Source organism: Sebastes fasciatus, chromosome 7 (genome assembly GCF_043250625.1).
Source record: "Sebastes fasciatus isolate fSebFas1 chromosome 7, fSebFas1.pri, whole genome shotgun sequence".
NCBI lineage: Eukaryota > Metazoa > Chordata > Actinopteri > Perciformes > Sebastidae > Sebastes > Sebastes fasciatus.
This window is the reverse complement of record NC_133801.1, coordinates 20512492-20784471: the sequence shown is the minus strand read 5'-3', so window position 1 is coordinate 20784471 and position 271980 is coordinate 20512492. Positions and strand designations below refer to the sequence as shown.

General features: G+C 40.8%; 11 protein-coding genes and 1 long non-coding RNA gene across 25 annotated transcripts; 8 read left to right on the top strand and 4 right to left on the bottom strand.

Moving 5' to 3' along the window:
- The first annotated feature begins 11007 nt into the window (after positions 1-11007).
- Positions 11008-30206, top strand: capn12 (calpain 12). The gene is made up of 22 exons (XM_074642152.1): positions 11008-11251; positions 14101-14170; positions 14979-15097; positions 19051-19184; positions 19306-19477; positions 19549-19632; positions 21216-21301; positions 21393-21470; positions 23550-23740; positions 23831-24078; positions 24182-24193; positions 24289-24368; positions 25723-25845; positions 27236-27272; positions 27381-27452; positions 27541-27586; positions 27873-27934; positions 28224-28292; positions 28398-28476; positions 28569-28685; positions 29507-29559; positions 29658-30206. The coding sequence occupies exons 1-22, from the start codon at positions 11051-11053 to the stop codon at positions 29682-29684; spliced, it is 2160 nt and encodes a 719-aa protein (XP_074498253.1). The 5' UTR covers positions 11008-11050; the 3' UTR covers positions 29685-30206.
- A 19288-nt stretch (positions 30207-49494) lies between these two features.
- Positions 49495-57977, top strand: fosb (FBJ murine osteosarcoma viral oncogene homolog B). Of its 5 annotated transcripts, none has more exons than XM_074642151.1 (6): positions 49495-49775; positions 50302-50489; positions 53330-53713; positions 54154-54261; positions 54642-54983; positions 56017-57977. In XM_074642151.1, the coding sequence occupies exons 1-6, from the start codon at positions 49712-49714 to the stop codon at positions 56068-56070; spliced, it is 1140 nt and encodes a 379-aa protein (XP_074498252.1). In that variant the 5' UTR covers positions 49495-49711; the 3' UTR covers positions 56071-57977. The 5 variants fall into 5 exon arrangements, with proteins under 5 accessions (XP_074498252.1, XP_074498251.1, XP_074498249.1 ...); XM_074642150.1 differs by having other exon boundaries at positions 55144-57977; XM_074642148.1 differs by having other exon boundaries at positions 53330-53683; positions 54642-57977.
- Positions 57978-61528: 3551 nt separating this feature from the next.
- c7h19orf47 (chromosome 7 C19orf47 homolog) lies at positions 61529-71135 on the top strand. Of its 2 annotated transcripts, none has more exons than XM_074642142.1 (8): positions 61529-61646; positions 64188-64275; positions 64941-65055; positions 65265-65346; positions 67491-67613; positions 67723-67872; positions 69023-69096; positions 69203-71135. In XM_074642142.1, the coding sequence occupies exons 1-8, from the start codon at positions 61550-61552 to the stop codon at positions 69785-69787; spliced, it is 1314 nt and encodes a 437-aa protein (XP_074498243.1). In that variant the 5' UTR covers positions 61529-61549; the 3' UTR covers positions 69788-71135. The 2 variants fall into 2 exon arrangements, with proteins under 2 accessions (XP_074498243.1, XP_074498244.1); XM_074642143.1 differs by having other exon boundaries at positions 61530-61646; positions 67723-67797.
- Positions 71136-73443: 2308 nt separating this feature from the next.
- On the top strand, positions 73444-102988 carry ttc9b (tetratricopeptide repeat domain 9B). Of its 2 annotated transcripts, none has more exons than XM_074642145.1 (3): positions 73444-74180; positions 96732-96920; positions 98597-102988. In XM_074642145.1, the coding sequence occupies exons 1-3, from the start codon at positions 73703-73705 to the stop codon at positions 98686-98688; spliced, it is 759 nt and encodes a 252-aa protein (XP_074498246.1). In that variant the 5' UTR covers positions 73444-73702; the 3' UTR covers positions 98689-102988. The 2 variants fall into 2 exon arrangements, with proteins under 2 accessions (XP_074498246.1, XP_074498247.1); XM_074642146.1 differs by having other exon boundaries at positions 73447-74180; positions 96732-96914.
- Positions 102989-106478: 3490 nt separating this feature from the next.
- Positions 106479-140839, bottom strand: map3k10 (mitogen-activated protein kinase kinase kinase 10). The gene is made up of 11 exons (XM_074642141.1): positions 139843-140839; positions 119488-119668; positions 117965-118113; positions 115227-115402; positions 114215-114461; positions 112551-112667; positions 112321-112459; positions 111271-111383; positions 110894-111192; positions 109540-110068; positions 106479-108612 (listed from the first exon to the last, which is right to left on the bottom strand). Exons 1-11 carry the CDS (start codon positions 140837-140839, stop codon positions 108206-108208), a joined length of 3354 nt encoding a protein of 1117 aa, XP_074498242.1. The 3' UTR covers positions 106479-108205.
- On the top strand, positions 112892-141527 carry LOC141771655 (uncharacterized). Of its 3 annotated transcripts, XR_012594745.1 has the most exons (9): positions 112892-113034; positions 115218-115428; positions 116920-117059; positions 120541-120597; positions 125579-125946; positions 128278-128435; positions 134442-136377; positions 136754-136880; positions 139737-141527. It is a non-coding gene; the product is annotated as an uncharacterized LOC141771655 (long non-coding RNA). The 3 variants fall into 3 exon arrangements; XR_012594744.1 differs by lacking the exons at positions 112892-113034; positions 115218-115428; positions 116920-117059; positions 120541-120597 and adding an exon at positions 123687-123804; XR_012594746.1 differs by lacking the exons at positions 112892-113034; positions 115218-115428; positions 116920-117059; positions 120541-120597 and adding an exon at positions 123687-123804 and having other exon boundaries at positions 125579-126175.
- Positions 141528-147002: 5475 nt separating this feature from the next.
- On the top strand, positions 147003-218796 carry sipa1l3 (signal-induced proliferation-associated 1 like 3). Of its 3 annotated transcripts, none has more exons than XM_074642139.1 (24): positions 147003-147153; positions 179295-179382; positions 188590-189295; positions 190175-191156; positions 193740-193870; positions 197267-197455; positions 197992-198166; positions 199592-199695; positions 201313-201470; positions 201558-202140; positions 203932-204030; positions 204144-204319; positions 207703-207954; positions 208574-208756; positions 209303-209427; positions 210959-211074; positions 211159-211610; positions 213261-213494; positions 214095-214257; positions 214351-214522; positions 214750-214899; positions 215757-215883; positions 216569-216650; positions 218168-218796. In XM_074642139.1, the coding sequence occupies exons 3-24, from the start codon at positions 188822-188824 to the stop codon at positions 218360-218362; spliced, it is 5322 nt and encodes a 1773-aa protein (XP_074498240.1). In that variant the 5' UTR covers positions 147003-147153; positions 179295-179382; positions 188590-188821; the 3' UTR covers positions 218363-218796. The 3 variants fall into 3 exon arrangements, with proteins under 3 accessions (XP_074498240.1, XP_074498238.1, XP_074498239.1); XM_074642137.1 differs by having other exon boundaries at positions 214750-214926; positions 218168-218795; XM_074642138.1 differs by having other exon boundaries at positions 147011-147158; positions 214750-214926; positions 218168-218795.
- A 3645-nt stretch (positions 218797-222441) lies between these two features.
- On the bottom strand, positions 222442-228092 carry LOC141771653 (ribonucleoside-diphosphate reductase large subunit-like). The gene is made up of 4 exons (XM_074642140.1): positions 227941-228092; positions 223763-225744; positions 222990-223178; positions 222442-222906 (listed from the first exon to the last, which is right to left on the bottom strand). The coding sequence occupies exons 1-4, from the start codon at positions 227957-227959 to the stop codon at positions 222715-222717; spliced, it is 2382 nt and encodes a 793-aa protein (XP_074498241.1). The 5' UTR covers positions 227960-228092; the 3' UTR covers positions 222442-222714.
- A 149-nt stretch (positions 228093-228241) lies between these two features.
- On the top strand, positions 228242-243695 carry qpctla (glutaminyl-peptide cyclotransferase-like a). 3 transcript variants are annotated; one of them, XM_074642133.1, is made up of 8 exons: positions 228242-228295; positions 236163-236529; positions 239128-239274; positions 239355-239648; positions 240754-240912; positions 241261-241360; positions 241460-241576; positions 241673-243695. In XM_074642133.1, exons 2-8 carry the CDS (start codon positions 236311-236313, stop codon positions 241816-241818), a joined length of 1182 nt encoding a protein of 393 aa, XP_074498234.1. In that variant the 5' UTR covers positions 228242-228295; positions 236163-236310; the 3' UTR covers positions 241819-243695. The 3 variants fall into 3 exon arrangements, with proteins under 3 accessions (XP_074498234.1, XP_074498233.1, XP_074498235.1); XM_074642134.1 differs by lacking the exon at positions 228242-228295 and adding an exon at positions 235857-235875; XM_074642132.1 differs by lacking the exon at positions 228242-228295 and having other exon boundaries at positions 235827-236529.
- Positions 243248-246431, bottom strand: six9 (SIX homeobox 9). The gene is made up of 3 exons (XM_074642135.1): positions 245697-246431; positions 244435-244595; positions 243248-243434 (listed from the first exon to the last, which is right to left on the bottom strand). Exons 1-3 carry the CDS (start codon positions 246102-246104, stop codon positions 243248-243250), a joined length of 756 nt encoding a protein of 251 aa, XP_074498236.1. The 5' UTR covers positions 246105-246431.
- Positions 246432-246543: 112 nt separating this feature from the next.
- On the bottom strand, positions 246544-255941 carry six5 (SIX homeobox 5). Its single transcript, XM_074642131.1, has 3 exons — positions 255169-255941; positions 250814-252312; positions 246544-249437 (listed from the first exon to the last, which is right to left on the bottom strand). The coding sequence occupies exons 1-3, from the start codon at positions 255936-255938 to the stop codon at positions 248776-248778; spliced, it is 2931 nt and encodes a 976-aa protein (XP_074498232.1). The 5' UTR covers positions 255939-255941; the 3' UTR covers positions 246544-248775.
- Positions 255942-260345: 4404 nt separating this feature from the next.
- Positions 260346-267729, top strand: tbcb (tubulin folding cofactor B). Of its 2 annotated transcripts, none has more exons than XM_074642130.1 (7): positions 260346-260499; positions 261665-261801; positions 261932-262075; positions 264002-264095; positions 264412-264603; positions 265819-265891; positions 265995-267729. In XM_074642130.1, exons 2-7 carry the CDS (start codon positions 261688-261690, stop codon positions 266107-266109), a joined length of 732 nt encoding a protein of 243 aa, XP_074498231.1. In that variant the 5' UTR covers positions 260346-260499; positions 261665-261687; the 3' UTR covers positions 266110-267729. The 2 variants fall into 2 exon arrangements, with proteins under 2 accessions (XP_074498231.1, XP_074498230.1); XM_074642129.1 differs by having other exon boundaries at positions 260349-260503.
- The last annotated feature ends 4251 nt before the right edge of the window (positions 267730-271980 follow it).

Sequence of the window (271980 nt, the reverse complement as noted above, 5' to 3'; positions counted from 1 at the left end):
GCCCCTCAGACCCAGATGAGTCAGTTTGTCCGTTTCTCTCCACAGAGACGAGGAGGCAGAACAGTACAGGTGACATCCTCCGTCTCCCTCTGGTAAACGCTGCCCTCCCTGTCTGCCGGGCGCCACAGCGAGCGCCATTTGGTGCTCGTATGGACCCAATTATGTAAGGTAAGGTGATACACGGCAGAACACAGCACAGTAGCCCCTGCAGCAAGTGGATATCTTTTCCACATCCCAGAGTGCCCTTTGTCTTCCTGGGCCGCTGTCAAACCCTGCACAGGACAATGTCAGCACCCGAACCAGCCAATCACAGCATGAAGAGTTTATAAAGTCTGCCAATAGGAGAGTGAGGCTGACGCTATGTGTGTTTTCTGACCAGCGACTGCCCCTGGGCACTGGTAACTTTGAGATTGTGTCTCAGGTCCACAGAGAAAGCTTTTGTTGGTCTGGATGGTGGGAGAGGTCGCTTCAGGACAGAGACACAACCCACACTGTTACAGGGGGATTTTAATATGCTACACACACTTTAACAATTTTTGCTAAACGCTCTCTACCTCTATAACAGTAAGATATATTGATGTGGGGAGAAGAAGCATCTGGGATTTTGGTTGTTGAAACATTGTGAGGCAGTTTAAATGTTGTGCTTTCTGCATCTAAAGGGCTGCATTACTGTTGAGTGATACGGATTTCTGAACTTATTGGGCTGTTTGTGAATTAAAAGAAAAAACACAGATTTGATTTCCCTATCCCCAGGGTCATTGCCAGGATGTTAGAAATACTAGCTTAGATTTTTGGCATTCGATTTATATTTAGTTCACATATCAAATATATTGTTAATATATTTTATTTCCCGATGCATGTGTCAATTTCTGCTCCAGTCTTTTCAAAAATAAAACTACTTAGTTAGGTTTAGGAAAAGATCGTGGTTTGGGTTAAAATAACACCGGAAGTGGCGTAACTTAAGTATGGAAGTTACATGACAAATAAATCAACGTTGACTTCTGGTTTCATGCGGGGTACGAACACCGGTCTACTGGGAGAAAGTCCGGTATTTTCTGAGCCACCAATCCACCCCGACCTCCGTTTGTCGCTCTTTATACTTCCTGGTTCACAATTACGTGGATTACATAAAAATTTGATTTTGTGGGATGTATACGGATTACAGTGCAGAACTTTTTCGTAGGTGTAGCTACGAACTGTTAATGAGTCTGAACTAAGAAACCGCCCATTGTCTCAGTCATAATATGATGTCAAAGAAAAACAATCAGCAGCATCATTTTCAGGCCTAAAAATGTGCTGACTGAGCCATATTACAGCTCGACCTTGTGGGTAGTCTTTGTAGACGTGAAGTGCAATTTTCTGGCAGTAGTGGCACCATCACAAATTCAGGTTAAATTTAAGATGATTAGCTCTGAAAATGCTCACAACAAAGGGAATGTCGGAGCTCTATGTTTGCTTTCCTACAGGGCAGGCCTGTGGCCATAAGAGGCTCTCACTTATGTATGAGAAGATTGTGCTTTATCATGGAAAAAGCCAATTAACTGGGAGTTTTTAATTACATTTCTCATGGCGTACTGTGTGGAGCCTCCAATCATCTCGGCAGTCCCTGTCCTGTTGTCCTCTTCCTCCCCAGTATAGTTAAGGAGGAGGAGGAGGAGGAGGCAGAGGATTAAATCATCGGCAGGGCAGACTGAGACAGGGATAACAAGAAAGAGAAAGATGCATTCGGGAGTGATCAGACAAACCACAGGACTCCCTCTCTGCTCTTTATCCTCGCACGGTTCCCACAATCCCCACCTTCTCTCGCCCGTCCCTCCTCCCGCAACGACCGCAGAGTGAAATCTGAACCCTGGTATTACACCCGCTTCACCTCTCCCCCCCTCACCCTCCCCTCACCCTCCTAACCTCTTAACAGTGAGAGTGTGGGAGGACGGAGATGAGAGGCGACACATACCCGGGCAGCCATCCGTCAATCCAGTGCCTCTCTTTGCCATTCAACACCTTCAGATAATGAGAGGATGGAAAGACAAGAAGGGTTCATTCTTATTGGGGGTTATATAATGTCACTGATCACTGAGGACGAGCTCTGAGGGAGGAGTGCCAGTTCAGTTCGGTTTGAGTACGAGGAAGCACTGATGAGACGGCAGACTGGTTGCTTTAAAAACAAAAGGGAGGAAGTTCAGTGATTTCTCTTTTTTTCACAGCGTGAGGCAGTGTTACATCAAACAGGCAGAAATTGTTGCCAGTTAATGATGGTGAAAATACATTTCAAAACTAACCTAAATAAGGCTCTTCTCTGAGTGAAGGCCATGGACTTGTTTTCATCCCAACTGAGGTTGTTGTTTTCGACAGATTGTAAAGACAGGGTGTGGTAGACAGACACAGAAAAACATGCACTCATATGGTGAATACAACTCTTCTTCACAACAAACTGCCCCTGTGAGAGACATATTACCGTCTGAAATCAGCTTTCAGTAGATTTTAACCAAATACATGACTTAATATGATATAGCTTCAGTGTTGTGTCTTCCTGGTCTTAAAGGCTGCATTGTTGTTATGTGATATAGCTTTTCTGATAGCTGAGTGAATCCAACCACTCATAAACCAATACTTCTACCTGCTTGGCTAAATTATCCACAATAATATATATTTTTTCCAAATCGGACGCAATTTAGCCCGCTTAGTTTGGATTTAATACACGATACGATACGATACGATACGATACGATACGATACGATACGCTATATATTACGATACAATACGATACGATACGCTAGATATTACAATAAGATACGATACGATACGTTACGATACAATACAATACGATAAGATACGATACAATATAACAAAACATCAGACAGAATATGATACAATACAATACGTTATACAATATATTAGATACAATACATTTAATACAATATGTTCGATATGACACAATTTGATATAATATGATTCAATACAATGTGATACGACACAATATGATACAATGCAATACAATATGAAATTATACTATATGATACAACATGTTATAATAATACACAAGATACAATATGTTCGATACGATTCAATGCTATACGTTACAATATGTTACATACAATACATTGTATACAGTATGATACAATACTATACATTAGATACAATACAATATCGTATTTACACACGACATCTATTGCACGTCTGTCGTGGAAGAGGGATCCCGCCTCAGCTGCTCTTCCTGAGGTTTCTTCCATTTTTCCCTGTTAAAAGTGGGATTTTTGTGGTTAAGTTTTCCTCATTCGATGCTAGGGTCGTACTGTAAAGGACAGAGGGTGTCGTATACTACAATTGCAGATTTGTGATTTGTGATATTGATTTATACAAATAAAAATGACTTGACTTGGTATACAATATATGGTACAAAACAATACAATATGATATGATGCGATACAATACGATAAATACAATATATTAGATACGATATGATGAAATACAGATCAATGTGATACAATACAATTCAATAAGATATGATACGATGCAATATGATATGTTACAATGTGATAAAACACAACATGATGCGATGCGATACAATAGGATACGACACAACATGATTATTCCGAGTGGATCTTGACTTCATTTTAGGTACTTGGAAGAACTGTCCTTCATCTCTAAACCTATTTTGCTTGCTCTTCCATTTTGGTCTCTGCACTGCAGACAGAGCTGTTTCACGGCCACCCTGTCAGTCAAGTGTTGTTCATACAGTTCATAGCAGTTAGTTAGTTCGTTACAATGCCGGGTTGTATTAGGATCTTCTAAACATCAGCCTGCACACAGGGACAGGCTGACTGACAGCAGTTGTGTCTGAACAGTTGGTGGGATAACCAAACATCCTGTTGAGCCACTTGGAGCTGTTGGTGACCTAATGACATAGTAAATGGTGTCCACTTGAAAACCTAAATAACACACTCACACCCTCACTGTAACGTTTAGATCGTGTGTGAATAAAAGTGTAGCTTAATGGGTTAATACATCATTGTTTTGGTGTCTGAACTGGATGTCTGAAATATATGTATGACCTGAATATTGGCAAAAGGTGACTTTTACATCACATCCTGTTTACTGGTAAATATCTCTGAACATCTGCACTATACTGTCCATGTGTAGAGCTTCAAGGGTGAACTAAAGTGCAACCAAATCACCAGCTAAAGATAATGGACGAGATGAGGTAATCAAACATCTGCCGGCTCAAACACTCTCTGACAAACTGTTCCTCAAAAGTCTGTTACTCTCTTTGTTTTTCATAAACACACACACGCACACGCACACGCACACACACACACACACACACACACACACACACATTACTCTGTTCTTGTTGCACCTGGTGACCCTCCTTGTGAACCTGACACAAACACACACACAGTTATTCAGTTGCTCAGGTAATTGTACACACAAACTATATATTCAGGCCAGTCAGTTTTGTACAAAAATGCAGGAAAAACTGGATTCGACCGTACACCCCTCAATGACCCCCCCTCCTTACACACTGACAGTGATGGGGTCAGAGGTGTTACCTGCTAGCATGCATAGTGAGGTTAGTAGGTAGAGTTCAGGCCTATCGACAGGTGAAAATGCGTTTGTTCCCTGCAGGCCTGAGGGCAGGTGAACTGCCAGTTCTAACCGCCTCGACCAGCGTCTCACACACAACAACAATCCACTGTTATATAACACTTTACGTTTCAGGCATTGCATCTGTATGACGAATCCTTGATTACATACTTAGCTGTAGGCAACTTGACATTAGACATTAAGGCAGCTGAGCGCTTCATCACTACTGTTGTTGTTTTCCTTTCTATAGAAACACTAACATGTATTCAACAGCTGGGTGGGTGTTACCCTTTAACAACAAAGAACTATTAAAGATTGACGAGAAAATGTTTATATTTTTTATATTATAATTGACAGATGCCACATTTAAACTGTGACTAAAAAACATATTGAAAAACTTAGTGATAAGAATAGTATGGTGATGCAATACCAGTGGTCTTTACTCAAGTAAAAGTACAGAAAAAAAGTATCACCAGCAAAAAAAGATACTCATTATGCAGCAGAAGGCCCCCGTTAGAGTTATAGTGTGATATTTTTTAATTATCAGATTATTATTTACACGTAAACAGCATTTAATTTCAGAGGAGCTCATTCTAACATTCTTTAAATAATGTTGGGCTGCTTAATCTATAACAATTTATCATATTTTATAAACTGATCATATGTTTTGTGTGAAAAATCTTAATCTGCAAAGTAACTACTGCTGTCAAATGAATGTTGTGGATTAAAAATGCACTATATTACAATAAAGTTGAGTAGAAGTAGAAGTTATTATATAATGGAAATACTCATGTAAAGGACAATAAATATAGAGGATTAATAAAACAGAGTGCCATAAAACAATCTCAGTATTGAGGAATATAGCTGTACAGCATATTAAGAGTATTATATAATATGATATTATGGATGTTAAATAAAAATGCTATCATGTTAAAGTCCCTACACATATGAAAGCCGAACAAAACAAAAATATAGTAACTCTTTACTGCCCTACACTGGAAACTAGCAGCAAGTAATGATGTGACTCAATTTCAAAATTAGTTAAAATGAATTACATAAAAACAGTCCAAAAATATATCGCCTATCAGCCTCAGTATTAGTGTTAGACTTATGTGGAAAAATAAAATGAAGATTAAGTGAAAAAAATGAGGTCTTAACAAACAACAAGCTCAAGATGTAAGAAGTTTATTTATAATAAAAAATAAGTCAACAGACATGAAATACAGACGTATGTTAAAATCAGCATAACTAAAAAGATAAACACAAGTATATATAAGGTTTATTCTAGTGATTTCTCCTCAGTGTTGCTGGGGGCTGACCCGCTCAGTCTGGTGTGATGTGTGTGAGTGATGCAGCAGAAAACGGGCCAGGACAAAGCCGGTTAACCAGCGGGGACGGTGAGAGGGGCCCAGGGGCTGCTGGTGCCGGGGTCGTGGGATCAGAGCAGGTCGTGGAGGTGTGGGAGTGTCTGCTCGGCCCTCTGACCTTTGTCACCGAGGCTTCCTATAATCCCGTCCTCAAAGACCATACGGACATAATGGAGAGCCCATGAATGGAGTTAAATGGTGACCATTAGGCGGATCTGTGTCGCTATTCTTCTTGTTTGTTTAGTCCCGGTCAATCTCACGTTTTCTGTGTAATCAGGCGTATGATGGAGGGACGGTTGGAGACGCCTGGAGAGGTCTGGAGAGGCCTGCTCTGAGCACCGCAGCACAACAGTTTACTGGAGATGGATATCCACCTAAATGTAATGAAAGACAGACACAAGAGGGCAGAGAGAGGAGAAGGAGGGAGGCGGTAATTGGATGTCCACTTCAGATTATTTGAGTCCCGACCAGAGTTCATAAGTGGTCTACACAGGAGGAGGCCAGCGCACCCCTTCCCAAAACGGTTTGGTCAATATAGGCTATAGGTAGGCCTATCACAGCAAAGCAAGGCCCTATGAATAGTCTATTATTACGCCGACATTGAGTCTCATATTGAAGCACTGACAATCAATTTTCTGGAAACTTGTTTTAAAAAATCTATCAATTAGATGAGATTATTTTATTTGAAGGTAATTGTAAGTGTTGTAAATTAGAAACAAAGAAGAAAACTATACAGGAAAGAAAGATTTGTGTTGGAAAAAGGTGAAATAATGTTTCACCATTGTTTTTTTTGTTTTTTTTATTTCATTATAATAAAGCACCCTTTATAAAGTGTTACTTTAGCATTAGTTGTAACTGATGGCTTTAATAGATCAGTTATAAACCTTTAATTAGAACAACGTTTGGGTTGCCAGGTTGTAAAGTTGATCTGGCTGTTGAGTCATTAATAGAGCCTCACTTTCTAATAAGCCGTTCAACTCTGCAGTTATAAACGTTAAGTTATTAATAAAGGGTTTTTCGCAACAATCCATAAAGTCTTTAATTGTTAATAAGTTGTTAAGACATGCATTTTGGTCATTTCCCAGTCCATCAGAGGTCTGTTGGAGGTGTCTGATAAACTAAAATGACAACGCAATGCTCAACTGGAGGAGGACAGATATTGTTCACAACCTGGCAACCACAGATTTGTTCTCATTAATGTCTTATAACTGATCTATGAAGAACTTCTATGATTTATTAACATTGATAAACACTTGTATTTATATCAGTCTAGCAAATAAACATTATCATGAAACTGGACGTCCTTCTATCCAATGCAGTACTATTAATAATAGTAACACTAACGATAATTCAAAACTAATTTTGTTCATAGAGAGCTCGTAATAAATATTGTATATGCATCTTTATAACAAAGATTCCTGTCCTTTACTTCCTCAGGTTTGAATGATGTTTAATCCTATAACATCTTTTTAGGAGAATATCCACTAAAAACAGAAATATTCATTGAATAACTGAAAGCATACTGTGAGAATCAGCTCCTCTTTTCTCTCATTCAAAAAGTGATGGCTGAACAGTAAGAAGACTGTTTAGAGAGATTTTAATGAGTAAATCAAAACTGTAAAAGTTGGATAGGTTCATCATTTATTGACCAAAAGCACAAATTATAAGCTCAGACAATTTAAGTTTTCTGTCTGTTGCAGAAAACTTATATTAAAGCACAATTTCAGATATATTCTATAGCTGACAAATAATACTGAGAAATGCAATTCAATCTGAACCTCCTACATTGATAATTAACGTCAGTATTTGTTCTGTGCTTCTTCTCTACACCTTGTAAGCAGGGAAATTGAACAATGTGTGTTTACTGTCAGTTGAACAGACGTGGAGTTTTTTTTTTTTTTTAAAGATGCCTTTCTCATCACCATCTTATTTATTATCATCACCTCAATTTACAGTAAACCCCTCCATACAGTGGATGTGGTGGCTTGTGGTCTGGTGCCTTTATGTGGAGTAGACTGACACCTAGAGTCACTTTGAGGCAACTGACAGGCTCTCATCTTATACAGTAAGCACACTCCCATTCAACAGAACAGTATCCAATAAATAATAAAATAGGTCTAGGCCTACATAAAATAAATGTATATGTCTTTATGCTCCATGAATTGATCTGTGGTTAAGTTTCCTTAAAGGGGAAGTACGCCCATTTTCTAAATTCATACATGTTATTCCTATGGTCTAAGACAGTCCAAAAAATATAAGAACAGTTTTTCAGAATTTAGTTTTTTCTTTAAAACAATGAGCTCAAACCTCTGAAAAATTAAGTACAATTGTCTACAATTAGCACAATAACCACTTGCACGTCTTGCTGATCAAAACTGATGAGTTGATTCTCAGTGAAGTTATCCTCTTCACAACTTCTAAACATTATTTCATCGTTTGAGCCATCACATGAAAAATTATTCATTCAATTATCAAAATCTGCCAGACATGCATGTATATTCCATAAATGTCTATGACATGGTGTTACGTACTGTGAGGAGGTACGATTAGTTGTTTTTTATTGAACTACCGCAGCTTTTTTCATTGTTGCAGAGTTTTAAAAAAAAAAATTATTGGCATGGACACCACTTTGTGGCAAATTTTCTGTTCACTGTACATGACTTCACATGAAAGCTCAAAGGTGAATTGTAAACATAAATGTGTATATCCTATTTCTGTGTACTACAGTATTCTACAGTATTGACTTTTCCCAGTAAACTTTTACCTGCTGTTGAAATCAGACTCTAAAAAGCTCAGTGCGATACACAACAGCATTCAGGTAGACAAAACTGACATTTTGGTAAAGTACAGTAGCAGTCAGTGTCAACAAAAAGTAGAACAAAACTGACATTAATAAATAAGAAACATTTCCAGGGTTGACTACAATAGTGAAAAATCATCTAAACATTTTGAGCAGTATGGCTCACATGATGACAAAACAACTTTTCTTTTTGGTGGCCAGTTTACTGACACAATAATTAGGATTTGAAGCATGAATGACGTGTTTTGGGTGAGTTACTACCTTTTGCAGACATGCATTAGAGTTGTGACAATTGCACTTACAGTTTAGAGACTGCTAAGACTTTTTCAAATAAATGAGCCTAAGCAGCTGAGAAAAACTGGAACAACTCTCTCCAAATCCAAAAACTAGAGAGCTAAAACTCAAACTTAGGGTATAAAGTGTGGAGCTGCTCCATAGATAATGAATGGGGAGAGATGTTATAGACACTGAGAGCACCCAGAGGAATGATCTGAGTATATGGGAACATTTTCTATTTCACAGCTGAGAGCACTACAGTAGAATAAAGCTCATTTGAGTCTAAAAAAAATACCTGCAGATCCACAAAATCAGTCTCCCATTCATTGTCTATGGAGCAGCTCCAGACTTTATACCCTATGACATCACAAGTGAGACTTACTTCTCTGGTTTCTGGCTTTGAGAGAGAGTAGCTCATGTTCACGTATATTGTTTGAACTTTATACCAGGCCATGGAAATAACATATTGTAATTCAATCAGGAGAGACTCGTATGAATTGAATGGTAATTTATTACAAAGTGCACAAATTTATGAATAGTAACAGTCTTTGGCGATGTAGACCCAATGTGATTATAGTAAGGGGGAAGTGATGCCGTAGTTGGATTTAGGATTATTCCCCCCGGGTCTAGACACTGGTGATGGTGGTAGTGAAAAGAGTGATGCAGATCCGATGAATGAAGTGGAGCAGGATTATTCTGATGTGATGAATCTGGAGGTGATGGGGTGGTGGAGGGTCGCATCAGTTTGTGCTGATACTGACACTGAAAGCAGCATAGAGGAGAACAGTTTTAAACTTTTGACAGCAACGATGTGATTTGTTTTGGGAGATATGGCAAGATCTGATTGGTCACTGAAAAGAGAGCCGCCCATAATCAGCTGACATATTAATAGCCCATGAGAGAGAGACCCAGAATAAATGAGAATGAATGAGATTGCACCCCTAGTCTTCCTGACTGAATTTACGCATAAGCTTCATTAGAATAAAGCTCATTTGAATTAAAAAAAAACTTTAAAAAAAAAAACACCAGTAGGTAAACAAAATCAGTCTCCCATTCATTGTCTATGGAGCAGCTCCAGACTTTATACCATCTATTTAGCCTGTGCATATTTTTCGTGTTTAGAACATATTGTCAGTGTTACTACATCATATTTAAAGGGGAACTATGCCCATTTTCAAAATTCAAACATGTTATTCCTATTGTCTAAGACAGACTAAAACATATAAGTAAACATGAAGAACTCTCTCCCAAATCCAAAAACTAGAGTGCTAAAACTAAAACTTGTGATGTCATAGGGTATAAAGTGTGGAGCTGTTCCATAGATAATGAATAGGGAGAGATGTTCTAGATGACGCCCAGGGGAATGATCTGAGTATACATTTTCTGCTTCACAACTGACAACACTACAATAGAATAAAGCTAATTATTTGGGTATAAAAAAGAAAACCACCACAAAATCAGTCTCCCATTCATTGTCTATGGAGCAGCTCCAGATTTTATACCCCATGACATCATAAGTTAGAGACTTACTTCTCTGGTTTCTGGCTTTGAGAGAGAGTAGCTCATGTTCACAAATATTGATCGAACTTTACCAAGCCATGGAAATAACATATTGTAATACTTAATTTAGGTGGTGCTCCCCTTTAATTAAAATGTTGGTTATTTATGATTCTCTGTCTAAAACATTTTGGAGACTTTTGTTGTACAGGTATAGTGGCAGGAACAGGTACCTTTGACTCTAAAGTCGTGATTCTTGAAGCTTGTAGCCTCTCTGTGCCCTCTCTGTGCCCTCTCATGATAAATTAAGGGGATCAAAGCAGCTTTTGGCACCGTGTCATTACTCTGACTCCAGCTCTGGACTCCCTCCAGCTGTGCTCTGCATACCTTTACGCGCTGCAGAGCCGGGGAGGCGCTCCAGAGGCTGGCTGTCTGAGGTGGGTGTGTGCGCTTTTATCAGTATTTAAACTGCTAGGCTGCTCTCACACACTTTGTGTTTGAGTCTGACTGCAGATTCACTGACAGCATGGCGACCGAGAACGAGGCTCCTCTGGGTTCCATCGAGAACCCGATCAGGTTCCAGGACCAGGACTTCAAGACTCTGCTGGAGGAGAACCTGAAGTCCGGAAAGCTGTTTGATGATCCAACCTTTCCACCTGAGCAGAAGACCATCGGGATGCCGGAAGACCCGGATCCAAAGAAGGCGATCAAGTGGCAGAGACCCAAGGTAGACAAATGTGCATGTGCTTAAAGTGCCAGTTGTTATCCAGATGTTGTAGTCACTCAAACAGTTGACGCAACATTTTAAATTGTAAAATAATCCATAATCATTTCATGTTATAGCTTCCTCTACAGCCAAAAATCAAAACATACATATTTGAGAATATGCTACCAAGATTTTTTGGCCACTTGCACAAGTTAAAACAGATGGCTACACTATATAAAATATAAAGTGCCAGTTGTTATCCAGATGTTGTAGTCGCTCAAACAGTTGACACAACATTTTTAAGTTGTAAAATAATCCATAATCATGTCATGTTGCACTATCTGTTTATATCATGTTTATTTTTGTTTATAGCTTATTTTGTATATTGATGGAAATTCAATTTTTTTAATTCTTATTTTATTCTAACGATTTTATCTATTTTTTTGTTATTATACTGTTTAACTTGCACCAACAAAACCAAAGCAAATTCCTAGTGTATACCTCTTACACCTGGCATTAAAGTTATTCTGATTCTGATTCTGATGGTATAGCTTCCTCTACAGCCAAAAAGCAAGACATACATATTTGAGAATATGCTACCAAGATTTGTTGGTCACTTGGACAAGTTTAAACAGATGGCTACACAATAAAATATAAAGTTAAATGTATTTCAGTATCTTCATGGCATTGCTTCGTCACAGGAACTCTATCAACAGTGTTTGCAGAGGTGTAGACAGATGTTCAGCTGATAGTGATTCAACCAGGTGTGGCTCAGTTCTGAAGAACTATAACAGTTTCCTTAAGAGAAGAAGAAAGTAACCAAAGAAATAGCACAAGTAATACTGAAAGTATTTGTAAAGTAATCTCCAAGCCAGCAGGTAAACAAGTTTAGGTTCTATAGGGCTGCAACTAATAATTATTTTTATTAGTGATTTAAGACTTCCTTCTTGGTAAACTGTTTGGCCAATAAAATGCCAGAAAATTTAAATCATTACATTTTCTCAAATGTCCTTAAAGGTCACCTATTATGCAAAATGCACTTTTCCATGTCTTTTAAACATCAATATCTGTCCCCAGTGTGTCTACAGGCCACCATAGTATCATAAAAGACCATCCTCTCTCTTTTTCTCCTCCTCCGTTTGTCCGGAAATGGGTGCAGAAAAAAAATTCGCTTTTTTCCTTGTATCCTGACGTCATTAGGGAATGCAAGTCACGTGAGGGTTTCCTGGTCGAACCAGAGAGAACCTTCAGTAGCTGACCCCGCCCCACAGCGCGTCACTGTCTCTCCTCCTCAACCTAACTTGAGCAAAGTAGCTCCTACAGTTAGTCTGCAAGAACCAGCAGAACAGGCTTCATGTACTCCCATCATCTAAATATAACATGTTCTTTCACAAAGGCTTTATGTAATTACACTGTTTGAACAGATGATATTTATATATTATATATATTTGATGTCATGCATGTAGCAGATTACAGGTAGTAAATAGTGACTTGTAAGCAACACAACACATTTCTGTTTCACAGTCAAACTTTATTTGAGTAGACAGATGACAATATTAATTATTCACAGCATTTGTAATCATCTCACCTGTTAGTTAGTTATGTTAACATGGTACAGGAGAAAGTCTTCAGCTCTGGTAAACTATGGTAAGCTAAGCTCCGGTGGTCTGTAGTCATGGTAACACAGAGACAGCTACTACTGTAAATAATATACCATTACTCTGATCTTCCATACATTTATCTTTTAGCAGAAATAATGAACTGACTACTGTTTCACATCTTCTATTTTCCACCCTGATGGTCGCTGTGTTTACAAACCGTGTCATAGCGGTAGCATGTAGCTAACCCGTTAGCATGTAGCTACATGCTAACGGGTTAGCTACATGCTACCGGGTTAGCTTTGTATCTCCATGTAAACAGAGCCATCTGCTCTCAGCTGTCTGCTCTCAGCTGTCTGCTCTCCTCTGGGATGATTCTGTCGGTCATTTCTCACAGATGGATCTGTAAAGACAGACGTAAAACAGAGTGTATGTTTACGGTTTACAGAGTTGATGCATGAGGTAAACACTGAGCTAACTAACAGAGATATAAATAGTATTATTTACCTGAGAGAAACCGTCAGGAAAACCTGGAATCTGGACCGCAGATGTTCATCATGTGTCGCCGATTTCTGATCAGATTCCTCCGGTAACGTGCGCTCGGTGAAGTTTCTGGTTTATAAACTTTAAAGTGGTTTATAAACTTTATTCTAGCTGCTATCTCTCCACTCGTCTCTCTCTCTCTCTCTCTCTAGAGAGAGAGAGAGAGAGAGAGCTTCTCCGGGAGGGAGGGGGAGGGTGACGCTGTTGTTGAGGACGTTTGATTGACAGAAAACGCTGACCAATCAGAGCAGAGTGGGAGGAGACAGAGGCTACAGACACAGAAATCAGCACTTTTGGAAATGGGCTGAAACAGAGGTTATAGAGACATGCTGGAATGCATGATCTGATTGTTTTTTTGAAAAAAAAACTTCAGAGACATGGTTTGGAGGTGTCTGAGACCTATAATAACTAGTTTAAATGGAGTATAATATGTGACCTTTAAATGTTTTGTTTTGTCTGGAAAAACAGTCCAAAACCCAAAGATATTCAGTTAAATATCATAGTTTACTAAAGAAAACCAGCAAATATTCACACAGAGGCTGGAACTGGTGATATTTAATTTCAACAATAGATAAAAATTATCAAAATTGTTGCCAATTAAATTCCGTATCATTGACTAATGGTCTAACTTTTTCTTTAATTGTCTTCTCTTATCGCATATACTAATGATGTTTGTGTTGTTTTATCATCTTGTGCTCATCTTCTCCTCCTCTTGCCCCATCTCGGAAGGAAATAAGTGAGAACGCTGTGTTCGTGGAGGGCACAACTGGGACCACTGATATCTGTCAAGGTCAACTCGGTGAGAAATCTGTCTCTCCTGCCCACTGCTCATCCCTAAACAACGATAAGGAATGATGAACTGATATATGTCATGCTGACTTGTCTCAAACTGGCATTGCACAACATGCTGGAAAAGTTAAATCCACATAAACCAAAATCTGAAACATTCCTTCACTTAGTTCAGTTTTTTCCTATTTACTTTATTACATTAAAATGCAGTGACTTCATAACATGATGTCTGCACCACACGGCCCCAGGGACCAAACCTCAAACACACAGTGAGGGGGAAAAAGGAGTGACATTCTGTGTTCCCTATAAACCCCAAATCTGCAGGGGGCCAGACGCCATCACAGCCCTGTCTTCAACAGCCCGCAGATTTAGCTCAGTGTGTTTCTTATTTGTGGTGAACAAGGAGATTGTTTTTTTGCACAACAGCAAACCTTCCTTCCTCCTCTGGGATTAATAAATTGATGGTTTATGTCACTAGTTTCGTGCAGACATGACGATGGGATCAATACCAACCTCCCTTCTTCTTCTTCTTCTTCTTCCATGTCTGAGTTATATGGTCTCAGTCAAACTCTGTCCCAGGATGTGCTTAACTGCAAAAAACAGATAAACTACATTGAACAGATGTTTACTGTCACAGAGGAATTTGACTATGTGTGAGAGAGAGAGCTTAACATGACTGAAAAGCATTGACGAAAACATGAGTCACGCATCACGGGAGACCAAAGCCTTCTGGGCTCTTAGATGATGAAATATTTAAAAACAAAGCATTCATTACAAAACGCTATGAATCTTCTAAGATGTTTCTTTTTGTTGATCAGGTAACTGTTGGCTGCTGGCGGCCCTGTCCTGTCTCACCATGCACCCCAAACTCTTCGTGAAGGTGGTGCCACCCAATCAGACCCTGTCCAAGCCCTACGCAGGGATTTTCCATTTCAGGGTGAGTATATCATGTACAGGACAACACAGAACCTCTGACTCCCTTTATGGCTAATGAGAAGAGTTGCTAATTAGACCCCCAATCGAGCCAGCTGAGACTCACTCCTTGTTTTCTGCTGACCAACAAAAATAATTACACATACACACACACACACACACACACACACCCACGCACACTCGCACGCACGCACGCACGCACAATCACACACACATGCACGCAGGCATGCACGCACGCACACACACGTACACACACACGCACACACATTTCATGACTTCTGAGGACATTACATTGACTTACGTTCATTTCCTGCAGCTTTACCCTAACACTAACTGTAACTGCTACTTAACTAATCCTAACCCTTAACCTAACCTCAACCTAAACCTAAACATAACCACCCTAAACCAAGTCCTCACCCTGAAATATAATTATTTACTTTATGGGGACATGCATTTGGTCCCCTTTTGGGAGGCGAGTCCCCCAATGTGACTGTGTAAACAGGTTTATGTCGCCACAATGTGACTGTGTAAACAGGTTTATGTCACCACAATGTGACTGTGTAAACAGGTTTATGTCGCCCCAATGTGACTGTGTAAACAGGTTTATGTCGCCACAATGTGACTGTGTAAACAGGTTTATGTCGCCACAATGTGACTGTGTAAACAGGTTTATGTCACCACAATGTGACTCTGTAAACAGGTTTATGTCACCACAATGTGACTCTGTAAACAGGTTTATGTCACCACAATGTGACTCTGTAAACAGGTTTATGTCGCCACAATGTGACTGTGTAAACAGGTTTATGTCACCACAATGTGACTGTGTAAACAGGTTTATGTCGCCACAATGTGACTGTGTAAACAGGTCTTCCTTACATGCTTATGCTTTAGTATATCATACATGCCCTTGAGCACAATCTCATTTCTTGCCCCATCTTAGTCTGGACATGTTGCTTGATATTCTGAAAGCAAATACTTATGATAAGCTGCACCTCTGCTGAGGTTTTAACCTTTATTGAAACTACAATATGCATTTTATTTTGGTGGTGTGGCTCTACTTATTTGATAATCCAGAAAAAAATCTTATCTTATAATAATATGTATCTTTGTTTGGGAATATACACAATGAAAGGATGTCAACTGACATAATAAGGGCCTTAAAGGAAAACTCCACTGATTTAGCATTGCACTTCTATAACATTGTTGGACTCATGATGGACAGTTTAAAAATGTCTTGATTGAATGATTTCAGATGATATTGAAGTTACTTCTTCCATATTTCTACATTAATTCATGTTTAATCAAATAAATCTCACACAATACACAGAGAGGAGGAAAGGTTGTGGTCGTATATCATTTAACATTATATTAAACATAAATCGAACTATAAAACAACTCCTCGCCTATGCCTGAACTACCGTGAGGCTCTATTAGTGCTGCTCACTGGCCCAATATGACACACAGTTTGTGCTGTCTGTGTTAAACAGCGCATTAAAGCATATTATAGACATAAAAGATTAAGATTGATTTATATACCTGATTCACACATGCTCATTTGTTGTAACTTTGTGTAAGAAAGGCCTGATTCTCTGTCTCTGAAGCATTATCTGATTTGGCTTTATTCTTTTTAGCCTGTTTTCAAGAGATGCGAGATGCATACTTTAGCTGCCGTGCTTTCACGGCTCTGGCATTTAACTAATAAATCAAACAGGCATCAACTCATCCTGCATTCATCACTTAAATGGAGGTCTCACACGTAAGAAGAGACTTCTTTATCTTTATCACCATATTAGAAGTGGTGATTCTAATCTGGAGAGTTCATCATTCACACGCTTCGACCTGCACAGATCAATAAAAATATATCACGTTATTAGGCATAGCAATCTTGTTATTACAGCAATCTTGTCAAAGCATACAGTTCGATATAGATCATTTTTACGACTTCTGCTCAGGGATTATTTTGCCCCGGAGCGTTGGACCTTTAGAGACTGTTAGAGAGTGTGTGACATGACTTAACAAGCAGGACGGAAGAACTGGAAACTCATTTTGTTCTTTTAGGCTGATTGGAGAGCAGTCCAGACTTGCAGGTAGTGACTATACACCTGAGACACACACGCACACACACACGCACACAGCTATGAAAGGCCAGTGCAGGCCTGCTCTCAGTCGGTGTTATGTACACACAGATTAGCAGTATAGTACAGTACACGCCCCTAGTCATGAGCAGTAACTGGTTTAATGAACTGAGTCAGACAAGAGACAATATCACATGGTTTAAATAAGACAAGTTTATGTGTTTACAAGGCCATTTAAAGTGATTTACATTGCATACATCAGTAAAATGTGCCATAATGTTGGGTTAGCATATCTACAGAAGCTCAGTATTCACGTTAAATGATGTTTTGATCCATCATGAGTCCCTGAAGGCATTTAAGTTAGACATAAAAGAAACACAAGGGAATATAAAAGCACATATAAATATGATTTTAAAAGAATAACATAAAAATGGAATAAACAGAGGAATAAAAAACTTCCAATACATTTACAGTTCAGTGAGCAATATAATTAAATAGCCCCAAATTTAACTTCATAAAAAGTATATGACAAGTATGTCATGGGACATTATTGTTATTGTCTTTGTCCACTGGACGGACACAGTTAACGGAAACACAATTCAACAAACACATTGCAATACAACAAACTTCAAAACCCATGAGTGGGATCAACACCTCTCTACTTAATAAAAGCTCTGGAAGTATTTATAGACAAGTGTTCATGTTATTCTGTCAACCCTCTGTGATGTATGTGTGATGTCAAAAATACCTTTAAAGCCACTTTAGGGGGAATTTAAAGCGAGTCTCTGTGACTTTTGCCAAACGGCATCCACTGTGGCCAAGTCATAATCTTAATAAAACAAACTTTGTAAAGTCCATTATCTGCCACATCTGCCAACCTAGTTTGCTAACATTAGCCACTATAAGCTACCGGTCACACCAGACCAAGTAAGGATAAAGCAACAAAACCGCTTTAATCTTGCTTTAAAGAGGCTATAATCAATATTATTACAATAACAATGGATCACATGACTATGGGAAAGTGGTCATTCATAGTGCAACGTATCTTCATAAAACGGTTCGTATGATATTTTACGAAAAGTTATTCCTCATTTTTTCCTACGAATGTCCAGCAACATGTGACGCGCGTGTCAATTTCTCTAGTCTTAGTTAGGTTTAGGAAAAGATTGTGGTTTGGGTTAAAATAACTTCGGAAGTGGCGTAACTTAACAAAGAAAACACATTTATTAATATTGTATTCCATTTCTGCCAGTAGATCCGCTTAATTGTTACACACTGGTCCTTTGAGTACGGAAGTTACGTGACAAATAAATCAGCGTTGACTTCTGGTTTCACACGGGATGCGAGCACTGGTCTCCTGGGTGAAAGTCTAGTGTTTTTTAACCCACCCATCCACCCTGACCTCCTCCCTACGCGGCGATGTCGTTCTTTATACTTCCTGGTTCACACTTATGTAGATTACATCGTGGGATATATATGAATTACAGTCCACAATGATGATCCTACTGATAATTACTCAGCTATACTGGGTTTTATAGCATGTTTCCACACATTATTTTGGTTTGACCCGAGAATATAATGTTTTGGTTCTCTCTCACCGCACTTATTGTGTCGTTTTCGTCTGTTTTCAGTGTAAAAAAGCTACCTGCTCAGTGCCAAACAGCAGACAGACACAGTTAGAGACAAGCTGGAGAACACAGTGGAGCGTTAGCAGTTAGAGAAAAATCTGTTGTTTCAGGTTAAAGGGAAACATTTGGGACAAAAAGTCCAGGTGGTTTGTCTCGTTACACTCTGCCTTCCTCCTTGTTAACTTTCCTCCTGATTCATTACATCCATGTCTGCTCTGCTCTCACCATCCCTCTCCCCGTGTGTCCCTGTGCAGTTCTGGCAGTATGGTGAGTGGGTGGAGGTGGTTGTGGATGACAAGCTGCCAGTACGCGAAGGCCGTCTGCTCTTCAGCTACTCTGACACCCGCAACGAGTATTGGAGCGCCCTGGTGGAGAAGGCCTATGCCAAGTCAGTTGCCACTACCAGCATATGTTTCTGGGTTGTAATGTCTGAGATCACCCACTCCTTTTCTGTGTGTGTCGCTACAGTGATTGGACAAAAATACACTTTCTCACCTCATCGTATGTAGGTTGATTGGATCCTACGGAAGCCTGAAGGGGGGCAACATTTCAGAGGGGATGGAGGATTTCACAGGAGGCATCGCGTACTCGCTGCAGGTTTCATCTCGTACCCCTCAAGTCTTCTGGAGGTCCCTGACAGCCGCCCTGTCTCGAGGCAGCCTGCTCAGCTGCTTCATCGAGGTACGTACACGCCTCCAAAAGTTTACACCACACAGCTGGATGCTACTTAGTTCCTCTCTTTGTCTTCACAGGCCAGCACCTACCGTGACATTGGTAAAGTGACGGCAGACGGGCTGATAAAGGGCCACGCTTATGCCATCACCGACACCGACAAGGCCAGTATGACTCAGAGACGACGCTGCAGCACAGAGCTGATGTCATTATTTAGTGTTGCATCGTCATCAATATGCTGCTTTGATTTCTTTTTTGTTTATGCAATGATCAATTTCTCTCCAAAGACCTCTGTAATCTAAAACCATTTCAAATCAGCTAATCTAATGTTATTCATTGTCACATAATCTCACTGAAATGTAATCTAATCTCGTTTCATTTTATCTCAGCCCATTCAGATCAAATCGAATGGAATCAAGTTGAATCTAATCTATCTCATTTAAATTATCTCTTCTAATGTAATCTAATTTAATATCATCTTATCTCATCTAATTTATATAATCTCATCTAATCAAATCTCATCTCATCCTAATATCATCCCATTTTATCTCATCTAATTTCACTTTAATCTAATGTAATTTAATCTAATACAATCTCACTGATATTGAATTATTAATCTCATGTTATCTCAGGTCATTTAATTTCATATCATCCCATCTCTCACCTGATCTAATCTAATCATATTTCATCACGTCTCATCAAATCTAATCTCATCTAATGTAATCTAAATTAATATCATCTCATCTAAACGATTTAATCTAATCTAATCTAATCTCATCTCATCTAATCTAATCGTCCCATGTCATTGCATGTCATTATCATCCCATTTTATCTCTGTCCAATTTAACTTTAATCTAACCAAATTTAATCTCACTTGAAATTGTATATAATCTCATGTTACCTCATGTCATTTAATCTCGTATCATTCTATTCCTGACCTGATTTAATTTATCCATATTTCATTGTGTCTCATTTAATCTAATCTCATCTAATGTAATATACTTTAATCTCATCTCATCTAAATTATATAATCTCATTGAATCTCATCTCATCTAATCATCCCATTTCATTGCATGTCATCCTACTGTAATATCATCCCATTTTATCTCATCTAATTTCACTTTAATCTAATGTAATGTAATCTAATATAATCTCACTGAAATTGAATATAATATCATGTTTTCTCCTGTAATTTAAGATCTTATCATCCCGTCACTGAGCAGATCTAATCTAATCATATTTCATCCTGTCTCATCTTAATTTAATCAAATAGCATATTGTGGCATTTCATCTCGTATCGTTCCATCTCACCATAATCTAATATAATCTACAATCGTTGGCCAAAAAAAACAAAAAACAAATCTCAGCACAAGGTCCATTAGTAATTGTTTTAGAGCTTTTGATCGTATCACATGATTTCCTTCGGTAGATGAATTTTTCCCATTTTTGTATGTAATTGTAGACATTAAAATTAACTTTAATGTATTTTTGAGCACTTTAAAGACTTCTAATCCATGTTGTCTTAAAAGTTACAATTGAAAAACTTGGAGCTTGAGTTTGAGCTTAGAAACAGCATGTGATACGATTGAAAGAACCAGAACAACTACTGACGGACCTTGTGGTGAGATCGTTTGGCCAACTGCTGTCTCATCTCATCTCTTAGTACAAATAAAAACACTGAGATAAAACTAAGAACTGACAAAACAATCTTTCTTTTGTAAATAATGCTTCTCTCTTCACATTTCAGGTGAAGAGAGCGTCGGAGGAGGTTTTGCTGCTGAGGCTGAGGAACCCCTGGGGTTTTGTTGAATATCGCGGACCCTGGAGTGACAAGTGAGGAAGCTTCCTGTTTGTGCACATCGTATAAAAGAGGGAGCAAGCACTTACACTCAGTTTCTCTTTGTGTGTGTGTGTGTGTCTGCAGGGGTAAAGAGTGGGATAACGTGGACAAAGCAGAGAAGGAAAGGATTGAGCTGAAGAAGAAAGAAGATGGAGAGTTCTGGTACGTGGCAGATACTAAAACACGCAAAATTACTACAGAACAAGTATTCGGATCCTTTACTTCAGTAAAAGTACTAATACCGCACTGTTAAAATACTCCACTACAAGTAAAAGTCCTGCATTCAAAATCTTTAGTAAATATATGTAAGTATCAGCAACATCTACTTAAAGTCCATCCATCCATCTTCAACCGCTTATCCGGGATCGGGTCGCGGGGGCAACAGCTCCAGCAGGGGACCCCAAACTTCCCTTTCCCGGGCCACATTAACCAGCTCTGACTGGGGGATCCCGAGGCGTATCACAAGGCCCCAGGCCAGAGTAGAGATATAATCTCTCCACCTAGTCCTGGGTCTTCCCCGTGGTCTCCTCCCAGCTGGTCGTGCCTGGAACACCTCCAAAGGGGGGCGCCCAGTGGGCATCCGTGCTAGATGCCCGAACCACCTCAACTGGCTCCTTTCGACGCAAAGGAGCAAGGACTCTACTCCGAGTCCCTCACGGATGACTGAGCTTCTCACCCTATCTCTAAGGGAGACGCCAGCCACCCTCCTGAGGAAACCCATTTCGGCCGCTTGCACCCGCGACCTCGTTCTTTCGGTCATGACCCAACCCTCATGACCATAGGTGAGAGTAGGAACGAAGATTGAACGGTAGATCGAGAGCTTTGCCTTCAGGCTCAGCTCTCTTTTCGTCACAACGGTGCGGTAAAGCGAATGCAATACCGCCCCTGCTGCTCCGATTCTCCGACCAATCTCACGTTCCATCGTCCCCTCACTCGCGAACAAGACCCGAGATACTTGAACTCCTTCACTTGGGGTAAGGACTCATTCCCTACCCGTAATAGGCAATCCATCAGTTTCCTGCTGAGAACCATGGCCTCAGATTTAGAGGTGCTGATTCTCATCCCGACTGCGTCACACTCTACTTAAAGTATCAAAAGTAAATGTTCCCTGTCAGCGATTTACTATTATATATGATGTTTCTGGATTAATATTACTGCTGCATTAATGTGTATGCTGCATTTTACTGCTGTAGATGTTTTCAACTCCTTTTTTAAAGTTGGCTAGTTTAATCTACAGCATCTTATTATATAAGATCATCATATGTTTGTCAAGAACAGCCTTGTTTTCAGTTTTGTGACGATGCATATTCCAGCTGATCCAAGAAAGTTTTTAAATAGTTTTTTTAGCTTAAGACGTAGGAGAATATTCTCAACACATAAAGGAACAATTCATCCTTCAGTTTATCACAAACATCCAAAGGTGTAACATTTCGGGGGATCTATTAGCAGAAATATATTATAATATTCAGAACCATGTTTTCATTAGAATCGTTGTGTTTTCGTTAGCTTAGAATGAGCCCTTCATATCTACAGAGGGAGCGGGTCTTCTTCACAGAGTCCGCAATATTGCTCTGCCAACCGCCATGTTTCTACAGTAGCCCAGAACGGACAAACCAAACACTGGCTCTAGAGAGAGCCTTTCAAGTTTTTACCTTACCTGAAGGCCACCGCAGTTCTCCAACACACTTGTGAAACTGCGATAACGTGAGGCATGGAGTGCAAAACTGTGGTACCGCCAGCCGCCGTCTGACTTCTGTTGCTCCTAAAGTAGTATTATTATGGTAAGGATAGCCTCTGAGCGAGGCGAACGGCGATACCACGGTTTTGCACTCGGCGGCTCACGTTACTGCAGACTTAGAAAGGGAGGAACGAGCGGAAGGGAGGAGCGAGCGGAAGGGAGGAGCGAGCGGAACTCAGTTGGTTGCAATCTGCAACCGCACCACTAGATGTCGCCAAAGCCTACACACTGTACCTTTAAGAAGTAGGAGAAACACATAAAGGGACAGAAATTTTTTTAAGAAAAACTTAAAAATCATCAAATTTGGAGATACATGGTTTTATCTGGAGAGGAAGGGAATGAGAAATTGTGACGTAGTAAAGTGTACAATATTTGCCTCTGAGATGTAGTAGACTTAAAAAGTTGCATAAAATGGAAATACTCAAGTAAAGTACAAGTACTTTGAGTAATTACTGCCTCTCATAAACAGTAAGATATCTGATGTAAATGATGCTCTCCATTAGGATCAGTGCTGAGGCCTTCAGCAGCCTGTTTGACATCGTGGAGCTCTGCAGTGTGAGTCCTGACACTATTGTGGAGGGAAGCACACCTGTCTCTCCTGCCTCTCCCGCCTCCCCGACTTCCTGGACCATCAGTGAACATGAAGGATTCTGGGTACCGGGGAGTTCTGCCGGTGGTAGCCGCAAATACAACCGTATGTTTAAGACTTTATATTTGCCCAAATAAGCATTCAAGCTCTGCCTGGCTCGTTTATTTATTCCATCACACATTTGTTTTTCCTCAGGATCGTTCTGGAAGAATCCTCAGTTCGAGTTGGTTCTCATGGAGAAGGACCTGACTGAAGAAGACGATGAGGATGAGGATGATGAAGATGACGAGGATGATGAGGAAATAACCCCAGAGGAGAAGAAGAGTTTAGATAAAAAAAAGAAGAAAGCCAAACAGTGCACTGTGCTGGTGGAGATGCTTCAGAAAAACCGCAGGACAAAGAGTAAAATCCACTTCCTCTACATGGCGTTCCACATCTACAAGGTCTACTTTTAATTTACTTATTGATTTAATTCATATTTTGAGTCTCTGCACCTATTTATGTCTGAATCAACTCACATCCGTCTGTGTTTCTTCTTTTTTGCAGGTTCCTCCTGAGGTGAGTATCTCATGGGCAACAGAGGCATAATCTTTCATTATCTGCTTAAATTATTATCAGAACAAACTCATATCCTTTTCTATCTTTCTTCACAGCTCCAGGGTGCGTGTCTGAGCCGCAACTTCTTCATGACAAATCGCCCCGTGAGTCGCTCTGGGAAATATAAGGGTCAGAGGTAAAAGTCCATCATGAGAAATAATCACTGCTAATTAGAAATCATTTAATCATCTGTTCATAAAGCAGAAAACTTGGTGCTGGTGCTTTTACTTTGTACCTTTAGGGACTGTAGACCAGAGTAAACCTTCTATGCTAACTATGTTTTTCCAACTATTAATTCAAAGATTGAAGAAGATAATGAATAATTGGTGATGCGTTTAGTCCCAGAACCCTTGAAATTTGAGCATAACTCAAATGATGTTGAGTCACTATTTTTTATTTTTTTTTATTTTTATTTTGTTTGACCTTTATTCATTCAGGAAATCCCTTGAGATAGAATCTCTTTTCCGAGCCTGAAAAAGTTGTTTTTTTGTTATCTGGTGAGAGAATACAAATATAATCAAATAAAAACTTGATTATAAGTTACTCTAAGTGCTCATTGTTTGCTTTTGGTAAAGTAAAAATATGTTTTTTGTGTTGTTCTTGCATAGATGTAATGATATATTTTTCACTTTACTTAAAGCAAACAATGACCACTTAGAGTAACTTATAATTATATTATATGTAAGGGATAATGTACAGCAAGCCGGTCATTGTTGTGAAATAAACCCCGACAGGGGTCGCCCTGAAGGGGTTTATTTCATAACAATGACCAGCTAGCTGAACATTATCCTGCTTATTACACGGCTACTTACTTAAGAAATCAATAATTTTACACAAAAACGGTCCGCCAGAGTCCGACATCAGAACTGCGCCCATAGCAACGGTCCGTTATACATAGCAACGGTCTGCTATAAAGAAATAACAGACTGTAGAACGCATTGATCGACCAATCACAATCAAATATTCAACAAAGCTGTGTAATAATGCATTATAACAGTGATTATAATGCATTATAAAAAATATTATACTGTATGTATTACAACTATGGGAATTATTAGTATTGATTGCAAAAAAAATGTCAGTGAGTGACCAGCAATTATGAAGTATAATGATACTTGACCTTTTAAATCATTATAAAATGCTTTATAATGTGTTATAATTATTTGTTAGAAAGCATTATGAATAAATATCAGTGTTTATAACTATAATTATTAAGTGCTATAAGCAGATTGTAATGCATTATAAGTATGTTTAAATTGCATTTTAGACGTGGCCGTCATAGAAAGTGTTACCGAAATTTACTTTATCATCCAAAAAAAAGAAAATTAATTTGGCCAGAGCTACCGAAAACAAAAGAAAATACATGCAGATAAAACAAGAGAGAAAAAAATATATTTAACATTAACCATTGTTGCTCACGGCCCTGCTGTTGGCAGCTATTAAACACAGGAATAGTATTATAGATGTAACACATTAACATTGTGCCACAGGGGTATCTGGAGGAAGCTGCATCTGGACCCAGGTAACTACATCATCGTGGCGTCCACCTATCGACCCAACCAGCCTGGAGAGTACTTCATCCGCATTTTCTCCAAGACTGGAAACACTCTGGGGTAAGATGGAGGGGATTCAAATTAGAGGCCCTAAAAGACCCTAAAACAGGGGACAAAATCAAGAGGAGACTGTTTAGCTGTTTTTCTCTCCTTTACCATAATAATGTCAGAGAAACAGCTTCATTTAGACCCCTTGTTAAATCATAGACCGGCAACACTTCCTGAATCACCTCCTGAATCACTCCCTCTCAAGGGCACAGTCACAGTCACCCACACTCCCCTACACCTACACTCAAACTCACAACATTATGCTACTGTGTCATTTAGTAATTAGTCTCAACAACAATAGGCTCATAAAAGCACCTCTTATCGCTTCTGTTAGCAACACAGTCAATTAGTAGTGTAGTACGAGCATCACTCTGACTAATAAGCATATTTTTTTCCATCCAGAGCAACATTTACTCAAGTACCGCACTTAAGTACAATTTTGAGGTACTTTACTTGAGTATTTCCAATTTATGGGACTTAATAACATTTTAATGAGAAATATTGTACTTTTTACTGCTCTACATTTATTTAACAACAGTAGTTAATTTGATTTTACACACAAATCATGTGATCAACTTGTAAAATATGATGCTGAATATGTGGCTGATTAGAGCTGCTCAGTTTGGCGTTTACATGAGGTCACCTATAAGATTTTTTATGTTGTAACTTGTCCTGCAACACAATTAACAGGAGACCCCTGAAGCCCTGAAAAATGCACAAAATGTTGTCTTGTGTGCATAAGGTTAAAAAAACTCCATAATGTAAAGGTGCTATTCTATAACATTGATAACAATCAGCCACTAGATGTCGCATCTCTCTCCTCTATTCCATTGCATTTACTTCACAACAAGTGTTTGCCAGGTTCTTACAGTCAACTGCGGCCATTTATCATTTTTTTCCACACTAACTGACGACCCAGATACCACGTGACACCAACGTTGTTTTACTATTGGCTCTATTGGGAGTCAAACGTCAGATATCTTCCACAGAAATAAACAAAACATTCATTTTGGACGCGCAACTTTCAGAAAAATGATTCATTCACAATCATAATTTTTTTTTCAGAAAAAGCCATACTTTTATTCGGTGCCGTTCTAAACACTCTGTAGATGTATTATTTTTGAAAAATATTTCTCTACATAAAAATGTTGCCAATAAGACCTTTAACACTCTAAACTGATGCATTATTAGACACTTTACTTCGGATACTTTAAGTACATTTTGCTGGTAATACTTAATACTCAAGTATAATTTTGACTGCATATTTTCACACTGTGGTATTGCTAGTTTTACTGAAGTAAAGGATGTGAGCCCATATCAAGCATTATTTTTGAGTTTGTAAGGTTCAAACTGTGTAAAAGTATAATTTAAGAGACAATCTGGTGCATTGTTTGTGTTGCAGGACTCAGGACTTCACCTGCTCCTCTGGCTTCCTCCCGGTGAGTTTAGCGGTCTCGTCCATACACGTTAAAACACCAGCCAAAAGCAGCTGACCAAAAGAATATAGTATTTTTATATTTATATCGTTGTTTGTTCACGCCCAACAGGTTATGGCGAATCCCGTCACCCCGGAGGATCGAGCGAGAGTTCAGAAGGCTTTTGATGAGGATGCTGGCCCAGTAAGAAGTCTTCCTCATTGTACTTTATTTAACAAAAGTGTGAATTTGAGGCCTTTGATTTTCTGGTTTCTTCTGTCTCCCCCGGCAGGATGACAGACTGAACGCCAAGGAGCTCATGAAGCTGTTGAACACAGGTTAAAATCTCCAGTATAGTATCAGGTTTTGCATGTTTTAGCAGCATCTGATTTGACTATATAGTACCTTTAATGGCCACTAGATGGGAGCAATGTAGCGACACATTCCCTCAAAAGTCATCCCAGTGGAGTCACGGAGGTCACCAGTCTAGACAGCAGCTCACAGCTGCAGTCAGATAGAGTGCACTGAGCTTGTCCTCACCTTCACCTTTCCTCATCTTAATCCAATTCAAACCTTTATTTTCTTTCTCTGCATCAATCTGTGCCTTTCTTCCCGTGATCACAGCTCTTGACAAAGATTACCATCTGTCACTGGAGACATGCAGACAGCTCATCTTTGAAGAGGATGTATCCTTTTGTCCTCAGCATATTCTTTAATATAACTCCTTGTAGTTCACGATCCTTGTTTGACCTTGACTATATGTCTGATTTATGTTTTTCACGAGTTCATGTTAAAACCTGTGGGGGGCCGACCTGGCAGATGCTTGCTGACGAAGGGATTCGTACCCCCGGTTCTCCGGTTGAGTCATTGTGCCTCCCCGCTGTTCACCTTCACTCTGTTTCCTCATAACTTTATAATAATAACTTTATCGCTCCGACTTCTGTCCTGTTGAGCTGTCCTTAATTCTGCTGGCAGACTAAAGGGCGCAGCAGTCTCAGCCGTGAACAAACAGGAGCCCTGCTGTCCAGTCTGCGCAATCTGCAGGTACTGCCCAGTGTGTGTGTGTGTGTGTGTGTGTGTGTGTGTGTGTGTTAAAGACAGAACAAATAAAGAGAGTTGTGTCATTGTTGATGCTGCTTTCTTTTTCAGTCCATCTTCTTCCAGTTCGATGAGGACTCCTCTGGGACCATGAGCCCCTTTGAACTCAGTACAGCGATGCAAGCTGTTGGTATGCACACACACACACACACACACACGCACACATAGATAATTGCTGTTGTTTGGTCTTCACACCATCGTGTTCACTCCTCTGTTTCCCAGGGATGCAGCTTGACAACAAGGTGGTGGAGCTGCTGTCTGAGCGCTTTGCGTCTGGAGAGCTTCACTTGTCCTTCCAGGCCTTTGTGTCGTGTGTCACCAGGGTGAACAAGCTTTTCGGTAACACACAGACCCACGCATACCGTGTACTTATATCTTTGTGAAGATGCTCATTGACAAGGCCGCTGCTAGCCATTTGGGTGCCCTAGGCGTAATTGCTTTGTGTAAACAGGCCCTTAAAGGTCTGTCCGAAGGCCAAAATGTCCTCACCTTCCAAGAATGTCCTCACTCTGAATGTCTTAAAGTCGAATTGGTCCTCACAAAGATAGCTGTACAAGTACACACACACACATTCACACACATCCATCTTTGCAAACACACAAAAGGTAAGATTAATTTGATTATTTCAGGGAGCTCTATAGTATTTTCTATTTTTGACCCATCTGCATTAAACCTAAAAAAATCTAATGATGTCATATAATACCTCAGTCACAGGGGACATTTTACTGCAGAACGAATACGTTTTTGATACTTTAAGTATATTTTGCTGATAATACTTCTGTACTTTTACTTAATTTTGAATGCAGGACTTTAACTTGTAACTGAGTATTTTTACATTGTAGTATTTTTAAGGAAAGGATCTGAGTACTCCTTCCATCACTGCATATAGGAGACTAAAAGTGTATCTTATTATAAAACCCATGATGTGATTATGGCGTACCAACCAATATATTTTATTCAGTTTGCTTTTAGATGATCTACACGTGCACAGTTTCTTTACATAACAGGTTTCATGTGTATTTTGGACTATCACTAAATAAATCCAGGATACTCGACAGGATCTCAGTTTTAAAAATGAACGCTAAACGTGATACAGAAGTTACTGAATGTCGAGCCTTTGCTCTGACTATGCAGTCATTTCCTCCCCCTCTTCTCCTCAGCTCTGTATGAATCAGAGACCAGTGAAGAGGTGAAAATCAGAGGGATCAACGCTGTGAGTATCTGGACAAATATTCTCTGTTATGTGTTCATATACTGACCTGGACCTGAAGAGTTTTTTTGACTTTCTGTTCACCTCTTGTCCCTCCACAGTGGCTGCTTCAGTTCCTGATGCTGTGAAGACGCTTCATGAACATGGTCTCTGCGTTAGACCCAGCTGAGCCACAGCGTGCTTTTGATTCTAAAATATAGACTGACAATTATAAACCGGGATTTAAAACTGTTCCTCCACAGTTCATGCTTTGCTATGCCGTTGTTTTATTCTTGCTTCATCTCGTACCTTCCTCATACTTCTGGATATACCTTTGATATAGGCTCAAGGTTCAAGATTCAGCTTTAATATTATTATACAATGCAGGATTACACAATGAAATGTAGCTGTAGCTTAGTCCACATTAAACACACATAAAAAAAGTATAAACTAGAATAGAATAAAACAATGAAATAGAACAAAGTATATAAAAGTAGCACTAAAGGTAGAAATAGAAAGGAAAATTAACATATATTTACAAGGAAGATATACAGTATACACATATACACACAATATATGCATATAATATGCAGGGAATGCAGCACAATCATTTAATTATGTAATAATTTTCTATTATTCCACATTGTAATAAAAGTGATTTCATGATTACAGATGTGAGTTTAAAGGCGTCCTTATTTCTTTTGTCTTTAACAAGAAGATTGTTTCAAAACCTAAATATAGTCCACATTTCTCAAAGTATTTATCGTGTTATCAAGTCGCTCTTTAATGATGAAAAGAAAATGTGTTTCTAAAAATGAACATGAATGAAATGGTAGCCTACACGTAACTGTAATTACACGACTGAAGAGCAAAAAAAAAAAATCACAGCAAGCCCAAGAGTTTACTCATCCATGAACACATGAGCATCCCCTAATACATGTGCAAACACACACACAGAGTGAGCAGTGCCTGCCCCACTGAGGGTGTGAGGTTTATGTCTCAGCAGCGCTACACGCACCGTCTCTATTCTTATCGCACTGACGCCACGTACAGCGTCAACACACGCTCGCCCCCTCCTCCACTACGTTCCCTCGCTCCCTCCATCCATCCCTCTCTCTTTCTCCCCCCTCCTGCTCTCTCTAGTAACTGTCTGAGTCTCACAATCTGCATCCTCCTCCTCCTCCCTGTTACACACACACACACACACAGGTGCTCACACACACATCAGCGATCAAATGTCCTTTCTACACACGCTGCTATTAATAGCACCTTTGCTCACACACACCACTTCCTGTTCATCGTTAGGTGAGTAGACACAGGTTGTCCTCAGCAACCGTCCCTCTACATTGTGATGGAGAGAGGAGGATTGAGACAGGAAGGACCGGTAGATTCATCTCAGCGTCTGGCCTCTCCATCAACTCTATATCTGCTTTATTGGTTTATTTTTATGTTTCTAAACCCTGTGTTTCCTCTTGTTTGTGTGTCAGCCAATAATGTGACAACTGTGGCCTCAACAAGGCTTGTAAAACCAGGTATCTACAGGCCTCACAGGGACAAATCTTGACCTGATGATGGCGCTGGATGAAAAGTCAGTGGATCACCGAAGTGATTACAGTTCATCCTGATGGGGACATGAATGTCTGTAGCAAATTTCACAGCAATCGATGCAAAAGTTATTGAGATAGTTCACTGAAAATAGACAAATGTCAACCTCATTGTGGCGCTAGAGGACACATCAGGGGATCACTGAGAGTCTGAAGGATCCATCCTCTCGGGACCATGAATGTTTGTACAAGATTTCACGGCAATCCATCCAATGGTTGTTGAGATATTTCAGTCTAGACCAAACCGACAGACCGAGGCTGCCACCCCTAGAGCCGTTCTGCTAAAAATATTATTATAATTTATTAATAAACTACACTTCATTCTCTTTAACTTTGAATCTCACCACTACATAACTAACCTCAACCCTAAAACAAAGTCTTTAAAGGTGCAGTGTGCAGGATTTGGCTGCATTTAGGGGTGAGGTTGCAGATTGCAACCAGCTTAATATTCTCCCGTGTGCCAAGCGTGTAGGAGAACTACGGTGGACGGCGTGGAAATGCGAAAATGTGAAAACACAAATAGCTCTCTCTAGAGTCAGTGTTTGGTTTGTCCATTCTGGGCTACTGTAGAAACATGGCGTCCAGCTCCATGAAAAGGACCCGCTCGGTATGTAAATATAAATAGGTAACAAAGGTAACAAAAAAAACAACGATTCTTAGTTTCAGGTGATTATACACTAAAGCAAACCTACTTATTAATATTATATTCCAATTTCTGCCAATAGATCCCCCTAAATGTTACACACTGTTCCTTTAAAATGAGCTTCGATAAAACATTAGGATTGCCAAAATGATTGTCATCTCCTTCCAAACTTTATTTATTGAATTTCCAAGCAGATAATAGATAACAAAGAATGGCAGAAAGAAACTAAAACAAAATACACGCACAATGATAAAAAGGGCAAATAAAAGTCACAACATTACATGACACATATAAATAATACAGTGCATTTAAAAAAATGTCTTGGAAGTTTTTGGAGGTATATTCATACGCAATGGTTGTTGTGTCTTCCTAAAACTAGCAGATGGACCTTTTAGTGTACTCATTTACATTTCTTTCCCCATTTAAGAAAGAAGAAAATGTCACCCATCCAGGTAACACTTTACTTAAGCATTTATAAGCACTATTTAAACATTTACTAAATGATTTATTACACATTATAATGTACACGTATAAAGACATTTTTAAGTGTGTATTATTATATAGCACTTGTCAATGATAATAACTTCTGAAGACATATTTCATGTTATTATAATTGTGTTTTACTATGTTGTCATTCCCTATCTGTTTATGGCAGCATCAAGGATAGTTAACACTTATATCTGCATTATAATTTGTTATAACCCCATTAATTAAATGTGTATGTACGAAATGAAATGCTAAAGGGGGAGTTAAAATAAAGTGTTCCCTAAAAGCTATTAAGTCTTTCATATAACTTGGTATTACAGGTGTGAGGGTGACTCCAAATAAAGCAGTAATTATGATGCTGTGGTCCTCATAAATGCTGTAATATAACAAACACACACCACCACAGAAGAGCACCAGCTCATCCAGATCAAAAGATCTACCAGGATATAACTGTGTCCTCTCCCTCTAACAGACAGTGTTGATTTTCTCTTTTCTCTCTGTTGATTCTTCTCTCTCGACAGCGCCGGTGCCCATCCTTCCACCTGCTCCTCTCCTCTCCTCCCCTCCTCCCTCCCTCCTCCTCCCCCCCAGCTGTCCTGTGGGATGTGATGATGCTCTGACAGGCTTGGCGTCTGTTCTTGGAGGTGCTGGTATTTTCGTGCCACAGCGGCGGGGGCTGGTCCAGGAATAGTGCCGGAGTTGTAGTGTGTAGTGTGGGAGTGGGATATGGGGAGGGCTGGGATGGTTTGAGAACTGGGAGATTTGAAGCCATTGTATAGACACACAGGAGGGAGACCAGGGAGGATTGCGTAAGTCAGCTCCCTGGCTGCAAATTTAGCCTGGGCTCGCTCACGCATAAATTTGATGAGCAGTACTATCTCAGTCGTCAGAGCCGGGGTATTTAAAGATGTGAGTGTGTGTGTGTGTGTGTGTGTGTGTGTGTGTGTGTGTGTGTGTGTGTGTGTGTGTGTGTGTGTGTGTGTGTGTGTGTGTTGGCATGGGACGTGGGGTGTATTTATTGTGCGTGTTTATTTACAAGCCGTGAGGATGGCTGATAATTTGTGGTGCAAAGAGCGGCATTTGCATCTACAGTACGGCACCTCTCCCCTCCACTCTGCTCTCTGTTCCTCTTCCTGCTGTGGCTATTTATTGTCTACATGTGCTATAGATGGTGGTGACATCTCAGCCACAGTGATGTAACACCTCACTGAAACTCCTTTATACTTCTCATCCAACTTCATGACTTGAATAATACTTGAGGTAATTAGACGGCAACAAGAGATCTTTGAGGTTAATTCGATTTTTAGTCTTTCTATTTACCACTTATGTCCTCTGTTTGGTCTGTTTGCATGTGTAGATGTCTGATTGGAGTCTTTTTTGTACAGTATAAACATCTCAACCTGTGCCACGGCCTCCTGAGTCCCGTGGGATCAACTTTACTGTCTTTCAGAGGCTGTAGCAGTTTCAGAGCTAGAGCGAAGGCACATAAGGCATCATATGAAACTAGAAAACCTAAGGAATCCATTGGTACCAACCATGACATGCGAGCTTGTCGGGAGGAAAAACTGGCATGGCAATTTTTAAAGGGGTCACTTGACCTCTGACCTCAAGATATGTGAGTGAAAATGGGTTGTATGGGTACCCACCAGTCTCCTCTTTACAGACATGCCCACATTATGATAATCACATGCAGTTTTTTGAATGCAGTATAAATGTTTTATTTTCACCTATTCTAAAAATGGTGTATTTGAATATTTCTGCATACTGGGGTCCCTAAACAGTCTTGGAATTACATAAATTGTGTATCACTGTAAAGCTGTAAAGCTCTTGTAGATCCATTGCGCCCAATTGTACAGTATAAAATGACCTAAAAGATCTAGGTCATTCAGAGGATGGATGACTTTCCTAGGTAGATTGACAATAAAGGGGTTTCTGAGCAGTTTCCAGAACAGAAGGGCTCGCTATCGTCGAAAAATGCAATTCTTGCAGAAATCTCCAAATGTCAAAAGTTGTAGATCTCAAATCACAGCATTATTTTTTTCTGTGGTGTTCCTCAAGGTCTTGGTGTCTTAATGTGGTATTTTAGAGGGATTATTGATCATTTTTTATCAATTCTTGATTGATAAAAAACGGTTAAATTTAGCACCAAATCTGTGCAACAAATGGTATCAATCCAAAAAACATTTGTCATCATAAACTTCTATCATAATGCTCTAAACCATTATACAATTTCACAATTTATTTTGATTAATCAATTAATTCATGTTTATTTCTGATTTATGACTAGAACAACTTGACACACAGTGCTACATCTCAAATTAATCTTCAGGTTCCCAGCTTTCAGATGACGTACACCACTTCTACGTGACATCTACTGTTGACCTGCTATTTCCCCCTAAAGACCCTCTGTACCCCCTCCTAAAAATGACAAAAAAATTCTATTATGGGTCTCAGAGGGTTAAAGAAATGCCACTACAGTATAAAGTAGCACCAACTTTCTATCTAATGATACCTCAGGGCATCTGCCGATACCAACCAATCTGACACAGTGCTCCCTCTTCCCCAAATTTAAAGTGAGGAATTCACAGGGATCATTTTTATGTGGGGATGTCATGTCTTTTTGGATATTCTAACTGAATGTCTTTGTTTCAGCAGTGCGTTTCTATTCAGACTCTCTGCAGAGACTGAAGATCACAGCCGGCACTCTGAACTGATCTCAGCAGTCTTCTTACAGTAAACCTGTCAGACAGGAAAGTTGGTTGACACCTCGACTCGCTGGCATGGTTAAGGTAAGTGAACAAAAACATTAAAAATACACCTTTTTTTGGCAGCAGTCATCATTTATTTGAATCAATGGAGTGCTTAGGCGTAACATGTTCATACTAACATCATAAAAGGTTACACAATAGAATATGCAATTATGTAATAACAGTTAGAACTACTAACAATACACTACAAGGTGACAAACACGTGTTAGCAACCAGTCCTAAACATCAAACTGCTGCCGTCAGACGTTCATGCGTTACTCCACAACAAAACAAAATTCCACTCATGACTCGAATACCATGTCGTCAATGTGTGTCATGCTCAACTTGTTTGTATAGTTACTGTACGCAAGTGTAGTTTCATGCACCTCATAGCCTAATTGTTTACATAGATAGATAGATAGATAGATTCAGAGAAGAGGCTAAGGATAAGATGAGGAGTACAAGAACAAAAGGAGAGGTTGAGGAGAGAAGGAGCACTGTGTGGGCAGAGAAGGCCAGCGAGGTGAGGGGGATGTTGGGGACACATGCAGGTCTTCCTGACGTGTGCAGTGTACACAGCCCTCTCTTCTACCCCCATATCTTTTCTCTCTCTCTCTCTCCTCATTGGATCCCACCCTCCATCAGTCCCTCTTCTTCACCCACTCACTCCCTTTATTCCTACCTCTTACTGGTCCCTGAAAAAAATAGGGCAGTCCTTATGTAAGGAAGAGAGAAGAAGTGGGGAGGGGGGGCCGTTGGAGAAAAGAGTAGAAACAAAGCCTTCAGGATAGAAACAAGCAGAGAGAGACTGAGTGGGGGGAATAATGAAGTTGTCATCCACGCTCCTCATCCAGGTGGAAGAGGAAGAATTAAAGGCTGATTAAAGAGGAACTGCAACCTTAAACGTGATTTTTTTTAAGCTGTAAACTAAATGATATATATCACTTTACTGTGATGAAAGACATTAATATTGATATGTATCACCAAATTTATAAAAAGCGGCATTTCATTGATTGAAAATTGCTCAACATGCCATCTACTGTTTTAAATCAGCCCTGAACCTTGCGAGACCAACGCTGACATAGAGTCGACCGGTTGGGATTTATCATGAAATTTATATTAAAACAGAATGTTAATGCCCTCTAATCCAGTGGTTCTCAACCTGGGGGTCTGGACCCCAGAGGGGTCGCTAGATCATTTCAGGGGTCGCCAGATCGTTGTGGAGAAAAAAATAAAATAACATATTAAAAATAAAATAATTGATATGATTTATCTATAAATAGATTTTATTGAGTGTGTTTGAGAGTGTGCATGCACCATGGATGTATAAAGAGAACTGGATATAGCGTCGGAGGCTCCCCTTCATTCTTATGAGAGTTGCTCAGTGGCGCATGAAGCCAAATTAGGTCGACTTCCAAGTAATAAAGTACCCGGAGCATTCGGCGATCTTCCACATCCATTGGGCCCATAAAGCAGGCGCATTAGCGTTTCCTTTAACTCTGCCTCCCAGCTCTCGCTCCAGTCTCATTTACATGAACGGAGGAAGGAAAATAACTCTGGAATCGGCTATTGGTGCATTTTATAACTTTTAGGACCCAATGATGAAAATTATCTGCTGAGCTACAGACGTCTCTTACCCAATGTAGGTCTATGGGGAAAGACTTTTTGGGCCCAATGGCATCACGTGACGGACACGGAAGTTGCTATTCCACCTTTTGGCCACTACAAAAATTTGAGTCCCCCATCAGATACTCTGATGGGGGACTTCTGGTGGGTCAGGGGGAGAGAAAAAGCCTGTAGAGTGCTGCAGGGATGACATATTTTTGTAGGCCAACCAGAAAGTTAGTATGGCCCTGGGTTCCCCCGACAAAAAAACAATTGGATTTTTCCATTGGATTTTGGATTACTGCAGAAAATAAACTCTGTGGCAAACACAAGTATATGATACTTACATGTTTTGTTCAGCAAGATAATCTCCACTAATGAACACCACTTTTATGATTTTTGAAGAAGGAATGCAATCGGCAGAAGTAAAAAGCTAACGTTAGGCTATAAACAAACTACATCACGAGTATACACAACAAGGCTGTAAAGGCGGACGAGTCGACGTGATGACATTTAGTAGTCTCATTTAGCCACTTGTTAGCAACCACCTTTTTAAAGACATATTAAAGCTTCAAAATTCACGAGTGGGGTATTTACTGATGTATTTTATATTGTAGAACAAAACATTAAAATATCTTCAGTTGTGTTAACCACAGACCTTATTTCAAGTATCCAACTAAAATCCCATTCAAAAAACCCATTGACTTCCAGACGAGGGAACCGGAAGTGCTAAAATGCTAACTCATTTCTGGGTTTTAAGACTCATTCCTCCAGCACTCTATAGACCTTTTTCAAAGCAGACATTTAGACTTCTCACAGTAAGAAAAGCCCAGGTGTGTTTAATAACATTAACGATGGCTGCATTCCACTTAGGGGAGGCCCTGGTCTTGTGCATGTTGGCTCACTGGAATAGCTCACTGGGACACTTAATGGAACTGAGCCATCGTTAATGATATCAGTTTCACCTGTGCTTTTCCTACTCTGACATGTCAAAATGTCTGCTGTGAAAAAGGACTATTTCCCATTGCATTTTTCAAAAATGATGCTGTTGTTGAGTTAGGCAATTATGGCAGAAATACTGCATTGTGAAGAAACACTGCAAAGTAAGTAGGTCCTGTTTTCAAAATGGTAAGTTAAAGAAAAGTAGTAATTCTAAAGTCCCTGTAGTGTTCAATTATTCATTTGTCGGGTCTAATTACCTCAAACTGTTTCACTGTTGAAATTACAGCACTGTATTTTATAAGCTTTTTGTAATACAGGTTGTATGATATCTTTTAACCGTTGTAGCTGCACTCCAGCAAATTGGATTACAAATGAAAGAATGATGTTTAAATGCCGATTTTTAGCTTTAGAGTGTTTCAGGTATTTGTTGCCCTTTTACCCTTTGTGGTAAATACAAAAATGGCTAAAATTTTTACATTGGATTTAGATGTAAAATCTCTCAAATTATACTTTAACCTCACAGTCACTGTTTCATTTAAAATCCAATGCGCTGGAGTAAAGCATGAAAACAAAACTGCCCTAATACATACAGACGGCCAGTATTGGAAAGTATTGGAGTACATTTACTCAGCATCGTAGCTACTGCACTCAGGTACAATTTTAAGGTACTTTGATGTTCTTTACTTGAGTACTTCATTTCATGCCACTTTATACTTCTACTTCACTACGCTACATTTGAAGGGAAAATATTGTACATTTTATTTAACTACATTTATTTGACAGACATAGTTACTAGTTACTTTGCTAATTAAAATGTTACATACAAAATATGTCAGCTTTTTAAATGTGATACACAAGTAGAGTAAACCATCCAACAGTATGTAAAATAGTTGAAATTAGCTCCACCTACAACAATAAAATGCTGCTTATACATTAAAGGAACAGTTTGTAACATTTAGGGGGATCTCTAGCAGAAATGGAAAATAATATTCATAACTTTGTTTTCATTAGTGTATAATCACCTGAAACTAAGAATGGTATTGTGCATACTGGCTCACTATCATGACTTACTGGGACAACTGAATAGGACAGAGCCATCATTAATGTTACTGTGCTTTTCCTACTATGACATGTCTGCTGTGATTCAGGAAGTGAAGTAATATGTTTAAAATGTCGGAAATGTGGGTAATTTTATGTGAAAATGCCAGCCAAAGCCTCAAAACTATTTAACGACAGTATCTGACTAAACATACTGCGTTCCTTTCCACCTCTGATCTCATCCTCATTCTCCCTCACCCTCTTGCTCGTGTCCCTCCCTCTCTCTGGCACTTTGCCTCTGTGACTGGCAGCGAGCCTGTTCAAAGTAGGCTAGGATTGACGCGCTGCTCGTGTCTGACTCACAGAGAGCTGTGGAATACTGAAGCCCACTGATTGCATTTAACTTTAGGCATCCGACTCCCATGCAGTGCATGATACAATAGAGCCATCCGCTCTGCATTCTGCGCCTCAATGCTGACGTTTCTGGCTGCACTTACAGCAAAAAATAAAAAAGAATTGTTCTGACGCTGTGAACAATTGCAAATAGGGCTATTTAGAGGCATTGCCAATATCGCCACATATGACAAACACAAACGCTAAAATGAGATTATCCCAATGGGTTTAGGATAATACCAAACAAAGTAAAGTACATCCTCTTAATTTTCTGCCATGGTACAATTTCTTGAACAGAATTGCCTAAGGGTGCAAAATGAATTTCATGTAAACTGACAATGAAGTTGTATCATATTGTATGGTATGGTATGGTATGGTATGATATGGTAACGTAACATGTCACGTCACGATCATGGTATGATATGGTAACGTATCATATCGTCTGGTAACGTATAGTATCGTATGGTAATGTATGTTATCATATGGTAACATATATTGTATGGTTATGTATCGTATCGTATCATATGGTAATGTATCGTATCGTATGGTTATGTATCGTATGCCTATGTATCGTATCGTATCATATGGTAATGTATCGTTTGGTAATGTATTGTATCGTATGGTAATGTATCGTATCATACGGTAATGTATCGTATCGTATGGTAATGTATCGTATCGTATGGTAATGTATCGTATCGGATGATAATGTATCGTATCGTATGGTAATGTATCGTATCGTATGATAATGTATCGTATCGTATGGTAATGTATCGTATGGTAATGTATCGTATCGTATGATAATGTATCGTATCGTATGGTAATGTATCGTATCGTATGGTAATGTATCGTATCGTATGGTAATGTATCGTATGGTAATGTATTGTATCGTATGGTAATGTATCGTATCGTATGGTCATGTATCGTATCGTATGGTAATGTATCATATGGTAATGTATCGTATCGTTTGGTAATGTATTGTATCGTATGGTAATGTATCGTATCGTATCATACGGTAATGTATCGTATCGTATGGTAATGTATCGTATCGTATGGTAATGTATCGTATCGGATGATAATGTATCGTATCGTATGGTAATGTATCGTATCGTATGATAATGTATCGTGTCATATGGTAATGTATCGTATCGTATGGTAATGTATCGTATGGTAATGTATTGTATCGTATGGTAATGTATCGTATCGTATCATACGGTAATGTATCGTATCATATGGTAATGTATCGTATGGTAATGTATCGTATCGTATGATAATGTATCGTATCGTATGGTAATGTATCGTATGGTAATGTATCGTATCGTATGGTTATGTATCGTATGCCTATGTATCGTATCGTATCATATGGTAATGTATCGTATCGTTTGGTATTGTATCGTATGGTAATGTATCGTATCGTATCATACGGTAATGTATCGTATCGTATGGTAATGTATCGTATCGTATGGTAATGTATCGTATCGGATGATAATGTATCGTATCGTATGGTAATGTATCGTATGATAATGTATCGTGTCATATGGTAATGTATCGTATCGTATGGTAATGTATCGTATTGTATCGTATGGTAATGTATCGTATCGTATGATAATGTATCGTATTGTATGGTAATGTATCGTATCGTATGGTAATGTATCGTATCGTATGGTAATGTATCGTATGGTAATGTATTGTATCGTATGGTAATGTATCGTATCGTATGGTCATGTATCGTATCATATGGTAATGTATCGTATCGTATGGTAATGTATGGTATCGTATGGTAATGTGTCGTATCGTATGATAATGTATCGTATGGTAATGTATCGTATCATATGGTAATGTATCGTATGGTAATGTATCGTATGGTAATGTATTGTATCGTATGATAATGTATCGTATCGTATGGTAATGTATTGTATCGTATGGTAATATATTGTATCGTATGATAATGTATGGTAATGTATTGTATTGTATGGTAATGTATCGTATCGTATGGTAATGTATTGTATCATATGGTAATGTTTCGTATCGTATGGTAATGTATCATAACGTATCGTAATAACCTCTCTCTCACAAAGTTGTCAAGCATCATTTTAACTAGTGCTTCAGTATCAAGTACAGTCAAGGGTCTATTTACAGTAGGTCGGCCATGTCACATGGTCACCCACAGCCTTACTCACTAATAATGTATCGTGTCATATGGTAATGTATCGTATCGTATGGTAATGTATCGTATGGTAATGTATTGTATCGTATGGTAATGTATCGTATCATACGGTAATGTATCGTATCGTATGGTAATGTATCGTATGGTAATGTATCGTATCGTATCGTATGATAATGTATCGTATCGTATGGTAATGTATCGTATCGTATGGTAATGTATCGTATCGTATGGTAATGTATCGTATGGTAATGTATTGTATCGTATGGTATCGTATCGTATGGTCATGTATCGTATCGTATGGTAATGTATCGTATCGTATGGTAATGTATCGTATGGTAATGTATCGTATTGTATGGTAATGTATCGTATCGTATCATACGGTAATGTATCGTATCGTATGGTAATGTATCGTATGATAATGTATCGTATCGTATGGTAATGTATTGTATCGTATGGTAATGTATTGTATCGTATGGTAATATATTGTATCGTATGGTAATGTATCGTATCGTATGGTAATGTATTGTATCATATGGTAATGTTTCGTATCGTATGGTAATGTATCATAACGTATCGTAATAACCTCTCTTTCACAAAGTTGTCAAGCATCATTTTAACTAGTGCTTCAGTATCAAGTACAGTCAAGGGTCTATTTACAGTAGGTCGGCCATATCACATGGTCACCCCCAGCCTTACTCACTTGTTGAACACTGAGGGCAATGAGTGTAAGAGGTCTGATACAGCTCTGCTGGGTGAAACAAGATGACGTTAGAACATTTTTTGTCTCAGAAGAGCCCACAACCAAAGCTATGACGCATGCACAGTCAAATGTTTTACCTTCTCCACAGATCACTGTAAATTATTGCTGTGCGTGTGTGTGCTGTGTGGGTTCCTATAAACACACAAGCTCGCTATTTAACCAGAGAGCCAAAAGGATTGCACCGTGTAAACACAAAGTACATTAACGTAAACAGGACAAAAGGGAGCTGCAATGGGAGCTGTGTGCTGATGCAGGGAACAAGAAAAACTGGAAAGTCACAAGTGTAAATAATATAACCGGCTCTTCACACGGATACTGATCGGGTCATGGGAATTTTCCTTTTCAGTCAACATGGGTTTTGTGGTCTTGACTATCCATTGATGAGTCCTGTAGGGGTCGATGGGGATGTTGCTCCAGGGCATGTAATCACTTTATAACTGACGCAAGAGCTGCAGCAGAAAGTCAAGCAAGTTTTTAGGTTGCTATCTGAGTGAGTGAGTTCAGGTGTCTTGGGGTTGTGTCAAAAAATGTAAGTAATGTAAGTAATGTCTCCCTACTTGTAACTTAACCTTATAGATATTCCACATATGCAAACCTTGGAAGAACTGATTTCAAGCCATCTTTACTCTTTGATGTCTTTTAAGGCGCATGATTGTCGGTTGTCTGGTCTTATGTGTGTTGTTTTTGTATACTGGTTGTCTCATGAATGTTTTTTGTTTTTGATCTCAGGTCTCTCTTGAAAAAGAGATGTTGATCTCAGTGAGACACCTCCTTTGGGACAGGGTGAGGAGCTAATATATATATCCAGAATTAACTCAGAGTGGACCCTCTGTCTGCACTTTTGTACCAAAAGGTGACAGCTGATATTATGTAGGCAGCTGGTCTGGATGTCACGATACTGGAATTTCTGACTTCGATACAATACCTTGAAAAATATTGATATTCAATACCATTTTTGATACCATGGGAAAAACATTGAGGGCATCAAATTTTAGATTTGTATTAAATAATAACAGTGTGTGTCAACTCGCAGCTGGTACCCGTGTAGCAATACTGCGGAAAATTAGTTTTGAAACTGTTTTTTAATGTATCGATACTTCTTTATTTTTGACACTAGAAAATGAATGGATAGAACAACTGCTCCTCCCTGCAACTACTGAACATTTCCAAAAATATAATTCCCAAAATCATATAATAGTGAAATTTTAACTAGAACAAAACTAATTCACCCTACAAGTAACACAAAACCGATGCTACCAGATTTTGTATGTCTGAACAACAGTATGAACACTACAGGGAATCAGGAGAAAGTGGAGGTTAATATCAAGGCTTGCTTGTTATTTGGCTCTCACAAAAACAAAAAGGAAGAGAGTTTCTCCCCTCCTGCCCCGTGGCACTACTACAAAATACAGCGTCAGCTGTGAAACGGAAAATTGGAGAAACTGCCTGTAATGAAACGTAGTGTACTACAATTGTTTGCACTTTTTTTCATTTATCTCTCGTAAGATGAAGGACACTGAAGAAGGCTGAAGCATGTATTTTTCTTTTCATGCTATCATTCAAAGGCTTCACACGGGAAAATATAGGTCAAATACACAGATAGGTAAATAACATGAGCACCTTACAGTATAACTAACAAAATCCAATGAAACACCACAACCTGCAAAACAGCAGTGACTTGTACAACAACCTGAGAAAAGACTAAGCAAACAAGGTGGCACTCAGAGCTTGACATAAGACTTAGCAAACCAAACAAACCAACATAATAAAACAAAAAAAAAGTAGTCATAATATTTCGCAGTAAATACAAAAACTGGATATTCTCAACTTGTATGGCAGTAATTAAATTGTACAGATGAAGTATATACTGTATAAATGTCTGTGTTTGACTTGTAATTCAAAGTCATCTTCATGACTTGCATCACAATGATGACTAAAAATCCAATAACAAACAGAAGAAAGGTACATGTAGCTGTGCTGATATAAAAAAAAAGAGGATGTCCCAAGTTCAAAAGTTTATGGTTCAAGCTGAACTGAAATATTAATGAATTCAGAGCTCCACTTTTTTTTAAATTCAACTCAAGCATTTCAGTTAATACAGTATACACAAGCCGTGTTTACATAGGCGTGCAGGAAGGCCTTGGACTTTGCCAAGAAAGAATTAGTGGATTTAGATGAGAATAGATGTGTTATTAGACGGTTACGGGGGCAGACCTGAACCCCCACCTAACAGATCATGTAATAAAAAGCTTCAGGGATTTTTAGCCACCTGAAAGTCAAGTCGAGCACAGCTTCCTCATACACAGCCTTTAGCCTCAGTTTCAGTTTTGCTGCACTGAATGTCTGAGTAAGAGCGGCTCTGAGTGAACACAGCAGACAAAGAAGGAAACTGTGGCCGAGAGAAAAACTATGGTATGAGGGTACGAGACATTTTGGTTGGCTGGAGAGAAAAGGCCGATCAAGTTTCTCTCAGTGAGGTGGGGGAAGCCTGTGAGACTTATGCAATGTTGTTGGGATACAGAGCCAGAAGGGGTGTAAACAACAGCACTCTGCAGTGGGACAGGCCTAACCGTTGCCTGGTAACCAATATTTTTCAGGAAGACAGGGCAAACACGGCCCGCCTTCCAAAGGGAAACAGGGGCTGGCCTCATGAGCACTGTGCAAGTTAGTGGCTTCCCGAAAATACACTAAGAGACAGGGGCAAGCAAAACAAAGCACATCAGGGGCATTAGACAACACTGCGTCTATTTTTTACCTCTCGTCTAGACCACCACGAGTTGTACACAAACAAACTCTCAAGGAACAAAGAGTCTAGAGAGAGGATTACAGTCTCATTCACACTCATAGGCTAAATGTAGTCACAAATAATACAGTGATTTAGGTAGACTACACATTGCCTGAGACATAAAAACCTCTGTAACACTGTTTCACAACCAGGACTGGAGTGATTGACAAACTCTTACTAGGCTACTCTTGATACATTTTAAGTGTCTTATTGTTTGGAGTGGATTATATTTATTAAATAAAGTAAATTAAATGTAAAACATATTAAATGCAACAGACGATGGTTGCAGAATTTATTCAAAACACAAATCACTGAATTATTTATTGTTTGTTTTTATTATGCTCTTAGGATTCCCTGAAATCAGTAGCCTATTGATATAGGGTGGATTATATCTAGCCATCAAACTGTACAACACCTCTTTAGGGAGAGGGGGGAAAAGGAGGACAGTCTGCAGGACAGATAATAATGCATACAGTGCACTTTAGACTAAGCTACTGGAGTTACCCTGCACTATATTCACTTTTTTAATAGTTGTGTATCACAGCTGTTACCCTGCACTATATTCCGTTTTAACAGTTTTCTTCATCTCCTTGTATTTTTATATCTGGTATATTTTTTTGTACTTTTTACTTTGCACTACTAACTTTTTTACTGCCTTTTTACTAACATGTTTTGCACTATGGAACTGTGATGCTGGAAACTTGAATTTCCCTCAGGATCAATAAAATTACTATCTATCTATCTATCTATTTATTAAATAAAGTAAATTAAATTGAATTTGTATTAAATGCAACAGAAGATGGCTGCAGAATTTATTCAAAAACACAAATCACTGAATTACTGCCCATCAACTTCCACAAAATATCATATATTTTTTTCTTTATCACATATCTTTAATATAAATATATATATCCTTAATATAAATATATATATATATCTTTACATATAAATATATATCTTTAATATGAATATATATATATATTAACATTATATATGTATTATATATATATTATATATTAATTATATATATTATATATTAATTATATATATATATATTATATATTAATGATATATTATTTAATAATTTATTTTATATATATGTATATGTATATATATCTTTATGTATAGATAGATATCTTTGATATGAATACATATATATATTAATATTATATATTAATTAAATATATATATATTTATATTTAAATTATTTAATATATATATATATTTATATTTAAATTATTTGATATATATATATATATATATATATATATATATATAAATATATATATATATATATATATAAATATATATATATATATATATATATAAATATATATATATATATATATATATATATATATAAAAATATATAAATATATATATATATATATATATATATATATATATATAAAAATATAAATAATATATCACTTTTTCCAAAATGGGTTGGTTACAAAATATCATATCTTGTCCGTCAATTTGTTTATTTTTTACCATAAATAAAACAAAGAGTCACAACAAGATGTATTATAGATCCTGAAATGAAGGTCACTGAGGGCAGCTGAAGTATTTTTCTTTTCCTTTAAGCACTCAAAAGACACAGCTACACAGCTCCACAAAAGTATGAAGATAACAAGATAGCACAATCCAATGCAACACCACAAACTGTGACCTCAAAGAAGTTAACACAGTTACAACACAGTCTGCAGGCTGAGTTTACAGCCGACGAGGACACGGAAACAAACAGCTAAACGAGCTAAATAAACGCTATAACTTTAACTTAACTTCCCTGGTAAAGTCCCTGACGAAAAAACACCCTTCGCTGACGGTTAAAACGGTGCCAAAACAACAACAACAACAACAGTGTTGTGCTGTCCTCAGTTGTTCGCTGCTGTTCGCAGAAAGAATCCGGAAGCCATATTGTGCTGCTGCTGCTGTCTGTCACTCAGAGCGCGGTTGCCACGGAAACCTGTTGCTAGGCTGCATAACAAAAAAGACCAAATTTATAACGTCTTTGCGTCAGAGGAGACGGCGTATCCATGGCAACAGAACGCTACACACACATGCAGCAGCAGCAGGGCAGACCCGTGGATGATAGCACATGGTTACTTGTTTTAGCCTAAATAGCTCCTATTTACGTGGTGATACTGACTTTGTTTGTGATATTTTCGAACAGTATTAAAAGAGAAAACATATTTTGGAGTATATTTGTGTTTATCAGCGTGCGTACAAGGTATTAGTCAGAGGTTATCACCGTGATATCGCCCCCCACACTGTCACGTCCTGCTATTATGAATGTGGGAGGGTCTGCCTGCGTTATCAGCTTATTCACCTCGATAATTCCCCCCATCATGAACAACTCGGCGGAGTTAGTCATCCCGGTTTCAGCCCCGGTACCGGCAGCGCGGAAGGGACACATCGTCCTCCGTGGATCCTCGTCTCTGACGTTGTTGTAGTGCTGACTAATATAACTTGTTATCCCTCTAACTCTTCCTCTTTTTTGCTCACGCCTTTTCACACATCGAGCTGTAACTGTAAGCATGCCCGCCCAGTGACATTTTGTTGACATCACAACCACAAAAACCTTTGTATTTTACATTTTCATTCATGATTTTTGCCACCTAGAAAGCACATGGAGTAACATCATACCCTCCAACAACCTCCCACCTGCCACATTCCCACTGGTGTCCTCATGGTAGGCTATAATAATGAATCACTTTCTGCAATGACAGGCGCCGATTTCCGTCACTGCATGCTGCCCACTGTCCATGACAGGATTACACTGCTGTTTACCACATTTATTTATTATTTATTGGGTTGAATGAGGCTGCTGTTGCTGCTAACACAGACGTCTTGCCTACACTAAAATCCATTAATCTATCTGATAGAATGGGTGCATTATTATAGATAGATAGATAGATAGATAGATACTGTAGGTAGATAGATAGATAGATAGATAGATACTGTAGGTAGATAGATAGATAGATAGATAGATACTGTAGGTAGATAGATAGATAGATAGATAGATAGATAGATAGATATCTAGATAGATAGATAGATAGATAGATAGATAGATAGATAGATAGATAGATAGATGGATAAATAGAGAGATAATAACTTTATTGATCCCGAGGGAAATTCATTTTTCCAGCATCACAGTTCCATAGTGCAAAACATGTTAGTAAAAAGGCAGTAAAAAAGTAAGTAGTGCAAAGTACAAAAAAATATACTAGATATAAAAATACAATGAGATGAATATGAAAACTGAATATAGTGCAGGGTAATAGCTGTGATACACGACTATTAAAAAAAGTGAATATAGTGCAGAAGAGACTGTTAAAAATGAGTATAGGCGATATATACAGTTGTGAGGGTGTTTTCCAACCTGCATGCGGTTAATCCACTTGGCACTGTGCCTGACCTCAGGTTTGTTTGGGGAGTGTTCAGAGACGCATTATGAGGAGTCTTTCCTCCCATTAACACAGAGAGAGGAGTCCCGATGGGTGTGTCCTGAGAAACTCTACAGCAGGATTTCCCTTTGCATGCCATGAAGGGATTCCGTCCCAGAGTGACATAGCCGAGATTCTAGAATGTTGCGTAAACAAGCCATTGTTTACCTTCTGATGTTTTCCAGGTTATACTCAAGTCATAGGAAAAAGTAGTATACTTTGAAGTTTATTTTATGAAGTAAAGTTCAAGTGTATTCCCCAAGTATACTTTATGTAGTATACTAATATCAATGTACTAGTAATATACTTGTAAGTGTACTACTTCAATAATTCTTGGGACTAAATTGGCCCATTTTTTAGCTTATAAAAGTATACCTTTCTTCTTCAAAGGTCTTTTTACTATTTGTCAATAATCAACAGAACAGTCACTATACAGGGAAAGTTAATTTTAGTTTTTCTGAACGACACTCACCCGTGACACAACACATCAATCAATCATACCTGACAACATACATACACACAGACAGCCACAGCTGGCCACAAAGGACCTTACTGATTCTCAATCATGGATACATAAAATTCAAATTGTAGAGAATACAACACAGGGAGAGTATCCGCAAATAAGTCATGAAATAATAATTAATAAAACAAATTATAAAAAATATACCCTTAAGTGTATTTAAAGTTTATTATTAATCTTTGAGTACACAACTAGTTTACATCTAAGTTGTATTTTGTAACTATACTATAAAGTGAACTATACTAAAAGTGAACTAATAGGTATACTGTTAGTTTACTATATACTTGCACTTTTTAGTTTATGAAAATACACTTTAAAGTCTCCGTAATCTAATAGTTTAATAGTTTTTATAGCAAAAATACTAAAAGTACGTTTTCTTTAACTAATAGCCAATGATTTATGCATTACATGAACTACATACAGTATGTGTGTGCCATCTATTTCACTAAATGAACGCAACTAACTGCTTATAGATATAGCGCCATTAAAGGAATATTATAATGTCTTCTCTTGACGTACAGCCCAAAAATGTCCCTTTCATAGATGGTCCTAAATAGACACTTTCCACTCATGAAGTTTCATAAAATTTCCTCTCAGAAATTGTCAGACGGTGAGAAATATATCTCGTGCCTGTGATAGTATAAAAAAAAACATCTATTATTATCCGTCGGCGAGGTGAGCTTCTGGTCCATTTCAGTGGGTGAGGGAATCCCTCAACGTCACCAAGGATACCAAACACAACACCAAAGCACAAATATGGGCATGTACGTCAGCGGAACTCCGAGGCGGGACTTAGACGGTAGAAATGCCTTGGTTGTACTCGAGGAGATGGATTCATTCATAAGACCAGGTCTGCTACTGTGCACCGTAATAATAGCGAGCGTCCTCCGGCGTGCCTTGAGCGGACTTTATGGATCTATAATCGCGGATAAAAGGGGAGCGATCCGGGGGATTTAAAGTGAAACCAGCGGACTTTCTTGACAGATTTGCATTGGGACGCGTTTCCCCCCTGAACGAGGGGAACTGGATTAAGCTTCTTCATGCAACTTTTTTGGAAAGACACCAAGAGCATCTCACCGGGGAATAGCAAAAACACCAGCAACGGTAGGTCAATATTCACTTTATGTGGACGATATATGAGTTTGAAATCGCACCATTTAAAAGTAGCCTATAGAAACATCTGTCCACTGCTGTCCGTCAGAATATGAGATGTTTAAAGACGTATTTTCCTGTTGACAATGCTTTTTACTAAATCATGTCATCAGGTGTAAAACACTCTGCTGGACTGGTTATTATAGGAGTTTTCTATAGAAACATCTGTCCACCGTTGTCAGTCAGACATGCTTAATATGAGATGTTTAAAGACATATTTTCCTGTTAACAATGCTTTTACTAAATAACTCATCAGGTATAAAACACTCTACTGGACTGGTTATTATAGGAGATTTCTTCAATGATCAAAGAATTTATGCAGACAAAAGCAAATTACCCTCTCTGGTGGTGGGATTACCCAACTTTTTTTTAAAAATATATATATATAACATCCTATATACTGCCTATAACATCAGTGATTCTCTCCTTACATTATAGCCTACATCTTCTTTAGTAATCTTCTTGCCTGCCGCTGCAGGTGACGTCGCCCTCTCTCTGGTACCTGCAGGTGTCCCGTTCTCTCTCGGTCCCCCCGGGGAGATGTACCAAGGCTTCCCCGGAGACCCAGACAGCGGATCCCGTGGAAGCTCCTCTCCATCTATAGAGTCACAGTACCTTTCCTCCGTGGACTCCTTCGGAAGCCCGCCGACCACCAGTGCTCCGCAGGTAAGTTTTAGAGACTATATTCATGCTTAGAATGAATGAAAATTCATCTAAAAAAAAAGACAGCTGTTTTTTGTTTATTTATTCATAACAGGCACATGCACAGATGGACATGTGCTTTTTTTTGTTGCTGTTTATTTTTTATTTTTTTTACTGTATATGGGTATCCTTATTAATAAGGCATGTTGCTTCATATAGCTATAATTCCTATAGCCTAGCCTTTCAAGATTCAATATTCAATATTCAAGATTCAAGATGTTTATTGTCACGCCGGTTATACAGGTACAATCGTGTGAAATGCTTTTCGCTGGGATTAAAATAATAAATTATATTACAATTATAAAAGGAAATACTTTGTACAAGGGCATATTAAGAATATATACAGGCATATTAAGAATATATACAGGCATATTAAGAACATATGCATTAAGAACATATACAGTATATACAGTATAAGATATTGTTTTGTGTGAGGTGTCATCTATTTAAAAGTCTGATGGCCTGGGGGAAAAAATGGCACTTCTTATTTTTTATTATTATTATTATTATTTCGTGTGTAGGAAGCCATTAAGTGTGTATTCAGATATAAATAGTCTCGCAACACTTCAATATAGACATACCCCTCTATGTGTTGCTGGTAGTATTGCCGGTAGCAGCCCTCAGGCGTTGACAACGTGCTCCGTTTACAGCACGCTGCCGCAGAGCGGATGACAGAGAGCTGGAACTCTCCTACGTCAGATCACAAGCCCCGCCCCCCTCCTCCCTCCTCACCGCTTCTCTCCTTCCACGCGCTCCGTCAGCTCTCCTCTCACAGGCCTCGCCGTGACGTACATGCTCGTTCTATTTTGGAGTGCTACGTCGCGTTGCCAAGGGGAACACCGGGGGTGTGACGGGGGAGGAGGAAGAAGAAGGAGGAGGGGGGGGGAGACGCTCTCTGATTGGTCGAGACGGACGCTCGCAGAGCCGCCTGTCTCCCAATGTCTTATCACGCTTTTATGTGAATATTAATGTTGAAAGTCTATAGGATACTCCTCCTCCGGTCTAAAATTAAAATTAAAATAAAATTAAAATAAAATTAAAAAAAGACAAGGGACAGATTTGAGCTTTCTTTACGTATTTATATACTGATACATAGAACAAAAATGTGACACAGCAACAAACAGATCAAAATTATGAATTCAAGATTTAATTTATAATCTACTGCCATTTGCTTTGATCTTCTTAGATGGTTACATACACTTGTTTTCTACACTTGTTTGAAATCATAGGCTATTCTGTATCTTGGCTACATGTAAATGTGATTTTTAAGATAAGATAAGATAATGTTGAAAGTCTATAGGCTACTCCTCCAGTCTAAAATAAAAATTTAAAAAAAGACAAGCGACAGATTTGAGTTTATATTTATATACTGATACATAGAAAAGAAATGTGACACAGCAACAAACTTGTTTTCTACACTTGTTTGAAATCATAGGCTATTCTATATCCTGGCTACTTGTAAATGTGATTTATAAGATAAGATAAGATAAGATGAACCTTTATTAATCCCCAGAGGGAAATTCAGGTGTCAAAGCAGCAACATCAGCAAACAGAGTGAAACACAGGAGAGGTAAAGGTATACAAAAATTATAAAAACAATAATAGAGATATAAAAGATACAGAGTGAATGGGTGAACATAGTGTATACAGTCCGTCAATAAATAAATGTAGTATGTACAATAAATAAATGTAATATGTACATATGTGCAGTCTATAAAGTGGTATATAGGATGTATAGTGTTAGAGTTATATAGGCTACATGAACCATTATGGGCATCAAATAAAAAAAAACAAGCATACTGTTATTGGTTTAAAAAAACAAATTAACATATTTGTTATGTCATGCCATGTATCATTACTAGAATTTCAAGTATTTAACTATTTAAAATATATAGGGCCTTAATTAGAATTGGATAGTAATTACAATTCAGTGCATTTGTAATTATGGAACCTTGATGGCATTACTTGGTTGTAAAGGTAAAGTTTAGCCTATAGAGGTTGGCATGATGGCAGCAATATGTTTTAATGAATATGCAGGGCCGGCTCTAACCCTTTTGGTGCCCTAGGCAAAATTCCGATTTCATTCATTCATTCATTCTCACTGTGCAATATAATTTTCCACTTGTTTATTGTCAATACTGTATATACTGCTCCTATTTTTTTATACTTCCTTCTATTTAAATGGTTCATATGTTGTTACACTTTGCTTAGCTCTTTTTTACTGTGTTAGCTGATGCATGTTGTTTTTTGCACTATCCCCTTTGCTGCTATACACTGCAAACTTCCCCACTGCAGGACTAATAAAGGAATATCTTATCTTATCTTATATTAGATTTGAAATTCAGTTTCACACGGTCCGATTCACTGTGCTCCCTAAATCTGTCTTTATAATGTTGGAGTACATTTTAATAGAAAATGTTCGGCTATGATTTGTGGTTGTCTTGTTTAGGTTTTGAGAAATGAACCCTTTTCCGAACCAATTTGCTGGATAGCTTCAATGCTTCATGAGGCTTCAGCTCGCCATCACTAGTTAGGGTTCAACTCCCCCAGAACCAACCCACCGGCATTTTGTTTTTAAATTATTTTTTTAGAGAAGAAGGTGGCACCCATAAGGTGGCCAAAAGGTGGCGCCCTATGCGACTGCCTATATGGCCTATGCCTTAAGTTGGCATGGTGAAAATGACAAACACTTTGAGAAAGCAGCTGACCCAAGCTTGTTCTGGCCTGCATTCTGCCTCTGTTTGTCTAAATGTGTTTGTGTGGCTTTATGTGTAAAACTCTAATGGTTCATGTCTCCTGCTCAGGAGTGTGTGTCAGCGGGAGCTGGCTTGAGCATCGCAGGCAGCGGGCCGGGGACCAGTGTTGGAGGGGAGATGCCCGGTTCATTCGTGCCCACCGTCACCGCCATCACCACCAGCCAGGACCTGCAGTGGATGGTGCAGCCGACCCTTGTCTCCTCCCAGGCCTCTGGGCAGAGTGGGTCCACTGGGACCACAACCATGACCCAGCCGGTGTCACTGATTGACCCATATGACATGCCGGGCCCAAGTTATTCCTCAGGGTCTGCATTCACCTCTCCGAGTTCGGAAACTCCGGGCCCGGCTCCGGGCCCTATCCGCCACTCCAGAGCCCGCAGCCGCCGTACACGAGACGAGTCTGTGAGTGACGATGGAGATGTTGGTGTGTTAGTAAGTGTTTGTGCTTGAACGGCTTGTTTGTTGACATTTTACACATGCAGTGTAGGTATATAAAGAATCACATCCAACCACTGTGTACTGTGTTGTTGAGCAGTGGTGTGCACAAATACTTTCAAGGGCGTGGGTACTAAACAAAAAAAGGACACCTCAATGTCTACTATTGGCCCTTCTTCTCATGATCACAAACCATACTAAACAGGGAAATAGGGGCAGAGAAGGTCAGCTATGTGGAGGGGGTCTGTGTGGGAGGAGGATAAACAACACCGACAAAAGTGTGAGGAAAATGTTTAAAAGAAGGGCTCTCAAGACTATAGCTGGTGTGGTCACCCTGACCGCCCATCCACTGCAGCCTAGACAACATGACAACATTTCCAAGAACAAAGACAAAACTTTTATCCTAATCAATTTCACCTTTTTCCCCTTCGTCCTAGCTAACACCTGAGGAGGAGGAGAAGAGGCGTGTTCGGCGAGAGAGGAACAAGTTGGCCGCCGCCAAATGTAGAAACCGCCGACGAGAACTCACAGACAGACTGCAGTCGGTGAGCTTAGCCTTGTTATAGCTGCCAGAATGAGTAATGATCATAATTACATACTTTACGTTACATGTGTACACGTGTGTATAAGAGAGATTGTGGTTTATGGTAATGGCGTGTTTAGATGTGGTGAAGACAATTATAGTCCTCAAGACAGACGGTATTTATGGCCTAATTAATGGGCTCTTACATAAGCTACCTTACATATCCAACTGCAGGTATTTCTGCTGGGATGGATACATCCACCTCCACAAACACTGACGTAGAGGTTTGGTTTAGCTAACACTCTCTTTCTGCTCTGTTCTTCTTCCCTCCTCTACCCATTTCACCCACCTTTGTCTTGTCCATCTGTCCCTGTTTCTTTCATTCTCTGTCCCTGCCCACAGGAGACGGACATCCTGGAGGAGGAGAAGGCCGAGCTGGAGGCTGAGATCTCTGAGCTGCACAAGGAGAAGGAGCGTCTGGAGTTTGTCCTGGTGGCCCACCAGCCGACCTGTAAGATCTCATACCAGGAGCATTCCCAGCACAGCTCGGCGCAGCTCCCTCCGCTCCAGCCCCAGCTCCCACCCCAGACCTTACAACCTCCGGTCTCCATCTTGGGCTTGGCTGTGAAGGAGGACTCTTTCTATCTGCCTCCTGCCTACACGGCCCATTCGTCCTCCGCACAGTCCCAGCCTCTGGTTCAGCAGCAAGTCCAGCAGCAGCCTCAGCCAGGGATAATGCAGGAGGTAGAGTTTTCTAGTTCTTTCTATGGCTCAAGTGAGCCGGCGCCAGGCGGGCCGTGCCACATGGCCAGCGACAGTGGTGGTGGTGGTGTTAACCATGACAATGCGGCCATTGGCAGCTACAACACCTCATACACATCTTCATTTGTGTTCACCTACCCAGAGGGAGCCTGCGGGGTCAGTGCCAACCAGCGGAACAGCAGTAGCGAGCAGTCATCTGATTCCCTGAACTCGCCTTCGCTGCTGGCGCTCTGACTGACCGACAGACACACGCGCACACATATCGACAAGCACACACATTACGCTCGCTGGAAGTAAGAGGCTGAGGCAAGTACGTGCAGAGTATTGATCAGTCTCGCAGATTGAGAAAAAAAAAAGCAACCAATCGTTTGTTTCTGATTGGGTTCAAGTTTACACATTCATGCATTCCAATCAAGAGCCATACAAATAGATCTAACCTTTAACAATACATAAATCTTGTTGTGTATTATCACAACACCTGCAACGGGACACGATAGGTGAATACAGACTGAGTCACAAAATCACGTCCAAGTTGCAAATCACGTGCTCTGAATTAATTCACAATGACTATTCTCAATCTTCAGCCTGTACAGTACATTGAGTTTAAGATACAACGAGCTCACTTTACTCCAACAAAGCACCAGTTCCCCCACCTTGTTCCCTCTGTCGGTTGACTCTACCAGTGCTCTTGCTCTCATCCTTTTCCATCCTTTTCCTCGCTTCTTCCTCACGCTGAATGTATTTGTTGCAAAATATGAAATATAGGGACGATGGACACTTTGGGAGACAGACTGCTGATTTCTCGCTCACCTCTAACCTTTCATCCGCTCGACCTCCCTCTGCTTCTTCATTCGCTGCTTGGACTTGGCAAGTTGGGGATCTGAGTATCACAGCCTCCACTAATGTTGTCTTTTTTTTATTTTTTGAATCTTCTGCCGTGTGCCTACCTGCCATGCGACCCATCTCTGCCCATTTGTTTCTCCTCTTCTGTCTCTATGTTTCTCCCTCTCTGAAGTCTTCGCCCCCCGAGAGCCCGAAGACCCCCGAGAGCCCTTGGGACCTTGAGTGAATGACGGCCCAACTAGCACGCCCTTTTGCACCTCTCTCATACAAGGACATGGACGCAACCCCTCCCCCCTGCCCCCCATACAGAAGAACCTTTTTCTTGGAGCGCATTGATCATACTTACAGTGAACAGCAGCTAAATACACGCACATAGACGCATTATTTGACGAACGCAAAACGCAAGACGGATGCCACTGTACTGTCTTCTGCTGAGCCATTTTTCGAAGATTAAACACGTCATATGTTGTGAGGCGAGGTTAAAAGTGAGGATGGAGAGAGGTTTAGCAAGGAAAGGGAGGAAGGAAGTGCAACCGAGCTGGACAGACTCAAACGGAGAGGTGACGGATGAAGAGGATGACTCCCATCCTATCCATCCATATTTGGAACCAAATGTTGAAAGAGCCAAAACAAAGCAAAAAAAAAAAGAAAGAAAAAAAACCCTGCTCTTGCCAACTGTGTGGAAGGGTGGCCTCAGTAAAAACACCTCCATATACCACAGAGCCTCATCACTCTGGGCCTACATGCGTACATTCACACCATCGCTTTCAAGTCTCTGAAGTGAAGATACAGACGTTTTGCTGCAGCGCACCAGCTCCGTGTTTTGCTCCGAATCAATCAGATGTGAACCGATGCCTTTATTTAGAGGAGAGACCTTTTTTTGTAGTGATTCAGACAACCTCTAAACATTTGGGCTCAGTGGTCTCTGTGCCTCCCCTGTTGTTCTCTCAGCGGAGACGAGGCGGGGGTGCGTTTATTGTGAGTGCGTCCACTCTGAGGCACCTGGCCCGTTTATTTCTTTCTTTATTGAGGTTGATGTGGCGAGCGAGCACAAAAGCAAGACCTGGAAACAAAAGGGGAGAACGTGTGGGCTGACGTCGTGGAGCGAGCGTCCTTTCTTTGCCTGTGAATTTGTACAATTTGTTTTTCCCTGTATGTTTGAGTGAGAATTGTTATATATTTTAATGTTTGTTTTGTGCGTTTAATTGTTTTGCATTGACCTCTGATTTCACTTGTACTGTTGCCGTTTCTTGTTTTATTTTATTTTTTTCTGGTGATTTTTTCTCATAACAGTTACTATTATTATTTTATCGTAACTATTGTTTCATTATTTTATTGTATTTTCATTTGGCAACTTTGGAGGCATGTTGTGCATTACAAAACACAAAAAAATTATAAATCTATATGCATATACATATATACAGGTAACATGTATGTATAAGTGTATGTACCATGATTGTAAAGTATGAATGTCTGCAGATCTAAATGGGATATTTTTGTCAATGAAGAACAAGATAAAATGTTACTGAGGTTTAGTTTTAAAAATGAATATTTTTCTAAAGGAAAAAAAAAACTATAATAAACTTAAAGTACTGCCCTGTCCCATGAAGCACGATGTCACTGCCTCTATCAATGTGTATTTATGTTTTATAAACAATATAAAGCACTATACAAGTTACATTAAATGTATGTTTATATTATGATGTTAGAAGGTTGTGGTAAAAACGCCTTTGTTTTTGTTTGTTTTTTTCTCTGTGAGGTCTGTCCCAAAGCTACTGACACCTTTTAATGCCACTTGATCCTTAGCAGATGCAAAATGAGGAAAAAAAAAATAGTGTGATTGAATGTCAATACACATATTAAAAGTGTTCAGACTACCACATAACGACTAAACTGTTTCATTTAAGAACAAAGTATTTCATGCTATAAACATATCAATTAATAACGTTGTTATTACCTAACTGAAACGTGTGTTTGAAGGACAGTTTAAGCCTTGATATGAACATTATCATGTTTAACCCACTCTTGTACTCAAGCAAATATGTTGTCTAATTGAGATTAACATTCCTTGTGATTGTATTTGCTGGATAAGAAGCTTTATTTTCAATAAATAAACATGTTTATTCAAAAAAACAATGGCTAGATTAATGCTATAAATGTGGCTCTTGGTGGTCAGAAAGTGGGCAGACCTAATTTTTTTAAATGTTGAATAAGGACTGTGTTTGTACAGATGTTGGAGAAGCCTTTTCGATTTTTCTCCAAAAATGCAAATGTGATGAGAATATGTTCCGGTGTCAGAATAAGCATACAACATATTCAATAGTTCTCATGTATATAGGTTTTTGTGGTGCTACTTTTAGTATAAATGGCGAGGCAGTTTCACATTGTATGGTGGAAGGTTGCTGTTGCTGAGGTTGCTGAGACAAATTGAAGGCACTGCTTGTCTCTTCGGGACGTTTAATTCAGAATGGAAGCCAATAATGCCGTGAATTCCCAGCAGCCAAAGCTCCGAGAGCCCAGTAATCACTCTGTGATTTCATTACGGTTTAATATCAATTGCCTGCTACATCTTTAAGTGTGATAAACAGATCTCAGAGGGCCCTTGTACTGTACCTGCACTCCACACTTAACGCCCCAGATCACCACACAGACTCTCATCTTATTTCTTTGCCTTGGATTTCATTGAATTTGATTTAAATCATTTTTTTTTCTGTTAAGGTTACAATCACAAATGGGTTGCTGATGAATTGGAAAAAGGCGAGAGAAGGGAAAGGAGAAATATTTAGTTATATAAGACAGAGAAACTGCCTGCACCTACCTGTACTGTACAATGGCTACGTTAGCGCAAACTGAACAAGAGCTTTCCTATTTTTCTATGATGAGGTGAATGTTGCAATGTATTTCTATTTTTCCACAAGTCCCACATACGCTCTGATTTCATATTTTCCCCGGTATGAAATGCAATACTTATTATCCTCTTGGATAAACATAATGTAGCAAATCATGCAGTGCTCAAACTGACTGCTACTATATGTCAAGTGTGATGATGTATTGCTTTAATTATCCATTTTTGTTACAGTATTAAAAGTCATCCTTAATACTTATAGTAACATTTGGGTTTCAGACAATCTTCATGGAGAAATCGTGTTGCAATTTATCTAAAAAAATATCTTTCTTTTTTCATTTATTAATGATGTGCAGAGACACTAGCAAGGTTCATCCATTTCAAAAAGCCAATACTTATTTTCTAATCCATTCCTTTTATCATTTTTTTTCATTTTTGTAACTATTTACTCTGTTTGTTTGTTTTGTTCTGGAAGAAAATGTTGCAATTTTGTCACATTTGGAAACAGAGGATATGTGATTTGATATATTTTGAGGTTACAGCAATGAAAGGCCCAAAGAAACTTTGTTGTAGATGTGACATTGTCAAACTTATAAAACATATATGATTTAGGACACATAGATCATTACGTAACTAGCTCATGAAGGTGCTCTGATATCAAATTGTCTATTTTTTTCAGTGCATATAATTTAACATAACTATTTTTCTGCACATCACTATAAAGTACTGTTTACTTATTTTTGTAATTTCATCTTCATTTGCTATTTTTCTCTTGAAAAGGACCAAAGTGTATGACAAATTTGCCATGTTGCTTTTTATGATCTTCTGTATCCATATATCAGCTTCTGGTCCTTTTTGCTATCTTATAAAAGTTTACATTATAAAGTTTTCTTTCTCGGTTTCTAGACTGCAAAAGCTGGGGGAGCTGGTTTGACCAAATGCCATTGATTTCCAATTTGTGAAGAAATTACATAAATAAACGACATATTATAAGGTACATGTCTCTCACTTTTAAATGCTTGACCTTCATTGCGCTCTTTGACCTTTGCATACATTTTTGCAAGTGTATTTGTTTTCTAAATCATCTTTGTTACTTTGAGTTGAGACTGCAGGAGGTATGTTCACCTGGAAAGTGATCATGTGTTTGTATATTTTTCGGGACTACAGCTAACGATTATTTTCATTATCTTTTAATCTGCCGATTATTTTCTTGATTCATTGTTTTTGTCCATAATATGTCAGAAAATAGTGAAAATGCCGCAATTCTTCAGAATGTTAGAAAATGATTTACACAGTATGAAAAGCCCTGCGGGTACAACCTATTTTTTTGCAAACTTCAAACTGTGCAATCAAGACGGGAAACTAACAAATACAGTCAGACAGACAAAAAAGAGGCAAAAGATTAATTTGCAAGGCTTAAAGTTACGTATAGGCTATGTATAAAATGTATATCAATACAATACATCTATCATAAAAAGGAGCACACTTCCACCACTTAATTTATACATTCAAAGTGGCTATAATCAATATCTTCTATTTTAACAATGGATCTTATGATTGTTTGTATGTGAAAAGGGTTATCGTGATGAACTTACAGAGATTCATCACCTGACTATATTTCCACTCTGCTTTACAACAGAGGGTCTAATGTCTTTTAACTCATTGTTTTGTTTTTTTATGTCCCACACTTTACTGTTTACACTCACACTGCTCCCACAGTGTTATTTTGGGCCGTAGCTAGCAGGTGTTTTCTGCAAAAAAAACAAAAAACTGTAAGCTACCTGTCCAAATGAATGCACTGTATCTGCTGGTTGTGCAGTGGTGGAAGAAGTACTGAGATACTTTACTTAAATAAAAGCAGAAATACCATAGTCTAAAAATACTCCATTAGTCTACAAGTAAAACTCTTGAATTCAAAATGTTACTTAGGCCTAAGTAAAAGTACAGAAGTATTAACAACAAAATGTACATAAAGTATCAAAAGAGTAAAAAGTATGCAGAATGGCTCCTTTCACAGTGTTATGTTATTATAGAGTGTTATATTATTCTGTTTTCATCACTAATGAACACATGTAAAGGCATTTTAATATTGAGTTTGGTTGTAGCCAATTTTAGATACCTTGTATACTACTGGGTGGATTAGTAGTAGGCCTATAATGTATAATAAAGCCTATCATGTGTTTTTTTTTTATGTTAAAAGTAACTATAAATATAATAATATAACTATAATAAATTAATTTCATTCCATTTCAAAATTCATTTCGAACATGTAGAACACAAAAAAAATTGAAGAAAAAATAAAGAAAAAGAAGGATCATACCAACAAGTGGACAGTCAGAAACAAGTAGTATTTACATACAATGAAAAGCGTAAGAAAAATAAATTGATGCCTTGATTTACATATTCGAAAAGAAGTGAGAAGAAGTATAAATTTATTTAATCCCACTCCTTCTCCATAAGTCATTTATTCATTATTAACCAGCTTCCTTATTGAGCCATACATATACTCTAATTAAATTTTCCTAAATTTGTCTAACTAATTCAGCGGAGTTAAAAGTACAATATTTCCCCCTGAAATGTAGTGGAGTAAAAGTAGGCCTATAAAGTAGCATAAGAATAAATACTACTAAGTAAAGCACATATAGCCTATGTCAAAATTGTACTTAAGTAGCCTGCAGTCAGCCTAATTATATATATTATATATATTATGACAATTAAACGGCTGCATTTATTAGTCATCAGTCAAAGGATGAATATTTTCAATCATGCAGGTACTGTGATCATGCTTGCCTTTCTCGTGGTGTTGTGTGTGAGTTTGTGGTCTGTGTTGCTCTCTAGCGTCCACAGATAAAAACTCCACATGTCTGGTCGGGCGGAAGTTGCGTCACGGAAGCAGCACCCGGATGTAGCTGACGTCACTAACACATTCGTTGTAAACATGGCGTCCGTGACAACAGGTGAGAGCAGAAAGGCCCGGCGCGAGACTAAAACCTTATGGGTTATATGTGTTCGGTGTTTCGCTGTTTATCAGACACGTCTGCTGCATTCATTCGGGATCTTGTCCAGAGCTTTTACAGCCGGGTTTGTTCGCAGTGGCACCTTTTAATTCAGAGCTAATGCTAATGCTAATGCTAACACAGACGGCTCTGACTCTCATTGTTCTCTTGAACGTGTGATTTCACTCTCATTGAATTCAACAGGCGTCAATAGGAGAGCTGTGCGCAGGATTATTGTCCTATTTTAATGGTTGAGTGTGTGTTAAGTTAGCTAGCTAGATGCTAATGTGAGCTAACCAGCGCTGAACCTTCTGTTATTTGGGGTGTAAGAAGCACTGATCCCAGTAGACCACTTACACACCAAGAAACCAGTAGACCACTTACACACCAAGAAACCAGTAGACCACTTACACACCAAAACCTGACAATAACCTGACAATAACCTGATGATAACCTGACAATAACCTGACAATAACCTGATGATAACCTGATGATAACCTGATAATAACCTGATGATAACCTGACGATAACCTGATGATAACCTGACGATAACCTGAGAATAACCTGATAATAACCTGATGATAACCTGACAATAACCTGATAATAACCTGATGATAACCTGACAATAACCTGACGATAACCTGATGATAACCTGACAATAACCTGATGATAACCTGACAATAACCTGATGATAACCTGATGATAACCTGATGATAACCTGATGATAACCTGACAATAACCTGATGATAACCTGATGATAACCTGATGATAACCTGACAATAACCTGATGATAACCTGATGATAACCTGATGATAACCTGACAATAACCTGATGATAACCTGACAATAACCTGATGATAACCTGATGATAACCTGACAAAAACCTGATAATAACCTGATGATAACCTGACAATAACCTGATAATAACCTGATGATAACCTGACAATAACCTGACGATAACCTGATGATAACCTGACAATAACCTGATGATAACCTGATGATAACCTGATGATAACCTGATGATAACCTGACAAAAACCTGATAATAACCTGATAATAACCTGATGATAACCTGACAATAACCTGATAATAACCTGACAATAACCTGACGATAACCTGACGATAACCTGATGATAACCTGACAATAACCTGATGATAACCTGATGATAACCTGACAATAACCTGACAATAACCTGACGATAACCTGACGATAACCTGATGATAACCTGACAAAAACCTGATAATAACCTGATAATAACCTGATGATAACCTGATGATAACCTGACAATAACCTGATAATAACCTGATGATAACCTGACAATATCCTGACAATATCCTGATAATAACCTGACAATAACCTGACAATAACCTTAAAATAACCTGATATTTTCAGGTGTAATTTCATTCATTCATTCATTCTCACTGTGCAATATCATTTTCCACTTGTGCAATTTTGTTAAGTCTGTTTATTGTCAATACTGTATATACTGCTCCTATTTTTATACTTCCTTCTATTTAAATGCTTCATATTTTGTTACACTTTGTTTAGCTCTTTTTTTTACTGTGTTAGCTGATGCATCTTGTTTTTTTGCACTATCCCCTTTGCTGCTGTACACTGCAAATTCCCCTACTGCGGGACTAATAAAGGAATATCTTATCTTATCTTATATCAGATTTGAAATTCAGTTTTACACGGTCCGATTCACTGTGCTCCCTAAATCTGTCTTTATAATGTTGGAGTACATTTTAATAGAAAATGTTCGGCTATGATTTGTGGTTCTGTCTTATTTAGGTTTTAGGCACCATGTGATTTTGGTCTCTGTGTATAGCTATGTGTTCATCAGTGACAGTCAAAGCATGTTGGACAGAGCCATTGTCCTGGCAGCTGTTGAGCACCCTTCACCCTGTATCTGTTACTGCAACCACCAGACGCCTCATTATTGGTGTTATAAATAACCTCCAGCTGGCCATGGTCAGCATGTGCTAGACCTCAGCATGCTGCTGTCTGCTCAGGTTTACGACTCCCACCGGCGTTTAGTGCCGGTCAAAAGTCATTTAAAGAAGGCACAAAATAAATAAAACGCTATCAAAAAGGAAACCATTAACTTGTCAGGTGTTCATCAGAAAATTAAATAACACTTTTGCTCAGTGTGTATGTCACCTGTACTGGTTTCAGCTTCTTGTATGTGTCGATTATCTACTTTTCACTGTTTTATATAATTATGATTTAAATACTTTTGGGTTTTGGACTGTTGGTCCGACTAAAGAAGTACTTCGAAGGTGTAACCTTTGGTTTTTGGATTGTGATGGACATTTTCTGCCACTGTATACCCTACGCGATGAATTGATTAATCTAAAAACAAAGAAAGTGCTCTGCTCATAATTTGCAGCTCTACTCCACAAAGGTTCTTATATTTAGTGAAATTACTAACCTGTCAGTAGCTCAGTGTTCTTGAAATCCTTTCTGTTGTACGATTGCTAACGGTCTTTTTTTCTTTCTCAAGCCACCTCTGAGTGGATCCAGTTTTTTGAGGATGCTGGGATCCCAGCCGGCCTCGCAGTCACTTATGCAGTCTCCTTCGTGGACAACAGGTAATCTACAGTAATTCCCCCTTTTCATAGGCTTTGTATTGCACACCTTGGCCACACTGTGTTGTGCTGTGATCATGTGAATTCCATTTGCACCCCTCACATCAGACCATACTTGACCTCAAAAACAATTGATTTCCATGCTTAGGAGCAGGTCTTTTTCATCAACATAGCTGTGTCATCACAATAAACTGATTAGTTTGTCTTTATTCTTTTATTTTCTTTTAAGATTGTCTTGTTGGCATTTTTGCCTTTATTAGATAGGTTTCATGGGGCGCCTGCTCTAGCAGATGAGCAACCTGGGCACCCGATTGGTTTCAGTCTTAAGAAGTTAATTATAAAGACAAAATATATGATTACTTGTTTTTGGTGAGAATACAAAACGATCATACAGCCACAGCATTTTGATAATGTGACATTTTATGAGTTTAAAAAAATCTGTTTAATTTTTTTTGAATTCATGTGGTAATTATGACAACAGTCAGAGAATTAAAACTGTCCAGTGAATAATTAAGCTGTTAGTCCATGTGACTTAATGTTTACGACTCTTGGTTGTTTGCAATAGGTTGCTATGAACTAATGGGCAACAGTGTACATTGTTTTTCTTTGATCCAGATCAAGGGAACAGAAGTACTTACAGTATTTTCTGATTATTCATGTCTCTGCAGAATTCACAAGAACATGCTGATGGACCTCAGTAAAGACATCATGATGGACCTCGGCATTACAGTCATTGGCGACATCATTGCCATTCTTAAACATGCTAAGCAGGTCTACAGACAGGTGAGATTAATCGTTTCATGTTGTGAAGTGTTGACATGTTTAAAATAGATGGTGTATTATCATTGTTGGTGCAGGCATGTAAAAACAAAGTACCTCTGTAATATCTCCTCTATTGTTGTGAATGCAGTCATGGAGAATGAATGTCTTTCAAAGCCACTGCAGCGGACTGTGAGTTTACATAACGACTGTAATGTGTGTCCCCTCTTCAGGACATGTGCAAAATGGCCACGGAAGCCATCTCCTCAGGACAGACCAGCGTTAAAGCTGAGCTTAGAAGAACTGCCAATACTCGTAAGTATCTATATTTTAATTTCCTTCATCAAACAAAACTGATTTTCATTGTAATAAATTATAGGGATTTATTTTCAATTGAACTTTAGGGTCACAACAGAATGTGAATTATGTATTTTCTTTTATTTAAACCTTGTAGGAAAACCTCATTTCCTATAAGCCATAGGAAATGTTTCTACATACATACTACATTACTTTATTGTAGTAAGACAACCATGTGACCTATATATCAGCCCAGCCAAAGCGCAATATGAGTCAACAGTTGTACAATAATATACTATGCCTGCAGTTATTAAATCAAAGAAGTGTCATAGGAGGGGTGGGTAAAAAATCAATATGTCAGTATCATAATGCTTCATCTTGCTAGACATTACACTGGTGCAATTCATTGATGTTTTATAAAATGTACACTAGTGTACTAAATAGATTTTTACCCCTGTTATTAATTTGTCTCGCCACGCTGTGTATAAACTGACCATTTGTGGTGGTGTTTATTAATAAGCATTGGAAGCGTGGAAGATAACTAGTATGCTCTGAAGACGATAGATGAAGATATCAGGTTGTTACGTCACAAAACAACCACTTCAAATAACTGTAATATAGCACCACAGGTTGGTGTGTCCATCTGTCCCCTTCAGAACAGTTCAGCATGTATTTAGATAATTGTTCTTTGATCTAATAAGAAAAAATAGTTTTTTCAAAAAATATAAATTTGCGACTATTCAAAACCCTGCATTTTACAGAGGTGGCCATTTTCATGCTCAGATTCTGTACAATATTATACTTTTAGCTTTTAGCTATGGCTGGCAGTAGCTAAATCCATTTTTTAAAATGTATATTTTATGTTATAAGGTCATGTTTAAGATTAAAAGCCATTCCCCCGCCCAAAAAAATGATATCTGCTGTCATACAAGACGTTGTAAACAATGGGCCATCAATGGGCAATCAAAGTGTGTTGAATATTAAACCCACTGGTATACAGTATTTATATTTGTCATTTCAACACCTGCTTCTTAGCAAATACAGCATAATTTCATAAAAAAAAAATATGTTGTGTAAAATATGTAATCGTCTTACATGTGGGGTAAAATGCTTTATTGTTCATGTGCACTCAACTTTCACGAGTGTTAACCAGCACTTAAACAGCCCAATGTGAAATTGATTTGGATTGGCATGTGCATGTATGACCTATTTCTCAATAGCTTAAAATTCAATCTTGGGGGTAGGTCATTTTGATACTTGGTATTTAATAGAAGAAGCCATCAATTTGTATGTACTGTGTCACTGTGCATTATTTTATTTTGAATTACGCAAATTTCCCTTTGGTTTACTCATCATCATGCCATGAACTCTTATTTGTTTGGCTTTTTGTTCCTTATTTGCTTTTTGCTTGCTGTCCTTATATTGTGAAAAATGTTGATAAGTAAAAAAGAAAAAAAATAAGTCATCAATTGACAACATAAATGGTAAATGGACTTGCATTCATATAACGCTTCCCTAGTCTTCCGACCACTCAAAGCGCTTTACACTACATTTCAGCATTCACACATTCACACACTGATGGCAGAGGCTGCTAAGGTGCCAACTTTGCCCATCAGGATCTAATCGAAATACTCATTCACACACCGATGGCTATGCCTTCGGGAGTAATTTGGGGTTAAGTGTCTTGCTCATGGACACATCGACATGTGACCTGGAGATATTCTATCAGCAATGAAGAGTGGTGAAGGAAGAGAGAGATTTTCTGTACTGTTTTTATTTTGAGAGATAGCCTAAAAGAGGCTGAACAGTACAAAATATTTTTACTGGCTGTATTTGTCATTGTTATGTCAGGTAATGGGGCTTATTAAAGGGTAATTGTTTCTATTAGGAGATAAAGTAAATCAGCCTAATCTAATGTTACCAGAACAAATTGCATCACTTAGTTTGTTGGCCCCAGTGCCAGGTTATACAAGACCTACTTCACTTTTTCACAACATGTTCTTTTATGCACACTTTTACTTTCCCGTGTCTAGAGAGGTCTCACACATTTCAGAGCACAACTGTGAAGCCCAGCTGTCCCCTGATCTCGTCTTGGGGACAGAACATGAGGAGCTCTAATAGGAAATCACAACTACTTGAAAATGCTTCCGCTTTTTTCTCAGCTGCCACTCGTATGATTGCCAACGCTTTGAGCAGCGATTCCCCGCCGGCCACTCCAGCCCGTCGACCTGACAACCGCCTCTCGGTCACAGTGTCCAACATGCAAGCAAAGAGTGGCAAAGCAGGTAGATAACATGGAATGTTCCTTTTACCCTATAAATCCCTTCATTTCGACGAGTCCTGTCTTATTTTTACCTCTGTTTATCCTCGCCTACCCACCGCTTTGTTTGTCAGTCGTGAGTCAGCCAGCTGACGAGGGGAACGGTTTGCCAGCAGTGAAGCGCCGACGTGTGACAGCTGAGATGGAAGGCAAGTACATCGTCAACATGCCCAAAGGCTCCACGCCTCGTACACGCCGCATCCTGGCCCAGCAGGCCAAGAAAGGTAGGCCAGACCCAGTGGCCTCGCCGACAACATCGCTCCAGTAATGCTGTTGCTCACCACAGCTAATCAATACTAAACGTTTTCATGGACTTCTTTCATACTAAAACTGAATCAGGTGACTCAGGGCTGATTAACAGAGCCTGATTAACCGTCATTCATTTCTGTCATAATTTAATACCTTGTCTTTACTTCTACTTCCCACTGCACCAACAGTTATTCCCTCTGTCCAACTGCTTGTTTTCTCCTTTGTTTCAAATCACCCACATTTAACCCAGCCATAAAATCTTTTGACTATTTTTTCCATGACATGAATTCTCCGGTGGGTTCCGTCTCTGAGAACTCTTCAAACTGCTCATGTTTATTCATATTTATTTAATGAAAGAAAACCTCTATGCTCTGTCTTCTTCTTTCATATGCATTTCTGTCATTAGACATCTTAATTATCGGAACAGAAACATAGAATCGTACAGCACTGTATGAAAACACATGTCTGACCTGTGTCACAAGGCAGCCAGAGTTAAAACTAGGGCCTCTGGTTCAAAGCTTCTCATGCATGGATGTAATACAACGTCAAGGTCAAACGTAAGAAATAAATAGGAAACTTGCAATAATAAAATACAGATGTCTGATATGTTCTATAAAACCCCACAAAGTTAATTTTATTCCATGGCTATTGCATAATCATTCCAAAAGCTGTAAAAAGCTTTGGTACTATAAATAATACAGTGTTTTTATGACTTAACCTTTTTTTCTAGTCAAATTTGAGCAATTTGCTCAATTGAAGCTGCTACTTTAGCTTCTGGAAATAAACCATTCTTTTGACTTGTGATCTTCACAGTAAGTGTAAATCTTGTGAACTAGTACAACACAAGTGTGGCTGACTGTTAGATCAATTTGGAGCCCATTTAAATAAAACCTTAAACAGCATCTTAAATGTTAAAGTAAGAGACTGTGGCACACTGCAGCACTTTCAACAGTTCTGTCTAAAAATACTGCAAGATTTTATTCAGTTTCTGTCATCTGGTATTGTCAGGATCATGTGGATTATTTGTCCATCACTAATGAGTTATCAAAACATGAACCAAACGTGTCACAGTCAAGCTGTCACAATACTTTTTGTGTAATCATTTTTGCTCTACTCTTTGAAAAGGTTTGAAACGCACCTCTGTGTTTGCAAGACTTGGGGCTGAATCGAAGGCAGACACGACAACAAGCAATAACAAGGTGAGGCCTGTCAGTATTTCGTAGTAGCTGACTTTGTATTGGATTGGATTATATTGGATGCAGGCATAAAGATAAGTTCTGTGCTCATAATGCTCGTGTTTGGCAGCCCACCGGTGTGTTCAGTCGTCTTGGCAGAGGGGATGAAGAGGAAGACGGGCCGAGGCCAGCTAAGATGGCTGGAATCATTGATGTAGATGATGAGGACGACAGCGACGGAGAAGGCTCCGTCCTCCAGTACGCTGGCGTCCTCAAGAGACTTCCTCCCCCCCAGAAGAAAGAGCCGGCCACAAAACCGGCCCCGACCACCCTGCGGCGCCTGGGAGGCAGATTCAAACTACCTCCCTCTGACACTCCAACCTCCTCTTCCTCCCCTAATGGCCTCCCCCCTGCCAAAGTTAGTGTGCTTAAGAGACTGGGCAAGCTCCCCGCCACACACCCGAGCGCCACCGTGTCGCCCACACCCGCTGACACACAGGACAACAGGGTGACCAGCACCAGGCCCAAAGCCCAGGAGGGAATCACCATAGCGAGCCCCAAGGTCAGCAGCAGCACCGGAGCTGGGGGAGGAGGAGGAGGAGGAGGAGTAGGAGTAGGAGTAGGAGTAGGAGAAGGAGAAGGAGAGTCTCTGGGTGCCCAGATGGACATTATGGCTATCAGTGTTTTTAAGAGACTGGGCAACAAGAGAACCTAACACACAAATCCCTAAAATGTTTCAGACTCTTTCTATACGTCCTTTATAGAATTTGTATCGCCCTCTTTTCTGCATTCATCCTGGCGACATGCAGGATGCAGATTGGAGTGTTTTTTTGCGTGTATGGATGGTTTTAATGCTGCTTTCATTGCTTTAGAGTTACTCTTAGATAAAAATAGATATTTTTTTTTTACAGTTTAGTCATGCTGCCATTGGAAAACCACCTTTGTTTAGTGTCCAAGCTTTTAATTTGAGGACTCCGAGTTCTCTTTGTATTATGTTGCTCAACCTGAAACCATATCTGCCATTTATGACTTTAAAAGATATATATTTAACTATATTTGTGAGCTTAAGGCATGAGCATGACGTAAACCAAGCCGCCATAATGGTGGTTTTAATTTGACCCCCCGTAACTCCACATATAAGGATGCTGCTGCCTAAACTTCCCTTTTTTTTTTGAGAATCCTCCAGTATGATACAGTTGAGTAGCTGAAAATATTCCTCTAAGGTGATTTGTGTGGTCGTTTTGTTGCCTGAAAATGGATTATTTCTGATGTAAAAGGTACAGATAGATGGATTTTTTTCACACAGGACAGCAGTCAGACGTAAGACTATATAGCCGTGAGGTGATGGTTTAATCTTTCTACTTCTAGTTACCTTCACCGCCTCAAAATTACCTCCTCTAACATGTTTGGAAAGAAGAAAAAGTGAGTGATAAAGTAAATTCAGATGGTTACACAGAATGACCTCTCTGAACACTTGAATAAAAAAAAAAACCTCACCTCCTCCTCCTCTTCTTCTTCTTCTGCGCTTTTGTGGAGTAGAAGTTCTCACCTCTGAGCTACGCCCATGTCAACCTTTCTACCATATTACCGAACGTTTTCTATAACCACCTACTTGAAAGCCGGGTCAGTAGAATATTGTTTATTTTGAAATGCAATGTATAGATTTGTTAGACTTGGTTTCACACAGCACAGAACCAGTTCTGCTGCATATTTTTCTATGTGGACATTCTTGTATGATGTATCCATGTAAAGAACCTCAGAAATGCCATCAGTTCCTGGTGTCCAGGGGGCCACTGGAGGTCTCAGTAGGTAGTTCACCTTGTCTGGGTCATTAACACCCGTGTAATATGTCGGTCTTTCTTCACACCAGAGCTTTGTTACACTGTAAATATTTGAAATGTTTAAAATAGCGTTACGGAATTTTTATCGTTTTAAAGAACAAGGTAGAGCAAAACACGTCATGAACCGTAATGGTTTTTTTAAAAAGATATTGAGGAAAAAAAGTTCTGAATTTGGACAAAATGTGCTTGGAAAATAATTAAAAGACAAAAAGGGTCCAAAAATATCCTCTTTTTTTTGTTTCTTTCTCTAAAGCAGACATTAACAAATGCATGTCATTGTCACATATTGTACTCTTACGTATCGACATGACAGCAAAGTCAATATTTATATTCCCCTGGGAACATTTAGCTGATCATTTATCAATAAACCCATTAAACTCCCACTCCTCTCACAATGAGGTGGCTGCTGCATAATGTCGGCTGAACTGTCAGAGTGTTATGTTAGTGCTGTTTCATCGGGGGACGCCTCTTTGCTCTGTACAGCTGCAGTCGGGAACACACATTTGGCATCCTGGGGCCACAGGGGTTGTTCAATATGTCTTCAATGCCACTTGAGAATATACTTGTGTTTGGGTTGAGTGGATTGGATGGGATTGTTTAGTGTGTGTGCGTTGTGTAGGCTTTTTGTTAACTGTTTATGTAATTTGTTTGTACTGAATATTAATTTACATGTTTCCCCACAAGGAGAGTTGAGCATTTCAGAATCAGAAAATGTTTCAAGCAGGAAAACTAAGAAAACTTCCCATGCAGATGCCTGTGTTGACCCTGGATATGGACACTCATCATCACAGCATTGAGAGAATGGTGGTAGTGCTTTTGTCAGTGTATAGTTGCACTCTAACAACTGCATGCATCTTAAGTTTTGCTGTTATAAATTATTTATATATGTTAATCTGTATGCTTGTTGAAGTCGACATGATGGTTCATCGAGGAGGAGCTGCGACACCGTGGGTAACCCGATCCATGAATCAGGGAACAGTGAAACTACAGATGTTTACATGACTCACTGAGAGGATAGCCTGCTGCTGGACTGAGTTAGCCTCATCATCACACCTCTGAGATGCAAGGCTGCTCATAAATCTGGAGGAAATAAGGTACCAACCTTTGCAACGATCACACAATTTAGCAGAGAAGAATTCACAATTACTCTACAGAGATAATATGATTGGCTGGTGGGCCTCAGGTTAGCATAAGTGTATAATATAAGTGGGGCTGTGGCAACATTCTGGCGATTCGATGCATATGATACAGGGGTTGCGATTCAATATATCGCAATGTATTGCGATGTCTGATCTAATTTTAAGAAAAATTGTATAAAGAACACAGCCATATATTATTTTTTTATTTGTATTATTTATTTATTTGCACATATATAAAACTGCACAAAATCCAGTCAATGAAAAAAAAACAAGAAATGTGTCAGGAGAGGTCAAGAAGCCACAGGCTTATACAAAGGACCTCCCCCCCAACCCCATGAGGAAAAAAAATAACAAAAAAGGAAGAAAGATCTAAACTAACATAATTTTAAAAATACAACAAAAGATAAACAACAAGAAGTACACAAAATGTGCCGAAAAAACCTAACCAAACTGGAAAACAATCCAGTAAAAACAATGAAATGCATACAAAGAACAGTACAGAAGAAAAGAAAATATATATAAACATATCAAAAGATGATAAGACATCATGAATGTGATGATAATTTCCTTTTAAAATGTTCTAAGGATATATATATATATATATATATGTATATATATATATTTAATGCAATCAGAACAGTGAGATTTGCATTTATCACAGTCCCTGTAACATCCAGCATCATAGCACTACTTTGAGAGGGCACACATCTTTGCAAATTAAATAAAATATTGACTGATTTAATCTTTGCATGTAAATTATTATTTAAAAATGTATACAGTGTTTTTGAGAATCGATATTTTCTTACACCCCTGATAAGTGTAATTGAGACTATGTCCCCTTGAGGTCGCTCTCTCCCTCCTCCTCCTCTTCCTCTTCATCCTCTGGTCCCTGCAGCCTCCTGCTGTCCGTCTCCATGTATTTGAAAACCTTATCAGCTGAAATCATCAAGCTCCTGTTTGGCCATAATGTGATTTGGTTTATAGAGGACATTTATAAATTGAAGTAAAAGCTGAATGAGCCTTTATCAGTCTGTTTTTTTTATTTTTTATTATGAAGACTGGCCTCTTCCAAACAATGGGGGTGACGTAATGTGCAATATTTTATAAAGGCTATTAATTAATCATTTAAATATAGTAAATAAGGGAGCACTGTGAATAGGGTGCAGCCTTTGATTAATGGTTTAATAACTATGCAAATAAGCTATTACTTATATACAGATGTAAGTATTATTTTATAATTCATATACTTGGTACACTTTTTTTTTTTTTTTACAAAAGTGTTGACATATACTCGATCGATTCAGGATATTTATGTACGTTTTTGCCATGTAAAATGTGGACTGCAGCAACGCCTCACGACTTCTCTTCTTTTTTTTTAACCCACAATGCTGTGCGGCAGGGGGTTGTCTTGTGTGTGCGCTGTTTGTGGTGCTGATGCTGCGCGTGCCTCCGGAGGCTGCTACCATAGAGATCAACTCGAGCATCCTTCCATCCATCCGCGAGAGAGAGGAAATAGGAATCAGGTTTTGTTTCGACTCTGGTTGTGAAATGCCAGGATGTTTCTGCCAGCTGTTGTAGCCTCATTCATCTCTTTATAACCAGACATTTATTCTACATTTAGAGTCTTCTTTCTTCGTCCCTCCATCATTTATGCACAGCACGCTGCTCCAGTCCTCTCCAACAAAACACACCTTCGTGTCCGAGCACCATGGCCCGATCCCGGCGCTTCCACTGAGAGACATGGAAGCCAAACAGCACCCGATAAAGAGCCTCAAGAGCTACCCGGAAACCGGCGGCCGGAGCCTGGCCGCGGCCGCCGGAGGAGACGGAGGAGGAGGCGGAGGAGGAGGAGGCTCGGCTGAGATGGAGATGGAGATGGAGGCGAAGATCCAGAAAGCCATCGACTTCAAGGTGGAGGGTCACCGCTGCTACAAGGAGAAGAAATTCCGGGAGGCGATCGGCAAGTACCACCGGGCTCTGCTGCAGCTCAAAGGGGTTCATGTTCATGTGGCCGACGGGACGACGGGCTCCGAAGTCAACCTGCTGCACCAACCTGCGGCCAAGCTCACCGAGGAGCAGCGGAGAGCCGTGGAGAGCACCGAGATCGAGTGCTACGACAGCCTGACAGGTGAGCTGCACCGGTACATCACAAACACCCAGACCTCTCTGTCCTCTTCTAGTACTGCTGACACCATTGTTCGTTCTGGTTCACTTGGTCCACACAAGCCTGTAGGCTGGTTATCTCTACTGCAGGTGCTGGGTTTGTTCAGAGGCAGGTGAAATAAACAGAGAATACAAGGACAGACATTATGTCCTGTATATTCTCTGTTATTTCACCTGCCTCTGAACAAACCCATAATGAGGATTTAATGGAGATTATGATGGGATGTGTATAGGCTACACTCTCTGACCAAATTAGTGCATTATGAAGCCTATAGTGTTACAATTAAACTAACACATCCCCTTTGTGCCTATTTCAGGCTCTTACAGCTTTTTAAATGCCATTGTTCAGAGGCAGGTGGAATAAACAGAGAATATAGGACATAATGTCTTGTTGATGATTTAATGGAGATTATGATGGGATGTGTATAGGCTGCACTATCTGACCAAATTAGTGCATTATGCAGCCTAGTAGTGTCACAATTAAACTGACACATCTCCTTTGTGCCTATTTCAGGCTATTACAGCCATTTCTACACAGCACATTCCTGCTTTTTACAAGATTCACTTTATTGTCATTTCACTGAGTATTTGCATACACAGAAGGAAACGAAATATTGTTTCTCCCAGCTCCCGTCAGTGCATTAAAAAGGATAAGTATTAAAATGAACATACCTAAAAATAACAATAGAAGATTAAAATAAGTAAACGTTTCAGACACAATTTGCAGTCATACACCCAGTAATGTCATTATTATTTCAATTGAAGATGAAGTGTGAGGAGAAAGTGAATAAAATAAATAAATAAATAAAGCCTCATGTTCTCCTATAGGAAATCTATGCATGTTTTCATTATGTATATATGAGACCAGTTTCAGCACGCTGTTTGTGTTGTAACATCGACATTTCACAAGGGGGTCTGAGGTGAGAAGGCGTCCCCTCAACCATCCAGAGGGTGATGTAAGGCTGTGGCTAATGGCACCGCTTTGCAGTGACTTTACTACAGGGTTAACTGAGCTCCTCCTGGAGCAACAGAAAAGATTAACTCATTACTGCTCCATCACTGTAAAGGATTTACACCAGTTACATCCAGTTGCTATAAACTCATAAAACAGTTAAACAATTAATTATTATTTTCATTGTTTTTCTCTTCATTAACCGTTTAATCGTTTTTGTCTTTAAATGTCAGAATATACTGAAAAATATCCAGCGCAATTTTTCTAAAGCGCAAGATTGTAAATAACCTCCGGTATGGTCCAGCATACTTTTTAGACAATCTCTTGTTTTTCACATTTGTTCATTTTGTGTGTTTTCTTAAGGTTGCGTTAATTTTGTCCCTTAGGCTGGGTCAGTGGTTTCCAAACATTTTCAATGTCAAGGACCCCAAAACTGACAGAAATTGGAACACGGACCCCCATTTGATTTGATTTGATTTGATTTGTGCCAGGGTTCCACATCTGATGGATTTTTGCTTTTAGATGTTTTATTACAAAAAGTATATGAAACCTATGAACAAAATAGTCATACATTTTGTCATTGTGTTAGCTATGGTTGCAATTAGTGAAAATAACATTTCTCCTTTTTGCTGGGGACCCCCTGGAACCCCCTCAAGGACCCTGGGGGGTCCAAGGACCACACTTTGAGAACCACTGGGCTAGGCTACATGGTGTTTTTTATTTTTAACGAGTAATGCCGGTAGGAGAAAAAGAGGCAGGTGTGTCAAGGTTTTGTCAGTATATTTGCTTCCTGGTGATTGATAGGCTATTGAGTGACATAACATAATGTATTTTTGGAGTTTTGGTTGGTTCGTGTGTGTAGCAAGGATGCTATGTTGGCTTAATGTAGCCTATAATTTCAGTCGTGCTAACAACCATTTGGCATTCAAGTGTGTAGTAATTACAGTAGCCTATATGGGGCGAAGCATGCTTGAGTTTGGATGGTTGGGGCTGCGTTTTATGTGTGATTTTCACTGTTTTTTTGAGGTTTTATATGTGATAGTGATGTGATGTGACGTGACAAATCATTTCATTTTAAGTTAAATATGCTGCTTACCTGTAGCACACTGTCAGAGCTTGTCATTTTGTCAAGTTAAAAAGTGGTTTGGGTTTATATGTCTTCGCTCTTACGGTGTGTTCACGACATGTTTTAGGATCTACAGAATTATCAGTAAAGCTTTTGTGAACCATCAGTTGGAGATTTAGACCATCATTCAGCCGGGAATGCTACAAAGAGGACTTCTTCTAGTCAAGTCAAGTTTCCCAATATCACAAATTTGCCTCAGGGGGCTTTACAATCTTTATCTTGTCTGTTCTCACTGAAGAAAGTGGATCTGTTGATCAACTGATCTACTAAACGTTTAATTTACCCAACAGATGAAACATTTCATATTATATTCATATTTGCTGTATTATAAATAAATAATGTTATAATAAATGTCAATGTTTTCAGTTGTATAATCTTGCAAAAACCACCAATAAAAACAAATACTAGAGAACAAATAACAACAACACATTTATGAAGTGATATAATAATACCGCTGATCAAATAAACCAGACTCAAGGTTGAGGTTTGTAGCTCTTTCCAGGGCTTTTGACCATATCTCATAGCCTTCAGTACACTCAAAATCTCTGGAAAAGACTAGTAAGTGACCATTAAGTTTAGAATCCTGTTATCACGGGTACAGTATGTGTTCAAACGGTCGAAAATATAAATATAAATAATAAATATATAAATAATATACGGTCCAATATATCTTGATATCGAGTTATTGAAAGAAGAGAATTGTCTATAAACCAATCGTCTATCAGTTGCTGTTCATCACCATCAAACTAGATTTTCAGTATTTCAGAGAGTTTCCAGAAGAAATATGTCTTATAATTGTTTTTTGGTATTGATTTAAACAACAAAATAGCATATCAGGATTTACTGTATCAAGAAATACCCCCAATATGGTTACAGTAAGGGTGAGAAAAAGTGTAATTATGAATATACTGCCAGTAGCTTTGCTGTGAAAACATTATTATGACTACAGTATGTTCTGAGTATGCAGATCAAGATGAATGTTGACGCCCAGGAATGAGATGATGATGGTGTTGTGAACGTTGTGATTTTGGGTCGTGGCGGGGGGTGATGTTGTGTCTCATTGCTTGTGTTCAGGTGCTGCCCAGTCAGCCTGCCATGATGCATTGAAGGTCGCCTTGTGCTGCGCAGCGTTCAGGGCCTTGTCTTGAGCCTGTAGGGGAGGCCACTGTGGCGTGACGGAAAGGATGGGGGTGGGAAGGAGAGTGAAATAAGGAAGGAAAAAGGAGAATTAGGGGGAGGAACAGGAAGGAAGAGGCATTTCGAAAAATACAAGGAAGTCAGTTAGAGTGGTATACGAGAGGAGTAGTGGAGAGCAGTGGAACAGAGAGGGGAGAAGAGGGGGAGGAAGGGGCTGCCAGCACGCAACAGGGGACCATATTTACCATGGCAACCATCAGTGGGCCTTTTGCCTTCCCCTTTTCCCTCCTGTCCCTGCTTCAAACAGCAGTGCACATGCGCACTTGCACGCACACAAAGAAACCTCACTTCAACCTTGCTTACCCATTAATCACTGTTTACTACAATAATGTATGTGCTTTAGTCTGATTTAGATGTTTATATGGGTGGTTTATAGAATATTTATATTCATATTCCTGCTGATATGCATAGACATTTTAATGACTGAAGATGTCTGCTTCACATTATGCCACATCATTAACCGTAAACCCCCATAAACCCTATCTTCCTGCCATGTCATGTCATGTCATGTCATGGCTTTAGCCTTGTGGCTATCGTGTTAGTCCGTTTCTCAGTACTTTTCGTCCCCTATCTGTCTCACACCCGAGGCCATTGGTTTCTATTAGGGATGGAAATCTTGAAAGAAAACACAAGCATATAGTTTCATTTTTTTGGCTTGGCATTCTTGTTTTTTAGCAAACGTTACTTAAACAAGAGAAAATAGTGCATTTATTGACTATTTTAAGCGGTGGATTAATACACAATATTTGGTGCTCTACTGGGTATTTAAAGAAACAGGATGGTGGGAGTGAATCCACATGTAACTCAGTGTAACTGTGTTGCTCATTGATGTGTTTTGAGCTCTGTGGTGCAGAGGAATAAGATATATCAGTCTTTAGCTACTATACTTGTTAGTCGGAGCAATTTATTTGGGGGTTTTGGTCTTTTCATGGCATTTATTGACAATAAGCCTTAGCTTTTAATAATGCACCTAAATTTGGAATACTCCACATTGGGCTGAATTCAATATCATTGCCATCTTTCCATAACTCTCGCTTCTTATTTCACCGCTCTCTTGTCCAAATGAATGATGACAAATAACTTTACCTCAGTCTGTCACAGCTTGAGAATTAAAATGCTTGGTTGTCAGAAAATGTTATACATTTCATATTCATGCGTACTATCAGGCTATTGTGGTCCATGTTGCCCTTAATCCGTAATTATGAATACAACAAAATGGCATTTAATTTAGTAAGAGAGATGCCTTTTTAAGAATAAATGATAAAAACAAATTCAAAACGAACTCTCTCTCTGGCTGAAATGAAGCACTGACTCATTATTATATAATCCAGCTGCAGGTGTTTGTTGTGCGGCTCCACCTGGATACCCAAAGTTCTGCTGGGCAGGCGGTGGTCGCCGTGGTTATAAGTGAGGAGCTGCCGTGTGATTGGTCGACTGTCTTTGGTTCTGACGCATGATAGGAGAGCAACAAGCAAGCAGCACCAGTCACATGTCTGCGTGTGTGTGTGTGTGTGTGTGTGTGTATGTGTAAGTGTGTTTGTTTGTCTCAGCTTTTACAGGCCCGAGGAACAGCAGCTGGCTAAGGGTGTGTGTGTGTGTTTGTATGTTTGTGTGTGGCAAGAGTGAAGGGGAGTTGCTTTCAGCGCTGCTCGACCTGCCACTCTCTCCGTACCCTTTGCTGACATTGCTGATTTTGTTTAAGTGGAGTGTATTGGCGTGCGTGTGCACTTGTGAGTTGATGTATGTGTTTTCTTGTCTTCTTGACTTTGTCTGTCATGAGGGAAAGCTTTTCCTACTGAACACATTTTGAGGTACTTGTACTTGAGAGTATTTCCATTTTGTGCATTACGTTATACTTCTACTCCACTACATTTCAGAGAAAAATATTTACATATATATTTAATTCACAGCTAGTAACAAGTTACTTTACAAATCAAAAGATTTCACATCCATAATATATGATGAGCTCATGAAATGTGATGCATTGTTATAAATCAAACTAGCCAACAGTATATCAAATAGTTCCACTACAGCAGTAAAATACTACTTACACATTTATAATAATCCAGTAATGTGTATAATAATCACACTGGCAGTGGCCATTTTTCTGCATTAAGTACTTTTTACTTTCTATTAGAGCTGAAAAGATTTGTCTATTAATGTATTGGCTGGTCGACAGAAACTATTTTGATAACCGTATAAGTAATTATTTAATAAAAAATGACAAATGATCTCTGGTTGTAGTGTGTCAACTGTGAGGATTTGTTGCTTTCCCGTGTATTATGTGATTGTAAACTGAATATGTTAAACAACTATTTGCTATGTAAAGATATGTAAGGAATAATGTACAGTCATTGTTGCAAAATAAACCCAGACAGGGTGATGCAGGACCCTGACGCAAAGCGAAGGGGTAACCCCGACGTGAAGCCCTTATTGCATGACTAATTTAAGAAATCAATAATTTGACACAAAAATGGTCCTGCAGAGTCAGAGATCCGATTTGCGTCCAGCAATGGTTTGTTATACATATCAATGGTCTGCTATAAAGAAAAAAACAGACCGTAGAATGCCGTAATTGACCAATCAGAATCAAGTATTCAACAAAGCCATATAATAAAGTGGAGTAATGTCTATCTAAGCAGAGAATGAAGTCCCTGTCCCTCTGTGTGTGTTGTAATCCGAGCTTCTCCTCGCCACATTACATTATATTATCAGCGCTGTTGCTGTTGTTTTCACTGTTAGCACAGCCGCCGGCTGGTTGTGTCAAGAAGGTAACCCCCAAATTGCAAAAACTTGCAAATAACTCCCGCGAGGCTCGCTGTCCGACAACCTATCCTAAACTTAACCATTCAAGGTCAATGCAATTAACCATCTCGCAAGAGTTTCACAATTTGCATGTTACCTTTCAGACACGATCACGCCAGCTCAGTCGTTACCATGTTGAGAACCGTGCAGAGGCAAAAGATATGCTCTGGATTTTGATTTAGCATCTTTAAGGAATCTGTGATGGGTATTTTTCAGCTACTGAATGCTGAGTGGCTCACAGCTCACTGATACAAAACACAGAGGGGAATATGTATATGTGTATGGAATATGTAAAAGGAGAAAATATATAAAAAGGAGGATTAGAGAAGAGCATGGAGAGACTAAATGTATTTTGAAAAAAGGAAATAATTCAGGAATGAACGAGATGATTATTATAGGAAAGACGTCAGCAACAGTGAAAATCTGAGTTTTTAACATTATATTGGGGAGTGAACGTCGTTAAAGGGAAGAAAAACAGATAAATAAGTCTCGGCACCGACATTAATGTTACCCAATTCTGTCAAACAGAAATACGATGGATGATGAATGTCCTATTTGCTGGCCTTGTTAAGGAGACACCCGAGTCTGTCTGTCCCTGTAGGGCTGTTTCTAAATGGGTTACACCACCACCAACGTCTGTGTCTGTCGCAGTTCACAGTGGTGCAACATGTTGGCCAGAGGCAGACTGCTTGTCGGCCCGCCTCAGCCGTCCATCCACCCACCCACCGCAAACACACACACAGGAATAAGAGATGTGACTGCAGTTTGTTTGCTCTTTTTCCTGATATTGATCATGAAGAAGCTCTTCTAACAGCAGCTAGTCTCTTTCTATAAATAGCACAGGGACAGACTTGTATCAACCAGTTAAGAAGCTATAATAACTTTTAATCGCTTTACATTGGAAAGTGTGAGGAGAATCAAACAGAAAGCACTATGGTGTGATCCTGTTGTGAGAGTGATCACTCTGACTTTTCGTTAACCCCTGCTCCCTCTGATCTCTGCCTGAAATCTCCATGTGCTCCTCCTGACTGGCTCAATCTGTGAATGAGTCATAAGTCCCAGACTTAGAGACGCAGCAGGTGGGGATGAGTGAAATTGTTTGTTTCCTAACACCTGCCACCTTTTTATTCAGCTGCTACAATGGCTCTGCTTGCCATGATGATGATCCAGCAGTTTCCACCCACTCGTCACATTTTTTAAAAATTGTTGAACGAAAACAAAAACACTAACAATAATTTTTCTACAGTGACACAAGTGTGCATTTGAAACTAAGAAAACGTGGCTTTCAAATTTTATATAGCCAGGTAATAATGCTGTTTTGTATTTTGCAGAAGCAGCCCGCTATGGGTTGAATAATGTAACCTGAATTAGACATTTACTGACTGGTTATGAACGGCCAGTAAACAACTGGTGTTTGTAGAGGCCCAGCTGTAGTTTATAACATGCATCTCATGCCGCCTTATCTACAATAAACACCACATAGAGTTATAATTTCCTGTTCACATGGAAATAAAATATGTTAAATGTAGTCACAAGCTGCAATTAGTGGGGCACAAGCACAAAGTGACGTCTGAATGCCGTTTGGGGCAGGTTTTATAGCTAATTTTTGCTAAAAATTATGCTATGGGAGTGGTGATAGTGTCTCAAACAATGACCTGAAAAATGTTTTGATTTGGCCTGAATGACTGGAAAATCATGTAAATTTCAAAGTGCCAAATTCATCCTTTACTGAATATGTGTGACCCCTTTTGCACGTGGCATTAAAATGTGATCTGCATCTGGATACGTTATCTGGATAAGGAAAAACGTACTCAGTATGCATTGGGATTGGAATTTGGAGGTGTTCAGGCTAACAATGTGATCAAGTCTCAGCCAGGTGTAAATGCAATTCATACAGCGAAAAAAATCCACTCAACAAGTTGAAAGGTCGCCTAACTCCGTCTCTTCCTGCTTGCTTAAGAATGCCTGGCAAACGCTACAGTTAATAGCAGTAATGTTTGCTACCAAGTCCTGGCCTCACCTGGGGTGCCCCATGTTTGTTGACACATAATTAACTTGCATATTGAGATCCGATCACAATTTGGGCACAGTCTAGAAAAACAAGAACGCTTTTTAATACCAGGTGTAAATGCTAAGACACATGGATCATCTGTCATTATTCAGGTAGCATATCCAGATACAGATCACATGTTAGTACCAGCTGTAAATGTGTTTTTCTCATCATGTGTCCTGTATTCAGAGCCTCGGGGGCATCAATGAACGTCTGAACCACGACATCCAATTACAGGCCTTATACTAAAGATTTAATGATTCTGTTTTGTGGCATCAACATCTGTTTCCTTGCTGGACCAGAAATAAAAGCACAGCCTTCGTCATCAATCACAGAGCTGTAGCGCTACTATCGCTCCCTTGAAAACTCACCACATCACAGCCTCTAAGCCCCATCGTGCTTCATATGGGGGTCGTATTAGAATAATGTCAGTGATGTGTAACACCAGACGGGTTGATTTCACCAGTCCACCCTATAACCCGCTGCTGGCGAACAGTCGAGGCTTGCTTACAAAGGCAGAACAGAACAGAAAACTCCTCCCTTTCATCTCCTGCCAGCTCCGTCACAGGGGACGTGGTGGAGCGCCTGTGATAAAGGCAGAAGATGAAAGTGAGGACGAAACGAGATGAGGAGATGAACTGTGAGATAGAGGGGTTAAGATGAGGGGAAAGCAGGGTTGTATAAGCAGTTGGGAGACGGAAAAGGACATGCCTGGTGCTTTTGGAGAGAAGAAACGCACTATGCAATGTGCTCGTAGGAGGATGGAGGAGGAAGAGGGTGAGAAGGGGGATGGGGGGAGGTTTGGTTGGAGTTTTTCTTCCCTCTATAGGAGGGGGGGTCAGAGCCGAATGAGAGTCGCCGCCATGTGCCAGGGCTGCAGATGGCGTGGCATTGCTGTCAGGGGTACGACTGGCACTCCCTCTACTGTACCACTCACATTGTACTGTTTTCTCTGTGCCAACACTATGAATTACCTCACAGCTGAGAGAGAGAGAGAGATTTGGAGGATGGGGGAAGGGGTGAGTCAGTAGAAAAAGATGCAGAGGCTGAAAATGGGGGAGGGTGTGAAACCAAGGGAGCGGGTGAAACTGGACAGAACCCATAAATATGATGGGATTATACGACGGAGGAGGGAGACTGTAAAGGAGAGTGACAAGTAGGGAAGGAGAGGAGGGACAATCTTGCCTCTATGACCTCTAAGTAGAGAAGGGAGCGCTTTTTAGAGCTGCATTTTTATTTTTATTTTTTTTATTGTGAGATGGACGCTGGGAAATCCAATCCAGACCAAACTGATTTATATCAGAGCTCTGACAGGCCCAGATGACTCCTGTCACAAGAGGAAATAAGATTCAGTCATCTGTCAGGAAGAATATGAAAGAGAGGAGACAGGCAAGAAGAGGAAGAGGACATGAGGGCAACCAACAATAGTTTTATTAGACTTTTTGTCACATCTATTTTTAATTGAAGCTATGTTAGTGTCCACAAAGTTTGTACAATTGAATGCTTCAGTTTTCCATACAGCCACATACAAACAATAAATCAAAAGAGAAGTAAATGCTAACATGCTGATGCTTATTAGGAGTAATGTTAACCATGTTCACATCTTTAAGTTAGTTTAGAGTGTTAGCAGGCTATTAGCACTTAAAGTAGGCAGAATGTTTTTGGCATCATTGGGCAAAAAATCCATAATAAACTTTCAGCATATTGTAATTCAAGTGTTCTGAGAGAAAACTAGATTTCTGCACCTCCTCATGGCTCTGTTTTCAGGCTTTAAAAAAATCTAGCCTGTGTCGGGAGACTTTGGCCAATCACAGATAATTTCTGAGAGAGAGCGTTCCTATTGGCTGTGCTCCGGCCGGTGGGCGGTGCTTGGTATTTCCTCAACTGATCTCAACATGGCTGCTGGGTCACAAACATTCTCATTTTACAGCTAAACAGTACACTACAAGATGATTCTGAAAACAATTGAGGCGAGAAATAGGCATTACAGTAACAGAATATTGGTTCATATTTGATCAGCGTTGCCTAGTTTGACCGGTTGATCGGAGTTCGCGAGTCATTGACAGCTGCTCAGAGACGGCAGACTCCAGCTCGGCTCTGATTGGTTGTTTTCCTCCAGTCTGTGAAATCTTGCAGATGCCATTAGGAGCACTGGAGGACACAGAGGCACATGATTTTTTTCAGATTACCTGTATCATGTACTACTGTCAGGATGTAGTCACCGTTTTATAAAAAAAACTTTTTTTAATCCTATTTGCTCCAATTCTACCCACTACAGCTTTAATGCAAAGTGCAGCTGAGGCTGATGGGAATGTCATTATAGTTGCAGATATTTGGTCATAAACCAAAGAAATTGAACGCAATGTTTGAAATTTTACCTGATCATAGTGCAACAGGAAAAGTTATGGGATCGTCAAAGTTATTACAATTCATCTTGACGGGAACATGAATGCCTGCAGCCAAAATTCATGGCAATCCAGCCAATGGTTGTTGTGAGAGCAAAGGTGATTCTCTTAAGATGCAGGGTGCCAGACAAATTATTTGGCCAACACAGTGGTTCAGATGTTGTAATAAAACTGTCTTTGCTGTATGAATGCCTTTAAGGCCCATTTAATGTGGTTAGTGTCTCTGATGTGCCATGGGGCCTGGTTGTACTGCAGTGCGTCACACAGAAGTTAAGTTAACTGGCTTGGAACAGGAAATAAAGATTTGCATTTAAGTACCTTCAGCAGAATTACATTTTGCTGACATCTCAGGGATTTATTGTAATGCTTTTGTTGGGCCCATGTGTTTGTGATATGTGTGTGTGATTTCGATTTTTGGACTGTAATCATTTTCGGATGTGGACTGACAGTTGTGTGAAGTACTGAATAAATTGAAAGTGTCTGTCAAAGCTTTTTTTAGTCCGAAGTTGGAAGTCATGGCATCAGCTGAGAGCAAACTGAAGCAGATGCCCTTTCCTGACACCCTCAGAGAGAGAGAGAGAGAGAGAGAGAGAGAGAGAGAGAGATGCAGAATATTCATCCTCTGTAAGCCATCAGTAATGACAATTTGCTATTTGCGCATATCTAACACCCTGAGCTCCAGTGGACGGTTCAAAGTAAACCAACTGGCTGTTTATATTTATCCGCAGAGCTCCATGCTGATATAAAGCCCATGTTGGTCGCTATCTGAGCTTTCCCTGCTGCCTTACATGCACTGCCGGGGGTTGACATTGAAAACGCGTCCTTGTTACAGCCTGTTTGTGAAGGCAGTGAAATGTAAAGGTTGTGTTCAGCCCTATTTGCTGATCCAGCGCCGACGGTGATCCTCACTGGCGCAGGTTTACCAGCACTTTAACACGTGTGCTGTAAAATATTTTAAAAATTATAAATTATAAAGCAAAATTTGGAGTTCAAATGTTGAAATTTAAAGCTGCTATCACTAAGAATTGTATATTAACATTGGATCAAATGACTACTTGTATGTGGTGATGAGCCCACAGATGATTATCACCCAAGCCTGTAGCTCTAAGGAGCTTTATAGTGTTCGTCCGTTGATGACATAATTAAAAGTGTGCCTGTGAAAAGTGGAAAATATGATGGAAATATTGTATTTATTTGTTTTGTGTATTAATTTGAGGAACGCTACAGTCTCCTCCCCGCTCTACACAGATCTGATGTTTTTATCTGTTGCCATTTTTTGTCTCTTCAGCGACATTTATTCACATGTACGTTGTGTTGCATTTTGTTTTTATAGATGCATCAATTTTCCTACCACAGGCAACACTTTTTATATATGTATATAATACAAAATTATATAAATAATGGATGGAAACAAACTTATTATTTTAATTCACTCCCACCGCTCTCATCAGCGTAGCTTTTGGCCGCAGTAGGCAGCTGTTTTCAGCACAAAAAGCTCTTAAAACCCCACTGTATGTTACCTTTCCAGTCCCGATCAGCAGGCAGACACAGTTAACGACTAGCTGGTGAATAGTGGAGCATTAAGCAGCTAAAGCGGCGGCTGTAGCTCAGTGGTCGTCCTTCAACTATTCCCCCGGTTCCTACTGTCAACATGTCAAAGTGTCCTTGAGCGAGACACTTAACCCCAAGTTGCTCCCCTGGGCGCTTCACAGCAGCTCACTGCTTCTTAGGATGGGTTAAATGCAGAGGTCAAATTTCATGTATCTACCTGTATGTGATGAATCTAATAAATTTAATTTAAAGAGCCAGATATTTCCCTCGGAAGTTGGTAGAGACCAAAAACAGAGCTAAAAGAGCGTGAATATTATACTTATATATTCATCTGATGGACACAAACATGACTCCAAATGAATCTAAATGTTGCTCCGTGTCTGCTGAATGTGTAAATATTCAGAAGAAAACAGGCTGCCAACACATGGCTGTATCTTTTTTAGAAATTATGAAAGCTCATGCTTTAGCCATTCATTTACTTCAAGTACTTAGTGGAAAAGCTTTAGTACCTCGCAGATTAAGGCTGACTCTGTGAGATTCTGAGCCAAACCATTTGGCACTTCTCTGTTGACCTTTCCAAAGACTCCCTCATCTGTCTTGTAGCCGGTATAATGCAGAGAGCATGTTTCTCACAGCTACTGTATACATTATCCAAACAACACTGATACAAATACAGGAAGTGGATCAATATTAGCAAGCACAGCCTTAGTCTACTTCACAATGTTTGACAAGGGAGTGCGTGTTCAGAGTGGGTAGAAGCTGTTTGACAGCTAAAGGCAAGAATCTGTCCAGTGTCCACAGATGACATCACCGATCAGATAACGACCTCCCTAAGGGCCACAACAAAATCATGTCTCCGTCAGGAAGTTCAACTGCAGATGTAACTCCTTTTATGCTTTATTAAACTGCACTTATGTACTATTTGAATGTTCTACTCATGGGAGTAAAAGTAATATAGAACATCCTGGATCCTCCTTTGGCCCTCGGACACTTAAGAATATAAAATACATTTTAATAATAACCAGTTGTAATGACTTGTGCTCTTCATTTTGTCTCAAGGCCTCAAGAAACCCCACAATGACCCACCCTGAACACTGTAGGGTTACATTACAGACGAGAAGAAATTGCTCACCTTAAGTCCTGGAAAAATGCGATGCGCAACGGAGAGCATTAAATGGTTTCATCTTTGGTGAAGTCATAGAGAAGATTGCTTCCTCACTTGTATAAATATTTAAGTAGGTGAGCATTAATCCTGAGTCAGCGACTATTTTAGGAGAGTGCAACAATGTGGGACGGTGTTTGATGGAGCAAGGTAGGAGACGATGAAGCATGGGTTGAGGTTTGAGGGTGAGGATGTGTGGCAAAAGACAACTGAGGTAATGTCGTAATCTCTTAGTCATGTTACTGGAAACACTCGGTATACTGGTGGGACTAGACGAACTCCCTCTGCCCCTCGACTCCCTGTGAGATCTAACAGAATAATCTGACTACTTTACTTCACTTCCCTCCCAGGATCAGTGTTGCACTCTGGGTAATCCATGCAAATATGTTTGATGTACCAGCAGTTTACAAGCACATTCAGTGTCAGAGAGTTATGGGGGGTTCAACATACCAGAGGGTTTCTTTGGAGGGGGGCAATACAAATGCTGTGAGGTTAGCATCATAAATGTAATTCATCTTCTTGCCGAGAGTTAGAGAAGAAACAGCTAGCCTGGCTCCGTCCAAAAGTAACAAAATATGGCTACCAGCACCTCTAAAGCTCACTAATTAACATATACCCCCGCCTCATAAAACCACAAATTGTAATTTTTTCGCTTCAGTTTTTGTACTCCTCAAATAAAATATATAACATGTTCATTTGTGAGATATGCCAAACGTTCTCACTACCAACTTGTCAAATACCACAGCTTGGTCAGTGGCCCTAAGCTTCAAACTTTGACGCTCTAGGTACCCATCTATTGTCAGTTTTGGACGTGTCATGGACGGCGTGCCAGTTTCCGCTCGTTACATGCATACAGTCTCTTTTCAAATTAAAATTCCAAGGTTTACGTAGTTTTAGGTTTAGTTACGCAACAAAACTACTTGGTTAGGTTTAGGAAAATATTATGGTTTGGGTTCAAATAAAGTGTGTTTGTTGTGTAGAATAAGTACACTTGTTACATAACTGACGCTGAGTCAAGGTTTACTTGGTTTAACACGGGGCACAAACAGCGGTCTTCTTGGTGAAAGTCTTGTGTTTGTTTGACCCATCCATCCTCCCGCCATATGTCTGTATCAGATGCCGAGGGGAACTGACCAAGCTGCGTTATTTGACACGTTGGGAGTGAGAACAGGTTGTAAAGGCAAGTAAGCAGATTTTGTTAACTTTGGACAGAACCAGACTAGCAATGCCTAACCTTGACCATTCAAGGTCAATACCTATTCTCAACCTTCTTGCAAGAGTTTTGCAACTTGTGGGTTACCTTCTAGACACAACCCTGGTTGAGAGCGTTCACACATTATTCCAGGAATGCTTCTAACCATATAGTCACATCATTTAGACTAAAAATAGCTTCATGGCTGTGTTGCGGTCTTTGGAGTGGTTCGTTGATAAGTGAAACTTGATACATATTACAGTGTATTGCTCTTTTTAAATTAGTTGAAGCTATTATATTAGTGTTAATATTGGATTTAACTGTCAGCAATAGTGACTTTGTATCATAATGGTGGCCATTTTCCATCCAGCAGTTCTTTCCATCAAGTGGGACATTTCGGGGATTTCTGACAGCCGTTATATCATCTCCCACAACGAGGGGCCTGGAGCGTTTTTTCTGGCTCCGTTGCCCATAATTACGGCCTGAATCAAATGACATGAACGCAGCATAAGCTAACCAATTGCTGGCTGTAACCTTTTATTGAACAGATCTATATGAGAGTGGTGTCGATCTTCTCATCTAACTCTTGGCGAGAAAGCAAATAAGCGTATTTCACAAAACGTTGAACTATTCCTTCAACCAAAGTCATGCAGTTTTCAAGATGGATCAGCAAACTACACATATGGAGGTATGATGGAAGTTTCCTGTCATCCCTTCCATCAAAATCCACACATACAGTATAGGCCTACGCTTCTCAACCTTTGCTATACATTTTCAGTCTGTACACCACAGAATAGTCGTGCTCATTAAACACAGCTCTGACTCATTTGTAAGGCTCATCCCGGCATTCTACATTTGCGACTACTCCAGAGGGGCCTGTTGAGGCCTCTGAGACGCACACAGTCAAACAAGAGAGATGAGAGAGAGTAATTATGAGGGTGTTTTGTCACCATATGGAGCTGCATTAGTCCTCCGCTACAGTGACACGCAATCAAAGAGATCATCTGCACCACTTGTTTTAAGCGAAATGGCATTTGATGACAAAAAACATCTTTGTGTAATGATGAATCACAGCATTCATTATGTTTATTTCCTCTAAGGAAAAGAGCCTATTTTATATCCCTTATGTCACATGCCGAGTGATAAAAAAGATATTAAAACAAGCAGGTGCTGCTTTAACGGGCTGACTGCTTCCTTTAAACAGCATTGGGTATCAAATATCCCTACATGAGATGAAAAGCAGCAACTTCTCAGAAATTGGAGACACAATAAGAAGGAAGAAAAGATAGACAATAATGCAGGTGGTGGCTAGTGAAGGTGGAGTAAATGCTGTGTCACGTCAGTGCAGACTTAGCTTGTGATAAAGCAAACTGCAAACTGTAGCCCTGTCCCTCTCAATAACAGACAAAGGCATTCGCAAAAGGCTTTAGGTGGAGCTATTCTTAGTGGGCCTGGAGAGACTGTCCGAGAGTTGTGACGTCAGCATGTGTTGGATCGGATTTTGCTCCGAGATTGTACGTGTGAGGCGATTTTCATAACGATGACTGTGCACGGTTTATTTTTCTCTGTAAATAAATCTGTGACATTTGTAAAGGAGAAATGGTGAAAGGTGAGGAGGAGGAGGATGAGGAGGTCAGGGCGGTGCACAGTGACACTGCCGGGAAGAAATGGAGGAGTGAAGGACGAGGAGGGTGAGGAGACGAGGGTTGTGTGTCTCCGTGAGAGTGATGGGTCTCTCCATCTGCCATTATCTTCCCGCAGAACTAATTACAAGGTGATGGACAGCAGACTAATCAGCAGGGCCACGACTGGCGTTAAATTAGCCGGATCGTGGTGTCACGCCTGGTGTGATGGAGAGGAGGGAAGACAGCGGGGGGGGGGACATGAGTCCAGAGGGACGATGAGGCGGTGTAGAGGAAGAGGAGGATGCAGAGTTGAAACCATGTATCATAGGATCTGCATCCTCCCCTGCGTTTATCTCTCTCCTCTTATCCTCTATACCTTTCATACAGAGATCCTGTCAGCTGTGTCTGTATTTTGTTTCGTCAGTGCTGTCTCTGTCTCTATCTCTGTCCTCCCTCGCCCCCTGTCTCTCTTGTCTCATTTCAGCTTCCTGCCTCTCTCTCTCTCTTTTATTCCTCCCAGGCGTTGGCGCTCTGTCAGCTAAATGAAAGCGAGTCTCTATGCAGGCTCTGTGTTGTTGTTTTTTTCAGACATGATGCTTCAGGCAAACCAGTGGGGTTCCTGAGCATGTGTTAACCACTCCCACTCACCGCACCTCTCATTCCACATTCAAGCAACGGAAACGCAGATTCACATACTTAAGTCGACAGCTGCTTTGCACCTGTTGGCTTTTTTTCTGGGTTGAAACATTCAAATGCATTTTTCTGTTCCATTTATTTCCACTTTCCTGTATTTTATCTATTTTTTGCCTCTCGTTAAATCTGGCTGTGAGACAGAGGTTCCTCAGGAAGAGAAAAAGATGTTCGCACTCATGACGCTGACACTAAATGTCGCAGCTCCAGCTCAATCTTCTGTTCATGTCCCTCATTATGACAAATTTATCTCGCCTGCAACACTGATTTCCCGTATACAGTCACACCTCATTATTCCTCCTCTCTCATCTCTCGTTACACTCGATGAGCAGTATGGATGTGATGGACTGCGTATCCGAACACGGTGGTTCCCAACCTTTTTGGCTTGTGTCTAGGTCTGCAACTAACACTTATCTTCTCAATTAATCACTTTGGAAAAAGTTGTTTTTCTCCCTCACTAGGCCCCCAACGTTAACAGTGTTTGTGTCTGCTTGATAATTAATTTCAGTCCAATGTTTCAGTTTATCTGATAAGTTATCAATCAGATTATATAAATAAAACATTTTTGTTTAATTTATTTGTTTTATTGTTGTTTCATAGGCGCTGCAGCTTTTATTACTTTTTTGTTCTTTTTGCTTTAGCTTTATTTAGTTTTGTTGAATTTCCTGGGTTCCTTTTTTTGTCTCTGTTTCAGTAATCTACTCCCGTCTATCAACTTGCTTTTTCAACAACCCTTATTAAAGTATTTTAAAGTATCTGCCCTTTAAAGGGGACATATGCTCATTTTCAGGTTCACACTTGTATTTTGGGTTTCTACTAGAACATGTTTACATGCTTTAATGTTAAAAAAACACATTATTTTTCTCTCAGTCTGTCTGAATATACCTGTATTCAGATACCCAAATGTATGTGCACAAGCACTAAAAAAGTGAGTTTTCCATGATATGTCCCCTTTAAATCGGGTGGGAGCACTATAATTACGTAAATGTTTTGTCTAAAAAATGGTCAGAGGACAGTGAAAAATTACCTTTATTATTTCCTACAGCCCAAGGTGGCATTTTGATATTACTTGTTTAATCCAACTATCAGTTGCAAACCCAAATATATTCAGTTTACCATCAAATATGACAAAGAAAAACAGCAAATCCTCACATTTGAGAACCAGAGAATGTTGAAAAAATGACTGAAAAGATTAATCGCTTATCAGAATAGTTGTAGATTGATTTTCTGTTGATTGACTAATTGATTAATCAACTAATCCAGCACTAATCATTTCTGCTCTACTCCTGACCTCTTGTCACCAGCTGCATGTTTAACAGTTGGCTGGCTGCACCACCAGACAGGAACAGTCAATATTGGACGGTTTTGCAAAACCCTGGATTACATCAAAATGCCCACGGTTTTAAAATTCTTGCTTTCTACTAGAGCTGCAGCGATTCATTAATTAGTTGTAAAGTATTAAATTAATTGCTAATTATTTTGATAATCAAGTAATCGGTTTGAGTCATTTTTTAAGAAAAAAAAGTCAAAATTCTCAGATTCCAGCTTCTTAAATGTGAATATGTTCTGGTTTCTTTACTCCTCTATGACAGTAAACTGAATATCTTTGAGTTGTGGACAAAACAAGACATTTGAGGACGTCATCTTGGGCTTTGGGAAACACTGATAGACATTTTTCATTTTACAGACCAAATAAGTAATTGGTTAATCGAGAAAATAAGCGACAGATTACTCGACAAAAAAAATAATTGTTAGTTTCAGAATGGTTAAAGTGATGAGGGAAATATTGTGGTTACAGCTAATAAAATATGGTTTGGATTAAATGACAAAAACACTTATTTAAGGTCAATAAAGACACAAGTGCTAACTGCAAGTTTGTGATGGGAGGTGAACTCTGGTCTCCTACATAAAAGTACTACATGTCCACCCACCACATCTTTACCACCACATTCGCCTCACTTCATGAAGGGCACGCCACTTCCTGCATTGGCCTTGGATCTAAATCATGGATGTAATTTCTAGGTTTACTGGGCTGGTCCACTCCTTGTGACCAGATCAGCCAGAGAGTGTAATTCAACCTTTAATGTATGAGGGGGGAAAAGCAAAGCAGTTTAGCATCTACCCAGAAGTGCAAACAGCAGTAAAGTGCAGAGTAATGTACAGAAGGAGCAGAATAAAAATAGAGTGTAGAGGATATAATAAAACAGGAACCCTCAGACTCCCATGTCTCTGTCTCTCAGTGACTGGGACACCTTGGCTCCAGTGATATTGTGCTGCTGTTGTTTTATGGTTCCTCTGTCTGTCTGTGTCTCTGCCCAGCCTGCTCCGATGATCCCGTCATCATCACACCCTTAATGCATCTCACCACACTCTACATTTCCTCTGGCACGCCATCCATCTGCCTAATGGGCCAGCAGGGTGTGGCCGGCCAGTCATCACTTGTGCACACTGCCTTTGTGTGTTTGTGTATCTGTACAGTCATGTTTTTTACTATTGTTCACATCAAGCAGTTCATTTAAAGTCACCTGTGTGTGGTTGGGTTTACGCCCACTTGTTCGTTCACATTACCCGTGTTACCGTGTATGACTCTGCCCATGTCATTGTGTATCTGCTGTTTGCACTGTAGGTGTGTGTGTGTGTGTGTGTGTGTTATCTGTCCTACGTTCGTGTGTGAGTGCCGGTGAACTCTTTCTAACTGCGTCAGCCATTAGGCCATTATGGACTGTAACTGAATCCTCTGAAAGCCGTCCACTGCTGCAGGGCGATGATGGATGGATGGATGGATGGATGGGTGGGTGTGTGTGGAGGGATGAGAGCAGTCATGTCGTAGTCGGACGGTTGTAAAAACAAACAAGAGGAGTGGAGTCTGTGGAGAGGTGTGCAGCAGGAGAGGTAGAGGGCATCTGAGGTGCTTCCCACTGTAACGAGCTGACTTATGATCACTGTAGACGGGAAGCGGCTTTGACCTTGCTGCTCCGCTCTGAGTCATGAGCTGGACTGAAAATGAGAGGGCTTGCTTTTGTTCTTCTTTAAATAATGATGGTATTAATACATTTTAAAGGCAGGGTCGGTGATCTTGAGAAACCAGCAAGAGTACACTAGAGTTTTAAAAATGATCCAACCAAAAAACCCAGACAAGTGTTGCCAACTCTTAGTATTTTCCAATGGAAGTAGCTGGCAGTACTAGCTTCAAATTCTCCCTAAATCGATCAAGAAAGTCGTCAAGTCTGCACAAGCCACTCCCCCAAAATTATCATTATGAACATAAACATATCACAATGAATGTAAACAACGAACACGGCTATTGTTAGTACTCACAGCTGTAAAGCTATAGCAGCTTGTGGAAGACTGGTGACGCACAATGACTGCACAAGCAGACTGCGCGTAGGTAGACAGGCGGGTAGCTTGTCCAATCATTTCATTCGTGCCGGATGTAATGATTGGACGGGTTTATTATAGTCCTGCGACAGCCACAGATACCGGATTTTTTACTTTTTTATCAGAGCATTTGGTTTATTGATTGCTGTCGGGATGCAATGAGAATTTCAACTAATACAACAAAAAAATGGCTCTAACATCTTTACCAACCCTACCTTTAAATACTCTATATGACAACTTTATTACAAGAAAGGCAACAGAAAGGGCTTGACAGGAGGAAATAACCAAAGTTAGTTGCAGACTAACTAATAAATACTGTTTATTAGTTAGTCTGCAAAAGCCAGCTAACTAAATAAATTGTTAAAATTGTTAAATCGCATCTCATTTTTGGAGAGAATATGTATAGAAGATGCAGATGTGTTATTTTACTGTTTCAGTTTCATTCTAATTTTGCAAGCGTAATTGCACCTCTCCCTATTTTAATTGCATGCGATGGAGCAAAGTTCATGTCTACAGCTGTGAGGCAGTGACTCAACAACACACACACACACACACACACACACACAAACATACAGCACACACAATGTACCACCTGCACCTACCAGACAACTTCAACCTCTAAATACCAAAACACATTGATTGTTATTGAATTGCTCCGTCCCCTGATGTCCGTGGTGAATTATTTAGTGTTTTGCACTTGCGTTGCTGACGGGCAGACCTTCCTCAGTAAGTCTCTGAGGCTCGGAAGGGAGACGACATGATAGAGGACCACTAACTGCTTTTAACACACTCCCCCCTTCTGGTATCCCCCAGGTCTCACCTCTTCTCCTCTACTTTAGCCTCCCACATACAAACCTCCTCTTCCTCATCCTCCTACTGCAGCCGTGCCCCTCATCCCTCCTCTCCCTCCTGACTCACCCCGCCTCCCGGCTAATAGTGCCTGACTCATGTTATTCACAGAGCTGTCTGTGTGTCAAGGGCAGACTCAGGGGGGAAAGAGGGAGGGTGGAGGGAGGATGGAGGGAGGGAGGGTTAAACAGGAGTCAGATCTGACAGTGGAGGTACAAGGAGGGATAAAGGAATTTGTTTTTGATGTCTCATCAGATAGATTGAGACGCTGCCAGACAGAGATGGAAGGAGTGATGGAAAAAGAAGTAGGTGGAAACAAAACCTCAAGTGCTTTTGATCACCAGTGATATCTGAGCCATCATTTAAAAGCTTTGGTGGACTAAAAGCGGTGTGTGTGTGTGTGCGTGTGTGTGTGTCTTTACTAATGAAGTTATTCCGATCTAAGCCGATCTCAGAGCTGCTGAGAAATGCAACAGCAAAGTGCTGCTGCAACACACATCTGTAGGATTGATGACTAAAATGAAATACAAGTCTTAGGCGACGCCGGTAAGCTGCTTAGCATCCTCCTGGATCCACCTTCTCACATATGTTCACATTATACATATTGTTTTTTGTCATATGGATTGTCTATGCTGTATTTTCATTATGATGTTACTCTGTACACACGACATCAATTGCACGTCTGTCCATCCTGGAAGGGGGATCCCTGCTCTGTTGCTCTTCCTGGGGTTTCTTCCATTTTTATTCCTTGTTAAAAGGGTTTTGGTTAAGTTTTTCCTTATCTGATGAGAGGGTCGCTCTGTAAAGGACAGAAGGTGTCGTATCCTGTACAGATTGTAAAGCCCCCCGAGGCAAATTTGTGATTTTGGTGCTATACAAATGAAATTGACTTTACTTGACTCTTATTCCTGAGTACTCCACATTGCACTTTCTGGTGTTTTTTTTAACAAGTAAAGTGTCAGATCTGTACTTCACCGCTCACATCTCATCCCAAAAGACTTCTGCGGTATCTGGCGCTCACTTGATCTCTGCATCCCTGCCCTTCTTTTCCTCGTCTCTCCTGCTGCCCTCGCTGCTTACAACACATCTGCTAAGTCAGGAGCCTTTAAACATCCTCAATCCATCATTCTCAAGATTACATTTTTCTCCTATTCTTGTATTTTGCATGTCGAGCTCAACAGCAGCATGTAGAGACATAACTCTTCTGCCCCGGGGCTCAAACTGCTTGCACGACTTTTTGTGTCTCTTCTACGCCGCGAGACTTTTAGTATTTAGCTATTTATAGTCAGCTCACTGCCATCCTGAGGAGGAACTGTGGAGGCTAAATTTCACTGTGGCTCTATTAAAAGGCACAGAGTGAGATGTCAGCACAAATATCCCCGTTTTTGTTTCACACTCACGGGACGTACTTGTCTTTTAAACTTCACTAAATGAGACTCGAGGCAACTGTTTTAAATTCATCATTATTACAATTCATTTTTAAGCATTTTCAACTTACAAACGACTAACTTGTTCCCCGTCTTCCTCCCTGCAGCGTGTCTGTTGCAGTCAGAGCTGGTGAACTACGAGAGGGTGAAGGAGTACTGTCTGAAGGTGCTGAGCCACCAGAGAGACCACTTCAAGGCCATGTACCGAGCCGGCATCGCCTTCTATCACCTGGGGGACTACGAATGTGCCCTACGCTACCTGCGTGACGCCAAGAACCGCGAACCCACAGGTGATGGTGCTCTGTGAAATTCAGTTACGCTCAAATAACATGTGACAGTGTTGGATTCTGTAGTATTACTGCAGGTTGAGGCAGGAGTCTTTAGTTTTAACATTATTGTATTTTACTGTAAGTTGAGTTATAGTAAACTGGACTTAAGAACACAAGCTTATTGTTTAGAAGTCTGTAGCGAATGTGATAATTAGCCATAATGTAAGCTATTATTAACTGTACAATGCATACTTTGTGAAACAATTGGACATGTTCTTACCGTAGGTACCTTTGACAACAATGAGTTCATGTCCTTGATATTTTTTATTTACTGATTAACTGATATTTTTTTATGAATTAACAGAGTTTGACATTATACAATTATACTATTAGCTGATTCAATAGTTTTTAACTCACTGTGTTTAAATTTGAGGCAACAAAATTATACATAAATACAAGTTTTACGATTTCTCCCCCACAATTTTTTTGTGGAGAAGGCTTTGAGACACCATTTAGGCGTTCATGTTGGGAAGTAAAAGTGTAATTAAACTAAATAAATAAAACATGAAAAGGAAGTAAATTGTACAAAACCCTCTTTTTACTTCTGAGAGTGGTGAGGGGTGTGTTTTGGGGTACTCTCCAAAAGCCTTTAAAAATGGAGTTTATTGTGAACACAGTTATGTTTACATTCATTCACATTTACAACGCATTGTGTGTATCCGTGAGATGTAATAAACTTATTGAATGCCTTCCCGTCCTCATAAAAAAGAGCTGAATATTGGAATAACTTGAAACCCCCATTGTTTACATCCATATATGCTTTGTTAGCAGTCTTCTTCTTCATTGCCTTTGTCTGCCCATTATTACTACACTTCTTCAACAATGGAATAGCATGGTACTATTAGCAGGACCTTGAACCAAAGTAACGTACTGTAGAGTTTTTCATCTGTTCTCTGATGAGCCCCGCACATCAGTCTGAGTCAACAAGCTTGGCCGTTTAGATAAACAAAAAAGAGCCATGTTAACTGAAAGTAGTGTGTGTGTGTGTGTGTGTGTAAAAGAATTGACTGCAGAGTTTCATGGGAATATTTTAGTCTTGGTTGTTGGCCCACTTCAATATTTTCTGAAATGTCAAAATGGAGAAAATGTATGACACTTTTACTTCTGGCAACCTGGCCACATTTTAGCTCTGTCAAATCGCTGAGCTTTTATTTTTCTGACATTAGTGTATTAAGACCGATCATGTTCTCGAGACTAGTCTCAACACCACTTTTTGAAGATCTGGCTTGGAATCAACCGCATTTTTACTCAGGCTTGTCTCTGTCCCAGACAAAGAGGACTCTGGATTTTTTTTTTCCAAGACCACAGCTGCGGGGATATCACTAAATTGAATGAAGAGGCATCTTTATTTGTTTTCTGTGGGTGTTTTTATAGGAATGTGGTTCTTTCAGATCCATTCTATTTTTATGTTTAGATCAATTTGAGGAGCGCCTATAGTCCGCATGTTCCACATTTTATCGTAAGTGTTTCAGTGTGGGACTTGCATTTGGTCTGGTCTTGATCATGACTTGGTCTCAGTTTAGGTGGTCTTGACTACAACACAGTCTGACATGAAAGAAGCCTAAATTTAACTGCTTTAACAAATGAAGTTGCATTGATTGTAGCGAAGATGTGACAAATCCACTGTTCTTTCTCCATCACAGACACCAACGTGCTGCGGTACATCCAGCTGACAGAGATGAAGATGAGCAAGAGTTGTCAGCGGGAACGAGAGAACAAAGAGACCCAGGGCTAACCCCTCGACCTTTTCACCCTCCTGACCCCTCGACCTTTAACCCCACATCGACCCTCCCTCTATCGCCTTCCGACAGCAGCACAGCCCACAGACAGAAGAGATGGACCCAATCAGCCGCCAGCGATGGATAAAAACAGGAAACATATCAAGCCCTGTCTGCGACCCGACCTCCTTTTCCCCTCTCTTCCCTTCCTCCTCTCCCTCTATTCTCCCTCAGGTGCTGTGGTTCCTCTCCCTAGACGCAGACAGTCTTTAAACAAAAAAAACAAAAAAATGGTGTATTATACTCATATGAACAGTCATCGTGGTGGAACGAAAAAGGAGCTTCAAAACATACATATGAATAATGGACATTTGCGTGATTTAGTAAATGTTTTAAAGACATGAAAATGCATTTAGTTTCTGCTCTCTTGCTCTCTTTTTCTCTCTGCCTTCTCTCTCCGTCTTATTTCGAAACCTTTGAGGAGAACATCGGGGTTGGGAAGCTCGACCACACCGGGAGGAGGGCAGGAGTGTGTGTGAACACAAGCAGGGGATAGTGAGGGGTGTGTGTGTGTGAAACATATCAAGACCATAGCCCAATTTGATTGTACATCATACCCCAACAGGGCTCACTCAGGCCCCTAACGCAGAGTATGGGACAGACAAGCACGGGAAAACCTTTCATCGAGTAAAGGAAACGCCTGCCTCTGTGCTCAATCTGTCGCTCTACTGTCTCGTTTTTCTCTCCTGGATGCCATGTATCTCAGTTTCTGGACTGTTTTTTTTTTCAATTCAAGGGCTAATTCAAGTGTTTGTAAACCGTTACTAGGGTTTTTAATTTGCTTTCGGTGTTCATCATACTCAGTAGTAGTCGGTTGTTGATAGCGGTTCTTGCTGTCATCAGGTGTTCTATTGTGGAAACTGGTGTGTCTTCAATCTGTTGCCCCTCCTGGGTCGTGTGTTGTTGTTGAGACTGTCGAAGCCCCTCCTTCCCTTCCCCCGCCCCTCTCCCGTTAATGATGTCACAATGGGAAAATAGCCAATGGGATTGGAGTTCCATCAACCCGCCGTTGGCTGGATGGAAATCCACTTTAAAAGTTTCACAGGGAGAAACACTTTCAAATGTCTAAACGGAGGTCCAACCTTTTATCGCTAATGCTGAAGCTTCCCAGACATCGATAACACGGCGATGAGACTCTGGGCGGCGTTAGTGCAGGGAAAACAATCACACACACATCTGTCCTGACAGTCTAGACCGCCGTCTTGGAGCACTCAGCTTTAGTGCACTTCAACAAGAGTGTGCCATTTGAGATTTCTTCCTCCTTTAGTTTGTTGATAGTTAAAACATCTGGTTCCAAACAGGACAGATAACACACAGCATTAGCATTAGACAACGCTACTGATGATACGGTTTGTGGATATCCACGGCTAGCTGTCAAAAGATAACATAAATAATTTGCTTCTCTTGTGACATGTGAAGCCGAATCATTGATAATGCGAATATTGGTTTTTTTTGATAGCTTTACTACCACGGGCTCAAATCTGCCTGCGCTGTTCTGCAGATGGTTGAATTGACGATTTGTGAAAGCATGACCTGAATTTCCCTTCTCTCTGACGCCATGAAACCCAGTTTCCTCTTTCCCGTGTGCAAGCCCACCTCCTGCATGTAACGTGCGGCTCCAGAGAGTAACTTCAGATGTATGGGATAGGGATTATATCTGCTCTATTGCTTTCTGTCATGGCATGCTGCCACGCTGTTCTCTCACCTCTATGTTATCCATTCTGCCCTTTATAGACACAGAAGGTGGCGACAAACTGTGAATAGAATAGGTAGCAAATCAGCCTGTAAAAAAGGGGGTCTTTAATAAATCAGGGTCACCTTCTGCCTCGGCCAAGGTGAGATATAAGAGGTAATTCCACCTCTTATATTTATGTGGAAGAGGAAATCAAAGAAAGATGCTGTAAAATATTTCCCCTCCCTGTTTTTTCAGTGACGTGCTAGGAGGTAAATAGGGACCTAAGTGTGTCAATGGGACTCTGGAGAGACGGAACCATGTGTTGAGGGGACCGGCATGATACAGAGGGGCTCCGGTGGAGGGAGAAGTAGGCCATCATCAGCCCCAGTAAAGCAGCTGCAACTCCAGAGACACAACATTACAAACAGAACAGTTTATATGGCTAAATATATGGCTGAAAGTACGTAGACACCTGAACGTTAAACCCATATGTGATTGGTGAAGATCTAACACACAAACTTCAGGTATTAATCTGCTACTATAACAATATCCACTGTTCTGGGTCACTAGATAGTGCATACATTTCGCACTCTGATGTGATTTCAGACACAAATAGACTTTTTCACAGCAGGCATTTTGACATGTCAAACCAGGAAAACGCACAGGTGTTACTTCATTGGAACTGAAGCCCACACCAAAAGCACATTAAAGTGTGCGCCCGGGGGTGTCCACACAGTTTTATTAGCCATATAGTGTACACATGATATGAGATTCTGTATATCTCACTATAATGAAATAGTTTCTGTGTATTCCTGGTCTTAATGGCTGTGTTGCAGGAACAACGTTTTCTTAAAGGAAAAGTTTGCCATTTTGGGAAATATGCTAATATGACGCTACAGCCAGCAGCAGGTTAGCTTAGCACAATGACTTGGAACGGGGGGAAACAGCTAGCCTGGCTCTGTCCACCTACCAGCACCACTAAAGCTCACTAGTTAACACGTTTTATTACACGGCTTTGTTGAATACTCAATTCTGATTGGTCAATCACGGCATTCTACGGTCTGTTATTTCTTTATAGCAGACCGTTGCTATGTATAACAGACCGTTGCTATGGACGTAGTTCTGATGTCGGACTCTGGCGGACCGTTTTTGTGTCAAATTATTGATTTCTTAAGTAAGTAGCCGTGTAATAAGCGGGATAATGTACAGTTAGCGGTTATTGTTGTGAAATAAACACCTTCAGGGTCTTGCATCGGGGTTTGGGGTTTATTTCACAATAATGACCGGCTTGCTGTACATTATCCCTTAAATATCTTGTTTATGTAATCTCTACAAAAACTGACGGAAAGTGAATAAACATATTTCCCAAACTGTTGAACTATCTTGCTGAATAAAATTAATTCGATGTCACTAATTTCTCAGAGAACAAATCACTGGCGTAAAGCACCACTTATCATAAAGAACATAAAGTCAAAAACATTTGATGACGCAGCTCTGGGGTTGAGACTCTGGCATCCCAGAGGAAATAAATCGACAAACAACAGCAAGGAATGGCACCTGCAGGCTTCGTCTCCATGGCTGCCTGGGCTGAGTCTACTAACCCACGGGCCCCTCGGGGATTGGTCTCCTCCCGTGGTCCTCTCTCCATGGCACCAGTACGCCATCTCGTTTTTGTCTGGCTGTGCTAAGTCATTCTAGCTCCACGTGTACGACCGTCTAGGGACAACTATAGCTGCACATAAAGCGGGTTCATCTCTAGCTGATCAGTTCTTGATTAATGGCAGAGCTGAGTCCGAGGCTGTTATTGTGAGCATCATCTGTGCGACTAGAGATAGAGACGCCCGATCTCTGCATCCGTGTAGCTTTGAAAACAAACAACAAAAAGCACAACAACAAAAAAAGAGACGGAGAAGTCAAACTACTGGCTGTGTTTTTTTTATTAGTTTGTTTATTTTTTGCTTTGATGTCATTTGAAGTAAATGTTTGTCAAATGTCAGAGTAGTTTTTGTGAATATATGATACAAATGTACAAAAAAAATAACAAAAATGGAAAGTTTTATGGTGTGAAGAGCTTTACTTTACTGAATTACTTTATCAACAGAAAAGAAAAGCAAGAGATAGAAAAGAGAATTTTACTATAGCTCCTCCACGGAGCTGCTTTGTGACCGTGTCTGTACTTGTTGGTATTTCTGTTGATGTACCTTTTCATCGAGGGATCCAGAACCGACTCAGAGGATGTGCAATGCCCTTTGACCCCTCCCCGTCCGAATGACCTTTGACCTGACTTCTGTTTCTGAACAGTAACACAGGAGTGAACTCTGAGGACCTTGTATCAGAGCGCAGAGCTGCTCCTCCCAGCCACAGATCTCCATCTTGCTTGTTTCTGTGGTGATGGAGGGGAAAGGAAAGGACATGAAGCTGGGGATGTCAAGGCTATGACTGCGTTTTTGTCCCGCCTCGCTCCCAAAAGGCCGTTTTCCATTCGACATCCAAACATCACAGGTTTTATTGAACTGCTAGCCCGGGAATGCACTATTGATTGGTAAATGAAGATTATGAATAAAGTTTCAAACAAAGAGGAATGATCTTGTTGTTGTGTGGTCAATGTCTGTTTACAGAATTGCCTCAAGTGATGTCACTTGAGTCAGTGGCGGTCGGAGTCGAAGACTACAAGTTAGAAAATGAAAAAAAAATAATCTGGAATAAACGAGTGGAGTTGCATTGTGGGTAATGTAGGCACCAGGTTTAGAGAAGGAAGAAAAATGTGTGGAATAAAAAATGACGATATCTTTGGTTCTGCTGCATCAATTTAATATGTCTTTTTAATAGTATAATACGAGTATAATGCTAAATCGGTGGTGTACTACTTTAAAGGGACATTCCTCCAATTTTACACATGAAGATGTGGCCCTGGAGTTTTCTAAAGTCGGACTGGAGATTTTCAAAGTTAATTTTTAACTTTAAAAACAGCAGTTGACATGGTCCCTTTAGTAGCTGTTCTGGAGCTTTCAATCATATTACAGATTTAAGTCGCTCAGTCTCATGTATTTGTAGATGTTACTTTTTCTTTTTCTTTTTCTGAGCACTTTAAGGACCTCTCATCCTCTCATCCTCATCCATTACGAAAAAGTTATTCCTCCTTCATTCGTTTTCCTACCTATGTCCAGCAACACGAGTCAATTTCCGCTCGTCACATGCATACAGTCTTTTCAAAGTAAACTTCCGTCTTCATAGGAAACAACTTGGTTAAGTTAAGGAAAAGATCGCCTTGGTTAGGTTTAGGCAATAAAACTACTTAGTTAGGAAAAGATCGTGGTTTGGCTTAAAATAATCCTGGAAGTGGTGTTACTTAAATACATAAGTTACGTGACAAATCAACGTTAACCTCTGGTTTCACACGGGGTACGAACACCGGTCTCCTGGGCAAAAGTCTGATGTATTTTGACCCACCCATCCACCACGACCTCCTCCCTATGCGGCAGTCGCCACTCTCCTGGATCACGATTACGTGGATTTCACACAAATTAATTTAGTGAGATATAAACAAATTACAGTGCATTACTTTTTGTAGGTATAACTACGAACATTTATGAGACCAGCCTGAAACACTATGTTCATTCTTGACCTCAGAATTAGCAGTTGACAAAACAATCTCACCTCAAGGTCCAAATAGTGTCTGTTCTGGAGCTTTCGATCATATCACATTATCTTCATCAGCAGATTTAAGTTGTTCGGTGTCATGTATTTGAAGATGTCAATTTTTTTTCTGAGCACTTTAAGGACTTCTTGTGAATGTTGCCTTGGTCATGTGATACGATTGTCTCAAAGACTAAATCAAACACCCTACAGTTCCAATAATGCAACCAATAACACCTTCTTTGTTAGACTCTTCCTGCCTGGTAAACGCCGACGTCTTTCAAACTCCACGACTCTAGTTTAGGCTAGTACTATCTGTCTATTCAAACATCCTATACTTTCTTTTCTAGTTTCTAAGAGGTCATGTCAACCTTTTCTCCAACGAGAGCTCAAGTTATTCTTTCCTTTAAATTATATTATTATTATTATTATATTATATCATTATAATATATTCAATACACAGATCATTTTAGAATAAAGCTCCACTCGTGGTTTACGATATGATACTATACGATACATTTTATTGTCCCCTTGGGGAAATTTGTCTTGGACTCAGTGCTTAAAGATTTAGTTCAAGACAAAGAGAGTCCTTCTGCAGATCTGAGGACACACCAACTGGCAGGCAATCTGGTAAGTTGTTCACTTCAAAACTAAACACATAACAACCTCTCTCTGTCTCTCTACTTTCATCACTCTCATCCTCTCTGAAGGGACACCAACATTATCACCACCTGAATCTTTATATATTCAGAATATGATGCAATGGCTCCCTGAAACAAAAAGAAAAAGGGGAAGGAAAGCAGGAAACATGGTGAAAAACTGTTGAGGAAACCGTGAAGGGGAAGATGGAGAGGGTGATAAACATGTGAGTCTGCTGTTAAGGCAGATATAGAAAGAGAGAAAGCACACAATGTCTTCCCACCAGACAAAACCTGTGTGTGTGTGTGTGTGTGTGGAGCTGTGAACTGTGAATCTCTTTCTCTCTCTCTCTCTCTCTCCCTCCCTCACTTCATTTTCAGGCCCATCGTCCCTTTTTTCTGCCTTTTTCTTTGTTGTTGCTTTTAATAGCATCACCATGGAAGTGAAGAGGGGTTGCTAGGTAACTGACTGGCGTCTGGAAGGGTGTTTGATTGGCGGTCACACAGACAGACACAACAGTGGAGTGTGTGAGGACTCGTGTGAGTGTGAGTGTGTGTGTTTGCATCACACTGCATGTACACTGGATTCATCTTTAGCATTGTTGTCACGTCAGTGTGAAATATCACATTTTGTTTGGCATTTAGAAGATGTCTCTCCGCTCTAACGTCTCAAATTGAATCTTAAATTCTTGGTTAACTGCGTGGGATGCATGAGAGCACCTTCATCTGCCTTTCATGGTAACTGCAGAGTCAGAGAGAGGCTATAGGAATTCATTACAAGGAGGAAAACAGCAGACTGGGAAATGATATGACATCATAGGCCACAGTGGTGACACCTAGAGGATTTTGTCTGTTACTGCAGTCGCCCTTTGTCTGCTGGTACATGCAGGTAAACATGTTTACAACCATCAGTACTCTGAGTACATCTACTCAAGTACTTGAGTATTTCCATTTTATGCTACTTTATACTTTTACTCCACTTCATTTCACATTATTATTATAATAATATAATATAATATAATAATATTATAATATAGTACTTCTTACTGCACTACATTTACCGGTTACTTTTCAGATTAAGATTTTATATAAAAGAACATACAGTAAACTCATGAAACACAACACGTTGTTTGGGATTAAAACAGTCGTTTCAAACCTTTTTGACTTGTAACCTCTTACAATAAAGCATGTCATGTTTCAGATGACTGGGAGTTGTTAGCACAGATTGATTTCCCCTCTAAACTTTGTCAGAGTTTCATTTAAATAAATGTCCGAAGCTCAAAGAAGGAAAGATTGATATTAAACACTAAACTAAATTTGTGTAGCAGAATGTTTTTCTTCTTCTTTCCTCCCGTTAATCATCTCACGACCTCTCAGATTCCTATTGTGACCCTTGGACGGAGGTGCAACCCTAAACATATAAAGTAGTTAAAACTAGCTCCACCTTGACCGGCTACAACAGTAAAATACTAAAACACTAATGCATCAGTATTAATAATCTATTAATGTAATATATAGCCTAACAATATATCCCTCAAAGGGGACTTTTTTTGGTCTTCTTTGGGGAGTTTTGATACTTTGAGTACATTTTTATTTGTTCTTTGAATGCAGAATTTTTGCTATTTATTATTTTTTTATTTTGTTGTTTTAATTGAATTATATAAGTATTATTACATTCTACTTTTACTTAAGTCAAGGATCTGAGTACTTCTTCCACCACTGCTCAGATATGATATGATCTATTGTATAACGGATAGAATGAAAACATAGATGTAATACTGACAATGAAGCATCTTTCTTTGTTTTTTTTTATTTGTCTCTCATTCATCACGTTTCACACTTATTCCTCATTGAACCCAGAAATGTCACAGGTTGAGACTGGAGACAACATGGACGTTTCAGTAAGCAGTTTCCGAGGTTTTTTTTCCTGTTATATTAACAAATATATACAGATATCCCAGGAAGAGTAATAACAATTAATCCTTTCCAATAATAACAATAAATTTAATAAATACTCAGTGTTCTTAACCACACGAGGAGAATGAGTTTGGGCTCATTCTTCTACCGACGGGATTGTCATCATCCCATACAAATAATAACACACACACACGCATATTCACACACTCACACACACTCACTTAGAGAAATTTGCACTGTCAAGTAAAATACCACCTGCAGCCAAGACGAAACGTTTCGACCACTGTGCGAAAACAACTCCGCAGATAAAAGTTGATTTGTCAGCCGTGAGTAGAGTCCACTGGTCCACAGAGAGGCTGACCGGTTGCACAACAATGGCTCCTAAAGTGCCACCGATGTTGAAGACAACCGGTCAGAGGAGAATGTGAAGCTAACAAACGGTCCAACATGAGGTTGACGTTGAAATCAGGTAGCGTTTTCCCCTCAGCGTTTCCTTATTTTGTGTCCATGTTAGTGGCGTGAGCGGGATCCGTACAGAGAGCTACTGACTGCTAGTGAGGAATGTAAAACGTGTAAAAGACAAACAGATGAGATCTTATATTTTGTGTGTCGTACAGCGAACCATTCACACGTAAAACAACATGCACTGAAAAAGCACCGGCACGCAAAAGAATGAACCCATTTTGTTCTTCCACACATGTACAGTAATATATACACATTCACACAGAAAGAAGAGTCTGTTAAACCGATAGAAAAACAGTTTTGCTAACAGGTTGTGGTTGGGATGGTGCAAGCACTGAGAAAATAAACTCTGTTTCTTTTTTTTTTTTTTTACTGTACAAGGCTGAGGAGTCCACCAGTGCTGTGAGAAAAAGGCTTTTTCCTGTCTCGGTTCTTGGAGAGGGGAGAGGACGACGACCCCCATGCAGAGAGATGACACGTGTGAGGATGAAGGCTGAGTTTATGGGAGATGTTTGTGCACCGGTGGAACAAACGGCGTGCAAAATAAGAACAAAGACACTCTTCCAGTAAGAATTTGAAACAGTCCAGCTCCTGTTTTTGTCAATGAAACACTCCTGAACATTTAGGTGAAATGTGAATGAACATTTTTTCTTTGGAGTGAGAGATGCAAGCAGAAAGTGAGCAGCTACACAGACAAAAGCACAGGCAGATGAGTCGGAATGAACAGTCAGCAAAGTCAAAAAAGGTGGCTTTTAAAGTACTTGAATGGCTTTTGAAGGTTGTGAGTGTGTCCTGGTGGTCCTTGGGCGCTAAGAAACAGGTAGAGATGGCTTCCTAGGAGGGAAAGAAGTGTTGGGTAAGGTAGGTGGGTGAGCACACTACAAGGCTGTTAAAAGGCCTCTGGGGCCCTCAGTGTCGTGCAGGTTAGAGAGCACTACCAGGGAACGGCTCACTGTGAGGGTTTCACACCTTATCAGGACACTAAGAGGACACATAAGGAGGAATGGCTTCCAGTAAGTGCCTAAAACGTGACAAGTAGAGGGATGTTTTTGCAAACTTCAGTGAGTGAACTTTGCTCGGCTCAGACATCATCAGTAGGCGTTCAGCCCACGCTCTAACGTCCTGGTTCGAATGCAGAAAAGTAGACTATGAGTTCTGCTGTCCACACAGAGTGGCACGCTTCCGCTGTCCACATAGAGGGATGGTCTGGTCCGAGCTCTGGCCCTCCACGTCCATGTCCATCAGGTTTGGTCGCGTGGTGCCGGCGCTGGCGCTGCTGTCCCCCGAGCCGAGGGGGCTATCGCAGCTGCTGCCCGGCGACGAGCTGAGGGTCCGGGACAGAGAGCCCAGCTTCCAGGGGTCGGCTCTCATCTTGGCCGGGGTGGGCCGCGGCCGGGGGGCGAACTCCAGCGTCTTGGGTCTCTCCAGGGGGCTTATGAGGGAGACAGGGACCGGGTCGGGGATCGGTGGAGCGGGGGCTTTGCGCCGCTGAGGGACCGGGAAGATGATGGAGGGGTCCGGGAGGCGGGGGATGTCCAGTTTGTCTTGCATACCTGAGGAAGACAAGAAGGATTCACTGTTGGTGTTCAAGCAAAAATACGAAATATTCTCTGATTCTAGCTTCTCAAAATGTGAGGATTAGTTGCTTTTCTTGGACATGTATGAAAGTAACCTTAACATCTTTTGGTTTTGGACTGTTGGTTGATGAAGATTTGCACTATTTTCTGACAATTTACGGACAAATAAATTCATCATCCATCATCCGCTTATCCCGTTAGGGGTCGCGGAGGGGCTGGAGCCGATCCCAGCTGACATTGGGCGAAGGCGGGGTACACCCTGGACAGGTCGCCAGCCTATCGCAGGGCTGCGGACAAATAAATGATTAGAGAAAATAATCTGCAGCTCTATATCAGTTAATGAAGCATCAGAGGATATACCAGTGTCTGTTAGCCTACAATCTGTGTCAACCTAACAACGATAAGATGAATGTGTTTTTCCTACATTAAAGGCAAAGTTATAGTAAATGTACTTGCTTTTATATAGCGCATTTCTAGTTTTCCGACCACTCAAAGCACATGTCAGCATTCACACACATCTAAGGTGCCAACTTTGCCCATCAGGATGTAATCTAAATACTCATTCACACACCGATGGCTATGCCTTCAGGAGCAATTTAGGGTTAAGTGTCTTGCTCAAGGACTCATCGACATGTAACCCCGAGCAGCTGGGGATCGAACCACCGACCTTCCGATTGGTGGACAACCTGCTTTACCCTCTGAGCCACAGCCGCCCGTAGTTATTTCAGATAGGTAATCTCTGACATTTTTCATCAAAGTAATATTAACGCTGACGTGGTTTAAATCAGGAACCAAAAATTTGAAGTACTTGAATCTCCAACATCCAAGACTCAACTTCCTGCATCCCTGTAGTTCAGACAGGTTGTAAAAGACACTTTCTAATCTACACCATTAGTCCCTTACCTTTGCTAGCAGTGATGTGTGGCGCCCCCGGTGGAGGAGGCATGGGCATGCTTCCATCTGACGGCGTCCTGCGGTGTCCCATAGTGTGCGCTCGGGGTCGTATCGCCCCGTCCGAAGGGGTCCGTCTGTGTCCTCTGTTCAGGGCCATCGCTGCAGACACGTGGGTGGGCGTGAGCGACTGGTTGGGCTCCTTCTTGAAGCTCTCCGCCCGCAGGTCCAAGAGCGGGTTGAGGGCAGGGGCTGGCGTCGCTGCTGGGGTTTTGACCCCCGGGGTCAGGGCGTACTCGTCTGGGTCGGAGGGAAGGAGGGACTTGGTGGAGTTGCAGTCAGACAGAGAGGACAGAGAGAGGAGTGTGACGGAGGGAGATGGGTCCATGCAAGGGAGCGTAGAGTCGTGATGTCTGGAGAGGGAGAGGGAGAGGTTTCGGCTGGGTGGGGAGGTGCTGCGGCGGAAACGTCCCGTCCTCTGAAAAAGACCCTCCTTCTTCTTGCGCTGCTCCTCTCTGAGCTCCTGTTCGTCCTGGAGCACCTGACAACAACATCAGATCACATCAACAAGCTGTAAATATGTTCACTATATATCACTTCCTCGCCTTATTAGAGCAACTACAGCAAAAGATTACATCCAAATCATTACTTTCATTGATCCTCCTCGCTGTACACTCTGTGACTTCTTTGGTAAGACCCTCGTTTGCTTCGACAACAGACGGAAATCTTCAAAACACAGAATCAATAAAATGCTGAAAAGCGTCCACGCACACCTTGGTTTATGCTGACTCGACAGCATAGCACAGATAATTTGGCAGCTTGCTCATCCTGTTTTATCTCATCCCAAAGGTGATCTATTAGTTTAAGATGAGGAGACTGTATAATCATGAGGCGAGGCCTGCTCTGTGACACGGTGCTTTATCCTGTTTGAAATATTTATCTGAGAAAGTGTCGACCGTATAGAAGTGTGTCTGCCTGCAGGAGGATGCTGTTTGTTTCACCTAATTAAAGGAACAAGGAATGTGAGGATGAATGTATAGCATTTCAACGCAATTTAAAACTTTATTATCCAAAAAGGGATATTTTGTTTGCAGACAGGCATATAAAATAAAAAAAGACCCAATAAAAACAAATGGAAAACAATAAAACCTCACATACTGGAGAGATCTGGAGGAATAAGAAGAGAGATATGAGTGGAAATAACGACCGCTCCTAAAAAAAAACTAAAATCATGCAGCATATAAATTAAAAAAAATACCAAAACGATATATTTACATTTATTTGAATATAGTGGCATATGAAGTAGGCGATTGTTTTGTGTGTTTCACAGTTTTCTCTCTCTCTGTTCTTTCTGTTGTTGTCTCACCTGTAGTTTTCCAAGCTGCAGCAGGTCTTGTCCGAGGGCAACAGACGCGAGCAGAGAGGCACAACCCAACAGCAACATATCACTCTTCTTCCTCTGGCTGCAGCGACGGAGTGAGTCCTGGTTGCTCACCCCGGTCCCCTGCCCGCCGGGCCCCTGACAGGTGCTTGTATTACCAACAGCAAGCAACGTGTTTGGCCCCAGGCTGCTCCACAAGGACCCTGAGTCCTCCACAGCCCCGTTACTGTTGGTCTCTGAGGGCAGCAGGGATCCTGGTGACTCCTCGAACTCACAGCACTCCTCTGTTTAAGAGAGGACATAACAAAGGGTTAAGATGTCTGATTCTTGTCACTAACTTACAATGAAAACTAAAGACTCACCCATTTCGTTGAGGCTGGAGAAGCCGGCGGTCATGGGTGCATGTTTGGGGGACTTGCCCAGATTTGGTGCACTGGATGACCAAACTTTGCATCCCTCCCCCAGTGACTTCAGTCTGCAAACAGAAACCACGATGTCAACACACCACCAACCACAGGGGCCAGTTGCATAAAAATAGACCTACAGTAGTCTTTACCTTAAATAAAACTTTAAGTCAGACTTGCTATCGGCACTTAAAGTTACCTGTTACTTAAAAATGAGCTAAAAATAATGCGTAAACAGTTGATAGTATAGTTAAAAGTTAGCTAAAAGCAATGGATAAACAGTTGAAATGGTTGGCTAACTGACCTTTTAACAGAAGCTCTCACCTCAGGCTTAGCCAGGGCGAGAGGTGGTTAACTTTCCCACCTTAAATTAAGTCAGTCTTAATATTTAAGCAACAGACAGGTTTAATTAGACCAGTCAAACCAGACATTTAAGACCAGTTTAAGGCCCAGACTAGTCGTAAACTAAGTTTATGCAACTGGCCCCAGAACTAACTTCTAAAACATAAAACAAAGTAACCAACCATCAAAACTACGATATATATTTTCAGATAGAAAGAAATAAGGTGAGGACAGCCATCAAACACAACATTGATTTTATTCTCCACCAGTTTTCCAGAGATAATTGCTCTGCTTCTGGCCGGTCCACACGCTGTAATGACATATTGATTGAACACTTTTGTTTCTCTGTGTTACGAGAAATAATCTGTCCAGAAAAATATGAGAAAAGGCAGTTCCTTCTCTCCTGTGAAGAAAAAACGGCTCTTACGATACTCGTGGTTCTATTTTTGTCACTGCAGTTTTATCAGGTACATTGTGTTCCTCCTAGAAAACGCTGCCCTACTGGCAGAGATTACTGATTAAAATCTACTCACGTTGACAATGAAAAATGTCTGAAACTGATCCCGAAAGAATCTGTTTGTTTGTGTAGTAGGTAAAGGTGTTGTACACCATTAAGTCTTAATGATTTCATCAGGTATTTTGCATTCATGACTGACGTAAACATACTTTTCCTCCCCGCCGACCCTCTCTTTCTGGAGGGTGGAGCTCGGTCCCCAGGTGCGTCCTTTCTTCTTGCTGGTGGACAGGTCCTCCTTCTTACACACAGCACTGCGACCCCACGTCTTACTGCCATCGCTCGGCGTCACTGAGGGACAGCCAGATAACATTACACTCCCACATCACATTCTCTTTCTCTCACACAGGATGCTTTTGGACTTTGGGGTGTTTGGACTCACATCTGATGGCTCTGAGTCGAGGTATGACACCCGGGCTGGCGGGCGGCGTGGTGCTCTCGTTCCCCTTCCTCTTGTCCACACTGGGAGACGCCTGGACTGTGATCTTATGCTCAAAACCTACAGGTGAGCAAGAAGAGAGAAGTTTTTTTTACATAAATTGTTTTTCATTTGTCAGATATTTCCTTACTTTGGGAACACACACACACAGCGAGGTGCAGACTAGTATGAGCTTCACTGTAAGTCACTGAGAGGCGCTCTGGTGGCCATTGACATTTTCCATCCATCCACCAGATGCCCTCAGACTTTCCCACCTGTCCCAGTCACCTGACTCTCACTTCCAACTGCTCACCTGTCTCCACTTTCCCTCATCAGCGCCTGCAGTATATAACCGGCCCATTTCCACTCATTCCTTTTTCTTTCCAGCCACATGAACTTGAATCTGAATTGTTAAACCTGTGTTGTGGAACCCTGGACCTGCCTGCCTGTAAGCTTATGAATCTTCACTTTGTCAATAAATCACTGAACCTTTCCTGTCTGCCTGGGCTGTAACACTGTTGATTTGAGTTGGAGAAACCGACGCTAAAACAATTAGTCCATTAATCAATTAGCTGATGGATTGATGTAATATTTTTAGGGCTGTCAGTCGATTAAAATATTTAATCACGATTAATCGTATGATTGTCCATAGTTGATCACAAATTAATCGCACATTTTTCATCTTTTCAAAATGTACTTTAAAGGGAAATTTAGTATTTAATACTCTTATCAACATAGGAGTGGGCAATGTGCTTGCTTTGTGCAAATGTATGTATATATTTATTATTAGGAATCAATTAACAACACAAAACAATGACAAATATTGTCCAGAAACCCTCACAGGTACTGCATTTAAAAATATGCTCAAATCATAACATGGCAAACTGCAGCCCAACAGGCAACAACAGCTGTCAGTGTGTCAGTGTGCTGACTTGACTATGACTTGCCCCAAACTGCATATGGTTATCATAGTGGGCATGTCTGTAAAGGGGAGACTCTTGGGTACCCATAGAACCCATTTTCATTCACATATCTTGAGGTCAGAGGTCAAGGGACTCTTGAAAATGGCCATGCCGGTGTTTCCTAGCCAAACTGTAGAGCCATTTTGGAGCGTTATTTAGCCTCCTTCACGACAAGCTAGTTAACTGTTACAGCCCTAATTATTTTCCAAATTTGTCAGTTAATGCTTTAATCATTTATTTGTTAAGTAAAACTACGAAACATTTGCAGGTTAGAGCTTCACAAATACTGCCCGTTTATAAGAGAATAAATGAGTGATAAATAAGATGCTATTTTGAAGAAAGGATGACCGCACACTAAACTACAATAATTTAATTTTGTCACCAACATTTCGACCACACTTGCCTCAAAAACATCTGTGAAACGTTGATGATACATTGAAATCACTGGATCTTAGTGTGTAGTTTTCCTCTCTTCATAATAAAGGAGATTTAGGTGACATCAGTGTAGATGAACTTTATTACTGTTGTCCAATCTCTTAGAGTCGTCTATGTGCTAAATTTCCAACAGGAAAAAACACTAACTGGGAGCTCTGCCAGTTTAGTGCACCTGATTCACCAGATTAAAACAAATTGAACAATCTGCCTGCAGTTCCCTGTTCTACCCACCAGAGGGCAGACTGATGCAGTTGCTGTCTCGGCCCAGCTTCAGTAATCTGCTCTTCTTGAAGTGTCCTTTTCTTTTCTTCACGCTGGGTTTTTCCTGGTACATCTGATGGATGATGATGTTCAGCTCTCGCTCCACGATGTCGATCTCCCTCTCCGCCAGCTCCTGCTCTCTCCTCCTCAGCTGCTCCTCCTGCTCCCGCTGCTCCTCGGCTGCTCTGGCCAGCGCCTCCTCCCAGGACCTCAGCTCCTGAAGAGAGGAGAGGAAAGGATGAGAATGAGGAGGTGTGGTAAGGGGAGAGACAACAAAGGAGGAGAGGAGAGGAAGAGTAGGTGCGTAGAGTGAGAGGACAGGAAAGGAGGAAGAAGAGGAGAGCGAGAAGGAGAGGAAGAGGAGAGGATTGGAAAAGAGGGAGGAGAGGAAGTGGATTAGGATGAGAGGAAGAGGATGAGGAGAAGAAGAGAATAAGGAGGAGAGGAACAGGAGTTGAGATGAGGAGGAGAGGAAGAGAAAGAGGAGGTGAGATGAGGATGGAGAGGAGAGGAGAGGAAGACAATAAGAAGGTTGAGGAGAGGATGAGGGGGTGAGGTGATTAGAGGAAGAGGAGGTGAGATGAGGAGGAGAGAAAGAGGTTTTTAGCACAGCAGGACCTCATGTAACACCTCTTTTGGCAGTAGGCTTGTTGCTAAGGTGATTCTGATTTGCAGAAACACCTCAGACAGATATGATGATGATGGTGATGATGATGATAGTTATGTGGTGAGATTCCTACCACCCTCAATATACCCTCAATATATGACTTCTGCGACTGAAATCTCTCTTCTGTTAGAATAAATAATAATGAAACACATATAAAAGTCCTCAGAATTACACACATCTTGACTCTGTTTCACTTTCTTTAACTACAGTATATTATCTGAACCTAAAACAAACAAAAATGTCTCTAAAATTAAAGTATTCAGCTAATAATTCATTCACCTCTGATCAGGTGTGTGTATTTTTCAGATGTCTCACCTTCTCTTTGGCCCTGAGCTCGTCAAACATCTGTTGGATCTCCAGCCTCCAGTCTTCTTGTAAGGAGTGAAAGGACTCCAGAGGCATCTGAAACATGGCCGACTGCTCGATGGCCAGCAGTCGCCTCAGGATGCTGGTGAAGGAGGGCCTGCTGCGGGGGTTCGGGCTCCAGCACTCTGACGGGAGAAAAGACATCACTGAGGTTAGCGTCATGTATTATGTGTTTAATGGCCCTAATCTGATATTATACAGTGGTAAACATAAAATCTATTTACACATCTATTTACATTTTGTATGGTTTTGTTTCTCTGCAACTCAGTTAGCTGTGGCTATGTTTTTATTTACAAGGCAGTGTTTTTCTCCTGGCTTTGATTCCTGTTATGCTATCCAGAAAAATGGCGCAAACTGTTTTACTGTACAGAGGGGGTTTCAGTTGACACTCTCTCTTAAAGGATAAGGCTGGTGTTTTTCTATGTTTTTATTATTGTCAACAAATCGCGTGAAAACACCAAAACCGTCAAATCCATCTTTCTAATTCCCAACCCAGCCTGTAGCACTCAGCCCCAAGCCTATTCATTTTTACTAAAAACATAAACCTTTAAAAACATGGTCTCAAATATATATTTTCATTTTTCAAAAAAGGCTCAGTAATTTCCTGAAATAGCAGGGCACCGTTGTAGTTATCACACGTTACTCAAACAGGAGTAAATAGTGCATTTGTCGGGATTATTTTCAGCGGTGGATTAATACACTTGACCTTTCCAACTGTAAATCCTGCTCCTTTTCGCTCTGTGCTCAAGCCCCAAGGAAGAGCGCCGGTCGTTGAACCTAATTTCCGTAGTGGCCAAACGATGGTACTACAACTTCTGTGTCCATCAAGTGATGCCATTGGGCCCAAAGAGACTTTTTCCCATAGACTTACATTGGGAAAGAGACGTCTGTAACTCAGCGGATCATTTTTGAGGTGAATAAACTTCCCAGTATGAACACTTGGATAGCCCTTATTTAAATCATTCGGTCCTAAAAGTTGTAAAACGCACTAATAGCTGAATCCAGAGTTATTTCCCTTCCTCCGTTCATGTGAATGAGACCCAGACCGAAGCTGGAGCGAGGGCTGGGAGGCGGAGTTAGCAAGCCGTGACGACAGCGTGACGTTGTGACCCTGTGACCGAGCCATGTGACAGAGCGGACGCTACTGCGCCTGCTCCATGGGCCCAATGGATGCACAAGATCGCCGGAAGATCCGGGTACTTTTCCAGTCGTAAGTCGAGCCATTTTGGCATCATGCGCCACTGAGTAACTTTCATAGGAATGAACGGGGCCCCGCCTCCAACGCTGTATCCAGTTCTCCTAATACATCCATGATTTACAGCAGCAGGACGGTGTATGTGGGATCAAAATAAACTACAGTGTCCATGATCATGGTAATGAAGGAAGTTGTCACTCAGTGCAACTGTGTGGCTCACTGATGTGTTTTAATATTATATTTGAACAACAATGGAGGAATAAGGTCGGACTTTGGTTACATAAGAAAATACTTGTTAATAGGATCAATTCATTGTTGGTTTTGGTCTTTTCATGAGATTTAAAAACTGTTAGAAAAGTCTGGAGATATTCTATATTTTTCTTTCATCAACCATTAATTTTTGGTCTGGATTTAATTTTTCTTTTCTTTTTTTTTCATCTCTGGCAGTAGAGAAGGCAACGGCAGAAGAGGAAGAGAGCAGGATGGGATGGCATATGGCGACCATCATGAGCCAAACCCTGACAACATGGTGCACACCTACAGTGATCAGGAAGTACCGCCTCTCTAAAGCTGTAATGCAATTCAAGGTAAGAAAAGCATCAACAAAAGGCAGAGTAAAGTGTTATTTAAGAGCTGTTTCACGGGCTAAAAATATAGCTTATAGCAGGTAACATTTATTTAATAGGTAAAATAAATTAGCATAAAGAATATGTGGATAAAATTTGGAGGGAGAGGAGATGAAAGTGGGATGATGACAGGAGTAAACAGAGTGTGCAGGGAGCAGCGAGGGACCACAAAGGAGAGATTAGCGGATGAACACGGATAAGATGAAGTGTAGTGAGAGGGGAAATGAGGAGGAAAAGAGCTTTAGGAGCCGAGTGGGAGGGGAAGTTGGCTGACAGTTTGAGAAACCTCTTTTTAAAAACCTGGCCCGCAGCTTACCCATCCGCATTAAAAAGTAGCTTGGATAGCTTGAATAAGCACATGAAGGCAGTTTGGATATAAGGCAGGTGTGTGTTTAAACAGCGATCACCTGAACTGTGAAACAAGAGCTGGTTAATACTCCACCGCTGTTAACACAGTTGCTGCCTTGAAGGTGAAAAAGGACAAATCCGGCCCAGGGGAGCTCAGGCGCAGGACGGCACGAGGATGTATAAAAAGCAACCGTTCAGACGGATTCATCCATTTTAAGTCTTCATCTTCATCTCAGCTCCCAGATGCAGAATAAACTGCAACCTCAAAAATTCAAGTACAGCTACACCACTTTAAAGTCAGTGGATTTGAACACCCAAAGGGCCTTTTTCAAAGTGTGTCATCAGTGACATGTTTAAGGTCATATTTGATGACTGATGTACAGTACAAACACAAAAGAGGGCACAAAAAGCTCCTCAAAGTTTCCTCGTCAACCATGAATGAATGGGACAAGTGAGGCTACAACTGTCGAGCTGTTTGTCTCGTGTTTGTAAAGAGCTTTGGTGGTCGGGCTGCTTACCTCCCAGCAGCTGAGCGAAAGGTTCAGGGCACGTTGAGGGGACGGGAAGCGTTAGCTTGTTCATGGCGACGCCGTAAGCGACCGCCAGGGCGTCTATCTCCCGGTAGGGAACCTCGCCGGTCAGCAGCTCCCACAGCAACACACCAAAACTGTGACAAACAAGGAAAATGTTACTGTATGTTTTCATTAATTTCTACGTTGTAATGTCACATCTGACGCCAAAAACTATCCTTGAACAAGACGATAGTGACAATCTCTTATCAGTAACCACAGTGCCATACTTGAGTATTTTCATCCTCTCAGATTTCCAGTAACTGAACCTTGTACTAAGAATTATTTTGTTAAATATAAAATTAGCTTGAAATATCAGTAAAAGTACGCATTACAACACTGTGCTGTTATGAGAGGAAGTGATTCAGTTACAGGCTGAACATGAACATCTTCATCGACAAAAAACTCTGACACCGTCTTACTTTAAATCAGTGATTACAATTTTTTACATTTATTCAAGTATTGTACTCGTGTACAAATGAGTGGTACTTTAATTTACTTCAGTATTTCTGTTTCATACTACTTTATACTTTTTGTTTGAAAGAGACATATTGTACTTTTGACTCCATTAATCTGACAGTTGTAGTTACTTTACAGATTTTATATACAAAACAGATGATGAGAGTATAAAATATGATGCACTATTACAGATTAGATTAGCAAACAAAAAAATTATAAAATATGAGGCGAATAAAATTGACAATAGTAAAATGCTGCTTTCACATTAATTCATCAGTAATATTAATCCAATAATATAATATATAGTGTGTGTATATATATATATATATATATATATATATATATATATAATAGAATAGAATATAGAATAGCTGTCACATGGAGGATTTTATTCTGAATCATGTCAATGAGTACTTTACATTTTGATACGTTCAGTACAGTTTGCTAAATATGTTGACATACTGTACTTTTACTTCAGTTACATTTTCAATGCAGGACTTTTAACTGTAATGGAGTATTTTCGTATTGTTATTTGTACTTAAGAAAAGGATCTGAATATTTCCTCAACCACTAATGCATAAAATTACGTCAAATTATCACAATTTTTCAAATCGTGACATAATTGAAAATGTATTAATCTGACTTTACTGGTCTGAAAAGTCATATAAGCCTTCCTCACAAAACTGTCTTGACCAATAATCTACAAATACTGACCAACTTTCTTAATTTAAGCCGGATTTCTTATTACTATACTCAGGGCCGCCAACAGGGGGGGGAACACTGGGTCAGCTGTCCGGAGCCCTGGGTAAAGGGAGAGTCCAAAAGGACCCATTAACCTTTAAATAATATGCTGGGGGGCCTTTGGAGATCATCTTGTCCTGGGCACAATAAAGAAACACGGCGGCCCTGACTATACTGTACATGCGTAAAACATTTGGACACGTTAGTCTCGACAGCCCGCCTGATGACGTTTGTCGGGGGAATATGGTGAAACACAGAGACGAGTGCAGTACCTCCACACGTCGCTGCTCTTAGAGAAGAGGGAGAGCTTGATGACCTCCGGGGCCATCCAGGCGTACGTCCCCGCGGCACTCATCTTTGTGGTCTGGTGCCACTCTCTGGCCAGACCGAAGTCTGTGATCTTCAGGGTTCTCCCGCCCCCGTCTTCCCGCTCCGCCGGCTCCAGGATGAGGACTGAGGAAGAGGAGGAGGAGGAGGAGGAAACAGAGTGTGTTAGAAGATGACAGTGCTGTACACACAGTACATATCAGACAGCAACATACAAATAAAAACTGCTTCTGGGTCTTTCAAATATGTAAACGCTCTCTGACAGGAGGTCAAACTACACAGACAGCAAAGAGAGCGCAACGAGTCAGAAATTATTACAGTAAAAATCCTGCTGTTGTTTTTTAACTAAAGTACAGAAAAATACTGTTTTCCAGATCTTAAATGTGAATATTTGCTGGTTTTCTTACTCCTTTATGATAGTAACTTAAATATATTTGCATTTTGGACTGTCAGTCAAACAAAACGGGCAATTAGAAGACCTCAGCTCGGTCTTTGGGAAATTGTGATGCTTTTTTTTCACTATTTTATGACATTTTATGAACCAAACAATTAATTGAATTATAGGTAAAATAATAAGCAGATACAATTGTTTAACAAATGTGTATAATAAATAGGATAGACTGGTAAATCAGCAACATTTCACCACATAGTCTTTTAAGTTAAAGACGAGTTTCTGAGAGCAGAAAAACACCCTGAAAACCAAAACATGAAGTCCAGTTTAATACTCCAAATATCTAAAACTGTGTCACATTCAAAACCAGAATGTAAAGGTTTGCATGTTCAATAACACAGTCGTGTTTACAGTGCAGGTGTGGTCGGACCAGTCAGGTTTCTGCTAGAGGGCATCACCTGTGGTCCAGCAGCGTGTGATCAGTGTATGTTTCCCATACAGTGACAGTCATTTTAATGTATCCTTATTAATGTCAGAATTTATGCTCATCTCTGTCTCTCTTTTCTCTCTCTTCCATGTACGACTTCCTCCTTCATTTCCGTGTGAGGCCTGGCTATGGAAATATTTGAAGTGTACACAGTTCACAGGCACTGAGAGGCAGCAGGTGGGGGTTGATCTCTCTCTCTCCGTCTCTCACTTATCTACAGGCGTATGCAAAGGGTGGTGGAGAGAGACTACACACACACACACAGCGGTGTCTTTGTTTACACACACATGCACACACACACAACTTTCCACGTGATAAAGGTGTGCCTCTCTGTGCTAGGCTCTGTCCACAAGCTCGCTAGGAGACCAGTTTCAGTGATAAAGAATTGATCTCAGACCAGTCTGTACATATTTCCATAGTCAGAGAGAAGTATTCACATCCTCCAAGTAGCAATAACACACTGTAAAAAATACTCCATTACAGTTATAAATACTACATTTAATAGTTTACTTGCCCCTTCAGAGTGTTATATTCTAATAAAGTATATTAAAACTGAGGTATTAACGTGTGAGCAGTATTTCAATGTTGTAGCTGGTCGAGGTGGAAGTTTAGCTACTTAATATTACAGCTGAAACAATCGGTCAAATAATCAATTACTCATTTCAGTCATTTTTTAAGAAAAGTTGCTAAAATATTTCAAACTTTTCTTTGGGTTTTGGTCTTTTAATTGAATAAAATAAGACGTGTTGAAAGTAACTAAATACATTTACTCAAGTACTGAGGTTCTATTATTTTCTTTTATACGTCTACTCCCCTACATTTCAGAAGGAAATCATGTATTTGTGTCACTGGTTACTTTTCAGATAACAATTTCACATTAAAACAATATATATGATAATCTTATAAAATAAACATCAAACCAATGGTTCCCAGTTGCAGATGTCTGTGAGAGACATTTCGCCTCGAAACTTCTCAAATGGTTTTATTCACAAATTTATCTCAAAATTATCCGATATTTCACGAATAGTCACACACACAAATTTATTTAACAGAACATTGATTTTTCTTCTTCCAAACCTCGTCCCTCATCTCTCAACCCCTCCGACTTATTTTGTGACCCTTAAATTGGGAACCACTGGACTAAACTAGCTGTACAGTGTAACAACTGCTGCTTACACATTGATGCATCAGTATAAACTAATAATGTCATATATATATATATAATATACTGTATCAGTCACGGGGACATTTTGCTGCAGAATGTGTACTTTTAATTTAGATACTTTGAGTACATTTACTGATAATATTTCTGTACTTTTCTATTTTGAATGCAGGACTTAATGAAGTATTTTTACATTGTTGTATTGGTACTTTTACTTAAGTAAAAGCCTTAAATATGCCACCATGGGTATGTTGTATTTTCATCCACATCTCACGGACAAAACAGTTAATAATGAAAATAATCTGCAGATTAATTGATAATGAAAATAATTAGCGGAGCAACAGAAAATTAATCAGCAATAATTCTGAGCAAAAATATTTACTGATTCCATCTTTTTCTTAGTCTTCTATTAAGGAAAATTTAATCTTATTTAATCTTATTCAACATGTCAACTTCTCTAAGAAATTATGGGTCATTTTTCATTATTTTTTGGCCGGTCATAGACCGACAAGAATTGATTAATAGAGTAAATAATAAACAGATTCATCTAAAATGAAATGATTCATTTGTTGCAGCCTGACTTTCTATAATGTTGAGTTTAATGGGGTTTAATCTACAAAATGCAAAATATCTTATAAGCTGAATTTTATCTACAAAATAACTAGTGACTACTAAATGTAGCAGAATAAAAATTATATTTTCCTTTAAAATGTTGTGAACTAGACGTATAAAGTGGCATAAAACAGGAAAACTAATGCGTAGAAGTCTTTTCTATTCTTATACCGTCGTCTCTGTGAGGGACAGCTGTCTCCTTGGGGCTAACTCTTTTTCTCTCTTGTCTCTGGAGAGCAAAAGATGGAGTCCAGACAGACTCAGAGAGAGCGATGTGTTTGCATGCTTAGATGGGTGTGTCTACATTTCCTGGTTTGTTTTGTGTGTATGAATATGGAGCGCATCCATACGGGGAAAAGGACATTATGGTTTTGTAGGTGGAGGGCAGGGCGGGAACAGAGAGGACAGAAAGAGAAGAGGCAGACGATAGAAACTGAATGGAGGCCTGTTCACAGAAACTGAACGTGTGAGCGAAGCAGCACTTCCACCTGCTATCCTCCTGATTTAATTATAACATCATCGTGTTACTTTCACACCTCCAGAAGGTTTCCGTGAAACTTCTCAATTCACCGTTCATCCTGCCACAGGTTTTCACCACCGCGAGCGTTTCATCCATACGTCAAACACCAAAGATCAACATGTTTGTATATTCGGCTGGCAGCACAGAAACCTGAAGTGCAGCGATACACAAATAACACCCGCGAGGGCGGCGGAGGCATCGCAGCACATTTTATCACAGATGAGGGGAAAAAGTCCTCAAGGATAATGTGGCTTTTACACAATGCAATGCTGCTGGAAATGGTATCTCAAAATAGAGTAAAGCACACGAATGAGAAAAGCTGACAAGCTCCCTGGTAACTACAAAGTCTTCCATAGCAACAAGCGCCATGGGAAATATCACAGGCCTGGATGTGTCATTGATTAATCACACTACAATATGTCAATTTTACTGTTAATCAACGAGAATAACTGCTGCTGCACGGCTCTTTATTGCCACGATCAAAGGATGAGCTTCCACTGTTTCAGTGTACGTTTAAGCATTCAGTAGATGACCCATTTAATTTTACATGCAAAGAGCGTCTGTCCTCCAACAAGACCTTTCTGTGCATCAGTCAGACTTCATCTTATCAATGACCTGCGTTATGTTTGTAACAAATAGAGTCGCTACCGTGGGTACGCACCGCACCAGTTTGTCATTGAGTGCAGACTTGGAGGAGGATTACAGGTTTTATGGCACACCGTGTGAAACTTTATAGCACGTTGCAGTTCTGTTACGGCCGAGTATTATTGATCAGCTGTCAAAAACACCTGCTGATTGTCAAACTTTCAGCCCACAGACAGAGGAGCAGTTTCCTGCCCCCGTCGTGTGATTTTCAGTGTTGATTTAACCTTTAAACAGCCGTCGCCCTTTCCTCCATCCTTGGACCCTGACCCCGGCTAAGTGTTGAGAAATGCCACAGAGTCACTGTTCAAACATTAAGCGGTGAGGCTTTAATCTAAGACTAATGATCTCCAGACTGGTTAGTCAGTGCGGTGAGAACACAGGTGACACTCACCCACTCGGATATTTCACCACAGAGGAATGCAATCACAGGGTCTTCTGAGTCATGGTATTTATGGCAGAACGACTTACATCAAAGTTTACAACACCAAAACAAACATGTTTGGCATGTGGTGGAAACTCCCTTCAGAAGAGAACCAGGGAAATGCAGCTATAGGCTACACTACAGGTTTAGGATGGAGGATTTGATGCAGGTTTTGTAGCCAACAGATGTGTATTTAGGATTGAGCTAAAAATATTTTTGTCCTTCATTTGACGTCTGCGGTGAATGAAGTGGTGAAACTGACCTTCCCTGATTTTTTTTGCCCTCTTTTTGGTTTGTTCTCGTCTAAACCGCAATCTTTAATCAGCTTATAGTGACATCTAGTCAGGTATCAGTATGTCAAGGCCATTTTTCAAGACTCTTACTATCTTAGTTTGTCTTTCATTGAGGCGTTCCTGTTGTCGGTCTCCTGCAGTTACAGTTTAACTTTAATTTTCACAATAAATCAATCTAAGAAACTAAATTGAGTACAAACGTTAAAACTGAATTTTGGCAAAATTACAAATCAAATCCCCCTCCTATCACATACAAACACCAGTGCATTCTGTATTCCTGCACTTGATCTCTTATCGATGTAAGAGACTCATTGAAGATATGCGAATTTTCTATGTACAACCGAATGTCACTCAACAATCTTTAGAGTTACCACGAGGTAACAGTGAAGGACACACAAGGCTCAACTGGTTAACTGTTATTGTTGCGTGTTATTTTGGCTCAGCTCAGTCTGCTGTGTCATTAACTTGTTGTTATGGTAACAAGGGCAGAGGTCACAGACCGAGACTATGACGCTGGGAAAGAAGAGAAAGAAAACCCTCATGCCCCTATGAGGACGCTTTGTTTTCTTTTTTACTCCCGCTTAATTTTCTATTTAAAGGGGCACTCCACTGATTTTACACCTCCAAATAATTCATCATGTGGAGTACTATACAGTATATCCTGTATGATGTCTTCTGTGGCTTTCTAAAGTCTGAGAAAATATTTTTTTTTAAAGAAACACGTGAGTTACAAACTGGTGTACATGGAGTCTGACAGATTTGGAAGTTTACAAGGTAGGGAGAGTCTAATGATGCATTATGAGATTTATAGCATCCTGAGTTTTTGAAGTTTGACCCGCACTAGAGACTGGGAAAGTCAGCGTCAGGATATTTCATCATCTATTGCTTTATTTTGACCATTCTTTTTAAAAGAGTTAGGGCTGGGCGATCACAATATTTTTGACCTAATACCTCGATATCGATATTGCAACAATATTGTAGGGTTATCGGTGCTTTCACAAAATATTTACATTTTTGATAAATTATCAGTAATGTGGATATAATGACTAAGTGGGTAAAGGCAAATAATAGAACAGCTGGTAAGTTCAGAAAGTTACATCACTTTACCGTAATGCAGCCTTTGAAACCAAGAAAAGACAACACATGGCATTTTACGATATTCCGATATCCAAAATCTAAGACAATATCTAGTCTCATATCACGATGTTGATATGTCGATATATTGCCCTAGTTTGAATACCCAGTATTCAGTGGATTATCTATACTAAATATACATACAAAATCAATGGTTAATGAAGTGTAGTCTTACAGTTCTACCAGTCAAATCTTTGATGTTCAGTATTTGAGGTTTAAACTTCAGCAAGACCCAGAAAGAAAACAGAACAAGCGTCATCAAGATTAGATTGTATGAGAGCAGGTAGAAAAGTTTTTGCAGACATTTCGCTTTTCCTCTTCCTAACCCATCCTTCTTCCTGTTCCCTTTTCCCCCCTCCTCTCTTGTGCAGAAACAGGTGTAGCCTGCAGGGTGGGACAGCTGTTGCCATGGCGCCGAGTCAGCGAATCAGGTCCTGACATAGTCTCTGACACCTCCCTCTAACTCTCCGCGGCTCACCACACCTTCACAGCTCCTCATCCTTTCCCTGCATGCCCAGAACTGCTGCTTGTTTAGGCACAACACCACCACCTCAGTGCTGGTCCCAGCCGTCTGTCAGGGTGATGAATACAGCAACTTGACTGACGTGGAGGCGAGCCGACGGTGCATCAACACAGATGAGCTACGGGCCCGTGGGATGCTGAGCAGCCAGTCCCCCCGCCCCGCAGGCCCAACGTCTCTGTTTCTGCTACAAAGATCAAAACCTTGCCAACAAAAAAAGTAACCTCCCCCTCCAACCCTTAGGACTGTCTCTTCATCTTCGCACCCCCACTTTTCCCCCTCATCATCATCCCCTCCCTCCCTCCCTCCCTCTGCCGGTGCCCACTGCCTGACTGTCTGCTGTTGCAGCTGTCGCCAGCCTGGCTACCATCACAACACACCGGGGAGAAGAAATGGAAGAAGAGACGCAGGGAAAGCAAAAAAGTCACAAAAACAGAGTAACTGAGAGGTAGATTGTGTGTACATAATGTGGTGGTGGTGGGAGTAGGGGATGAGGAGGCAAAGAGCGTGGCGGTTTGAAGATGATGAATGGGGGAGGGTAGACGGAGGATGAGAGGAGAGGAAGGAGGCAAGAAAGGGACAAAAATGATAAGAGCTGCAGAAATGAGGGCAAGGGAGGAAAAATGAAATATGGCGAAGAAGAAGCAGCTGAAAAGGGAGGAAGAGCCGGCGCAGGAGAGTACGAATAAGGCAAGAAACAGAGAGTGAGGTGGGGGAGAAAAGGAACAAGCACTACGAGAAAGAGGGTAATAACGAGTGGATGAAAAGATGCGGACCGCTAAAGGTAAAGAGAGATGACTGGAGGGAGAGCTTTTGTCATTTTCCTGGCAGCACATACCAGCTGTCTTTGTCTCTCAATAGGTCTCTCCATTTTCCTTTGGCTTTCACACATCTCGTCTCTCAAGAGATTTCAAGCAGAGGAAGACATAAAATATCACAGAAAAAAACTTCAAATAACTTCAAATCCATGTCTGTTTAGTTTGAACACACTGTGGAAAATTCAAACAGAGTCACACATAGTAGATTTGCAACTTGACAACACGTTTAAAGCTGTTGTTTCTCTATCAAAACCATTCAGTTTAGTTATCTAAAAGTTGGAAAACACAGCAGTATGGTAACTGCTTCACTAAGACACTGCAGATAGGAGCATCTCGGCACTTAATCATCACTCAATTAAAAGGTAAAAATTGATGGACACCAGAGCGAGGCGTGCAGCGAAACACTGGGTGTCTTCCCCCGTTACCCCACGCTTTGATATGGAGGTTGTAGTGAGTACGCTCCCATGTCATTGATACCCCGCTTTGGCTCCACTTGTACCACCACAGGCCATCGGGGCTCTAATCCCGAGCCGCGCAGTGGCACAGTTTCACCCTGCAGCCATTCACTTTGTCTCCACACAAACACAGCTGCCAGATTCGTGTGACCAGGCATCTCCTCTCTCAGAAGAGATTGAGGTATTAAATGAAGCGGCTTTCTTTTGGCTCTTTTTGCGTGGAGTGTGTGAGGTATGAAAAAAAGGGAGTACTTACAGTGTGGGAATTTTTTAAGAGAGATTTAAGCTTCTTTTTTTTTTGACTCATGACAGTATTTAACTTTTGTGGCTCCTTTAGTTTGACGAATTGCAGAGAGCCAGACTGCTTTTGTGTGCAACAAATGCAAAATATTGGGCTGTATGTTAACTTACAATAGACATCAAAATAATTTTGCTCTTCAAATTCGGGGCTGAATCTAACAATGTTCAATGTTCCAGTAGGCAAAGGAGGAAAAAGGGGTGCTTCTCCTGTACTAAATTTTAGTTGAGTGCAAAAAAAGAACCACAATTTTGTTTCCCCAAAGATGATTCAGGACAAACTTGGCGTGAAAAAAGCAAAAGAATCACCTCATGTCTTGATCACTTGAATTTTATTCACAACTAATAAAGAAAACTCTGATGAAGGCGTCACAACAAAACTTTTTTACCAGGAGTTCCTCTATCAATTTTGGGGAAACAAACACATGCAAGTGACTTTCTATTCTTCTTTATGATGCAAAACACGCACCAACAAACAAATAAAAACAGGTTCATTTCAAAACTTTCCAGTACAGATCCAGTCAGTGTAACTATTTTCTTTCTTTCATGAAAAGGTCTCGGACATAAGAACATTTCTGCGACTAGTGGACTAATCACACCTGACGTACAGTTTCTCACTTGTTTTAAGCTGAGTAGGACTGAAAATAAAAGTGAATCCCTTTTAAAGACGCCCATTCTCCGAACAAGTGAAAAACTGATAAGTCACTGCACAAGACATAATTGATAAGAACAATAACACACCGTAAAACTGAGCAGTGTTGTCTATTGCATTTCATTTAAGATCCATTAGTTATGGATGGACGTGAGCTCTCAGTGGGTTGTCCAGGAATCTACTCCAGTGTACAACATGAAAACATGTTAACATGTCAAATCTCTCCATAGTGGACATAAATAAAACATTACACTAGTATAGACTCTATAGACTCCAAACATGCACTGTCTGTTGTATGACTGAAGTGTCCTCTACTTGACTCCACTAGGAAAGTGGGTGAAGGACTTTCGACTCGGGGGACACCCAGCGCCCTCTCTGCTTGGCCCGACTCCCCTCTCTCCGTGCCAGGCTGCTGGCAAACAACAATGACCCTCTAACAGCCGAGTCAACAGCCACCGAACATACAACAGCCCAGGAGGTGCCAATGTGAGTGTGTGACTTGACTGTGTTTATTGCTTTGTCTACTGAAATGCACGGCTTTGCCCCCGTGTAGTGGCGAGAAACACAAAGTCATATTGTGCTTATATTCAGGAGCATTATTCTGCAGGAACCTTTGACTTAAATGTAGAGTGTGTAAGATTTGGCAAAATCTAGTGGTGTGGTTGCAGATTGCAACCAACTGTTTCCGCTCACTCCTCCCTTCCCAAGACGTGAGCTGCCGAGCGCAAAACCATAGACATGACAGCTCCCCAAAAGTGAAGCCAAAATATCTTGATCGCCCCCTGGTGGCTGGCTGCAGTATAGATCGTGTCCCTTCATGTTATAATTTGTTTAATTGTTTTTATTTGATGCTATAAAATGGGGTGAGACGTCATGATTGACAGCTGTGAGTCTCTCTCGCTGACAAGCTGCGGCCTTGCTCGGCTTGCAATTGGTTCGGGCATGTGACCTCGATACCGTGGCTCCACCGTCCGATCCCTACTGCGCAGACCAAATGACGCCAAAATCTCAAGATGGAAGCTCCCGTATCCGGGATATTTTGGCTTCACTTTTGTACAGTGGGAGGAAGTAGAGACGCATCGTCCATCTTTATATACAGTCTATAGTCGTAATGCCATTCGCCTCGCTCAGAGGCCATCCTTACCATAATGACACTACTTTAGGAGCAACGGAAGTCAGATGGCGGCTGGCGATATCACGGTTTTGAACTCTACGGCTCACGTTACTGCAGTTTCACAAGCGTGTCGGGAAACTACGGTGGCCTTCAGGTAAAGTAAAAACGTGAAAGGCTCTCTCTAGAGCCGGTGTTTGGTTTGTCTGTTCTGGGCTATTGTAGAAACATGGCAGAGCAACATGGAGGACTCTGTGAGGAGGACCCGCTCCCTATGTAGATATAAAGGGCTCATTCTAAGCTCACGAAAACATGATTCTTAGTTTCAGGTGATTATACACTAATGAAAACATATTTATGAATATTATATTACATTTCTGCTAATAGATCCCCCGAAATGTTACACACTGTTCCTTTAAGAAACTCAATTGATAGTTAAAGTAAAAAGAGAGACACAAATGTATTGTCTCTGTTGCTCTAGCTGAGTGTTTTCCCCGCTGGTTACACTTCTTTGTCATCTTGACTTTAACTTCTGATGACCTCTCGTGCCGTTGCTTCTCAGTCTGACTGAAGAACTGAGGTGAATTAGAGGCGATGATGAGGAAGGGCGCTGCCTGTGGCGTTTAACGTTGGTGTTTACTGCACTACTGTTCGCCTGTTCCTAACTCAAATACACTTTGGGCCTGTTTCGCAGGACGGCATTTAGAAAAACTGGAAGCTATAAGATGTTCCAGCCTTGTGTCTGTTCATGCAAATACACTGCAATTATATAATTACAGCATAATGTGACAAAATCAACATTTGAACAGTGATCAGAAGCAGCTAATCAAACCACAGTACATGCTGCACACATCAACGTGATGTGTTTATGAATAAAACTTTTACTCAGCTGTATTATGCAACTCATAATGTACAACAATATACAGCAGGAGGATGTGTTAATGTGTGTCAGTAGACTTGGCAAGAGCTGTACTGCAGTAAAAGAGAGCAGCAGGGAGTCTTCACTGTTAACTGGCTTCAAATCGACTTTTTATTGAGCAGTGGAGAAAATAATTGTAATGTGTGTATGAGTGTGTGGGCGCATGGATGTGTATTCAATCATGCAGCCATTGACTGGGTGTCAGTGTTTGGTTTAGTTGTGTCACTGTAGCTCTCCCTGTGTCTCTCACTCACTGAGACAGACTGAAACTCAGCAGCGTTCCAGTCTGACAGCAAGGCAATACAAACATCTGTTAGCAGTGTGGCCGAGTTCTCGTAGTACCAGAGAACTGAAAACAGTCCAAAGTCCTTCCAACAGTCCTGATACTCTTCACTGTTTGGTGCCGTCAGCCTGACTTTTAGATTAGTTATCAAGTACTATAATTTCCCCTCAACCTGCATCTTCAGTCCACTACTACTGAGAAAAAGTCAAATCAACCCTTCAACAATGTATATCATGTCTTGTCTTGTATTGCATTCTGGTCTGATGAGGCTACTGTCAGTGGAGAACACAATATATCTCTGGTTTTCTCCCTGTTGCAGCTGTCAGAATAACACTGTGGGTCTAAAGTGAAACACACATTTTTACCCACATTTGATGTCTGACATTGTTGAAAAATCAACTCCATTGGAGCTGCAGTAGAGATACCGAAGCTCAACATGACAATAGATGTCTGAATGGATTTTGCCAACAGATGAAAAATACACAACAAGAAATCATTCCCATAAAGGGTGACCAGACGTCCCAAAACATTCAGGACAGTCACGAATTACTAGCAGTTGTCCCGGATCCCCAATCCTGTCCCGTTGTCGCGAAAATTTGACTAAACTTGAGTTTTGATTAGTTATAACCTAATAAAACATTAAAAGTGCTATTGATAACCCTGATAACATTCAGCCACTAGATGTCACATTGTCCCTCCCCTGTTCCATTACATTCACTTCACAACAAGTCTTTGCCAGGCGCTTACCGTCAATCGCCATTTATCCTTTTTTTCCCACAGACGGGCACTGTTATGTCTGCAGCCTACATTAATTATGGCTGTTGTAGTTTTTTAGCTGTGTACAGTAGTGTTACAAATTAAACAATTACGCATAGCAGCGATGCATAACACTAAAACATTAACAGAGGGAAATTAAACCATCCATCGTCGACATAGAGCCCAGTGTCCAGGGACCTGGTGAACATCCAGCAAAAAAAAAAAAACATTACTGCAGGTACCCAGGAGGACTGGGGAGGGAAATATCCGTGGGTCATTGCTGCCTTACGACATCCAAACAAAGTGATTTCAAAGTCTGCAGGAAAAAATACTACTACTCCCACCCCCAACTTCCCTGTCCCAAATTCCACCCATTCTCATCTGGTCACCCCCCAGAAAAGCATACTGTAAAACATCACTGCTAGGTTTTTGGGGGCTGCTTTTTGGGTGGTCTACAGCCATACTAGTGGTTCTCTGAAGCTAATGTCAGCATGCTAATATGTTAACAATGACCATGCTAAAATGCTGATATTTAGCAGGTATAATGTTTATCATGTTTACTGTTTTAGTTTAGGGTGTTAGCTTGCTAACATTTGCTAATTAGCACAAAACACAAAGTAGCCTACAGCTGAGGTTGAGGGAATGTCATTAGTTTTGCAGGTATTTGGACATAAATCAAAGAATTGGACAAAGGAAAACTTTGACCTGATGATGGTACTATATGAAAAGTCAGAGGAAGGGGCAATGACGTTTGTACCAAATTTCTTGGCAATCTATCCAATAGTTGTGGAGATATTTCACTCAAAACCACACGTCAACCTGCTGGTGGAGCTTGGGGATAGTCGTGATTTCCAAAGTCATTAGGATTCATCCTCTGAGATATTTCAGTCTGGACCTGTGGTGGTGGACCGACCACCATAGCCGCTAACACGGCTAACAAGAACACAACCATTTCTGTGGGTTACAAAGTATCACTGTGAAAATGTATAATTTCAATATATTTATTTAAACGGTAGGCTAATGCCCATACATTTACTGTAAGTGTTTAGTTGTGCCTTTGACTTGAACTTGAAGTGTATTGATATAATGAGGCCTACAGTACAGACAGACACAGAGTGGAAATCTGCAGCCTACAGTCCATCAAAAGCGTTAACCTTAATCTGTAGCCAGCTCACTGAGAGAAAGAAGAATGGTTTGACCTCCTCTCAAACTGCCCTTATACTTCTCCCTATTCCTGCTTTCATCTCTCCCTCCCCCCATCCATCTCTCTATTCCCTTTCCCAACCAAGCCTCCAGGGGTTTCTCCACAGCCACTGCATTCTTCTGCCCATCCTGCCTTGCTTCCATCCATCTCTCCGCTCTGTCATTCACGGCCTACAGTCGCCCCTCGCTGCCTCTATCTCCCATCCTTCGCCCCCGCCATCCCCCCTGCAGTGACTCCTGCCATTGTGGGCCCTGCTCTCCCTCGCTCTGTCTTGGGCTGCTGTGTGAGAATGGGGTCATTGTTGCCCTGTCGCAGCGCGTACATGAGTGTGTACATGTGTGTGATAGCAGGAGTGTGAGTGCTCTGCCCTAGCGCCAGCATGTCCTGCTGTCCGACCTCCATACGCACACGGCACGGGCCTACTTACTCAACGGCACACGCACAAAGCTTGCAGACATGCCCACAGATATTAAAACACACAGCCTGCCGTGTAATCATTCTGTCCAAGAGCCTCTTTTCCACTGTTTGAACACGTTCCCTTCATTTCTCAAAATCCTTATTTTCTCTTTATGAAGGCCAAATGTGTATTTTATTATTAAATGTTCCTAAATTGAACAAAAAATAAAACTAAGTCAGGAAAGACAGTGACACCGTAAATATGCAACTATCTATCAGGATTGGGTTGCATCTCTTCATAAATCCATCCACTAAGTTTTAATGTTAGTAACTAGCTATATTAAAGTATGTTAACATATTAAAAGTTGAGGTTTGTTGTGTTGTTTGTGTGAAATGTGATTAAAGATTTTCCCAGTTCAGGTAATTAGCCTATTAATCAGCATTTTGTCAGGTCAGACGTGTTGACCATCCCTAAACAGGTCATATAAGCAAGCTAACAATAGCTTTGTCAGTTGGTTCAAGTAGCTCCGTTCACCTGACAGTTACTGGGTGTGAATATTTAGTAACTAGGCCTACTACCTAGTTTCAAACTAGCTAGTAAAGACTTTAGTAACAGGGAAATCTGTTGCTAGAAAACATCTGTAGCCCATAAAAAAGCAATCAATTATGTTCTTACGTATCTTACCTAGTTATGTTATCATTGTAGCATCATAAGCTGCGGTATGACTTCCAAAAATTACAATTTTAGGGGGGAAAAACGATCTAAACTTAACTGCCAATCCTTTGTAGGCCTAAATGTCGATATGACTTAATTCAGGCATACATGGAGATTTTGTTGTATTAATACAGTTTAAAATTTGTAGGAAATGTCTTATTATGTAAGAGATAATGTACAGCCAGCCGGTCACTGTTGTGAAAGAAACCCTGACAGGGGTCGGCCTGAAGGGGTTTATTTCACAACAATGACCCGCTAGCTGTACATTATCCCACTTATTACACGCCTACTTACTTAAGAAATCAATAATTTGACACAAAAAACGGTCCGCCAGAGTCCGACATCAGAACTGCGCCCGTAGCAACGGTCTGTTATACATAGTAACGGTCTGCTATAAGGAAATAACAGACCGTAGAACGCCGTGATTGACCAATCAGAATCAAGTATTCAACAAAGCCGTGTTATAATCTCTACATAAGAGCTTGTGTCGTACAACCCATTACTATTTCTGCCTAAATCTCCACATGCATTATAACTAGGCCACATATATAAGTTTGAACTTGGGAACAGCTGGTGCAACTATAGCTGCAGGTCTCTTATCACTGAAACTGATTTTACTGAAGTTATTTTAATATATCTCAAACTAACCGCGACACCCTTAAATCAATAAGAGCCATATCCATACATGGCCTATATACATACATAATTTCTCAAATCCATGCCTATGAAATGCTTCAACACTTTAGGCTAAAAGGCGTGTGATACCGGCCTCTTCCTCTCTATTTAGTCGTATTGCTAGTTCACACTCCAGTTAGTCACAGTCTCGGCCTCCACCGCTCTGTCTCTCTGGAGGATTATCAGCCGGCACTGGCCTCCACTCGTAATCCTTTCCTCAACAGACTCACTCTTATATTCTCACACACACACACAGCCAGACGCAGGCTTTTCAATGACGGTGACTATTTGCCATATCTCACCTTGCTAATCTGTTAACTAGCTATTACAGCATGTCCTGTTCTTGATGTCATGCTAGCTAGTTTAACACCAAAAATAAAATAAAAAGCCCAAAGAAATCTATTACATTCATTTGTCTTTTCTTGCTTTGTAGGCTAATACTAAACAGCTTATAGGCTACTTGACAAGCCTGCTTCGAGACACGGGGCTCCCACTATTCAGATGATTGTTGACTGTGTAAACATGGCATCCATTTGAAGCTACAGCAGTGAAAGCAGCAGGTAATGTCAACCTCTTTATTGAGTGTCTAATGGCCTGAGCATTCACAGTAAAACATCACAGATGCTTCATCTGGGACCAAAAAAATTATTACTTATATTCACATTTTAATAAGAGTTGGATTAAGGTGGAGACATCTTATGGTGTTAAAAGGGAAAGACAATTATTAGCTGTATGTATATAAACGTACATAGTGAGACAAACTATATTCCATTTACTGTATGTAAGAGCAAGCTGCAGGTACAGATATGACCTGGTGTCTTACTGCGACAGGTGCTCCGCTCACCTGTATTGTCTTACCTGCAGCTGACTCAAAGCCTCTATAGAGCTCTATATAAAGTATCAGTGACTCTCAGTGACGTACACGTAGGCCCTACCATTAAAAAGGAACCATGACTCAGTCTCATATCCTGGCAGGTAATAAAGCACATCAACTCAAGGCCCACTTACTCACTTGTTGTGGAGCTTTTGCCCTTATCATACAGTATTCATCAGCAGATTAAGTTTGCTTGGTTGCCATGGAACTGTAGATGTTTCTGATCATCTCTTGGCATTCACGTTGAATTAAAAGTAAATGAATAGGCTTAAATGATATCTCTGTGTTTGATTTAGTTGTCACTATACCACTTTATCAATATACAGTAGTTAAGGCTTTAATTGTCATCGGTTAACTGTGGCCTAAAATCTTCTACAAAAGGTATCCAAGTCCACACTTGAGTAAAAAGTGACCACAGACACCGATATCTCAGGCTAGGAAACACAGACTATTACAATATATATGACCAAATACAGTATGTCAAGTTAGGGATAATGTACAGTGAGCTGGTCATTGTTGTGAAATAAACCCAGACAAGGCGATGCCGGACCCCGACGCAGGTTCATTTCATAACATTATCCCGCTTATTACACGGCTACTTACTTAAGAAATCAATAATTTGACAAAAAAAAAAACGATCCGCCAGACTCCGACATCAGAACTGCGCCCATAGCAGATCTGTTATACATAGTAACGGTCTGCTATAAAAACAATAACTGTAGAACGCGTAGAACTACACCACTAGATTTCGCCAAATCCTACACACTGTACCTTTAATCTTGGTCTTGGAGATTTTGCCACAATGATTGTTGACAGGAAAAACAGGGCCTTTTACGTTTTCGTGTCTTCACGTCGACCACCGTAGTTCTCCTATACGCTCAGCACACGGGAGAAGTTTCAGTTGGTTGCAATCTGCAACTCCATCGCTAGATGCCGCCAGATCCTACACACTGCACCTTTAATGAATCGTTGTGTAGCCTTACAATTATGAAAAAATAACATTTAGGATTTTATATCAGGATATTATGATAGCCAAAATCAATATCTAGTCTTGTATGGAGTTGAACCAATTGGTCAATTAATTGATTAACTTAATTTGCAACAACTTTTCTCATTTTAAGCAAAAATGCACTGGTTCCAGCTTCTCAAACGTCAATCTTGACTGGTTTTCTTAGTGTTCTGTGATAGTAAATGAATGGCTTTGGGTTTTGAACAGTTGGTCAGACAAAATAATTTCTGAATGTGTCAAATTGGACCTTTTTCAGCATTTTATAGACCGTATAATTAACTGATTAATCAAGAAAACAATTGGCAGATTAATGGAAGATGAAAGTTGCAGCCCTTGTCTCACACAAATAATGTAGATAGTGATCGAGAGCGCTCTGAATCTGTCCTTTGTTTTTACTTTAATCCCACGTGTCAATTGAGCCAATCAAAGAGGACTGGTGCCCTATGCTTTGAGAGACCGGAGGCTGATCCAGGATCAGAGTGACAGGTAAGGCGTGACCACAAGGGCCATGACCTGCCAACCCACAAACATGCTGTGACATCACTCTAAGGAGGTCACGGTAATCAGATTATCCCCGTTACATTGTGGGGCCTTGACCGACCTACAACACTCATTCAGGTTAAAACACAGAATACACTCTCACACATGCACAAGGACACGCCTTAAAAAATCTTTAACTTGGCTGGGCTAAAATTAGATGAAAGCATGTTGAGTGAGCCAGAAATAAAAATCTCTGTGTTGTAAAATGTTTGTAAAGCTTCAAACGCACATCGAGTCTACGATCAGTGTCACGTTTTTGCCTCGATGAATTCTACCGAGGGAGGATGAAGATTGTGTGTTTAGATTGTGTGTTTGTGAGCAGAAGCCGGCTGATGAGAAGACACAGGAGAAGCTCGGGGGCCTGAGCCGCTCTGTAACTGCAGCGATGCCAAGTGGTCGGCGGTTTGAAGAGGACACCTGAGACCAGCGCACCTGGACAATGAGCTGAGGTGTAACTCTAAACTGAGATGAACCGCTGTTTATCCCCCGCGCTCTCCTTCTCTTGTTCTTTCCCATCAGTCTCCTCTCTCGCTTCATACATCTCCGCTCGCTCTGGTCCCCGAGCTTATTCTCCCTCCACAACCTGATCTATTCCACCCTGTTGTGCTCCCAATCTTTTCACTCTCTACTTCTGTCTCTCACTTTCCTTCCATGCTTCACCCTTCTGGGCATCGCCAAGCTAATGCAAACATCGCTCTGTATGGGTGTGAGTCACAGTCTAATCGCATACTTAACGATTAGCACCCACACATTTTCAGCCATCATTCAGGGTCCGAGCCCTTCGTGCTGCATTTCTTCAGTTGCTATTTTCTCACAGACAATACTCTAAATTGGGGGACTGACATTTTGCGCAGCAGCTGACAGCGGCTAGCAGCTGTATGACTCAGTGACAGAGAAGCAGTGCCCATGTCACCATGGAAAGGCGGCGTTATGGTGTTGTTGTTGCCAAGGCTCCACTGTCCAATACGCATCTGATCCCTCGTCGTTACTGTTACTGAGCCGCGCAGGGAGGAGGGAGAGTAAGGAGATGGGAGCATGTTTAAGAGTGATACTTGAGGAGACCGAGTGAGGGATTGAAGATTAGGAAACATTTCGGCAGATCAGCAGCAAGTGTGTTTAAGCTACACTTACTTTCTGCCTGTCTCCCTCTTTAAAAAGGCCTTTAGTCAGCATCCTGCGCACTCCACCCATATTTGTACACTCCCTCCCCCATCACTCATGTCACTTGGGATAAACACACACAGCCTGACCTGCACATATACACACACATAAAAATGCACTTAGATGCTCGCTGCGTGTTATTTCTTTGATGCACCAACAACTGCAACTGCGTCTTTAAACAGCAAATAGCACAAAGGACCAAAAATAGCACAGTGAGTTGCAGAGCAGAACTGCTCTCCTTGAGGAGGGGAGGAAAGAGGAGGAGGAGGATGGAGAGCAAGAGGAGGTGCAGAGAGAGATGACAGGGAAAAGATGGCAGAAGGAGACCAGCTCTCCAGGACTTAGGCCTCCCTGCTGGTTTCAATTTAAGTTTCTCATCCGGTGTCAGCTCCCAGAAACACCTCTGTATGCGAATATTCAATGGCATCACATTTCTGTAACGTCATGAAATGGTTACGAGACTGTTTGTAAATGTCCACTTATTTGTCCCGGTGGTTTTCATAGAGGCCAATCGGAGAAACTAACAGATGTGACCATATACAGATGTCAATATTAAAAGTGGAAAAATTACAGCGACATATCACAATACGCTCTTTTTCATTGGTTCATTTGTTACTAATATAATATTACTCTTATTTGATATTTCTGCCCTGTTCTTAAGAACTTAAAAGAATTGATCTCTGCTGTATATGAAAGATTTTGCCACTTTAAAGGAAGAAGATGAGAAATGAGAAGATTGACACCGGTAAAGCCAGGAGACTATATAGGGGTTATCTTAGATTAGCACAAAAACTGTAAGCAGGAGGAAACAGCTAATTTGACTCTGTCCAAACGTAACAACATCTTCCACCAGCATCTCTAAAGCTCACTCACACATTAAACTCAGAAATGAAGACAAGAAATAGTCCGGGACATAACCCTCCTTAAAACTACATGTCGTTTTCACACTTCAGTTTTTGTACGGTTGAAACAAAGGAGATATAACACTGTATAACATACAGTAGCCTGTATTTATAGACTGTCTTTTAATGCATTGTGTATGTGATGGGGAGTTGCAAACTCAATTTTGTTGTATCTAATCTAATCTAATCTAATGTTAATTAGTGAGCTTTGGATGTGCTGGTAGGAGGATTTTGTTACCTTTGAACAGAGCCACGCTAGCTGTTTCCCCCTGTTTCCAGTCTTTGTGCTAAGCTAAGCTAACTGCCTCCTGGCTACTGCTTCATATCGATCTTCTTATCCGACTCTCGGTAAGAACGAGAATAAGAATAAACGCATTTCTCAAAATGTCAAACTATTCCTTTGAAAGGGTATGTTTGAGTCTTGCAATATATTACATATCGAAATAATCATCCTGATACCATTGTTACTATGGGCAACATGTTGTGATAGCATTCGCCTATTATTTTCACCTTGAGTAAATATCACTGTCAAACCAACAAAATACTGTTGTTCCCCTAATTTGTTTAGAACAGATAAGCGGGGAGAACAGATACTCAGTTTCCAGTTTATTAGGTACACCTAGCTAAAACTAATGCAGTCCTGCAATATATTCTACCGTCATTAAGGTTATATTGTTCAGTTTTTAAACTGTTTTAAAAAGTTTGACAAGTCAAGATCCACTTGCTAGCTTTTTCTAAACACAGCTTTTAGTGTAACACAATATAATTCAACAGCAGCACAAACTACATCCTCCAATGTGATCATAAAGTTGAATCAACACCTCTCTAAAACAGCTTCAACACAAACTGAACATTATAAACTTCATGAAGGTAGAATATATTGCAGGGCTGTTGTATTAGACTGTTTTAGTTTTAGCTAGGTGTACCTAATAAACTGAGAGTATGTCTCTATAGAAGGGAGCATAGTTCACAGCAGAGCTGTTTTTTGTGTATTTGTTGTGCTGCTTTTTATTGTATTTGGGTCTATATTACATATATACCTGGTGTTAGATGATACATATAGAGGGGCGAGCTTTAAGGGTCTTTATTGACCTTGGAAATTGTACTGTGACGAAGAATATCTTGGTGCCAGGTCTTCTTAGTGTAACTATCCTGGCACCTTCAGCCACATTTTGATCATGCAATAACTGGGTTACGATCTCCAACCTGTAAATAACACCTGTTATCATGTGCCCATTTTAGGTCACATCATAATGGATGTAACATCACCATGACAACTGAGCAAACTCCATCTACTGATGAAGAGCCTCTCTGATGATGATGAGTCTGACTTGTTTGCAGTACTTACTATTGCTGGACTTGAGGTCTCTGTGGATGATCGGTACGAACGCCTGGTTGTGCAGGTAGTCCATCCCTGTGGCAATCTGGACCGCCCAGTTCACCAGAACCCTCGGGGAAACCTTCTTTCCAGCGAGCGCTCTGTTCAGAGCCCCCCCTCTGGCGAACTCCATCACCAAGCACAGGTTGGGCTCCCTCAGGCAGACCCCTCGGAGAGCAATTATGTTGGGATGCCGGAGCATCCAGAACAGCCTGGCCTCCTGCCGCACACTCTCTGCTGTGGCACTAATATCCTCATCTGGATCTTGCCTGGCGGCTTTTACTGCTACTTCCTCTCTCAGCCATAATCCTTTGTACACCTTCCCAAACCCACCAGCTCCAATCACCTCCTCCAGGAACAGTTCTTTGAAGTCTATCTCCAAGGGGCAGGCACCCACCCCGCCAGCCACCAGCCCTCCAGCGGTCAGCTGCTGGTAGTTGGCGGCGTCCCCCCTTGTGACGTAGTTGCATGGAAAGATACCCACCTTGTCCTGGATCTTGCCTGTCCACCAACCCTCATCCCCAGACACTTTGGAGTCTTTGGAGAGAACCTCGAGGAGGTCCCCGCGCCGCAGGGTTAACTCCTCGTCTGCTGTGGCCTCATAGTCAAACACTGCCGTCCAGTAGGGGTTGGGGTTGTTGGCGCCACAGCGGTGACCAGGGTGGGAGTCTGGGGAGCCGGAGGAGGAGTTCCAGCTGCTGCCGTTCTCCACCTGCACCACCGGGGCCGGACACATCGGTGGCGGAGGGGTCATATTCGGGGGCATGGAGGAGGAGGAGGAGGAGGTAGTAGACGAGGGAGGCCCTGGCGGGATTAGGCAAGGGGGAGGCGGGGAGCAGCAGCCCCCACAGCTGGTGCAGGACAGGGGGGCTGCCGCGCTGCTCGCTCTGCCGTATGGGTTCATGGCAGTCCGGCTGCTGTTGGACGCTGTAGGCCTGCCCTCTGTCAACTCAGGCACAAAATCCATACATGGCCCATTGACAGAGACGAGGCGTCCTCGACCACCAGTGGGGGGGATAGGGGATCAGAGGATCAGAGAGCTGCAACTGCTCCCCCCCATCACCACATCTCGCTGTTGAAACTGTGCCAAATCCTGTCACCGGTTGCTGCTGTGCTGTTGCTACGCAGTGTGTAAGTAGCATGTATTCCCAAAGGCAAGTTCACTCAGGGACAACGTACATCAGGTCAAACAATGACACTCAGCAAGAGCAGATCCATGAGTGTAACCCCAATGAAACCTAATTGATTGTTTCCACTATTGGGTCTTTTGGAAAGCTGCCACAGACAGGAGAACGTGAATGTGTGTTTATCTAAGAAACAGCTGGTGAAATCCCACAGAAAGATGCCTTCAGTCTCATGAGCTCCTGATCAGTGAGTGAATTCATGAAGCAGTTACATACTTAATAACAATGTTCTACATTGCTTTACAATTAAGCAGGGTTCATCTAAACTTAACAAAAACAAAATCTGGGCTCATAATTTATAGTTTTGAATCTTTTTCCCTAATAAACACATATCAGCCCATTGAGAACTAAAGTGTCTTGGCTCTGAGGGCTCAACACAGACACTCAGGTTATAATAAAACTGAATAATGTGGAATATGGGCTATTTAGGCTGCCAATAAAAACAACAGTCTGTGTTTGAGCTGAGTGAAATCCTCTAAGCAGGGGTCCTCATTATTTCTCATCCAGCCCAGTGTCGATGCACCTCCCCCGCCACCCATCTCCATGAACGACGGGCTGTTTTCTCCTCTATGTTTGGAAATATCCGCGGATATTCGCCCTACATCCCGACAAGCCAGTGGAGGCTAAATGGTACATGCATGAGCCGGTTTCAGCGTCCATGAATAGCTTTTATCAAAAAGGCCCCGTCCATTTGGTGACGAGTCCTCGGTGAGAAAAGAAACTGTTCTTCGCTGCAGACAGTAAAGGGATGCCAGCATTTATTATAACCTGCTGCCTCCAGAGCACGCATTGCAGATCATCAATCGATAGTCCACGACTTGTTTAGGAAAGACAGAAACCATCAGGTGGAAAATATAAAGGTTTGCATGGAGGCATTTGCAGCATCAGCCTAGAGTATAGGACGAGATGATATAAGGCGATGAAAGCTCCATGATTCCCTTATAAATAGATCCCATCCTTATAATAATAATAGAAACAGTTATTTATGATGCGCGTATAATGTTGTATCCAGTCCCAGCTTGCCTGCCAGAAACAGCTGTATTTGTAAACATTTACTGTAACCTAACCTGGACACTGAAGGCAGCAACATCCACTGATATCGTCGCATGGGCGTGTGGTTGCATCGGAGTAAAAAGAGGCACCATCCAGGTCAGTAACACAAATTTTGGCGACCAACTAAAAAACGCTTTTTTCCTCCAAAGAGACGTGACATTTCCAGCACCGAGCTGTCAAGTCTGTGGGCTGAGTTTTTGCATCCAAGTACACCGGGGCGCAGTCCACATACGTGGGAACAAGTGCTTCTTCTGTCACCGATCTACAAAACATAGCGATGGTGATGGTTTGGAGCGCGCAGGTCTGTGTGCGCATTTACGCACATCACGTGTGTTGCAGATCTGGGTGCAGCAGCTCCAGCGTGCAGAGAGGAGGAGGAGGAGGAGGACAGTCTGTTCAGGGTTGGAACGAGACTGTGCTGGTGGTGAGGGTGGGCTGTTGCACTGTGGGTAATGTAGTTGCATGGGGCATATCCTGCTGACCTACATCATAATGGCAGCTAATTTAACTAAATAATTAGGAATGTAATGAGTCGTCAAAGATATAGTTAATTTATTCTACATTACCGTGCATTGCCCTATTGCATGATCATTTATCTGTCAATAATAATAATAATGTAATACAATGTTAGAGGGTTTTTCACTGGAACATGTAGGCCTACATGGTCAGGGGTCAAAGGTCACAAAAGAACAACAGCCCCTATTTAACTTTTATTTAACCAGGTAGTACTCATTGAGATTAAGAATCTATTTTGCAAGAGAGAACTGGCCAAGACAGCAGCATTTAAACATACATTAAAGTTTCCGACGCAACAACATAAAACAAATGCAAATAAATACATAGCATAATATCATACAAAACACATTAAAATCAAGTGTTTGAAGCCAAAGTCAAAGTGAAAATATTCAGAAGCACCAACCGCTCCCGATTGACTCTGCTTCTAGGTCTTTCATTAATGTTTTAAATTCATCAAAAGTAATCAGATTTCCCAGTTTTTTTTTTATAGGAGAGGATAAAGTGAGAAAAAAATAACGTCATAATTTTTTGACATTGCATACAATTGTGTTTCCTGAGAAAAAGACATTAGTTTGGGGACACAGGATGTTGTTGGATCACAGTGTGTATAAATCCAATTGTTCATTAAAGCAAATAATACCTGAATAATAACTGTTATTTTATTTACAGATTTTTTGGGGAGGGGGAATTTCATTGCATTTCAGAATACAACCAATCATTGGGGTTTTCATGCCATATACAGAAGTAATATCCCTGCCCATCAAATTTTAAGCTGTACTGACCCCTAGTGCGTAATGAGTGAAACACAATGTATTTAGTGGTGGTTCAGTGTCCTATGCTTTTTCTTTTTTAAATTATTTAGTGATGTAAGACAAGACCGGTGATACTTGACAAGACAAAATGAAATACATTGGGTGACATGACAGGAATAACGTGATGGGGAAAATTGAACGAAACAAACAAAATGAGACAAATAAGAAATGTTGGTGGAAGGGGGAAGTGTTATAGACAGTGCAGGTCAGTCTTTTGTATAACGGTCTGGTGTTTGTATCTGAGTGTGTCTTATGCTTTTCAGAAATAGGAAAATTATTTGAGTCAAACTTAGTTCTCTAGTTTTCTTCATCCAAGCAGTAAATAAGGTTTCAACAATTTTCTGACTCCTTTTTTATCATAGTTATTTTTGTTTGAAGAAATCACTCTATTTACTGCCACCCCATTATCAACATCATCCTCTGGTTCAGAGACAGCTGCAGCTGCAGAGATCAAGACACTTAGGTTGTAGGTTTTGGTCTGGTGTTAGAGCTGATCAGAAGACTTTCTGTTTGGCTGCATTGTTACTTTAAAACCACAGATCAGATATTTTTGCAGTATTTGTTCTTCCACAGACGGCAGACTGTCTATTTAAGCTACAAGTGCAACTTTAATTACACAAAGAGAGAGGAAAAAGGTAGAAATGTGACACTATGTATTATTTTGTCAATACCTAACTAATTGTAGGCCTACTGTATGTTTATTTTATGTAGTTTATTTAACTAGGCAGGTCACCAATGAACTTGTTTCTAAAGATGGTCTGATTAAATCTAATCAATCAGGATCAGTGCACTATCTGCTATTTGATAGTTGTGAAGTAGTATTACTTTTATTACTTTTTAAAAATGTATCTATGGAATGTTAAGCCTATGTTAAAAACGTCACTTTATAATATGCATTTTTAAAATGATTAAGACTAGTGGAATTTAAATGTACATGTACTTTATAACTTGTTATCTTCGATTTATCTTTATTGTGGTTACTTTTGGCTCTGATGTTTTTTGGTCTCCCAGGGAGTAATTCCCAAAATGTTCCCAAAACATGATTAATAATTGACGAACGTGAAAATGGTGATATTGACTCAATTAAAAAAAAATGTGATTGAGTCCTGCATGTTGGTGAAATTTAACAATTAATTACACTACTGAATGTACTTGACAACTGTTTTTAAACTTATCTGAATTACATGCATAGGATACATATTTATACTACTACCCCCATACTATATACATATATGATTTATCGTGTATACACAGAATTCATATCCTACCTCCAGCTGTTTATTCTGTATATGTGTTACTATTGCTCTTACTTGTACTCATACCTTACACTAGGCATATATATTTGCCTATTACAACTGTTGCACATGTTTGTACTGTTCATACTATATATATATCTTAGTGTATTCATATCTACCCCCTGCTGTTTATTCTATAGGCTTACTCCATGTATTCATACAGTTTATTTTGTACATTACTCTGTACATTACTCTGCACTTTATCCTTTTGCACTTCAGTACTTGTACTCTGTGCAAAGACAATAAAGATTAATCTAATCTACTCTAATTAATGTGTCAAATAGCCTAGTAACTAACATATATGCAATGTTAGTTAGACATACAATGTACAGGATTGACTCATATTGACATTGTAGGCTATGTTGTTGTTTATTGTTGCATTATATGCATACTGTATATATTCATATTTTTCACGTACTTCTAAGATAAGATAAGATAAGATATTCCTTTATTAGTCGCGCAGTGGGGAAATTTGCAGTGTACAGCAGCAAAGGGGATAGTGCAAAAAACAAGATGCATCAGCTAACACAGTAAAAAAAAAGAGCTAAACAAAGTGTAACAAAATATGAAGCATTTAAATAGAAGGAAGTATAAAAAATAGGAGCAGTATATACAGTATTGACAATAAACAGACTATTAACAAAATTGCACAAGTGGAAAATGATATTACACAGTCACTATGTAATGTAATGTTATGTTTACCTGTATGTCTATTTATGTGTACACATACTTGGCCAATAAAGCTGATGCTGATATAAGAGAGGACTGATTTTGTTTAGCAACCACAAGGTTGTGCTATTGACTAATTTGTGTGCCATGCATAATAATCAAAATGTGACCAGGCAGCATGATCAATATATACAGAATGCTTCTCTGGTGTTATTTCCATACGTGTGTTTTACACTCAGATGTAGTTTCCTGTTAATATTCACAGTTAATTGACCAGATGTTCATTAAAGCTGTGTGTGTGTGTGTGTGTGTGTGTGTGTGTGTGTGTGTGTGTGTGTGTGTGTGTGTGCGTGTGTCCACAGTCCCAGTGGTAGTCTCGTGCTGCCCCCTGTGTGTGTGTTACTATCAGTTAGGTTGCGCCAACCAGAGCTGCGCATGCGCGGTGAGTGTGCGGGGTAGTGATGGGAATTCCGGCTCTTTTTAGTGAGCCAGATCATTTGGCTCAGCTCACCAAAGAAGATCCGGCTCTTTCAGCTCCCAAACGGCTCTTCATTTTACCACTTCTGCCTTTTTATAATTCAGCCAAATTTAGCACTGATTTGACCTATGATTAGTATGTGTGCACATATATCACTTAAATTATTCAATATAATTATACTAAACCTTATAATTTCCAGAATACCATAATTTTACATGCTGCTTCGTTTCCGACTGTGATGGTACGTGTCCAAAGGGCGTTTTTTTATCGCGAGGGGACGCGACATTTCCCAACATTGGACGCTTTGTGGGGTGTCACTAGACATAAGGGCTGTCCCACCTGATTGGACGAAAGCTTTCCCTCCGTGGGCTGCTGCTCCCAGCTTTCAAACTGGAGGCTCGTTTGGAAACTTTCTTCTCTTATTTCACGAAAATAGTTCACCGAAATGTGTTTCTGAAAACATTTGAGGCAAGAAATAATCCATGCAGTTGCTAAATCTGTCTTTATTTTGGATCGACAACGTTTATTTTAAAAGACTCTCGGGAGTTTCGAGAGGCGGCGAGTCGCGTCAGACGCCCGTGAATTGCATAAAGTAGACTAGCCCTCATCTTTATGCAAATGAGGAGCGGGCGTTGTGACGCTCCGTTTCTCAAATCGCGACGCCACGCTACCAGAATGCATTGCACGGCTGCTTACATAGACAATGAATGGGAAGCGTGGAAAGCCCGGAGCCTGTGGACACGTACCCTAACTCATCTTGTCTGCTATTCGCGCACCGCACTCCTCTCTCTTTCTCTCCTCCTCTTCCTCCTGCTCTGTACCTGTAGACCAACAGCCCACCGCGCACACCTGCCCCTCCCTGCTTGATGGTATGATCCTTGTCTGTCATCACCTGATTGGTCACACGGACGTCATTAACACAACATTCAGTCACAGTCAGTGCATGGAGTGCCTGTGGCGTGGAGAAGATCATACTATCATCCTGCCCTGAATTAATTAAAAAAGAAAAAAGAAAAAAGGAAAACGGCTCTCGGACGGGAGCCGGCTCTTATCGTTAATTTAAAAGAGCCGGCTGAAAGAACCGACTCGTTCGGACCAACACATCACTAGTGCGGGTGGTTTCGGTTGAGCATTCTTGGCAGCGTCAACGGTCGGTGAACAGTCAGTCAGTCAGTCAGTCAGTCGACCGTCGGCTACAACAACGACGTGTTTCCACCGTGTCTGGAGGGTTATTTTAACGGGAATAGGAGCCGAGCGAAACCACCGGGAGTTAGGTAAGGTGTGCTCTTTTTTTGGGCTTTCTCTGAACAGTTTTAGTTGAACATTTTCGGTTAATTCAGAGCTTGAAAAGTGACGAAGTGAAGCACCGAGAGACAGCCGAGCCGAGCCGACTAACTTCAGTCAATGCAGAGAACAGGCTCTCTACTACGGCTCTTTATTAGTCTGAACACCTCCTGAAACCGTCCACACCGGCTCAACGCTTCACTTTGACCCCCTTTCATTCAACAGAGTAGATAAACAGCCTCAAATACACCTCAAATACGCAACAATTCATCCACTACTAACATACTCTACAACCTTCCTGAGCAGTAAGACTCCACTGCGCATGCGCAGACTCTGCCGTACTAGACTTGTAGTTTTTTAGCACCTGAGTTAATCACAGTTGTGAGGGGCCAAGAGACTACAAGAGACTACAAGTTCCAGACAATGAGAGCTTTGTTTGGGGGAGCAGGGCTAGCCAGCTAGTTTAGCCTTGGACGAGCTTTGAATTTCGAGTAGTTGTAGTTGCTGCAAATCGGAAGTTGCCTTTTTTTTGCTGGAGGCTTGTTTCAAGAATGAGCTGCATGGGGAAATATCTGGCTGTGCTGGCTACACACTATTTTTTTTCACAGGAGTGTTGCAGTAGTTGTAAATGCCACTGGTTTTGCAGAGTGCAACATGTTTTTAAATGTGGAGAACTGATCGTGGTTGTTGGTAGTGTGCATATAATTTTTCCACTTGTGCAATTCTGTTAATAGTCTGTTTATTGTCAATACTGTATATACTGCTCATATTTTTATACTTCCTTCTATTTAAATGGTTCATATTTTGTTACACTTTGTTTAGCTCTTTTTTTTTTTACTGTGTTAGCTGATGCATCTTGTTTTTTTGCACTATCCCCTTTGCTGCTGTACACTGCAAATTTCCCCACTGCAGTCTAATAAAGCAATATCTTATCTTATCTTATCTTATCTCGGTTGGACATGCAGACTCAGTTCAGCTGTCAAAAAGACGTGTGTGTGCAGGAAGTGCACACAGTAAAAATGTGTGTGGTCAAGTGTGTGCACTGAATGGAGAGGTGATGATGCCTCCCTTTCATAGAGATCCCCCTTGTTGCTGCTGTAGTCCCCAACCCTCAGGAAATGACACGTCGAGTATCAGCATGATGGATCTGTCGTGCTAGAGCAGCAGAGCATGGCAGCACTGCACATATTCTGGGCATCATTTACTCTGGTTGCCTCCCATCTGGAACTAATGGAATAATTATTACCGGGGAAAATCTGAGAATGATGCTTTTAATGTCTCACCCTGGTTATCCTACTTATACCAGCCTGTAACAGCAGCAGCAGCAGCACTGCCCACTGTTTGCTTGCTGCACAATGGGGGAAAATCCTGCATGTCATCTACATTTGAGAGATTTGAATACAGTTCTGAACTGTGAAGTTTATGCTGAATAATAATGACATGGTTCTCCATATTGTAAATCCGGTTTCCTTTGATCAAAAGGCGTTGCACCAGACTGCAGAAGTCAGTTAAATGCTTTATGTTTATAGCTTCCAGGAAGAAATTCCCATCCTTTTAATGGTTGTTTGAAAATGTTCTATATGAAAAGCAAAACTAAGTAGACTTACTTGCTATTTATGGCCTGTGAACTGTCTGTGCAGCTCCAGTGTTGTATGTTTTTAGTTGAAAATTCAAAGAATGTTTTGCCAGTAATGACACTTGCCTCAGACACGCTGCTCTTGTGAGACGTTAGAGTTTGAAACAAGGCCGCCACTGCTCATAACCTTCACCGTTGTATCTCACTTACAGCATGTACTCCTTTCCTGTCTTCTTTCGTAAGTCTTTAGCTGTCTGACGATGCAAAAAAATCCATAAATTTGATAGCTGAAGAAAAAACTGCTGTATGCTTGTAGTTAAGTATGATTTATTACATCAGTGAGTGCAGCAGCAGCATGTCCCTGCAAGCTGGCTTTGATGGATGTATAGAGAACAACAGGAGCTTGTGACTTCCAAGAGATAAAGCAAACCAAGAAGCAGGAGTTCAGACTGTGGTGTAGATACATTGGAAATAGTATCTTCAAATGCAATGATTTATTTTATAGTTTAACTCCTTAACTCCACTATTGTCTGTCTTTATACAGTTGGGGGTGATGTAGGTCTTCGACCATTGCCATGGTATTTGATCTCCAAATCACTATATGAATGCTTTTTTTAAAAAAAAATTTTTTTTATATAAGTATGTAATAATAATAATAATGTATAAATCCCAGAATACCCTATAAAATAAGGAATAATCCCACAACATTATTCATATTCAACATTAATTATTATTAGTTATTCTCAGACGGATTTCGCTATTTGTTAGGTGTAGAGGTGCGTGTGCTCTGTGAAGCTTCGAATACCTTCGAATATTTCTCACCGAAGCTTCGAAGCCCAAAATTTTTTATTCGGTACAGCCCCAGTGTGGTGCTACTATAGTTGTGATGTAATGGTCCTTTTTCACTTGTCACAGTATGCCAAGCCATGGGGCCAACAATAACGGAGCCCTTAAAACGACAATGTAAAAACGGTCATTGTCATTAAATGTTTTTTTTAGATATTCTTTGCATTCTTATTTAGATACCTATTTTCTCAAGTTCTAGTATTAACATTGAAACAAATCAGCACAGTCTAGTAGTAGTGTAGTATTCGGTTATAGCCTACTCTATTTAAAGATTTACATTTCTGCTGTGTAGCATGCTCAAGTAACAAACCCTTTACCAAATGCCATATAGTTCTCCAGGTTGTACAGCTTGGGTTACCAGACTCGATTACAATTAATGTCAATGCAAGACAGCTTTAAAATTACTGACCTAAACCCCATGCTATTGAGAGAAAAATGTAATTTATGAACTCTTAGTTTTGGTTTTGGTCAGGAAAATGTGTCACTCTGAAACTAGTAAAAAATGGACATATTTCAAGATCCAATAGTTAAACTTCCCCTTCTCAATCAAAATGTTTCATAACTACACTACACGTTTTTTGAAACTCCTGCCAGGTCCATAATGTCTGTATACGCTTGTTTGTTTTGGCATTTTTACAACGTTATCACATTATCCATGTTAATCTACGCATTTCATAACTTTGGGCCCACGTCACATAGTTGTAAAGCCCCTCCAGCAGTCGGCTTGTGTTGGCTCCACTGGGTACCAGATAACAATTGCTTACAGTCTGTGATCTTGAGGAACATCTCAAATTTTTTGCTACTTATTTCAGTGTTTCATTGCAAACAGCTGCGTGAACAAAAGATCCTGTCTTCAAAGAGAGCTGAATGTGGGCCACCTGAGTTATTTCGCCTGCAAACATAAAGTTGAATCACCATGTCATATCTTTGTTGAGGTGACTCATCAGTTGTAGATTTTTCCCTCTTCTTTTATTCTTGACAAGGATTTTAAAGAACTTACACACAGGGCATCTGTTGGGTGAACAATATATTTCCAAGAGGGTATTTTCTGTGATGTTTTTAAGGCCGCAAAGATTTGAGTTTTGGCACCAGCTCTGCCTAAAGTTCTCCTTTCCTAACCGCGACACATTGGCAGCCCTCCTGCTGTTTGTAATTTTAGAACGAAAAACCTCTTGCCAGATTCCTATTTAATCCTCAGAGGCGTCTTAGTTAAATAAGGGTTAATAGAAATGAAAAATTGTGTTCTCACAGTGTGCAGAAGAACACACACTCAAGCACCTCAAACAACATCCATCACAATCATTGGGTGTACCCTGCTAGGTCGCAGAGAGGGAGGACGATACCTTAGGCTAAAGATCCCATCTGGTCTGTGTCAGGGTGCACAGTGACGGGTGTGTGCGTGTGTGTGTGTATAAGTGTGTGTTTTCAGGGGCCTGAACATGTAGCATTGTCTTAGATTTCAGCCATTGGAATATATTTCAAACCTGTCACTCTCTCTCTCTCTGTCTCTGTCTCTGTCTCTGTCTCTCTCTCTGTCTCTCTCTCTCTGTTTATTGGTGGCCCATGCTGATGGTTTATACTCCTATTAAACCAATACTGTGACGCAGGTCGTTCAACCCATGTCGGTAAATCTGAGTGTGTTGCCACCACACGTCGTCACACCTGGCATCACTGCCTCTTCCCAACCGGGGTTGAGTACAGTTGGGACAGCAATATACCTTGGTGAACAGGTGTTTCTATTTAAGTTGACAATTTATTTAAATGTTTCTGTTTTCTGATATATTTTTTATTTAAAGGTACAGTGTGTAGGATTTGGTGGCATCTAGTGGCTGAGTACCCCTCCGCTCACTCACCCCTTTCCAACACTGCGGTAACGTGAGCCGCCGAGTGCAAAACTGTGGTAATGCCAATCGCATCGCTCAGAGGCCGTTCTTACCATAATAACACTATGTTAGGAGCAACGGAAGTCAGACGGCGGCTGGCGGTACCAAGGTTTTTCCACTCTGCGGCTCACATTACCGCAGTTTCACAAGTCACAAAGTCAGTATTGTCACTGTGACACAGTAATCCAACTCACTCAGTTCATACAGGTACCTGGACCTGGGATGCATACAAGGAATGATCTGAGACTAAAAACAAATATAGTCAAAGCAAGGCAATTATAGCACCCTTCAAATCCAGAGGCAATTTCCCAATATAAGGGTCTATGGGGAAAAAGTATGTTTGGACTCAATAGCATCACGTGACGGACACGGAAGTTGTAGTACCACCATTTGGCCACTATGAAAATTGAGATCAACGACCGGCGCTCTTTCTGGGGGCTTGGTGTGGATACCACACGCGTGAGAGACGCAGTAGTTCAGCGAGGCAGCCGTCACACTCAGCTCTCGGCCGTTACATTCCCCACGGGCAATAGGAAGGTATAAATACCAACATCAATTTACTCTATGACAATCACTAATATCATATATGGAGCTAGAAATGTAAAACACTAATGTGCCCCAAAATGCTTAAATTAAATGAGTAGATTCCCATAAAATGAATGCTTAAAGCCCCAAAGGCTAAAATACATTCTCAAAAAGATTATTCTATCTTGTTTTAACATCAGAAATAAAAATTCCAGCAGTAATTGAGACAGTGTGCAGGAGTTTTTTGTCTAATATAAATGGGCCAAACACAGGTTGAATGCGCGTTCAGTAGACCTGCGTCATACACATATTAGTCAGAGTGCAGGTGTTCCAGTTTAAGATGAAATAGTATCAGACCACCAACAGTATTGCAAGCCCCCCCGTCCCTACTCTCTTTGATGCATTTGCCTCCCTTGAGGGTCTTATCCATAAGTCACCGCGCATGACGGTGTCAAGAGGTCAGAGATTTACAGAAAGAGGAGCACACCAATGTTTCCTGAAATGAGTCTCTGGTTTATGGCCTTCTGTGCAGCTATAAAACATTTACTAGGTAGGCAGTTGATCTATCAAGCCTCGCTCCTCTTTTTTTCTTCTTCTTCTCACTCCTGCAGAGGTCAGATTCCCTTCAGGTGTTGTTTACCAATCTGTGTCTTCTTCTCAGGGAAGAGGATGAATCGGAGAATCACAGTCCTCCTGCGCGTAAATGTGCTTGCATTCGCCTAATAGCGCTGACAGTGTGCACAGTTTATAGCTTTTACAGAGGTTAGGGCAGATATAAGACTGAGTAGGTGTCCCAGGCTACTCTTGACTCCTCTCTGCTCTGGGTATGTTTGACTGGGGTAAATATAGCCTGCTGGTTTTAGCAAGAGGATAAACACAGATGTTGAGGAGGCCTTTCTTGCCACAGGTCAGCCTGCGTCCTCCCCCTGGTCAGCGTTGGTAGCAGAGGGAGAGAGCGAGAGGGAATGCCTCGCCATCCATCCACAACACACTTAAACAGGGTTATTGGGCTTAACACTGAGCTTTTGACAGGGTTACAGGATATGTATACATGTGCTACAATCATTTAGACAGCCTGACAAAGTGCTGTACGTAAAGAGTAATTTACGCGAGCTGTCCATTTAGCAATTTCAAGTGGAGGCCACTCAGATTTACAAATGGATGTCCACTTAATAAAGAGCCTGTACTCAGCCCTGTCAGGTGGTGAGTTCACACTTGGATCTGTATTTATTGAAATAGAGGAGAGCTTGAAGTTTTTTACAGAAAACCAGACAAAATTGTTTGGGTTATTTCTCAATTCTCACATTGAATCCAAGGCCATGAGAGGTAGGATCCGCTGCGATAACTGGCTTTAAGCCTGCTTAGTCCCTGAGCAGCACTGAATGTGCTCATCTTCATAACATTAAGAGCTCTTATCTGATACTCTCCCCCTTTATAATGTTTCTCTCTAGCCTATATTCCTCGTTCAGAAGGGACTGATGATGTTAAATGGAGTCTCAGTGCTGTGCTGTAAGAGACGGTTGATGATAGAAGCACAAATCATGCATTTGATCTCCAGAGAACAGGCTTTGTTGTAGAGACTTGCAAAGCATTCAGAGACACATCCATTAATATGAATTGTCATGCAGCTGAGCGGGGGAGCAGACACCTTTCTCTCTGTAATGTCTTCATTGCCTTTATTCCTCTGATTTCTTGTTTCTTGTGTCTTGGGAGTTGAGTTTGTCTGCTGCTTTAAGGGGAAGAGCGTGTTGTTACACCTGCTTCATATCTGTCCCTAACTGAGGCTTCACACATCGGGTTGACAGGTGGTGTGTGTGTGCACAAAGAGCTCTGTCACACACCAACATAGCAGAGATGTTCTGGAAAGAGGAAATCCTGCATGACGGGAAAAAGAAACAGTTGATTCTGTGTCCATCTGTTTTTAATGGAGTGCGGAGGAGTAAATTAACCATGTGTGCCACACATACACATGAGCTTGACCATCACACAGCTGTCAAGAGGTCACTCGCTGTTCATTTTAGTCCGAGCTGCAGCAAAAAATCTAAAGGCCACGCTACAGTTATAGTTGATCTATCATTTCAGTGATGTTTTCAAGCAGAAGCTTCTCAAGTGTGGGGATTTGTTGTTTTGTTTTTGGTCATAAATGGTAAATTGAATATCTTTTTATTGTGTATCGTTTTTGAGTGTTGGTCATGCAAAACAAGACATTTAAAAACGTCACCGCCTGCTCTGAGAAATTGCTAACTAAACGATTAATCGAAAAAAGAAATCGAGCAAACAGAGCAAATTCAATGAACCAACTATCATGTGATCTTTTTCTTTTTCTTTAAATATTCGTGCTGATAGAAGATAACATTTTTGTTTATTCAACTGATGGAGTTTCATGTTAATGACAGGATATTTGAAATCGTTCGATCAAGAATGTGAATAAGGAAGTTTAAAAACCCTTCATCTCAGTCAATGGCCTGAATCACTGGATCAACAAAAGGTTGTAATGACCCAGCCCACTATGTCTGAACAATGACTCAATTCTTCATCGTGAAAGTTGTGTGTGTAAGACCACATTTTTGTTTCTTTCTGTGGAGACATAAAAGCATCTTTTGTAGCCCCCAGACACCTCATGTGAAATTCCATCTGTATTTTATTTGGAGGCGCTTGCCGGCCTCTGTGCTCCTTCTGGCTCTCTGTGCTGCAGGAAGTGAGTATGTGCTGAGGAGGATGCAAGTGTGTGGTGTGGAAGAGTGTTGCTATGAATCAGATAACAGGCATCGGGAGAGAAGTGGCCGTCCACTGCAGAGATCAGTCACGAAAACGAATGACCAGTTCACAGAACATGAGTAAAAACATTCCTTCCAAGCTCAGAAAAATGTTAACACAATTTGTCTCTGGAATGCAGCTGATATCCTGGACTTCATCTTTGCCCATTCATTGTTTGGATAGTTTAGTATTTGATCATCTCCAACTGCTGTTGAAGAAAACGGCTGGAGAAAAGGGCGTAACACCAAACACTATCAGGAAACGGGTAGATAGATTTACATGTTTCCCCCTTCCCCTCAGGATGTTTTGCTTTTTGTGCCTTCCACGTCTGTTTGAAACACAGACAGCTAAACATACACAGCCTCATGTATGTGTGTGGTTATGTGTCTGGGTGGGAATGGGTGAGTTTCAAAGATGTTTTTAGTTATTTTTTCTTCTGTCTCATTGTAAAATGTTTTATGGAACGACATCAAAAGTCAGTGCCTTTTCTTTTCCCTCATTTTGTGGTATGTGTGCAGAGAGGCATGCATACATATATGCAGCCATTCAGAGACGCATGCATACATACATATGGTCTTCCTGTCCCTCTGCCTCTTCTTCACAGCTCAGATCTCAGGATATGACTGCTGACTGTGGAGCCATTGTTTTAATGCTAATTGAGTATAACATGTGGTCATTCCATGAATGCCTCTTGGGCCCAGTTTTTTATTGTACTGTATCAAAATGTGCATTTCTTTCCTCCTTATTTGCAAATGAGATTTGATGCTGGGATGGAGGCTATTTAGTGGGCTATTTCCACAGAAGTTCATTTGGTCTACTCAGCACAGAGAGGGTATGCTAATGTGTTTGTGCTGTCGCTGAGGCAGGGCAATATGTTAAGTCCACTCTATGAGTGGGACATAAGGGAATTTCAGAGAAACATACTTGCAGAGTATGTAATCCACTGTGTGTATGTATATAAACAGTGACTATATAAATCAAAATGATTCAATATAGTCAACATTTTTGAATAATTGTTAAGTGTTTGCTGTGGTCGATTTGTCATAAGATAGCCAAACTCATTGCCTCTCTTAGTGGGCGTTCAGACTGAAAAAAAAGGCAAGGGATGGGGCTTTGTTGCTTCAGGTCAGGTGAGAAGATGAAATATGTTCCTGGAGGGCCAGTTTGAGTTATAGATCTGTTAGTTTGAAGTCATATTAGATGCCAAACACTGCACAGCAGTTTATAATACGGTGTGGAAGGATTTCACTGTGACAGTCGGTTTATCCTCCATTACCATCGCAAGGTAAACAGTAAATTTACATCATTCACGCTACAAGGTAATATACCAGGAATCTGCTTTACGGATGACTTCGCATTTTGGCCGTAGCACCCCGCCATGTCAACACAGTGTGGCCTCATAGAAATGAATGAATTGGCTGCATTTTTTCCCCCTCAGTGCTAATGTCTGTCAGAACATGGCCTTGAAGTCACATTAAATCTGTTTTTGGCATCTCAAAGCAACAACTAGTGCTTGTAGCATGAGGTAACTACAGAATAGGCATATCCTGGTCAAAAGTTTTTCTACTTCATCTAAGATAAATGCTATGATGTTGAGTAGCTTCATTGTAGCAATTGCCAATACAGTATGTTTATTTTATAAAATACCTCTCAAATCTATCCAGTGTTTAGTCACATAAATCAGTTGTAAGGAGCAGACATCTAACTGTGGCCTTTCAAAGACTGTTGAGAGGGAAACTATAGTGAAGCTCCTTCCAGCACAATACACATAGCTTCTTTATTTTAGCTTTTTTGCTGAGTCTGAGCAAAGGCATCTCCTGAGTAACTACTTCATGTGAGGACTTGCATGCCTTCCAGTGCTGTTTATTTAAGGGCTTGATTAAATTGTAATTAGCACTGCTGATGCCACCCTTTGAAACACTTGCATTGTAATGCTTGGCTGTTTGACTGTTTTTAGTCTTCAGTTTGAAGCAACTCCACTCTGTTCACTTGGCTGCTGTCCAGCTGCTTACTGATCATGACATCACTGACTGCACTACTAAAAGTGATGGTTGACACTTGTTTATGGTAAATACTCTTTTATTGCAGCCAAAAGCATCAGTTATCAGTGTACGTTTTTGTTGGCTTTGTCTTGGTGCTTTTGATGTTTTATGTAAAGCACTTTCAATTACCGTGTTGCTGAAATGTGCTATAGATTAATTTTTGTAAACTGTGCGTGCTGCGGCTTACATTTCAACATGGATGCCCTTCAAGGGAAGACTGGCCTAGGAGGTTCTCCTGTACAGACATCTCTACAACTGTTCATTGAGAGACCACAGGGACGGGTATAAACAAAGCTTTTCCTTTCCTTGTAACCTAAGACGGTGATAACCCATCTCCGGCATGGCTCTACTCAACTCGACTCGCTGTTTTTGGTTTTCCATTTGCAAAAGTTGTGGATAGTACTTTTTTTGGTACTACCTCGGTCGAGGTTCCAAGAGAGCGGAGCCGATACTAGAAGGTGAAGTTAAGAGAGATCGGTCAAAGAGAATTGTCACTAGCACGACACGGGATGTCCTGCACGAACCCGCCATTTTTAAATAGCCAAGCTACCATCAATTGTGATCGCACACTATGCCGTACAATTGAGGAAGTGCCGACGTTGTTTGGTTGCCGTTGAAAGGATTAATCCAGTTGAAGACGCGCTGAAGATGAAGTCTGGGCAGTTTCAAGCAGCGTCACTATGGCAATCAGCTGAGAATTTTGCCTACACTGAGGGGGTACTATCCGCAGAGGAAAACGAAATCAAGAAAAGGACCTGACTTGTTCCCAAAAGTGAACGAGTGAGCGAGTTGAGCCGTACCATGCAGTGGAAATGCAGCATAACTGTCTTCCACACCAGCATGTGTGTTTCGTGAGTGCTTTGTTAAGAGTGTGTGCAGCAGCAGTGACAGCCTTGTTAGCTGTCCCCTAGGAGTAGGCCAAAGAGCAGTGGCGGGGAGAGGGAAGTGACAGAAGTTTGGGTGTTTCTGCACACAACAGTAGAGTCTGTTATCATCGTGGGAGAGGAGGAGACGGATGAGCTGATAACTCAGAGGGAGAGACTTGGCTCGACAGGGGAGGAGGGATAGGAGGACACAGGCAGGGAGAGGCTAAAAGGGAGGCCTGTTGGTCGAAGAAAGCCAGCCCATGTGCTTCCATCTCCTCTTTCACCTCCTTGATTCGTCCTCCCTTTTCTTTCTCCATTTTCCCCATGACCGCTGCAGCCGAGCTCTGATTAGATAACTGTCTGGTTCAGTGCGTGCGGCGGGGCTCTACCTGAGAAATAATAATGATAATCAAAAAAGACAAAGAAGGAGAACAAAACACAGTGGGAGTGAGTGACGATAAAAAGTGTGTGAATGTGATACAATCCCCCCCCTAGAGAGGTGAGAGCCCAGAGGGTGTATTGTCTGTTGTGTGGATGTCTCTGGAGAGGCTGTGTATGTGGAGCGCATCTCCTCTCGCAGCGATGAGTATGATTAAGAGATGCAACACAAAAAAGACTCTGAACAAGAGAGGACAGTGGACATTTTGTCTCTGTGCTGCAGCTGCCAGGTGACTGCTTGTGTGTGCAGCGCACTGAAGGTCACTGCTATCACCCCGCCCCTGGATGAAACTCGCTTGACCCACTTTGTTGCCCAAAGGCGCTCAAACACCCACAACGTCTCCCCTCTCCTCCGCCTCGGCTCAGACATGCACTTAGGCAACCTCATGAATTCTTGTCACTGCTCTCAGCCCAAACACCTCAGCACACACATGGCTGCATCCATTAAGCACATTTCTGACATGCAACTACTGCAGACGCCCCCCTCCTCCCCCCTGTGTTTTTCCAGTGGTTCCCACGTCTGAATTTGACAGGAATGTTGGCAGCCCAGTGGGGAGCCTCCATGCTGTGGATTTTTTCACTCCCTTCACAGTTTATAAAGGAATAATCAACATTTTTGGAAATGCTTTTATTCACTTTCTTGCCAAGAGTTAGATCAGAAGATTGATACCATCATGTTTTTCTGTTAAATATTACCTGGAGCCTGGAGGCACTTAGCTTAGCATAAAGACTGGAAACAGAGGGAAACAGCTAGCCTGAGTTTATCCACCATCACCTCTAAAGCTCACTAACTAACATGCTGCATCTCGTTTGTTTAAATATGTACTAAGACCAAAATGTAAAAATGACAAGTTGTTGTTTCACAGAGGGGTTATGTGCCAGAGTATTTCTTTACCGAGCGCACTAACTTCCTTGAGCCAGGCTAGCTGTTTCCCCCTGTTTCCAGTCTTTATGCTAAGCTAAGATTATCCACTGTTTGCTCTAGATCGTAAAGTTAATGCATACACACAGAGTGGCATTGATCTTCTCATATAACTCTCAGCAAAAAAGTGACTATGCATATTTCCCTCAAATGTCAAATTCTACCTTTAAACTCTCCTTCCCCTCTCTCCACCTTTCCTCCCTTTTCTCCTAACTTTTTTGTCATTAGTCAAATGTTTTCATAACTGTCTGGGCCTGGAAAACAACTGGGCTAGTGTATGCTTTTGTGAGTCCATGTGCAGCTCAGTGTGGGTGCACATGCATGCGTGAGTGCACGCATGGCTGTAGAACCACACCCTGGACTCACGCCACACTTTAAACCAAACAGAGAGAGAAAGAGAGGCGACTTCTGGAGGGATTTAGCTTGTTGTGACAGCGCTCTGCACTAGTTTAGGCCCGGGACAGCGACGACTTCGGATCGCAGGGTGAAGAATGAGCAAAGTGACAGCCGTGCAGGGCCTTCACGCCATCCCTGCTCCTGTAGTTTGAGGAACAATGTGATGATGGTGATACGGTGGTACAGTCACTCTGTTGGAGTTTTATTATTTTATTTGAGGCTAGTTGGAGCAGACACACGTTCCACTCGGCTGTTATTACTGGCCAAATTCCACCTCAGAGATGCTGCTGTCGGTTCAGATGCCTGAGATAGTTTTGAGGGGCTGAGATTTCTATCGGCGCGTAAAACTCCCCCTCACCTCCACTGTGTGATTAATGCTGCAAACTGAAACCAACAAGCATACATAAATTATCACCACTACTTCAGCATCAGAACCATATGCTGGTTTAGAAGGAAACGGGTTTTAAAGTAAGTCGAGGTTGACCTCTGGATTCTGAAGGGAAGGCGCTGACAGAACTTCAGCCAGATCCTGTGTCTCCATTTAACTTTCCATAATGGGTTGTTCATATCGGCTAGTCAAGGACACACACACACATGCGCACACAATGCTACTGTGAGTTAAAAGGAGCCACACCTTTCTCCAGTAATCCTCTTTCAGTCGAGACAAACCCCTCTTTATAATATCTTCTGAATAGACTGTGCTCACCACCTGCCTCTCATTTTGTAGAAGTTTATTTGTGTGTGTGAAGCACTTATATATGCATGTATGTATTTTCATCTTAAAACAAACAATAAGAAAACACAGCATCTCAATTATAGCAGCCAAAAAGGAACAAATGGTGTGACCGGGAACATCTCAATAAAACATCTATACATAAAAATAAGAAATAAATAGATTTAGTGTAAGAAAAGTGCTAAGTAAATAAGTACAGTTTTAAAACTGTGACGCACCTTTATTATGAATGAATCTAGATACATTGCATGGAAGCAATGTTCAGTTCCACACAAGACCACGTTCAGAGTGAGATATCCAACTTCTAACCTGTATCCGATCCCTTATCCGATGAGTGTAGGTTGGTAGGGTTTCTTCCTTTTACTTTACAAGGATTAGTCTGGCAATCAGAGACACAAAAGCAGTGGTGTTTAATTTATATTGTATAGGATTAGTTTCTTCAGCAACTACTCCAACTAGTGCTGTAGGCAAAGAGATGGTAGAAAGGGATCTCAAACCTTTGATAGAGTTTTGTAAAATGCCTGTCTTATAACTCACAGAGTAGAAGGCAAGAAGGTGTAGATAAAGGACCCTGTTTGATTTTTGCACCAAGCACATAGGTGCCTCATACATGTAGAGCTGTCCTCGACCAAAGATATTCATTAGTCGACTAACACTTATACATTTTTTTTGACTAATCGATTAGTTGATTTAATCAACAGATCTTTAAAACTGAGTTTCTCCACAAAGAATTACACAAAAGCACCACTTTAGATCTTGTTTACCAGAGATGTGCTCATATGATCTTGGAAATAAGTCATTCAGCATGAGAACAGCATAAAAAACGACTTATCAACTAAAGAAATCTTAGTTGACAAGACCAAAACGATCGATTAGTCGACTAAGAGGGCACAGCCCTCCATGCATGTGAGAATGGGAACACCTTTATTGACCAAGTATGTGACACAAAAAACGAAAAAGTACCAGAGAGCACCGTACCGAGGCTGCAATCCGTGGCGCCATCTGTAGTGTTTTATATGTGTATGCATTTTAACCAATAGCCTATACAGTATGCAGTATACCTTTGGGATTTACTTCTGGCTCTATTTGCTCTGTTTTAATTCCCTGGCTCGCTGGCCGCATTCTTTGTTTCTCTTTTCTCACAGTTTCTCAGTTTGTACAGTACTTTCTGCAGCTCTGTGTTTCAGCTCGGTCTCAATGGACCTACTGTACTGTACTCTGTTTGCTCTCACTAGTCAAAGTCCCGCAGGCAAACAGTGCCTGGTCTCTCTGGGGTCTGGGACTGCGCTACAGTGGAGCCAGGCCTAGCTGAGCTACAGTTTCACCATAGACTCATGTTACCTACCACAGTGTCTGGATAGTGACGTTGTGTGAGAAATGGGGGTGTATGTGTGTGTGTTGGCTAGGCATCCAGTGTGGACTCCAGATGCATTTTTTTGTGTAACAGCACACAGAGAGTGCACGCAGATCAATAAAAAGAGCCACACACATGTAAAGTTTTAGCTCGCTCTACACACAAAAAGAGACTGGGGACAGGGAGGGGAGGTGGAAACGCTAGATCACACATTACAGTAGGTGTGAGAGGAAGAGCAACAGACTCTTGTAAAAGTAAGCATCCCCTCGGGCAAGGCTGTTGTCCTCCAAGGGATTCTGATGCATGGTTGTGTCCAGATAAAGTTGCGCGTTCACATTTTTGGTGCACGTCTCCACTCCCTCTACCTCGGCAACTCCAAGTAATCTGTGGGACTTGAAATTGCTCCCCTCAGCTGGTGTTGGCAGACGGAGGGAAGAAGGAGTGAGGGAGGAGGGGAGGCCGGAGCGATTATGAGACTTGGGGTGTGCTTTAACCCACTTAGCACACTATCTCAGGGTCTCCTGCCAAAACGGTGAGCTTAGTGCTTTTAATCCTCTTCCCAGAGTGATCTGATAGTTTGTTGCTTGCGGCCTCTCTTTTGTCTCATTGCCTAGAAATGTTATCTGCGTGAGTTTTTAATCTTCCTTTCACAATTTATGATTATTTGTACCACCATGGTGTTTCTATTTGTCTTATAACTGGATGCATATGAGTGTAGATCTGTCCATCTTGCAGTGAGTTGTGTGTGAGTTGTCAGGCAGTTTCCTGGTCGTAAACACACCAGTGAAGCAGCCCTGCTGTGGTTTGAAGTGAACCTCCCTGTTGGCCCTTCCAGCACTCACAGCCAGCCAGGCAGGCTTGTTTATTTGACCCCCTCCAGCCTGGTTTGTGCTGGGCTGGCCTCTGCCCCAGGGGTCCAGTTGAGTCCATCCTCTCTCCTAGCTTACAGCCAGCATCACATGCCTGTTTCCCCCACACTACGCTGGGCTCCCTCTCTTAATAAAACGGGCTCATAACGCCACGTTCCTTGCATTCTTTATGTGCAGGCTTCTCTCTCTTCCCTTTTTTTCACATGCATGGACGGGTTGCGCAGAGAAATGCAGACCACAACATTAATGAAGCCAAATTGTGCACAAAGCTTTTAGTGTGGCTGAATGTTTTTGAGTTTTACATCAGTTTATTTGCCAGTTCACAACATAGTAGATATCCACAAAACATTTGAAGAAGTTTCCCTCTTTGTGCAAGTGGAAGTGCAAAGTGAAGAGCGGAGGACGAGGAGGAGGAACAAGCGAAGGCTGATTCAGTGGTGGGGGGTGCGTTGTTGGAGCAGCAGCAGCCCTGTCACTGTAGGTTTACGTCTGGACTCCCCCTCCTTCTAGCGGAGCGGAGTCATGGCAGAATCGGGGTCAACCACACTTCCACAGTTGCTACCCGGTCCTTATTTTATCCCTCTTTCCCTATAAACAAACTCTCTCTTTTCTGCGTCCCTTCTCATGTCTGTCACCTGACCTCTTCCTTCAAATCATTCGGTCTCACTTCTTTCTCCCTCTTATACCGCTCTTAATATCCCTCCTCATCTCATGCATTTACTTTGGGTACTTCCCCCCTCCCTGTGCCTGTTAGGGGAAGAGGACAGGGTGAGATTTATAATTAACAAAGGCTGATTCTAGCTCTGAAAGGGAGAGCTGTCTGAAGAGTCTGTGTGGGGGGGAGAGCGCAGGGTGGGAATGGTGAACAAATTGGGCTTTTTATACGGAGTATCAAATAGATGCTGAAGAAGGAAAAAAAGTACCCTAATGAGACACAATGAGTGATGTGATCTAAAATAGGTTGTGTTTGTGTTTTTGTATGCAAGTGTTTGGCCAAGTTTAAGCTGCTTAGCCATGGCAGGGCTCCACTTTAAAAGCAACCTACAGTACGATGCTATGTTGTAGTCCAACACTGCATAAAAGCTCTAATGAGCTTGGGCAGCCATGAAGACTCATTACCATCTCATAAAAGATCTTTATCCCCTCAAGACTACATTATCTCTGATAAAATTACCACTAGTGCTCTGTGTTGTTGTACATCCATAGTGCAATTAAACACGCTATATCTGTTTAAAGGTCAGAGTTTATGACTTCAGTTTGATTTAATAAATTCCTCCCGTAAATGCAGTGGAGTTGTGGACTTTAGTATATTATTGTGTTTGTTCATACATGCCAGGTTACTTGTTTAATCAAAGAAGGCATTTTGAAAGAGGGAATGCAAATTATATCCAAAACTAACCCTCTGCATTGCTAAAGAGCAGGCCTGCTCTGGGGCTATAATGCAGGGCCTGGCCTGGCATGACACAGTCTGGTTGGTTAAACAGATGGCTCAGTGCAGGCCAACGTAGTGGAGACAAACTCTTAACCATCTGGACTCCAAGTGACATTAGGGCTACTTCTATGTTCATACATACAGAATGGATACCTGCCCCCTGATGATAAGGTGATACAATGTGGATAGGTATGGATGGATTACTGCTACCTAAAGAAAATGATCAGTGTTTAAAGCGGGGGTTTTCCAACTTTTTGGGACCAAGGACCCCTCACAGGGGAGAAAATGTTCCAAGGAACCCCTCATAATCGTAATACAGATTAAGCATATGCTTACTACAGTACCATTTTACTCTAAGATGCCATTGGAACTATTTGTATTCTAAAACTTTTCAAACTAAATACTTCAGACCTGTTTCATAGTGATTGTCACAGCCCGGCTCTAGAACTGGGACAAAAAACAGGAGACACATGGGAATACTGAATAAATAAAGTGATTTATTAACCAAAAACTATGTAAAAAGTCAAAAGAATGTATGGGAGGAATCTATTCATTTTTCCCTAAAGAATAAAAAAAATGTGCAGCATATACCTTTGCAGTATACAGCTACACATACTGTGAGATTGCCTGGGGCATCAGTTTGAGTTTAACTCGGTTGGTAAAGCATAACATCTGCCAAGTCAGAGATCCCGGATTCTAATCCTGTATGAGTCAATTTAGAGAGAAGCTGGTTGCAGTTTATCAGAAATTACAAGCTTGTTCAAACTAGTCACTGTTTGAATTAATTCTTTTGACCTTCCCCATATGTGATGACAACAAGCTTTTTTTTTACAAAGAAATGTGGAACTGACAGTTTCACCGTGATGAAAAACAAACAAAAAACAGTTCTCTTTATTTTATTGCGTGAGTAACAGACTGAAGTGGGTGGCGTCGCCTTGGACGTGTACTGCTGCCTTCTGAGTCCAAGGTGATGTGGTGGAGCACAGAGGCAGGGCCCGAGCCAGCCCTCAGTCAATATTTGCCCCAGCGAGTGCAGAGCCACTGGCAGGAGAACAAACTAAAATGGTCTGGCACATTTCTTAGACAGAGCTACAGAGTTTCTCTCACAGGCCTCAGCTCCAGTGTCAAACCTCCTACAGCTGCCACTGAGTATGTGCGACACCTGTTCCCCATGCTCTCCAGGTCTGTGTTTATAAAAAGCATCAGAGCAAAACCACAGCACTAAGTGGTTAGTGGGTGGCTGCAGCAGAAGCTTCATTAGATGCTCAAATGTACAGCATTTGTGCGCATGTGTGTGTGTGTGTGTGTGTGTGTGTGTGTAGCAGCCTGACGTTTGTATTGTGAGCTGCTTTTGTGACACGCCGTCAGTATCGAACACAGGCCACCCAGCGAGAACTGGACGCTCTGCGGTTTGTCACCCACTCTCTCTCTCTCTCTCTCTCTCTCTCTCTCTCTTTCTCTCTCTCTCTTTCTCTTTCTTTCTCTTTCTCCCTCTGCTCCGTCCATTTGGCAGGGAAAGAGAGAGAAAATGAACAGTAATACACAGGTGGGAAGAGCAGCCAGGATGACACAAAAGAAATGTGAGAAAAGACAGCAGAAGACGAGGAGAATGCCAAGAAAAATAGAGGAGATACTAATGAGCAGAAAGGTGTGGAATGGAGGGTAAAAGTGTGTGTGATTCTGCAACACATGTGGCACGTAAAGAGACCGGCTCCTCTCATTAACCAGACCTCCCAGTCGCTTAACATTTCCCACCCCGTCCCCAGCCAAGTAGAGTTACAGTGTACAGGAAGTTGTAGTCCTGTAGGAACAAGGTTCAGAGTTTTTTTTTTTTTTACTCGTGAATATGCCATTTTGAATATATCAAAGTTTTTATCAGCACTCTACCTTGAAAAAGATCAGCTGACATTTCTAAAAGCAAAGCGCTCCCACAGTTTCTGTTTGCATTAAGTCAGGAGGTTAGTGTGTGTGTGTGTGTGTGTGTGTGTGTGTGTGTGTGTGTGTGTGTGTAGGCCAACACGCTGTTGGCATGTCTGCCAGAGAAACAAATTGATACTCCTTGTTCGTGGAGGTGTGCACTGACTCATGGCGTAGTGAAACTCGATTGCCTGGTTTGCTCAAAGTCATCCTTCGCTGTGCCGTGTATGCCGCTGTGACGAAGTTGTATTTCCTGTTTTGCCAGGACTTTGTTTGGGGGTTGTGGGTTTGGGCTGTTTGAACGTGTTTACATGAAACTCTTCCACAAGTTTCACGAACATGAAGACACACAGATGCATAAAAGCAAAATAGCTTGATTTTTCTTTACAGCAGTGAGATCACCTTTGTAAAAGCTTTTGAGGTCTATGTGAGGGCCAGTTCACTCTCTCATAGCTGTGTCACTGCTGCCAAGAAGGGAAAATAAACCGCAGACATATCTATTATAGATTAATATCCAGTATGGCCTCACTGAAGAGTAAAATGGAAAGGGGATCAATCAGACTTCTTGTGGTCTCTCCATGTGGTATCACCACAGCTGCAATAGCTTTCATGTGTAGTTATATTTTAGAGTAGGTGCACATCAGCTCCAGCAGAGCTACAGATACTCTGGAACACCCTAATGCAGAAATATGTCTGGTTTAATGCTGCAAATATAACAACCACATTTAAGTTGTTGGCCATGAGAGTTCCCAAACAGCTGCAATTAAATGTGTCTGAATATAAATATTCAGCAATAAGAGTGACAACTGTAGCTGGCTGTAAGAATTTGCTGGGATATAGTAGTCTTCTGAGCATGCAGATTGGATACTAACCTGTTGGTCAAAAATATAAAATATAGAGGATGTGATGTACACGTTAATCTGCACATTTATGGTGCTTTTTAACTTGTCGCAATTTTCCTAGCCTGCTTCCAGACCCCTGAAACTCCACTCACATCTCTGATTTGTTAGATACGTATTGTCTAGTTGTTTCCATTGACATTGGCTAGCTACCTAGCTTCAATCATGAAAAGTAAAATTGCGGCAAGGGTGGATGAGATCGACACGTGTTGTTGTACTTTTAAGTCCACATACAGAAATAAGAAAATGTTAACTGCTCCTAGCAATTAAGTTTATGTTACAATGCCTAGAGATATGGCTGTGCAACTGTCCAGATTGTCAACAAAGGTTCTGTATAACATAATTTCTTAAATCAGTTGAGACTCAGCAGTTGTAAGGCACTCTGCTTGACTGTGAGAAATCTCAGTCAGTTGTTAAAAATTTGCTTGAGTGGCTGTTAAAACACAGAGGATCATATTTTGGGGGTTCCCCCATGCATTCCCCCTCCTCGTATTTTCCATGTTCCTTGCCTGTGGATCCTGTTCAGCATTTCCAAGTCTCTGAACGTCTTTCTTTGGATAAAAACAAGCTGATCCCAGAAATGTCTCACCAACCTGACCACAGAAGAGTCTACATTGAGAGAAGTGACTTAGGCTAATATATATGTTTTGAGTAACTCTGAGTTATTGGAAAATGATTTGTAATTAAATTGTATCTTGTACCTCACAGAAACAAGAGGTTGGAGTTAAATAGTTGTGATAGACACAGCTCCCTCTCTCATATAATGTGGGTCTGCAGCAATAAATATTAAAAAGGTTTGGAACTTAATACGCAGACTTTACTAGGAGGTACTCGTATTTGGCTTCACGTTAGTGGAGAGAGGGGAAAAGGGAGTAGTAGCTGTGTTTTTAATTTCCTCCAGCAGCTCTTAGCCTGCTTCTGCTGCCTCTGTCTAGAGTCCCTGTGGTGGAATGAAAGGGTCTGGGTCAGGATCACGATCACCTCGGGTCAGGGTGGCGGGGTGGGGTGGGTGCCATCGGCCCGAATGTAGACGAAGAGAGAGGTTGGGTGAGGACAGGATCTACGCGATCCTGCAGTGCAGACAGTCAAAATTAATGTATTCATTCAGGAACAATGGCGGCAAGGTTATAGAAGTGATTAAAAGCTCAACACTCCTTTATTTACCTCTGGTCTTTTTCAAAGATTTGGAAAGATGGGAAAGATTAGAGGACAAAATAAGGAGTGGTATGTTTAGGATCTGTGTGCAGAGAAGGAAAGGTAAGGCTCATGCAGAGGCAATGGGGTGCATCTTTTCTATTTTTTTTTCTTGACCTGTGTGTCCTGTGATAAACATATGTTGGTGAATGCCTATATCCTATCACATCTCACTATGTCATTCCTGGAACCGAGGTGAACTGGGGGCTGAGTGCACACTTTGTACCTGAGCATGCGTGAGATGAATTTAAAGCCTTTAACTGTATTATCAGGGCCAGTGTATTTGACTTCCTTCATTTAGAAAGCTCAAGCAGTCAGCGTCAGGTTTTGCTAATATGGCAAATTAAAATTGAGCCTGTAAAACTGCTCTCTCCGTCCCTCATTTTATGGAGGAGAAATTATACTGAATGATCTCCAAATTCAGCAGCGTTTAAACCCTTTTACTTGTTCTGAGATTAATTTGACCTTACAGTATTACGCCCACAATATGCCAAGCCTTTCCCACACTTTTGTCTCGGCCTAACCACTGACTATGGTACAAATCCAGTTACAGTAAATACAGTAAATACTGTCTGTCTGCATTGAAAACCCCAAAGGGGTCCGTCATTTCACAGACATCAGAGGAACCGGCGGGCACTATTATCTCTATCTCTAACCGCTATCTCTCAGCCCTGCCACACACACACTCTCTCTCTCTCCACCAGCTGAGCTTATCTAGGCCATACAGCTACGCAAATGCTGCTGGGTGGAGGCAGCTGCAGTCGTGGTTTCTAAGCCCAAAATCAGGCAAGAGGCATGACTCCATCATAAATCACGTTGTTACTACTATCTTGATTTTCAAATGTAGTGACATTTGTTTGAGTGAGTCATTCACTCTGGAGGGAGAGTAACTGAAGGAAAAATGAGCTGCAACAGTCAGGTTTGTCTCCTTTGGGAGCTCACAAGCTCTCCATATAATAAGGTCCTAACTGCCTCTTCTTTCAATGGCACCATTCAGGGAGAGAAATCAAATAGTGAAAAAAGAGAGGGAGAGAGAGAAAGACTGGCTGGGTGTGTGTCAGAGGCCCTCTTTGTTTGACTGCACTGTAACCCACCACACACATACACACACACACACACCCCTTGACCCTCTTTTGCTATTGTCGATGCATCATGCAGAGAAGGTTGCAGAAAAGAGGACAGCAGTGTCACTTCTCATTAATCAGCCGTGTTAAAAACACAACTGATGGAGATGTCACTCAATGTTACTCTTGTCTCCTTATGTTTAAAAAAGGCGTGCTACCTTTTAGCGCTACATGAGGTTTTGCTCGCGTTTCACACTGTCGGCAACATTTTTTCAATTTTCATTCACAAAATTCTGTCTTCATTGACCATGATGGTGGCCACGAGATTAAAGCTGCAACGATTAATCGATTAGCTGTCAACTGTTACATTAATCGCTAATTATTTTGATAATCAATTAATTTATGTGAGTAATTTAAGAAAAAATGTGTAAACTCTCTGATTCCAGCTTCTTAAATGTGAATATTTTCTGGTTTCTTTACTCCTCTATGACAGTAAACTGAATATTTTTGCGATGTGGACAAAACAAGACGTTTGACATTAAGGCTTTGGGAAACACTGATCGACATTTTCCCATTTTCTGACATTTCATATACCAAACAGCTAATCGATTAATCGAGAAAATAATCGTAAATGAAAATAATTGTTAGTTGCAGCCCTACCAGAGACAGTGGGAAATAATGGTTAGCGTTTGCAGCAGTATTTCATGTCTGTTCATGTATAGGATCTAGTTAATTTATTCGCTGCTGGGATAAAAGTTCTGTGAAAAAGGCAGTCGGGACAAGTGGATCAAAAATATGTTGTTAGACTGCAAGGCACTTGTTCAAGTCATCTATGGCTGCAACTAACGATTATATTCATTAATGATTAATCTGCCAATTGATTTTTTAAAGAAATTGTTTTGGCTATAAAATGCGAGAAAATAATGAAAAATAGACATCAAAGCGACGCCTTCATATTGTTTGTTTTCTCCAATCAAAAGTCTAAAACCCAAAGATGGAGCAAATCTGCACATTTCACAAGCTGGACTCACCAGATGGTGGGTATTTTTTGTTTTAGAAAATGACAGGATTAATTGATTATCAAAATAGTTAAATTGCCTTTTTTAACATATTTTACGGGTAATTGACAGAAAATGAGGCGCGTGAGAGATTGCGAATGATTGGATTTGAACTAATGGCATTGAGGTTCTTTAACCCCAAAACTAATGGAGCACCCCTAGTTTTCAATCAATCTAAAATCAGCAAATTGTTTCAGCTCTGTTGCTCGTTGCTGGAGTGTCATTGAGCAAGGCACTGTAACGTCAGAGATCAATACAGCAGGATCAGTTATCACTGTCTGTTGTTGTCTGAAGTCATTGACCGCAGTCGTCTGACTATATTTTCTTTTTCCTCAGTGAGTCTTGAATTGTGCCAGATCCCGTTCTTAGCCTTAAATACCCTTTCTGGCTCCTTTCTGTGCTCGTACTGATTGAATAATCTGGTTTTAGCGAGGTGCATGGAGGAATGCGCTTTAGGAATTTTTTGATTGAGGCTTACCCCGTGCTTCACCCTCCCTGATCCGGTCACTAGAAGTAGTGACATGGACTCTTAAGTCTGTTGCTTGGCCGGCAGTCTGATCAGGGGGCTGTTGAATGAGAGCCTACATCTGTTTACGTCAGTAGACTGCAGCAGCACAGTGTATATATATAGAGAGAGAGAGAAGAAGGAGGGTACTTCAAGGAGGCCAAGCTGTTAACCCTGACTTCTGACCTCCCTTTGAAGGAGGGAGTTTCCTTATGGGGATCGAGATAATCATTACTTGACTTTTTCTATTGCACAGCTCTAACCGTGGGTCTCAGTGGATATAGTAGATGATGAGACCAGCTCTTCTGCGCCAGATATAGTGTTTCTATAAAAGTAAAGCTTCCGGAAGAAAGTCCTGATTCCCTCCCAGCTGTTTGACACATCGTCTCTTCTCACCGCTGGAGGCCATCTCTTCCTGAAGCCTCATCATCATTTAGCCTCATTAGTCTGTCACTGCTCTGATTCGGTTACAGGAAGAACCTTGAAAATAACCAGCAGTACAGGCTCACACACACACACACACACACACATACATGTCGACACACTCCTGCCCCCGCTTCCTCTATGAAGGCGTATTGTAGAGAACCACCTGAGAATATACTTGTATAGATAGCTAAATCTTTCTATATCCTACTTTGAGTGTTATAAAACATATTTTTCTACTAAATCCTCTTTTATATTTAACAAGATGAGCGGAATGTGTGTTGGATTTTGTCTTCACACAATGAAGCTATAAAATTGCCTAAAATTGGCAAAATTCTCACTTAAAACAAAGTGTAAGTGAACACGACTACAAATCAGCTATCGGTGCTTAAAGGAATAGTTCGACATTTTAGGAAATACACTTATTTGCTTTCCTGCCGAGAGTAAGATATCGAAGTTTTTTTTAAGAAGTGTTTTTGACGTCCATCACTTGCACGTTTCACGTAACAGATTTTATTAAACGTATCAATCCACACGGACTCTGTGAGACGCGCGTCTGACAGAGAAGTTTTTTACGCTCCAAGTGTATTTTCGTCGCGTTTAGTGAAACGTAACCTGCATAGACAGCTGTTTAAATATACAAATATCCCGCTGTATATGTGTTTTGAACTTATTAACTGTATCTACATTAATTGATCAAGGCTCCCAGTCTGTCTATGAGCTTGTCTGTTCATAGGCCGACAAACACTGTTGATTTCTTCCCATGGAGCCAACATGAAAACTATTTAGATTCAGTAAATGTCTGCTGTCAGTCAGTAAGGTGAAGGCAGGTTAGCGAGCTGTCCACTGAGAGACGGGCAGAGACATTTACAGAAGACTGATGCGGTGTGGATTGGATGACAGAACGTTTACGCGCCGCTCACGTCCTACTAGGGCTGCACAATTGATCGAATATTAATCGCGATCACAATTTTGACTTCTTCTATGACAATCCTTATTTTAAGTCTTATTTTGATGCAGAGTTGTTAATTAGTAGGAATGTAGCACAACATGGAAGTGAAAGCAGCACTCTGTTGATTTATTGAAAGTACAATACAAATATTTTGTACCTAAAATCAATGCCTAATATAATAATAAATTATAATTTATTATGATTGTCATTTTGTCCGTAACCGTGCAGCCCTATGTCTTGCTTCCAGTGGGAATTTCCAGTTGACTCACAAAAACACAACCGTGTGGGAAACCTCAAGTCAGAGAAAAGATTGACAAAGTAATGCGCAAAACACAACGGCTGCAAACATGTTTGCCCGTCCACTGTGTCAGCTTCTTGACTTAAAAAGAGACATGTTACCTGCATGCACTAAAATTAATGTATCCGGAGTAGAGCTTCTGCTGCTCTGATCACTCTTGTGTGTAATTATGAGGTTTGTGTGAGATTATGGTAATATAGTAATAGACCAAGGATTACCCCGACCCCTTAAACAATCAGATGGCTTGTTTTTTTTTGGGGGGGGAGTAATGTAGCTGATCTGGGTGGAATGAAATCACAGCGTACAGCTTTGTAAATGGTAGATATGTCTAATTTAGTTGAGAAAATCCCTCTGCTGTCCAGCTCTGTTACTTAGCGGTGAGAGAAAGAAACAGGCGCACAAATTGCAAATTTGTTGTTGCTGCCACACCACACAGTTATCTGACTGCTCCTGTTCTGCCAAGCTGCACTTGTTGAGTATGAAGGGGAAAAACCAGCTAATCACTATTATGCGAGGCAGATTGATTATGACAGATGTATTTACTGTAGTTGATTTGCTCTCACGATCCGCCTTCAGAGCCGTCAGCTTCTTGACAGGTGAGCAAACATGAATCCATTATTATACCCAATTATAAAAGCATGTGTCAATTATACAGTGGCACTGGCAGGCGTGCTTGCCCAGCTGTTTCTTGACAAAGCACAATCATTTTTTACATAGTTCTGTCTGTAATGATTAATTATAACAGTGAAGTCTGTGTTTTCAAACAGCACTCCCTTTAAGGTACATTTCAAACAGATAAAAAATGTGTGATTAATTTGCGATTAACTTGCGATTAATCGAGATTAACTATGGACAGTCATGTGATTAATAGTGATGAAATATTTTAATCGATTGACAGCCCTACATTTCAGTCATTCTAACAGCTTAACTCAGTTCAAAATACTCATATAACATAGTAATTGAATAATTTAACAATCTTAAGCTTGGGATATTAAATTCTCATACACCTAATGTATTAGGTGTCATATAGGTCGTTAGCATGTATTAGTTTTGCTAGTAGAACATGAAACTGAAAATGTGTAAATGCAAGCATTCAATATACTTTTATTTTGCGTTATGGTTTGAATCATTTTTACATCAGCGATACCTAATAAATGCAACCACTTCAGTATTATTATTTTAGTAGTAGTGGCAGTATAACATGCATGTATTTGGCTAAGAAAAACAATAAGTTTATTGACCAGAATACCAAACGTGTCAGCAGTTGGATGGTTTTAATTTTTGCTGTTTTATTCTTATGAAGCACAGTAGTGAGACAACTGGAAACTGGATTTTAGTTTTTTAGCACAGTAATTAAGCCATCTAAGCAAAGTGATAAGATAAAACAAATAAATTATTTAGATAATAAATGATTCATACATAAAATACAGGAGTAAAAACAAAAGGAAATCCCAAGACCATTATCTATTGCCATAGTGTACTACTAAATTATTTAATGAATGTTAAACTTAGGCTATACCATAGTATCTTGAGTGCTGTAATAAACAAGCAGCCCTGCCTCTGTCTGTGTGTACATGTGCGTGTGAGCGAGTGTTTTCCTCGATGGCCCATGTGCACGCCTTCGGGTTAATCAGTGTGGTGCAGCAGTAGCCCGCTGTCTCCCCTGAGACGTCTCTGTGGGAGCTGCAACAGCTGTGACGGCGTAAGTCACCCCGAGGACCCGTCCCTGCCTCTGCACGCATGCACACACACACACACACACAGAAACACACCCAGTCTCACCGCACACCCATGAGGATAGAGGCCGAGGCCAAGAGCAGAGCTGAGGGCTTGTCGCTTCCTTATTGTCTCTTTTCCATATGTTTTTTATTATTTTTATGATTATTATTATATATGTACTGTGTATAGTCTACGCTGTTGCTAGGTGCCTTTTAAACAGTGTAAATATGGGTATATTAACTGAACACATTGAGCTGTTTCAACATTGAAGACCAGTTTAACTAGGTGTTAAAGTGCTGAGTCCTGCATGTCGTCGCTCTTTTGCAGCCATGTAAGTCTCGTCAGGAATGTGCCCTCTGGTCCGAGTTTGGATCAAAACTGATGTGTTCATTTCAACAGAAAGGGGTCGACTGGACCCGCACGTCACTGCCCAGGAATGCGTCTGGCAGTTTGTTAGACAGTCAGATAAAACCACCAGCCTGGCCTCCTGCAGCCGCAACAGGTAGCTAGCTGACAAAATCTGGATGGTAATCAGCCACCTGACGCTGGGCGATATGCCTTGATTAGCCAGGAGAATGGCGGTGTGTTGAGAAAATGTCTGTGTGGTGACGACTTCCCCCTTTCAGATGTACCAAACATGCAGGCCTGGACTCTATAGGAAGTCATTCTCATCTACAGGAACTGTTTTAGGACAAAGAGGGCGTTTTGTGGTCGCTTAACCCGTAAACTTCCAGTCATAAAGTATGTTTACCCTTTAAACTCGTCTGCTAATCCCCCTTACTTACTCTGTCACCAGGTTCAAGCTTTGCAGATGTAATTGAAAATCCTCTCCCTTACAGCTTGCTCTGGACCTTGGCATATGGCTGGTTAATTCACCATAGATAGTGTCCTAAGACGACCATCTATAGAAAATGCAAGGAATTTGCTAGGCTGGATTATGCTATGGAAACAAAAACAAGTAACAGATGCTGGAAGTCTGCTGATGAATGCACTTTTACAGCCCTGAGCTTTTTCATTGCTTTGAAGAGTTTAGAGCTCATTCTAACATGCTTTGATGCTTGCGTGGCACGTGGTCGCGAGAGGAGAGAGAGCGAGGGGACACGGACAGTCTGATTACACCACAGTGGGAGAAGGAACAGATCTGAGGACAGTTGAGTGAATACTGCAGATGTAGAGGTAAAATTAAAAAGCTCCACTGCAGCACCTTAAAAGTTTAGAGCGTGTGTTGTGTGGGAGCTTTGCTGCAGTCTGCTGCAGCGACACACATCAGACTGCAAAGTGACCAACTGATGGCGGTTATGTGGATTACTGCGTCTTATTATTTACCGCTCCGCTCTTCAGGTTGTGTGTCCTGATTGCCCGCGGCCCGCCGCCTACATCATACGTCTTTTGCTGGTGCACCTTCCCGTTCCTATGGCAACCAGCACCAGCATAGCGATCAAACAGCTACAGCAGCATTTCCAAGTGGTTTTTGGTGAAAGCAGCTCTGTGTATTGCATATGACTTCATCACTGTATTTTCCTCTTATGTTGCCCAGAGTTAAAGCACACAGCCAGTGGACTTCACTCAGTCCTTTAAATATTGAGGTTTTGAGTTATTTTATTGTTTTTGTTTGTGTCAAGGAAGCTCAGATTGGAGTATTGTTAACATGGTGCAATCATCAGTTCCTTAGAAGTAGTAATTAATAAACAAACGCCTACGTAATCACAGTGACTCGCCAAAATGCTTTGTGAGTAGATAATTACAGCATATTTTGAAGGATGGTAGTAAACATGTTGTTTGTTGACCTGTTTAAAGAACAATATACTGCCTGATGTGTATAAGATAATGCAGACTGTGCATGCTTACTTTGCAAGTTCCGACTGGGACATTGGAAAAGGCGGATCATCAATCTCATTTAGAATAAATCTCCACTCATATTGATCAGCAACTGATCGATCAGAGCTTGATTTATTTATAGCGTACACTTTAAGAGCACACCATCTGGTTTCATTCTGCTTTTCCGTTGGTTTCCCCTCATGCGACACTCCCACTCATCCCGATTTCATCTCAATGAAGACCTTCACAGCGGGAAGCGTTACAGCGGGACACAGCCACGTGTCAGGAAGAACAGCGATGTCTTTTTTTCTTCTTAACACACCCATTGCTCTATTACAATTCGAATAAGATGAGGTGAAGAGAATCATGGAGGGAGACGGAGGGGCGTGCAGGGGAGCGGAGATGTGAAAGGGATGAAAGTGTGGCAGTCCCCACCTCCCAGTGTTGGAGTGTGAATGGGGCTGCCCACCCCTCTCTGCAGGGGATTCCCTCCCTCTCCTGCAGCATGTGTTCTCATTATACACGCCAGACTACAGCATAATATGTAAAGAGTATGCAAGCATAGACTCAATATTCAGAGAACACTGAAGTGAGTGCTGGTTTATATCAAACTGTGTCAGACTGTCATAATGACAAAGTTGCAGGAAAAAATGTAAACGTTTTGTATTTTTGTATACTGTGACATTAGGCTGCATAATGTTTCCTCCAAGTCTGCAAGCTTGAACAGGATAATACTCCAAGATGAAATTATTGTTCACATGTGTTCAGTCTTTTAGAAGTGGATATTTAAAATAGATCTTCAACTTACCAATATCGGTATCGTCACAATCTTTCAATGACTTGCTTTGTTTGACCAACAATCCAAAACCCAAAAATATATACATATACATTTGAGATGGTTGGATATCATAACATGCATTAATCTGATGCCTAAAGCTGAAGACAACAAATAAACAGCCTGTGATGCACTTCTCCAACACACCGTATGAGTAAAAACTTCAGTAGGCTGAACTCTGGAGGAGTACTGACGCAGCAAATGCTCTGAAATATTCATGCATCACAGTTGTGACAGTAGTCCCATCTTAACCTCAACATGACATCAGTGATGGTGAAGGCACAGACATACACAGACTCTCTGTTTATCCCCATCAGTGGTGGTTGTTTTTCTACTGTAATAAGAAAAGGTTTTTCATGTCTTCTCTGAAAAATCCCTAGCAGATGAGTTTATTTATGTATATAATTATTTACGCTGAACTCATAGTCCTACTGTACTGAAAACATACTGTATGTCCACAGACACACACAAGGAGTAAGCCAAGTGTGCTCTGGCTGTGTGACAGTTATTCTGTCTGGCAGGATTCAGAGACTCCACGACTAAATATACAGCAGAGACTTACCAGAGTCACACAAATGGACTTTCCACCAGGCATGTGTGGACATCTGCTCTGAATTCAGCTCTCTACTCCACTGCTTCACGTAAAGGTTCAGTGATGTTTAGATGTGTGGTGATTGTGGAGGCTGCAGAGGTCATTTGTCTTCATCCCGGTGTTCATGATTCCTCTGTCGAACTTGTTCTGCGGTGTGTTTTATTGTGTCACTGGACACAGTGGACTTTACAAGCTGTTCATGTTGTTACGCATCCACCATGTTTTTGCTGACATAAGAAAATGGTTAAAAGAACTGCTCTAGATTTTGTCTTCAGATAAAGGTACCTCTGTGTCACAGAGGTGATAATTCAACCCTGTGACAGTTTGAGAGGTTGCAGTTTTGTGGTGTGTGTGTGTGTGTAATATTGGTATGAGTCCATTCACTCCTGCTGTTGTTGAGCTTCGGACCACTTTGCCAAAGTCGCTTGTGGCTGTGACTCGTAAGTCATGCCTCGACTAGCTTCTGTGGAAACCTGTTAATGCCAAAAATATGCGGCAAAACATTGGTGCTTATTGTTCCCTATGAAGGCCCACACACTGGTTGCATCTTGACGCATCATCTCTCCATAAAGCCGGTTTCACACTACTCATGCTGTCTGAAGTCGCGTCCAGTATGTGCTATGGGCATCAGTTGATGTTGCCAGTGTGTTGCACCTTAGTTTCTCACTTTGACTTAAATAGTTTTGTTTTTTGTCAAACTTTGAGTAGAAAACAAGTATGATAACCTGGAAAATGACATGGCGAGTAGACTTTATTTTATGAGCAGACGGGCTCATAAAATAAAGTCTTTTGGCAACAGTGTGCCGTCTTCAAGGGAAAAGCTTGACAACATTGTATTTATAGCTTCAGGGGTCACCGGATATATGAAATGTTCCGTATACAAAATGTTTAGTAAATCTATTCTTAATCATTCGATTCTTAACTTGCTATAACTTGGTGTAGGTGATTCAGTTTTCTTGAGGAGTTTTTATTAGTTTGTTCCAAATGTATATTTGTTTGTGTGTTTGCGTTGGCTTGGGATTTGATTTTACTAATGTGATTTGTGTCCTTGAGTGTGTGTGATAATGGCTGCACACAAAAAGCTGTAGCATAATCACTTCAAGGCTGAGGCTGGGGTCTGTGGTGCTAAGTCTGCCATGGTTGGGAAGTTTTCACTTCCAGTTTAATTTCATTTTCAGGGCAGTGGAGCGAAGCCAGAGCCTTAAATCCATGCTGACGTTGCCGACTTTGTTAAGGACTGACGCCTTGCGATAGGAAAATAGACACTCACACGATCATTGACCCCCACCCACCCCCTGCTCTCCCCCTCAGCTAAAGACAGTGTTATTATGCTTGCCGTGGCAGGGTAAGTGGACCCTGATTGATCAGTATTGATTAGAACTGTATTTGTCAGACAGTAATGGGCCTCCCCCTCAGGACATTATGTCTGCTGATTCCCACCCGCCCCCACCTCTGGCCCCACTTCACCCCTCCCTTTATGTCCTACTTATATTTGAAGAGCCCTCCCCCCTCTGTTCTTAGGCCCCTCGACCTCTAATCAAAGTACACAGCCTCATTCACTTTGCCTCCACTCTTTCTTTTGTGTTTCCATCCATGCTCAAGAAAGAGCTGGAAGATGGAAACAGGTTGTGAGGAGATGATGCAGGTTGATGGAGACAAAATCAGAGCACATGTGTATGTTTCTGTATACTTATGTGTGCAGAGGATGGAATGAATCCATCAGCTGTTTTCTGTTTCTGGTTCTATTATATAATATTTGCAGAGGCAAAATGCTGCAAAACCTACATGAACTGGTGTTTGTGTATAAGCCAGTGTGTGCGTGTGTGTAATATGCAAACGTGTTTACAGATGCTGCACAACTGAAACTGGCATCTCTGTTCAGACTCCTCACAAACAATAGACATGTCTGTGTGGGATGACCTGATGAGCGTGGAACTGATTACAGCTGCTCTGCACAAACACGCCCGCAATTATTACTACCACACACAGGTTTATGTGGAAAAACAAATGGTTAAAAAGATTGCATCACAATATGGCAAATGTGTGCAGATTAACAGTAAAAAATCACTAAATTGTGTTCACCATTATATCGTACAAAAGTCTTCACACATGTAGAGCAAAAACCTTAGGTCATTTTAATAACTGTACCAAAGATGAGTTGAGATGTGTTTTAAGATGAAATTTAACAAGATCTCAATTTCTCTCATTTTTCCTACAGAGTAAAACACTGAGCCTTCCCTTCCCGCACTGTGACGTCAAACCTCACCTGCTTCACCTGCATACTGCACAGCTGAAGGCAGAACAAGGTAACATTAGTACGTTTGATGTTGCACATCTGTGTGTGTGTGTGTGTGTGTGTGTGCGTGTGTGTAATCATTTAGCAGAAACTTGCATTTTGTTCATTTTAATCTGAGGTTTGGTTGTGTGGACTTTACAGTAGAGTTGTTCCAATACCAGTATAGTATGAACCTATTTTGTCATTGTCTTGATACCTCTAGATGTGTTTTCTTGACTCTGCTTTGATTTAACTTTGAACATAACTCACTTCGCTTGCAGTCAGAATGTTCGGTTATAAGAAAAGAGACTTGATAAAAGGCTAATTGACTTGATGACCTGGATATTTTTCTGCAGCGTAGGGGTGAGCTGTCTGCTTTTTGTAGATAAAGCACTTCCTCATCTGCATTTTCTACCGACAATGAAAAGCAGGTCACCTGTTAGATACTCTCTTCCATGAAGGACCACAGTCGCAACACAACATCCAGCTTAACAGGGACTCCCACGATGCAATGTTCGATGTGCTATACTAATGCTCTCTGATTCTATTAACAGCTCACTAGTACTTTCTCTAAAGTCTTTCTGGTTGTTGTCATGAACTTGTTATCAGCAGCAGCTTCTGATTTACAGAACTGTTGTTTATTGACACCAGGAAGCACTTTGAACTTCCTCTGAGCCGTCTGCCTGTGCTAACGTTAGCTATCTATTTAGTTAGTGTCAACAAAGGTGCTGGCCACAAGAGCTGAAACACTCAATGTTTTGCTCTTTAGTCTTTGATTTCTGTGGTATTTATGAAAATATTTATAGGGATGTCTGGGACTCTCTTACACTCCTCTAAATGTATTTGATAGTTTTAGTTACAAGTTACTTTGCAGATTTAGATTATTAATAAAAAATTCTACTAATAAATTGGTGTATTTTTATGGAATAAGCTATCAGTAGTGTAAGTAATTAAAAGTAGCCCCACCTTTACCAGCTTCATTAAATATTTTGTTTCTTCCAACACTCCAAAAACCCCAAATATAGAATAGATAGAAGACATTTATTTGACCATGAAATACTACAGACACTGGAAGCTGATGTGTTCATATTATTCAGCACAGTTTCGTGTTAAACAGTTAATTTCTTTAGGTACGAAACTCCATCCTTCAACCAGACCTCCGATGTTCATGAACGTTTACCGGCATGTCTTTATTTACCTTGTTGATGTGTCCTTGAGCAGCATACTGAATCCCCTCCAGCTACTACCACGCTAACCTCTGACCTCCTTGAACGCGAACATTTTTTTTTCTCTACTGAGATGATAGATTATATCTAAAAATTAATGTGCAACCAGAGAGATTGAAACATCTCATTCAAGCGCTGCAGTATCTGAATATTTACATCTCCTCTCCACCTCCATCTCTTTTCTCACCACCACTCATCATCTCCTGCAGCCAAACCAGTGAGTGATAATGATGAATGGTGATGTGGGCTGCGATTCGTGATCCTCCAGCTGGATGCAAATCGTTTGACTTGTTACGTGGATGTTTGAATGTGTGGTCTTCCTCCTCCTCTCGAGCTGTCTTGGTGTCATGGGACGGCAGCCTGACAGACAGACAGGCAGATGGAAGTGACACTAGCGACATCAGCGGGCTTCAGCAAAACAATGTAGATGGAAATCAGTGCAGACAATGACAGCGGGGTCGGGAGAGACTTGAGGAAAGGACTGGGGAAGGAAAGTGAGTGGAGAGGAAAGCAGGGCGACAGGGAGAGAGCTGTAGCTTAGTTAAAAGCTCCAGAGGGAGAGAGGTTGCCTGCCTCCAGATAAACCAAACACACTTACAAGCTCGATATAGACCTGAGTCGGAGGCTTCCACTGTGTATTTCCTTCCAGTTGTGATATGTTGATGTTTACAGTGTTTCCTGTAGAGTTATGTTGTTGATGGAGGAGTACAGTTTTTATCTGACACTCAAATTTCAGACTTCCAGGGTCGCCTGTAGTTAGTGTTGCACGTAAAGAATGTGGTGTATGAGCATTTGTGCAACTACTGATAGTATTTTAGATCAGATGTAGGAAGTTTTCCTGCCATAGGGAAAGAAGAAGACACTTCTCTTATAGCTGAGTGTGATGTCTGGTCAGAGCCCTGTAGCTCCATTTGGTTTGTGTGCCAGCGCAACATTAAATTTGTTTATCAAATCTGTTATTGTAGAAGGGAAAGCAGGTTGCCTCCACAATCACATCAGGAAAACGCAGACAGACACCAGCAGTCATCCGGTAGCCGCTCTTCATGAGCCTTTTATTACTGCTCTCCACTCCGCAGCACAATGAAACATCCGGGCTGCTGAGCTTCACTCATGATCCCAGACAACTTCACCTCTACCACTTCCTTTTAAACGCACTAACCTTTTAGCAAAGCACTGCTATCTTATAAATTTAGACTCTTGCTGCTGTTTTTTTAGTCTTTTCGGGTCCAACATCAAGTCGCAAATCTTCATAAGCGAATTGCAAGTCTTTAATATGCCACATTTTAGTTACTGGTCATTGCAGTGCTTCCTCCTGTCCATACTGGCTGTGAAAAGATCCTTTTTTGTCGCAGCTACACTGTATTGCTGTGTTCAGACCAAGAGCGAAGCAAATGTTTGCCTTGCTTTACTCGCACGAGTTGGATCGCCAGTATCATTTGTGTTCATTTGCGCTAGACGCGCCGGAGCGGAGAAGGAGCTTGTTTCTTTAGATACAAACAACTTTTCTTTCCGCTATTGCCGCCATCAACCATGGAAGAAATAACCACTGTTGCTGATTTGTAGATGTTGTGGAAGTCCCAGATATGTCAGAAAACCAAACGCTGTCATGTCTGGGTTTATAACATCACCCGGCGGCGAGCTGTATTCACATACAGTGCCATTGCACTGACTGTATCTAGCAAGTAGGGCTGCACCATTAATCGAATATTAATCACGATCACGATTTTGGCATCCCACAAATAAATGAGGATGATCGCCTGCAATATTGACGTTTAGAAACCATCAGGGGGTGATAGAGATATTTTGGCTTCACTCTTGGGGAGCCGCTATGCTCAGGCACCCTACAGTGGCAGCCTGGGAAAAACTTTCCTGAATGTTGCGGCTGCAGCCCGGAGTGTAAGATTAATATGCATATTACTCATTTTGCCCGTCAAAACAAAAATGCACTTACTTCTTGTGAAAAACCCTATTTTAAATTTATTTTGATGCAAAGATTTGTACATTAGCAGGAATGTGGCACAACATGGAAGTGAAAGCAATCTGTTTGTTTAAATGTGAAAGTGCAATAAAAATATTTTGTCACTAAAATCAACGAATAATCGCGATAAATAATTGTGATCTCAATATTGAACAAAATAATCGTGATTATAATTTTGGCTGTTATCATGCAGCCCAAATAGCAAGCCACACGTCTCTACTGTGGTATGATCCCAAATTGATCGATTGTGCTGTGATTTAATTGCAATAAACAGATCAAAAGGATGCCAAAATAACGACATAATAATGCCAATTTGTAAAAGGTATGAATTCATGCTTTGTCAGGTCTGTCCACAAGATGACAAGCAAACAACTTTTTAAATGTTTGTTTTCTGAATGGAGTTTGGAGCCATCGGTGCCAGGCTATTCTAACATTATAGCTGCTCTATCAACACTCAACATAGCGTCATCTAGGCATAAATACGGCAGCAGTGTTGTTGTAAACAGATCAAAAGGAATGCCGAAATAACAACCTAATGATGCAGATTTGTAAAAAGTGTAAATTTATGCTTTGTCAAGTCTATCCGCAAGACGACAAACAAATAACTTTTAAATTGCTTGTTTTCTGAATGGAGTTTGGATTGATCAGTGCCAGGCTATGCAGCTGCTCCGTCAACACTAAAGTAATCTAGGCATAAATACGGCAGCGACGTTGTTATTTATACCATAGACAGTCTGTGGTTTATACACATACATTTATACACAGAGTTTCGTCCTGTCTCTGTACTGATATGAGGTACTATCGTAGCTCTGGGTGCCCACAGATGCTACAATATTTTTTTCCTCCATTTCTGATTGAATAACGTCAGGATGTCAGTGACGACAGGAGGAGAATCTCAACGCTGATAGGCTTTCGCAACACGTCAGGTGAATTTCTTGCTCAAGTTGAAATATTTCATGGCTTGAATTTTGTGTGTTCACGTCTTATCATTCGCATCTATTCACCTCCTTTGCATTGACTTTATATGTAATCGCGTCGCGCAAAACTCTTGGTGTAAATACACCATTAGAATCCGACTTTTTCCTTTCAAAGCTTTTATTAAGAGTATTGTTTTCTTGGCTAAGACCAAGTCCTTTGAATGAATTGGCCCCAATAATTAAAATATTCAGGGTGTGTGGCTCAACAAGGCCTACAGAAGATAGGTCAAGTTGCAAGTAAGTCAAGTTCAAGACAAGTCTCAAATTCCTTAAGTATGACTGGAGTCTAAATGTCAGGTCTGCGGCTCTGCTTTTTATTTCCTGTGGCTGATTAAACCGAAACAAGCGTCTTTGTTGCCAACAGTACACACCTTTCAAACTGTCACACATGACCTGAAGTGTTTACTTGTGTCTAGGTTGTTTTTGAATTCATCACTTCAGCTGCTGGCTCTAATTTCAGGGACTTTTTCCGTCTGAATGAGTCGAGGTCATTCAGCCCTGATAGCACCTCCTGGTCTGTCCGCTCCTACAGAAGCCATGGTGGCATGAACGCTGGATGTGCTGTCCCTCCCTGCCAACGCCGTTGTATTACAGTGTCGTGCTCTACTCTGCTCCTGTCTGCCATCTGCCAGTCATATGTACCACCATCTGTTCTTCAAGCCAGCCCATAATCTAGCTCGCTCTCTGGCATCATTTGCTTAATTTAAACACTTACAGTAACTGCTGCTGATGTTTGATGTCTGGGGAGTTTTTTCTTTAAGGATTTTTAAAAACCTGTTTTGAACTGCCTTGACACAATGTCAGCAGTTTTTGTTTGTATTTTAATATTTAGATAATTGTAGATTTTCAGAAGCCTTTGGTCTTTGCCTGTACATCTTTTCATTTGCTTGCTGCCACACATCCCTGCTTCAATCTCACACATAATTAGCCTGCTTTCTGTTTTGGCAACGGCAGAGACAGAAACATATGGCAAGCCTATCTCTTCTCATCTCTGATGCTTTTACTTTTGCGACAACAAGCTCTCCACGCTGATCCCAGGTCTGCCCGTACCGGTATGATATACCAGCAAGCAGCATCATCAGCGGGCACCTCCTCCACACAGAGTGCACTCATTCCTCTGGAAGCTGTACTCCTCTGCTAACTCTGTCATTACTACCATCTAACCGGTGTAATTACCAGCCTCGGTGTGTGTCTGTGGTGCACGGGCCAAGCCTGCATCAGGCAGAGCAAGTCGGAGCGGGTGTGGAGGGAATGAATGGGAGAGACAGGGAGAGTCCAAACAGGGGAGGTACATCCCAGAGCTGAATAATTACTACATGAGAGTAATTAAAATGACTGCACTTCATCTTGTGAAGTCTGGGCCAAAGCTGCATGTGTCTGCTCAATTCTTACTGTATTTGATGGAGATTAAGTCTTTCTTCTCACATGATTTTCTCTGGCTTATATATACATTTATTGCGCTTTCCTTGAAGTCAATGATCATATTTTATAGTGCTGTAGATTAATACACCTAGCCCCTTGCTCTCTCCTCCATCTCACCAATGTGTATCTATAATTATTTATTACCTTTCTTCAACTGCAAATGATGCAGTTTGTCATCATCTGTTTTATCTAATAAGATACAGTTTTCACTCTGTTCATCTCAGAGTTTTCATTCACATATCTTGAGGTCAGAGGTCAAGGCACCCCTTTGGAAATGGCCATGCCAGCTTTTCCCTCGCCAAAATGTATCTTTTATCTTTAACTTTGGAGTGTTATTTAGCATTCTTCCCAAGCTAACATGACCTGGTTGGTACCAATTGATTCCTTTGGTTTCATATGATATCAGTATTACTCTACCTTTAAGACTGAGTTCGCTACAACCTCTGAAAGACAGAATAGCAGCCGGGCCCACCGGCGAGCTGTTGGATTGTTAAGTGGTTAATAGTTTGTATAATAAAATATCGCCACACAAAATATCACAATACTATGCTGTATAGATTTTTTTTCCCCTATTGTACATTTGTTGCTATAAATCCGTACACATAGTGTGTGAGCGTTGAAAGGTGATGATTTGATGTTTGCTTAGGAGACGTAAAAAAGTTGGGGATGACAAGATTCCCCACATGACAACATTTGGTGGCTGTTGTGTGTCAGCTCCATTTGCTGATGAAGACCATGAGATATGGTTGAAAGATCCAACAAAGCTTGTTGAGAATTATTAGTCACATACTGATCCAAAGTTCAAGCATGAACTTCCATGCTCAAATAAATTTAGTTGGATGATAAATACATGACATAAATGCATTAGTCACATTTTGGCAGATATGCGATTATATTAAATCCCTGCCGTTTTTTGTTTTTTTTGACCCCCTTTTAACATAATTTATAGGTGTTTAACATGTTAGATAGATTCCCAGTCTATATCTATCGCTCTTTGGCTGTTAGACCGGTATGCTTCTCTGTGATGGGCTGTGTAATGCTGACAGAAGTCACTGATAAAGATCAGACCACTCTCTCTCTCATCAGGCACCTCAGACACATAATGAAGCCATTCTGCTGCTCCTGCAGCTGGGGCCGGATAATCTGGGATTGGGCCTGATAGTGGATCACAGGACAGCCCTCCGGATGAGGAGAGACTCTGATCAGAAAGCATGATTAGAGCGGGAGCCTTTTTCCCTGAAGTGCCTGTGGTTCTCCAAAAACAAAGACATGATACATTTGCGTGGCTGCGTGACTATAGGGGAATCTTGTTTGCAGTGAATCAAGTTTTTTGTGCGTGTGTGAGTGAATGAGTAATGCAGTCTTGAGGCCAAAAATTTATTCTGAGAGAACTCATAAAAGGCATTCATAAAACACACACAAACCGCTGTGAGCTGCCTTGACACAATGAAAAGCTTGACGTTATGCAAATTGGACTTCATAACGAGATAGTCCACCCGGGAGTCGACTTTTGTAGAATTCACAAAAAACGAGGCAGCGGGAGGGAGACGAGCGGGAAGGAGACGAGCACAGACTTGTTCTCACAACAAAGTAGCTTCTAATGTACGCTTTCTGCAGTAAACAGCAGCATAGGTGAAAGTGCTTCGGTTTGAATGTAGTTGGTTGCGAGTCCGAATGATAATGCATTTAAACATTGTGTGTGTGTGTGTGTGTAGGTGGGTGTTTTTCTGCTGGTGGTTGAATCATACCATTTTAATTCCTGAAAGCTTTTGTCTGAGGAGTAAAAATGTTACCGCGTCTGATTAATCACAGAAAAAAAGAGTTTAACAGTTGTGAAATTTAAAAAGGTCAGTGGCTATCTGAATACAAGCTGAACATAGCGATGAAGAAACTGCTTCAGTAAGCAGCGCGTTATGAAATATGTGGTTGAATCACATGTTGTGAGGCAGACAAACAGGTGCAAGAAAAGAATGACTGGAATAGATGACGGAAAGATAAATGAAAAAGTCAAATCAGCAGGACGAAAACATGAACACATTTTCAAGGGAAGATATGCAGATGATGTGCGTTTGCCCTCTGAGCAAATGATATTTGAATGACTTTGGCGGTTTGAGGAGAGACTTATGTAGATAAAGGAACTTAAATCCAGGAATGGAGAGCTAAATGGAGATTGAGATTAGACGCAAGAATGGAAAAGGAAATTCAGGAGAAAAGAAGAGTAGCATTTTGACTACAGCAGGGATGGAGATGGATCGAACACATTTACATTTTAGACATTTAGCCGAAGAAGCTCTAAAATATCTAATAGTTAATTCTAGACCATATCCTTACTGGTTATCCATCATACTTTGTGAAATAGATATTAAATTGCATCATATGCGGTATTAAAGAAGGTCTTAAAGAAATCTTGAATTTAAGAGTAGACTTCACAATACAGATACAGTGTGCTTGACTTGTACAAGGCTCTTTTTCATCGGCTCTGTCTGCCACTGCCAGCACATTGTCATTGCTCGCTGTATTCATAATGTGTTTCATCCAGTGGAGTCTAACCACGTCGTTATATTCTCCAATATGAATTCCCAGCCGGTCACTCTGAATAACTCCGACATTCACGGCCCAAAAAAATGTGATCATGAGTTGAAACTTTTGTCTGGACTGATGATGAACGTAAAAGAGTGCAATGACTCAGTCTGCCAGGAACTTCAACACTGTAAGTTACTAAACCATAAGAAAGCATTATAAAACCAAAATGCTCTGACACTATTCCTTCTGTACCCGTGCAGTGAAGACATTAATGCCTGTAAAAAAATAATCACATTAAACCTCCGGAGAGACATAAGATGATTCTGAGTAAACAAGAGTCTTTGCAAGGCTGGTGGGTGTTTAAGACTTGATGCGGTGTGACTGTCATATTAAAGCACGCCGTTGTGGTTCACTGAGCAATGTACCGCTCTCCTCCTTGCTCTTTCTTGACTCTGTCCAGTCGCTCTATTTCTGGATTTACCCCACCTCAACCCTCCAGCTGTTGGGTCACTTTGTGCCTTCGCCCTTTTCTGTCTCTCATGAAGTCCTTATTCATCTCCCTGTCTCAAAGTTGTTTGGTGTCACTCTGTTCACGCTGTAGAAAGAGTAGAATAGAGTAGCTTCTGTCTCAGCCACGTGTAAGCTATATCACTGTGGGCCTTTCAGTGATGAAGTGTTTGATTTGTCAGTGTACTCCCTCTGTTTGGATCTGCATCACTCTCCAGTTTGATAATATTAGCTGACGTGTTTCAATGGTTTTAATCTGCAGCAGAGCGGCCACAGCTTTCATATCCTCTGGGTATATGAGTGCTTGTGTGTGAACGCACATGCACTCGAGTGTACAGAGTGTGTGATAATAATATCCCTTGTCAGCCTCCTGAAGATTAGCCTCGACGGAAGAAATCCTCTGTCATCTCCCCTCACCTTATTTTCTCTCTCTCACTCTGGCTCTCTCTGTCTTATCAGTCTTACATTGTTTTACAGTTGAGTGAGTCGCTCTTTTCTAAATTCAGCGCTCAGTTTGTCTTTGTGCATGTGGAGGAAATGTGGGTCACACAAGCTCTGTGATTTAAAAGATGCTGATTTTCAGATTTTTTTTCTTCTGTTCCCAGATCTGCATTAGACTGAAAATAGTCAGAGAAGAAGACGACCGGTCCTGACCCAAACTGGTCCCTCAATGGACCAGTGAAATCTTCCAGTTAAAAGCGATGTTTTTGGGAGCTGGAGGCCATAGCAGCATTAGCAGAGTGTGTGTGGGGCCCCTCCTCTCCCTCTTTCCCAGCACCCCTCCTGCCATGGGATGCCAGCCCCCTGCCTCCTTGCCCTGAGCTCTCCTGGGGCGCCATGAACAGCTACAGAGACAGAGGGGTTACTTGCACCTCCTCAGACCTCCTGGATGGAGGAGGAGGAGGGTTGCCCCAGCACACTCCGTTTCGTCACACCCCCAATGGCCACCCGGCTCTTGGCCCCACAGACCCGGCCATCCAGCCGCGCGTCTCCGTGCCCAAAATGGGTGTTCGGGCGCGGATTGCAGAGTGGCCCCCACGGCGCGCCCAGTCCAGGGAGTCACTGCTTGAAAATGGGCAAATTGGCGGCTTTCGCTACGGAGACGACTACTCCACATCAGTTTTTTCATCTGACATGGGGTTGGTGCGGGGAGGAGTTGCCAGGTTGCCACGACGACGGTCCAAGGACGTAGAGTTCAGAGGAGGAGGGTTTTGCGTCGAAAGAAATCCACCTTTTACCCTGAGAGTGTTCCCGCCACTGAGACAGCGCTCAAACAGCGAGGTGACACTGAGCGAACAGGACGAAAATGAGGTGAGTCCCTCTCACAACGGTAGTGTGGTTCAAGGAAAAACTGATGTTGCCTTTTGATTTCTGTAGCTTCGTACAAACAGACCAAGAAGATTAAAGGTGAAGTTACCTGTATATTGGCAGAGCGCTACTTCTACTCACATGGAGAAATACAAATTCTAGTGACTGTCAGGTCATGCTGAACTTTCCTGCACTTAATGTGTTGTGTATCTTCTCTGGTGTCATAAAGAGCTCACCAAGAAATAACAAGATTATGAACATTATTAGTCGAGACTGCAACTCAATGTTATGTAATGTATAATGACAAACAGGCAGAAATGAGGACAAAAAGAGGCGTCAATAATTAAATTTTTCTGAGGCCGGGAGGCTTATTCATGTGTTTCAGGTGGGAAGAAATTCTTTGTAACATAGGTCAACATGTCACAGGAGTCCCAGGATCTGTATACTGACAGGCTGCAGGTCCTCTCTGGCCGCACTTTGTCGCCAAAAGTTAAACTTTTCCTAACTTTTGTTTGGCCGCATTTCGCTGTAGAATCAAAAGCTCTCTAAACTTTTTGTTCTCTGTGGTCATGTACATATAGTATGTTTTACCATGGTTACCAAATCTTGCATAAACATATACGTTGCTCACACAGGTGGATTCCCTGACGGTTCATGGCCAGGTTAACAGTAGTTTGGCTTTTGAATTCATGCTAAATTTGCATATTTACCATTATAAAATCCTCCGGTTGGTCTGCTTTGCTTTCACACCACAAACAAACCGCTACAGGGTTCAGTTGACTAACTTTCTTTTTTCCAAATATTAATAATAAAATCTGAGTTTTTTTGTATCCACTGATATATCATCATAAGCTGAAAATTCTCTCCCCTTTCTGCTTCAAGGTGGAGGTTCGTGGAGGTGGCGGGATGGGTAACCTGTTCAGAGAGTACGGCAGCACCTCGTCCATCGACATCCAGGGCATTTCTGAGCAGAGTTTCTTCGACATGCTCAACCAGTTCCACCAGGAGAAGCCTGACCCACGCAGCTCGGAACACGTACGCCTCGGGGAGCTGCTGCGCACTCCGGACTCACCACCAAGCGCACCCTTCCCCTCCGCTCCCTCACCTGGTCCCTCAGGTGGGGACGACAGGGGGACAGGAAGGAGAGATGGAGCAGAGAGAGTGAGGAAGAAAAGCGGAGGGACGGAGTCGTCCCTGGGCACCTCCTCTTTGTTCAGGAAACTTAAAAGTTCTAGTCGCGGCGAGCTGGATGGAGGGAAAGGAGAGACTAATGAGGATGGGGGAGGCCGGGCTTCAGCAGACCCCTCCTACAAAGCGTGGGTGTGCCCCAAAAGCTTCGTCCACTTCGATGCTCAGAGCATCCTGTTTGACCTCCACGAGGCGGCGGCTCAGCGGTGCTATGCCGCCCAGAGGAGGAACACCGCCACGGGGGCATCAGCTGCGTCGGTGTCCTTGTCCGTCTCCAGATCCTCGGCTCCAAGTGTGAACGACCCGGTTTACTCCAGCATAGAGGATCTGACCCTGAGCCTTGACCCCGGCTCCATGACACCCTCCCTGGGCATGGACCCTCTGGACGGGCCTCCTGGAGCCCCGGGCTCGAGCCAGCTTCTCCTCTGCTGCCCCCATTTCCTCAATGAGACTGGAGGCCACGGGGAGCGCAACATCAGCTTCCTCAGCTCGTCAGCAGAGCGAGACAGAGGAGGAGACGGAGCGAGGGGTTGGCTGAGGAGGAGCAACGCCAGCGTCTCAGTGCTGGAGGTGCCTATTGAACAGCAGGTTACGAGACTGGACAGACTGAAACTGTACGGCATAGAGCATGTAGACCTGGGGGCCAAGTACTACAGAGACTACTTCCACGGGAAAGGTAACACTGAGACACATTCACTATAAGCCAGATATCACACTTAAACCTTAAATATTCATTGATGTTGATGCCAGCTGTGTTATGTAAGGATTACAATAATCAAACATATTGAGAGAAAACTGATTATTCATGGTTTTATTCCAGTTAGAGTGAATACAAATGGGCAAAAACACAAACTGCCTGTGTGGGCATTTGTTGAGATGGACACAGTTAAACGACAGATTAAAAAAACATGAGTGGGAGAGAACGGAGCTGGACTTCTGCAGAAGTCCGATGTCTGCTTGACATCTGGGCCGAAGAGAACATACAGAGTATGGTAAATAAAGTCTACAAAAATAGTGACGTTTATAAAGTCATTCAAGATAAACAGGAAGAGAAGGGATTTGTGTGCACTGTACAGTAGTGCCAAGTTAAAGTGAAAAAACTTCAACAGCAATATTTCAAAGTCCGCTATTCCCTGCGTAGAAGTGGCATCTCTTGAGACGAAAAAGATCAGTTCGGTCCTTCGTACACGCCCCTCAGCAAATATTTGTTTTTATTTGGTCCGCTTTAGTTTGTGCACTGGGAAAACAAACCAGACTAAATAGAAAACAAACCAAAAATAATAAATTTCACTCTGATTTGGACTAGCCAAACGGAATATGGCTTGTTTCTACTCTGATTTGGGCCCCTCGCTGTTATTCATCCGTGTGAATTAGACAGCGTAGATCTCGTTTCTCCAGTGTCATTCCCCACATCTCATCCTGCGGTTGTTAATATCCAGCTGGGCCTGAGCAGAGCAGAGTGGGCCAAACTGGCAACGCTCCCAGAGTTTTTATTACACATGTACCTGCCACTGGACTATTGGCAAACTCTGAGCTGATGATACACCACCTGCCTTTTCTGCACAATCACAAGTACCACTTAACATGGTCAACCACTGCAGCTTTGTTTTACATCTGGTTTTCAGTGTCAGAAGTAACACCTAACTTCAGAGAGAAAAGCCTCGTGTGTGATGTGTGCCTCTTCGTACGCGGTGTTAGTAGGCATTTCTTGTCAACGTCACCTCCTCAGACAGTGGGGATGAAACTTCCTCTCGGCAAGCATCATCTGGCTGCACCCTAATTAGTGTCAGATGCTGTTAGAGCACATGTGTGCAAGCAAGCGTATGTGTGTGTGTGAGACAGGCCTGCAGCCACACAGATAAAGGTTATCGTTCCAAAAATATGTTCATCTGCTGACTCGTTTCCAGCTTAGCTGTCCCCCAGAACGCAACTGTGATTGTGTGTGTGCTACGTTGTGTTGTGTTGTGTCAGAAATCCTCATCAAAAAGCTGACATTTTCACCACAGGACATAGCATGGAAGCTAAGCAGGCCCGAGTCTCTGAACGTGTACGCCGTCCCGGTTCAGTCCAGTCAGATGGGGGATAGAGGAGGAACACTTGTCAAGCTAGATTCCTCCCCGCGTGTCTGGAGAATTTGTCTTTCGACTCCCACACTGCTGGCCCTGTGGCGTTGGCATTACCACGGCTTAGCTTAGGAGCTTTAGAAGCGAGGACATGCAAGATGCTTGTGAAGTGCGTTGATAGCTTTGTGTCAGCCTCTTAATGGATGAATATGTTGTGTGCCAACACGGGTAACGAGCCACAGAATGTAAATGAGCGACTTATGACACCACATTTTGTTTTTGTTTCTTGTATTTATGGAGGACATCTTTGTTCCTTTATAGTCTTTTGTTAAACACAGTATTGTGTGGATTTTATTGAAGTGAAGCTCCAACATGACAACACCAGAAGCATTTTCTCCGTATATAGTCCTTTAATCATCACCTCTCTGTAGTAGCAGTTATCCTTTTCTCTTGGTTATGCCTTGTTTTAGCTAAATTGATTTTGTAATTACATGAGTATTGATTACTAGATAGATAACATGTCATTGTCTTAGTCCTGTCCTTGACTTATTGCCCCTCCTCTATCAGTCCTGCTTACTACACATACCGAGCCTGGTATCTCTCTGTCAAACTCTTATCTTCTCTCGTTGAGTCTTGTTTGATTATTCTTTACTAAGATATTTACTTTAATATTTCCAGTTTTGGACTGGATTTTATTTAGGGGAAGTTTTTGTACAGCTGCTGGAGTTTTTTGCAGAAAAGTTTCTCAAAGTGAAGGATTCATTGTTTGGTGTATAAAATGAAATGGTAAAGGGAAAAAAAACCAACCATAGTTTTCCCGAAGACCAAGTTGATGATCAACAGTCCAAAACCTAAAAATATTTAGTTTAAGTTTAATATTATAGAAGACGAGAATACAATTATGATTTCCTTGATTATTTTTGGTCTATATAAGGTTTATATACAAAATCTATGAAATGTTGGTCAAAAAAAACAAACAAGACAATTAAATAGGTCAACTTTTTAACCAACAGTCCAAAACCCCAAAACATTCAGTCACACCAACGAATATTCACATTTTAGAAGCTAAAACTTACTAAAACAAAAAGTTAAAATTATTAATCAATTATTAGTATTGTCTCTGATTAATTTCCTGTCGATTCCTGTTGATTGACTTTCAACTAACATTGATCTCCATCTCTTGTTGCCTTCGCCAGAGCACGCAAACTACTTTGGGTCAGACGAAAAGATGGGCGCTGTGGCCGTGAGCATCCGCAGGGAGAAACTGGAAGACACCAAAGACCTGAAAGACCAGTACCAATACCGCCTCATCGTCAGAACCAGCGAGGTATGAACCATCTGCCGTTTGTGTGTGTTTGTTCTTAGGATGAGACAGTGATGAGTCAGTAAACCTACTTTCATTTTACCTCCCTTTGTGTCCCTAACTGTGACTCTACTCACCCTCACTGCCCTGGTTTTAACCTTCCCCCTTACCCCCTCTCTCCTCTGTGCCAGTGGAAAATTCCACCTGCCCAGTCTCAGCACAGCAAAGCCAAACCAAACACTGGCTGCTGTGGCCAAAGTGTTTGGCCTGCTCTCACAGGGGGCACAACACACAACCACTTTTCCACTTTGATGAATCAAATACTCGTCTCGTATTAAGTGATAGGCTGGTGATCAGGGAGAATTAGTTAAGATTCTCCCTCAGATTTGTTCAAAGAGTACAAACGTATTACAAACGTAATTTATGTTCATTTACTTTCCCAGATTCTGCTTCCAGAGAACCAAACTGTAACAACAATATGATCTTATTATTGCCAAACAATTAATTTGCAACTATTCTGATAAGTTTCTTTTCTTTTCAAGCAAAAAATGCCAAATATGTACTTGGTCCAGCTATCTTTGGGTTTTGGACTGGTGATTAAACAATACAAAAAAAATATGTCTCTGGGAAACTATGATCAGCATTTTTTGCCATTTTTTAGACAAAAACAACTAATCCATTAATGAGATAAATAATTGGCAGATAAATCTGTAACGAAAATAATCCTTATTTGCAGCCCTAGTATGAATCACTTGATCGCAGACAGTGTTTTACAAATACTGTGTTAGTCTTGTGTTTTTTCTTTTCATGGAGAGGTCTGTAGGAATAGTCAGTTTGACCTACTTAATATTTTACAAACACCTGTGCAGCATCGTCACGGTCACTCAAACAAACAGCAAAGTTTGCTTCTGTTCATTGTGTTCATGTAGCCGGCCTGCCTTCCTCCGGCGCTGTGTTGTTTTTAGCTGGATTACATGGCTGCCTGGCCTCATCACCTTAGCTCTGGTACAACAATGGAGCCTCTCCGCCATCTAAGTACACAGAGCTCAGCTAACAGACACAGCCAGCACACCCAGGCCTACTGTTCCCACACAGAGAAGAAAAAAGAGATTGATTGCTCTCAAGCCGCAGCTGCTCTCAAATAACCATCCCCCTTAAGTCTGTCATTTAATTCGGTGCAGCAGTGCTGACGCAGCAAGGTGGAGAGACTTCCTCTTTCCTCCCTCCATCACACATTTGTAAACGCAGCCCTCTGACGTCCCCGCTCAGCGCGTCGCAGTCACTCACTGCGCTGTCGCAACAGAAGCTGACGAGTTGAAATGAAAGCTCCATAACTTCAGTCAATCAGGTTTCATTTCTCTGCGGCACACCCGAGTCTCCGAGGTTCAACTGTCTCTCCGGCCCATGCCAGCTCCAGAGTCTGCCATGCATTTTTAATGAAGCTGCGCGCGTGCGTGCGTGCGTGCGTGCGTGCGTGCGTGCGTGCGTGCGTGCGTGCGTGCGTGCGTGCGTGCGTGTGTGGTGAGAAGGAACAGCCCACTCCTCCCAACTGTATCTGAGGTTATTACAGCCTCACTGTTTTGAAGCAGGTCAATTTCCTCTCACCAGGGAGCAGCACTCTGTGGCAGCACAACACTGAGCAGAATATTAATTCACAATACAGCTCGACCTAAAATCCTCCACACAGAGCACTTCCACTGTGTGTGTGTTGGACAGAGAGAGAGAGAGAGCGAGAGAGAGAGTGTAGCTTCAGGGCAGCAGGGCACTATTATGAGAAGTGAGACCATCCCTCATCTGATGAACTCCCTTCAAGCTCCAGGCTGCTCATCATCCATTTTCCAGAGGCGTGGTACTGTAGCTGAGGCTGACCTCTGACCTCTCTCATCACAGCTATCTTAGTATCAATAGTATTACTACGTATGTTCTCCTGTGTCTTTATTGTGCTGCTTTTTGTGCAGGCTTTGTCTCAGTCAGCCCTAGCTGTTTTTGTTTTTTTAGCTGCTCATCACAATGGAATAATTTATTTTTTAAAACACAATTTTAATTGTGATTTTAACAAGTAGAACACGGAAAACACAGCTCTTAACAAGTGAGGCAAAATGTAAAATTATAGTAACCCGTATATATATGTATGTAATACAATACAATTGTACACAACACAAGAAAGGTTTTAACCCAGACCAAGTATGTAATCAAGCAAATGTTTTCATTTAAAGGAGCTCTATGTAAGAATCAGATATTACTTGCTAGCAGTGACACCTGTGGCAGTTAAGTCAACAACAGTCAGCGTCCTGTTGTTCGCGCTTGTGCTCGCTCTACGTAGATGCGAGCAAGCATCGGTCAAAACAGTGAGGAGACACACCCGAGACTGAACGATGTTGACAGCTAAAACCACAATATATTTCATATGCTTGGCAGTAATGTTGGCTTACCTGTCCAATAGGAATTATGCTAGCTCAGGGTCTGTTTTGACGCCCATAAGATAAGATAAGATATGCTTTTATTGTCCCCGTGGGGAAATTTTTCCTGGACTCAGTCCAACTACAGTTACAAACACTAAATTAAAACAACAAGAATGATAAACGATTCCACATATGAAAAAACAAACGAAGGTCCCTCCATGAATCGAAGGCCCGGCTGATGTTGATCTTACTTTCCCCGCCGACGTTGGTCACATTGCTGTTTTGCAGAGAGGTTTCCCTAGATATAACTTTGTTCAAGTACTTCCGTGGAGTTTGTGATGGAGTCTGAGTTGTGGTGGGGGCTGGTCGTTTGTTGGCATTAGCTCACTCCATTTTTAACTGACCGGTGGCTGAAGAGAGTAAAGGCAAACAAGCGGGAATGATGTCACATTCGTTGGATTTTCCCGTAAAAAACATCCCGCCTTCTTCACATTAAAAGCAGTCTACAGGCTGATAGAGGAAACCCAGAAAGTCACGGAAGGTCTCATTTTTTAGGTTAGGTTACAACCTGTTCACACATTGGCAATAAATAACGATTAAAAAATATTTATATGTGTAAAAACATATACACAATCCTTTTAAAGAGAGAAGGAAGAAGAGAGAGTGGAAAAAAAAGTGGATGTCAATAAAAATTGGAATAGTATAATCTTGAATTTCCCTCGGGATCATCTAATTAATAAGTAAATTGGTCAGCAAGTATTCTGTCCCCAAGACATGAAAGAGGTAAACATATAAATAGTAAAGACAATAGTGATAATATTTCAGTTCCTGGTCTGATTAAAGCAATCTATAAAAGGGGACTGCATGAAATGTTATTTTTATTTTCCACCAAAAACTGTTATTAAGGTGTCTAAATCAACAATGCAATTTTGAGAAAAATAGAGTAATTTCCTTAGATTTTCAGTGTGATTTTACATATTTATAGTCTTAAAATATATTTTTCTTTCCCCACATTCAGCTCGTGACTCTGCGAGGCTGCATCTTAGAGGATGCGGTGGCGTCTACGGGGAGGCACGGCACGGTGCGGGGTCTGCCGCTCAAGGAGGTCCTGGAGCAGGTCGTCCCCGAGCTCAACGTTTCCTGTTTGAGACTGGCGCTCAGCACGCCTAAAGTCACCGAGCAGCTCCTCAAACTGGATGAACAGGGGGTGAGTTATGCGTCTGTGTCCGTATTTGCGTTTCGTTTATGGGCTTGTGTGATAAAACTGGAGATTTCGACAGTTGATCCTAGATGCTTCCATTGAAATTGCTCTTGGGCAAAATACACAGTGACTGCTCAGTCAGTGACTATAGTATAGTGTGTATACAAGTGTCTGAATCATGTATAACTGACTTAGTGTTGGTGTAAAGTACAAAACTGGACTGAGGTCAGTGAAAGCTGAGTGGAGCAGGGTGTGGTATGTTTGAGTGTGTAACCATAAAAGCTTTAATGTTTAGCCATGTTATCTCACCTATTTAATGGAGGGTGAAGTGCAAGGTGGAGGTGTCTGCTTGTTTTTGTTTGTGGAGGTGTTTTTTTTTACAACAGTGAAGTGGTGCTCAGTGCTTAAGTGCATATATATATACATCAGGGTTAAAATCTTATCCGTAACGTTGACATCAAGTTGCATTAAAAGCACAGACTGCAGTCTTTCAGTTGTTTGTGTGTGCGTGATGCTAATGTTGTTTCTCTGCTGCCGTTTAGTTGAGTCAGAAGCACAAGGTGGGTGTTCTGCTGTGCCGTGCAGGCCAGAGCACCGAGGAGGAGATGTACAACAACGAGGAGGCGTCGCCCGCCTTCTCTGCCTTCCTAGAGCTGCTGGGGGAGCAGGTGCTTCTCAAAGGATTCACCAAATACGCCGCACAGCTCGACACAAAGAGTGAGTCTTCAGAAATGCACTACATCCCATAAATGTGTTGGTTATTGTACATGTTGATCACATGTCCGAACAAGCATCTGAGTCGTTTTTACATAAAGGTCAAGACGGCTATCTTATTCTCTCAGTAATCTTAGTAGTATTTTCTCACCATGGCACATGTCCAAATTGAATGTCGTCAGATTAACGGCTGCAGCAGCACAAGGTTAAACATGCACTTCTTGTTTGCCACATTAAGTTCACTGTAATAAATGTCAGTTAATGATCATCTCCTGTGCTTAGACAAAATCTAATCAGTTAAATGAATTATGAAACAATGTGAATGAGCCCATTTTCTCTCCCTATTTTCAACTATCATCCATGCAGTTAGCATTTTGAATATTCAGCAAAGTGCTTTAAATGAGAGTCCCAACTAAATGTCTCAACATATATAGCTTGTGCACTGTCGGACATTATAAAATAGGCAGCAGAATTATCTATCAATGAGGGAATTCATGTTTAAATCCTTTACTGATGCAGCTTGTGAGGGAACAGAAAACACTCGTACTCCTCCATATCATAACAACAGTTTCCACTTCTGCTTTCCAGCAGTGAGACCTTTTCCTCTCACAAGAATTGTGGCTCATTCGTTAACAGTCCTTTCATGCCTGGATAAAGCCGCATGGAACATTTACACAAAAGACATCAATAGCACCATTACTTTATTTTAGTCTATCAATTAAAATAGTTAATCGCGATTAATTGCACATTTTTTATCTGTTCAACCTTTAAAGGGAGATCAACATGGGAGTGGGCAAATATGCTTGCTTTATGCAAATGTATGTATATATTTATTACTGGAAATCAATTAACAACACAAAACAATGACAAATATTGTCCAGAAACCCTCACAGGTACTGCATTTAGCATAAAAAATATGCTCAAATCATAAAATGGCAAACTGCAGCCCAACAGTCAACAACAGCTGTCAGTGTGTCAGTGTGCTGACTTGACTATGACTTGCCCCAAACTGCATGTGATTATCATAAAGTGGGCATGTATAGAACCCATTTTCAGGTCAAGGGACCCCTTTGAAAATGGCCATGCCATTGCCAAGTTTGGAGCATTGTTTAGCCTCCTTGGCGACATGGTTGGTACCAATGGATTCCTTAGGTTTTTTAGTTTCATATGATACCAGTATCATATCATATATACCAGTAAAACTGACACCGCTACAAACATTATTGGTGATGCCAATAATGTTATGTATTCTATGTCTGAAAAGTAATAGCCAGGCCAAGTGTCATAACCCCTGGAAAAACCCAATGGCAGTCTCGGCATCCTCATGATCTCTGGAAAAACATCTATTTGAACCATTAAGTGTTTGGACTCTAATTCAACATCTGTAGTTAACAATGTCGGACGTGAAATTAAAATATCTTTCTCCAGCGGACTCTACGGGCACCCACTCCCTGTATACCACCTACCAGGGCTACGAGGTCATGTTCCACGTGTCCACCATGCTGCCATACATGCCCAACAACCCACAGCAGGTAAGAGCTTATGAGCACCGCCCCTGCTGTTTGGTGTGTATGGTGTGTACAGCTGAAAAATACATCTACGACTTTCCTTCTGTGTCACCCGAAGTCTGTCTGGTGGTTAGTTAAAGCCTCCTCCAGTCACTCCGGGTCGTAAACCACAGCAAGAATTCATAAAGTGGAAACTCGTGACTTGTGTCACCCTCTTCATTCACAGTCTCTTCCCTCTTTTATTCAGCCTCTCATGTTTTTTATTGTCTTTGTCTTTTCTGTCCTCTTTTACTCACTGGCTTTTTCTTTCGCCCTCTATCCGACACTCATTTGTTAACCAGATCAGAGCTGGGTGGGGTTCAGTAGTGAGGAGTTTCTTTATTTTCTCCCTCGCTTTCTTTTTTTACTTCTTTAAATAAAGCTGCATGTCTTCCTACACGTTCTCCTGGGCGCTGTGTGTTTGCAGCGTGGACTGCGTGTGTCAGTGACCCGTGTGTAAGATAACATTTTGTGTGTGGGTATTTTTAATAGTTTGCATAAGTGTTGAGGCTCACACGGGAGCTCAGACAGACCTTGTGGGTGTTCAGGATTAGTGTACAATGTGTCAGTGGTGTGAAGAAGTCATTTGTTCTTCCACAAACATTAAAAAAGACAATAAATTAATCATGTGAATTGGAGAACTGTACTTTTATTATTTATTATTTACCCATAGCAATCTATTGTTTGCTATAAACAAGCTCCATCATCACATCTTGTAAATGGTGCGTAAACAAGAAATGAGAGGGTTGCGCATTTTTAATTGAGTCAATTATAAGTGTGTTTGAACAGTTCATATTCCTGTCAAGTCCTAAATCAAAAAGTGTAATTTTATAAATGGCACAATAACTCCATCCAGAGGTTTAAAGACTGCAGCAGCGAGGAGGTGTACTTGCTCAGATGAACCTTTAGGTGGCAGCATCTGACATTAAATACAACCTGCAGTGGATGAATGGAGGCAGGAGGAGCGAAGTAGAAATATACTGTAGATACTGTGGAGGCTCTTACGTTAAGCTAGGCCTGCACACACATCTTGTATGACCAGTGAGGAAATGTACAGTAAATACCTGTTGAATCTTATTTATCAGCAGTATTTGTTGTATTTGGAATGGATGCTAAAATAGAAAATAGTCAAAATGTTGATAAAATATCCCAAACTTATTTTCTCCAAATTCTAACAATTATAGGTAATGTTTGTAACCACTAAATCAAGCAGTGAAGGATGTTCCCATGGCACCATGCTGGAGAATGCGTGTATCCATGGCCAAACAGTGGGCTGGATTACATAATTGGTACTTTCACACTTCCCTCTGCAGATGAAGAGAGGATTGGCAAGCACCGCGCCACAGACACAGCCTGGACACTGTGCCACGTCTCCTACACCAACACAGCTAGACGGACAAACCAGCTCACACACAGACACAAATAGCCCATACAGAATGCGAAAAACAAATTACATAAAGAGCTGTTGTTTGGCGTCTAGTAGTGAGCGTCTCAGTCTCTGTTTTACCTTGTCAGACCGTCGACTGAGTCGGTTGTTAATGCCGGTTGTGTTGGCTCATTTTATTAATTTGTCATCTTTATCTGTCCTCTGTTCTTCCGCAGCTCCTGAGAAAGAGGCACATAGGGAACGACATTGTCACCATAATCTTTCAGGAGCCTGGAGCGTTGCCTTTCACCCCGCAGAACATTCGCTCACACTTCCAGCACGTCTTTGTTATTGTCCGTGTGCACAACCCCTGCTCCGAAGGCACCTGTTACAGGTAAATGTTTTTTAACAGAGCAAGCACATGTTCACATATACACAACTATGATAAAACACTTCAAATCTGTTCTATCTTTTCTTTCAGTGTTGCTGTGACAAGAATGAAGGACGTGCCTCCCTTCGGCCCACCCATCCCCAGCGGCGTCACCTTCCGAGACCCGGAAAACTTTCGTAACTTCCTCCTAGCCAAAGTTATCAATGCAGAAACTGCAGCGCACAAGTCAGAGAAGTTCCACACCATGGCGACACGAACGCGGCAGGAGTACCTGCGTGACCTGGCTGAGAACTACGTCAGCAGCACGCCACTCGACTCGGCCGGCAAGCTCAACAACCTCATCTCCCTCGCGTCTAAAAAACGGGAGCGCTCCAGGGCGAGGGAGGGAGCAGAGCTGGGAGCCGCGGGGGCCGTCGCCTGGAGGGTCATGGCCCAGGACTTCAGCGGAGGAGGGACGGAGCTCCCATGTGCCTTGGGTTTGTCGGCTGAATACGTCCTCCTGACAGACTGCGCCACCAAAGAGGTGGTGTTTAACTGCTTCTGTGCGGACGTGATCGGCTGGACGCCGGAGCGGCTGTCACTGAAGATCTTCTACGGCAGAGGAGACCACATCGCCGTGCGGGTACCAGAGGGCTGTGCACAGGACATCAGGGAGATGGTGCAGAGGTTAAAGGTGAGAGTTCAGAGCTGGTTCAAGTGTAGAGGAATTGTGACCAGGAAATAGAAATCTCTGTGACCTTTGAAGCACATAGCTTGTGTTGTATTTGGGACTGTAGTAGGCTATAAACAAACAAAGTCATATTTACATTTAATGTTTCTAAATACATTGTGTGGCTCCTTGAGGCCTGAACAATGTTTTAAATTAATTTCCGTCCTGAGAAAATATTTTGCTAAGCCGTTTCCCCCATTTCCTGTTGTCTTTTTACTGGTGCTAGTTAAAGGACCAGTGTGTAACAATTAGGGGGATCTTTTGGCACAAATGGAATATAATATTAATAAGTATGTTTTCTTTAGTATATAATCACCTAAATATAAGAGTTTTCCTTACTTTAGAGTGAGCCGTTAATATCTACATAGGGAGTGGGTCGTCTTCACGGAGTCCGCCATGTTTCTACCGTAGCCGAGAACGGACAAACCACTGTGTTAACTTTTCCTGCTTCAGTCAGAGTCGATACTCACTCTGGTCACTCGCTCCGGAGTTAACCCGCGTCACTCAGCCGTCGGGAAGCAAGACACGGGAAACCTCTCTTGGTCTTGAGGAGCTGCAACATTTATTTCTGCACAAACTTTAACCTCCACTAGCTCACTAATTCACTCACACACATTCACCACCGATCTATTTTCTCTCTCTTGCTTCACCACTCACTTCCCACGTACACACACACTCTAAGCACTGGCTGTGCTATTCTCCAAATGACCTTCCCAACCCTTACAACCGCTCTAGATAGGGCCATTCACGTTTTTACATTGGCCACCGTAGATTTTCTAAACGCTTGGAAACCTCTGCTCCCTCACCGCTAGATGCTGCCAGATGTTACACACTGGTCCTTTAATAAAGGCATAATTAACATCCTTGTTTACTAGCTTGCGGTTTTCTTCTTCACTGCCTTTGTTGGGTACCCTTAAAATAAATAGGAGGAGATCATGATGCAAATTTTAGCCACACAGTGCAAAAGCTTTTCTTCAGACCACTTAAAGACCCTAATTATTCTCTGCCAAGTCTCTGTTTTATTAATATGTGATTCATTACAGTTTTATCTTGAAAATTGGTGGAATTGTTTTCATTTCAAGACCGTGTTCTCAAGCTCAGAGGATTTCCACAGTTGGGATTGTTTTTCATTCCTTGAAAGTTTTCCTAAGCATCCTGGAAAACCTGGAAATTCAAGACTTAACAGGAGCAGCTGTGAAGATAATTACAAGAAGAGAGTGGTTTTCTTGAAAGGCCCTGGTCAAAGCTAATAACCTTCAAAAATATACTATCCAGGCCTATTAGATTCATATTAAAACATGAGCTCAAATATTATATAGGATGAAGGTACTCTATGCAACCATATAACTGACCCTTTAAATGAAGTTGTGCTCCACTGGCTGATGAGAGGCATTTCATATTGTGATAATCCCTGTAAAATTCAATGAATTAAATGCTGGGAAAAGGAGATTTCCTGGACTCCAGCAAGCTTTGTGTTAATCCAACAGAAAAACAAAATATAAAAAAAATGAGTTAATCTTTCTAAAAGTACCAAATACATGCCTAGTTTCAGTTGACGTCATCTGGTACTCTATGTGCTTATTAATAATATTATTGATGGATTTCAGTATTTAATGCTCTTCCTGAGTATTTAATTCCCCCTCCACGCTGTTTGATGATGTTCCTTTGTTTTGGAAGATACCTAGAGACATAAGAACATGATAATACCGTAAATATAATATGTATTTACTCACATCATGTCCTTTCATTGGCCAGTCTTTGACAGTGGGATGTGAGACGGTGGATATGACTCTGAGAAGAAACGGACTGGGACAACTGGGCTTCCATGTTCGTCTGGACGGCACTGTGGCTGAGGTACAATCAGATGACCATCTGCCACACCAGATCGCAAATACTCCTCTATGAAGATTCTTGGCTGTACATAAACTGGCTTGTTTGAAGATTTTTTGGGGTATTTTTTGATGCAGGTTGAGGAATACGGCTTTGCCTGGCAGGCGGGTCTGAGACAGGGCAGTCGGTTGGTGGAGATCTGCAAGGTGGCTGCGGTGACGCTGACTCACGAGCAGATGATCGACCTGCTGAGGACGTCGGTCACGGTCAAAGTCGTCATCATTCCTCCTTACGAGGAGGGGGGACCTCGCAGGTGTGTTCAAATGTCTTTGAAGCCAAACTAATGAGAGTGATTCATTTTCAAACAGCTGTGGTGAATACAGATGTTGAGGCAATAGCCAACAGCATTGGCTGAGTGTAGTGGAAGGACGAGAGCCAGAGCGAGTGCAGGACGCTCTTCACTCAAACACACAAAAGCATGGGTGAGGTAGTGGCCAGACTCCAATGTTCTGAGAGGATTTTGTGTGGGAGTGTGTGAAAAGAGGAAGCGAGTGAACAGAGAGAAAGAACGACGTGCGTTTCGAGAGGAAATAGGCGGAATGAGGCACAGAGACAAAGAAAGAAAGAAGCATTTGTTTAACGGGAATTAGCAAAAATGTGCCTTTCTTTGTTCCCCCCCTCCTTCATATCTAGTCTCATCTCACTCAGCTTACTATCGCCTCGTTTCCCCTCCTCCCACAACCTATTTCTTTTCCCTGCCGTCATCTTTTTCCAACCTTTCATCTACACACACACAGCCTTGACAAAGACAGAATAACGAGGCCTTATGAGACACTGATGTGGTGCTACAGAGCGGTTACAGAGGTGAAGAAATAACCACAGCGTGTGTGTGTGTGTCGTGTTTCTGACTGAGAACCAGGGCTTTTAAATACAGTAATTGTGGCTGACTGTGTGATCGCACAGTGATTAGATATCTTTAATGTTGGAGGCAGTTTAATTACACCAAGTTAAATCCCTTTGACACACACACACACACACATGCACACACACTCTCAAGTAGCAGCTGATAATTAAGAGTCTTGTATTTCACTCTCCCCCCCCTCCTCTCCCCCCCCTCTCTCTCTCTCACTCTCTCTCTCCCTCTCTGAATCGTTTGCCGTTGTGTGCCAGGCAAGCAGATTGCATGAGATTAAGCTTGGGATCTGCAGGGAAAAAAAGGGAGACCACAAAAAATAAATAAGCAAGTGGAAGTGATTAATTAAAAATGCATGCCCTGTGCGAATGAAAAGGACGGGAACGAGGGAGGGAGAGAGAGAGAGAGAAAGAGAGAAAGAGAGAAAGAGAGAGGGCTGGGTTTATTGAGATGGAGAGGCAGAGAAGCGCTCGGTGAGGAGGACGCGTCTCAACACCACCGGGAGTGAGAGAGGTGGGCGGAGGAGAGAGAGAAAGAGAAAGAGAAAGAGAAACCGGAGTTGGAAGTGTTTTTTTCATTTCTGCTCTGAATCGTGGCCGTGCTCATGCAAGATGGACGGATGCAGAGGAGAAAAGGTGTGATGTTGTAGTGTGGTTGACCACGTGTGTGTGTGTGTGTGTGTGTGTGTGTTGGGGAGCTCCAGCTGTGTCAGTGTGATGGAAGAAACACTGAATGTCAACATGTGTAGACTCTGCTCTCTCTAAGGTTTGTACTACTGCTCTGTGTAACTGTGTGGATATTGATTGAGTTGATTGTGTCCTGACCACGTGTTGTGTTCATGTTCATTGATTTTGTTTTCTACTAGTATTCATATTTTCTACAGACATATTTGTGTGTGTTCTGTTTACATCTCCACAGCTTTCATTTGATGATGTTTTACGGTCTTGTAGCAGACTAGATTGAAGGTTCATTGTGACCAGCGCTACAATTAATCCAGGTTAAACACCCAAATTACAAAAAAAGGTATTTTCTCACTTACCTCTGCTGGTATCTATCCATGCAGATAGATTTGGTGGTATTTACTTTAATTTGTTTATGTCAATGAGATTTCTTCTTCCACCACAATACAACTGAGATGAATGGAATTTCATTTATTCTGCTCTCAGCATTGAAATCTATATTTTTAATTTTTTACAGCAATTTATCTTTGCTTGAATAATGTCCCTGTTATTCAGAATAATCCAAACTGTTAATTGGAACTATTTTCTGTTGAAGAAATAGTCCCTTATGTTTGTTTGTTGTTGTTGTTGTTAGGGCTGGCTGAGAAAATCAGATATCACAGTATTTTTACCAAATACGCTGATATCGATATGGAGATGATATTGTAGGGTTGACTATTGGTGCTTTTACAAAATATTTACACAAGATTTTTGATAAATAATCATCAGTAATGTAAATATAATGACTAAGTGGGTGAAGACAAATAATGGAACAGGTAGAATGCAGCCTTGAAAACCAGGAAAAGACAACACTTATGCCATGTTACAATAATCATTATCCAAAATCTAAGACGATATCTAGTCTGATATCATGATATCGGTACAATATCGATATATTTCCCAGCCCTAGTAGTTGAAGAGCTGAAACAAACAGTTGATTAATCAGCTTGTCAATAGACAGAAATTTAATCAGCAACCATTTTAATCATCCATTAATCGTTTAAGGAGAGGCAAGTTTATTTGAATAGCACATTTCATACACAAAGGCAATTCAAAGTGTGTTACATAATGCATTAAAACATGAAAATGCAGACTAAAAGAATAGAAACCCTTTTTAAAGGAAATAAAAATGTGAAGGACAGACATAAGAACAGGATAGGAGGGTGAGATAGTTCATGATGAGTGTTTCTGGTTCAGTCAAATCATTTAAGCAAAATTCCAAAAATGTCATTAGTTTTAGCCTCTCAAATATGAATATTTACCTATCTTCCATGACCGTACATTCATATCTTTGGGTTTTTAGACGGTTGGTCAAACAAAATAATACTTTTAAGACGACACCTTAGACTTTGATGGACATTTTTCTCTATTTTCAGACATTTTGTACGCCAAACGATTAATCAAAAAACATTCTGCGGATTGATTTATAATAAAAAATAATCATTATTTGCAGTCCTAATTTGGTGACTCTTTCAGACACACATCAAACACTTCGTCCTCATCTCTCTTATTTCAGTCTTTGCTGTCTTGTGGTTGTTTATCGTTGAGTTCTTTTTTATCCGCTTTGTTTGACCTCACTGGGAATTTCTCACAATTCTTCCACCATCATGGCCGCCCTTCTCTCTCTCATCTCCTTCTCTCTCTTCCTCTCGGCATTTGTCTCGTCTTGAATACATCCTCTATACATATTTGATGCCTCCTGCCCTCCTGTAGTAGGCTGTGTGAATGAAATAATGATGATGTGTAAAAGATATGTGCTGGATCTCGGGCTAGCTAGAGGCTACCATGAGACCATGAAAACATTTCAGTTGTGTTTGTGTCTCGAGTTGATCAATAAAGATTTATTGAGCGGTTTTCACACACTGAACTCTGGTTCAGCTGCAGACGCAGAGGACGCTGCTGCTTCTCATCAGTGCTTTTTACTGAGCCAGAGCTCAGGATCAAAATCTACAAGGGCAGTGTTGAGGAGAAAAAAATGTTTGGGATTGGGGAGCGAGGACTTTTAAGTGTCGAGCATTATATTCACTTGTTGTGCCGGATGTCCCTTCCTCACTCTCTCTGTAGGGGCTGCACAGAGGAGTATGAGATGAAGACGATGGAGCAGAAGCCAGAACCTGAGCCTCTGGCGGCAGGCTACCGACCCTCCCCTCGCCCGACGTGGCGATGGGACAGTCCGCCCATTCCTCCAGGGCTCCATAGCGCCCCCATTCCACAGCGCTGGGCCCCCATGGGTCCCCCACCTCCTCCACTGCCCCGCTCACACAAGACCCTGATGCCTGTTCCCTACAGGGAGCCCCAGCACCTCAACTCTAAGAGGTGAGACTGTGTTCACTCACATTAGATTACCAAGAGATTAGAGCTGCAACGATTAATTGATTAGTTGTCAACTATTAAATTAATCGCCAACTATTTTGATAATCAATAAATCGGTTTGAGTCATTTTTAAAGAAAAAAAAGTCAAAACAAGACATTTGAAGACGTCATCTTGGGCTTTGGGAAACACTGATCCACATTTTTCACCATTTTCTGGCATTTTATAGATCAAACAACTGATTGATTAATCGAGAAAATAATAAACAGATTAATTGACAATGAAAGTAATTGTTAGTTGCAGCCTTAGAAGAGACCCAATTGGGTATTTCTAAAAGTGTACTGAAATAGCATCAATATTAGCTTTTTATTTATCTAGATTATCTGATATTGATTATTTATAGTGACTGATAGCTCTTAAAAAAACGTTTTGTTTTGACCCTTTTTGCTCTCAGTTGTTACTTGGAGCTGGTGTCAATCTGCCCATTCCCAAAGTTAATTACCACAATCAAATCCTGGCAGGGTCTAACTGAATTGCTTTTTATTTTCACTCGTATGCCTCACCTCTCTGTGGTCTGTTTGTTGTTCTGTTGGTTAACCGTCACCCTCTTTGTCTGTCCTCCAGGCCAGTGAGCTACCCAGAGAACCACTACAGTCTGTCTCCTGCAGGAGGCGACAGAGTGCTGCCCTACAGAAACCCCTCAGCCAGCTTCTCCTCGCCCTCCTCCGGCCTGGTCGGCCTATCCACGATGGGGCCGCCTGGAATCACACCAGGCCCCTTCGTACGCTACAAACCCTCCCCTGACAGGTGTGTGTGTGGTCTTTTGTTCTCTGAGCTCTCCTCTGTCACTCCTGTGATCTTGATCGAACATGTCCTATGTAACAACTGTTTTTGTGTGCTAGAGGTGGATTATATCTGTTCATAAGACGAGACTGAATAATGTGTTCGGATCTGCAGTTAGACGTGTATGAACACACTGTCTCCTCGAGGAAGGATCTGTTGTGTGGGCGGCTCTTCCTCACTGTGTGGAGGCTGAAAACATCTCGCCCAACCAGAGAAATGTGTTTCATTCAACCGCCATCGGGGATACAAAACAGAAACAGAAATTCAAATACAAACTCTGCATTTTTAGGGCTTTCTTTTGAGTTTTATTTCAGTGTATTTGTGTGTTTTAGTTAACACGATTCTGTGTGTGTGTGTGTGTGTATGTATTTAATGTGTTTGGATGACCTACTGTATGAATACATCTAATTTGCACACATAATATTTTAATTATTTCATATATAACTGCCAGTGGCATGAATGTGTTTATTAATCAAATGCTGCCCCTCTTCCTATGATCCATCTGTGTAGATATGGAGCAGGACAGCGCCCCCTGCTGCCCTATGAGCCCCACCTCAGTGTGGACATCACCTCCAGTGGAGAGTCTTCCTCAGGCTTCACCAGTCAGGAGAGCACCATGGAGCGCTGTAAAACAGGTACACCACCTTCAAAGACCTGCAAGCAATTAATGTGCAATAAGTTGTATACTTACGCTCCTATATAATAATCAATATTTTTATATTGACAATGAAGAATTACAGTATTACCTAACTGACTCTGCAGCTCCTTTTAGCTCTTTAGAGCTTCATCGTTTTTTAGCTCTGTATTTCGTTTTTGATTCACTCTCACAGCTCTCATCAGCGTTTTCGGCCGCAGCAGGCAGCTATTTTCAGCAAAAAGCTCTAAAAAATCCCTGTACACTACTAAAATATTGACTTAGGGTGTTTTCACACCTGTAGTTTGTTTGTTCTGGTCCAGGTCAGGGACCAAATTGTTATCATGTTGCATATTACGTCGAGTTTGGTTTGCGTTCACACGGCGACATTTACAGGTGGACCAAAATTTTGGTGCACAAAGAAACTGCTCTATAATTGGTCCAAATTTCCATGCGGGAAAACTCCTGAAAGTAAACAAAGAAGAGCAGACTTCCAGGACGCAACACTCTCCCATTTCACAATGGAGGAACAACTGACCTTGACTTGACCTTGGCCCTGGTCATCTTTTTTTTTTACCTCGTAGCAATTTTTCAGTCAAGGCAAACGATACAGTTTGAAAATGAGGCGCGGCTGTGAATGTATTAATGCACTGGAGTCGCCGAAGGCGCATATCAAGACAGTTCAGGAGGAGGTGTGATTTAAACCTTCTAAACTGTGACATGCTCATCGGCCGAAAATATTAAGATCCATATATAAGATCCATCAGGTGTGCCCATGGTCTTCAACACAGCCTGACGTTACACCTGTTTAGTACTGATGTGAATTGCGAGGGCAAGCGTAGACTCTTTTGTAGTAATGTTGTTGTTGTTGCACAGCGCAGCTTGCTACCGGAACTGGTTTAATCCAAAAAGGCGCAATGCTTTCTCCAGTTGGACCGGATTGAGGTCGGATCATGTTCTCACCACAAACGTAACGAAGCGTACTGTACCGAACCGAGACCACCCCTTCAAGGAGGACTCGGCTCGGTTGTTTTGGTGCGCACCCGAGTGCGATTGCTGTGTTCACACCAGCCCAAACAAACCGCACCAAGAGGGTTGACGCTCCAGGGTTCGCTTCAACCAAATTAAACAAGGCAGAACCCTTACATTCATCAGGTGGCAAAAACATGACTCCAAATGACTGATAATGTTGCTCTGTGACTGCTGGATGTATAAACAGGCAACTGTTTGCTTTAATGTTCGCCATATCAACTTAAAAGGTGATAACATGTGGCCAAAAAAATCATTAATTGCAGGTTGTAAGTTAATCAGACTTGTTTTTAACTACATTCATGGTGTGTCAAACTGTGTGTGTTGCACAGTAGAGATAGTGGAGTGTGATTTTGCACGTTGGTGGGTGGGTGGGTGAGTGGGTGGGTGAGTGGAGGTCAGTGTTTAAATGTGCTATAAGTATTTAATCCTCTTTGCCAACCATGGAGGTTCAGTGTAATTTGATTTAATCCTGCGAGTGTCTGTGTGTGTTTTCTGTCTAGAACCGCTTTGGCACGTCCCAGCGCCGTCGTCTCGGGGACCGGGCGGTGGAGGGGGGCAGAGGAGACCAACCAGACAGGATGTCCCGGGGAAAGACTCTCCAAACAGACACTCGAAGGTCAGACTCGTCATCTCCCCGTCTCATTTGTTTCTCTTATTTGCTTCAGAGTGTTTCTAAATGTTGCCTTCTTATCCTCTGCAGGGCGAGACTCAGTACTCCAGCCACTCCAGCAGTAACACTCTGTCCAGTAACGCCTCCAGCAGCCACAGCGACGAGCGCTGGTTCGACGGAGGAGCTGGAGGAGAGCGAGGAGGCGGGGGCTGCCTCGGCGACCCGGCCGACCCCGACCCCGACCTCAACAAGGGGGGGTCTAACGACAGCGGCATCGACGCCTCGACCCACTACAACAACGCTCGCCACGCAAACATGTCCAACAGCCAGTCCCACAAGCCCATGCACTGCTTTGTGACCTACAGCGGCGTCCAGGAGCTGTCCGTGGGAAGGAGCAGTGGGAGTGGCAGCAGCGGAGAAGCGAGGAGACGAGAGTCTTCGCCCATCATACCAGCCGCAGCCAATCAGAACAAAGGGTACCGGACTAGGACATTCCCGCCTCCTGGCTCCAGCACTGAGAAAATGGATGCTTTCAAACCCAGGTAAGAGACCGACTCACTGATGAGATGCATCTTTTATGGCCTTTTTATGAACATTAACCTCAATGAATGACACGGCAGATATGCGCCGGCTTTTATTGTATGGAGAGAGTGCTGCGTTCATAAATCTTGCAGTTTAATGCTGCTTAGCTTAATGGAGAATGTGTGTACTTCGCAAAGACTTTGAACAAGTTTTGAGGAATCTTTAGTGAATGATGCACAAAGCAGCCGTTATGTACCACCAGATTGTTTTTAAACAATAGTATGACATGAAAATCTATCATTAAAGGGTATATTAAGGATCAAAGCAGCCTAATCCTTGTGAAACATACAGATCATCATGTGATCTCTTCTGCTGGTGCTCCTACCACCCCCACATCATAAATGCATGCAGGCTTAAAACACACAAACATACACTAGCTTCGACCGCTCTGTGTTGGATTAAGACAATCTGTGTTTAGCCGCGAGTGCCATCGACTGTGTGTGCCTGGGATGTGTTGGACCATCAACATAATATACACATGAAACTAAAGGCTTTAGGACACAGATGAATCATCACAGGTATTGTGCAGATACTGTTGTAAATAATACGCTTTGTTTTGGTCAGAGGATTACAATAGGTGTTATTGGGTGATGGATGATGGTAGTTGTAGTTCAGAACTCTTCTGCTGTTTATGATGTTGTATCAGCAGTCAGTAGCATAGTATCAGACATCACTACCTTGACTTTAATTGCATGCTCTCTTCATTGCCTGATCAATGAAGAGGAGGAAAGTAAGATGTATGCGACAAGAATAAATTATGCATGGATATGCATGAATATATTCATGTGGAAAGACAACACATACAAAGAGCAGTAAACAAAACTCAATTTACCCACAAATATCTGTGTTCTGATAATGTATTTTTGGTGGACTTAACATGCAAGTATGCTCATTCGATTTCTTGTTGAGCGTTTGATGAAGAGATCAGTACCACTCTCATATTTGCTTCTGCCCGCATATGGTTAGCTTAGCTTAGCATAAAGACTGGAAACAGAGGGGAAACAGTTAGCCTGGCTCTGTACAAATGTAACAAAGATTCCCCTACAGCACCGATGCACTTTAGGGGTGATGGTTGGCTGATATTTGCATATTCTCCAAAATGTTGAACTATTCCTTTTAAGTGTCAAAATGCTAAAACTCATTGCTGGTCTTTTTAAATCACCCTGCAAAGAGGCAAATAATGAAACCATATAATGTAAGATGAATTATTTGAGCACAGAAATTGTTCATCTTTTGTTCTTTAGGAGAAAATGATTTTCTCTGGACTTTCCTTCCTGTAATTTGAATATCTTTTAGATTAAATCAATGTACTTGCATCATCTATCAGCTATTCGTGACATAGTCTGCTGTGATAATATGACAATAAATATGAATCTTTTCCCGCGAAAAGGAGGGTAGACAAGCAGACGTTGCCCTTCTCCTAACAAATATTGAGTGAACTCATTATACTTTAGTTGCCTCGTTTCTATGAACTGCCTTCAACAGTTCATAGAAACGGAAAAGGCTTTCCTTCTTGTATTACATTTGGTACGCGTGGCCAATCGTATGTGACTTTTACAGATCTTCCATCAAATGATTAATTAATCATGTGTATATCTGTGTTCTCTCAGGGCCTACACACCGCAGGGTTACAAGACTCCGACAACTGAGAAAGCCCGGCCCGTCCGAGCTGCTACGACAACGCCAACTTCGGCTCATTTAAGCTCCATCCCTCTGTCCAGCTCCGCCCCCAAGGCCTTTTACGGGAAGAGCAGACCAACCGGCTGGCAGAACGACGACAACAACAGCCCGTCACCTTCAAACGCAACCACGCCATCCAGTTCTGACAGCAGCAACAGCAAGAAGTAAGTTAGTGACTAAGCGCTTCAAATGAGCAGCTTTGATTTAGAAACATCATCTTCACTAACTGAGTCGGGGTAGTTTTCACGTTTCTGACCCTATTTAGTTTTTGGTCTCCACATTCTGGTACTGGAACATAATGAGTTTACCAAGTGAGCACACTTCAAAAGAGCATCTAAAACTCTCCACTGACTTAATTCTACCTCATTGACCTGCAGTTTAAACCATGACATTGTGTCTTTAGTGTGAAGCACAGCCTAAAATCATTATGATAAATCTTTTAAAGGGAGTGAATTTGCTAGTTCTTCCTTAGCAATGCAAAGAAAAGTCCACAAGTCGTGACCCAGAGGTTATACTGTTCTAAAACATGCTCAGCTCATTTCAGTTATAGTTGAGTAAGTAATTGTAAACATGGAACAGGTTACATTAATAGAAAACTCTCACTGACTACTTCTTTGATTTCGGGTTGGTGCGTCTGGGCCTTAAAAGCAGCTACTAAAACACGGACCTGTAAATGGGCTGGAAGTGTAAATGGTTTGGGTCAGTGTGGGGAAAAGATACATACTATCCTTTTGTGTTTTGGTGCTCATGTCTCGTGTCTCCAGGCAGGTGGATACGAACTCAAAGAACGTGTTTGGACAACCACGGCTCCGAGCCTCACTGAGGGACCTGCGTTCTCCACGACGGACATACAAAAGCACTATCGAAGACGACCTGAAGAAACTGATCATCATGGACAACCCGGGAGAGATGCCACAGAGAGATCCAGTGAGGAACACTTGACACTGGACCATTAATATCAGTCAACAGTCTTACTTTGACGAAACCGCTCTCTGATCTCTGTCACTTTTCTCCCTGTAGTCTCCCAGGCGAACCTTGCAGCGCACCTTTTCAGATGAGTCGCTGTGCAGCGGGCGCAGAGAGGCCAGCTTCGCCAACTCTGAGAACCCGACGACACCCACTGACTTACTGTTCACCTGCACGCTGCCCATACGCAGACACGGCGTCTCCAACCACCTGCAGAGCAAGAAGGGTGAGTTCAAACTGCAACAACTGTTGTCATTTTGCTTAGAGGCAAGTGGACAAAACTTACACTCTGTTAAATCTCATTCTGTGGGGATACAAGGAGCTCAGTGGTGAAAGCAATCCTATTATGATTGTTGCTTTCATAACTTCTACAACCTTGTAGTATGCGGATGTCCTTGTTTCATGCAGAGGTTTGTTGACTCACTGCAGCTGTTCTTCTCTCCTGTCCCTCAGTGCCTCTGTCTGCCTCAGAGCTGTCTCTCACTGAAGTTAGAGACAAAGTCCCCCCTCTGAGGAGGCTCGATCCCGGGCTGATGCCTCTTCCTGACACGGCATGTGGACTCGAGTGGTCCAGCCTGGTCAGCGCTGCTAAAGCCTACGAAGGTGAGGCTGGAGACACTTCAGGATTAGGTTTGTTCAACTCAGTGTGAAACTCTAAATGTAATATGTGGATGTTTTTTTTATGCCTCTGCGCCACCTACAACCATGGCCGGATGCATTATATTTTCAATTACCACCGTACTCCGTCTGGTCCATTCTTGTGTACGCGATATCTCAGGAACGCCTGGAGATAATTTCTTCAAATTTCGCACAAATGTCCACTTCTGGTGGTCAAAGGCACAACACATTTTTGGCCATAACTGAAGAATTAAGATGCTAATTATGACAAATTGGCTGAATGTTACATACACAACTGCTTTCATTAACCACCTTTTTTAATCATTTTCAGATTTATGTATGGTTTTATTGGTCAATTTAATGCTAAACAAAATCTAAATATCCCCAAAAATATAACCGCTCTGCTGTAACAATGAATTAGCAAGATAAAAAAGTAGTATTCATTAAATATGATTAACAATCCCTGGCGGATGTGAGACGTATTGTCTGGATGTTGATCGGTTTCACTCTGCTCTCTTCTGTCACACGACACTCCTGAGAAAGAAGGACCGATCTCTGCGTTAATCTACACCTCGTACACGATCGCCTGCTCTGCTTCCCAGCCTCTGTTTCTTTTCTGGGTCTCTCTCCCGTCCCTCATGTCCTCTGAAGCCACAAAGACGATCACAGCAGCGCTGATAAAACACACTAGACTCTCACCAACACTTGATCCACAACCTCACCTGCTGCCAGGTCCTCCTGTGCTGAGGTGTGATTGTGTCTTGAATCCCGAAGGACACTTTGGGTAAAAAGACTAACTTACGCAGCTTTTTAGAAAGTGTAATTATGTGTCTCTGTTGCAGCACAAAGAGCGGTTTCCCTCTTCTCACTGACTGAGCCGCAGGTTGGAGGTCCAGACATGAGACCGGTCGTCAGTCCGGTCCAGTTTCAGACTCCTCAGACACCACGGACCACACCAACCTTCATTGGGTAGGTCAATCTCACTGTTGACCTACAACTGCCACCTTGAAGTCATTTACTTAACTGTTTACCAAGCTTGTTTACTAATCACAAGAGCAAACAGTTGGTTGTTTGAATTGTTGTACCAGTTGCTGTGTCTATTTTTCTCCCAGGGGGCAGCTCTCAATATATAATTGAACCTGAAGAGCTTCCGTTCAAACAGTCTTTGTCAGTGTGACATAGAACAAACAGTGACACATTATACAGACAAAGGTGTAACATGAAATGTACAGACATTATCATAAGATGTATGAAACCAATGTTATGTTTTTGGTTGTTTTTGTTAATGGGAGTATTGTAAGTGTGTGCATGTATAAACGTGTGTCTTATATTCATATGTGAATAACTGTAACCAGAGGCATGTGCAGGCATGTCTGAGGAGGAGGAGAGAGATAGAGTAGATAAATGGTAATTGTAATAATATTGATAAGTAAGCTCAATAACTACATATAGAAATAATAATAATGATAATGATGGGTGTCATTGCCTTGGGCAAGTTCAAGCAGTCTTTCACAAGAATGAACGCACCCACACAAACACCAGTAAAACCTGTCCTCCCCAACCACATACGTGACCTGTGCAGCAGTGGGTGTGTATTTTTTGGCTCTATGCAAAATAACATGTGCTGTGTGTGTGTGTGTGTGTGTGTTTACAGAGACGAGGTGCCCAACGAGTTGTCTGGTCGGCTCAACCATCTGGAAGTGATGTTAAAACAGCTCAACAACGATCTGGAGAGAGTGAGTGTCTTTTGTTTTTCCCAGTTTTCCTTTGTTAAACAGTCTAAAGTAGAAAGTCCTGAGCAAACTGTTAACCCAGAACGTGATAGCCGCTGGCCACCAGCCCGCTGTGAACCCCAAAGCTAGGCACCGAAGTTTGCTGATATGAATAAACAATTCCACGAATTGTGTTCTCGTTTCTGCCACTAATCCAAAAAACAAACCATCATAACGAGTTTTGAGAGAATCTGCACTTGCAACTCAATAACCAGATGTGTGTCTCAGTAAACTGACATTGAATTGTGAGACTGAATGTGGAAGCACAGAGTTGAACTTTCAGTGAGGATCAAATACAGTTTCAGAATTCAATGTAATAACATTACATTCAGTTTCAAGTTTATTGGACTTCCAAACTAATAAATTAAATTTCAAATTATACTATTCAGATTCACTTTTTCAATGGAATTATTCAAATTAAACAAACAAATGAATGAAACATCTGACTTCAACACTCTACATCCTGATGAAGCAGTACAAAAATACACACACAGGGATATTTACCTTCTGCATGTTAGGGCATGGTTACATATGCGCGAATGCAGGCAAGTGATCATCGCCTGCCGAGGAGATATTTGCGCTGAAAGTTCACCAAAGTTGAACTCTACCTGAATGTGAAGATGTGAATTCGCTTCGTCACTGGAAGTCTCCCCCCCCCACTTTGTTTGCATAGAGAAGTGAACGGAAGTTAATTTCGTGCATGTTTGACCGTGCATATCCACCAAAATAAGGGACATAATTACTCTACTACTTGAAGCTGCAGTGGATAGAAATCAAGCAAATATGATTTTAAAAAGTTATTTTATAAAACGATAACTATATCCTGACAGTAGTGCATGAGACAGGTAATCTGAAAAAAAGATCATGTGCCTCTTTGTCCTCTGGTGCTCCTAATGACATCTGCAAGATTTCACAAACTGGAGGAAAACAACTAATCAGAGCTGATCTGGAGCCTTGCCATCTCTGAGCAGCTGTCAATCACTTGCAAACTCCGATCAAACGGTCAAACTAGGCAGCGCTGATCAGATATGAATCAATATTCTGTTACTATAATGCCTATTTCTCGCCTCAAATGTGGTCAGAAACATCTTGTAGTGTACTGTTAAGCTGTAAAATGAGAAAGATTGTGACCCGGCAGCCATGTTTAGATCAGTTGAGGAAGTACCAAGCATCGCGTTGGTCTCTATGATTGATTATGTGTGTGTAAGCATACATGTAACATAGCGTAGAGCTGGAGCCGGGCGGTGCCACCTCACATTTTTCATATGTAAACGGCTAACAATTAAAATTATATATATTAATGATGCATTTAAATAATAAAGTTTCTCTACTGTCCCCAAATTGTCCCAGACACTGTGTCTTTTGTGTCCCAGGTGCTATTTTTATTGTCCCCGGGACATCCTTAATTTCGAGCGCCGCACACTTAAATGAAAAGTCATCGTTTCTCTTCTCTCCTCATCTCGCTGTCTCTCTTCCACCAGGAGAAGAAGGATAAAGTCGTCCTGCTGGCAGAGATGGCCAACCTGAGGGAGAACAACCAGCGCTTGCAGGTGGAGAGCCTCACAGCCAGCGAGCAGCTGCGCAAGTTCAGCAGGTTTTTTACCAACACCGACAAGACAGACGATGAGCACGAGGCTCCCTCCTTAACACATGAAACTGACTCAAAGAGGGAGTGATGCCTGCAGAAGAAGGAGAAGAGATTCAGGCCACAGAAGGGAGGGCGACGGTGAGAGTGCCCCATGATTCCTTGCACACACAGTGGCGGCGGCGGCAGAGGTCACAATGATGTCACCTCGCTCAGCTTCCACTGGACTGCCTTAAACTGTAGAGACGATTGATTTTTAAAATGCAACACTCCCAGAAAGTCTCAGCCAGCCTGCGCGCAGACGGAGCGGAGATCCTCGCTCTCTATTCTCTGAGCCTGTTTATTTTTATAAACTGAAGTCTTATATACTTGTCATATATATATATATATATAAATACATATGCTACTATGCCAGAGGAGCGAGTAGGAGAGGAAACTGTTTTAGAGAACACTACATCACCTGGAGAGGCCTAATACTGTTCCTGCAGCGAATCAGCCAAAAAAAAAAAAAAAAAAAAGACTCATTACAGACGGCATCTCCCAGAATGCACTAGAAGTAATGGAAACTCTACAGACGTGGTACTGTAGATAGATGCCTGTGTGGTACAATTCTCCTGTATCAATATTACCTATATTGTACTGATATTGTCGTACTAAAGAGGTGCGTGCGTATGTGTGTGTAACTGATGGTACGGCATTATGGCACAGTTTGTGCTCAAGACTAGATGCATTATTATGACCCGTTGGTGTGAATGTGACGGTCTGTTATAGGACGTTTTGAGTGATGAACAAACTAGTTTACTGTAATATGAAAACTGGTGGGCCACAATTATTTTTTCTTTCCTCCGTTTACATGGATGAACCTGTGGCCCTTTTTAGATGTGAAACAAGCCATCTCAGCATGTCGAGCGAGTGTAAATGATGTCATGAAGCTCAGCGATATTAACAGTATCATATCTCTTAATGTAGTGCGTTGTTTTGAATTTTCACTATGTTCAGCAGTGCCGCATCATCTCAGATCTAAATGTACTGGATAATTATTTTAACCTTGAGTCGTTATCACAGCACGTTTTCGAAATGATCTTTTTTTTTCTAATATTTAAAGCAGTAGTTTGACATTTTGTATTCGCATTGTGGCGGACACTTTCTGTTAAATATACAACCTGCAAATAGTTATTAGCTTGGCATGAAGACGGGATACATGCAGGTGAGGATCCTCCCTGCCAGCCGGGCTCGGCACAAAGATAACAAAATCCTGTTACACCAGATTCCAGCTGGCCTCTGCAAACATCTTTCGTTTTCGTTTTTTAATCACATCTTACACACTTGGTCTTAATCACACCAGCCGCAACGCCAAATCGGGCCACGGGCGTTAAGAAGGCCAACGGCCCCTTACCCACTTCTTACCCCACTACTTCTGGTAGCCCTTGCTTGGACTACACACCAGAGTTATTATAGGAAACTAAAACAAAAATAAGCAGTGAAAAATATTTGTAGTAAACTGAACCTAAATATAAACTAAATTCTTTAAGAAAAAATAAAAATAAACTAAACTATAAATATTAAAATACAAATGATGCCGCAATTTCTTCACTAAAGCAGAGCGAAGATTAAACATTAAACATCATGGCTGTTCCTACACCAACATGTATTTTGTATGTACTGTACATATAGCTACATACTTCTAAGACATTATATCTGGCCCTTACAAAAACAAAAACTACTGTAAAACTAATATATAAAAACTGCGTTGACAAAATCTGTCATCAGACATAAACATCTGGCAAAATACTCCAAACCTCCTCTGCGGTAGTTCCCGCTCCAGTAGGTGTCTCCAGGACCACATTTTGCAGCGATGACACACACACAGACTCAATAAGGTGAAACCAATACCAGCACCGCTGTTGTGGCTGGTAAATAGTGAGAATTAGAGCTGCTGGTAGACGAGACTAGCCGTTTCCAGTCTTTATGCTAAGCTGTTGGCTGTATCTTCATATAACATGAGGGTGGTGTCAATCTTGTCATCTAACCCTCCACTAGAAAGTGAGTAATGTTATTACCCAAAATGTCAAACTATTTATCTTCTTTGCATACTAATCAAAATGAAGCTGCCACCAGTCGGTATCGTGTGCTTATAGAAAACATTTACTGTACCTGAAACTCACTCGACAACACTGAAGCTCCTTCATATCAGAACCAGTCTGTCTGTTTGTGTGTCTGTGTGTGAGAGAGAGAGGATTCGTCCCTGTGTTCTGTGATAACCCAAATGAACACAAAAGACACTATTTATACTGCTAGCTTGCTTACCGATATTGTCTACTATATCTATTTTTCATACAGAAATAATGTGTGGGGTTCTTTTGGACGCTGGTACTGAACGGACGGTTACGTCCCTGCAGAGGATGACTCTTAATCTTCCTGTGTCAGTTTAGATATCGCTGATAAAAATCTCCTGCTCGGCTCTGCAGGACTTCTCTCTCATCAGGAGGTTTCTTCTTCTTCTTCTTCCCTGGTCTGACTGGAACTGTTGAACTTTAAATCCTAACTCACTCAGGTTCCTCAAGATGCTGTTAAATGACACTAAACCGTCAGTTCGGAGTGGGCGATGTGACGCAGTGAAGCCTGAGACGACCTGCCATCAGCATGCACTTCACATCTGACCGTTTTATGGCAATATTGAATTTTTGGGATTAATTTGATTTCCAGGATTAGACAGTTTCTCAACTGATTTTCTATAAAGTCGACTATATTGATATCTACACATAAAATGACATGTTAACCACATCGCCCACTCCTACTATCAAAAGTACTTTTCTTTCACAGACACAAGAGGGAACAAGTGTTGTAGTCTGACTCCGAGCTGGACAGAAAACTGCCATTTCCTCCTGCTTTCATGTTCCCACCTCCTTTATTCCTCTGCAGCCAGTTATACAGTTTCCAGCTGGGTTGTGTAACTTTGATACCAGTAACATTTATACCTATTTGGACCTTTCCTGTTTGGACATTTTTAGTTCAACACTCCTCCTTCCTAGGAAATCCTTCATTCATGCAGCTTCACAGGTGATTTCAGTATCTAAGTCTCATTAGTTTGCTTATGTAAAAGGGGCAAGGTTTCTTTTTTTTATCAAGTTTCTTAATGTTATGTATAATTTTAAGCTATTTAAAGCATACACAACGATACCTGTTGAACAAATCAATAATGCATTATGGTTAATGGTAATATTGTATAACTAGGTTTTTGTTTTTTTTAGATGTTAAATATTTTGATAATTTATTTTTTAACACATTCCCACTGTTGCAGACAATAGTGAAGATGCGAGGGTACTGTGTTTTTATTTGTGTATGCCGTTTTACTTCTGATCTCTGTACAAAACTGATTTGTATGATTCCTCGTTTTCTATTTTTCCCGGCGTCGTTTCCCCCATTTGTGCGTCGGTGCTTTCTGCACGTGGCGGGGTGTACGTGACGCACAGACTTAAACGTTTTGGTTGGACATTGTTTTCTTTGGGTTGTAATAATAACTTGTACATTTAAAAGTGTAAATTATGTTTTCATTATTTTATAAAAAATATATTAAAAATAATTATCAGAACACGGGTTTGATTTTCACTCTTTTTGAAACGTGGAAGACAATGTTCACTCTGAAGATATAGAAATGAGAATAAACTGGGTTTATCGTTATTAGCAATCTGAAAAATTCACATTTTTGGTGATTTGTTCAGTACGAAACACCAGAAAATGCATTTATTTATAGAGCCAAACAAACATTTGACATCTTCAAATGTATTTTTTTCATCGACCAAATATTAAAAACCCCCAAAATATTCAGTTTATTGTTACTCTAAGACCACGAAAAGCTGTGTTTGGCACTTTGTCTTGATTAATCAGTTAATATTGTAGATTTTCTGTGATCGCTTCAACAGAGAGGGAAAAAGTTATTACTGGAACTCTTATTTTTTTTGACTCATTTTCAACTAATATCAAGTACAAAGGTGAAATATTTTGGTGCTCTTGGTCTTAAATTATTGTAAAGAGAATATTGAGTTTTGGACAGACGAGACATTTCATTACATCTCCTTATTGTGAAGGGCGTTTTTCACTTTTAGTTTATGTTTAATAGACAAAACACTTGTGTGTTATTCATTGATATGCCATAATCACAAACACAACTTGCATGTAAAAGGTTTTATTTTCATTAACATTTCACATTAAATACATTTTATAGTAGTACTTGCTCGCATATATTTGACATGAGTGAGTTGACGTAACACTTTAATAAAATTATTTCTATACATTCTGACGAGGTCAATGCAAAAATAATCAAGTTTTTTTTAATACTTAAATAGGATTTAACAACATCAGGTTTATCAAGTCGCAGCAGGTGCATTCACACGACTGTTCAGCAGGAAACGCTGATTTGGGGAGCGGAGAGACGCGACACGTTTAAGATCCACACATGAGGCAATCGTCTCGGTTCTCCAGAGAACACACCATGGCGGCCATGTTGCGCTCTTTGATCTCCTCTGTGGCCTTGACCGGGTCCTGCGCCTCCTTCAGCTTCTCCTTGTTCAGGGTGAACTGGATGGGGTTAGCGGCGGGCTTCGTCCTCAGGTAGTACATCCCCGTCTTCAGGCCCTGTGGTGAGAGGAAGCATGTTTAACACATGTTGCATTCATTCATTCAGACTGTTCTTTTATATATCCAGGTGTGTCACTTACTTGTTTCCAGCCAAAGAAGTGCATGCTGGTCAGTTTGCCGTAGTTGGGCTCTGCGATGTGGATGTTCAGGGACTGGCTCTGGTCGATGTAGGCGCCGCGGTCGGCTGCCATCTTGAGTATAGTCTTCTGGGAGATTTCCCAAACGGTTTTATACAGCTGCTTCAGATCATCTGGAATCTCATTGATGTCCTGTTGAAACAAAACAGTTATTTACCGGTAAAGTCAGAACAGCCTCAACACTACTGCATAATTAATGCAATATTAAAAATGGTGATCATGATTTTGGCTTCCCACAATTAAATGATAATGATTGACATTTAACACGCTCTGCTCACTGGATATCAAATCAAGCGCTTCCTACACTAACAGCCAGCCATTAATGGAGCGATGCAGATGTTTTGGCTTCACTTTTGGGGGAGCTGTCATGCCGCTGTGCGCCCAATCCTGCAGCAACAGCCAAAACAGTTCCTGAATGTTGGGGCTTCAGTCCAGAAGAGTAAGAGTGTATATTAAAATGCACTGATATCAGGTGAAGAAGAACCCTCCTTTTAGGTCTTATTTTGATGCAAAGATTTGTTAACGGCAGGAATGTAGCCTAGCACAATGTGAAAGTGAAAGCAGTGCTCCGTTTGTCCCTAAAAATCAATGAATAATCGTGATCTCAATATTCATCTAAATAATCCTGATCATCATTTTGGCCATAATCGTGCAGCTCTACTCAATATTGGAGCTGAAACAGTCACGAGACAGATAATATATAATAAAGTGGCTACCTGAATGGACCCGTTGTGAGCGATCAGCTGGTTCTTCATCTCCTCGCTCCACAGCCCTCTCTCCGTCAGGTCTTTGAGCAGATGAGGGTTGACGATCTGAAACTCTCCGGAGAGGACCCTGCGGGTGTAGATGTTGCTGGTGTAGGCTTCGATGGACTCGTTGTTGCCCAGGATCTGGGCGGTGGAGGCCGTGGGCATCGGGGCCAGCAGCAGGCTGTTCCTCACGCCGTGGATGGCGATCTTCTCCTTCAGCAGCTTCCAGTCCAGCAGTTCGGTGGGCTTCTTCTCCCACATGTCGTACTGCAGGATGCCCTTGCTGACGGGAGAGCCTGCGTACGTCTCGTAGGGGCCGAGCTCGGCGGCCAGCTCGCAGCTCGCCTCCAAGGCGGCGTGGTAGATGGCCTCGAAGATTTGAATATTCAGCAGCTGAGCCTCTTTGCTTTCGAACGGGTAACGCATGAGGATGAAGGCATCCGCCAAACCTTGTACGCCGATTCCAATCGGCCTGTGGCGCTTGTTGGACTTTTCCGCTTCGGGCACTGGATAGTAGTTAATTTCGATGATCTTGTTCAAGTTCTTGACGATTACTTTGGTCACAGATGCCAGTTTTTTAAAGTCAAAAGTCCGCTCCGGGGTGACGTACATGTTGAGCGCAATTGAGGCCAGATTACACACCGCTACCTCATCGTGGCTGGTGTACTCGATGATTTCTGTGCAGAGGTTGCTGGACTTGATGGTGCCCAGATTCTGTTGGTTGCTCTTCCTGTTGCAGGCGTCTTTGTACAGCATGTATGGCGTGCCAGTTTCTGTCTGGGACTCGATAACGGCGTGCCACAACTGCTGAGCCTTCACCACGCGCTTGAACTTCCCCTGCTTCTCATAGGAGGTGTAGAGCTTTTCGAACTCCTCCCCCCAGCACTCGTCCAGCCCTGGGCACTCGTTGGGACACATCAGAGACCAGTCCTCGTTGCTCTCCACTCTCTTCATGAACAGGTCGGGGATCCACAGGCCGTAGAAAAGGTCCCTGGCTCTCTGCTCCTCCTTTCCGGTGTTCTTCTTTAGCTCCAGGAAGTCAAACACGTCGGCGTGCCAGGGCTCCAGGTACATGGCGAAGGCTCCTGGTCTCTTGTTGCCGCCCTGGTCGACGTAACGTGCCGTGTTGTTGTAAACTCTCAGCATGGGGACGACCCCGTTGGAGTTGCCGTTGGTGCCGGCGATGTAGCTCCCCGTTGTTCTGATGCAGCTTATCGCCACACCGATTCCCCCGGCTGATTTGGAGATGAGGGCGCATTGCTTCAGCGTGTCGTAAATGCCTTCGATGCTGTCGTCTTTCATGGCGAGCAGGAAGCAGCTGGACAGCTGTGGCCTGTTGGTTCCTGCGTTGAAGAGCGTGGGGGAGGCGTGGGTGAACCACTTCTCTGACAGCAGGTTGTACGTCTCAATGGCTGCGTCGATGTCCATCTTGTGGATCCCGACGGACACTCTCATGAGCATGTGCTGCGGTCGCTCGGCCACTTTGCCGTTGATCTTCAACAGGTAGGACCGCTCCAGAGTCTTGAAGCCGAAGAAGTTGTAGGAGAAATCTCTGTCGAAAATGATGGCCGAGTTGAGGCGGTCTTTGTTCTCGAGAACGATGTCGAGCGTCTCCTTGGAGATCATGGGCGAGTGGCGGTCATTTAAGGGGTTGATGTAGTTGTACAGGTCCTCCATCACGTCGCTGAACACCTTCTTCGTCTCTTTGTGCAGGTTTGAGACGGCGATCCGTGCAGCGAGTATGGCGTAGTCGGGGTGCTTAGTTGTGAGAGTGGCGGTGATCTCAGCAGCCAGCGTGTCGAGCTCCACGGTGGTGACGCCGCTGTACAAACCCTGGATCACCTTCATGGTGATCTGGGCCGGATCCACGAAGTCAGAGTTCAGTCCATAGCACAGCTTCTGGATGCGACAGGTGATTTTGTCGAACATGACGCGCTCTTGGCGTCCATCTGAAAAATAAACAAATAAAACACTTCCCAGTTAACAATCAACAGCCGGAAGTCAGTCAGCAAAATTATACAATCGATAAACAGTAAAGATGAAACTATTAGCTGCCTCAATGAGTATCATGATAAGTCCAGTCAGGTCCACGTCTGGGCTGTTAATGTCCAACAGGATGTTTCATCAGTTAACATCTTGTCGTGTCATTTTGTCAACATTAACTAAAATGCTAGAAAAAACAGACTAACGATTACAAAAAAGCGAATTATATAAAACATACTGTAAACAACGGTGAGTATATTGCACACAATGAATAGGATTGCACATTAAGGAGTCTGATGGCAACTCAAACTATGTTTTTTGGACCAGGGCCTCCATGTCCTCTCTGTGTGAGGACAGTGAACCTGACCGGCAGCACCAGAACCATGAAGCTACGAAGGATCACCTTAATGCTCTGGCCGTGCTCTCCGTGGAGAAGAAACTGGTCAGAGACGTTCCTGACTTTAAGAAGAAGGTCAGAGGTTTGCCACTCAGAAGGAGAGAAGAGCAAAACTCCTCTACAAATAAGCTGTCAAAAATAAGCAGGTTTTCTCACCACATGGATTTTACTTGCATAGTTGTCCTAACTCTCATTTGCTTAAATTGGTCATGGAGGCATCGCAATTCAATCAAGACCGTTAAATTAATTGTATTGTTCTTGTTAACTGTATTTAATGTAGTATTAATATCTGTGGATGTGTCTTTTGAGTAAGGTGAGAGAGTTTGAAGCAGAAGTGTTGCTGGAGTTTACCATCTCTACACCTCAGAGCACTTGAGTCCATGCTTATGTACATTCAGGTGTGAATAGCTTCAGGACTTAATTACACTTCATGTTTACTTGCCCTGATCTTTACCTCACTATTGGTTTACCAAACAAAGCGAGGTCAATAGGGGCATCACATTAAGTAAACATTTCTATTACATGTTAGATTGTTATATTACATTATTATTGTACTACATGTTTATTATTGTATAATAGTACATGCAGTGGTGGAAGTACTCAGATCTTGTACTTCAGTAAAAGTAGCAATACTACCATGTAGAAATACTGTTACAAATAAAGATCCTGCATTCAATCCTACAAAAAAAAGTAAAGTACCTCAAAATTGTACTTAAGTACAGTACTTGAGTAAATGTACTTAGTTACTTCCCACCACTGAGTACATGTTATACTGTTGTGATTTTTTAAGCATTATTTACTGCTCCTGTTGGAATAAAATAATTGATTATTTAACTGTAAAATAGTAATGTGTTTTTGATACCTTCATTTTTTAAATTATTAAATCATACCAGGATGTTTGCTGAAATTGATGGATGTGGCACAGACCTACCTAGAAACATTTCCACCAGCGACACTGACTGAGGATATAGTGACCGTTTTATAATACACACATATATACATACAAAAACATTTTTTATTTGCTCCATTTCTACCCACTACAGCTTTAACTTGCATACTTTATAATAAATATGTTTTAATAAAGCCATATTTATTATGTAGAATTTAAAAAAATAAACAAATCGTGACATTGTTTGTGAAGTCTGAGACAGGTGAAAGTATAATTCATAGAAAGACAAAGAGCCAACGCTTCCTTGCAGACAAAAGTGCATGACATAAGCAAGTTAACTAACCTAACTGAGTTCCTCATTGACACTCAGGTGGGCCTTTATGTAACTTTAATCTATTGGCGCCAACTATGACAAAGGCTCGTGGTAATAAAACATCTGCAGCAGAAAGGTTCCTCCTCAGAAACATTAAGAGTTTAGAGACTTTATTTCATTCTGGTGACTTTTAAAGTATGAAAATAACTAAATAATAAGTAACTACACTCCAAAAGCATTTTTTGTGTTAAATAAGCCTACTTTTAATTTTATTTTTTACTTCTCAGGAGAGAAAACGAGCAGCTCTCTTCTGCTGTGGACATTTGGTGTAGCTCTATTGTCATCCGGGTTGAAACAGTAGCGCTTATACACAATGTACAGTTCCAGAAACAGGTTCAGATTACGAAAAAATGTATGAAAATCGAGAGAAATGTGACCCCGGGAGGAAACCGGGAGAAGGCAATGAATAACGGGACTGGTAACGTTAAATCCACATTATTGAGAGGGAAACCACTGAAGCTAGCTGAGGCCTGACAAACAATAACAACAGAAAACAAACTCACCTCTCTTAATCACATGCATGTTGACAGAGTGTGATGTTAATCTTCCAGGAGAAAAACAGCAGCTGCCCGGCTACAGGTTTCTACTCTCCTCGGTGTCAGACTTTGCGGAGGATCAGGTACTAGGACTAGACTCAAGAGGAGAAACGCGCGAATGACTAAAAACCCCGCTAACATTGCATTTGTACGGAAGGAGGAACCGCTGTCAGCAGAGACGGACGGGGCGGTCTGACCAATCAGCAGCCAGGGAGCCAGGGAGCCAGTGACGTCACGTCTGCGGACCCAATCACAACAGTTTAGAATGTCAGCCTCCGTTTCCGGTCATTGTCTTTGAATGAAAATCTGGCGGGAGATAGAAGTAGGTCATATAACAGGTTTTCTTGCATGTTGATTCAAGGGAGAGAGACAGCTCGGAAGGCGGTTGGCAACACTGGGCTGTGACTGGACAGGAGATGGCAGAGGGAAGTGACGGATCAGGAAGCGAGTTAGGCGAGATGGAATTAGGTGGCGGGAGCTACGGAGAGTGGGATATTGCTCGGAAAAAGAAACGTAAAAAGAATCCAAATAATAAATCGGATGATAGTGATTCTGTTGGCAGAGAAGCTGTAACAGAGAGGAGGAGAGATGATTATAAGGTAATCATTAAACTGGCGCAAGAAGGGGCTTCTTTTGGAGAGTGGAATCCAATACAACTTACCAGATCAATATGTAAAGAAATCGGAGAAATAAAAAGTGCTAAAGTGTTAAGAAACGGATCACTGTTAATTATGTGCAAGGATGGAGGACAACAAGGGCGAGCAATCAGGATGAACAAAATAAATGGCAAAAAAGTACAATGTTCCCTAGCTGGTGACAAAAAACTAGTCAAGGGAGTCATCTCAGGGATCCCAGTAAGTGTAACAGATGACGATGTTAAAGCAAACATAACTAATGCAAAAGTAAGTGAAGTCAAACGCATGAAATCAAACAGAAATGGCATTAAAAGTGACAGTCTCTCAGTGCTGATCACTTTTGAGGAGGAAAAACTTCCCGAAAAGATCTACATTGGATATATGTGCTATGATGTCAGGCTGTATATTCCCCCACCACTCAGATGCTTTAAGTGTCAACGATTTGGACATGTGGCGGCTGTGTGTAAAGGACACCAAAGGTGTGGAAGATGTGGTGGAGAACATGAGTATGGCAAATGTGCCCAGGGAGCAAAGCTGAAATGCTGCAATTGCGGTGGAGAACATAGCTCAGCGTACGGTGGATGTGAGGTCAGCAAAAGAGCGGCAGAGGTGCAGAGAGTCAAGGTGTATCAGGGAATCAGCTATGCAGAGGCAGCAAAGAAGGTTTCAGGAGGAATAAAGGTGACAAAGCAAAATAACACTGTGAATGAAGATGTTGTAAAATGTGCAGGATGCGATAAGTTGAAGGAGGAAACTCTGCTAGTCAGAAAAAGTGACTTTGTGCTCTTTATGGCAGAAATAATCAACTGTTCGGCACAGTCAAAAAGTCGCAATGAAAGGATTAAAATAATTGTAAGATCAGCTGAGAAGTACCTTGAAGTAAATGGGTTACAATGGGAAACAGTTAGAGACACTCTGAATGAAGATACACAATCCGCACAAACATGGGCTGGATCCTCTTAATGGTGCTAATTCTGCTACAATGGAATGCGAGAAGCTTAATAGCAAATGGACAGGAGTTTAAGAAGTACATTGATAAATTACAAAATAAACCGAATGTAATATGTATACAAGAGACATGGTTGAAACCACAGTGGGATTTTGTTGTAAAGGGATATTCTGTAGTTAGAAGAGATAGGGAATCTGGTAATGGTGGAGGAGTTGCAACATTCATACAGAATGAAATGAGTTACAAGATAATGCATGTAAACACTGAGCATGAATCAATTGTGGTTAAGGTGTGGACTGACAGAGGTGATATAGATATAATTAACTTTTATAATCCATGCGGGAAATTAAGTCAAGGTATATTGGAGGATGTAGGGGGATCATTGCAAAATAATGTAATATGGTGTGGGGATTTTAATTCACATAATTCATTGTGGGGGAGCAATAGCACAGATGCTAATGGTGTAGTTGTAGAAGAATTTATAGATGATCACTGTTTGGTGTGTATTAATAATGGGGAGGGAACACGGTATAATTGCACTCAAAACACAGAAGCAGCACTTGACCTAACATTTGTAAATAGTACTTTAGCAGGTGTAAGCACATGGAAAGTAATAAAGCATACTACAATGGGCAGCGATCACTACCCCGTAGTGACTAAAGTTGGTGTAAAAATTTATTTTGATAAGGGAAAGAAAATTCCTAGATGGAAGTTGGAAAATGCTAATTGGGCTGCTTACCAGGAGATAAGTGCAACGAGATGTGAGGGAATTAAAGAAGATTATCAAATGGATGTAAACATATTTAATGGTGAACTAGTTAATGAAATAATTCAGTCTGCTGAGGAAACAATCCCAAAGAGTACAGGAACTAAACGTATTAAGAATGTACCTTGGTGGAATAGCGAATGTAGCAAAGCCATAAAAAACAGAAATAAAGCATTTAGGGAACTCAAAAAACTTCATTCACAGGATGCTTTGATCCAGTATAAAAGGGCACAGGCAATAGTAAGGAAAACAATAAGAACCCAAAAACGCACATTTTGGAGGCAATATTGTAGCAGTATAGGAAGAGAAGTAAAGCTTTCAGATGTCTGGGGCATGATCAGGAGAATGGGAGGGATCAGAAGGAGTTATAAATTACCAGTGATGAACAATGGGGATAAAATGGCTGTCAGCAACCTAGAAAAGGCTGAACTTCTGGCGCAAACATTCAGGAAAGTTCACAGCTCCGACAACCTAACAGATGAGGCCAGGCGCTGTAGAAATAGAGTTTTATTGGAGAAATCTAAAATATTAGAGAAAAAAGAGACATCAGAAGATCCAATAGACCTGCCTTTTAGTATGTTTGAATTGAGAAGAGCAATAACTTGTGCACGTCAGACCACACCTGGTAAAGATGGCGTATGCTATAAAATGTTAGAGAACATGGCAGATAACACTCTGGTCACTTTTAAGACTGTATAACAGAGTTTGGGAAACTGGACAACTTCCTTCAGTGTGGAAACAAGCCGTAATAGTGCCTATTCTAAAACCAGGGAAAGACCCATCAGATCCATATAGTTACAGACCTATTGCCCTAACCTCTCATTTATGTAAAATTATGGAGCGAATGGTTACAGAGAGATTAACATATTTCCTGGAAAGTAAAGCTCTTTTATCTCCACATCAAAGTGGGTTCCGTAGGGGTCGCAATACTATGGACTCTGTCTTATGCTTAGAGTCAGACATCAGGAAAGCACAGACCAACAAAGAAGTAGTATTAGCTATCTTCTTTGATGTGGAAAAAGCATATGATATGCTCTGGAAAGAAGGGTTACTCATTAAATTGAATTCATTGGGAATTGGTGGTAGAGCATATAATTGGGTGAAGGACTTTTTATTTGACAGGAAAATACAGGTAAGAGTAGATGCAGAATATTCAAATGAATATACAGTAGATAATGGAACTCCACAAGGTAGTGTATGTAGTCCGTTATTATTCAATATAATGATCAATGATATATTTTCTCAGGTTGAGCAAAATATAGGAAAGTCTATGTACGCGGATGACGGAGCTCTTTGGATAAGAGGCCGCAATGTATCATTTGTTAATAAGAAAATGCAAGCTGCAATAGCTGAGGTGGAGAAATGGGCAAACAAATGGGGATTCAAGTTATCAGTAGCAAAAACACAAGTTATTTGTTTCTTAAAACGGCGTAAAATCGCACCCATTTCCCTAAAACTGTATGATCAACCTCTGGAGCAAGTCAAAGCTGTTCAATTTCTGTGGATTTGGTTTGATGAAAAGCTCACATGGAACATTCATTTAGATAAAATCAGGAGCAAATGTAAAAAAGTCATCAATATACTGCGTTGTTTGACAGGACAGGAGTGGGGAGCAAGTAGAGCATCTTTACAACATATATACTGGGCTCTCATGAGATCTGTCCTTGACTATGGGTGTGTAGCTTACATGTCAGCAGCAGAATCAAACCTCAAGAAATTAGATGTACTGCAAGCTCAGGCTTTGAGAATCATTAGTGGATCATTCAGAACATCTCCGGTATCAGCAATGCAAGTGGAAGTGGGAGAAATGCCCCTACGGATTAGAAGAATAAAATTAATGCTGGCATACTGGGTTAATCTTCAGGGGCATTATGAAACTCACCCTACCAAAAGTGTTTTGATAGACTGCTGGGAACATAATGAAACAAACTTCATAAGCTTTGGGTGGGTAGGTGATGCAAAGGCAGAAAACATAGGGTTATGTCAATTCCAATATTGCTCTTCAGTTTCCTCCATTCCTCCCTGGTTATTCCCATTACCAAATGTTGACCTCAATATACAGCAGGAATTGAAGGAGAAGTCAAAGAAAATTCCAGCATGGCGCATAGTCCAGAATTATTTAGATCAGCACTTCTCAGACTCCGTGTTCTTATTTACAGACGGTTCCAAAGATCCTGAGACAGGGTGTGCAGGTGCAGCAGTTTATATCCCGGTGAGTGAGACATACATCAAGAAACGAGTATCAAATTATGTGTCAGTATATACTACAGAAATATTGGCAATATTATTGGCCCTGCAGTGGATAGAGGAGAGGGAAATAAAAAACACCGTTATTGCATCTGACAGTTTTTCAGCACTCACAAGCATAGGATCTGGTAGATCATCAGTCAGAACGGATTTAATTAATGAAATATTTCTCATTATGTATAGGATGGAAATAAAAGGCACAGGTACACGATTCATATGGGTTCCTGCTCATGTTGGTGTGGAAGGAAATGAGCAGGTAGACATTCTGGCCAAACAAACACTAAGAATTAAGAATATAGAATTACAAATTCCATTAAGTAAAGCTGAGGCGAAGCCATTCATCAAGACATATGCACAAACAGTATGGCAGGAGTATTGGGATGATCAGGAAACTGGAAGGCATATGTAGAATATACAGAAACATGTTGGAGCAGGGAGAAAGGTGGGCTGGAAAAGAAGGGAAGAAAATATCATCACTCGACTAAGAATCGGACATACAGGTCTTAATCAAACATTATATCGAATAGGCAAACACCCAACTGGGAAATGTACACACTGTAACCAGCCAGAAACTGTTGAACACGTACTGATACACTGCAGTAATTACACTATCCAGAGGAATCACCTTTTTCAGACACTAAGGAAGGCAAAACATCACGACTTTTCAGTGTCAGGTCTATTGGGGAATAAAGCAGATAATATATACAGTGAAATTATTCAGTTTTTGAGAAAAACTGATTTAGTTAAAAGAATCTAGAGTTTTCATTATCATTTTTTATTTATTTAATTTTTTTTTTTTTTTTTTTTTTTTTAGTTCTATTTTGTTTCTACACAATCTTCTGTTCCACACTCCAGTCCAGATGGTGGCGGTAATGCACCTCTAAGATGGTTTGCCAACCGCCAATAAACACCAAAGAAGAAGAAGAAGAATGTTGATTCAAGCTCACTGATTATCATAAATACACAAGAATATAGCCAGTATTTCTGGAATTGAATATAAATACACCCCCAGGGGAATGTAGGACAGATAATAATGCACTATACTCATTTTTAAACAGTCTCTTCTGCACTATATTCACTTTTAAACAGTCTCTTCTGCACTATATTCACTTTTAAACAGTCTCTTCTGCACTATATTCACTTTTTAACAGTCTCTTCTGCACTATACTCACTTGTTTTAACAGTCTCTTCTGCACTATACTCATTTTTAAACAGTCTCTTCTGCACTATATTCACTTGTTTTAACAGTCTCTTCTGCACTATACTCATTTTTAAACAGTCTCTTCTGCACTATATTCACTTTTTAACAGTCTCTTCTGCACTATATTCACTTTTTAACAGTCTCTTCTGCACTATATTCACTTTTTGAATAGTCCTGTATCACAGCTGTTACCCTGCACTATATTCAGTTTTAACAGTTTTCTTCATCTCCTTGTATTTTTATATCTGGTATATTTTTACTAACTTTTGTACTGCCTTTTTTACTAACATGTTTTGCACAATGGAACTGTGATGCTGGAAACTTGAATTTCCCTCGGGATCAATAAAGTTACTATCTATCTATCTATTAACCTGCAAGCTAAAGCTAAAATGATGCAATCTGGTTGTAAGAAAAGAAAAAAAAAAAAATGTGTTACATCATCTGCAGATGTTGGTACATGTTAATCATACCAACACGTTGAATAGAGGTTCCTGAAGAATATTAGAAAGATAGGGTGAACAATAGGTCTAAAGATTAGCTTGACAGTGAATGTAAAATAGATGCTGTTGTTTTATAATAATAATATAATATAATCTGAATCATGTAGGTCAGTGTATCTTTTGGCCATTTGATTTTACTTTCACAAACGGATATTAAAAAACAAAAAAGTTGTGGTTATTTGATTTTTGTTTAAAATACAAAAATGTATATTGAAATACAAGACGTTTTTCTTTATCGGGGTCAAAAAGGGGATGAACTTAACTTTTAAAAAAAACGGGTTGATTTTCATTTTCTATTTCTAAAAACAAAAAACGCCCCGTTTTTTTTCATATTCTGCGACCGGAAGTTGCCATTTACAAAGTAAGAGCGTATGAGGACGGTGATGTGACATGTCTTCTTCCCTGAGACACACTCTTTTAATGTTTCAAAAAACTACTTACTGATCCATGTCCATCACCTTCAGTTACACACAGCAGCACCATGCTTCTTTTTCTTTCATATAGCACCGTCCTCATACAAGCTCTTACTTTGTAAATGGCAACTTCCGGTCGCAGAATATGAAAAAACGGGGCGTTTTTTTTTCGTGTGGACAAGTGGACAGTCAGAAACAAGTAGTATTTACATACAATGAAAAGCGTAAGAAAAATAAATTGTCAAACACTTGATGCCTTGATTATTGATATTCGAAAAGGAGTGAGAAGAAGTATACATTTATTTAATCCCACCCCTTCTCCATAAGTCAATTATTAATTACTAACCAGTTTCCTTATTGAGCCATACATATACTCTAATTAAATTTTCCCAAATTTGTCTAACTATAATTATTATTATTTATAATTATTTTAACTATAATTATTACCTTTAATCTGTGTCATACAGAAATATAAATTAATTACTGATATAATTATCCTTATCAAAATATAAATTTGTTATCACTCCAGAATACCAATTCATTACTTATAATATAACTTAATCACAATACAAATTCATTACTTATAATATAACTTAATCACAATACAAATTCATTACTTATAATATAACTTAATCACAATACCAATTCATTACTTATAATATAACTTAATCACAATACAAATTCATTACTTATAATATAACTTAATCACAATACCAATTCATTACTTATAATATAACTTAATCACAATACCAATTCATTACTTATAATATAACTTAATCACAATACCATTTCATTACTTATAATATAACTTAATCACAATACCATTTCATTACTTATAATATAACTTAATCACAATACCATTTCATTACTTATAATATAACTTAATCACAATACCATTTCATTACTTATAATATAACTTAATCACAATACCAATTCACTACTTATAATGTAACTTAATCACAATACCAATTCATTGCTTACATATTTATCTTAATCATATTGACTAGTTGTTATCTTTTCTTATATGTGCAAATTGTTATTTATAATATACAATGTAACTGGCTGCAGTTCCTCCTCTCGGTCAGTAGGAGGCGACAGCTCACCACAAAGCTGTTTGCACAACCACAATATAACCTTAGAAGAAGTCACGCCATTTGACTGGGAGACAGCCACCAACCACCAACATGTCCTGTAATGACAAGACGTTAAATTAGTACATTTTTAACTGGACTACTGCACCAGAAGAGTCAGGACAATTTGCTAACTTTACATGTCCTCTTCTGCAGCTTTTTTGTGGATGAAAATGAGTTTAAAGCAACAGTAAATAGTTGCTGCTGCATGCATCCTGGATTAATTTGATTAAAGCAGCTCTAAAATATAATAATGCATTCAAAAGACAGAGCTGCATTGAAGATTGGGATCACAAAGGACCAACTCTGGGATGTGAAAGATGTCTCATTGTGTTGAAACTGTTGCAGATGTGATCACTGGACTGACAGACCCAGACAGCCTGCTGCAGCTCAGAGACAGCCTGCACTTCCTGTGTGAGTCTCCATCCTACTACATGCTCCACAAGTCTGTTTGGACACGTAGCTGTTAGGAGGACTGCCTGCTCGACGCTCAGTCATGTCCAGGTCCAGTCGGAGGTACAAGCCTCTGCAGCAGCAGCTGAGCTCCGGCTCTCTGCCCGGCTGTGACCGGCTGAGGATGCCCCGGGCCCGGGTGCTGCTGCTCTGCCTCTTCGGGGTCCTGGTGCTGGCCGTGGTGCTGGGAGTCTACCTGTCCAACGACACCACAGAGGGACATGTGAACCGCATGCCCACTGCAGATCTGACCAAAGACAGGGTAAGAGGAATAATAATGCACACATGCATTTAAACACAAACTTTACCTGTCTGTTGTTGTTGTGGGACCTCAAAGAAGTGTTCACTGAAATATAATATAGCCACAACCAGATTGTGTTGCATTGTGTTGGATTTCTATTATAACATCTCATAGTAACCAGATATGAGACGTGTTAGTAGCTGAACTATATATGTGAACTATGAGTTTTAGGTTCCACTTTGTTTATATTGAATAATAGAGAGAATAGACCCGTTTAACCAGTAACTTAAAACTGGAGCTGATCACATGTCTACTGGTACAACTGGTGGATTAATTGATTGTAAGGCAGAAAAATCAATTGACGAATCATGTAAGTATTTATAAAAATAAAAATGCCAAATATTGTCTAGTTCCAGCTGTGACATGTTGCTGCTTTTTTTTTCTCATGTGATAATAAATAGTATTTATTTTTTTAATTTTAATTTTAATTTATTTTTTTAACTTCTTTTTTAGAATAGGTAAATAATGAAACAAACAATAGAATAGGTAAATAATGAAACAAACAATAGAATAGGTAAATAATGGAAAAAAACAATAGAATAGGTAAATAATGAAACAAACAATAGAATAGGTAAATAATGGAAAAAAACAATAGAATAGGTAAATAATGAAACATAAATGATAGAAGAGGTAAATAATGAAACATAAACAATAGAATTATTAAACAAATATTTCCTTTCATCAGGTACAGTCGTACAGCACAATCACATGTTTTGACATAACATAGCAAGGTCAAGTGTCCTTAGGAGGTAGTCCATGAGCTTCGGCATCACCACAATGTCCATACATTGTTCCATTAAGTAGGGATGAGTAATATTTGTTTGTCCATAGGCCCAGAGAATACATAGATGTACAGGGCGGAAAAATAACATGTTTATTTATACTTATATTAGGTGAGAAGAAAATAATAAAAATAAATAATAATAATAAATAGTATTTAAATACCCCCTCCAGAAATGTTTTAATGTGTCTGATGTGTTTTTTTTCCAAACAAAAAAAGGAATAATAATAATAATAATAATGCTTTTATTTATAGAGCACTTTTCAAGCCATACACAAAGTGCTTTCCAAGGAAATTCACAACATAAACGATAGAAAAGCTGTTGGAGGCAATGTGGAACCTCAATGGCTGATCATTTCCATATTTTTTGGGCATGCCCTAAAATACAACCATATTGGCAAGAGGTGGCAAGTGAGATCCATAAAATAATGGGAATAAAAATAAAAAGTACTCATTCATTACACTATACTTGGGAAAAATTACAGAAATTGTTTTACACAAAGATAAATATTTAATAAAGATTATCTTGGCAAGTAGTAAGAAAGCCATGACTCGAAAGTGGATGCAGACTGATCCTCCAACATTAGACCAATGGCGGGGTATTGTAAATTAAATACATTGTATGGAAAGACTCACATTTATTTTAAGGCTTGAATTGGAAAAAAGTATTACTGGGAAAAAAAGATTGTGTATTTACACCGTTGATTGTAGTGTGACACCGTATATTAAGATGTATTTACAAAAATGAACTGTGATCTGACATTGTAACATCCATGATGACCTCATGTTCTTTGTTCTCAAATTAAAAGAGTTTGGAAAAAAAAGAAAAGGTAAATAATGAAACATAAACGGTAGATTTGGTAAATAATGAAACAAACAATAGAATAGGAATGAATATGCAAATATTGTTCATTTCAAAAGTTTACTGCTGGATACAAGATGCTTCTCAGTGTGTGTGCACTAGAGGTTTCCACATCACACTTGTGTTTGTTGCATGTTGTATCCTGATTACCTTCAAAACAAATAGTGATGACACAATGCACGTGTTAAACTCACATTTAGGGTTGAAAGAAACTTTCCCCTTTCAGCAGATGATTGTGAAAGTGTCAAGTTCTGCAATCTGCACATATAAGTACATTCTGGGTCAAAAGCATCGCATGTGAAGTAAAAATGAGCAAAACACTTTTTTGACTGGATGGGGAAGTGTCGGCCAGACAGAACAAGCAGTCTGATACCATCATCTTGAACGCTTGGTAATTGTGATGTTTACCTTTCACTGTTTTCTATAATTTTATTCACAAAACAATTCATCAAGAAAAATAATCGGCTGAGTAACTGACAATGAAAGTAATCGCTGAACAGGGATGTCTTGTGTTTTATGTTGTTCGTCTGTCCCACACTTTTCATTCAATTTGATTTATATGGTCCCAGATCACAAATTTGCATCAAAGGGCTTTAGACCCTCAAATCGGGTAAGGAAATCGGCAAACAAAATTAAACTTTTTATGGGAAAATAATAGGAAGAAAGTTCAGGAAGAGCATCAGAGGAGATTTGCCGTATTTACCAAAAACAGTGGACAGAAATGACAATTATAATGACAACTTTTAAAACCTTCCCTTTATGACAACGACCTGGAAGAGGACAGATTTCCATTCTCTGTGCTGTTGTTACACTTTGCTGCCTAACTTTTTGATCACAGAAGACATTGTTTTTCTTGCTTTTTCTCTTCCCACATTTGTGTTTTAATCATTATTAATCTTATCTTCTATCCATCCAGTTGTCCCACAAACCCAGCAAGTGCTCTCCGGCTCAAATCCGCCGTCTGGCCTCTCAAGTGGACGGTACCCGCCTGTGGGAGACCCACCTGAGGCCTATCCTAATAGAGAGGCTCCCAGGGACACAAGGCAACCTGGCTGTACAGCAGGTGTGCACATATTTATAGTTTCCTCCTCTTTACATATTCTCCTCGCTCCTCTTTAATCCGCCCTCTCTGCTCTGCTTCAGCACATCACCTCCACTCTGTCTTCGCTGTCTGCTGGCTGGGCCGTAGACTTGGACTCGTTCCAGTCTTCAACCCCTCGTGGCCAGGTCACCTTCACCAACATCGTCGCCACTCTGGATCCTTTGGCCCCTCGCAGGCTGCTCCTGACCTGTCACTACGACTCCAAGGCTCTGCCTCCAGACCCCCGGGCCCCAGAGAAGGTGTTTCTGGGGGCCAGTGACTCGGCAGTGCCCTGTGCTATGATCCTGGAGCTTGTTACCTCTCTGGATGCCCAGCTTCTATCATTCAAACATCAGGTATGTGCTCAGTTGGGTTTTGTTTAGGGCTGTCAATCGATTAAAATATTGAATCGCAATTAATCGCACCCGTTGTCCATAGTTAATCGCGATTAATCGTAAATGAGTCGCATATTTTTTATTTGTTCAAAGATTTGTAAAGTGTTTAATACTCTTATCAACATGGGAGTGGACAACTATGCTTTCTTTATGCAAATGTATGTATATATTTATTACTGGAAATCAATTAAAAACACAAAACAATGACAAATATTGTCCAGAAATCCTCACAGGTACTGCATTTAACATAAAAAAATGCTCAAATCATAACATGGCAAACTCAAGCCCAACAGGCAACAACAGCTGTCAGTGTGTCAGTGTGCTGACTTGACTATGACTTGCCCCTACTGCATGTGATTATCATAAAGTGGGCATGTCTGTAAAGGGGAGACTCGTGGGTACCCATAGAACCCATTTTCATTCACATATCTGGAGGTCAGAGGTCAAGGGACCCCTTTGAAAATGGTCATGCCAGTTTTTCATAGCCAAAATTTAGCGCAAGTTTGGATTATTATTATATATTGGATTATATTAAACCTCCTTCACGACAAGCTAGTATGACATGGTTGGTACCAATGGATTCCTTTGGTTTTCTTCACTCTAGCTTTAAAACTGAGCCCGCTACAACGCAAGTAGCGTTAATAATAATTAACTCATAAGAAATGAGTGACGGTAAAACGAATTTACATTAACGCACTATTATCGCGTTAACTTTGACAGCCCCAAGTTTTGTTACATGTGTGTTGACATCCTGGCAATTTGCAGTGGTGACACTTACGACATAGACAGTAAATGTTGGCAGATTAGTTTCCTATTTCCTGTGATCCTTCCTGTGACAAAGAGAAAAGGAGATGCTGACAAGATTCTTCTTCTTATACTCTCATTTCGTCCCGCCGTGCCTGCAGTATAGGATAGAAAATGCTGACTCCAGCTCCTTGTTTTCTTTGCAGCAGTCATCTGTAAATAGCAGTATCCCTCCAGAGGCTGTGATTAATGTAGTTACTGTAAGAATACACACTGCGACATCACTGCAGAAACGGGCCTCTGCTTCCTTTTTCCCTCCTAGAAACTCCCCGTGTCTCTTCAGCTGGTGTTTTTTGATGGGGAGGAGTCATTTGAGGAGTGGACCGCCACGGACTCGCTGTACGGCTCCCGTCACATGGCCGAGCGGATGGCCAACACGCCTCACCCTGCGGGCTCCACGCACACCATGCTTCAGGCTGTGGTGAGGAAAACAGAAATACACGTCCTTCATGGTCATCCTCACATCCTGATCCAGACACACTCTAAATTATGTATGAGCAGTTTGTATTTAGCAGACACAGCTCATTATTAACTTATAAACAATAGCAGCAGGTCTGTCAGGTCTGTCATGTCTGTATAGACTGACCCTTTTAAATTTAATTTAAATTGAACAGCCCAAATCTAGTCAGGATCTCTAACGTCACCCCTCCTGTCATGTAACATAACACTACTGTTTTTATGTGGGTTTTCTTTATATCTCAGCAACGTGTCCTGCACTAGGATTAGAAGGAAACTCAATATTCAGTAGCCATTTTGACTTCCTCTCTAGGACCTCTTTGTGCTGCTAGACCTGCTCGGCGGTCCTGATCCACTGATTGCAAATCACTTTGATAATACGGCGCGCTGGTTTGACCGTCTGATCGCTGCAGGTAAGCACCGGCTCTAACGTTTCATGAATATTTAAAATCCCCTCTCTGTTGTGTGTCCTAACTATGCCCTGGTGTCCCCCCCCTCCCTCGCTCCCTCAGAGAAGAGACTCCATCGACAGGGTCTCTTGACGTCTCACCCCTCTGAGCAGACGTATTTTAGGAAGGATGTGTACCTCGGACCTGTGCAGGACGACCACATCCCCTTCCTTCACAAAGGTGGGTGATAACTGCTGGAGATTTGTCGTATAACACATGCTGTCAGTTGTCATCACTGTCTTTCCCTTTCCTCCCTCCCCCTCTCCACACACACAGGCGTCCCTGTGCTACACGTCATCGCCACTCCCTTCCCACAGTTCTGGCACACACTGGACGACACAGAGGAGAACATGCACCGTCCCACTGTGGTGAACCTGACCAAGATCATGGCTGTGTTTCTGGCAGAATATCTAGGCTTCTGAACACAAAACACTGACAGATATTTGTGGTGGCACTTACTGTATTACCCATACTGGAGTATTAGTGGTGTTTGTCACACTGATGACAAATAATTGCTAAATGACCAGCAATAAATTGGACCCAAATGCACAAGAGACAAACTTGAAATTAACTAAACTGTTCTGTTATCAGTGAACTGGGATACCAGCTAAAACTTTACCAAAGACTTGGCCCTGCTGGACTGACCAGACTCCTTGGTTTCATGTGAGGGATGAGTTGGAGACGCTTGTCCAAATGTCTGGGCCATCGTCTGGGTATGTGATGTAGATAGAGAGAGTCTTAATTAATTAATTCTTGGATCATGGTACTGGAAGAACCGTTGGGAAAGTTGAGTCTGTGAATTCAAAGGCACTTGCTTCATTCCTGTGAAAAAATAAATCAAAGCCTTAAAGGTGCAGTGTGTAGGATTTGGCGGCATCTAGTGGTGTGGTTGCAGATTGCAACCAACTGAGTACCCCTCCGTTCACTCCTCCCTTTCCAAGACTGCGGTAACGTAACCGTGGTAACGCCGTTCGCTTCGCTCAGAGGCCGTTCTTACCATAATAACACTACTTTAGGAGCAACGGAAGTCAGATGGCGGCTGGCGGTAGCACGGTTTTGCACTCTGCGGCTCACGTTACGGCAGTTTCACAAGCGTGTCGGAGAACTACGGTGACGTTCAGGTAACGTAAAGACGCGAAAGTCTCTCTCTAGAGCCAGTGTTTAGTTTGTCCGTTCTGGGCTACTGTAGAAACATGGTGGATTCTGTGAAGAGGACCCCCTGGCTCATTCTAAGCTAACGAAAACAACGATTCTTGGTTTTATACATGAGAATAAAACATCCATTTCTGCTAATAGATGCCTCAAAATGCTACACACTGTTCCTTTAACATTTATTTCCTCCATTAATACGATTGAGATGCACTAATGTCTTCTTAAAGACAGACTTTGTAACGAGTTGAGGCCTCTGAGCTGCTGTGAATATTGGGATATATCTGTGAATAATTCTTTACCTTCACTTGACCGAGGATCCTCTTGGGCTTACAACCTGCTGATATTAAATCTAGCTATATTATATGGCTATACACCATGTAAAAGGTGTAGTGAAAAGTCTGCAATAAAGTTAAAATGGTTTTATTCAGTTTCTCTTAGAATTTGATGCAAGATAAAACACAAAAAAAATGTTGTTACTGGAAAATATCAGTACATGCAGGGACATTTGACCATCATCTATCTCATCTTCCCTTTAGCAAGTTAAAGAACGATGTCTGCTGAGTCATGTTTTGGTAACAAACTTTACTTGGAAAGTATTTGTTTTACTGACACCAGAAAATAGAATTTACAATCAATTAGAAGGATGATAGGATGTTATACTAATCAAAAAGAAACAACCAAGTAAATAGAAGTCACAAATTAAACATTTGAAGGGCAGACTCGATTGAGGCCTCCACACATGTAACGTAGAGGAGGTGGTGGGTGGGAGAGAGGTGGCGGTGGAGGGCGGTGGTATAGAGGATGTGGGCTTCCTGGAGGTGAAAAGTCGTTGTCAGAGGAAGGGTAGACTTCTCCTGAGGTTCCTCGAGAGCTTGATATTTGGAAACTGGATGAAGAGATGAGGAGCATCAGGATATTGCATCTGATCACACACTGTTAAATCTTGCATCATGTCTTTAATTTAACCACAAGAGGGCGCTGTTGTTCTATGTAAAATAACAAATAATGTTGCATGCATTATTTGTGTAATTTAACATAGAACAACTTCCATTTGGTTTTAACGTTATTTCAGATTGCTCTAAAGTTTGGTTCTGTTGTAAATGTTTTGCAGATATTCATGTAGCATTAAAATAGAGACAAACCATTATTTCTACCTTTGGTCTCAAACTGGAAAACAATGGCAAGACAACCGAAAATCATCAATAGAGCACTAAGGTCCGTGCTTGAAATTTTATAATCCTTAAAGGTTAACAACATTTTTATTTTATTTATTTTATTTTATTTTAATTTATTTTATTTTATTTTATTTATTTTATTTATTTTATTTATTTTATTTATTTTATTTATTTTATTTATTTTATTTATTTTACTTTACTTTACTTTACTTTATTTTACTTTATTTTATTTTATTATTTCCGTTGGATTACCGGAAGTTAACTTTTACCTAATCAGTTGACATCATGGGTTAACGTATGATAATCAGGTCTCATTAATTCGTCATATCACTCCGCGGTCATCAAACCCGGTGGATTTAATCGATTTCTGATATCAATTTCACGTGAACTCCATGCTTTATATGATAAGTCATTGCTCTTTAAACAAGTATATATAGGTGAATTTATTAATTGTTAATTGTAATTAAGTATAACATATCTTGTTCATGGCGCGAAACAACTCCAACCGTTAGTTTGGTCACCATGTATCCATCCGCTTCCTGTGGTTGTGGTGAGTGCAGCTTTACTAGATTGTCAATTGTTTTATACTGTTGGAAAGTCATGCCATTTCTTTATTTTTGTAAATTAACATTCGGTTGGTACGCAGGAAAATATTACATTATTAAAAATACACAGTTCCCCCCGAGAGCGACACGCTGGCCCTTCACTGACCCGTTGACATCGGTGGTTCGGTCCCTCTGCCGGCGGTTCTTGAACCAGTTGCTGACCTGTGTGGTCGTTAGGGCGGTGGCCGCCGCTAGCTCCCGCTTCTCCCGGGTAGAAGGATAAGGATTATGGCGGTACCACTCGCGGAGTATACTCCGTGATTTTTCCTGTTGGTTACATTGAATAAATAAAATCAAGCCTGAACGTTACTAAAACACAGTCATACAAAGAAATAGGACAGCTCTATCAAATACTAGAGTAAAGAGCTAATGTTAGATAAAAAGGTGTTAGCAAATGTATGCTACCAAAAGTACCTTTTTAAAGTACCTAATGTTAACTATTTAAATTGGGTTTGCCATTCACATGTATCCATGATGAAAAATGGTGGCCAAAGCCCTTCAATTAAGCAAAACTGTTTCACTTTTGACAGTTTCCATGTGAAGCACTGCACCGCTTGTGTTGGTTAAAAGTAGTCAGATCAGGTGCTAAAGTGAAAATACTCCATTAAAAGTAAAAGTCCTGCATTCAAAATGTTATTTAAATTAAGTATCACCAGCAAAATATACTTAAAGTATCAAAAGTAAAAAATACTAAACACATTATATAAAATGGCTCAGTATTATTAATATAGCTAGGCTACTTATATCAGCATTTAATATTGCACCAAACACTCGACAAATCTCCCTCCAAGGTAGACCCCGAACGGACAAAAAATGTGCGATTAATCGTGATTAAATATGGACAATTGTGCGATTAAAAATTTTAATCGATTGACAGCCCTAGTTGTTATAAATAACATGAGGCTCGATACCCAACTCTTCAGGTTCAAGTTTGACTGCAACATGACACATAATTAAATTATTTTGAATAGTTGAAGTATTTTGATGATTATTTTAATTAAGATTGTTTCAGGGTCACAAAAATCTATTAATCTGGTCAAAGTGGAGCAACATTTTAACTACTTTATATAGGCGTAATAAATAAATAAGTCTATAATAAATAATCATATTTTAGAGGAGAATATTTCTGAATCTGCAAAGTAACTTATTATAGCCTAATTATAGTTGTCAGACACATATAAAATGAAGTAGCATAAGATTCTCAAGTATAACACAAGTACTGCAAAAACTGCACCTACAGTACTTGAGTAAATGTACTTAGTTACTTTATACCACTGGCCTTTCCAATCTGCCTTTTGGTTCTCCTTCAAAACTCATATTTGTCTCTGCACTGTAGCACATACCAGCACATTTACGTTAAGAACCTACCTTGAAACAGTAGCTGGTCTCCTCTCCGTCCCAGATGGTGTGTGGAAGAGGATACTTCCTCCTTACGCGATACTTCCCCACAGCTCCCAGGGGTCGGCCCCTCTGCCTCTCGGCCTCCATGTAGTGGGCTCTGAGCCAGAGCTGCTGCAGGAGCGGGTGGCTGCGTGGGGAGAAGGGGAAGCCCTCCAGAAGGGTGTATAGGTCAATGAAGTGGCCTTGGTGAAAGGCCACTGCTGCTTTAGCCTTCAGCACACTCTCCAGCTCCCCAAGGCAAGGAGAGGAGGAGGAGGAGGAGGAGGAGAGGGAAGGAGAAGGAAGCGTGCGGAGGAAACCAGCAAGGCGATCCATGCAACCGCTCTGCAGAAGGACCTCGCACACACAAGCCACCTGCTCTGCTGTGAAGATCATTGCTGTGGAAACAGGATGGTGGCCCAGAAAGTCTTGAGATGTGAGTTGAAGCAAAGTCTGTGTGAAGATATGTTCTAACAACTTCTCTTAAGTTTGTGCTGTAGCGAGCTGAAGCCTCTGTGGAGCAACGTGGCTCGTCCGTAGTTGTGTTTATCGTTACTCATCATGCCCAGGCAGAATCGAATCACAGGTAACTTGAGACCATCAGGGTTATAACAACACACCATACACCCCTCCTTCTCTTGTACAAACACATGCATGCACACCCTCACACACATTTTGGATTTGCTATTGTACTGGCATTCATCCGCAGAGAGATTATAATGGATTTGCAATGCAGAAAGAAATTTGAATAAACTTTTCCTGCCAAATTAGAAGCAAAACGCTCAGACAAAGAGGTTTAGTGGCAACAATATTCACTCATAATAAAAGCCAAACCTTTTTCTGTAAATGTAGTTTATTACAATATTGTGTAATATAAAAAATAGAATGCATTTGAATACAAAAATGAAAAAACAAGAACCTTGAATGACAGACACAAAAATCCCTTTCATAACTATCAAAACGTCGATCATAATACATTATCTTTGGTTAAATCTGGAGTCATGTGTCAGGTCGGAGGGAGTAAAAATGTATTCTAGGCTACAAACAAACGGGTACAAATGTGCATAAGCCCACAGAGGCTTTGATGTCTACATACTTTGGTAAGAAATGGCTCATATAAACAAACGCAGGCTACCATATTTTACATATACAGTAGGACACATTTCCCTTTACCCCTAAATACTAATTTAAATTTCAGTAAAATTCAGACTAAAATTGATTTGTCCAAGCCATTTAATTGATCTACCCAAAATGCCATTGAGAACAAATGGCCATAACATTTTATAACGGGGTGACCTACTGTATTTTAATATGACCATCAAAATTGATTTTAATACCTGTAGCATAAGATTGTAAAACCTCAGTCTGCACAACAATGTGACCTTCCAAGTGAAAATGAATATCATTTCCTATCTGCGTTTTTCCACAAGGACTCATTTTCTTACTGATTGATACATGCTTTAAATAGATTAAATGTACAAAAAAAGACAAACAACAATATAAAAAAAAACAACAACTCAAAGGCCATTATTGTAACTAGATGCGACACTGAAGTGTATTTTTGTGTACCACAATTGGCCAAAGGTTTGACCGCTACCTGTGTTATGACAGGGGGAAGCTCATACCATGAGGAGCATTTTTAGGTTTCAATTGAAAGAACTGTTCCATCAATTTATACCAGATTTCATCAGGAAATCAACATCCTATTCTGTGAAGTCGTGATCATTAAAAGGTCAAATTTAAGAAAGAGTATAAAGGACATTTCAGGACAGAATATGAGTGCAACCACTATCATAACAACACAGCAGCGCAGCGTAAACATTGTGTGGATGAAAGGTGCAAAATATACAAATAGAGGAGACGGAGTTATGACTATGCAACTAAAACTGTCACATCATATTTCACTGGAGATCAAATAGACACAGAAATGTGGGTATTCAATAAAAGTCCATAAAGTGAATCCCAAAATTTGGTTGGGTGTACAGCACTTGTAAAACTGTGTAAAAAGTCTAAATATTTTTGTTTCAAAAACATCAAACCTGTAAGTTTTAAAATAAGGCACTTATCAGTATAAAAAAAGAGATTTGGATGCATTTGACAACAAATATCACAAAGTGGGTTCACGGCAAACGTTTTAGTGTCATGCTTCGTTTAAAAAGTCAGTATTTAAAAAGCTTTTTTTTCATCTCCCAAGTGTTCTGGCTTTTCAACTCAGCCGTTGTGCCACATAGTGTCCTATGAAGAACTAAACATGCATTGCATAGAGTATAGACCCTTTTAATTCCTGTGTTATATTTGTACTAATGGAGGGCAGCATTCTCACTTGAAAACTGCAGAAAGTCATTTCGATGATGATTAGCATGTTTCAGCCCAGACTTCAGTAACTTGTAGTAATAAAATACTGCTGTATAGCCCTTGAAGCTATGATGTAATGATGGTTTCACATAAAACTCCACAAAGTTCTGTTTGTGAAGAATTTAATCTTCACTATTTTCCTGGAGTGTTGGTAGAATAAATCCTGAATCTCTGAGCTCTGGACAGGCAGGCAATACTCAACTATTTCTAGATGCAGGCCTTTGCCAGGTAGTCCTGTGTATAGTTACTGTGGTCGATCCACAAAGAGCTACTTCTACTGCCAGCAAAAAAAAAACAGCTGGGGTACAGCTGTGGTCTGTAGTCCACAAAACTCCGAAGAAGAGCTGAGAGGATAGGCAAAGCCATAACGCGTTGCATAATATAGTCTTTTCTTTTCTTCGCACCAAGCAGACTAATCTGTGTTAGTTCTTCTGTCTGCATCTGATAAAACAGATAAGACACGTACGGATTTTAGTCAGAGATGCGTGAGATTTATCTCAAAAGTGCCAGCTAGGACCATGATGGTATCAGGCCCTACTGAGAGAGCATCGTTGTTGTACATGTCAAAACCTGAAGTTATTGTAAAAAAAAAAAAAATATTTGGCTCTTAGAGGATTGACAATGTTGAATAATGCGGAGTCTGCAACGTACTGTGTGTTTCATCGTTTTTGTTTTTAGAGACACTAGGTTGCCGACCAGCAAGGTAAACGGACTACAAGCCCAGGTCATCATCCACAGGGACCGACTGGAGCTGAGTAAGAATCTTGGAGTCCCCGTCCATCTCCTCTGGATTCCCCAGTGCCGAGCTGGCGTCCACATCGTGCTCCGGCGAGGGGCTTCCCAGAAGCAGCGACTCTCCACCCGGTAGGCCTAACAAAGCCGGGTCTACAGGTAGGTCCCCCTTGCTGCGGACATCAAACAGAGTTAGACTAGCTGAAGTGGAGAGGGGCACAGGGCTCCACGCTGGTTGGGACAAATGGCTGCTGGGTGTCACCCCACTGTACATGGGACTGAGGGTAAGCATGCTTTCTGGAGTGAGAGTGTTTGGCATTGTAGCGGTGACCGAATGGTCCAGAACATGAGAGGAGGGGACGGCAGGTGTCCCTGTCTCCGGAGCACAGTATGGTGGAGACGAGTTGATGAAGTTTAGTGGAGATGTGGAGACGAGACCACTGGGTGTCGGGCCTGAGGTGGTTGAGACTACAGGAAGGCTGGAGTGGGTGAGAAAGGAACTCAGTCCATTAGCAGAGATGGGTGAAGGCTCGGGGGCTGGTTTCAGCGGCAAACTGGTGAGTTGAATGCCTGCTGGGATGGTCAGAATCAGCTTGCCTTGCTGGACACTCAGGTAGGGGCTTCCACCGAGGAGAAGGTTACCTACGGAGGTGATAAATGATTAATTGACAGCAATCAGGATCGAGTCACAAAATTCAAACAAGAGGTGCACCAGTATGAGATGTAGCACCGTCATACATGGAAGCAGCAAATCAGTTTACAAACCAGTACTTATTATGTTTTTAGACAATAAACATTTGCTGTACAGAAAAAATAGTCAATCAGGCATTAATAATATTCTGTCTGTCTTTGTATTATGTTTATTTTTATTTTGAAAATCAATGTCGTGTGTGTAACGTTACTGTTTTTTCCTTAACTTTCTACAGTTACAGATGCTCTATTGTTTTGTGTCTTTTTGAGTGTCACAATGTTATGCATAAAATAGCATACTGTACTAATAAACGTGATTAACAAACTAAATTCATGGAATTATTTTAAGGCTAAAATAATCAGCTGATTAATCCAATGACAGAAAATTAATTGGCAACTATTTTGATAATAATCAATTCTTCATTATGCTATTATTTAAGCAAAAATACCCATATTCTGTGGTTCCAGCTGATTGGTTGTGAAAATGTTCTGCTTTTCTTTGTCTAATCTGAAAATAAACTGATTCAATATATGTAAGTATTGGACTGATGGTAAGACAAAACACCTTGGACATAAACATTTTTGAAGGGCATTTGTGTTCTGACATTTTATAGACCAATTCAATAATTAGAAAATAATCACCAGATTAATTGATAATGAAAAACAATTGTTAGTCCCAGTCCTAGAATATTTCATCTCATTGTGTACTATTTCTATAACTACTGATAATTTTGCAATTACTTGTATCAAGTGACTCTGCATCAGGTAATCCATGTAATGAAATACTTGTTACTTTGATTAGTTCTGAAAAAAAGTTTCATGCGCCATCAATATAAAACATTAACTAAAACAATTAAAGAGTAACTATTTATTGTTGTTGTTTTTTTATTTCCATTATCGATTAATCAGGTGATTATTGTCTCTATTAGTCCCTTAGTCACTTGTTTTATTTAACTAATGGTGCAAATTAGGGCTGCAACTAATGATTATTTTCATTGTTGATTAATCTGTTGATTATTTTTCGATTAATAGATTAGTTGTTTGGTCTATAAAATGTCAGAAAATGGTGAAAAATGTCAATCAGTGTTTCCCAAAGCCCAAGATGACATCCTCAAATGTCTTGTTTTGTCCACAACTCAAAGATATTCAGTTTAATATCATATATGGCAAAGAAAAGACATCAAATCCTGATATTTGAGAGGCTGTAACTAGTTAATTTTTGTCAATTTTGCTTGAAAAATGATTAAAAACGCTTTCCTATCGTTTGACTAATCGTTTCAGCTGTGCTTGCTACAATTATCCGCAAATATCTAATGAATTCAGTGTACCTGGAGGAGCAGAGGGCAGCTGAATGATCCCAGAGTTGAGGAGCTGCACACCGGGGGCCATGCTGGTTGGGGGACCGACACTCTGAATGGGCCTCAGCTGGTTTATCCTGAGAGGACCCTGTGCCATCCCTGCAGGACCTGAAGTCAGGATCTGTAAGGGCACTCCAGCAGACGGGATGGAAAGAGACGGACTGGCAGGTACCACTTGAGGGAAAGAGATGGAGGAAGTAGTTTGGATGGGGGAGACGGGGACCAGCTGAGGCATGGAGAAAGGGACTAACTGTGCTGATGTGGTGCCTTTGACCTGGGGGACCGGGACTACTTGTGTCGGGGAAGAGATGGAAATAACCTGCGGCACCTGGATTTTGCTGTGTATGGAGTTTGTGCTTTGGTCCCCCAGCTGGTGTACCGTTCGCTGTGGGAGGTGATTGTTGGTCAGCTGTGAGATAGAAACGATGGTCGTAGTACCTTCAGGCAAAGTTGTTGAAGCATCCTGCTGCTGTTGCACCAGTCTGTTGCTTGTGTTCACTGTCTGGTTTTGGAACTGAGGAGCTGACGAGGTGAGGGGGGATACTGGGACCAACTGAGGGCACTGGGACACCTGGGCTCCTGAAGAGTGCTGGACTAGCTGGGATACTGGTATACCCTGGATGGAAGGCACAACCTGGGGCAGAGAGAACACCTGAGGGGTGGAGTTGGTGGAGGAAACCACAGAGCTGGAAGGGTTTAAGTGGGAGCCAGCAGTGGCAAAGACAACATACTCCCCTTGCTGACCGGAGAGAGGCATGGCAGTACTGGAGATTACCATGCCTGCAGACGACATAGAGGCCGGGAGGGTGAGAGACTCCAGGCGTTGGGGGTTTTGTGTTACGACGAGTGAGGAGAGCCTGGTTGGGGAGGACAGAGTTGGCGAGGAAGGGGATAAAGACGAAGAAGAGGAAGATACTGTCTGGCTGCTGCCCTCTGATTCACAGACACTGATGAAATCCATTGCATTGTCGCTTACTGTTTTGGTTTGCAGAGGGAGAGAGATGATGGATGGATGGCTTGAGACTTGTGTGGCGTTAGTGCTAAGAACAACTGCTGGAAGACTGCTCGGCCTTGCCTCCATGGCCAAAACATCCTGCTGTGACATAGAAACTGCTTGCTGCTGCACACTGATGCTAGGTTTGGTTATGACCTGAGCTCCGTTCAGTATCAAAGGAGAGTTGGTTGTAACAGGACTCAGCGTGACTGTCTGGCAATCGCCCAAGTTGAGCCCATTAATGATGACACCAGCACCAGTACCGGAGATCAGGGAATTCCCATTAAATAGTAACGACTGGGAGGCTGTGAGGAAGCCACCGGAGCCGTTGAGGATGAGCTGGCCTCCCGTGCCACAGGGGACGGCAGAGAGAGAGATGATGGAAGCTGTGGAACCGACAGCCTCCTCTGGTTTGTCGGGGCTGTCGTCCATGGGGCTCGCCTCGTCCTCGGTGCTGTGGTTCCCATCAGACTCACTGGAACGGAGGACAAATAAATGGATCAATTAAAAGGGAAATGCATATGACTTTAGAGGGTTGGGCGCAGTCGAGCTTTTTAAGTGCTCAACGTTGTAAACACAAGCTATTTATTCACTTTGTAATTTTCTAAATCCTTTATTTATCTTTTGACATTATGTGATTTATGTTTTGCAAAGCCCTGATTTCTGTTCAGGGACTACATTTTATTCACAAGTCTTAATGGATATGCAAGAAAAACTAGAGTATCTGTTCACTGGATTATAGCTCCCAAACTTTCAGCCATACAAAGTCTTCATCAGGCTTCATTTTGGTTTTCCAACACCATTATGACTTTGGTTTTGGTCTGAGAATTTTTTTAATTCACAGTCATGGTAGTTGAGTTTTGAGGGTTGAATTTCATGACATTTTTGTTTTGTTTTGCAGTAATATAGAAATACTCACCAAAAATTGTTACTAACATACCCTGTCTCTGGTAATTAAATCCATCAATAAATACATTTTATAAGGCTGTTTAAAAAATGGTAACATTTTCATGATAACATCAATTATTAGAAATTATTAAAAATAAACTCATGAAATTTTCTAAATATATTCTATTTGAAATGCATCTGGGGAAATAACAGGACACTAAAAATATATGTTTTTGCATGTTTAGATTCAAATTAATGATAAAAAAGTGTTCTTCTAGTTTTCCCACCTGTGTGTTATAGAATAGATTTTCAGTGGTTAATTTGTGATACGCTGGCAAAGATAACCAACCATTCAGTTATTATTATTAATCCTTCTCAACCTTTTCTCGTCATCTTTATCTACAAAGCCGACCATATCCTGCAGTGGATCAGTATAAAACTCTCTGTGCAGACGGGAAGACAAAGTTGGATCAGATTCCTATTGACTCTTTTTAGGGAGTGTACTTGGTTAATGTGTGTCAATGTGTCAATCTATAGCAGCCTGGTCAACCATACAGATTGTCGGCCAGACCACCACAAAACCCTCTGATAAGATAAGTCTTCTCTCTTATCTCCTGTTTGGTGAAATAGTGGCTGTAAAAACCCTGAGATTTCAGCCTGCAGTGTGAAAGCAATTTAAGAGGATTTTTTTTCTTCTTCTTTTTGCCACCCCCACCTTCCCTATAGTTAAAGCTTTTACTCTAACCTCGGTCACCCTGCAGGCCCCAGGCAGCGGTGCAAGGGTTTAAGGAAACTTGAGCCATGGTGGGAGCCTGGATCTCACATTTCATAACAAAGCAACATGCTCCTGGTCTCAGACCTGTGTGGCTTTACTGCTGTCAAAAGTCAGCTCCCCTGTCCATCTTCTTACTCAATGTAGTGTTTTTCAGTTTGTCACTTTGAAGTTTAATGTGTGCATGCTCTTTCTGTGCTGCTCTGTGTAGGCCTGTATAGGTCTTTGTTTACCATTAAGGTTTGGTCTGGGAGTTTCACTGACTGGTCTGAGTCCGCCCTTAAATACACAAAGGAAAGTTCTCTACAGGTGTACCCCTGGATATGACTTTTGAATTTCACCTACTCAACCCCTTAAAGTCTACAGATGCATGAGATAAATAAAGACTAGATGCAGATGCATGAGATAAATGAAGACTAGATGCATGGGATAAATAAAGACTAGATGCAGATGCATGAGATAAATGAAGACTAGATGCATGGGATAAATAAAGACTAGATGCATGAGATAAGATAAATAAAGACTATAGATGCAGATGCATGAAATAAATAAAGACTAGATGTATTAGATGCATGAGATAAATAAAGACTAGATGCATGAGATAAATAAAGACTAAATGCATTAGATGCATGAGATAAATAAAGACTAGATGCATGAGATAAATATACACTAGATGCATTAGATGCATGAGATAAATAAAACTAGATGCATGAGATAAATAAAACTAGATGCATGAGATAAATAAAGACTAGATGCATTAGATGCATGAGATAAATAAAGACTAGATGCATGAGATAAATAAAGACTAGATGCATTAGATGCATGAGATAAATAAAGACTAGATGCATGAGATAAATATACACTAGATGCATTAGATGCATGAGATAAATAAAACTAGATGCATGAGATAAATAAAACTAGATGCATGAGATAAATAAAGACTAGATGCATTAGATGCATGAGATAAATAAAGACTAGATGCATGAGATAAATAAAGACTAAATGCATTAGATGCATGAGATAAATAAAGACTAGATGCATGAGATAAATAAAGACTAGATGCATTAGATGCATGAGATAAATAAAGACTAGATGCATGAGATAAATAAAGACTAGATGCATTAGATGCATGAGATAAATAAAGACTAGATGCATGAGATAAATAAAGACTAGATGCATGAGATAAATAAAGACTAGATGCATTAGATGCATGAGATAAATAAAGACTAGATGCATGAGATAAATAAAGACTAAATGCATTAGATGCATGAGATAAATAAAGACTAAATGCATTAGATGCATGAGATAAATAAAGACTAGATGCATGAGATAAATAAAGACTAGATGCATTAGATGCATGAGATAAATAAAGACTAGATGCATGAGATAAATAAAGACTAGATGCATTAGATGCATGAGATAAATAAAGACTAGATGCATGAGATAAATAAAGACTAGATGCATGAGATAAATAAAGACTAGATGCATTAGATGCATGAGATAAATAAAGACTAGATGCATGAGATAAATAAAGACTAGATGCATGAGATAAATAAACACTAGATGCATTAGATGCATGAGATCAATAAAGACTCGATGCATGAGATGCATGAGATAAATAAACACTAGATGCATGATATAAATGTGTTTTCCAGTGTTTGCTGGTCTTGCCTCTTGCTGTGTGTCCCGGACGGAGTCCTGTCCCTCTGCCTGCGGTTCTTGAACCAGTTGCTGACCTGTGTGAGGGACAGTCCGGTGACTTTGGCCAGGTTCTTTTTCTCGTCCGGAGTCGGGTACCTGTTGCTCTTGTAGCACTCCTTCAGGGCGTTTCTAGACTTCTCCTTGAAGCAGTACACGGTCTCCTCTCCGTCCCAGATGGTCTTGGGCAGAGGGAACTTCTTCCTGAGCCGGTACTTGTCCACAGCTCCTAGGCTGCGGCCCCGGGACCTCTCCGCCTCCTTGTAGCGGGCTTTCAGGTACAGGTCCTGCAGGAAGCCGTGGTTGGACGGGTGGAAGTCGTAGCTCTCCAGGATGGCGTACAGCTGCTTGTACTCGTCCCGGTGGAAAGCCACCAGAGCCTGGGCCTTCAGCAGGGTCTCGTTGCCACGTAGCAGCTCGGACGAAGGAGGTATGGTGGAGAGAAATCTCCACAGGCGATCCACATTGCCCGCCTGCAGAAGGGCCTCGCACAGACATGAGACTTGGTCAGTGGAGAAACTCAAAGCAGACTTTTGGAAACTTTGGAGTAGTTGTTCGGAAATCTGCACCGGATCGTCCTCTTCTTTGGACTCCGGTGCCGTGGGCTCCTCTGGGCTGTTCTCGGATTGTTCTGTAGACTCCAAAGACAAGGAAGCCATTTTTACTTTAACTTTTTTTTCCTCCAGTAGTTCCTCCTCCTCTCCTCTTCCTCCCTCCCTCTGCAGAGCAGCTCTCTCTCCCATTCTCCACCACCAGTCCTCCACACCACACCGGCAGTGAGCCTGCAAGCTACCCACCAGCAGACACGCCTCCTTTACTACACTCATAACACTGTCTTTGTTTCAATGTTACTTTATGCTATTTAGGTCACCCTTGAACCACAACCAGCACTGCTCCCAGTAGACCACTTACACACTTAAAAACTGACAATAACCTGATGATAACTTGACAATAACCTGATAATAATAACCTGATGATAACCTGACAATAACCTGATGATAACCTGATGATAACCTGATAATAATAACCTGATAATAACCTGACAATAACCTGATGATAACCTGATGATAACCTGACAATAACCTGATAATAACCTGATAATAATAACCTGATAATAATAACCTGATGATAACCTGACAATAACCTGACGATAACCTGACGATAACCTCAGAATAACCTGATGATAACCTTAGAATAACCTGACAATAACCTGACAATAACCTGATGATAACCTGACAATAACCTGATAATAACCTGACAATCATAACCTGACAATAACCTGATGATAACCTGATAACCTGATATTTTCAGGTGGAATTTCATTTCATTCTCTGTGCAATATCATTTTCCACTTGTGCAATTTTGTTAATAGTCTGTTTATGTCTTTTTTTATTGTCTTGTTTTAACTGTTTGTGCTGATTGTATGCTTGACATTGTTTTGTATTAATTGCCTGTTTTCTAAATGTCCTATGTTGCATGGTGCTGCCTTACTCCTCTAAGCTGTTTATCCTGTTCAGTTGTTCATGTTTGGCTTTCTCCTGTTCTAATTTTACATGTTGTGTGTTTCATTTGTTGTTTTAATTGCCAATTTTAACATCAGGCTGAGAGTTAACATTTGAAAATTAGCCTTTTGGCTAACACTGGCATATTTACAGTGATGATGATCTATGTGCATTGTCCCTGAGAACAAATAATAAAAATTATAATTGTAAAGTAAAACATACAACTGGGACTTAGATACTGTACCACCACTGCAGACCAGGCTCAAGTAATTACAGTGTAGGGATGCAACCAACAGTTATTTCATCATCGATTAATCTGCTGATTAGTTTGGTGGTTAATTGATTTATCATCTACATAACGTTGTAAATTAGTAGAAAATGGCCATCACAAGTTCCCAGAGCTGGAACCAGTGAATATTTTCTAATTTGTGGCAGTAGTGACTTTTTGATAATTTTACCCTACTTTTATTTCATTTTAATAGCACCCCTAAAGGTATATATAGCTAGACAGACATATTCTTTATGATTAAGAATTAGCTTACTATGTTTCTTTGTAATGGCAAATGTCTAGATTCCTGTAAAACAGTTCAGAAAGTGCTCTCTGACAGCTCCTGTTCAACCAAAAAGAGTGTTAGTGTATCGGTAAATTCAGACCATAGGAGTTATGTGTAATTAATAAGGCCTTTGTAAGACAGTGTCTCTGTTTGTTCAGGTAAGACTTGATGTCGTGTCATCCAACCGGATCCCAGGCTTTTGTGTGCCTGAGCTGGTTTCCTAATGCAAATACTGTCAGTACAAACACACACACAATTAAGTCTGCACTAGCACAGCAGGTATAATTTGCATTTGTGATATGCTTAAGGTTTGGGTTTTTGAAACAGCTATGCATCTTGCTTTGTTAAAAGAAGAGAGCATCCCAGGACATCTATTTGGACTAGTGCGTCAAAGTCTGTCTGCAATGAATATATGAAACCAAAACTGTGATACTTTCTGTACAGCAGTTAAATTCATTGTTGGGCAGAAAATAAATGACATACCATAGATTTTTGCAGGTGTTTTTGCTATAATGAAACAAACTGAAAGCTTTATATGCACAGGCCTTAACCTGAATCTCAGACATTAATGAAAAACGATGTTAGACACAGAATTCTGCATGTTCTTAATGATATATGTGCCACAAATATGTGAGCATGACCTACAGTATAAATGAGGTGTGAATGAGGCAGCTTTGTCTCCATCAACAACCATAGGAATGTAAATCTTCGCTGTGGGACTGTGGGCTTGTCTCAGCGCCCCCACGGCTACTCCCTGTCTCCCTCTCTCTTCTTTTATCTCCTCTTTTCTGTCCATACATGCTCTGGTCTGTTGTCTGTGCTCGATGAATGCTTTGTCCACTGGTATATATATGTCCATGACTAAAGAAAAGGCTAGTTTTCCTGGCAGGGAGATTGTTTCCTAATATCAAAAATCAAACTGCAGCAGGACAAAATGAGACATTTTACAGGGTTTATAAATGGTGGATTTACAAATGATAGCTCAAACTGATCATTCTTTGCAAAAATTGCAGCAGTTTGATTTTCTATCCATAAAACACAATATACTGTACTTTCATTTTTTTTCTTGGTGATTCCCTTTTATTTAACTTTTGTAGAAAATAGTTGAATGTCTCAAAGTTTGTACACTCGCAGCAGAACATTTCTCTGCCTACACTTGTCCACACAGACAGGTAGACCATGCGAGTTATAACAATAATTTATAAAATGTATAGTTAATTAAACTTAGTTAATAGTTATTTTACTGTTAACAATCAATGAAATGATAATTAATCATGTTTACTAATTATTAGTAATGCTATACTTTGTTATTTTAACAGTTTATTGTTGCACACATTACAACAGTTTATATACTATATATATAAGTATTTTCGAATGATTTAAAAACCAAAAGAAATTGATTGCAAAACTTCTGTAAACATTAGATATATAGATATTTGTAATACTTTTGTTAATGGTTAATGATTGATTTGTAAAAGATCTATAAATATTATTTTGATGTCTATTATGAAGTTGCAACTGATGATTATAATACCTTGTTAAATGGTGAATAAATGCTTTATAAAGTATATAAACACTATTTAGATAGATAGTCAATGCTTTGTCATCTATCTAATGTTTGTAGATGTTTTACAAATTATTTCTTAAAGGTTTACAAATCATTTCGTTATTTTTTAGAATAATAATAAAATATAATAATAATATAAATATACTTTATTATGTAAATTAATGTCCAGATTTACTCAACAGAAGCCAATAAACATGGTGTGGCTTTATTCAGAGTACAGGGCTTTATTTTCTTATTAAAGAGTAATTAACTTCCAACCAATTGGCAACATGCCTTGCTTGAATTATCATGTTTAAAATACTCCTCATAAGAAGAAACTTTGTTCAGTCTTTGTTCACCATGGTTTAAACTGGAGGATAGCGCCACTGTGTGGTTGTTTTAGGTGTGCTTCATTTAAGTCACAAATATCTGGAACGTTCTAGCCCCGCCCCCAGACAGGAAAGTCTGGGGGCGGGGCTAGAACGTTCCAGAGCTGGGCGTGACAGAAATTGATGTTATGTTGTGACACATAGTGATGGGAGTTCCGGCTCTTTTTAGTGAGCCAGATCATTCGGCTCAGCTCACCAAGAAGAGCCGGCTCTTTCGGCTCCCAAACGGCTCTTCGTTTTTACCACTTCTACCTTACCGCCTAATTGAGCGCTGTTTTGACCTATGATTAGTATATGTGCACATATATCATTTAAATTATTCAATATAATTATACTAAACCTTATAATTTCCAGAATACCATAATTTTACATGCTATTTCGTTTCCAACTGTCACTCATCTTGTCTGCTATTCACGCACCACACTCCTCTCTCTCTTTCTCTCCTCCTCTCCCTCCTGTTCTGTACCTGTAGACCTGTCCCTGCTTGATGGTATGATCCTTGTCTGTCATCACCTGATTGGTCGCACGGACGTCATTAACACAACATTCAGTCACAGTCATGGTACGTGTCCACAGGGGCGTTTTTTATTGCGAGGGGATGCGACGCTTCCCAACATTGAACGCTTGGTGGGTTGTCATTAGACACAGCCTGTCCCCACCTGATTGGACGAAGGCTTTCCCTCCGTAGGCTGCTGCTCCCAGCTTTCAAACTGGAAACAGTATGGAGGCTCGTTTGGAAACTTTCTTCTCTTATTTCACGAAAATAGTTCACCGAAATGTGTTTCTGAGAACATTTGAGGCGAGAAATAAGCCATGCAGTTGCTAAATCTGTCTTTATCGTGGATCGACAACGTTTATTTTAAAGGATTCTCTGGAGTTTCGAGAGGCAGCATGTCGCGTCGGACCCCCGTGATTTGCATAAAGTGAACAAGTCCTCGACTTTATGCAAATGGAGAGCGGGCGTCGTGGGAAGCGTGGAAAGCACGGAGGCTGTGGACACGTACCATCAGTGCATGGAGTGCCCGTGGCGCAGAGAAGTTCATCCTATCATTCTGCCTTGAATTAATAATTTTTTTTTTTTAAAACGGCTCTCGGACGGGAGCCGGCTCTTATCGTTCACTTAGAAGAGCCGGCTCAAAGAGACGACTCGTTCGTAACCGACACATCACTAGGTGCGTAGTTAGGGTGATCACTTGGTTGTTGTCGTGGTGAAGGCTGAAGAGAGGCTGCTGAACATCTCTACTCTGATACTTTCTGTTCTGAGAGGTGGATACAGTGTCTGGTAACCTGCTCCGAGCTGTTAGACAACATTTGTGAGTAAGTGTGTCAGTATTTCCGTCAAGCCGAGGCTGTTTAGTGAATCCAACGTGACTCTGCTGCTGCTAGCCCAAACAGCTAACGTTAGCCTAGCCTGTAGCTAGCGAACCTAAACCAGCTAGCTACAACATGTGACATGAGCGCAGTTGATAAAATGTGTAAACATGAGAGAGAAAGATGGTAACTTACCAAGTTAAACATTATTGTTTCACAAGAACGTTCTTTGTTTAACAGAACAATGTGAGAGAAAGAAAGTTATTATTAGTGGTAAAATGGGAAGGGTCATTGTTAGGTAGCTAAGCATTAATAGCCCTTTTATGGTATTTGCATTGATAGGAATGCCTCTATCAGAGTTTACTCACTGTCAGGTATTTATTTAGGTATTTTTGTGTCACTTTTGTGCAATGTAAATACTGTAAATCTACTGTTACGGATATGTGCAATAACATTACTGCAATAATCTGGCAAAGCTGTCATCTCATCAATATACATATTGTATTATTATATTTTATATTGTATTATCTTTTATATTTTTTATATTTATATTGCACTATCTCTTTTTGTATTGTATTGTCTTTTCATTAGCACCTATGGGATTGTCACAATCTAATTTCGTTGTACTACACAATGACAATAAAGGACTTGAATCTTGAACCTTAATAATCAGAACCATGCAACAGGAGGACACAAGGAAATTATATATTTAATTGTGTGCAACTGTTGGATATACTGTTGATGTAAATGGACTGTGTCCCCTCCCCACACTCACACACTCACATCCAACCCCCCAGCATTAACACAGAAACAGTTTTTAAAGCTAGTCACATGTCAAAGACAATTTTTGGAACAGTAATGCAAACAGCACTTTACTATGGACATAAATGCACTTTTCTCTTCTGCTAAACACGACTGCAAATTGTGTGAAATTTTGTCTGAAATGTTTACTTATTTTATTTTTTATTGTTATTTTTAGGTGTGTTAATTTTAGTGCTTATTTATTCTATCCTTTTTAATGCACTGATGGGAGCTGGGAGAAACAATATTTTGGTTCCTTCTGTGTATGCAAATACTCAGTGAAATGACAATAAAGTGAATCTTGAATCTAGATGTATCAGTTTCACTGTTGACTAATATGTCACATTGTTTGTCTGTTGTTTTCAGTATTTAACAACACAACCAGCATCATGGACGTCACAGTAGTTACCAACCCCACTGTGAACGTGCGCCTAACAAGCACAATCTCCTCCTTTGAGGTGCAGCGCAGGTTCAATAGAGGGATTAGTATTGCGGAACTCAAGGTGAGATGCATAACACACTTTATATTGACATTATTGTTTGATTTCTGTATTCCTCATGTGATCAGAGACAATAACAATATCTCAACATGTCATGGTATTACATGGACTATTTTGTTTGTATTGTAATTAGGGGAAATTGGAGATGGTTATTGGAGCAGCTTCTTCCGGCATGGACCTGGAGTTGTTCAGTGTCTCTGACAAGTTCCTGCAGAAAATGGACGACAATGAAGCTTTGCTGGGTTCCTATGCTGTGGATGATGACTGCAGAATACACGTATGTAGCTGCTCGGTTTGGAAGCTCTCGTGTAGTGGACCAGACCACTGTCAAATTGTAGTAAAATACAGGAAGCAATAGGTTTTCAGATCGTTCCAAATCCAGTCTTCCTGCAGCCAAAAACAAATTTGTTTCAGATAAGATAACATGCATTCTTTAGTACAATAAATTCTGTGTAACTACATGTTTCCTCAAAACATGTGCCTGAGTTTCTAAAACAGTTGCAGCTCACATCTGCATTACTATTCAACGGTAATGTAATGTTGACCAAAAGATCATAATTAACTTGCTTGTTTGAAGCTTAAAGGTCACCTATTATGTAAAATGCACTTTTCCATGTCTTTTAAACATCAATATCTGTCCCCAGTGTGTCTACAGGCCACCATAGTATCATAAAAGACCATCCTCTCTCTTTTTCTCCTCCTCCGTTTGTCCGGAAATGGGTGCAGAAAAAAAATTCGCTTTTTTCCTTGTATTCTGACGTCATTAGAGAATGCAAGCCACGTGAGGGTTTCCTGGTCGAACCAGAGAGAACCTTCAGTAGCTGACCCCGCCCCACAGCGCGTCACTGTCTCTCCTCCTCAACCGAACTTGAGCAAAGTAGCTCCTACAGTTAGTCTGCAAGAACCAGCAGAACAGGCTTCATGTACTCCCATCATCTAAATATAACATGTTCTTTCACAAAGGCTTTATGTAATTACACTGTTTAAACAGATGATATTTATATATTATATATATTTGATGTCATGCATGTAGCAGATTATAGGTAGTAAATAGTGACTTGTAAGCAACACAACACATTTCAGTTTCACAGTCAAACTTTATTTGAGTAGACAGATGACAATATTAATTATTCACAGCATTTGTAATCATCCCACCTGTTAGTTAGTTATGTTAACATGGTACAGGAGAAAGTCTTCAGCTCTGGTAAACTATGGTAAGCTAAGCTCCGGTGGTCTGTAGTCATGGTAACACAGAGACAGCTACTACTGTAAATAATATACCATTACTCTGATCTTCCATACATTTATCTTTTAGCAGAAATAATGAACTGACTACTGTTTCACATCTTCTATTTTCCACCCTGATGGTCGCTGTGTTTACACACTGTGTCATAGCGGTAGCATGTAGCTAACCCGTTAGCATGTAGCTACATGCTAACGGGTTAGCTACATGCTACCGGGTTAGCTTTGTATCTCCATGTAAACAGAGCCATCTGCTCTCAGCTGTCTGCTCTCCTCTGGGATGATTCTGTCGGTCATTTCTCACAGATGGATCTGTAAAGACAGACGTAAAACAGAGTGTGTGTTTACGGTTTACAGAGTTGATGCATGAGGTAAACACTGAGCTAACTAACAGAGATATAAACAGCATTATTTACCTGAGAGAAACCGTCAGGAAAACCTGGAATCTGGACCGCAGATGTTCATCATGTGTCGCCGATTTCTGATCAGATTCCTCCGGTAACGTGCGCTGGGTGAAGTTTCTGGTTTATAAACTTTAAAGTGGTTTATAAACTTTATTCTAGCTGCTATCTCTCCACTCGTCTCTCTCCGGGAGGGAGGGGGAGGGTGACGCTGTTGTTGAGGACGTTTGATTGACAGAAAACGCTGACCAATCAGAGCAGAGTGGGAGGAGACAGAGGCTACAGACACAGAAATCAGCACTTTTGGAAATGGGCTGAAACAGAGGTTATAGAGACATGCTGGAATGCATGATCTGATTGTTTTTTTGAAAAAAAAACTTCAGAGACATGGTTTGGAGGTGTCTGAGACCTATAATAACTAGTTTAAATGGAGTATAATATGTGACCTTTAAGCGATTTGCAGTTATTGGCTAAACATACAAAACCTGTGGTGTGGTCTTTTTTTTTTATTATTATTATATTTTTTTTATTAAACCTTCCTGTCTCTTCCTGATCCACAGGTTACTGATACAAGTGGTCAGATGAACGAGTTTACTGATGTTTCCAAAGTGGAGAAGTTTGAACTCTCAGATGACGCTTATGAAAAGCGAACAGGTACGGTCTGACATACTTAAGCTTCTCTCAAATTTGTAATTTTCATAGTATAAACTTTTTTTTCCTGTGCTTTTGGTATTAAAGAAATATAATATATTGCAGAAGCAAAGGATAACATTATAGCTACACAGTAATTGACAATACCTCATCATACAACGCCTAAGCTGTTATTATTTAGAAAGGTTTATTTGTATGCTAACAATTAACAAATGTTGTAAAGGAATCATTCAATGTTGTTTGATAGAAGATGTTCTGCAGCACTGAGTGTGTTTTGAAATATCCTGTGTTTAGTACAATCCAACTTTCTTTCCTTCAGATTCAGCAAGGTCATTCATGAAGAAGAATCGTTTTGATCTCGCCAGAGAGGAAGAAATAGCCAAGAAGAAAGCTGAGAATGCTGCTCGGGAGGAGGAAAACAAAGCTGCTGCTGATGCCATGTCTGTTGGTAACAGATGCCAAGTGCAGGTCCCTGGGCAGCCCTCGAAGGTTGGCACAGTCATGTTTGTTGGTAAGTGTGGATAAAGCTTAGCTGGTTTACTTTCTTTAGGATACTGGTTTAAATCCTGTGTGACTGAGGATTTTCTCTCCCAACAGAGCAGCCTTTAGGGTGACTTATTGCACAATCTATGCAAGCAATGTAGGAGGAATGATAACCCTTTTTATACATTGCTCTGCTAGTTTTAAGAGAGACTAAAGGCCCTGACACACCAAGCCGACGGTCGGCCGTCGAACAGTTTGGGGCAGCCGGTGAGCGCCTGTTGGCCTAGTTTTTGCGGTGCGTCCCACACCGTCGGCTCTATTCTGCCTGTGTCGGAGTTTTTTTTGGCAGATTCAGCATGTTGAATCGGCAGTGGAGCCCGTCGGTGAGAAAAGTCACTCTGATTAGTTGTTCCGCTTAAGCGAATCAGTGCGCGAGAAGAGAAACGGAAGTGAGGAAAGCAAGCAAACGAGTAAAGTCAAGAGGGCACACACACAGAAGGCTCTTCTCAGTGCTCAAATGGTCGGCAAACGGCGCTTTGTTTCATGTATGTATCATAACAACGGCTTGTATATCCGCAGTCCTCGGTCTTCCGGTTTCCCTTTTTGAGTGCCGAATACAGACTACCGCTACCTGCGTATGTGGGGAGTTAATTCCTCTCACACAAGCGCAGAACGTACGTGTTAACTGGCCGTCAGCTGTAGTCTCTACGATGTGTTCAAGTGCATCTTGTCGGCCAAGACTAAGGCGACGTGAGGCGACGCAACAGTCGGCCTTCATCGCCGCTAGTTCTTTGATGTCAGCTTGGTGTGTCCGGGCCTTGAAAGTAACTGCTGGATTGGCTGCTGAAGAAAAAATCCTTCACATTTCATCTGATGCGAATAAAAGCATGCTCAAGTTTTCATTTTTAATCAGTTTTGCTTGAGTACTGGGCCAACACAATGACTCGCTGTCCAAAAACGTAAAGAATGTAAGTGATTAATTGTCAGGTAGTTCACGTTGTTCAGTGAAAGAAGTTATGAATAACCATCTTCAAGTTTTGTTATTGCTTACTCTAGAGAGCAATACAATGGCTTGCACTTACCCAAATTTATTGCATATGTTCATTTCTCATTATTGTCAGTTTCAGCAGTTATTTAATGAAGTTAGTTAACGAAGGCTGAGAATTTATGATCTTGACCAAGCAAACAACAATAAGAGTAGGAGTACCTGGTGTAAAGAACAATGTTTTTACGTTCATTGCAGGTACAACAGATTTCAAGCCAGGCTACTGGGTGGGTGTGAAGTACGATGAGCCCATGGGAAAGCATGATGGAACGTAAGAGCACTATAAATTTTTTTTTATAGCTCTGCACAATCTTGATTATGTTGGTCTTGATTTTGTATTTGACCCAGTCTTTGATTAAATTGTGTTCCCACAGAGTTGACGGGAAGAAATACTTTGAATGCGTGAACAAATACGGTGCATTTGTGAAGCCCACAACTGTGACTGTGGGAGACTTTCCTGAGGAGGATTACGGTTTAGATGAGATGTAGGACTGTAATGTGAAATGTGAGCATCAAGCCTCAAGCTGTTATCCATTCACCACCAGTGTCTAATCTTTTTTTTGGGGCTTTTTTTGGCCTTTATTTGATAGTGCAGAGGATAGACTAGAAAGGGGAGAGAGAGAGAGGAGATGACATGCAGCAAAGAGCCACAAGTCGGATTCGAAGCCGTGGTATGTGGGCGCCCGCTCTACCTCGTGAGCTACCTGGGCGCCCAGGTTCAATTTCTCTCTCACTAATGCCGACGCAACCTGATAGAGGTGTATATCAGGTAGTACATCAATTGCTGCGCTGGATATGATGATAACAAGGTTTGATAAAGGAGGGTGTTTTGTTGCATGTAAGGCAGCATAATGAAGGTTTTATGTAGTCCTTCACTTCATGCACATCTGTTCAATTTAATTTACTTGCTTTAGCAGTACTTGTTTGTATATAACGGTTTATAGTTAACTGTAGTCTTAGCATGTTTTGCAGACTAAATTGATGAGAGAGTGGTCAAAAGAAAGATCCCCTCCCCCCTAAAATACTTTGACACTGAATTGGAAATTGGCATTGCACCTTGTATTCCAGACCAACATGAAGTCACATACATATATCCAAATGAGTTAAGCTGGAGAAACGCTTTCCAATCACTGATTAAAATCAGTACTTAATGGTCCAACTCATTCCACCATGTTTCACTCGATTGTGAAAGTATGCAAGGGTAGATATTTCCTCTCTACACAACTCTAAATTTCATTTTGTGTTAGTATGTGATATGTAAAACTCAATTTTTGTAATTCCCCTTTATTTTTCTGTTGCTGAATTCCCCTTGGTAAAAAAAATATTTTGTAACTTGAATGTGTCCTGCTTATATTGAACCAATGAAATAAAAATAAAAAAATGTTCAAGTTAAACATTTGAAATGGTAAGGCTCAATTTTTACCATTTTTCAATTTAAATGTGGTCGATGAAATCAAATTAATTTAGTTAATTTAAACTTAGCTTTCCTGTATACAAATGGATGACAACATCTGGTACAGCTTCCAAAATTGTTGAATCGGATGCTGAATGTGATTTTTCTCAGAAGTCCTTAGTGTGTCTCCGAGAACTCAATCTGAGCTGTGAAATTGATATTAAATTGTGCTAACAATTTCATTCAATTTTAAGTCAAATTTAATAGGGCTTTTTTTCCCCTGCAGTTCCATATAAGCACGACATATTGAATTCATCCTGTAGTATTACAGTTTTTTTGATGAGGTGGGTGGCTTAAGTAAAAGTATATTAGTGGAGACATACCTGTTTATGTTTCCTTTCTGTAGCATTAGTATAAATTATACTTACAATGTACCATTAAATGTATATTTTGATTAGATACCGGGGTTGGCCATCAAAATAATATTCGAAAACTATAAAATGTTCACTCTCCAGTTAACTGCCTCTCTCCATTATAATCACCACAACACTCAGCTTTTGAACATGAATGATATGCCTTATTTATGCTTTGTTTTGTGTTACTGGTCCAATACAGTTGACATGTTTTTCTATCTTAAGTTTACAGAAGAAATGTAAATTAATCTTTCTTGTGTTTTTTTTCTTTTCAATTTAATGTCATTACCACACCTACAAAAATGTAGTCTTCTCTTTTCCTTTTATTAAAAAACTGTTCATCTCTAGGGTGCTGGTGTTACTATGTGCCAAAGGGTAATGCATATTAATAAAAGTAATTTGCCAGTACAGGAGCGTATCAGATTGAGTTGATTTTTCTGTACATGTAATATGACACAGACCATTGGCTCTGTGCCTGAAACTAACTTATCTACACTTAATATTTACTTAAAAATATACATTTGGATTTACAATAGTCATTCTGTTTTTACAGATTGTCATGCCCTCTGAGGCAAATTTTTTGATTTTGGCCTATATTGATAAAACTGTCTTGACTACTAATGAAGGGACTATATGCTGCAAATGTGTAGTGCAAGCATGCTGAACACCTTGAAGGGGAAAAAAAGTCCCTATTTAATTATTTACCCTACCTTATTACTCGTTTTGCTGAGAAATCAATGAGAACAAGTTTGCCTTTGTGAAAAACATCTAAAAAACAGACTGCCTGGACACAGCCCATTCAAGACACCAGGACAGGGCGCTATAATGAATATATATAGTATGCAGAATATTCATGGTACAGAAGTATTATCAGCAAAGTGTACTTCAATTTCACAAGTGTACTGGTGCAAAATGGCAATTATATTGCCAGTGTTATTATCTTTTTGTATTAATATTGCTGATGATATGACATAGGCAGCATTTAATGTTGTAATTGGTTGAGGTGGAGCTGAGGTTTAGGTTTACTACTCTATATAGTGTTGATTCCAAATTATGGCTGTCAATCAATTGAAATATTTAATCGTGATTAATCGCATGGTTGTCCACGATTAATCGCACATTTTTTATCTGTTCAAAATGTACCTTAAAGGGAGATTTGTCAAGTACTTATAACTCGTATCACTCTCCAGAGAGGCTAACCACTGGTTTAGTCCTCTCTGTTTAATTCAAAGTCTGTCTTTGACCAAACAAACATGATAGTGATATACAAAATATTGTCAAACAAGCAGATTGTAAAGCTGTAGTAAATGTGCATATGTTTGGTATCTTTACTGTAAGACCAAGAAAGACCAGTCATTTTATGGTTTATAGTTTTGGTTTCTGTAGGTTCCTTTCATGGTTTTCTTTTTTAAATCCAGCCTTAATTCACACCTCCCATGTTCATGTTCTCTTTATCATTACATTGAAGTCTCAGAGTTGAGCATAGATAGAGCAAAGATAAATCTCTAAAACACCGAAGGTTGTTAAACAACATGTGCTGCTTATTTTGAAGGTATTTCCAGAGTCATGGCAAATTTGGCAGCTTATCTTGGTAACAAAGTGAGATAAATCGGGTGTAGACGTCAAAATTTGGCTTGAAAATGCTCTCTTAAATTGTAGTAGTTGTTGGAGGTGATTTTAAGGACGACATCAAGCCAGCTAGTGATTATTTCCAGAGTGACAAATATCACAAGCTACCAGAGGTCAAAGACAGTGAATCATCACTTTCCAGAGAGGCAAACCACTGGTCTACTGCTCTCTGTTTAATTCTGTCTTTGACCAAACAAACACAAATATTGAAATATTTAATCGTGATTAATCGCATGGTTGTCCATGATTAATCGCACATTTTTTATCTGTTCAAAATGTACTTTAAAGGGAGATTTGTCAAGTATTTATAACTCTTATCAACATGGGAGTGGACAAATATGCTTGCTTTATGCAAATGTATGTATATATTTATTATTGGAAATCAATTAACAACACAAAACAATGACAAATATTGTCCAGAAACCCTCACAGGTAGGGGAGAGTGGGGTAAAATGAGCCAGTGGGTAAGTTGACCCACCCCCTGTATCTTGGCAACTGTGATTATGTTTTGTCATGTGACCATAAATTCAGGAAGTACCCATCATTTCTATCTTGCTGTGATGGAGTTAAGCACATGGGAGAAGTAGTAAGTACTTTTTTACACCAAAAACAGTTTTTTCCCTATCAAAGTAAATTTTCTGCATGTCAGGAATAATGAATGTTAGGTCAAAGCAAATTTATCCAGGTCTAAAAAAATATATTATACATGTTGGTGATTTACTAAGATATAACACCATGTTAATCCCTTCGTTAAAGATTAGCCTGAATTGCTAAACTGGGCCATTTTTTCCAAAATGGTAGCTATGGGGCAAAGTGAGCCAAAGGCTATGGGGTAAGTTGAGCCACTGGCTCACTAATATTCTACTATTATTCCGAGCCACTGGCTCAACTTACCCCACCATAAATTAACCAAATTAATTCTCTGATGTATAAAATGGTATTACTGTTGAGTGTTACACAACTTGGTTTGATTTTTTGTATGTGTTAACCTTTATAGAAGAGGGAGATAAAGGAAGTTAAAACAGTTGGTTATAGTGGAACAGCAGAGGCAAAGAGGGTCCTCACAGAGGAGGTAGAGAAGGAGCTTGCAGACCATATCAAGAAGCTGGCTGAACAGTTCCACGGCCTTACTCCAAAGAAATGCTGTGAACTGGCATTGGAATTGGCAGAAAGAACAACCTTCCTGTCCCCAACAACTGGAAAGAGCAGGGTTTAGCAGGTAGGCCTAGGTCAAACCAAAGACCAAGACGAAAATCACAGCGTACAGCAGTTCTGAGGAGAGTGTGATGCCATCCCATTTGATGACACTTCTGAGCATGAGAGTTCTAATGATGAGAGAAGTGAATCAGACATCTCAGATCTGTCAGTTGGTGACTTTGTCATAGTAAACTTTGTATCCAAAGGCAGAAGCTACCATTACATTGGCTTGGTTGAGAGCCTGGAGGGCAACGAAGTGAGTGCAAGATTTCTCAGAAGAATCCGGGGGAACACTTGACGTGAGAAGCCCACCTTTGCATTCAAGGAAAAGGATGAGGCATCTTTTCCACTGAGTGATGTGCTGAAGAAGCTACCTCAACCTCAAAAGGCTGGAGGAACTGTAAGGAGGGAGCAACAGTTCATATTTCACTGCAACCTTGACGACTGGAATATTGTCGAATATTGAATGATATTTTGATTGTTCAATGGTCTTGAAACTCACAGGTGGTTTGTTCTCACAAGTTCATAACTGTGAAACTGTTTGTTAACACACTTATGCTGAGGTTTAAACTTAAAAACTCAGATGTTCAGTTTACCCCACGATGGCTCAACTTACCCACTGACTCGGATCAACTTACCCCTTACCTGGGGCAAGTTGAGCCACAGGAGCACTTTTTTTGGGAAGGTCATTTTTTCCAGACAGCTTTGTGATGGATGCATGCTGATCATTTCATTTGATAGGAGAGATCCTGAATTTAAGGTTCAAGTTTTCATTCTGCTTCTGTCTCATTTTTTCTAACCTCGAGGACAGCATAAGTAAAAATTGGCTCATCTTACCCCACTCTCCCCTATTGCATTTAGCATAAAAAATATGCTTAAATCATAACATGGCTAACTCAAGCCAAACAGGCAACAACAGCTTGACAGCTGTTGTTGCCTGTTTGGCTTGAGTTAGCCATGTTATGATTTAAGCATATTAATGTGTGTCAGTGTGCTGACTTGACTGTGACTTGCCCCAAACTGCATGTGATTATCATAAAGTTGGCATATCTGTAAAGGGAAGACTCGTGGGTACCCATAGAACCCATTTTCATTCACATATCTTGAGGTCAGAGGTCAATGGACCCCTTTGAAAATGGCCATGGCAGTTTTTCCAAAATTTAGCATAAGTTTGTTATTTAACCTCTTTTGCGACAAGTTAGTATGACATGGTACATGGACATGGTAAGTACAGTACTTGATTAGTCAAGGTACTTTCTGTCACTGCAAATTGGCGACTTCATACTAGGAAATGTGTCTATGGAGGTTGACAGAGATAAGAGAACAGTTACATGAATGAATGAATGAATGAATGAATGAATGACTTTATTTCGAACATTAAAATAAATAAAAACAGATACAAAATAATAACAAACAAAACAAGAGTAATAGCGTCCGAAAAGGAGTAGATAGAAGTCAAACTTATATTTCCCTACCCCTTTCTCACTTCTCCTCTATTAACTCATATATCATAGAATGATAATATAATATAATATCATATAATATAATATATAAACTATCCCAGATTTATTTAAATCCCAAATTAGTTATATGAACAGCATCCCAAGTTTATTTACAACCCACATATCCATCCGGAGTTAAAAAGTAGATATAAACCAACCCTTAACACAACCCTTATCACAACTCTTCCTCATCCATATACCTCCCAAAAATATATTTTTTGTATAG

Coding starts and splice junctions, on each gene's coding strand:
- capn12 (XM_074642152.1), top strand. CDS start 11,051: ATGGCGACCGAGAACGAGGCTCCTCTGGGTTCCATCGAGAACCCGATC. Junction 25,846..27,235: donor AAGACTGGAAACACTCTGGG/GTAAGATGGAGG, acceptor TTTGTGTTGCAG/GACTCAGGACTTCACCTGCT. Junction 27,587..27,872: donor CATGAAGCTGTTGAACACAG/GTTAAAATCTCC, acceptor CCGTGATCACAG/CTCTTGACAAAGATTACCAT.
- LOC141771653 (XM_074642140.1), bottom strand. Junction 223,179..223,762: donor CTCACAACGGGTCCATTCAG/GTAGCCACTTTA, acceptor TTGTTTCAACAG/GACATCAATGAGATTCCAGA. Junction 222,907..222,989: donor ACTTCTTTGGCTGGAAACAA/GTAAGTGACACA, acceptor CTCTCACCACAG/GGCCTGAAGACGGGGATGTA.
- map3k10 (XM_074642141.1), bottom strand. CDS start 140,839: ATGGATTTTGTGCCTGAGTTGACAGAGGGCAGGCCTACAGCGTCCAAC. Junction 114,462..115,226: donor AGCTCAGGGCCAAAGAGAAG/GTGAGACATCTG, acceptor TCCTCTCTTCAG/GAGCTGAGGTCCTGGGAGGA. Junction 111,193..111,270: donor CTCCAGCCTCAACGAAATGG/GTGAGTCTTTAG, acceptor TCTCTTAAACAG/AGGAGTGCTGTGAGTTCGAG.
- six5 (XM_074642131.1), bottom strand. CDS start 255,938: ATGGGAGAGAGAGCTGCTCTGCAGAGGGAGGGAGGAAGAGGAGAGGAG. Junction 252,313..255,168: donor TCCGGGACACACAGCAAGAG/GCAAGACCAGCA, acceptor CCTCCGTTCCAG/TGAGTCTGATGGGAACCACA. Junction 249,438..250,813: donor GCTGCCCTCTGCTCCTCCAG/GTACACTGAATT, acceptor TCACCTCCGTAG/GTAACCTTCTCCTCGGTGGA.
- qpctla (XM_074642133.1), top strand. CDS start 236,311: ATGTCCAGGTCCAGTCGGAGGTACAAGCCTCTGCAGCAGCAGCTGAGC. Junction 236,530..239,127: donor CAGATCTGACCAAAGACAGG/GTAAGAGGAATA, acceptor CTATCCATCCAG/TTGTCCCACAAACCCAGCAA. Junction 241,361..241,459: donor TGACCGTCTGATCGCTGCAG/GTAAGCACCGGC, acceptor TCGCTCCCTCAG/AGAAGAGACTCCATCGACAG.
- ttc9b (XM_074642145.1), top strand. CDS start 73,703: ATGCACAGCACGCTGCTCCAGTCCTCTCCAACAAAACACACCTTCGTG. Junction 74,181..96,731: donor GTGCTACGACAGCCTGACAG/GTGAGCTGCACC, acceptor TCCTCCCTGCAG/CGTGTCTGTTGCAGTCAGAG. Junction 96,921..98,596: donor CCGCGAACCCACAGGTGATG/GTGCTCTGTGAA, acceptor TCTCCATCACAG/ACACCAACGTGCTGCGGTAC.
- c7h19orf47 (XM_074642142.1), top strand. CDS start 61,550: ATGTCTGGTCGGGCGGAAGTTGCGTCACGGAAGCAGCACCCGGATGTA. Junction 61,647..64,187: donor CATGGCGTCCGTGACAACAG/GTGAGAGCAGAA, acceptor TTCTTTCTCAAG/CCACCTCTGAGTGGATCCAG. Junction 65,056..65,264: donor CTAAGCAGGTCTACAGACAG/GTGAGATTAATC, acceptor TCCCCTCTTCAG/GACATGTGCAAAATGGCCAC.
- fosb (XM_074642147.1), top strand. CDS start 49,712: ATGCAACTTTTTTGGAAAGACACCAAGAGCATCTCACCGGGGAATAGC. Junction 50,490..53,329: donor CGACCACCAGTGCTCCGCAG/GTAAGTTTTAGA, acceptor TCTCCTGCTCAG/GAGTGTGTGTCAGCGGGAGC. Junction 53,714..54,153: donor ATGGAGATGTTGGTGTGTTA/GTAAGTGTTTGT, acceptor CCTTCGTCCTAG/CTAACACCTGAGGAGGAGGA.
- sipa1l3 (XM_074642137.1), top strand. CDS start 188,822: ATGAACAGCTACAGAGACAGAGGGGTTACTTGCACCTCCTCAGACCTC. Junction 193,871..197,266: donor TCATCGTCAGAACCAGCGAG/GTATGAACCATC, acceptor CCCCACATTCAG/CTCGTGACTCTGCGAGGCTG. Junction 208,757..209,302: donor TACAAACCCTCCCCTGACAG/GTGTGTGTGTGG, acceptor CCATCTGTGTAG/ATATGGAGCAGGACAGCGCC.
- six9 (XM_074642135.1), bottom strand. CDS start 246,104: ATGATCTTCACAGCAGAGCAGGTGGCTTGTGTGTGCGAGGTCCTTCTG. Junction 244,596..245,696: donor AGACCAGCTACTGTTTCAAG/GTAGGTTCTTAA, acceptor TGTAACCAACAG/GAAAAATCACGGAGTATACT. Junction 243,435..244,434: donor CGAACCACCGATGTCAACGG/GTCAGTGAAGGG, acceptor CTCTTCATCCAG/TTTCCAAATATCAAGCTCTC.
- tbcb (XM_074642130.1), top strand. CDS start 261,688: ATGGACGTCACAGTAGTTACCAACCCCACTGTGAACGTGCGCCTAACA. Junction 261,802..261,931: donor TTAGTATTGCGGAACTCAAG/GTGAGATGCATA, acceptor TATTGTAATTAG/GGGAAATTGGAGATGGTTAT. Junction 265,892..265,994: donor ATGGGAAAGCATGATGGAAC/GTAAGAGCACTA, acceptor GTGTTCCCACAG/AGTTGACGGGAAGAAATACT.